The 288,358-nt window shown below is 45.0% G+C and overlaps 5 protein-coding genes and 3 long non-coding RNA genes across 12 annotated transcripts in view; 5 read left to right on the top strand and 3 right to left on the bottom strand.

Moving 5' to 3' along the window:
* Nucleotides 1–9,939, top strand: part of LOC135912497 (1-acyl-sn-glycerol-3-phosphate acyltransferase alpha-like) — a 30,606-nt gene extending 20,667 nt beyond the window's left edge. The window contains exons 5-7 of one of the 2 annotated variants that reach the window (XM_070521597.1): nt 4,796–4,868; nt 5,825–5,859; nt 9,437–9,584. In XM_070521597.1, the coding sequence (XP_070377698.1) occupies nt 4,796–4,868; nt 5,825–5,859; nt 9,437–9,451 (123 nt within the window). In that variant the 3' untranslated portion in view covers nt 9,452–9,584. Of the gene's footprint in view, nt 1–4,795; nt 4,869–5,824; nt 5,860–9,436 lie in introns of both variants that reach the window. The other variant, XM_065444957.2, reaches the window with a different exon arrangement.
* Nucleotides 9,940–31,297: 21,358 nt separating this feature from the next.
* On the bottom strand, nt 31,298–45,025 carry LOC139047682 (uncharacterized). Of its 2 annotated transcripts, none has more exons than XR_011507324.1 (3): nt 44,904–45,025; nt 43,851–43,986; nt 31,298–32,890 (listed from the first exon to the last, which is right to left on the bottom strand). It is a non-coding gene; the product is annotated as an uncharacterized lncRNA (long non-coding RNA). The 2 variants fall into 2 exon arrangements; XR_011507325.1 differs by lacking the exon at nt 31,298–32,890 and adding an exon at nt 33,613–35,335.
* A 213-nt stretch (nt 45,026–45,238) lies between these two features.
* On the top strand, nt 45,239–49,403 carry Vps39 (vacuolar protein sorting 39). The gene has a single exon (XM_070521594.1). It carries the CDS (start codon nt 45,547–45,549, stop codon nt 48,232–48,234), a length of 2,688 nt encoding a protein of 895 aa, XP_070377695.1. The 5' UTR covers nt 45,239–45,546; the 3' UTR covers nt 48,235–49,403.
* Nucleotides 49,404–63,731: 14,328 nt separating this feature from the next.
* On the bottom strand, nt 63,732–100,935 carry LOC139047675 (eEF1A lysine and N-terminal methyltransferase-like). Its single transcript, XM_070521587.1, has 13 exons — nt 100,476–100,935; nt 100,141–100,369; nt 99,765–99,967; nt 99,513–99,648; nt 97,005–97,123; nt 86,194–86,337; nt 84,939–85,125; nt 82,822–83,002; nt 73,926–74,039; nt 73,753–73,829; nt 70,225–70,361; nt 65,446–65,570; nt 63,732–64,005 (listed from the first exon to the last, which is right to left on the bottom strand). Exons 1-13 carry the CDS (start codon nt 100,565–100,567, stop codon nt 63,749–63,751), a joined length of 2,001 nt encoding a protein of 666 aa, XP_070377688.1. The 5' UTR covers nt 100,568–100,935; the 3' UTR covers nt 63,732–63,748.
* A 145-nt stretch (nt 100,936–101,080) lies between these two features.
* Rop (Syntaxin-binding protein Rop) lies at nt 101,081–191,225 on the top strand. 2 transcript variants are annotated; one of them, XM_070521591.1, is made up of 16 exons: nt 101,081–101,227; nt 102,035–102,166; nt 102,370–102,446; nt 109,326–109,404; nt 109,524–109,627; nt 112,991–113,139; nt 118,237–118,321; nt 132,508–132,746; nt 140,999–141,209; nt 141,851–141,989; nt 145,036–145,145; nt 147,384–147,470; nt 152,992–153,093; nt 165,190–165,284; nt 176,076–176,230; nt 190,103–191,225. In XM_070521591.1, the coding sequence occupies exons 1-16, from the start codon at nt 101,200–101,202 to the stop codon at nt 190,162–190,164; spliced, it is 1,854 nt and encodes a 617-aa protein (XP_070377692.1). In that variant the 5' UTR covers nt 101,081–101,199; the 3' UTR covers nt 190,165–191,225. The 2 variants fall into 2 exon arrangements, with proteins under 2 accessions (XP_070377692.1, XP_070377693.1); XM_070521592.1 differs by lacking the exon at nt 147,384–147,470.
* Nucleotides 191,209–200,829, bottom strand: RpL28 (ribosomal protein L28). The gene is made up of 5 exons (XM_070521593.1): nt 200,764–200,829; nt 200,480–200,571; nt 200,260–200,383; nt 200,047–200,168; nt 191,209–191,336 (listed from the first exon to the last, which is right to left on the bottom strand). The coding sequence occupies exons 2-5, from the start codon at nt 200,564–200,566 to the stop codon at nt 191,244–191,246; spliced, it is 426 nt and encodes a 141-aa protein (XP_070377694.1). The 5' UTR covers nt 200,567–200,571; nt 200,764–200,829; the 3' UTR covers nt 191,209–191,243.
* A 3,857-nt stretch (nt 200,830–204,686) lies between these two features.
* Nucleotides 204,687–206,163, top strand: LOC139055126 (uncharacterized). Its single transcript, XR_011511647.1, has 2 exons — nt 204,687–204,793; nt 204,858–206,163. It is a non-coding gene; the product is annotated as an uncharacterized lncRNA (long non-coding RNA).
* Nucleotides 206,164–268,512: 62,349 nt separating this feature from the next.
* LOC139047674 (uncharacterized) lies at nt 268,513–287,409 on the top strand. 2 transcript variants are annotated; one of them, XR_011507315.1, is made up of 4 exons: nt 268,513–268,654; nt 269,618–269,752; nt 271,302–271,418; nt 286,395–287,408. It is a non-coding gene; the product is annotated as an uncharacterized lncRNA (long non-coding RNA). The 2 variants fall into 2 exon arrangements; XR_011507314.1 differs by lacking the exon at nt 268,513–268,654 and having other exon boundaries at nt 268,689–269,752; nt 286,395–287,409.
* The last annotated feature ends 949 nt before the right edge of the window (nt 287,410–288,358 follow it).

The following is a 288,358-nucleotide window of genomic DNA, read 5'->3' as shown; positions in this document are numbered from 1 at the left end:
GCATGACAAACTTCTCCCGATAAGATTCAGTACACGGCAAACTAACTATGTCGCTACAGCCGAGCTGCTTTTCGCGAACTGCGTCACAACGCCATGAAAGCGCGGCGAGCGTGCCTCAAAATTATCCGAAAAGTAACTAAAGTAATTACAACCATGCTAGGGGTCGCAGAAGGCGTCGCGAACTTGTCCCAGTGAGGTTCTGTACACGCGAAACTAACTGCGTCACAACATCAGGCGCAACGACCACGCCCAAAAACTACCGAACTTAGTTACAATAAAGTGGTACTCACAGAAAGCGTTGCAAACATCTCCCAGTATGAGTCATATATATATATAACTCAAATTAACTGCGCCAGGACGGCCGAGCTGTTTTTCGCTAACTGCGTCACAAGGATATGTTCCGGGCCGTTAACTAATTGCTTGACGTGCGTCGCAGACTCTCAAACAAAATTTCGCACCTTGCCGTAGTCCAATAGTGCAGTGGTGCCGTGTCGAAGTGCAGAAGGAACGCAAGAATACGCCGGGAGCCCAACAAACCATAGGTAAATACAAAAAATGACAACCATTCCACTCTGTGAAGATGGAATGGCAGCGAAAGCTGACGACAGTCAAAGCTCTCAAACGGAATTTCGCTGTCATTCCATCTTCACAGAGTGGAATGGTTGTCATTTTTTGCGTTGCGAGTCTGGTGTCGTCGCTAGGTCGGAGGTGCCCGCGCTCGCGATTGTCGTTTTCGTTCAGCATCGCGGGAACGTTCTTCGTCGGTGGTCGTTTCGCGCCGGCGCCGTTTACATTCTCGTTGCTGTTCCCTCCGGCGCTCCTCGTGCGCATGTTGTTCTTGGGGTGTATGAACAATACGTGTCCGCCCCATCGACAACGCAACTGTTCTTAGCATCGATACCTCTCCTGCTTATATACTTCAATAACCTTGACGACATGCTATTGTTCACGGCGAGCGTTCGAATCTGTTCGGCATTTTGACTCCTGCGCCGCCGCACTGCACCTGTATGGGCTCGTTAGAAATCGCTAAGTCCGTTTCTGTTGCCGGACGCCGAAAAAACTACGGAAGGTTAGTCATACAGCTTTCGCTGTAAAAAAGAGAAACAGGCAGATGGGTCGCCGAACAGGCCAACGCTCACATGCGCAGCCGGCTTCGCTCGCAATGGCGGCATGTCTGACTCATGACGCATGCATCTGGCGCGTCATTGGCCTGTCGCTAGGTGACGCAAGAAAAGTAAGTCAGAAAGTATAACTTAATTTAAACGCAGATACGTTTTTAGTTTTGCCTGGAAAGAATAAAAAAAACAATCTCTGTTAACTTTATTTCCCACTCTTCTTTTTTCGATGCTCGCGGCAGCAAACGGTGGACATTAATACTAGCGTGACGGATTTCCTGTTGCCAGTTTTCGCCGAGTGTCCCTTCTTGTTGAATCCTTTCTCTATGATACGACTCTCATGAGATTGGTCAAGATATTAACGCAACAGAGTTAAGGGCCCCGTGCTGCAAAAAAAACCCGATGTCGGACGTCGCTTGACGAAAAATAATCCCGAACCACAACCACGCAGGCGCTCCGCCTGGCGCAGATGTGTTACTGAACTAATTGATTTCCTCAAAGAAACATGCGTCACAAAAATCGTACAGTACGACCTAAACACAACCGACAGACATGATAGCGTCGGAGTTTAATTTGAATGTACCAGAAAACAGAACTTTGTTACGCAGAAACTCGGACACAAACCCCTTTTCCGAGCGGCGCGGCGCGGTACATTACCTTACATTACCAAAAACCAAGCTTACTTTCTAATGTGCATCTAATCATATTTGTTTCCTCAGTAGTCACTGCTTTAGCACCCAAGTAGTAGTAACTTCCAACATGCAGCTTGCTTACATACCACCCAGTAGAGTGCAATTTTACCCCCAAATGCTTTTAAATTAATAATATTTGGGGTTTTACGTGCCAAAACCACTTTATGATTATGAGGCACGCCGTAGTGGAGGACTCCGGAAATTTCGACCACCTGGGGTTCTTTAACGTGCACCTAAATCTAAGTACACGGGTGTTTTCGCATTTCGCCCCCATCGAAATGCGGCCGCCGTGGCCGGGATTCGATCCCGCGACCTCGTGCTCAGCAGCCCAACACCATAGCCACTGAGCAACCACGGCGGGTAATGCTTTTAAATTGTATCATCCACTGTGCAAAACATAAATATGCTTTACTAATTTTTGAATCCCCTCTGTCCCTTCCTATTCCCCCCATGTTTTTTAGAAAAGATGAAAAAGAAAGGCATCCACTACATAATTTGATTTTACAAGGCAATTATTGTCAAGCACTTATGTTTCAATAACCCCACAACACCCAACATCATTTTTCATTTGCTCAATTTGAAACCTCTAAATGCTGATTTCAGCATGATAAAGTTAATGCAAAACCCACCAGTGTTATTGACACACTTAAAGGGACACTAAAGGTTACCATAAAGTCAAGTTTAAGTGATAAAGCAATGCTCTGGAACGTCTAAGGCATCAATATAATCGTGAACAGAGCTTTAGTAACCGACAAATTGAGGTAAATGCATGACATGATTTGAGACCCCCCAGTGACATTCCGGTACTAGCCCGATGACGAAGGCACTCCTCATCATAATTTATGTCACTAGTACTCAAGTACTCGTATTAAAAAAGTCATTTCATTAGATTATAAAACGGAAGAAACTGCTACTTGTCTTCTATTCGATTCTAAGAAAACAATTTTGACGTTACCTTTTAGTGGTATGGGTGATCGAAAGGTTTCGTTTTCGCGCGACTCTGCACGCTCGACTTCGCGCCGCGCGCGCTTTGGAGTTTCAGTTGTTTCGTCATAGCGTCGTGCTGTGGTGGTCCTGCTGGCTCGCGAAACTTGCATTTGGAACAAGCAGCGAGGATGCCACGTCCATGTGATGTCGTGGGATGCGCAAATGGTCAGCGGAACTTGGCCAAGGGTAGCTGCAGCGGCGAATCCAACGTTGTGTGCCAACGAGTGAACCTCTCCGTTCGAAATGGTTAAGTGCCGTACCTATGCCACAGCGCGCTGGCAAAGAGCCAATAATCACGTAGTGTGCTCGCTGCACTTTCTTCGTCCAGAGGATTACGAGTTCAACGCCGACTTACTGAAGTCGTGTGGAGTGCGTTTCAAAGCACGCTGCAGGCCGCCGTCGTAGTAGTACGCAACGACGCCGGCAGTGCGAGCCTTCAGCAGCAGGTCACGTTCATCAGTGCTTAAATCTCTGAAGTCGAGCCCAGCATGGCGAGCCAATGTGTCGTTGTCAGGGTCGTCCATTGCAACGAGTGTCGAAGTTGGAGTCATAAATTAAAGAACCAGCTTATCATCGCGTGCTTTCCCTTCTGCTAGCCACCATAGTACCGCTTTCGCGCTGCTGTCGGTTCTGTGTCGGCTCTGTCTTGGCTCTGTTTCTGGCCGCGCGTTTGCGTTTTGCGCAGAAAAGCCGTAGCGCCGTCTGCGGGCGCCGTTTTCCTCACCGACGGCGCAATGTCACTATGAGACCATGACGTCACCACTCCTCGATCGGAGAGCGGGCTATTTGAACTGCGCTAGAGGTACGCGGACGCTTCATAAGTTATTTTCTCTTAAAATAAGTCTCTTCTTCGCACGAAACAAGCGTTCCGAGGTTTCTGGGATGGTATTTCAACAGTGCACGTTGACTTAGTAGTAACCTTTAGTGTTCCTTTAACTGCTGTAGGTATTGCTTAGAATAGCGGAGCTAGATCACCAGACAGCCAACTATGGGCAGCTCGGCAGTTGGCGCCAGTTCAAGTTGCGTGCTTGCCAAGGACATTATTCCACTGTATTTATAAGCTCTAAATAGAGTTGCAGCACCAAAACAACTGGCTGCTATTCGAAGTCCTTCCCAGAAAGTTAAAGAAAAAACAGAAAGTTTCAGCTTGTCAAATTTTCTTGCTTTGGAAGAATGCTTTGCGACTGTACAACCGATTTAGTGTTCCTCTCAAGTGTCCCACGAACGCTTTCATGAACAGAAGTGCATTTCGAGAGCAAAACTTATAGTGTTGTTGAGAGAATGGTGAACATCTGGTAGGGAAATCATGTTCACACAAGAAAACAAACATTTTCCCCCTTTGCAGTCAGTGAGGTGGCCACTTGAAGTGATCTAAGGGCCTATACTAGAGTTTAGCAGTAACTTTATCAGTTTAGCAGTTACACTACGCTAGCAAACCCGAGTAAGGACTTATATTTCTTTAAACACACACACACACCAAGTCCAGCGTGTATCGCGCGCCATGGAGGCCATCGCGGTCGAAAAAAAAAGAAGTTGCCACACGTGACAACGGATTCGCCGCCGCTTTTGTGTGAAGGAAGTGTACGTAAAATGTGCTCACGCGGCTCAGGAGCAATAAAGTCCAGAAAAGATAGTCACCTGGGGTGACAAACTATGCCAGAAAGTGTCAAAGAACCACAGTCAGGGTTACCTGGTAGCACAATAAAAAGGAATATGAGCGAAATTCACCTTGGAGAAGGAGAAGGAAAATCAGCAGTGCTTAATTTCGACAAAATTAAAAAATGTAAGAGAAAATCCGTCTCCTGTTAATCGCATTCAGTAATGAGAAAAAAAAACATACGCTTTAATATCCTTTTTTTTTTTTCCTTCTTCACGGTTCGGATGCCCTTTGTGAGAATACATGGCTCGTGAGAATAAATCAGCTTGTTTTATCATGCACATATTGCTATCGCATGCTCTGCATAAGATCACAGCGAAGGAATGCTTTTCAATCTGTTACAGGCCCCCGTACTCCCTTTGGTGCTCAGCAACTACAAATCATTCTTCTGTGACAAAGAGAGGAAGTTCAATGACGGTGAGTCCTTAGCTCGCTGCGGTTTGATGATCATGTATGTGCTTTAATGAGGCAAGAGCCAGGTCTGGCGAAAGAGCGCCAAGTAGGTGATCATGAATTTTTAATGTAGCAATGACTTGCGAAGGGTAGGTGTAACATATGGCTGTATAGTGGCCTAGAAACATTAGCAGTAAGGGGCGTAAAATACATATTGACAAGGGAGATGTGTTGTGAGCATGAAAAGATATGCTTCAAAAGGATGGTATGCAAAAAGATGTCAGTGTCAGTATAGCAGTACGCTGCCTCACCCGAACCCTTGAACGCAAGGGCCTGAAGGCAATTGCTGTAGAAAGCGGTACTGTCGCAACAGCAACCTCCGGTGAGAAGATGTGCTACGAATCTTGTAGGCTAATAACTTGCCATGTACCAACATAATGAAAAAAGCACGCTGACGGGTTTTGTATAGAATTGAGCTTGAAATCATTGTGATGCGCAGATTGCCATGAAGAGCATCATTAAAGCGCATCATCATAAGACTATGCAGGATGATGATTTTCAAGTTTTACGGAATTTTTAGGAATTGCCTGTGGCAGATATAACGCCTGTGGTTGAGCTCGATTATTCGAAGAGGCGGACATTGCTAACACGAGAAATCAAACCACATATTCAACAAATTAACGAAAGTTCACTCATTAGCTTCCTAATTAATTACTTTACGACCCATATTGCAATTTACGAATTGTAGCCGTTGAGCTTGCAGGACGTAGACACCTGAAATGAATTTCCAGGATGACACCAGCTCTGAGATATTATTTCCCAAAGTGTGGGACGAAATACATAGGCGTTCCAGTTACTTTTATGCTTAATTGTATGAAAGAGCGTTTTGTGAAAAAAGTTAGTGGAGTAACAATGCATTTTTACGGCGAGTTTGATGGCGTATACATCCAAACTGGCGTCATTCTGGAAATTCATTCCAGGTGGATACGCCTTGCAAGCTCATCGGCTACAATTCGTAAGTGGCAATACCTGCCGTAAAGTAATTAATTCAGAAGTTCATTAGTGAATTTTGTCAATTAGTTTATTAGGTGTTTCCAATTCTCGTGTAAGTAATGTCCGCCTATCTGAATAATCCAGCACATAGACTAGAATTATGCTATCTGCAACATGCTATTTTTTTTTTCAATTCCGTAAAACATAAAATTGATCACCCTGTATATGTCCCTGCAAGCTTCCGCAAGCGGTCTCCGATTGCCCCTGTCTTGCGTCAGCTGACCCCAACTTATCCCTGCGCATTTCCTAATTTCATCACACCGCACCTACTTCTCTGCCGTCTTCGACTGCGCTTTCCTTCTCGTGGCACCCATTATGTAACTCGAACAGACCACCATCTTCCCTACGCATCACATGGTCTAGCAAACTACATTTCTTGAGCTTACCCTGTTTGCTCTCTAATCCACACCGCTGTCTTCCTGTACCTTAAGGTTATTTAACACTTCTAGTTTCATCGCTCGTTGTGCGATCCTTAACGTCAGCTCAAGCTGCTTTGTTAACTTTTCATTTGTTAGTATCGGCAGAACTCTTGATTGTCCAGTTATCTTTTCAAGGATAGCGATAAGTTGCCGGTCATGATTTGGTAATGCCTGTTGTTTGAACTTCAACCCATTTTTATTCTTCTGTAATTTCTCCTTCCGCCATGTATCATAGGACAGATCATGATCTTAGAGCCGCGGGAAAAACGCGGGAGAGGGAATAAGGGTATTGCGAAACTTTTCGCCGACATGGACGAGCGCATTTGCTAACAGCAATGTTTCATTGAAGCGTCCATAATTTAACTGGTTTCAGACCTGCGTGCGAATCCTTCTGCCCTCTCATTAAATGGTGATATCCTTGGAAACTCTTGTCTTCACCCGGCCGCAATCCGTACTTGTCCCACGCAACAGTTTCCGCACTCGTCATGGTGTCAACTTCGACCAGAACGTTTTCCACCAGCCTCAACGTTTCAAACGGACCACGGTACTGGGCATAGCAGTGTGCAGGGATGTTCACTAGGGAGGCAAACTTTATTGCAGCGCTTTCTTGCAACACCAACATGCCCAAACTTATGTTCTTTCCTTAGCGTACACCCAATGCGAGGTGCAATAGCTTTGTTGCATTCCGCCTCCATCGGAATGCTGCCGGCGCGGCTGGTTTAGAACATGCGACCTGGAGCTCAGCAGTGGAATGCTTTAGCCACTGCGCTACCACGGTGTATAAATCAAAGGCCTGCATTTTTTTACCAATGCTGAACTATCGATGCATAGCTGGTAGCCAGCACACTACCCTAATTAACAAAAAACAAAAGCAGCCCTAGAAGGCGCGCATGGGACATGGAGCTTAGGGTGCCTCGATGCCCTTCTTGCCGCGGGCGAGGAGGACATCGAGACACTATAATGAAACAGCGACATTGCACTCAGTTTGCGCCCCGCCCCCCTCGAACACGCCTATGGTACTTGGGGTAAAACATCGGCATATCTGCATAAACGAGACGTGAAAGGAGGCGAGGCGCTCGCTGATGAGGCTGATATTGGATAACCCATCTGTGATAGGCGTATATAAACGTACATCCGTTGCTGAGGGAGAACGAAGAAAATTTTGTCGAAGGAAATCCATCATGAAGACCTCAACGCTTGAGAAGGATGCACACCTGTTGGAAAATTGCCAGCTTGCGATTGAATGGACTGGCAGGCATCCTTTTACCGCAGTGGTGGCCTGTTGTATAGAGCGTCCGCCTCATACGCGGTACTGGAATCAAGTCTCGGTGCCACCAGAAACCAACTGGTTTTGCTAATGGGTAGAGATGCTTCCTGGCCTGGTGTTCGGCTATTTGTGAGGGTTCTCATCTCGAAAGGGGACCCCATAGATATTTCCAGTACTCTGGCGCCCCTTGTCCGACCACTGACGGCATTCTGGTAGAGCATAATCCGCGGCGATGTATGGGAGGCAGACGAGAGCTATCGCCGAGTACGTGTTGCATATTAAACGTAAAAATGGAAGACATACGAGAACACCGTCCGTATGCCCCACACCAGCACTTTGACTTGGCACGCCGCCCAGGGAAGCAATTGGGACGGCGTTACCCCAGCAACAGATACGGTGCAACCGAGCATATTGCCGTGTCACATATATAGCTGTGTAACTTAGATTGGAAATAAATCCAGGCAATTATCTGTTCAATTCATGCTTCTAGCTGCAATTAATTCGGTGCACCTGAGTACTTATACTGGCAAAATAAGTATACAAGCGTGCTTCCGGCCAGGTGCTCTACCAATATAGTATCTCAGCGGTTGAGAGTTGAACACCCACCTGTTGAAAATTGCCGGCGTGGGACCGGCAGACAGCCTTTTGAAAGTTCTGTGGGGCTTGGTTTGTTTTAGTTCTTGCACATCAAGCATAACGATCTGCTTGAACCGCAACCCGATCTCGAACGGGACCTCCAGGGGAACCCAAATTCTCATCCCGGCCGCGGCGGCCGCATTTCGATGGGGGCGAAATGCTAAAACACCCGTGTACTTAGATTTAGGTGCACGTTAAAGAACCCCAGGTGGTCGAAATTTCCGAGTCCTCCACTACGGCGTGCCTCATAATCAGAAAGTGGTTTTGGCACGTTAAACTCCATAATTAATTTTTTTTAATTCTCATCATCGAAGGCGAGAGCTAGGTGGAATTCTAGAGGATGTCCAGCAGCAATCAGCTCGGAGGCGTAAGCGATCGCTCTCTCCTTGGGAGCCATTTCTGAGGGAGCAGACAGGGAAGGTTCCCACTGGCGAGCGATTATAAGGGTCAGGGTGAGATGCGATGAACAGCCGCCGTAGAGTGTGCCTATAGAAGTCAAAAGCCGGGGCTGATGGAAGCCGAGTGGTGAGTCCTTTTAGCCAGAACATCCGCCTTCTGATTCCCCGTAATCGCTACATGGGAAGGGCGCCAGTGAAGACAGAGGTCAACGCCGCTGTCCTGCAAGGCACGCAATTGATCAGGTCAACAGCAGGCCGATAACGCTGCGGCGAGCTTTCTCTGAGTTCTAGAAGGCCTGTAGAGCAGGGCGCGAGTCGCAGAGGACTGATACTGGGAGCAGGGGGGGAGGGGGGGGGGGGGGGTCCTTTACCAGCAAGTCCTCCGCCAGGAGTCTTTCTCTGCGACGGCAGAACTGGCCCTTAGGGAGTCGACACACAATTGTGTCGCAGAGCAGGAAGGCGTCGGACTTTGGCAGTGATACCCTTCCTCGCTTACGCCCGTGCGCCATCCCTTATAATAAATATTTAATATAGATTAAAATAGATCTATATCGCGCGCGCACTCACTCACGCACGCACGCGCACCACACAAACACATTCAAGGGAGAGAGAGACAAACAAAAGGACAGGAGGCAATCTCATGCGGTGCGGATCAGGCCAGACAAGTACTTGTACGTAGTCATCACTTCTGCGCTCTCGTGTTTTAAGAATTTCCATAGTGCCCATACTAACGGCTAAAGAAACATGTCCTGCATTTTGTGAAAATTGGTGTGTGGCTTTCGCGCAACACGTGCACTTCGCTTCAACTGGTGTGTGCAGGCATTGTTAAGCTGACCGTGCTGCCCCTAGTCAGCACCGACGGCCTGACCGCGGACGACGTGGCGGACCTGACACAGCGCGTCCAAAGCATGATGCAGGATGAGCTGGACCGGCAGCAAGTCGAACTGGCGGAGCAGCGGCAGATGGAGACCGCCTCCGTCGGGGTCGAGAGCGCCATCCTGAGCGAAATGCGCTTTGCCACCTCAGCGACGAGCGATTCGGCGGTCGCCAATAAGGAACGACCCAGAAATGCCCGAAGGGCCTGCCGCATCAAACGATCGATATAATTGTGCCCAGCCACCGCGCGTGTCATGGACAACAGATGTTTTGAACGACTGAACCAGCTGGGACATGGTGGGAGAATGTGATCACAGTGAGGGCGGGGGTAAAAAACTCGTGTGATAATGCCGAAATGGTGCATTTTTCTCATCGGCTAACAAAACTTCAAAAAAATTATGCGTACCGAGGAGCAAAACAACGAAACGAAGCAACATGCCGAAGTCCTCTGCGTGTCTACGTGAAGCACTATCTGGTCTGGGATGGTATATTTGAACGATCACTTTGGGGGTACGAGCATTTTCGCGACATTTCGCCTGTCTCGGCACCGAGCGCGTCTGCGGCGGACAGCGTTCCTCGCACCGTGCCAATTGCCACTGCGCGTCGTTCACCTGCTTGTGCGGGCGGGGTAGTGTTAGTGTGCAATGAACGCTGTCGGCCATAGACGCCGATGCGTCCGGTGCCGAGACATCTGAAATCTCACGAAAGTGATCGTACCCCCGACAACGATCGTTCGAGAATACAGCTTATGGTTGCAGTCTCACATCGGGGACACGGTTAACACAGTGAACGAACGACGGGCGTTCAAACGCGTGTCTGTAGATTTTGCGATCTTGTTCGTCTCCAGAAAACACGAAACTCCTTGTTTCACAAAAGGATGTTCAGAAGTGATCAGCAAACTTGAGCTGTCGATTAACTGGCTTAGTTGTCACTTGCTGATGTATGTATGTATGTATGTATGTATGTATGTATGTATGTATGTATGTATGTATGTATGTATGTATGTATGTATGTATGTATGTATGTATGTATGTATGTATGTATGTATGTATGTAAGAACAAAAAATCTAAACCGAAAGTTTACCAAAGACATCCTTGCTCATCAGCGCGGAGTCCGCAGAAGATACCCGGCGCCTAACCCACAACTTAGCGGGGAAGAAGCCGCCGATTGGCGCAAAATACAAACTGGGGTTTCCCCCATCTAAAATTGCTAAACGCCATGTATCCCACTCGCTATAGGGCGAACTGCCCTTGGTGCGGTGGCATACCCACCCTAATACATGTAACCTGGGAATGAACTAAGCGCCCTCATAGGCCAAACAGCAATGACACAATGGAGCAGTGGGAGGCACAGCTCGCCAGTTCCGACTTGGGAGTACAAAAGTCCTTAATTAGCTAGATCATGCAGGTGGCAGAGGCCAGTGGGGCCCTGGACTGGGAGGCTGAGCCGACCACCCCTCCTTAATATCTTTTGCTGACAAATAAAGTTTATATATTGGCAGACGTGTATTCCCCTAGGTTGCGCAAGGAAGAGCGAATGCAGGGAATTTCTTGATGTTTGTTCATTTGATCTGCATCAAATAGTTTGCAAGCCAACACGTGGAAACTCAATTCTAGATCTAGTCCTCACAACCGAACCGGAAAATATGCTTGTTCATGTCCTTGAATGTGTTAGCGACCACAACGTAGTACACTGTGAATATCTTTTACAAAGTAGTAAACCAGAAAAAAGCAACGAAATCTATTTACGATTACTCCCGTGCAAATATCGACGTGATTCTTGCAGAGCTGTCAACTTTTTCTGTGTGGTTCTTGGAAACCATGGCTTATCGCAATACAAATAACTTGCTCGCTATCCGAAGAAAGCTTACTGAACTGAAACAAAAGCACGTTCCCAAAATTGAAATCACCTCATCAGCACAGAGCACATGGTTCACGTCCCAAGTGAAGAGAGCAATCAATAAAAAAGAAACGTCTTTACTCTAAAGCTAAGTTGTCCTACTCGGATGGTGATTGGCAGCGCTACGGAGAGCAATCAAATAAATGTAAAGCGGAAATTGAAGCATCTCAAGACAAGTTTTTCAACGGTGACATCGTCAGCATGTTAATTAACAATCCAAAAAAGTTTGGGGAATAATTAACTCTAAACACTCTTCTCAATCCGCTATACCAATCGTTAATAACGGCGTGCTACTTTCACCATCTGAAGATGCGACTGCATTAAACTCGTTTTTCAGCTCTGTATTCACAAACGAAAACCCAATACCACCTGATCTTACGTTTCTTTCAATTAACTCATCTATGGATTACCTTATAATTACACCGGAGGGAATAGAATCGGCCATCGATCGACTTTCGTATAACTCAGCGCCAGGTCCAGATGACATCTCCACAAAGATGCTTAAAATAATTAAGCCTATAATATCTTCCCTGTTAGCCGCCCTTTTCCAACAATCAATAGATACAGGAACTGTACCTTGAGCATATCATATGTTCCGCAGTTATGAAATATTTATCTGAACATAACTATTTTTCTAATAATCAGCATGGACTTCAGCAAGGACACTCTTGTGAAACACAACTATTTGAACTTATAACTGATCTTCATCAAGCTGTTCACGATTCCATAAATATCGATGCCATATTGATTGACTTCAACAAAGCATTCGATAAAGTTCCCCAATCTCGCTAAATGATGAAACTTACGCGGCTTAACGTACATGGTAAAATTGTTAATTGGATCTCAAGTTTTTCAACGAATCACTACTAATTTGTTTCCGTAAGTGATCAGTTTCCGCTCTAGCACAAGTTAAATCTGGCGTTCATCAGGGCTCTGTACTTGGACCAATCTTATTCTTAATTTACATTAATGACATCAGTAACAACCTGACCTCAACAATTCGGTTGTTTGCAGATGACTGCGTTCTTTACAGACAAATTATCACCTCCGAAGATACTAATATTTTACAGGCCAACCTAAACAAAATTTCACTTTGGTGCGAGCAATGGCGAATGAAAATAAATGTTTCTAAAACAAAAACAATGACATTTACCAGAGCCAGTAACGTTCACTTAAGTTCATATTTTATGAACAACATGTGCATAGAGAATTTGTCTACGTTAAAATATTTGGGCGTTCATTTAACATCAAACCTTACATGGAATGATCACATTGATGAAATAATTTCGAAAGCAAATAAAACACTTGGATTCATTAGGCGAAATTTGTATTTAGCAAATCAGTCAACTAAACTATTAGCTTACACAGCTCTAGTTCGTTCAAAGATGGAATACGCTCCCATAATATGGAATCTAAATCAGACATACCTAATAAACAAGCTTGAATCTTTACAAAATAAAGCATCATGTTTTATCACTAAAACCTACTCTAGAACATCCAGCATCACGGCTATCAAAGAGTACCTCCAATTACCCTCTGTAAAAAAACGACGACTGTTAGCGCTGCTTTCCCACTTCCACAGATTGTATCATACCCCATAATCCTTTACAGAATCCCATGTCAAACCCCCGCAAAGTTTCCCCCGCCTCGGCCATCCCTTCAAAGTGCGTCCCATGTTTGCGCGTACGAATCTCCTTCGACAATCACCGCTCTTTCGTGCTATTTATCACTGGAACAAGCTGCCAAATGAAATTGCTTCTATACATGATCATGACTCGTTTGTAAGTCATTTGAAGCTAAGTTTATATACGCATGTCGAGTAAAAACAGAATTTTGTGCCTTTGACGCGTTGTAAGTGCATTTACATGCTTTGTACCGAGTGTATTTTTTTCCCATCATGTACGCATTTCTTTCTTTTTATTTCTTCTTTTTTATTTTCTTGTTGTATTCGGTGATCTATACTACGGTCTTCTATATTGCCTTCCCACCCGAATTGTGTTTGAAATATCTTGTTGTTACCCCCCCCCCCCCCCCTATGTAATGCCCGTAAGGGCCTTTAGGGTACCTGAATTTAAAGGAGTCAAAGTTGGCCGTTCATAGATAGGGAAATGAACACATGTGCATATGTGTTCATATATTAGCCAACTACCCCGTTATTAATCAGGCCATCGTTCAGCGCATACGCGTTCATTTCCCTATCTATAAACGGCCAGCTTTGCGAACTCCTTCGCGCTTACGTGACTGGCTGCCGCGACGAGCCGTGCGATCGGGAGGGAGCGTGCTGCGTTGAACCCTGGGATGGACCGGGCAGATTCTTCCACGGTTGCTGGCGGAGAGGCGGCTGCCAAACCGCCACAAGCTGCCTGTACCGTGCCGTGCTGTGTCATTAGTCTGTCCAGCTCATCCAGAATAAGGAGGTTTAGATTTTGCGTACGCAAACTGGTTTGGGTACATATAGGGACTTTTGCGCACGCAAAACGCCACGCCCGATTTGCGTTCTTTTGTACTGCTTTGGAGTTCTTTTGTATACTTTTTCGCATTCCTTTGTAAGCCCGGCGGATTGCGTCCCCTAACTTTGCGCACGCAAAGCCTAAACCTCCGTAATGTATCCTCCTCCTGCAACCTCGAAAGTGATCTCCAGAAGGTCACCGCGCATCGTGAGAAACTCTTCGCGGAGCGTGATCGTCTCAACGTCCGCTGTCAGCACAAGTGCCTCTACGGCTTCATCGCCTCCTCGGGAGCTGCACTTGGGACTGGGACACCTTGCCAATGTCATCGTGCACGTCAACTGTCAAGGTCACACGCTTCTGAAGCTTGGCTGGGGGCAAGTCAGCATAATGAGCCTTGGGCTGCCTTCTTCTTTGTTTGCATTCGTAGGCAATCTTCTGCTTCAGACAAGGGCGGCTTTCTTGTGATAGAGAATATCCAGAACACCATGATGAGTCGGTATAATAGTCGCAGGGAGCAGCGCAGTGACCTCCGACCAGAGATCCCGTGGGTCAGCTCGTGGAGAAGCTCGTCACTCAGCTGGCCAAAGAACGTTTAGGAGCTTCATGTGGCGGACAAACATTGGCGAGATCGCAGCCATTCAAACAGCCCAAACTATCACTTGCAACTACAGAGAACTTGGTGTACGTTTGCATCATGGTACCTGTACCTTACATGTGCCGAGAAACGACACGACTAACCAATCGTCAACTTATTTGTGCGGGTGCAGCAGATGCGAGACCGTTGCGGACCTTTCCAGAGAGTCAAGGCCACACGCACAAATGCCTGCATGTAAAACGCACTGCCTGCTACGTCACCGATTATGGCTAGTGACCTCAATAAATTGCCTTATGCAAAACGCGCAATATTTAATGGGAGGCGACCGTTCCTAAAGGGTCTGGACGCCTCCTGCGAATCGGAGATGATGGGGATGCCCGCATTCGCGACTTGTCGCTCTCGATCTTTAATTGCCAAGGCGATGGTGAAACATGTACTCGGATTTCGCGATCGAGCACGTGTACAGGAAGCCGCTTGATACCGCGCTACTCCTGTCGCTACTAATTACTATAACTACTGAACGCTTCCAATTATATCTGGAAGCAACTACGTATAGTACGTTCTCATGGCCTCTTACTACTTTTCGTAGCCATTTTATTCGTTCCTCTCTCCTTTTTTATGTCTGTCTTTGGTCATATTCTTCGGGATCGGGGCGACCGAGATGTTGCGGCGAACGGGTTCTCATATGTCCACCAGCACCCTGCCCAAGTTTTGGGGGTGCGGTGAAATGGCCGCCCTTACCAGGATTTCCCTTCCCGACGTCGTCTGGCTGAGACGGTTCCTCTAAGAGATTAATGCAGCTGCCTTATTGAGCTCGGCGTACGCGTTATGCACGCCGTTCTCGAGGAGCTTGTCTGTCGGAGGGCCTACCGATAAACCTAATGCCGCCTTGTAGGCCCCTCTGAGTCTACTTGCCCTTCCTCGCGCTTGTCGAGCTTGTGGAAGGGCAAACTGTATGTCAACTTAGTTATTAGACCAGCGCCTTTCCTTCATCCCCTTTTTGTGGAAGGTGATCCTCTGAATCATCCTGGCCACCTGTTTGGTTGCCGATTTTAGGAGACCGATAGTGTAGTGGGAGGGAGGGAGGTAGGGAGGGGGAGTGGTGGTAGGTGGTTGGCGGAACCCCCCTCCCCCCCAGAAATAAATTTCTGGCTACGCCACTGCCGTCATGTTTCAAAGGGCCCCTCATCAGGCCCCATAGCAAATTTTGGTTATACGCTGGAAGTTGTTACGTGTCCTCTAGGGAGCGTTCTGCCGCAAAAATTTTTCAAAGCGGCTCATTAATAGCCGAGATAGAAAATATTTCAGTGCCGCGAACCCATGATTTCAGCAAGCGGGTTCCTCTGCCAAGCAAGACGCTCTCTCCACTCGCCCCGTCTAAAGCCCCTCCATACACGTTTCCGTCGACCAGAAAGCGGCGGTGGCGCGTGGATGGAGGGGCTTTAGCCCCGTCTAGCCTTCGCAAGCGAAATTCCTTCCCTGCGTTCTCCCATACCAGACATCGAGGATCGCGTGACACGTACATGTACGTCACAGGCGCCGTTTTCTCCTCGCTTTTTTATTCGGCGTACGCACTTCCACTGACGGCGCCACGCGCGAGCTGTTGTCTCGTTCGCGCAGCACACGATTTTGCGCGCGCTGTGTAAAAGGAAACATGACTAGTGGTGTAATTCAGTGCTACACGAGTACTGAAGCAGAACAACGCATCGCAGAGCATGATCACGGGCGCTGGAGCACGATAGAAGATGGCATAGTTTCGGTACCTATGCAAGTGACCGCACGACCGTGGGAACAAGCAGACGAAGTACATCTCTCTTGCTTCGGTGCGAAGTAAAACAAAAAACCCGCAGACATTCCGTTTGTGCGTTTTGTTATTTCTCTAAACTTCAATTCGTCAATTCAAGCAACAGATCGCACAGATAACAGATGTCTTAAATAATTCTCGAAGTCACGTGTCACCACGAGCGACGTCGCACTGCGGACTCGAGTACGTAGGCGCAGGGACGCGAGTACGTCATCCTCCGGCTTGGAGCGCGGCGGCTGCGAGAAGGAAAAACGGCGTTCGGTTTGAAATTTCATACCTTCCGCGGTGCGTAGCGATGTAATACTTTGCAGACACGATCGTTATCGCCCAATGTATGCTCTGCGCCTGTCAGCTCAACATGACCAGACCTGGCGAGGGGCCCTTTAAGTCCTGCAAGTGTCTTGCAAGAATGGGTGCCTGAACATCAACAAGTGTCGCTCATCGTAGACATGCCAATGCCATTTGCACTAAGTTCATAAACAAATAGATCACGCAAAGCAAACGAGCATGCGCGCGAAGACGCGCCCAGCAAACACTCGTCGCAAGCCAAGCCAACGAAAAAAAAAATAAAATGCTACCGCGCACGTGACATGTGACGTCGCTAACGGTGGCGGCGCAGAAGCCCTGCCCTAGACGGGAAAACAACCTCTCCCGCTCTTCCCACTCAACCGGCTCGCCATGCATTTAGGAGGCCATACGCAGGCTAGCTTCGCGGTGCTAGCTGGCGCAGAGTGTTCAGGGAAGCGCGAAAAAGGAGACCCGCTGCAGTACACACCTCATATTGTCAATATATTAATTCAATGGCGACGCATTAAGCGCGAGACAAATGGTGCGATTTTGCGTGCAATCCGTCGTACGACCATTCGCATCGGCAGCCGCACTCAACAGATTCTGCCGCATGCGGCGTCGATCCGCACGCCGCGCATGCAACCAACTTGCTGGATGTAGCGATGTAGTCGCAAGCCTGCCGCATCGGTCGGATGGCCGCAGTAGCGTGCCTCGATGCCAGCGCCGCTGGGCATCGAGGCACCCAAGGCCGCAGCCGATGACAGCGCCGGTAGCGTGTACGTCATGGCCACGTGGTAGACCCGGTGGGGAGGGGCCAGCGTGCAAGCGCCTCGCCGCTCCGATCATCCCGGTGTTTTTTGTTCCTGCCTGATCGAGACGCTGGCCTTTCGCCCTGACCGCGGCGCAGAGTCATCGTGAGATGGGGTCTGCCGAATGTTTGTGTTTTTAGTGCGAGAGCATTACTTGGCTCATTGTGCGACACCGCCGTCATCAAAAAGTCGCGGCAGAAAAACGGTACACAAATTACGTCATCTTCATCAAATAAAGAAGTCGCAGTTTCGCCTGATAGGCAAAGCATCGATTGTAATAACAAATTAGTAGACAGCTATACGAAGTAATGATAGTGGTTTTATCGGCCGTATAAACTTGTAAACAATGGCTAACTAACTAAATTAACAAGCATGGTGTCACGCGCGCACGCGCAAACATGAACACATCTTACTGAACGACCGCGCAACTGACCTTCGTGCTGCCTCTCGCTTCAACGCGAACTAAGCGGCGAAAACACAGCGCACACGAAGCTATCAGCATTCAGCGCACTGACCCAATCGCAGATCGCTTTCAACATATAGCAACCCGCGCGACCGCGCAATACGCAACAGCCGCCGCAGTAGAACGCCTCCCCCCTCCCCTCCAGTGCAATGCGCGCGACGGAAGACGACACGCTTCCCCCCGCTTTCCTCCCTTGCGCGCGTGAGATTGAGCGGATTGAGCCGCCATCGTCGGCTCATCCTCGCGCGCTTTCACTCCCATGCAGCATACGGCGCACGGCGACGATGTTATCGCCCTTGGGCTTTATAGGGAATATCACGGCGACGACGATGCAGAAAAAGTACGCCTGTAGTGTCCATATAATTGCTAGCGGAATAAAATGTGGCCACGGTGAGGACTGTGTTCTCTGTTCCACTGACACTGCCATCGCTCCGTAGCCTAGCGCGCAAACCACGGCGCCACCGCTGCTTGTTTTTTGTTTCTTTCCAGATTGTACAGCACAATCACAGAAAAGGATACATTCGATGGAACAGTCTCAAGGAACTGGCTTTGCGTGATCCCATTAGTATTCGCGCATGTTTAACAATGCTTCAACTATTGGGAGACATTCAGGCTCTGGGGTTTGAAACTGGTACACCGCTATGATTCGACTGATGCTTTCCTTGAAATATTGCCTTTTTGGCTTCGCGTCTATGTCAGCGTTCCGAACTGCCATCCTAGATCGCCAAATGCTGTGGAGGTCCAAGAGCATAATGAGGTCAAATGGAATACAATCCGCATTTTCAACTGGCAAAAATATTACGCCGAAAGCGTCCACAGGTATAGGTCTTTCTTGAGCGTACGTTGCAAGATGCCCCAGATGAAAAATGCTTCACAACAATCTAGAAATACATGCTCGATCGTTTCTGGGTTTTGACAAATGAAACAGTGAGTCCCCCAAGGTACAAAAAATCCTTTTTCTTCTAGATACGTATTTGTATGCAATTTGAAGAAAAATGTTTTAACCCCTCCTGGTACATTCATGCTTTTAACTCGTTTAAGAACATTTGCTCATAGTCCGGCACAATAGTCCGATCTATACAAAGGAACTGGTAAGCCTATATCACATAGATCTTTATATAGTTTTTTTTCCGCGACACAGTCCAAAGGTAGTCCAATGAAAGACGATTCTGTAGGAAAATACACGACAGGTAGACCTCTATTAGGTACCCACCGAGGCCTCCTGGATACTTTCCGATGCGACTACTAAATTTGGCAATGCTCTTCTCAGTCTAACTTGACAAACAGCCCGCAGAAACGGGTCTGATACATCACGAAAAAACATCAATCTGTTAACTAGCTGTCTTATGTAAAAGTGCGACAAATTCAATCCTCCTTAGCGCACACGACGAAGTAGGTTGGTTCGCCGTGTGCGCTCCCATGTATATCCCCAAATGATAACGGCGAGAACTGTATGCAACTTCTGTACATTCACACGTGAACAATGAATTACTTGCGTTATATACCACAGTTTGCCTATTAAAAACAAATTACACATTGTTGTTCTCGCAAAAATTGACCAGTGAAAGCACTTTAAGTTGTCCGCCTTTTCGAGCACTTGACAACTTTCCGCCGCTACACAGGCTCACTATCTTTTTAATTTGCAAAAGGCACTCTCAAATAGGATGCTGGAGTCTTGTCCCACCTGATATTGCAGAAAATGCTTGTGGTCGTTGGCTAGTAACCATGTCGAAATCCCAGGCACTTTCGTGATTATGATGATGATGCCTGCGGCTATATCCCTTTGGTTCGGGAGATCAACGGGCAATCCCGGATCGGGCCATAAAATAAATTGGAAAAGAAAAAGGAAAATATAAAATCTTTTAATGCACCTCTGCAGGCACATCTGCTGTGCACATCTGCTGCGGCACAACATTGAGTGCAACCCCAGTTGATTGTATTAGCACTGTCACTAACCTCACAGAAATCTTTGACAACTTTTACAGCAATAATGATACTTTCATGATCAGCACAAAATAATGCGATGTCGTCTGCATGTGCAAGCAGACGTACTTCCGCTACATGGAGACGAAATCCTCGTATGTTGGTGATATAGATTATACTCAAACAAAAATATTCAATATACAGGGAAAAAAGCAATGGTGACAGAGGGCAACACTGACGTACCAAGCGTTCCACCCGTGGTTCCACTTTTGTGCGCGCTCCAACCACCTTATTTACTTTAATGAAAACTCCGCAAATAAAACTTAGCCAAGAGATCGCCATAAGGCCGGTTTGTCGTCTTGCGTTGGTGAGACGGTCGAGACAATCTAGTAACATTGGTCGAGACGCCATAAGCAGCAAGATTACACTCGGAAACATAATCAACATAATGCAGCAGCACTAAACTCAGCAACAAACCGCAACACTAAACCATAGACTAAACTCAGCGACAGGTAATGCTCCCGCATTTCATAGTTTTTCTTGTTTTTTTTTAGCATTAGGGCATGGTTTATACCTGCTGTATTCTATAGTAAAGAAAACCTACTTGCTGAGGCATGCGGTGGCTTTCTCTTACTATATATATATATATATATATATATATATATACTGGCGACTGGCTGCTGTCAGACCTTTGTTTGCTGAACTGTCACATCCTCATCGCAAAATAATAATTTAAAAGATGCGCTGCAATATCTACTTTGCGCTCGAGCACATGGAAATCGGATGCAATTACTTTTCAAGCATTTCATCGATGGTGAGGTTGTAAGCATCGGACTTTCCAGCATGTTTCCGGAAAACTGCTTTCGGCTCTCTCCAGCATTTGAAATATGTGAGCAGTCGGGTGCCGCAGCCGGCCTCGTGTCTTGAGGTTTACAGAAGCAGCCTCCGATTGCGCGTCGTCTGCTCGAGCAGAAGACGCGTCTTTTTCGTGTCGGAAATGACGGTATTTTGACAGTAAGCAGCATGAAACCTTCCATCTACTCAGAATTATGCGTATAAATAACGAAAAAGGGTATTTCTTTAGGAATTGGTGTTTCAATGCTGACTGAGGTCGTAAATTACCCACGCTTGCGCCAGAAGAATTGGCGGAGAGCAAGGCCCCCTGAACACGTGCTGCCCTAGCGGCGGCGCTCAATTCCGGTCACACGAAGTGGCCGCTCTCTCGCCCCAGCGCGGGTGCGCCGTCGGAGCTAAAGTATTGAGACCTGAACATCGCCCCCGAGGGCTCCGCGGTCGCTACGCATGCGTGAGCTGAAAGAAGGTGAGAGAGGAGAACAACTCTTTCATGTAGGATGTGACGTCACATTGTTGCTTGTTTTTACTTTTTTGAAAAAGCTACTCTCGAACGTAGATTAGCCATTGCCGCCGTGTCGGCTGCAAGACGTTCTGCGCGCGCTTTTGTGCGTGTCGAAAGCGTATAACGTGCGCGATATTCGTGCGAGCGCAGTTTGACTTGAGCAATCGTGGGCTTGGACTCCGTGAAATTTGCTTTCGTCATATGCGAGTTAGGGGCTTGCCGACAGGTAAACCGCCGCTGTACTTCAGTGAATACCTTGTTTTTCGTGGTCCTGAAATAAATGGCGCGTCGCTGCGATGGCGACTTCAATCGAGTGCGGTAATTGCTGCGCATTACGGGCGATTTAATTGCACAATACGTTCTGCATTATCGGTGTAGGCAGAGAAAACTTATCCTGTGAGCCTTACTTCCGTCAGTCAGTCGGTTACATGTTTCGCTCTTTTCCAGTGCACATTCCTTGATATCCACTAACGAGCTGCTTCAAATATCGAAGTGTCTATTCATCGTGCAGATGTTTTTTTATTATTATTATTAACACAACTGGCGACGAGCAGCAGAGTTACAGCCGTGAGTTTTCATTTCGAGCAAACCTTTTCAAATTGAAGTTTTCGCTCATGTTCGCAAGATAGCAAATTTAAGTGTTATACTCGCCGCTGTATTTTTCGATTCCATGGGACCTAGATTTAAGCTGCCTCAGGTTGAGGTTGTATTAACGCGCACAAAGGCTTTTAGAAAAACAGTAATGCAGTGGGCCAGTTTATTTGAAATGGTGCTATTTGTGAGATTGATGTTTCCCCTAGTCATGCTCAACAACTTACTGGTCAGATGCTTGAACTTCTGAAGAAGTATTTGCAATGTTTCCCTTCCAAATCAGCATTGTAACCAACGCTTTTCAGAAGTATGAGTGTGGTATTTGCCCCTGCAGCACTGCCACGAGTTCAAATTCAAATTGTGCCCACCAGCTAGCTGTCTATCCGTGTGCCACTAGAAAGTACAAAGAATTCATTTCTGAATTGTCGCAACATTTCTTTTTCATTCCATCTTTAAGGAATTTGTTTACTTCTTTTCCTGGTCATTGTGGACTTGCACACATTGAAGGTTGGGATAGTTTGGCAAAAGCATTGCATAGTGGGCCTGTAGGTTTTTTTTTTGTATTTAGCGCATTGCCCTTCTGACTGGCCAAATTGTGACCCCTTCTGCCTGTTGGGCTTCAAATCTTGTAGAAAATGGTGTGAGCAGCCTGGAGTGCACCTGAAGAGTAATGCTAGTTTGTGCATGATCATGTTGTTGCTGCTGGGAAGATGACATCTTAGGCACATATTTTTCATACTATTAACACAAATGTTTCCATCTTAATCCCTTTGTGGCTCAATCGTAGTAGACCTGTTCGTTTTTCAGTTACTTTGTTGTTTATTTTTGTTACATATCAGTATTATGTACTATCAAGTTAGTGGGAATATAAAGCTATTTGATGTTGTATTCATGGGGAATCCTAGCTGATCCCTCGTCATGGGTATGTGCCATATGTCACAGGCAACAGTCATTCTAGTCTCTGCTTGTGGTAAAAGTATCCCAAAGCCTATTTTGCACGCTTGCAGATGAGTTGAGATTTAGACATCAATGCCAGCTCACAAAGCATCTTACACGGCAATCAGCCAGCCACCTCCGCAGATGGAGAATTCTGCATTTTCCAATCGTATTGTTTCTGTCGTCCTTGGCAGAGATGTTGATTGTACACAGAGGGAATATATTGTAGGACAATAAAAACTTGTGATTACAAGGGCCATATATGGTGGAAATTATAGTAGACTATGACCAGCATCAGTGCAAGCCCTGCGGTATCTAAAAAATTAGTAATGTGCTAGTTTTCATATGCTACAGCTGCTATGTGCATTAAGCTCACAACTCCCTTTTTGGCAACATCACTCAGGAATGCCCACTCCTAACACTCTGTCACATGCACTTTGACAGCATCTGCTTTGATCTACTTAATTGCATATCAGTAAAGATGGGTCTAGTTCACTAAAGACTGACAATGCTGCATTCGAATGGAACCAAACCGTTCTCGAAAAGTTCTTGAAACCAGCCAAGCAGGTTTTCGAGAACTTTAATCTGGCAAAATGACAAAAAGAAAGTTATTTGAAATAAGTGATGCAATGCTGATGAGGTTTGGGCAAGCATTTCAAGGTGATTGGCCTTCATTATCTCTAGTAATAGTGAACCTGCCAAATTGGCAAAGATCTTGAATGAATTCTTCACAAGGCCCAACTATTTTGTTGCTGCCCTATATTGTCTCTATAGGAAGAGTGCATACCAAAAATTTTGTGGCTTCCTGTTATAACACCCTATAACTTTCTTAGATGTAGGGCCATTTGATATTCACCAATATATACTTACACAGGATTTAGATGATGCCTTTAAAGATGTGTCCCTCATGCTTACATGTAAAGGAGCACTGACATTAAACTTTTGGACTGGACTTTTTTATATTAATCTGGTTCTACATGGCAGCTTTTATGACCATACCATGCCACTGAAAGCTGCGTGTGCTTTGAGCGATTCTTAATGTGTGCTAAGACTTGCTTCACTAAATAAATTTTCTTATGACTCTTCTCAAACATCTAAATAAAAAATTAATTTAATTCTAGTGTTCTATAAGTCACAACCACGATACGATTACGAGGCATGCCATAGTTGCGGACTCCGGCTTAACTTTAATCGCCTGAGGTTTTTAACATGCACCCACTCCACAGTGTGCACCAAGACAGAAAGGAAAGACCAATGTTGTGCTGCATAGTGGTCCTAACATGCTCAGTTTTCAATGACCTAATAATGGCATGGCTTACTTATGAACTGCAGCATGCATCATTTGTTTGTGACTTACCATGCAATGTTGTCACCAGGTTATGGGGCCACACTGCCTTTGGCACATGTTTAAATGTTTGCATTAAGGATATATTTGTTGCACATAGAAGGAATTTGAAGTTTCGTAGTGTAATTGACTGAATGACAGCTACACATGCATAAGAAAAAAAATTATGCCAGGACTAGTTAAACTCTGCAGTGTTTGAGCTTGACCAATTCTTGCGATTTTACACATTTTGGATGACTGCAGGTCATTCATTACAGTTATACCAGCTTTTGTACTTTCTAGACATGCTTTTTGCCCTGGTTTTATACAGTGATCATAGATAGCTACACCACACCATGTTGGTAGAAGAATTCAGAATTTTAGTAAAATGGGGTTGCTCCATGTTGAGGTGCACCAGCATGTCATAGTAAATGGAAGCCAGAAGCAGCAGCATTTAAAGTCAGATTATTGTGCCCCACTTCACTCGCTGGCAGAACCTGCTGGTGAAGCATTCTGAGGAAGCTTTCGAGGTATGCTGCACTTTTTCCAAAACAGCGTCCGAGGCGGCCATCTATTTTGCCTACAGGACGAAAAGTCCCTGGCCAGGAGTGCATCAAACATACGGAAATAGCTGTCAATTGCGCTGCTGAACTTCTAGATATTTTTAGTTTTGCCCTCAGTTTGCAGAACACAGCACTGCTATAGCAAGCAGCGTGGAGAAAGCTGTTTCAGGGCTCAACCACGGCATAGCCAGCATTGCATGTGCATACTATACACAAACATGAGGTTTTAGCAGCAATACTTAAGAGGAAGCTTTAGCTCAGGTGCTCCTATCTAAATACATGTAAAAGGAGAATTGATTTTTCTCGGCAACCACTGCAACGAATTTGATGAGGTTTGTTGCATTTAAAAGAAAAGCTTAAAATCTAGTGAATGTTGGTTCCGAATTTTCGATTTAGGTCATTAATTTTTTATTAAATATTGGCAGAAATTGAAAATTTCCAAGATACGAAGCTATCAAGTTTACAACTCTAACTGACAATGATGAAGGATAATGCAATTCTGTGAATTGCATGTAATAGTACATCTAAAGCGGACAAAATTGATGTACACATGAATATAAAAAATTTTAGTAATATGGAAATACAACTTTTGCAGAACCCTTGTAACCAACGTAACAAATTCACATAAGATGTAAAATAACCTATCGAATTTGTCCGCTTTGAATGATCTAATGAATGCTGTTTACCGAACCGCGATGTCTGTTCTTGATGCAGACCTATGAATTTGTAAACGTGCTTCTATTTTTTTTCAAACGGTCGAATATTTGAAAATCTTTTTAACAAAATTCAGGCCCTAAATCGAAATTCCACTTCCAACAGTCACTAGAATTTAACTTTCTTTCTCAAATGCAACAAATTTCATTAAAATCAGTCCAGGTGTAGTCTCAGAAAAACATTTTTGCGTTTTACATGTATTTGAATAGGCCGCGTCGGAGATGGGCCCGAGCTAAAGCTTCCTCTTAACAGCAAATGGTATTTGTACTTCACTCTGTCTAACATTGCCAGGCTTTAAAATAGATGAGGTCACTCTCTTTCATTTGATGTGTTTATACAAAAAAGTGTGTATGCATGGTAGGGGTTAAGGCTCCTTTGTCAAGCCAAAAAATCCTTCCTGACATGATGAAGTGAACCCTTGTGCATTTCAGTCTGCAGTCGCTCACTGCACTTTCAAAAGCGCAATCAGCACAGAGAGCACAGGAAAACACACAAGCAATAGTTCAGCAATTTATTTGAAACAAATAAAACTTTCTTTTACAGAATGACCACATTCCAAAAAAGCAACCACATACTATGCAGATAATACAGCCAACTTATGTTAAGTGGACAGCTGTTAATGTGTCCTGCCTTTATATGTGCAAATGTTTCAAGTCTCAAAATGTGCCCCTACTTTGCAACTTGTCCTTGGAAAGATGGATGATTTCAAATGCTAAATTTAGCACCATTGCCACACTGATAGAAGAAAACTACATATTAAAATGACAAGTCCTTGTAGAACAGAAAAGGGTGTACAGTAAACTTCCAATAATCCGACTCTCGTTAATTTCATTTTTCGGTTAATTCGGTCCTGGCCGGTGCCCATGCATTTCTATGGGCCTAAACATTCAGTATTTTGATCCTAAAACTGGCATTCGCCATATAATGCGAACTTGACCAGACCCCAATAACGACCCCTTTTAGTGGCAACGTCTGCCTCAGCAGAGCTTAGGGGACAGTGAATGTGTTATACAAACGCTATCTCCTGCCTGAAATGCTTATTTTTGACCCAGCTGAGAAAGATTTTTAAGCTGTAACGGTAGCTGACAATGTCTGATTGTAGTACGTATCTGATTCTAACTAACAGTTTTTGTTTTCCAAGGACATTGAGCCAAAAATTGCCTAGCTGTACAATCAAGTGCGAAACTAAAACCATGTTTGTAGCATTCATATGCTTCACGTTAGAAGAGTTAACTGCTGGGCTCGTTGGTGATCTTGCATACTGAAATGATTTTGCGCCAAAAATCAACACACACATGAAAGACGACACCAGAGGCGCCCATGGTGTCGTCGTCTTTCTTGTGTGTGTTGTTCTTTGGCGCGAAATCTTTTCAGTATATTCTTTACCGCATATCATGGCTGTAATACAGCGAAGCTGACTTTAGAAAGTTGGCTGGCATACTAAAAAATCAGGTATGCGTAGGTTTCCACTTTGGTTTGGAGTTGTCATTTCTACTTTTGGTTTATACTTTGGACAAATAGAAAGTTGATGCATGTTCGTTTCAGAGGCAAATTGCGCAAGCACATACTGCCAAATGAATCAACGGTGTTTCAGCAGGTTTTTGCATCTTAATTCGACCCGTCAGTCTCATCAGGGTAGAATTAATGGAAGTTGACTGTAGAAATCGCGTGATGAAGCACAAAGAAAGTTACCTTGCTCAGGTAGTGAAAAAGCAGAGAAAAAGTGCTTCACACAACATCCACCGATGTTCTGTTGCAGATGCAAAAGCTGCCTCCCTTATCTTGAACAGAATAAATTCCTATCGAAGACAAAATAAAGAAAACAGAAAGAGAAGTCATCAAGGCATTCCACATCTATCTTATTCAGTCTTTACAGTGTTGCTACATCACCATTTCCTGAGCCTCCTATGCCAAAAAAGGTTGTTGTCAAAAATAAAATGACCCGATTCCCATGTTTTTCACCATCCAAGCAGTGTTTACTGTCAATTATTACTGCTTTTTGTAACCTCACCTGTGATTACTGTATGTTAACACTGAGCTATATGATAAGCTTAGTAAAAGTTGAAAAAGTATACTGAATGTTTATTTCTGTTTTTTTAGACATAAGGAGGGGTGCTTAAAAGCGAGCCGCATTTGCAAAATGCTTGCGTAAACAGCAACTACCCCGGTCATGTCCTAATTGTGGCCATGTTGTCCCTGCAAACTTATTAATCTCATCTGCCCACCTAACTTGCTGCCGCCCCCTGCTACGCTTATCCTCTCTTGGAATCCAGTCCATAAACCTTAATGACCATCGATTATCTTCCCTCCTCATTACGTGCCCTGTTCATTTTTCTTGATTTCAACTAAGATATCATTAACTCGCGTTTGTTCCCTCACCCAATCTGTTCTCATCTTATCCCCTTAATGTTACACCCATCATTCTTCTTCTTTCCATAGCTTGTTGCGCTGTCTTCAATTTAAGTAGAACCCGTTTTGTAAGCCTCCAGGTTTCTGCCCTGTACATGAGTACTAGTAAGACACAGCTGTTTCACACTTTCCTCTTGAGGGATAATGGCAACCTGCTGTTCATGATCCGAGAATGCCTGCCAAACGCACCCCAGCCCATTCTTATTCTTCAAATTATTTCAGTCTCATGATCCGGATCTGCCGTCACTACCTGCCCTAAGTAGATGTATTCCCTTACTACTTCCAGTGCCTCGCTGCCTATTGTAAATTGCTGTTCTCTTCCGAGACTGTTAAACATTACTTTAGTTTTCTGCAGATTAATTTTTAAACCCACTCTTCTGCTTTGCCTCTCCAGGTCAGTGAGCATGCATTGCAATTGGTCCTCTGAGTTACTAAGCAAGGCAATATCATCAGCGAATCGCAAGTTACTAAGGTATTCTCTATTAACTCTTATCCCCAATTCTTCCCAATCCAGGTCTCTGAATACCTCCTGTAGACACGCCGTCAATAGCATAGGAGAGTTCGTATCTCCCTGCCTGACGCCCTTCTTTATTGGGATTTTGTTGCTTTCTTTATGGAGGACTATGGTGGCTGTGGAGCCGCTGTAGATATCTTGCAGTATTTTCACATAAGGCTCGTCTACACCCCGATTCCATAATGACTGCTGAGGTTTTTACTCTATCAAACGCTTTCTCGTAATCAATGAAAGCTATGTATAAGGGTTGGTTTCTTAATTAGGTCTTTCATCTCCTGCGATAACTTACCAGTATCCTGTCTAACGAAGTTACAACCGACTTCTATTGCACACTCCTTAATGATGCCCATAAGATTTTCGTTCATTGCTTCAACACTGAGGGTCTCTTCCTGAGTTAAAGCCCAATACCTCTTCCGCAGCCTGATCCGAAATTCCTCTACTTTCCCTCTTACCGCTAACTCATTGATCGGCTTCTTATGTACCAGTTTTTTCCATTCCCTCCTTTAGTCTACGCTAATTCGAGATATTACCATCCTATGGTCACTGTAGCGCACCTTGCCGAGCACGTCCACATCTTGTATGATGCAAGGGTTAGCGCAGGGTATGAGGTCTACTTCATTTCTTGTCTCGCCATTCGGGCTCCTCCAAGTCCACTTTCGGTTATCCCACTTGCGGAAGAAGGTATTCATTGTCCGCAAATTATTCCATTCTGCAAACTCTACTATACTGATGGGCGACTTCAATGCCAGGGTAGGCAAGAAGCAGGCTGGAGAAAGGTATCTTGTTTTGACTTTATCCATCGCCGATTCCACGTCTTCATAGAAGCTTTCGACTTTTGCTGGTCACTGGATGTAGGCGGCTAGACATGTACGGCCTTCAATTTGTACCTCTTCTTAAGTTTTACAACAAGACCTGCCACCCTCTCGTTAATGCTATACAATTCCTGTATGTTACCAGCTATATCCTTATTAATCAGGAATCCAACTCCTGGTTCTCGTTTCTCCGCTAAGCCCCGGTGGCACAGGATGTGCCTGCTTTTAGCGCTGTATATGCTTCATTTGTCCTCCCAACCTCACTGAGCTCTATTATATCCCGTTTAATGCCCGCTAATTCCTCTAATAGCACTGCTAGACTCGCGTCACTAGAGAACGTTCTAGCGTTAAACGTTGCCAGGTTCAGATTCCAATGGTGGCCTGTCCGGATCCAGAGATTATTAGCACCCTCTGCGGCGTCACAGGTCTGACCGCCGCTGTGGTCAGTTGCTTCCCAGCTGCTGGGGACCGAGGGCCGGGGTTTGATTGTTCTATTCATATAGGAGGTTGTGGCCAATCCTGCTCTGGTAAGGGAGTGCATTACCAGTTCTGGTCACTGGGGTCAGGCCACCAGGCCTGTTTATACAACTGTATCAACGTGGATTTTTTTTATCCGGTGGGAAATTGTGTGGCACCTGGAGAGAGAGAGAAAGAAGTTTAATGACACAAAATGCCGAGAGGTCGGCCTGAGGTATATTCCTCTAGCCAGCTACTCGGCATTGGGGGAAGGGGAAGAGGGAAAGAAAGAGGGAAGAAAGAGGTGCATGATGGGTGACGATGACGATAGAAGGAAGATGTAGAACATATGGCAAGCAATTTGGCATGCTCAAAGTCTGCAATCCAGGCCCGTAATTTTTAAAAAGTTCAGTAATGCCTTGAAACTCGACTGAGCATCTGGCCAAGGGCCTAAAATAATGTCCTCCGACAACGGTGCGCTGTCGAGACGCGTAAGGTCCTTGACCAACCTATCACGCTCTTCCACAAACTTAGGGCAGTCACAAAGCACATGACCTAAAGTCTCAGTCACATTGCACTCCTCACAGTGTGGAGACTCGGTGCGTCGCATGAGGTGCACGTATCCGCGCGTAAATGCTACCCCCAGCCTTAGTCTGTGCAGAAGACTGGCACAGCTTCGTTGAATTTTCGGTGGTAGCCTAAAATTCATGGTGGGGTCCAATCTCTGGAGTCGTCTGTGGCGATTATCCGGATTGTCCCAGTGCTTTGCTGTCAATTTTCGGATGACACTGGAGAGGAGACAGTTGGCGTCCGCTCTTGAAAAAGGAATTGAAAGCAGTGACTCTCGTTCTTCGAGTGCTTTCTTCGCTTCAGCGTCGGCCAGTTCGTTGCCCTGTATACCGCAGTGACTAGGAATCCACTGAAATGTGATCTGGTGGCCGTTTTCTTGCGCTAAAGTGTAGAGCTCGGCAGTTTGAAGAGCCAACACTCTGTAAGCGCTTTCTTTCAACACCACTCTAAGTAGTTGAAGAGCCGATTTTGCGTCACTGAAAACTGTCCATATTTGAGGAGGCTGTCGCGCAATATATTGAACGGCCTCTCTTATTGCCACTAATTCCGTAGATGTTGTAGTCGTCTTGTTATGCAGACGAAACCGTCGAATGACTTGATGCGCAGGCACGACAAAAGCCGCACCAGACGCATACGACGAGACCAAGCCGTCTGTATACACGCTCACCGAGGAGTCATATTCTTTCGACATATATTCAAGTGTTAAATGTCTGAGGCCGACGGTAGGTATTCGCGATTTTTTAGAAATTCCGGGAATAGATAGACGTACCAGTATTTTGGACATTACCCATGGGGGCATATGTGGAAGGTCAGCCGGGGCAAAGTATGCTGGCACCTGGATTTGAACCACAGTCCTCTTGCACGTGAGGCGGATGCTCTACCTCTATGCTATCGCTGTATCGGGGCGCAAGTAGTAAGTAATTATACGGGAAGCGTTTTATTTACTGTAATTGGAGGATTGGAGTGGATTAGTTTGGCCACTCAAACAGTGAGACTGGTCCAACTGTCAGAATTCTGACAAGTTATAAGGACTAGAATCGCATAAACCACAACTCTGAAGGAATGGAGTGGGAATAGAATGGAGCACCCCCACTCTGCAATTCTGCACCATGCCGTTAGATCCTGTTCTTGGGCGATGCCAGCACAGCTCTAGAATCACAAAGACGACCGCACTACCAGGGCGAAACACATAGAACGCCCGTCAGCTGCCGCATGATCACGTGCTGCCAATGAGCAATCCTGCACATCCTATATATATATATATATATATATATATATATATATATATATATATATACACACAGTGCACAGACTGGTACCCTAGGTAGGGGCTAGGACTCGCAAAAACTATAGTGTTCTCCACAACTGTGACGAGTACCAGGCCACCAAACTCCTTGCCCTGTGCATGTTGCTGTCTGTCTTCATGAGCCTAGATCCTGATGCAACCACTGGTGCCACACTGCTATTTTCAAAGGCCACCACTAGGTAAAGTGCCAGGGCCCGCCCAGGCCAGGGGTCATCGGCTTGGTCCAATACACAAAAGACAGTAAACTTCGAATTGACAGGACTACGAATTGGATTAGTAAATTTTAACTAACGCGAACCAATTTGTAACTACTAATGAATTTTCTTCTTCGTGATTGCTAGTAAGATCCGATGTGCCACGAAGCTCTGTATTGGGACCAATTTTATTCCACCAAAAACATGGCTCCACACATTGTTTGAAAACATGCGAGTGCATATGCTTGTATCGGACAGCGAGAATAAGTAAGAGTCGGTAAGCAATGTCAAATACATGCAATCTGGCTTACAAAACAAAAGAAACTGGTCACTATTTAGTAATAGTTTTCTTTTGTGTGAAACAACTTCACCCTTGAAAAGTTCCTCATTCTACAAAGGTTTATATAGTGAAATATAGAAATATTTGGATGCATTTGAGTTGTCACCTGGCCCAGGGAACTTCTAGTGGTGGTCTGTCTCGATCTCTCAATTCCTGGCACTCCCCAATATTGTCACGTGGGCAGCAAAACTGTGATTAATGAAACGAGCGTTTTATTGGGCGAACTTGCGCCCTCAAAAACAGGCTACACTCAAAGAAGGATGGTAGCGGCGAACACGATTGGCGGTCGTCGAAAATCTGATGAGCGGGTCAAGCGCGTCGGCTTTTATACATCTGTCGTCGAATGTTCCAGAGCAATCGCTGGGACCCGCGTGCCTTTCACAAAGTTTCACATTATTCACGTCGCGCACACATGCATTTAGATAACACAAGTTGCAGCGAAAGACAGTGGATGGAACCCATCGATAACTTCCAGAAACTTCTTTTACATGCAGGCGCGTCCTGCGCAGCGCGATTACATTTGTTAGGTGGCGAGAAGTGGTCGCCCGATAAAGAAGTACACGTGTCAATATACAGCATGCCTGACTGCTGCAGTGGTCAAGTGCTCTGCAGCTGTAGGAAACCAAGGGATAAGGGTTGATTTCACAATTTATGGCATTTCCAGATTTTTTACTTAGTACGATCTCTACACTACGTCGACACTATGCCACTAGACCATTGCTGTGCTGCAGTCATCATAATATTAATTACTCATTGTATACACAAGCTATACAGCTGGTTAGGCAAAATTTTAAACTCCGCAAGGAAGACAGGACATGAACTGAAACATAGGCGCACACAAAGCACAGGCTTCCAACTGGTTTTATTTCGTGAAAGCAGAGAATATATAAGGTACTTCAAATTAGCAAACCAAGGAGCAATTGCGAATAATTTGTGCATGAGGCAGTGATGAAAAATATCATGGCCATGTATGCATTAAGAGTGCAGGAGAGTATTAATGTGCCCATCTGAGTAATTCTTTCCTTGAGAATCTCCTCTTGCAGTGCAGGAGCTGCGACAGCAAAAGCTGCCTGCCTCATCTGGAACAGAATAAATTCCTTTCGAAGGCAAGCTCAAAAGCAGAAAGAGAAGTCATCAAAGCATTCCACATCGCTAAGATTTATGACAACTAAGTTAGCTCACCTTCTTGATACCTATCAAGGAAAGAAATAGAATTCTTAGATGGGCACCTTGGGACTCTACTGCACTCTTAATGCACAGGTGGCCTTGCTATTTTTCATATCTGCCTCTTGCACAATTTCTTTGCAAATGTTTTTTGTTTTGCCATTTTGAAGAACCTTATAAACTCTCTGCCTTCACCAAACAAAGCCAGTCGAAAGTCCATACTTTGCGCATGCATCTATGCTTTTGTTCATGTCCTGTCTTCCTCACACAGTTTAAAATTTTGCTGAAGCTACAAGCTGACTAGCCCAACAACATGCCTTACTTCAGTGTCCAGCTGGGCTTGTTGGTAAAGCCACACAATGCCAGCTCAAGTGACCACCGTGTGTGTCTGCTCTTCCGTGTTCGCATGTGGCTCAGCCTTGATTGCATGTGTAGTTTCAATACTAGCTACTATATTTTAACTACTAATATAACTTCTATCTTCAACTTCCAGCTAGACAGAGTACCTCATACTACATTCTGAACATTGCTGCAGTCAAGAAGGATTTCTGTCTAATGCACTGGCCTCTACCACCAAATGCCTGAAAAATTAAGAAACATTATGTAGATTCCAGACACAGTCGGGATTTATGTTGCAGGTAAATGGCTATGTAGCGTTGGTTTGGGTTCTTCCAAACATTGCAGTGTTGACCAATGTGTTTGTGTATGGCGAGTGATTGCATATATGACACAAGCTTTGTGAGGAGAGTATAAATTCAAAGGCATGGTTTCTTTGCCTCTTTCCTAACACTGTGGTGGCAGCTGTTTTGACGAGTGGAAAACTTGGCTTATGCAGTATGCGCAAATGGGCACGTGCCTATTCTAGGCCCATCTCATAGAATGGGTATGTGTCGGTGCGACACAAGTATACAAGCCTTACATGTAGTATTAAGATAAGTGTCATATGTCTCTGTGCATACACCTCTTGTCAACGTTCTTCACTAAACAAGCACATGTCACCTTCATCCTCACTGCACAGAGAACAGCTATAGGTGATAAGGTGGCTTCCCTGCATAACATGCCTGTGACATCTGCTACTGCTAGCTTGCCAACGCAAATACGCTTTCCATCATTTGGATTGCAACAATGCATTAAATATGAATGTTTCATAGATTCTCATTAACCACTTTTAACATGTATGTTGGATCTACACGATTCCTTTTTGTACTCCAGTGAAGAAACATTACAGCATAAAGGTACAGTGTCCATGTTGTGCTAGCTGCTACAGTGAGGGGGACTTGGAAATGTGAGCGAATCCCAAAGGTGGTGCATTCTAACAAAGCACCTCGAAGTCCAGCTACAAAGGAAGAATGGGAGAGACTGACATGCTCACAGTTTGATAAGCAACTTGGATATGCACACATGCTCTGACATGTATTATGCACTGTTATACACATGCCACTATCCCATACACACAGCAATGCATTGGGGAGCAAGAAGTATGTGCACGACAGTGGTCAAATGGCTAGAGTGTCAGGTTGTTATGCTGGGAAACAGGTTCGGGGTCACTGTAACATATTTTTGTTTTCAATGCAGAAGACCGAAACGAGTCGGGACGTAAAATTGCCTACTGCAAAGTGCTTGGTATGAAAAAATAATTATTTGCATTAAAAATGCCCAAATCTAGCACATGCAAGTGTGCATTCCCACATACCTGAAACGTTTTGAGGTGCAGCACATTGCAAGTGCAGTGGCTTTGCCACAAGGTTGACGTGTATAACAGTAAAGAGCATAGCAACAATGGTAGCTTTTCCACATAACCAAGGTGCATTGCGGTGCAGCACATTGCAACAGCTGTGGCTTCTACACAAAGCTAATGTGCATAATGCTGCAGCATGATGGAGCATGTTTTTAACAGACACAACATAGAGGCTCTTTACATGCACATCAATGATTTTATGAGCAGCTAAAGTGGTTGTGAATGTTGCAACGATAATGTTTTTGTTTTCACTTTTCAGACTGCAGAATGCCGATTTCTACATTATACTAGGGCAAATAAGTAGCTTTTTTATTCTCAATGCCTTTTAAGCAGTGTGGTGTTATCGCGACCACAGTATATTAGAGAAAATATGAAAATTTAGTATAATACAACTAATAAGCTTTGCTTCTAGTATCATTGAAAATCATATCAAGAAGCTTGGAGAACTGTCTCCTACTGAGTGCACATAAAAAGCATTTCGAAATGGTGGGCTCAAAACACTGAAACTTCAGTCACAGGCTGCATTCTTAGTCTTCCCCCAAATATAGGTCATGACCCTGAGACAGCATACATCAGATTCAGCTTGCAGTTGTGAAGTGGCTTGGGAAGTTCACAAATAGATCTGAAATTATTTTAAAGTTCAGGCTATAGCTTGTATGTGCAGTTGTGCCTGCTCATAGCACAACTGGTGCTGTATAGCATACTCGTGATAAAAACAGTTCCCCAACAGAAAGGCACTCCTTTTTGTGCAACTTCCGTGACTGCCTATTAGACAGTCACGAGAGCACGAAAAGGGTTTGAGACTTTTAAGACCAATTTCCTTGAGGCAAAGTTTAGCATGGAGCCAGTTTGGTCACAAGTTATTCCTACTCACACGTCTGTTTTCTTTTTTTTTTCATTTAGTTTCAGGTCCACCTAAATTATTGCCGTCATGACAGTCTTCACATAATATGGTAGCACCAATTGTTGTATTAATCATTCGAGCATCGAAATCTAAAAGTTTGCAGCAGTGTAAAAGGACAGGAGGACAACGGAAAAGAGGAGAAGTATCACATTTTAACATTAGTGGGTTGCAGTACAACAGAAATAGGCAAGCACTAATTGAGCAACGAGACCACTGGACACAGGAAATGCAGATTTAGTTGAAACACAGCAGCCTGTAAGGAAGAGATGGAACATTAATTCTTTGCAAAGCTTAGTCTGCATCACTATTTTGTATGCCATCGGTGATCATGAACATGCCAGAGGCAAAGCATACTGTTATGGGGATGTTGGAAGTATAGAAAGACTGTATTTACAATATAATGCCGCGAGAACTTGGTCACATTCACAACAGTGGAGGAGAAAATCAACAACGTCTGTTACACAACTATAGTCGGCAACACCTTTGTTATCGCGTAGCGTGTCGTGTAATCAGTAGTGACGGCAATCGACTTGTTAACTCTAGTCGTCGGAAAAGTGCCAGGCAAGTCAAGGCCTAAGCGAGAGAACTGTTTGGAAGGAACTTCAACTGGATGGAGTCATCCGACAGGTGGTCGGGGAGGTTTCTCTCGGTGCTGACACAATTCACAAGTTGCGACATAAGAGTGCAGAAAGCAGTAGAGACCCAGCCAGAAGAACCGGTGTCGTACGTGATCGTATGTACGCAAAACTCCAAGGTGTCCCGCCGTCGGTGCATCGTGACGTTCAAGAACAGATTGCAGATGACAAGGAGGGACAAGGAGAAACTCAGGGCCATCAGCGTTGATAGTGCTGTGGTAGAGGATGCCGTTGTGCGGCACGAACATGCGGCATGTGCCGTCAGTGCTGCTGGAGCGATTGTATTCCGGCGATGATGGGCTGTAAGGACTCGTCGCGTTATTGTTCGCCGTGCATGTCAGTCATGTCAGTGAACGCCATCACGCAGGTCATCGGATCATGCGTAGAAGGATTAAGTGGATCCACGGGGTGACGAGAGGCAGTCGGTGTCCTTTTAGAGGCATCCAGTCTTGTAAGTGACAATAAATGAAAATTCCTGGAGCCACAAAGCCCAGCGACCAAGCCGTCCTGTCGGGTCCCGGAAGGAAGACAGCTGGCAGAGTGCATGGTGGTCTGTAACGATCGAAAATGTGCAGCCGTACAAATATGGCCGGAACGTAACGATAGCCCAAACTAAAGCGAAGCACTCCCACTTGGTGATGGGGTAATTTCTCTCGGCTCCAAGTGTACCAGGCACTTTTTGTGGGCTACATACGCTACAGCATGCCTGTGTTATCTAACATGGGGTCATCTTGTATACGCACGCTGGAGAGCCTTCAGGCTCAAGCACTACGGATATGTCTTGGCTTGCCACGCTGCACGTCAACTAAGGGCACAATAGCGGAAGCACGGGCTTGTCCTCTCGACATATACAGGTCTTGTGAACCTGTGCGAACCTATCTTCGCCTGCTAACCAGACACTCACGCCATCCACTGTCAACGCTTCCAAGCATCAACCTTGACTGTGCTTTTTCTAAAGCTATTGCATGTCACGCAAGCATTGTACCTGCAAGATTCCAGGTAACCGACATCCCCGCGACACCTCCATGGACATTGCCAAGACCACTAGTGAGGCTTCAGATACCCGGAATTAGGAAGAAATCTCACGTTTCCTCCATTGGCTTGAAGCAGCTCACCCTGTCCCATATATTCACTTTATATAGTGGGACTCTAGAAGTATATACCGATGGTTCGGTCACGCCATCTGCCACAACGGCCGCATTTGTCATCCCACAACTTGGTATTACTCAACGATTTCGATTAGACCACAAATCGACATCTACGACAGCGGAACTTGCGGGAATACGGGAGGCTGTCCGTTTTATGAGAACGCAGACACCCCATAAATGGACAATATTGTGCGATGCCAAATCAGCGCTACAGGCGCTAAAATACTTTTTAAACAAAGGACCATACTATCTGCCCGTGCTGGAAATCGTCGAACTTTATCACAGTGCCGAGTTAAGTGGCCACGTGATCACCTTTCAATGGGTGCCTAGCCATTGTGGTGTTTTTGGTAATGAACTCGCTGACAGTGAGGCAAGATCGGCCTCCCCTTCCTGTGATGAAGTACGGATTGCCTACTTGCGACCTGACACCAACTCCATGATCAAGGCACTCATGCAGGACCTTACAAAGGCTTACAGAGCCCACTCTGATAATATTCACAGACGTCTACGTATGATTGACCCAGACAGTAAATTCTGTTTGCCCCCGAAGCTTACACGGAGCAAAACATCATTGCTACACAGGATTCGGCTCGGCGTTGCTTTCACCCGTCGCTACGCACACCTCATCGGCCAATCGAACAGCCCTGATTGTGTACACTCCCAGATGCCCGAAACACTGCAGCACGTACTGTGCGACTGCCCAGCATATATGCTGGAGCGAAGGACGTTAGACAGTTTCCTAGCCAGCGTTGGCAGACAACTACTGTCGGAGGAAGCTATTCTTGGCCCATGGCCTGACACTGCAATTTCAATGCGTGCCACAAAAGTATTGTTGAAGTTCCTGCAGGACACCAAGCTCGACGAGCAGCTCTAGAGAGGCAACTGTCTCATGTACATAAGCACTCACCACTTCTCTTATCATCATCATCCATCCCAATACTTTCACTCCCCTTCCCTCTTCCCCAGTACAGAGTAGCAGACTAGAGCGCACTAGCTCAGGTCGACCTCTCTGTCTTTCCTATCAATAAATTCTATTCAATTCACTTCTCTCGGCAGGTGACAGCAGGCAGTTGGCATAAGCTATCACGCACTCGGTACCCTTGTGTTGTTGATCGAGAACAGCGCCGATGCCATGACCGCTTGCACCAGTGTGGACTTCGGTCAGTGCAGATGGATCAAAGTGGGCAAGTATGGGAGGGGTGGTCAGAAACCCAATGAGAGCGGCAAAAGTGTGAGCCTGCTCCGGGCCCCATGAGAATGGCGTGTTCTCCTTTAGAAGATCTGTTAAAGGCTGAGCAATGTTGGCAAAGTTTTTGACGAAACGGCGAAAGTAAGAACACAGGCCGACGAAGCAGCGCACGTCAGAAGCAGAATGTGGCACAGGGAAACTGCGTATGGCACGAACTTTTTCCGAATCTGGTTGAACACCGGATGCGTCAATGAGGTGTGCCAACACTGTAATCTGACGACGCCCAGCTTGACACTTCGTGGAATTCAGTTGGAAGTCTGCTTTTAAGAAGACCGCAATAATGGCAGCGAGTCGGGTAAGTCGGCTGCCGAACATGGGAGAAAAAACAACAGCTTCGTCAAGGTAACAAAGACAGGTGGTCCATATGTAGCCTCGCAGAAGAGAGTCCATCAGACGTTCAAATGTCACTGGAGCATTGCATAGGCCAAAGGGCATGACTTTGAACTGATATAAGCCATCCAGCATGACGGCTGTCTTCTCCAACCATTTCATCAACTGAAATCTGCCAGTAGCTGGATCGAAGATCGATGGACGATAAGTATTTAGCATTGTGCAAGCAGTCCAAGGCGTCATCGATGCATGGTAGTGAGTAGACATCTTTTCGTGTGATCCCATTTAAGTGGCAATAATTGACGCAAAAATGCCAGGCACCATCTTTCTTTTTTCACACGGACGACAGGCGAAGCCCAAGGGCTGGCTGATGGCTCGATGACCCCCTTGCGGAGCGTTTTGCCCACCTCTGGTTGGATGACTCGATGTTCATGCGATGCACGATAGGGACGCCGACAAATAGGATTTGTGTCTCCAGTGTTTATACGGTAGTGAACAACAGATGTTCGGCCTAAAGGCCTGTAGCCAAATCAAAGATGCCATTGTACGATTCAAGCAGGAGACGTATGTCCCTGGCCTGTGTAGAGGTGAGGTTAAGTGCAGCCATTTTTGCAAAGTCATCCATTAATGAACCAGAGCTGGGAGCTGCAATTGGCACTAATAAACCCTTCTCAGAATGCAGACTCTCAACATCAAATTCAGAACCACTAGAAACGCTGTCCAAGAAAATGCTGGCTGGGATCACTTCAGGGCACAGGCTGAAATTCAGAAGCGGTAAAACGATGTCATTATTAATAACCGTGACTGGTTCAAAGCACATCGATGATGGGGCAAAGAACATATTCACCATCAGGAACCTGTGGCTGGGCGGTCAAAGTGACGTAAGTAACTGCATCGGGTGACAAACGCACATCGTGAAGTGAGCACAAGTGCGGGGAGGCGGTGCTCGGAGCATCGGCTAGTTGAGGCAGTTCTAACTGAAGAACGCCGGTCATTAAGTCGATGAGAGCAGAATGAGTGGATAAAAAGTCAAATCCAAGGATAACGTTATGAGGGAAGACGACCACAGCAAAGAGAACAGAACTAGGGCGGCCAGCTATACTTGCAGTACACATTCCAAGAACAACCAGCATGCCACCGTCAGTCATATGAAGCACTCGGGCAGCTGCTGGGGTGAGGAACTTCTTTAAACGTCTACGCGGGCTAGCACTCATCACAGATATGTGGGCTCCACTGTTGATGAGTGCTTGGACAGCTATGCTGTCTATTTTAACGCCAATTACACTTATTCTTGTGGGCATCGACAGAGGATTTGCTGCAGCATTAGGCAATGCAGCACCACCTCCGAGGGCTGCATTTCTTAGTTTTACGAACGGGTGTGGCCAAATGCCACAGGGGACGAAAGGCGACATGGCTGCAGCGAACAGGAAGATGGGCAACATGTTTGCGGTGAACGAGACTGGTGTCCGTGCGACGATGGTGAGCAACTGTACCACATGTTCCTAGCAGAGTTGGCGCTGTTAGATTCAGCGGTGGGCGAAACATTTTCATCAAAACGGCTCAGGTTGGTCAGCGTGCGAAGTGTTAAGGGCGACGAGCTGCGACAGTATCAGGCGACATGACCAATGCGGCGGCAGATGAAACATATCGGCTGGTCGTCTGCAGTTGTCCACTCAGTCGGGTTGCGATAACACGGAGAGAAGCGTCGGGATGCAGCAAAAATAGTAGAAGGGTATTTGTTAGCTCTGGTGTTGGCAAGAGCACAGACAGAACATAAACCAATGTTTTCAAGTTCCTGGTGAATGATAGCTTGTGAGAAGGGGACTGAAAATGTAGCATCAGGGATACGCAAACAGAAATTCAGGCGCCATCACATCCAGTTCATGTCAACGATTCACACCACGTCCTCCGATGGCGGTGCATGCTGCTGTGTGGGTTGATCTTCACACGTCTGCATTGCAGCAGTATTAGGAAGTCTGGCGAATGGTTGCAAGACGCATCGGCTTTTGGCCTGCTGGAATTCTCAGCACTCTTTAAAGATAACATCAACTGTAGGGCAGCTTTTGCACATGAGCAGATTAAAGGCGTCGTCAGCAATGCCCTTAAGCACATGCCCGACCTTCTCAGCTTCTGTTATGTTGTGATCGGGTTTGCTTGACGACAAAGTGCCAGCATGTCCTGGATGTACAAGAGACAGGACTCCATGGGGGATTGGGCACAGGAGGCCAGTTCCTGTTTTGCATCAATTTTACGGCCGGCTGGTTTGCCAAACAATTCTGTCAACCTCTCTTTGCGTTGGTCCCAGCTTGTTAGCTCATCTTCGTGGTTTTCGTACCACACTTTTGCCATGCCTCTTAGGTAGAACAACAGGTTAACTAGCATACGCGTAGGGTCCCATCTGTTGATTCCACTCATGCGTTCGTACATAGCCACCGACTCTTCAACATCGGCGTCATCGGTACCGCAGAAAGTTCCAGGATCCTTATTTATCACCGCCGCTACTGCGTTGGGGTTATAAATAAGGATCCTGGAAGTTTCTACGGTACCGATGGTGCCGATGTTGAAAAGTGGGTGGCTATGTACAAATGCATAAACTCGGACATGTGAGAAATCGTCAGCGCGTCTCTACGGGACTGCACGGTAGTCGAGGCCGAAGAAGCGGCCGTCGCTCTAGCGGCAGCGGAGGACTATCGGACTAGGTGGTTTTTAACAATACTAACCAACTCCCAAACAGCATGCCGAAACTACATGTTAGGCAGAATAGGTCACAGAGCGCTCCACATACTTCGCTCTGAAGATCACCACACACAAAACCCAGAAAAAGAACAACCAATTAGACACACAATAGTGTGGACGCCGGGTCACACGGACGTGGAAGGCAACCGTGAGGTTGACAGGGTAGCTCGAGAATACACAGCATACCGAGCACCCTCCACCAATGACCTCGAGGAAACTGAGCCAGTCCCCAGAGAATACTCGGCTATCCTAAACCACTATAAGGGCAGCAGGAAGCGGTACCCCCCACTGCATAGCTCTCTCACTAGAGAGGGCTCCATAGCTTGGAGGCTGCTACAGACGGGTGCATATACGAACTTAAACACACTCAGTAAAATACAACCCACACAGTACACTGACAAATGCCCATGGTGCCAGGAAACACCCACGCTCTACCGTATAACGTGGGCCTGCCAGAAAACAAACGCGGCACCAAACCCGAGTGCGGAGCAATGGAAAGGAATGCTCTCTAGCGACTGTCAGGACATCCAACTAGGGCTGATCCGACGGGCCCAGCTGGCAGCGGCATCCAGCAGAGCCCTGGACTAGAGGCAGAGGGTTATTGCTAAAAAGATGGAAGACACCATCTGACTCCGCGAAATTCATTAAATTTTTCTAGAGCTCAATAAACGTTTTTGCTCCTTTTCCAGGATCCTTGGGTTGCACAACCACAACCTTGGCTATGCCCAATGACAAGGGACAGCAAGATGCTACTTTATGCCCAGATGTCACCTCTTATGACATTTCAATGCAGCGAGGCTGAGACTGAACTGTATTCAGCGGCACTGACAACCATGATGTAGAGGACTGACTTTCCCCCTATGTACAACACATCAGCAGAATAAGAACAAGGAAATGCCCCACACAGGTGCGTGGCACTAAACTGGACGCACTACCTGCTGTATGCAAGAGAGAATTAGGAAGAATGAGCTTCCCATTACTCCTGAGCACCCACCTACAACTGTTTTTATGGGCACAGCATTGAAGCTGCAATTGAGGTAATGCCTAACACCACATGAAATGCAAAGCACAATACGTCAACACAGAGAAACCAAAACAACTGCACACACAACTTCTCACCAAAATAGACACAACGTCTGCTTTATGTTGCATCTGAGCTGAAACGGGAGAATCCCAAACTCTGAGTCACATAACATCTGAAAGAATCAGCTGCTATGAGAGAACCAGTGAGATTAATCTGGCGCGCTATGCATGCATCTGTAGCCTAATGGGTAAAGAATTGGGCTGCTGCACTAAGGACCCAGACTAACGACCCACCATCAGGCACATTACTATTATTGAGCCTATCTGACTGGATGTACGAAGAAGCCAGGAGACAGATCATGATAATGCTTCGCACAAGAGACAACGAAGCTGAACCCACGTTTTCTGCCTTGTGCTTGCAATGCTCTACCAAGTGAGCTTCAATGGCAGTTGTCCCGATGTCAATTTTCTTGGATAGCTGCGCATGTGTACTAAGCATAGCCCTAAGAGTGCTGGGCAGCAGCACTCACAGTCATGATGGCAGATGTTAAGTATCCTTTAAAACACCCACACTACAAAGTACATGATCTTAGAAGCTGGCAAGTGGCTAATAAACACTCGTTTTCTACCATGAGGAACCAAGGCAGCCGAAATCAAAACATTTGTAGCTTATGAGCGAGAAAAATCAGAGGAGTCACGCAGCTCAATTTTTTGTTTATAACAAGCATACAATGGCAACAGACTATGAAGCAACAATGACTATATAGAAAAATGGGTTAGAGCTGACGACAATCATTGGCAGCTCACATTATAATGCTTTCTCTACAATGTATTGTCTCAAGACATCTGGCAGCCAATCTTCTGGATTCTTCTACTATGTCTTTTGCAACTGAAATTTTATATGTGTGTAATACTTCACGGCAACTTAGAACACTTACATGGTTAAGCATCTCCATACCTTCAATTTGTGGACCAGCTTTGTCACCTTTCTAGAACAATAACTCCCTGGTGTCATACATCACTCAAACCACTACTAATTAAATCTACCTTTAGATAAGCAGTACCTGCATTAGATGCAGCAGCATACCCTTTTAGCAAATGCATATACATACCACGCTCAGACTGAGCAAACCAAACAAACCAACAGCGACCAGTACTTGTGTCCATTTGTCTTCAACGAGGCAGAGACAGGCCAGGTCTCAATAAACACAACAAATATAAGGTGCAGGCAGAGGAAATAAGCAGAAGCTGTAAAGACAGCAGTAAAGTGAAACAAATTAGACAAATTTGCACACTGTCAGCGATCTGGGCCGAGGACAATTCACAACGTTACTGCCACAATTAGAAGCAAATGCTCCTCATGCAACAAGAAAAAACACGTTTTAGCTGTAAACAGCACGAGTGCGTGGAGTTGGTTGATATTCTAAAAACAGCACAGACAACAATTAAAGCAGACACACTACTGTGTCATCTGCCTTCTTGCTGTTTTTTAAATATCGGTCACAGTTGCAAAGCTACGCACATGATCTTTGAACGAAAGCAACGGACGTGCATATAAAGCTTGGTGAGCCGATTCATATACTCATATATGTTTAATTTTGAAAGTTCCAGTAAAAGCGATAGTAGCAGCAGCAGTAAAGTGGGTTCGTTTACCAGCTCGCTCACAACGTACGCATTGTATGATTTAAGTCGACGGCTCGCAAAGGGGCTACTAAGAAGCTTTAAGTGAAGGAAATACGCTTTCGTTATCTCACTGCAACGAATGAAAGCCTCTGACGCCCATACCGCGGTCAGCAGTGAGAAAGTTAATTAAATGCAGCAATGCGCTGCATGGGTAAATAAGAAGGGCATAGCGTAGTCATCCTATAGAGATTGAGAAAAATAGACTTAAGAACGCGATAAACGACATCCACGCTAGTTGAGTGCATGCATTTCTGGCGCGTGGAAGATGTCGCTGTTTTTTTGTTAATTTTTTTACATCGGTGCAACGCGTAGGAACTGCAGTGTTGAAGGCACGAACGAATAAATTATACTGCGATCACTGCGGGACCTGCGACAACCGTTTCGTGTTCCTTCGAATTTCAAGATCACATCGACCACAGCTCGAATGCGCAACCGGTTTTTTTACGTGTCAGCAAGAGAACGGGTAATCGCACAACACTTACCGTTGCTCCAAGTACGTCGCGGTAGCACCAGCAGCTGGGCAACAAATGTCATCAAGCCCTGGCCCACCGCAGTGTCCGCAACTTGAACTTCTATAAGCATTCGCCAAAAACTAAAAGCGGACCACAGACATACGTACGCGCGCGAACGAGACGCAAGCCATGCGTCTGAGTTCGAGGGTAGTTATTTCAAAAAAGCAAAAACGAACAACAATGTGACGTCACATCCGGTAAAGTCAATTTGTCCTCCTTTCTCACCTTCTCTCAGCTAACGCATGCGCAGAGACCACGGAGCACTCGGGGGCGATGTTCAGGTAGTATTGAGGGCCTTTAGTCGGAGCACCTGTCTTCTTCCACCATGTGTGTGTGTGCGCGCGTATATGTGTATGTATATATATATTTGTTTGGTCAACAGACATGACTTCCCCACCGTTTTGACCTTTTCTTGCACAATACTGGCAACCAATTCACATTTCACATCCAGCCTAATCCAATCTGAAGCCAAATGTAGTCGATGGCGACTTCACAGATTCCACTGTATGGGTATTATCGACATCACGGGTGTGGGGGGCGTGCTGGTTAAGGGGATACTTTCGGCTGCTGTTTCTGTGTGTGCGCGTTCAAGACAGCAAGCTTAAATGCCACAATGTACGAGGCCTACACTGCGATCCCGCTAATCAAGAAGATGCCATTGAAGGTTGAGTCCGTGGCTGCACACGGAGACAAGCTGTATTTGGGCACGAAGGACGGCAACCTACTTGTTTACACCGTTGTTGAGAAAGATAGCGCCGACGGTCCGAAGTTCTTTGTCCATCTTGGGTTTTCCAACAAAGTTTTTGCGAAGAAGCCGATCACCCAACTGTGCGTCATTCCCGAGCTGAACTTGCTCATCAGCTTGTCTGATGGCTCCTTGAGTGTGCATCATCTCAGCCTCGAGCCTAACACGCCACCGATCGACTGCCCAGCTTTGGCCAAGTGTAAGGGATGCACATTGTTTGCTGTCAATGTACAGGAGAAGACTACGCTTACAGGCGAAGTGAAAATAACTCTCATGTTGTGCGCGGCTGTGAAGCGGAAGCTTGAACTATTCTACTGGAAAAACAATACTTTCTGCGAGCATCCGCAAGGCTTGTGCGTCCCTGACACTCCGCGATCTATTGTATGGTGTGGCGACGAATCTCTTCTCGTTGGGTTTAGATCCGAATACAATATCCTACAGTTGTCTGGCGAGACAAAGCAACTTTTTCCTACGGGAAAGCAGCCGGAACCGCTCTGCTTGAAGCTGAAAGAAAATAGCTTCGCTCTCAGTAGAGACGACATGACTATTTTCGTAAATCGCGATGGCCTGCCAACGCACAAATACGCAGTCACCTGGTCAGAGGCGCCGATCTCTCTCTGTTACGACTACCCGTACCTCTTAAGCGCACAGTCGTTCGGTGTAGAGGTGAGGACAGTGGAACCGCGTGCCCTAATTCAGAAGGTGAATTTTCTGAAGCCGAGACTTCTCCTGCCTTGCAAGAAGGGCCAGCTGTACGTTTTGGCACCAAGTGGTGCAGTGTGGTGCATTCTGCGGACTCCCGTGCAGGACCAAATTCCGCAAGTTCTCAAGGACAAGTGCTTTGAGCTGGCCTTGAAGCTAGCTGATCTGTCCGACCAGAGTGAGGAGGAACGCAATGCAAGCAAACGTCACATCCAGAACTTGCATGCTTTCGACCTTTTCTGCAAGAAGAAATTCGAAGAGTCCCTGAACATCTTTATGGATCTCGAGACAGATCCATCACATGTCATAGGCCTTTTCCCAGATCTTTTGCCCGAGGACTATCGTAATTCCATCTCATACCCTGATAAGGTGCCTGATCTCAGAGATGCTGATCTAGAGGCTGGGCTTTATGCACTTGTAGACTACTTGGTTCAAGTCAGGTGCAAGCTGCTTTCAGACAACCAGCATGAGCCTGCACTTACTGGCATAGTGCAAGGGAGCAAGACCGTAAAGAGCAAGAAGCAACTTCTACAAATTATTGACACCACAATGCTGAAGTGCTACCTTGAGACCAATGTGGCACTAGTAGCCTCATTGCTGCGTCTCCCAGACAACTTCTATCATTTAGATGAGTGTGAGCGTGCTCTCAAGAAGCATCAAAAACTTAGCGAGTTGATCATACTGTACCAGCAAAAAAACCAACATGAAAAGGCACTTGATTTGCTCATGAGAGAGGCACACAAGGCAGATTCGCCTCTTAAAGGCCATGAAAGAACTGTTGGCTACCTCCAGCACCTAGGTAGAAAGCACATGGAGCTCATACTGCGTTACTCATTATGGGTTCTTGAAGAGCATCCAGAAGAAGGTCTCAAAATTTTTGTTGAAGACCAACAAGAGAAAGAAGGTGAAGCCTTACCCAGAGACGTAGTGCTCGACTTCCTGTCTAAAAAGGCACCTCACCTAGTTATACCTTATTTGAAACATGTCATCCACAAATGGAATGACCAGACTGAAATGTTCCACAACACACTCATTCACAAGTACATTGAATCTGTGCGGTCTCTCCTTTCTCAGCAGCATTCCTCAGTTGGTCCTGGTGAGCCTGGTCTGGTGGGGGAACTGCGCAAAGACTTGGTTGATTTTTTGGAGACATCTGACAGGTACACAGCTGAGAACTTCCCCACACACTTGTTGAGTGATGGGTTGTTTGAAGAGGCAGCTGTGGTAATGGGCAAGCTAGGACGTCACAATGAAGCTCTTGAGGTCTACATCTATGTACTAAGTGACCCGTCCAAGGCAGAGCAGTATTGCGCATCACAGTACAACCGTAACCCAGAGCGCAATCGAGATGTATTCCTGATCCTGCTTCAAATGTATTTGCAACCTCCTGACGAAGGCTCCAGGGTGCTGGATCTGTGTAGACGTACTGCAGCCAACATTGCAGGGCTGCCATCCCCCCTGCCGATTCCCAAAGGTTGCCGTGAACAAAACTTGAAAGGTGCACTCAAAATCTTAATGGATCACGTGAAGGAAATTGACCCATTGCGTGCCCTCCAAATGTTGCCTGGGGATGTGCGAGTTGAAGATGTTCGAGGTTTTCTCCGAGAGGTCTTAGACAGATGCACGAAAGAGTTGCATGCTGCTGGTCTACAGAGATCACTGCTATTTGCAGAGCACTTGCAAGTGAAAGAGCGTTGTGTGCGTGTCAAGTCACTAAAGATAACACTAACGGAGCTTGATGTATGTTGTGTATGTCAGAAGAGAATAGGGAGCAGTGCCTTTGCCAGGTATCCAGATGGTGCAGTAGTTCATTACTCTTGCAGGGAAGGCTATGAGTCGAGGTTGGCATCTTGAGGCAATGCCTTGGCTATTAATCATAGTTGCTCCTAAACTAAATCTGCGGCATGTGGTAGTGCCCTGTGCATACAATCTGTGTAGGTGGTTGAGCACTAGAAAGTGTGGTGCTTGTGCGGACTTGTGTGTAAAAGAGTGGGAGTGAATGTTTCTGTGATATTTCATGCTTTCTCTGTAACCTTGTGCAAATGTGCCAGTGTGGGCCTTGCTACATTTTTATGCTTTATGTAAAACTGATGTATCTGGGACTAAAAGGTGCTCAATGTGAACTGCTGTAAAGGCACCAAGGCTGCTGTATGTATTTTAGTTTATAATTTAGTAAAACGAAGCAAGTTTGTAGTGGTTGGTTTTGTTTTCTGAGCATTAGCCTGACTCAAATGAAATTAAGCTGAACCACCTTGGTAATACAAAAGCAGACATCTGTGCTCATGCATTTTCTGTCATTTGTGGTTAGGACTGATTTGAAAATACTTTTTCAGCCAGCCTGAGTGGCAGTGTAACAGTGATCACACAATGAAAATAACTTTTATTGCAGAGTACCCTGCTAATGCTTGTCAAGTCTTTGCATGTTAGTACAGACCACAACAAAGTTGTGCTCTGCGAGTGTGACTGACATGGAAAAATTATGGACCCTGGCATACACATCAGCTTCATGTTTGTTTCAAAGCCTGAAAAACATCAAGCAGATGTTGCTCACAGTCCATGTGATGGCAAGTTATTCTGACATGAAACAGTGTTTAGTGACTTCATTAGCTTATATTAAAAAAATCATGAATATCTTTTGTTATATGAAACACTTGCCAGGTGTCTTATTATGTAATGATTTTCTTCCCTACGATTCTGTTCATTTATATCACTGGGGGTGTTTGAATATTAGAAAAAAGTTAAATATTTGCTCTTCCAATCGAATAGTCGCTATATGTAAATACTAATACTTTTCTAGTAGTTTTCAAATATTTCAAATTGCTAACTTACTGCAATCGGGCATAAAATTGAAACAAATCTGTGACAAATTTAATCCCGGCTGCCATAGTAGATATAGAAGACGAAAAGTCATATTGTGGAGCACACTACGTTGCTCATAGAGTCACGTCTTTTCTGGCTAAACCACCATCATGTGCACTCACCAATGAGTCGAGTATGTGAATAAACTGCTTATTTGTTCCTAATCCTCTATGCTTTTAATAAACACTTCATAATGTGCAATTTAATGATAGAAACTTGCTAACATAAACATGATATGAAAATCATTCTATCTTAATGCTGCAAATGGCTGCTCATTATTTGAAACATATTCAATTCGCTTTGCTTCCGTCAGTATTTCATTTGTGTTCAATTTGGTGTCAAAAATTACTATTCCCACACCCCTAGTTATCACAGTGAGTGGCCGACACTGGTGACAATGGAGGCTTGGTGTCATGCCGACTAATGACAAATGGCAAAAAGAATGGGATGATGAAAACAATAATTACATAATATGGCCCCTTGCTTTGTGCTGCTGGCTTGAAAAGCCTGACAGCCAGTAAAGTCCTGGTAGAGGACTCATGGTTAAAGTGTCATTTTTATTCAATTCATATTTCCTTCACAGTTTAATATTCCTATACACTAAACCACCCAACCACAAAGTTACCACCGTCACAGTTAACAATAGTACTGCCAGTGGTAGTGCCATTAAAAAAAAAATGCTTTGGTGCAATTTGGATGCTCAAAACCCTCTTCACATTATTTACCAGATAGTCTGGAGTTGCAGTCCACTGAAGAAGCTTTAACAGTGCTGCAGTGATAACCAATGTTTGAATTGTGCATACTAGCTTCTTATGTGGATGTCTTTGCTTAATTAATAATGGTAAATAGTGGAAAAGTATGTGTTTGCCAATATTTGTGTCACCTTAAGCAGCCAATGATCATAATTAATCTGGACCCCTACATCGCGGCATCCCTCATGGCCTTTTAGTACAGTGTCTGGACATAAATGTGCGACTTACTTGCTCGTATATAAGAATGCTGAGCAGAGTCCTGAAAGTAGTTTTTTCTTGAATGGTGTTTAATTGATTGTTGCCATTTGAAACTGAAGTAGAGAACATGAAATATTACAAGCAACAGTGGTTCTTAATGCAACATACTTCTATAGACTGTTTTGTCATAAGTGGGAGCTTTTCTGGTACTTCTTTACTAAAATTGTCAACTAGGCAGGGTTTTGTCGCGTCCCTAGTGCGTTGCTCTCATGGAGCTTTTACTAAATGGAAATCGTTGGCAGTCACAGTTGGACCAATTGCGGGTGCTACATGTTTTTTATGGATCTAACAGAGTTGTAAATACAAGTATTCTGTTGCATGATCAATCTTCTGCTGTGCATTAAAAGAGACACTAAAGAAAAAGTAAGTTGAGCTGCATTAATAACTTACCCTTCTGCAATACCAAAAAAGCCACTCGGATTGTGACAAGAGGCTTGGGAAAGCAGAAACAAAAGCCTAGTGGTGTTGCTGCCTTGACATTCCCACATCAATGCACCGTGATGGTGTCTACTCAGGTTTACTCAATCTTTTTATCGATAAAAATGGACTATATTGTATTCTAAAGGAGCTAGTGAACTGGGCAAGAACCTTTTCTTTGCCACAACGACCCAAATGTGAGAAAACGTATTGAAATCCGTAATGATACAGATATTGGCGCTCAAGTTTCGGCATGAAATTCAGAGAATGGAAGTTGGAGCTTTATTAATCAACCTATTACTGTAAGATTAACGAAGTTTTGAAAGAATACTTTATTAGTGTAAACTGAGTTATTGTTTCTCTTTAGTGTCCCTTTAGAGTCAAAATTTAAGCATAATTTTCCAATAAGATGTGTGGGAACTGCACATTATAAACCAAGCATGCAGCTCCCCCTTCACTATGCACCAAGCTCACTTTGCAGGGGGACAAAGAAGAGTAAAGCAGGCACATGTCAGCCTGGCTGATGGATGTATTTCATTACATAATCCTTTTAAGTGCTATGTCAATTGTATTAACTACATGTGATCTGAGAAAAAGAAAAGCCATGTAATAATGCAGCTGAAAACATTTTTGCCTTAATATACCGCATGCTCCATTTCAGGTTAGGATTAACTTCATTTCTCTCCCCTAGTTTGATTAATGATCTGGGGAAAAATTCTTGAAAATTTATTTGCCACAGCTAAAAGGATTAAATAATGGTCACCAGTGATTCATTAATGATGACATGAAACTTTAGATAGGAACTGTGCAATAAATGAAATCATGTGACTTGGTAACTGTGACTGTGACTTAGCCTTGTGAATTCTGTTACATTTGCAATCTGTCAAGTTTTCAGGACAACAGGCCATTGACCATACTAAACATCAAGCTGTGTGGTGGCACTTTGATTACTGGCACATGCCTTATCAAATAATATAAAGGCATATAGATCTGTAGGTGCCTTCATATGTATACATACAAAGTAAACCAGTGCTGGCAAGTATAGCATGTCTTTGTAAGGTATGGTCAGTAGCACTGGGAACTTTTGGGACAGATAATACATGGCCAAATACAGCAGCCACCTTATAAGGTTGGGAATCAAAGTATTTCAGTGCTTTCAGTTGCAATGTCAAACTGACCAAACTTAGCGCACCTACTGGCACGGATGTTTTCTTTGCTATTGCAGACCATCACTTTGTACATAAACGTTCCTGTTCCAAAATAAAAGTTTGGTTTACCTGCTGTGCATGATAGACATGAACATCTTGATAAAGCTAAAGAAACAAAAATCGGAGTAATGCCGCCAAGCTACTCCATGTAGCTTTTATGTCGGTTTGTGTGGCTGTGAATGCAACTAGCGGACCTTCCATTAAATATTCCATCGAGTATTGTCTAAAGTACTAAAAGACCAAAGGACTCTATGCGTCTCTGCTATTATTTCCATTGTGCACCAGAAGTTTGAAAAGCTGTGGACTATGTCTGTATGTTGTTTTTATAGACTTATACGGGTGTGCAAGCTTCTTTTGCAAATCTAACTTGAGCACTTTGGGCTGTTGAAAACCAAAGACTATTTGCACATGCGTTTAAATACATAACTAGCTCAGATTATTATTTAAAGCAAAGCATGCTGCCTCATTTTTGCAATTTCACCAAAGCCTTGCCTTGTGTTTATGTATGGAGTGCAAATTTTAAAAGACTTCATCAAATAAAGCCGAAAATGCTGTTTGTTGAAAATGCGGTGTGCATTTACAGTGAACGCTCATTATGATAAACTCGGTCATGGTGAATTCTCGCATATAACGAACATGGGAACATTTGTTTGGTTTGCCATAGACTCAATGCAAAAAAAAATCTGCTTAGGATGAACCGCCTCAGATGTGCTCTTTGGTTAAGAAACATTCGGTGTGACCGCTACACATCCTGCAGGCAGTTACGTACCCAGGATTTTTTTTCGGGGGGGGGGGGGGGGGGGGCCCAACCCAAGGTAACTATTCTATGCAAATGAGGAGAGGTACCTTTATTAGTACAAATGCGAATAACGCCCACCATTCGCCCTAAAAATGCGTAAATCCACAAAAGGGAAATTAAATAAGGTGCATTTTACAGGTACGCGTATGCGATACACCTCTCCTTTACTTGGCAAACAAAGATTTTTGTCGGTAGAAAATGAGGATGGGATGCCTTTGGACTTAGTTATGCTAATGGGACTCCACTGTTTATTGCGGGCTCGAATGGCTGGTTTCTTTTGTGAGCCTGACAGCTGGCCTGCGCGGCTGCTCTTCTGGGAAGGTATTTCCAAGTTCATTGATGTAATTAAAGATCAAGAATGTCCTCTGGATTGGCTGGCGAGGATTGAGCCCCTCGCAACAGTAAAGGAATTTTAAATGTGACATGGCCAGCCACAATGTAACTGACCGCACGATATATATATGTGCACAAGCTTGAAAGTGTGTTTGTGTACAATTATGTATCACTTACTTTATTTTTTTAAAAATGATACCCTTGGTGTTTGCTAGGTGAAAGTTCCTCCAATAAAGAAAAAAAAAAGAACCCCGTCTAATGGACTCGCGGAGGAAAGAAGCACAGGAAGAACACTGCCAAGAACAAGTAAAGAAGCGAAAGTGTAAAATAAAGACTACTTTAGTAGAATAGAACATAAAAACACAAAAACAGCAGTTGGTAACAAAGGCACACGGACCGTGCGGAGTTGTGTTACTCCGCCATCCAATCACAGAAGCAAACAAAATCGTCGTCATGGGGCATTTTCAAAATGGCATCATACTTGATATCTCCGGAGCGTCTACTGTTCTTGAAGAGTCTTTTCATTGTCGGAAGCAATGAGCTGTGCAACAGACATGGACGCAATGTAGCATTTCACTCTTCAAAAGTCTGCAGTGCAGTTCATTTCACTGCTGAACCCGTTTTTCTCATGAAACTTCACTGCCAATTGAAGTGAAACTTCACAACAAATAGTTGTAGCGAAGCAAGCATGTTACTTCAGTTAAATAAAGAATTAGGCATTTGCCATTCCACTATAATATACTTCCTTCTTAAATAAAATGATGTTGATCCACAAATATTTTCATAAACAACGGTTAAATTTGTTAAGTAATTTATTTATTTATTTATTTTCGCTTTTCCTTCCTGTTTGGCTGTTGCCTTGGCTTAGTAGATCGCTTAATTTCTCAAATCCTTGCGACTCTTGTTTCCAGTTGGAAATTTTGCACGAAAAGAGCTGCACGATTATAGACACACCAGATGAGTTAATAGATGACAGTCATATTGCTTATGAGTTTAAGGGTTATTGCAGGGATTGATGATGGACGCTATCTTGCATTATTTTATTTTCCACCTTATCTAACCCATATCACGGGTATATGGTTCTGAGGATCTATGAGAGTCGCGGCGAGCCGTCACTCGAGGAAATAATGAAACAAAACGAAAAGTTAAACGCAATTGACATTTTCTCTGGCCGCAACTCGTTCCACTTGCATACAGACCAGCTGACCATGAACTGAGTCCCTTTCATGGTCCCTGGATCAGTCTAAACGAAGAAGGTTGAACTAACGAAGCAACAACGATGCACGTGACCGTTGAATAGACGGTGACAACTGAATGCATCTCAAGTTAATCGCGAGGGCACCGAATTGATGAGGAAACTGGCCTTCACATCCCAGGAGAGGCCGATATAGTACCGCCATCCAAAAGGAGTGAAAAAGGCAGCAAAATGTTGACCGCCGAATAGCTGTCAAGTATCAACATTGATGTGGCGACGCTTTATGAATGTGTGTGAGAAGTGGTGATGTGGGCGGGGAGTATGCGTCTTAATTTCAGGAAGAGGCGGCACGCCCCCCCTCCCCTTGGGTACGTGCCTACCTGCAGGCTTGGGTGCCTCGATGCGCCGCGACCGGGGGAGCGTGCATCGAGATACCCTACTGGACGTCTGCGGTGCACATATTGCCTGTGGACAGAGGCGAAAACAAGAGGAAGAAACAAAATGAGGCAGTGACGTTTCACTTCGTGAATGAGGGTGATGTGCTAGCGTTTGTGTGCTATAGCGCACACGAAGCTATCTGCCCTCGGTGTGCCTGGACTGTCCGCATCGAATATCGTATTCAAGACGGGGCTCACGAGGCCGCGCCATACGCTGCAGTCGCCGCGGAGTAGAACGCCTCTTTCATTCGCTTACTAAATTGACAAGCATGGTGTCGGCGCGCTCAGTCAAACATGAACACATCACACTCGATGACCGCGGACGCTCGCTGGCGAGAGGAATCATGGCAGCAGCAGCGAGTGAAGTGACAGCGCTGTCTATCGCTTCAACGCAAATTGAGCGACGAGAACACAGTGCACGCAAAGCTGAGAGCCATCGACCTCCTAGACTGTGCCCCCCAAACAGATCGCTTTCAAGGTAAAGCCAGCGCGATTGAGCGTGGACGAAGTACAACACTCGCCCCCGATGCCGTGTGCGTGACGAAAATGGCGTGCTTCCAAACCCCCATTTCCTCTTATGCGCATGCGAGAGCTGCCATCGTCAGCTCGCCGTCGCGCGCTTTCATTCGCACACAGCTTACGGCGTGCGAGGATGATGTTATCACGAGATGAACTCGGGACGTCCGTATCGCAACTGCCAGAGGAGGTCAACCCAGCGCACCTCCACCTACCTTTCCCCTCCGCGACGCGTCACCTTGTTTCTCCTTCCCCACTTCGCGCAACGTCACGTAGACTTTCCTCTAGGTTGCATTGCTTTGCCGCACACTCAGCGCGCTCCTTCGTACTTACACAAGCTTGGAGCCTGCACCGATGACATGGGAGGCGGCAGATGCCTGCTTGTACTCCCTAGTGAAATTTTTCCAGCAGCACAAAGGCACAGGATTTTTAAGGTCATTAGGCGGGATTACATTGTTTGTGGTGGCTTGCTGGTTTGCACAGATGCACCAAACATCCATCACACATTACTGGATGAAACCAAGCAAGAGTACTACTTGAAGACAGTTTTCCATTAAGCTCAGCTAAATAAATGCCTTTTATATCATTTTTCCCCTGTTGTAAGTCTACTTCATTAACCATTTCAATGTAGGATATCTGGATGCACCTGGTCATGTTGCCAATCATTCTTTTGGCAAGACGAACTTCTGATAAGACGAACAAATTTTCATAGTCCCTTCGAGTTTGCTTAAAGGGAGTCTACTGTACAACCTAGCTCTCATATCTGAAATGTGAAGACTGCAAAGTCCATATAACAACATTAGCATGAATGTAGAGCACCTGCATGTAAACGTTTCAAAAGGCGAAGCATTTCTTTACCTACTTGAAGCCGAGGTCAAAGATGAGGCTGTTCAAGGTGAGTGTTGCTAATGTGCACACCCCCATGCATCCGCTTGCTGGCCACTACTGGCTTGGACCCTCCTTGCTCCATGCGCATGTGCGTGCATTCTCCCATGCACTCGCTTAATGTCGCTACAGGCTAGGTGCTTCCTCTTCCTTCTCTACTTGCCGGTACGGGTGCGTGGGATGCCACAAATGAATGCGGCTCGGTTGCGCTATGCTGCATGTAGGCCTCTACTTGCAGATGCAACAATGGGCACTTGAAAGTATCAAGCGGAAGAAGAGCACAAGAGTGCAAAGGCTCTGCAGAGATGCACTCTTTCAAAAGCACTATGTTGAAGATCAATTTGTTGCAGTGTGTAGCATATACAACTGCCTCTGGTTCCAATTATACGTTGTCAGGGTGTCGCAACCCGCGCAAGTGGCGGTCCTCAAGCGAGCGTTTCCCTGGAAGGTCGTTCATTCATTTAGGCTTTGCGCCATGTGCAGATGGAGAAATGCTTCGCATTGACTTCTAGTTTGTGGGGCAATTTGTTGTGCACAGCAGCCTTTACGCTTGCGGGATGCTGGTATAACTAATAAGTATAACAATGCAAATTTCTCATGATTGAAATGACGATGTATTGTTTTAATCTTGGCAACAAACCGGCACTACCTTAAAAGTGCTAGGTTACTGGTAACAAAATTGTGAAAATAAGCCAATATTGCCATCAAGCCTTTGTCGGGCACTTTGAGCCTGTGTTTAAAAGGACACTAAAAAGCAACATAACAAAGTTTGCTTATGAACTACTTTCTTTAGACTTCATTTTTCATTCATTTGGCAGAAAAGGGTTCGTTAATAGTAGACAAAATAAGAACATATATCTTTCCTTACTGAATACTGTGCTCAAACTGCAGTGCCAGTACACACGTTGTCACAAATTCCAAAGTAGTTTTTGCAAATTTGCGCCATTTTTGTTCAGGAAATGTTCTCAAAACTTGCAAAGTTGAGTTTTTGATTCCTTTAGAATGCACTGCAATTCTCTTTTAATTGAAAAGCTATTCACTAGTCCTGAACAGGTGCTGTCCAAATCTCGTACGACATCGTGAGAAGCTGGCGTGGATACTTCATGCCTATCTTTCATCATTGCGCCTTTCTTGGCTTACCAAGACTCCTCTCGCAGTAAAATTTGTTTCTGGTATTGCAGAAGTGTAATGTACCAATCCAGCTTTCCTCTTTAGTGTCCGTTTGAATTAAAAGGGGACAGAGAGAGGGAAGAACCCAAAAAGAAACAACGAAAGGAGTGAGCAGAGCGATGCAATATGCAGTGATACTAAGACAAGTACTCCTTACATGCAGTTGCAGCTAGAGGAAGTCCTAACTGAGCCATCCCTGGATCATAAATGTAGACACTTTTTTTGCTTGATAATGCCCAATTTATGATAGAACAGCCAACATGAAGGTGGCAAACAAGATGTGCAGGCACGATTTGCATTGCACAGACAGGCTGGCTAAATGCCACCATGAGAAAGTTTTATTAGAACAAGCTACAATTACAAAGATGACAGTAGTTGAAGGAACCGACAACTGCCCAGAATGTGTCATTAGATTTTGATGGAAATGACAGTCATTCTTCGCTGACAGAGTGACAGAGTCGAGCATGCTGCTGGTGGCTTATAGGAGGAATTGTAATTTTTAATTGGCGTAGAAAGTCGCGAAAAACTGGCCCAACACTCTGTGGTGAAATTTTGGCACTTGTGTGAGATGCCAACTACAAAACCGCAGATTACTATCCAAGTCAATTAAGTGCATCATATGCATTGTTTAAAATTGCAGCCTTTATGTTATATTTTATTTATTTATTTATTTACATTACCCTAAGGGCCCTCCCGCGAGGGTATCATATGGGGGGGGGGAAGGGGTATATGCACTTAGTCATGAAAACACAAGAACATTTTACATAATATGTTAATATGTGCATATAACATTAAGTAATAACTAATCTGCTACCACAAACTGTTTTCTTGCAACAAGGTTTGGAAAGATGGTAAGTTAGCTTCAGTAGCTATGCGTGATGGTAGGTTATTCCATTCTATTATTGTGCGAGGAATAAATGATTTTACGTAGAGCGATGAGCGGCACATTATGCGTTTTACTTTGTTAGCGTTGTCACAGCGTGGGAAAACTGCAGGGGGTGGAGAAAAGAAGTCATTGTGAAGCGTGAAATGGTGATAAAGTTTATGAAATAAGGTTAGGCAAGCAAACTGGCGTCAACGTGATAGTGATTCCAACTCGGCAAATTGTTTTAACGATGTGACGCTGGTGAAGCATGAATAACCGAATAAGATGAAGCGAACAGCACGGTTTTGCAGAGATTCAATGTTGTTGATTATGTATGCTTGATCGGGATCCCGTATGACAGAAGCATATTCAATTTTTGGGCGGATCAGCGTGATATAAGCAAGTTTTTCTAAGTGTGAAGGTGCATGCTTGAGGTTTCGCTTAAGAAGACCGAGTGTTCAGTTAGCTGATGCTAAGACGGTGTTAATATGGTAATGCCAAGTTAAGTCAGACTGAAGATGAAGGCCAAGATATTTGTAAGTTGGCGCAAGTTCTACTCTAGCATTATTGAGAAAGTAGGTGGTAGGAAGTTGAGTGGAATGGTTGGTAAATGACATTAGCTTGGTTTTAGATGTATTTATAGACATTAACCATGAGGAGCACCAAGCGGTCACCGCATCAAGATCAGCTTGTAAGGAAAGTCGGTCAGCGTCATTACTAATATTAAGATATATAACACAATTATCTGCGAATAATCGAATTCGAGATGAGACACATTTGGGTAGATCATTAATAAAAATTAAGAAAAGTAGGGGACCGAGTACGCTGCCCTGGGGGACTCCAGATGTTACAGGAATAGAAGACTTACAGCCATTAGCACAGGTGAATTGTTGTCTGTTGGAGAGGAAATCTTTAATCTATGCAAGAACGTTTGGGTGAATATTTAAGTGTGTTAATTTGATTAGAAGCCTGTGATGAGGAACGCGATCAAAAGCTTTAGAGAAGTCAAGAAACACTGTGTCAACTTGGAATCCTTCGTTAAATGCGGAAAATATATCGTTAGTAAATCCAGTGAGCCGAGTGTCGCATGAATAACCCCTGCGAAAACCGTGCTGGTACTTGAAGATGATATCATTTTCTTCTAGGTAGTTGATGACTTGTGTATGTATGACGTGCTCGAGAAGTTTACATATGTTGCTAGTTAATGAGATAGGACGATAGTTAAGTGGGACAGAGCGATCACCCGATTTAAATATTGGTATTACTTTGGCTATTCGCCAGTCATGAGGAATAATGCCAGATGATAATGATTGTGAAAACAGGGCTGATAATACTTGAAAACTAATAATAACACTTGAAATGCGCATTTGTGCTTTATTTTATGCACATTACAATCTAGAAAAAAAGTTCATGCTAATAAGCGGCACTGCCTTTGCGGCAACAAGTGGAACTGGTAAACCGTGCCGAGTTGTGTCCCTCATTGCATGGTGGCATACACGAGTGCTTTTTTATATGTGCAGGTACCTTGAGTTCTGCTGTATCCCTGTGAGACACAAAATTCCATCACATGAACATTGCTTGATAAACAAAATATTAATTTCTTACAGCTAAGGCTGCATTTGTCTGCTTCCCACCAATGCTGGCGTAGAATTGCTATTGCACTTGCTTATCACTGCTTCCAGCATGTTTACAGCATATGACTTCATAAACATGATCGTGGCTGCGGAGAGAAAAATAATGATAAAAGAGCTTTTCAAAGCTTTCTTTGCATCACCACTGCAGCATTGGACACTGACCGGTTGGCTTTGTTACATGCAAAAAAAAGGGGGTACCATAAAAATCGGTTGTCGGTTTCTTAACTAAAATGGACGATAAAAGCAACCAATATGGTTTATAAAACAGCAAATATATAAATATATGCACTGTTAAATGATCTGCTAGGGTCAAAAAGTAGTGTTAGTGACATAGAAAACAAAATGAAGAAACACACATCAGTACAACATCACACCCACCGCGGTAGCTTACTGGCTATGGTGTTGTACTGCCGAGCTCGAGGTCACAGGTTTGATACCGGCCATGGCGGTCACATATTAGAGGGGGGTGGGGGGGCGGAATGCAAAAATTCTCATGCACTTAGTTTTATGTGCATGTTGAAGAACCCCAGCTGGTCAAAATCAATCTGAAGTCCCCATCTACGGCGTGTCTCATAAGCATATAAAACCCCAGAATTTAATTTAAAATTTTTAAACAAGATAAGTGGTTATATGCAGCAATCAGCTTCTTTTCTAGTGCATGTGCAGAGTTAGAATCGCTAACTACGCCCATGCAGCAGAAAAGAATCTGTTGAATATTGTGCGATATTCTACTAAAGGTCTGCCAGAACACTAAGTGAACAAGCAGAGGCCTATGCACACACTGGTAGGTGTACAAAGACACAAGCAAGACTAAGTTAAAAATCACGACTTCCCAGAGTTGCAATGCCATCTGTTGGCAGTCACACCTCAGGATGAGACGTGGGACAAAACAAGACACACACACAATAACAGAGCTGAGCTTTTATGTATGTGTCACTCCAAGTGGCGTTTTCTAGACAGTGTTACACAACGGTTCCTCTAACTAGCTCAGAATATCACAGAATCACCTCTCAATACTGACAGGAATTTGGCACTATACCAGTCATCACAGCTAATCAGCATAAATTGACGCACAAAAAAAAATATCTGTCAGCCATAAAATGTTATTGCATACCCACAAGGGCGCCCTTTCTTCTCGTGTTCAGGCAGCTGATAAACGACCCTAGTGCAAAAAAAAAAAAGTTATGGACTTTAGCTACAGTCGCAATGCAGTTCCAACTATACTGTGGTTTAAATTTTTGAACAAAAATTATGAAAGAAGGTACATATACATTTATGCACATATAGGATTCGTAGTTTTATACTATGATGACTGCTTACACAGCACTGTTCTTACATAGTGATGGGGCAGGGGATAGATAAGGCATTTCAGCTGCCACACGTACACCTTGCATATGTGGCTAATGAGATTTATTTATCTACCTTTGTAGCAATTGCTACGATTAGGTGGATGTCTCATTTTCTCTTTATTAATTTATTTGCCAACAAAGTAACTTCCTATCTGCCATAAATTATGGGCATTCTGACTGCACCACATGAGAAGCCATTATTGTAGGTGGTATGATTCACCCTTTGTTGGACAATGAGACATACAAGTCTAGTTTTCGTCTCGACTTCAAGCCTATCACTGAGCGTTGACTTGTTCTCGCTTCTGGCTGCCTACAACTAATACTTGTGCCTATCAAGAAAATTTTGCTTTCTTGCATCAAAGGAAAGCAAAAAGCACACACAGATTATGTCATTTTTTTTTGTGTGTGTAAATACAGTGCCATATGTTAGAACCCTGTGCCTTTTTTTCAGCGTTAGAACCAGTAAGTGAAGTGCCATTGCGGGAAATGCATTTATCCGATCTCACAGTAAAATTTTTTTTTTTCATGAGGAAGAAAAATTCTTAGCACTCTATAGACCGTTTCATCGGGCGAGGAGGATAGGGCGCGCAGAGGGCCTTTCCTCCTCTCTGGCTTGGGCGATCTGGCGCGGCACTGCTTGAAAGTATAGCTGTCGCGTGCTGCGGAATGATTTCGAGATGTTTTAGATCTTACTTTGTGAAATTAACGCAATGTCCGTTCATATAAGGTCGTCAGGGAAGCCTTTCAGTGCATCGGTAACTACTGTAGGCAGAAATATGTCTTGAGGGCGCAAAAATGTGACGCGCATAATCAGCCGCGGTGTACGCGCATTATAAGTCGCGGTGCGTGCATGTGTTGCTTACTTTTTGCTTATATCGATTTTAATTCAGCAATCAAAGCCGGCGTCTCTGTATTACCAGCATTAAATAGTAAATCAGCTCACTGTCTGATCGATTGGCGTAGGGAGTAAAACATAAAACATAAAAGCGCATGCTCGTGCGGGGCCAACTTAAGGCAACCACGAAACATCTAAGCGGTAGGCTCTATCAAATATTTGTGATACACCGGCATCATTCTCGCGCTTTTCAAGTCTAGTATGCTTGAAATTACCATATGTCTACGCTAGCCTTGCTCCATGGGGCCCATGGCCCTGCTCAACACAGCGATCACTGCAATTGGTGAGCCAGCACGATACATATATAAGCTGTGTGATAGGGCATTGCCTTTTTGGCCTGTATACAGCCATATATGAGAGGGTTCGCATAAAAAGAATGCGATGGCTATTTTTGAGCGCAAAATTTTCGTAATACGTGTGAGTGCGTCGTAGAGAACTGAACGAACACAACCGAAAAAAAAATTGGTTATCATCCTGTTTCTCTAAAAAGCAAGAGAAAACGGGCTAACGCCGCACAACGTTTATAAATATATAACCGTTGATGCCGTATGCTTGGACCATGCGCTATATAGAACAAAGTTAGTTAGTTAAATGGGGTTTAATGGTGCAAAAGCGGCTAAGGCTATGTTATATCTGTAATCCAGCACCTACTACTGCTTAGGACGCTCGCGCAGTTCGTAAACAGTCACTTTGCTGGACAAGCTTAATTCAGACTGTAGGGTATGCTGCTATTACTACCCAAAACTATTTTATTCATGGGTGTAAACCTCATCCATCCAACCTAGTCACGCAATGTAACCTGCAGCGAACAGTTTGAATGCTTGTCAAACAGCACAGCTCCTATCGTAGCAGAACACTATCCACGCTGTTACGATCGTTGCGTACGTTTTATGGCTCCTAAACCGCAGCTTAGAAATAGAGGATAATACTGCAATAAGGTCACATTAGTTATTGGAACATTCAGAAACACACAATTGATCTCCGAGGCTGATTGTATATAGGCTCAAATATGCGCTCACACATCGCGCTGCGTGTTTCGTCCACCTCAACACAAGCAGAAATTCCGGCCATGACGCATTAAACCGCTTCAGCACGTCTCACAGATCCGTTTACCACGTAGAAGACGCACGTCATACTAAACAGACCGCACGACCACGAAAACAAACGCCAGAACCTACCGTCGAGCGTATACCTGCCATGCAAAAGACCGCTTTCACCCAAGCCAGTATGGCGCTGCTCATAGGCGGCGCCACTGCGTTCACAATATGGCGGCGCCTACGAAAAAACGGTCTATACAAGCACTTTAGCTATTCTTCAGTGTGCCAGAAAACAGCAATGAGTAGGCACTTGAGCTTGATGATAGTTCCAAGAAGGACTCTTGAGAATGGCAAAATGCACCAGCCTCTTGTGTATGGAAGTGATGTGGTGGCCTATATGAAGGTCAAGTGGTGTACTGCACATAGAATGCGTCACAGTTTTCGTGTTTGTTTCTAATGCATGCAAGACAGCGTCAGCAACAAACTGGTAATGTTGCAGCAAGTACAATATGAGTTGTCCCCTAGTTGTGTGCTTTTATGGCACCTTCAAGCCAAGAATCACAATATAATATATTATTAGTACATAGTAGGTAAGTACAACAGGTGGAGCTGTTTTGCAAAGCTATCACATTCTGAAAAAAAAAAAAACTGCCCTCCTGCATCATGCTACACTGCATCACAGTGCTATGACTAAACTAGCATTCTGCTGCATATGTAATGATGTGAAAGGATAGAAGAGCAGTTTTGTGCAAAACAGTACTACACAAGATTTAATCCATCCATAAGGTCAGCTATGTCAGCATTCTCAGTTGTGTCCATGGTGTTCCCAAGTTGCTGCACATTACTGATGAATGTCTTCATTGTTGCGTCATTTTTGCTATTACTTAAGTAAAGCACCTCATTAACATTGTCCGGTATCTTCTGGACAAAAACTGCACAAAAAGCATTCTTCAGCCTCTGGTACACTTCTTTCTTCAGTGCTTCACTGCGACACACAAAATTTATCACCACCGCACCTGTCAAAGATGGAGAGATAAATTAAGCACAGCTAAAGATAATGCACCACTGAGAGAACTTATGTAGTTTAATATCATTATGTGAGTGTCATAAAACAGGTTACAGGCATCCATTCTGCTGCGCATTATCAAGCAGCTTGGCTTCCATGGTGTAAAGCACCATAGACACCACAACGATGTAAACTAATTAATTCCCCCCCAACACCTTCTCTTGTATTATAGTGGGTGATTTTTTTTTTATTGGAAACAGGTTTCTTTAGAAAAGGACCTCATTGTTTAAAATATTTTTTTTTTCTTTAACATTGATCCCTTGGCTTGTCAAACATAAGATGAGTGAGTAGCTACTACAATGCTCTCAATGAGTAACTAAAATTTACTGAATTGATTTAATTCTAATTTTACCCTTCAGGCCAACTGCAACAAAACTTGACTTTAGCCTATATTGGTAATAAAAAGAAAAGCCTACAAGATTTACTCAAATTACACCGCTGCAGAATAATTACCTGCGCAGGCAGACATCATTTGCAAAAAAAAAAAAGGCCAGAGCAATCCATTCACTAATTAAACTATTGTTAATTAACTGTGCAATTACAAACATTTATGGCACATGTTTATAATGTAAAGTTGAAGTGAATTGCCATAACCGACCAGTTCCATATTATTACATTTCAAAATGCCCATGTAGGCCGTAATAATTGGAATCAAATTATTCGTTCAATTTACCTGATTACACATGTGATACTGCGAAGAGTGGCTTGCATTGAAACCCCTCTGCGACATAGTAGGGTGGTGTAAAATAAAGCTTTGCGATATCGAGTGATAAAGTGGTCTTTCTCACCCTTGCTACTGAAGTAACTAAGTGTCCAACCGAGAGTTGTGCATATTGCAATCAGAATCAGTTGGTGGGAAGAGGGAAGTGCAACAGCAGCTGGAGTGAGCTACGTATATACATGCTGCCAAAGGCTGGTTTTCCATTCAGATGAGTCTAAATGTAAGCAATTAAAATTTTAGTTATATAATTTTAAATTAATTACCCAGACATTGCAACTTATCACTCAAGTAATGCGCGCCCCTTCAGGTTATTCACCCGAAAAAGCCAAATTGCACTGCATATGCTCTATGCAATATTTAAAAACTAATTATGAACAAAAAAAAGAAAAATACAGTATATGCACTAGCGTGCAAGCACAACATGCCAGCACTCAAAAGTTACATCACATCAAAACATTAGACCATGAATGCTCATTGTAATATTGCCAGTGACAAAGCAGGCTTATTTACCTATACTCAAAAGGTGTTGTGGAGACCACTTAATGATATTCCTATGACATTTTACCAGCACCATTGTAAAAAGCAGGAAAATGCATGAACAACACAACATCACACAACCACGCACTCCTTAAGTGAATGCTAAAAAATACAGAAAGCTATAAAACTTGCCCGTGCACTTAGTGATAGCTGTTAGTTCTTTCAATGTCTGCTCTGTGAGGAACTCCGCTGGTGGACAAGTGAGCCCCTCTGACAAGTCCTTATTGTCCACATCAAGGAAGACAAGGTCAAATGTTCTGCCTGTGTACAGAACAGTAAAACAAAAGCATGATCACCACACAAAGTAGATATTAAAAGATTATGCTTCCTCAACAGCCTCGCATTACCAAACAAGAGGGAGAAATGAGAAAATGCAGAAAAGTGTAGTTGTTACATAACAATTAAAAATCTACAGCATCTTTGACTGGGTCAAAAGTTGTGCAAAAGCCTAATGTTTGGTACACATATTTTGGATAACTACCTCAACATCATCATCATCATCATCCTCATCATCAGCCTATTTTACGTCCACTGCAGGACGAAGGCCTCTCCCTGCGATCTCCAAATACCCCTGCCCTGCGTCAACCGATTCCAACTAGCGCCGGAAAATTTCCTAATTTCATCACCCCACCTAGTCTTCCGCCATCCTGGACTGTGCTTCCCTTCTCTTGGCACCCATTCTGTAACCCTAATGGTCCACCAGTTATCTAACCTACGCATTACATGACCTGCCCAGCTCCATTTTATGTCAATTAGAATAATGTCTATATCCATTTGCTCTCTGATCCAAACCGCTCTCTTTCTGTCTCTTAAAGTTATGCCTAGCATTCTTCATTTGCGAGGTCCTTAACTTGTTCTCAAACTTCTTTGTCGGTCTCCAAGTCTTTGCCCCCTATGTCAGCACAGGTAAAATGCACTGATTGTATACCTTCCTTTTCAATGATAATGGTAAGCTTCTAGTCAGGAGCTCACGATGCCTGCTGTATATGATTCAACCCATTTTTATTCTTCTGTGAATTTTCTTCTCATGGTCAGGGTTCCCTGTGATTACTTGACCTAGGTAAACATACTCCTTCACAGACTCTTGAGGTTGACTTGCGATCCTGAACTCTTGTTCCCTTGCCCAGTTGTTCATTGTTACCTTTGTCTTCTGCATATTAATCTTCAACCCCACTGCTGCACTCTCCCTGTTAAGGTCCTCAATCATTTGTTGTAATTCATCTCTGGTGTCGCTGAACAGGACAATGTCATCTGCAAACTGAAGGCTGCTGAGATATTCGCAGTTGATCTTTACTCCTAAGCTTTTCCAGTTTAATAGCTTGAATGCTTCTTCCAAGCACGCAGTGAATAGCATTGGAGCAATTCTGTCTTCTTGTTTGACCCCATTCTTTATAAGTATCTTCCTACTTTTCTTGTGTAGAAATAAGGCAGCTGTGGAACCTGTGTAGATATTTTCCAATATACTTATGTAAGTGGCCTGTACCCCTTCATTACGTAATGCCTCTATGACTGCTGGTATCTCTACTGAATCACATGCCTTTTCGTAATCTATGAAAGCCATATAGAGAGGCTGATTGTACTCTGTGGATTTCTCGATTACCTGATTAATGACATGGATGTAATCCAGTGTAGAGTATCCCTTCCTGAAGTCAGCCTGTTCCCTTGGTTGACTAAAGTCCAGTGTTGCCCTTATTCTATTGAAAGTTATCTTGGTGAATATCTTATATAACACTGGGAGTAAGCTAATAGGCCTATAATTTTTCAATTTTTTAATGTCTCCCTTTTTGTGGATTAGTATCATGTTTGGATTCTTTCATTTCTCTGGGACCCTTGAAGTCGATAGACACTTTGTATAGAGTGCCACCAGTTTTTCAAGCATTATGCCTCCTCCATCTTTGACTAAATACACTGTTATTCCATCTTTTCCTGCCACTTTTCCCCGTTCCATGTTTTGCAAGGCCCTTCTAACCTCATTGCTAGTTATAGAAGGAGTCTCTGCAACCAGTTGATTACTGTTCCTAAGTGAGGTATCCTGACTCCTCTGGGTATTGTACGGGTCAGTATAGAATTCTTCCACTGCTTTTACTATATCTTCGAGATTGCTGATATTACCCTGCTTATCTTTCAGTGCATACATCTTGGTTTGCCCTATGCCAAGTTTCCTTCTCACTGATTTCAAGCTGCGTCCATCTTTTACGGCTTCTTCAGTCTTTCTCACATTATAGTTTCGAATATCACTTATTTTCGCTTTGTTGATCAGTTTTCACAGTTCTGCCAATTCTATCTTATCTCTTGAGCTGGACACTTTCATTCTTTGACGTTTCTTTATTGGGTCCTTTGTTACTTGGGAGAGCTTGCTTGCTGGTTGCCTTGGTGCCTTACCTCCCACTTCAATTGCTGCCTCTGAAGCCAGCCTAGTTACGGTTTCATTCATTACCTCTATGTCATCTTCATCTTTCTGTTCTAAGGCTGCATATTTGTTTGCAAGTAACAGCCTGAATTGGTCTGCTTTTACCCTTACTGCATCTAGGTTGGCCTGTTTCTTCCTGACCAATTTTACTCTCTCTCTCTTCGAATTGATGTGAATCCTAGACCTCCACCAACTTATGATCATTGTACTTTACTCTACCTAACCCTTCAACGTCCTTTGCTATGCTGGGATCGGCAGTAAGTATGAAATCTATTTCATTTCTTGTTTTACTATTAGGGCTTTTCCAGGTCCACTTTCTGTTGCTACGCTTCCTGAAGAAGGTGTTCATAATTTGCAGCTTATTTTTTTCCGCGAATTCTGCCAGCATCTCTCCTCTAGCGTTCCTAGAATCAACGCCGTAGTTGCCAAATAGTTGTTCACCAGCCTGATTTTACCGCAGTTTTGCGTTGAAGTCGCCCATTACTAGAGTATACAGAGTTTGCACTTTTCTCATTGCTAATTCATCATCTTCACAAAATTGATCTACTTCATCATTATCATGACTGAATGTTGGAGCGTAGGCTTGTATTACCTTTAATCTATACCTCTTATTAAGTTTGATTACGACTACTGCTACCCTCTCATTAATGCTGTAAAATTTATCAATGTTGCCCGCTATGTGCTTGTGGATTAGGAATCCTATATTGCTTCTTATCTGGGAGACCTCTATAGCAGAGGACATGGCCATTAGTGAGCACTGTATAAGCCTCACCAGTTCTTTTAATCTCACTGAGGCCAAACAATGCCTGGTAGGTCCTCAAAGAGTCCTGCTAAGCTAGTCTCACTCGACAAAGTTTGGGTGTTAAAGGTTGCTAGGGTCAGTTTCCATTGGCAACCTGTCCGGTTCCAGAGATTCTTAGCACCCTCTGCTACGTTACAAGTCTGTACACCACCTTGGTCAGGTGCTCTGCAGCTGCTAGGGACTGAGGGCCATTGGTTGATCTAATTAGTCATCTGGGAAGGAGTGGCTGAATACTGCACCAGGGAGGTCGATTCCTGTTCTGGTGAGGGAGTATCTTTTGTTGAAGCTTAGTGGGTCTTCCTAATTTGGTTGTACCTAGATTAGTATAGCCCCAATCGCTCTCAGCATCTTTTGCCGGTGTCAGGCGCCACTTCAAGCCTGGAGATGTAGTGCAATGGAGGAGGTGAAATTTGAGCTTACCATCCTCAAATGAAAATCTTTTTTTTTTTTTTGATACGAGGATTCAAACTTTTGACTATGGAACCGAGCAACTGACATAGCTCAGTCAGATAATGCTGTAGGGGGTGAGGCTACCTTATTGCGGAGAAGTCAAGCCCAGAGGGCCTCACATGTCTAAAAGATCCCTCGATTTATCTGCCATTGGCGGGTTTTGCTGATTATGACAGCTAGCACAATACAGTGTCATTTCTCAATGGCACTAACATCGTGGTTCCGGAATCTATAACTACCTATCTGCATATTAAATTTTATGTTATAGAATGTAAGCTGTACAAAAGGGAAACGTACATGTGTGGGAGTGGCTTGGGCAGAACTCGAGCCCAGCATAACTGAGCACAATGAAGACTCGCTAAATCAAGAACAGATCATGTTCACTTCATGCACATTCAAAAAGACAGTTCAGGAAATTTGTAGTTGGCTAAAGTTCAGATGCTTACTCTTCACCAGCACTGCCAATGTTTAAACTTCCTTGGTATGGCCACAGTTCGGACATTTCAAACACTATGAACCCTTATACCAATACACTATACCCTTATACCAATACAGATGTAAGCATGGAATGCATTTTTCTTATTGAGCATCATATATTTGTATGTTATCCCATGCATTCAACACTTCTCTAATACCACTGCTTTCACCTTCATTACCATTAATTTTAGTAATCACATCCTTACCTGGTGCCAGCAGTAATTCAGTGAGCACCATTTCACATGAAAAGGTCTTTTACATCGTAATTTTTTTATGCCCTCTAAGTCTTCCACAGCACAAACTTCTGTTTCATGTCAGATGAAATTTGCCAGCCTTGTGTATGTCCTCACGTCAAGCACTATGATGGCTTTCGTTATATTGACTCCAACAAGACATGTGAAATTGGCATTATGTGATGACTGAATGAAAGTAAGTTTACTACATGCAGGCTAGTTTTTAGATTTTGTTTAGGATTCACGTTGCACAGCCAAAGCACTCCTGATCACACTTTTCAAAGCTTGTTTATTTCTTCATCAATCATGACCGCTTTTTGGCATTATTAATAACACCAAACTGAAATATTAAGAACTGATATACATGAACAATAAAGACAACCTCTCACTCCCTTTTCGCTAAAAATAAATCTGGAAAATGAATTGCTCAATTACAATGAAGGAATACTAATGACACACACTGAAATACATCGCTGGCTGCAAACTTGCACTGAACATTTTGCTGAAAGTTCTATCCAAGTAAAAAATGTGAGAGCCACATGCCTTCCTTGGAGAGTCTGTCGAAGGCCTTAAGCCCATCTTCCACACAAATTTCCATGGGGCAGACCTGTGGAAGGAACCACTTCCTGGCAAGGTCTACCACTTCAGGGTCCAACTCGACAACTATCAGTTGCAGCTGGCCATCGGAAATGCAGAATTAAAAAAAAACAAAAGCACAAAAAGGATTAGTTATAATGAAAACACATTAAGCCTTTGCGCTCATGTGTCGGGCCCCGCTCAACATATAAAAATATCAGTTGCAGTCGGATGTCGAGAAGGGCCCTACACACACGCATGCTGGTTTTTTAATTGTGTTTGTTGTGGCACCTTTCGAAAACTTTTTCAGCTAGCAACAATTGCACTTGTGTCCCGGGTCAGAAATTTATTAGCAGCACATTTGAAGAAATTCGTATGCACTTTGCATGCCACAGTCTCGAGGATGGTGATGTTTATGTCCATGAACATCTTATGGAAAGAACTCATGTTAGTTTATGAATTTAAGTTTATTGCTGAGGTAATGAAAGTGGACAAAAAAAAGTTGACTCGTCATCCCAGCCCTGTGAAAGTGGATGTCCAGCGAAGCTGTTGCAAAACCACCATTACAACTGCTGAGGGGGCTATGCAATGCTTTATTGATGGTTTGGATGCTAGTTTTGAGCCTGTTCTTTATTGAAACGTAACCTGTTTTGTGCATTGCAACGGCGATTTCAATGAACATATGCACTGTTCATTTTGCTGAGCATTAGTAGTCTCTGCCTTGTGGGGGTATGAGCCATTGCTCATGATAATAGATGCTTGTTTTGAGTTTACCGAAATGTACGCTGTTCTGTACATTGTATTCGTGATTCCAATGAATGTACGCACTGTTTGCTTCACATTGCTGCGTGCTTGTAGCCTCTGCATTACGGATGAACCATTGCATTTTTGCTTGCTCAGGGGGTATGAGCTATTGCTGATGATGATAATTTCTACCCACGGACGGACACGGAAAATGCCTACCAGTGAAAGGGTAGCAGCTTCGCTGTAAAACAACTTGCAGCCAGTGGGAGTCATACCCACAACCTTCACATTACGCGAAGGTTGCATTACGCGAAGGTTCTTCGCATAATCCGAAGGTTGTGGCTTCTGCTCCCACCGGGAACAAGTCCACTTTTATTTATCTTTATTTACCATTTCTGCACTTCAATTAAAACTACTATAAATAACTTTTCCTATGCTTTCCTTGGCTTAATTATCTGTTGACTTCATATGGCTCTATTTAGGTAAGACATCATGTTACTTAAGACGTTTTTATTCAGAATTAAGGCGGCATCCCATTCACTTACGAGGTAACTTTGGTGAGCATGCTGCATAATCATCATCATCAGCCTATTTTATGTCCACTGGAGGACGAAGGCCTCTCCCTATGATCTCCAGTTACCCCTGTCCTGCAGCAACCGATTCCAACTAGCACCCGCAAATTTCCTTATTTTGTCGCACCACCTGGTCTTCTGCCATCCTCTACTGCGCTTCACTTCTCTTGGTACCCATTCTGTCACCCTAATGGTCCAACGGTTATCTAATCTGCATATTACATGACCTGCCCAGCACCATTTCTTTCTCTTAATGCCAATTAGAATATTGTCTATACCCGTTAGCTCTCTGATCCAAACCACTCTCTTTCTGTCTCTTAAAGTTATGCTTAGCATTCTTCGTTCCATCGCTCTTTGCGCAGTCCTTAACTTGTTCTCAAGCTTCTTTGTCGGTCTCCAAGTCTTTGCCCCTATGTCAGCATAGGTAAAATGCACCGATTGTATATCTTCCTTTCCAATGATAACAGTAAGCTTCCAGTCAGGAGCTCACAATGCCTGCCATATGCGATCCAACCCATTTTTATTCTTCTGTGAATTTCCTTCTCATGGTCAGGGTTCCCTGCGATTAGTTGACCTAGGTAAACGTACTCCTTCAGAGTCTCTAGAGGTTGACTTGCAATGTTGAAATCTTGTTCCTTTGCCCGGTTGTTCATTGTTACCTTTGTCTTCTGCATATTGATCTTCAACCCCACTCTTACACTCTCCCTGTTAAGGTCCTCAATCATTTGTTGTAAGTCGTCTCCAGCGTTGCTGAACAGAATGTCATCGGCAAACCGAAGGTTGCTGAGATATTCGCCGTCGATCCTTACTCCTAAGCCTTCCCAGTTTAATAGCTTGAATACTTCTTCCAAGCACGCAGTGAATAGCACTGGAGAGATTGTGTCTCCCTGTCTGACCCCTTTCTTTATAGGTATCTTCCTACTTGTGTAGAATTAAGGTGGCTGTGGAATCTCTGTAGATATTTTCCAGGGTATTTATGTAAGTGGTCTGTACTCCTCGATTACGCAATGCCTCTATGACTGCTGGTATATCTACTGAATCAAATGCTTTTTCGTAATCTATGAAAGCCATATAGGGAGGTTTATTGTACTCTGCGGATTTCTGCTGCATGCTGCATAACTTCAGCCCAAAATTTATATCATCGAGTGAACAGCAACTATTTCTAGCATGATGCTTCTTTACTTTTTTGGACCCTTCAGATAAATTTTATTTTTTTGCAAGGTGTTTTCAGCTATGCACTAGATGGCTGCATGGTCAACATAAGTACACATTTTTATAGTTTGGTAGAAAATGCATAGAAATAATAAAAAGACGAAACTAGTTTATATCAATCTTCTTCAATATTTGTCGATTGTCATCCGTGTGCATGTGCTGTCTACCAGATTTAATAAATGTCTTTTAATTTTTGGATATATTCACGACAAATCTTTTTAAATGTCTGCAATGTTATATCACTAAATTGCAATGTGCAACTTAATAAGAAAACAACCCTATGACCATTCAGTTGTGACCATGAGATTTAATATTTACCAATGCCAAATTCAACGTGCTTATACATCTCAGAGGACTATTTTCTGCTGTTTTGCATATGGATGATGATAAAAGCAGATGTGAAAAAGAGGGAGGGCAGGGATGGATGCATCGAAGTGCCACATCGCATGCTGTATGCTCCAGCGATGCCATTGCATAAGATGGTTGCCTTAATGTGTGTGCTTAATGCTTTAATGTGTAATCATGTAAAAACATCAATTACTATTTTCCATTAGCCAGGGAGTCCATTTCTGCCTCCACTTAACCAAACTTGTGCACGCACCCTGCAGACGAGTCGATAGCACTTAGCAGCATGTTGCCATGGGGGAGGACAAAGTGTCAAACTGGTTCGCGGATTAGTTCAGTGTTGCGAAACAGTTTGCGGACTGGTCAAATTTTTATTTCTCCAAGCTGAAACTAAGTCAGGGCTCAATGAACTCAGACCCGAACCAGTATTTTTTTGGTTCAACACATTGAATTCAGCACACTTAAATAAGCAGCACATTTATCAGCATTTCTGCTGATGAGTGTTCGTCAGTTTGCCCTACTGACAGCACTTGTTTCAGCGATATTAATATTGGCAAATCACAGCAACTGTAAGCCAGTTTACAAGAACAAGAACGACAACAAAACGCCAATTCCCACCTTTGAGAACTTGGTTGCTAGAAAAAGTGGTAGTGTGCCACCCCCAAGTCCAACCATTAATGCAGTGGCTGGTTCCTCTGTATTAAAGAAAGAGAGAAAGAGGCACCTCAGCCTTCAATAAGATGAAGATATTAGAAAGAAAAACTTTTCACTGTGTAAGGCTAGTGACTCACCTGTTCCTTTTGGCATTATGAAGGCAAGTCCAGCAACCATGTACTTGTAGTACTCGCTACGGAGGTCATCCCAAACAACCTCCCAGTTCTTACACTTCTGTCCCCTCAGCCTTACTTTTCATGCAAAAAAAAAAAAGAAAGGATAAGACAGAGAAACATGTTCATGGCCACAATCGACGGATTTCAAATACATCACCCAATTTGGTAGCAAAAGGATACACACACTATGCCAGAAGTGGCAGCAACTTCGGATTGCTGCCGCCTTTCCTCTCTATCAGGAGCAATGAGATTCCATAGTGCGGTGCATTCTTACTCTGTCCATATATCTCATACTCTAAGAAAAGTTCGCACCCTTCGGGGTTTATCTTGTCCCCAAACAATAATAGTAATCTGTCTTGAGAACCTTTCCTTTCTTTAACGCTACGTGCCCAGTACTTTCAGGTCACAAATGGCATGTGTGTTAACAGTGTGACATAGCATTCTTGAGTGGAAAGTTGCGAGCAGTTTCCAAGAAAGCAAATGCAAGCAAGCCAGGTGGTGATAATTGCTTAGGGACAGGATACGGCTCAAAGGGTGTAAACTTCTCTTAGAGTGTATGCTTCTATTGGACAGGAAGGTTTAGGGACACATAAAGCGACTATCACTTAGCGTCAGTATAATCTGATTATAGTCACAGGAGAACACTGCACGATGCTTATTGCCAAATGCACCTGCAACTGCCATCTGCTGATATGTCGTCTCAAGGGGAGAGTGTCTAATACCCATGTTACACGGGCAAACTTAAGTGCACTTTGCCACTAGTGTCATTCGCAGGCTGCCACACGGTAACGCTTAGTGACGCTTACCGCTGTATTCAGAACTGTATCTTAACTTGAAGCCCATGACTGACTTGATTTAACTGACGCATGGTGTGAATGCGCCCAAATGCTAATTGCCTTTTCCTTTGGTGCGTTGACAACAAGCGGCATTTAAATCAAGTCGAGCATGACCTTCAAGTTAAGATCAATTTCTGAATGCGGGGTTTAGTGCAGTCCGCACTCGTTGGCGAGTGTGTTCGGCAAACATACTTTGCGGCGAAGTGTGTAGCCTCGTTAGCAATGAGTAAAAAAGAAGTAATATTGAAAGCAGAGTCAGGATAAATTTCTAATGAAATTGTTTTATTCGCTAATGTTACAACATAATAAAATGTGCCACACTGAAAAAAAAAAAGCAATAACTACTTTCGCTTTTGGGCTGTTTACGACCATGCGGGTTATGAGCGCACATTTGTTTGGCGGAATGCATCATTTGGACTGGTCTTGTCTTGGCTCGTGATGATTAATCGTTATTGAGGTTGCAACGAATTACTTCACTTGCACTTAAGTTTATTGTAAATGTTGTTTCTAACAATAATAAGCTGTCATTGTGCATGCATTTATAGGTTAACAAATATATGCTTTGCCTTCCGTCTCCTGATCGCCATTGCCACAAATGTGAAAGAACACTTTTCTTTCTCACGCAGCAGCACGCTGACAAAATGACACTCAGTGCACTTTAGTTTGCCCATGTGACAGGGGCTTAACCTTGGGGCTAATGCTTCATGAGAGAGGGGGGGGGGGAATGAAAATAATGTTGTTCTCATTCTTTGATATGCACTAATCTTCAGTTAACTAATGTTGAAAGTCTTTCTCCCATTTCAGGCACCACACGCACTTTTTCCCTCTAGATATTACAAGTACAGCCTATTGCAAAATAACAAAGTTCAGTCCACCATTACTGACGATAGCAAGGCCAGTCTACTTTTTTTTTTTTGCCAGAGTGTAACTCATGGCTGTGTTAATGTACGGCCTATTGTGTCAAAAAAAAAGCAACACTGCATCATTTGATACATACATATATACACCATAATATCCCAAGAGATGCATCACTCCTGAAGGAAACCAGATCCCTGTTTTCGATGTGATTTATTTTTTCCATAACACCGATTATTGCCCACTTGTAGTCCCACTGCCTTATGGGGGGGGCTTCACGTCGAAGGCCACAGACATTGTGTATGTGCCAGGTGGCTGCATGCCAAGATCTCCCAGCCTGCGGACACAAGTTGGGTGAAACCATTTAAACACAGTCTCAGTGAGACATAGGCTACGTTTATCTGCACTGGGGTAGTAAAGCTCAAGGGCTGTGTCCTTGGGCAGGACATGCCCTTGGGCAGTGTCCAAGAATGTTGTGGCCTGTGGCCCAACCATTCAAGCTCCGTGGAATACCTACTGCCTCTGATGGGACTGACAGCCAACTCCATGAGCGGCTGGTAGTGGCGGAACCCCATTCCGCTTCCCTGCCAACCACATGTGATCATGTGTGTGAAGAGGCCATCAACACTTTGTTTGACAGTGACAGTGACTGTCCTTTTAAAGGGCCCCTCACCAGGCCCCATAGAAAATTTTGGTAATACACAGGAACTTCTGATGTGTCCTCTAGGGAGCGTTCCGCCACAAAAATTTTTTAAATCGGCTCATTAACAGCTGAGATAGAAATATTTCAGTGCTGCCAACCCATGATTTCACCAGGCAAGCTCCACTGCCAAGTGAAACACTCTCCACTCGCCCAGCCTAGTCTCTGCAAGCGAAATTCCTTTCCTGCATCCGCCCATACCAGACCTCGAGGATCATGTGACGCATACATCATGGGCCCAGCCTTCATTTGTTTTTCTCCTCGCTTTTTTTTTTTTTTTGCCGCTGCTCATTTCCGCTGACGGCGTTGCACGTAAGCTGTTGTGATTGTATCGTTTTGCGCAGCGCAGAATTTTGTGTGCTGAGCACGAGGATACCTGACTAGCGGTATAATTAAATGCTACACGAATATTGAGGCAGACACAAGTGGATCGCAGAGCGTGATCACACACGCTGCAACATGATAGACAATGGCATAGTTTTGGTACCTGCGCACATGACCGTACGACCGTGGGAACAAGCAGACAATGCGGAAGTACATTTCTCTTGATTCAGTGCGAAGTCAAACAAAAAACATGCTGACATTCTGTTTGTGCGTTCTATTATTTCTCTAAACTTCAATTCGTCAATTTAAGCAACAGATCACGCAATAGCAGATGCTGCCTTGGATAATTCTCGAAGTCACGTGTCACCACGAGCGATGTCACACTGTGGACACGAGCACGTAGGCGCAGGGACACGAGCATGTCACCGTTCGGCTTAGAGTGCGGTCGCCGTGAGGGAAAGGGAAAACAACGTTCGGATTGAAATTTCAGACCTTTCCACGGAGCGTGGCGATGCAAGTCTTCGCAAACACGATCGTTAGTGTGCATTGTATGCTCTGCGCTTGTCAGCTCAAAATGGCCAGACCTGGTGAGGGGTTCTTTAAAGGTTTTGAAGAAGCCTGAACAAGTGCATATAAACAGACCTTCACAATCTCTGGCTACAATGTTTTTTTTTTAACATTTCTTGATTATACACAGAAGCTGGCCCACTCCTTCTAACCCGATTTGCTTTGGATTTTAGGGGAGCTATCTCTCGGGATATTACGGTATACATACAGTGGCCAACCGACAATTCTGACTTGACAGGGAGTGCCTAAAAATTTTAATAATCAGGAGACCGAAACACTGGATTAGCCAGAAAATGAGTGGCTTTATTCCACAGGTGACCAAAAAAAAGTGTGCTGTATTTTCAGATAATCACTTTTTGGGGATATTTTCACTTTCACATGACTACTGTCAGTCGCATCGACCTCTATGAGCGACGGCATTCTTGGCACAGAGCGAAGTATGCTGTTGTGCCAGGAACGCCATCGTCTGGTGCTAGTCTTCTGAAACGTAGCAAAAGTGAAAGTATCTTCAAAAGTGATCATTCAATCATACTGCCAAAGTTTGTCAAAGCACTGCTGCACACACATATGCTTGCCTCCCATCTGATGAGTACATCTCATTCTTTTACCACAGATATAGAAATACAGTCAACGACTGAATTTTCGGGCGCTCAAATTTTCAGATATGCCTGATATTTCGGACGTCTTTGTGGCACCGCCACGAGCCCCATAGAATAAATGTATAAGGACATCTGAAGTTTCGGATGCTCGAACCCCCTGCCGTCCAATTTTCCGGACTTTTTGATCAACGACCTCCGCTCTGCTGGGGTTTCCATACTCACGGAAATAACTTTTGAACAGCTTATTGACGCTGACAACGAGCTCGACTTCTGCGCAGAACTGACTGACGAGGAAATAGTCCGTCAGGTTGTGGGGGATTCAGAAGACTCCGATGTTGAAAATGAGGAGCCAATGCCCGCGCCACCTACAAGCGCCGAGTTGACGCGAGCACTGTTGACTCTTTCATCGGTGTACAGTGCTGACATGACCCTTGCTCAGATCGAGGCGAATATGATCGCATGCAACTGGAACGCCGTCGAAACAACAATCAACAAGTTCTTCAAGCCACTGCAGCAATAACACCGGCTGCCTGACGATGCGCATGTACATAATAAACTGGCAGTCGGCTGCATACAGAGTTTTTGAATGCCTCTTTTTATAGCCACTTCACTGATGCTTTGGCAGGGTTTCGGATGCCTGGTACTTCGCCCTTTACCTCTAGATCCGAGAAAAAAAGAGGAAAGGTGCGTTTTTTTGCATGCATTCATTTTTTCAGACTGCCTGAATTTTCGGACGTTTTTACGTTCCCTAGAGGGTCCGAAAAATCGGTTGCTGACAGTATAGTCAACGCTTGCACCGATTTTTCAACCTCTGGAAACATAAGTTAACCATGCTGCAATAGCTGAATGACCGCAGGTTTCTTGCAACAATAATTGTCCGGGACAAATCGCCACCCTCATTAGTGCATACATGGAGGGGAGTTGGCACTGCTTGAAGCAGCTTAACGAAGTTGCTGGGACCGTGTCACTATTTAGCATGTGACTGAACCAACGACGGTTGAACTTGCATGACAATGCACAATGCAGCTTCACAATGGCTTGCCAGTCTTGGCTTGGCTTGTACTGCAGTTGGGCGCAAACGGTGCTGGATAAAGTAGGCTTTGCAAGTTTTGGTTTTGAGGAGGCACTGGTAACATGGCTGATGACCATGCTGAAGCAATGCCGGCAACGCATCAAAGCTAAACTATCACTATTTCTACTTGGTGGTAAAATTAGCATGCAGTTGTGCAGGCGGAGTCCGAATTGTCAAATGGTAAGCTCGAAGGTGTCAGAAAACATTGTGAATAATTGAGCATGTCTAAATTATTGGTCAGTGACTGTGTTTATAAAGTAGAACCTCGTTTGTACATTGTACGAAAAAAAGCAAGAAAAAAGAATGTACGATTTGAAGCCACTAGAAAATTTGGCACACTAAACTGTCATTGACACCTACATAATAAGAATCATTGTGTGAATCCTTGCAGCACATCGACATTCGCCGAGCGTGCGGGACTCGAACAACCCAAGGCGGGCGTTGTTGTTCTTGCAGCTTCGGCAACCTTACGTTTGCGCTCCTTGAATTCGAGGAGCCAAGAATGCTTGCTAGGAGCCAAAATTGCCTGTGCAGTAAAATCGAATACACAACCAGAACGGCCTTTGCAGCGTTTATATGCTTTACCCCATAACATAAATCTGTCGCGGCGAAACTGACTTCAGGAAACCGGCTGCCATTGAGCAACACGTATTAGGCTGTTGCCTATATTCATAGGTAAAAAAACGGGGGCGCATTATATTTCTATTTTGCTTGCGAGTTGTAATGTCGTTTCTACATTTATTTTCTACTTTGGACACATAACAAGTGGGAACGCATATTATTCGCGGGCCTGTTAGACTCTGGAAAATACTGCCAAATGAATCCGCGGAGTGTTTTCATCAAAACAAAGGCAAGCTGAAGTGTTGTCAAAATGTTACTGTTTAATTCCCCAACAATTTCAGAAGTAGAACTTCCTTTATCAGGGCATATTGGCCTTGTGTCTTTATTATATATATATATATATATATATATATATATATTAGAGAGAGAGAGAGAGAGAGAGAGAGAGAGAGAGAGAGAGAGAGAGAGAGAGAGAGAGAGAGAGAGAGAGAGAGCAATGGTTCTCTTCATGGTAGCATAAAAACAGATGGGAAATTTTAATTTTGTTCAAGAAAAAGCATGGTTCAAAAAAGAAGTATTAGCTTTATACACTAATATACACACATGGTTGCATTTAAGAGGTAGGTCTAGAACAGCTGTGTGCCCTGCCTCCCGAAAACATGCGGCCAGGCTGGTAGTGGCACATTATTGAAACACCTGTCAACATACACAGCACCATGAATACAAAATATAGATGATGTGTTTGGCTACATTGTTTTTTTCCTGGGAAACCAAGAAGTTTGAATTAATTTAGATGACTTGCTTGCATTAAAGGGGCTTTAAAATGCATGGACTTTACACATTTTAATGAAGTGATATAATCTTGAAATATCCAACTGTGAATTATCATCAACTGCAGTATTCAAAATTCTGAGCATTCATCACCTTTATATTTGCCAGTATCAAACTGAACAAACAGCATGCTTTTTTTCCGTCTAGCATCACACCAATAAATTTAGATTTATTAGCAGGGGCTGTATGATACTTTGTGAAAGTCATGCTACAATTGCTCTCCAGAAACAGGACAGGCCATTACTATGTTTTTCAAAATAACACAAGCTTGCTATGGCTGACAACACAAGCTTGTTATGGCTGACAACCAGCAAGCAAGGCAATAAAAACTGTACACTGCGTCAGTATGACAAGATAAGTATGAAATAGCTTAGTGCTAATAGCACTAAGGATCAAGACTGCAGAGAATTTTTGTGGTTGTAATCTATGGTCATAATTTGCTTGTCTTAGACTATCACAGAAATGAATGGAACCTTATACATAGAGCTAGTGTAAGACAAGCACTAGTGACAAGATTCTAGTGGTACTAGTCTATGTAATGCACGTATACAGTCTACTTCCTTTACTTTGACCCTGACAGGATCGACAAAACTGATCTAATGATACAGCGGGTCAAATTAAACAAGATGCAGAAAAAATGTCAAAATACACTGCAGATTTATCGGGTAGTACTTCCTCAATTCTAATACACCCCAAAATCAAATGTGCACCCATTTCCTATGTGTACAAGGTAGAAATCTAATGCGCACCCAATTTTTCAACAAAAGAAATGGGCAAGAGCCTAATAAGCGTTGCAAATGGTGGTGGCCGATTTTCTAAAGCCAGCTTATCGCACGGTTTTATTATGTCAGTTTCGCCACAATACATTGTTGTATGCGCTAAAGCATACAAATGCTGTAAAGGTGGTTTTGGTTCATGTCTCATTGCACTGCGCAGCAATTTTCGAGCAAATTTGCTTGAAAAAAAAAAGAAGGTGCTGTTAAGAATGGCGAGCTGCAATGCAAGATTGCCACCCAGTTACAACCGGGGAACAAGACACGCATCCCCCACTCTCCGTCGCTTCAGCTAGGATGCGTTCGATGAAGCGGGCTTTGTGCTGACACCGCCACCATCCTCCAGCCCCATCCCCGTTGTGACGGAACGAGTTCGGCGGGCTAACTATTGTGCCCGAGCTCTCCAGCGCGGACCTGATCTGGTACGCGTGAACGAGCTGCCGCGCGAAAGCCATTTTTTGTTGCTTCCCACGCGCCTTCCAGGACGCAGGACAACGAGCTACCCACCATGGCTCCGAGCTTCCCGGAACGGCGCCCCTCTGACGTCGGCGCCGGACATCGGAATGTGTGTGCCTAAGTGTGCGTAAACTGTTCTGCGGAACGGCGCCCCTCTGACGTCGGCACCGGACATCGGAATGTGTGTGCCTATGTGTGCGTAAACTGTTCTGCGGGGCGGCGGCAAGTTGACAATGAGTAAACGAATGTTCGCGTCACCTTGTATCGCAGGAGGACCGAGTGTTTAAAAACTGCTGTGGTGCGAATGCTGGATACACTTCTCTCATGCAGTCATGTTGGACTGACACTCTTTTTCTCAAGCAGTCATGTTAGAGTGATTTAAATACTGTAAATAAACCCATATTCCTCGTTCTCGATGAGAAGCAGTTCTTCCCTTCATCAACGTCCTCAGCGTGGATAAGTTGCACGACGGCATGGGCCAGCTACCTTCGAATTCATGCCGGACACCAATCTTGACAAAGGATCACGAGCGATGGGATTGAGCCCCCAATCCTGACAGTGCGTGTTAGAATTGGGTAAATAGCGTTATCAGATATTGTGAGCTATGGTTACTGCCTGAAAATCTGCCTCAAGCAGGGCGAGAATAAGCGTTTTCGATGGGTTAAGATGTGTATTCAACGCATTCACTGTCCCCTAAGGGCCGAGACAGATGCTACTATGCTGCCGCTAAAGGGGTTGCTATTGAGGTCACATAGGGGGCAGCCATATGCGTGCTGATTGGTCAAGTTCAAATTATGTGGAGAAGGCCAATTTCAAGATAGAAATAACGAATATTTGGTCCATGAGGGCTGGCTGGGATCAAATGAACTGAAAAATCGAATTAACCGGAGTTGAATTAACGGAAGTCTACTGTATATTATAGCAGGCATCTTATGAGAGTGTAACCAGCTGTGGCCAGCCTTAAAGGGCTATGTTTTAAACACTCAGAGGAAACATTTTTAGTATTGCACTCCTGCAGTTCCCTCTTTTCAGTATGCCAAGACACACAAAAGAAATTATGAGTAAAATAATTCTGAAACTACAGAGAGCTGTTTCTAGAAAGACCTCTTTCTATGTGATATAATGACATTGCCTTGAACATTATTGGCAGATTTCTCACACCTGCTTTGTAGAATGTAATTCTGTACGTTTTGAAGATTTTCAGCCATCAAAGTTCATTTATTTTTTGTCTGTTTTATGCAAACTGCTTGAGAATATGGTAGTACTGCGGAGTGCACACTTACCTGATTTAAGCCTAGCTTCTGTCTGTATGACATGTGGCTTGTCAAGAAATATTAAGCGTCTCACGACTATGCCTTTTGGCATACTGACATCTTCAATGACATATTGACCACTCAATGGACTGCTGCCTTGGTGCCTAATCTGACGATGGCCCACATCCTCCCCTGCCGTCAAATATGGGACCTTCAATAACAAAAAAAAATAAAATAAAACATTCCAGGCCTGGTAACCAACAAGCAAGGTGTCCCACCCGAGTAGCAGTAAACTAGAGAGAAAAAAAACTGATGCAATGTGAAAATATGGCATTAAATGCTGTTAATGATCATCACGCATAAACAGGATCACTTTAATTTTCATTATCCAACTAGGATATTATATTAGGTTCACAAATAATGGAAACAGGTGGCACACAAAACCAGGACACAGATAGTAAAGGGACTCGTACATACAACATTGTCTGCACTGTGCTGGAATCTCAAGTGAAACACATAATGAAGTAAATTCCAAAAAAAAGGCCATGGCTCTAAATGCTCTTTTGTGTTTTAATGAAGCATGAGATGTGCTAGATAGGAGGACGAGGAGATACAATCTTAGATTGTAGGTGCTGGGAATGGATGCAGTAACTCCACTGCTCCATGGCTGCATCAAGCGCAGCATGTTAATTCAGTTGATCAGACTAAGAACATGTACAGATTTCCACACTTCTGAAGAGCATGCAAAAGATTAAGCACGCATAGGCTGCTTTTTGTGATCATTCATCTCTAGTGACAAAGACCATTACAAGAGTCATAACAATGAAACAGAAGCAGCTACCTCAATGACAGCTACAACAAAGGCTTTATATAAATTATAACATGGAACAAGACTTGAAAGGAAAAAGTAAATGGGGAACAAAATCAGTGAAGCAGTCTCTAGAAGGAGGAAGTAGTGCATGTGTGCTGTCAACGTTTTGTAGGTAACAGATGTGTTACACTAATCTGTACTACACACCAAGCTGCTTGCATGTGAACCGTACCCATTCATCGCAAGTAGGAAAAGCAGATGGTTCACTCATACACTTATAACAGTACCTGCACTTTTTGACCTGCTATGCTCTTAGAAAATGTCTCCCTGTAAAGTTAAACCTTTTCTTTGCAATACTACAGCACCATTAAAGGGGCACCAAAAGCAAATATTAAGCCAAGCTAAACTGATAGACAAGTGCTCGAGAATCTCTAAGCCGTCAATATTACTGTGAACAGAGCGTTACTAATTGGATAAATTGAGGTAAATGCAGGACACGATTGGAGACTCCCTCAGGACAATCAAATACTTGTCAGATGACAAAGGCACCCCTCAATTAAATTCTGTCACCACTACTCAACCACTCATTATAAAAACATTATTGCATTTCGTTATAAGATGAAAGAAAACACTACTTGTCCAGTTCTATTTCATTTTAAAAAAAATAACTCATTGACTGCCATTACCCTTGGCAATGGCACGGGCGGTCGAAAGGTTTCGGTTTCCCTTGACTCTGCATTGCTCGCACCTTCGAGTTTCAGCAGTTTCATTATTGCATAGTGCTGCACAGGTTCTCCTGGCTTGCAAAACTCACACAAACTGTAAGTAGTGGAGAATTCCACGTCTATGTGACCAAAAGCAGCTGCAGTGGCAAATCCACTGCTTTGTCTAGGCTCGATTTCTCCATGGCTGTGAATTTGCGTTTTGTGCAAAAAACTGTACCACAGTCTGTCAGGCACCGTTTTACTCACAGACAGCAGCAAGTGGTGGTGATGGCGTATGCAACGTCACCACTTCCTGCTTGGGTGGCGGGAGATTTGAATTGTGATAAAGGTACTTGGTTCCTTCAGATGCAATTTTCTTGTAAACTAAGTCTTTTCTTGGCACAAAACAAGTGCTGCAAGGTTTCTGGAATGGTATTTAAACAGTCCACGTTGACTTAGTATTTGCCTTTTGTGTCCCTTTAAAGCGTGAATAGCACCCACACTCATAACAACAAATTGGAAGGTGTCTTGCTGTGCCTGCTGGGTCAGTGATTCATTCTTGAAGCAACATGTACAAAGTGGCTGAACCAGCTCCCCTACTCAAAGGAAAAAACATGGCAAGAGGTGCGAACCTGCTTCCCTGGCACATATGAGGCAGGTGCCAACTCCATGACCTTAGAGGACAGCTCCTGCTTGACTTGATCCAGGCCCAGGTAGTTTTGTTCACGACATAGGTGGACCACAATCACACGATCGGCCCGGCAGGTCTCAGTCAGCTGCTGACGACCCTCCACAGTGCTAAACAGCCACTCTGACTCCCTGCATACCAGTCATAAGCACCACAGCTCTAGACAGTACCGCTTAGAAGCTGCTTCTGCACCAAAGCACTTTTATTATGTGGACAAATAAAAGTCAAACAGGAAATTTGTGCTTGACTAGAACTTCAACATACAATACTCAGATCCTTTTATAGGTAAATGAATTGTACCTTCACATGAAATCCTTTAACAAAACCTCTGTACTTTCTTTGAGTTGTTGTGTTCAAGCTTCACTTGTTCGTGATAGTAACACTTACCCCCATATTCAGAAATGCACCTTAACTTGAAGCCACTGCTTGACTTAGTCAAGTTTGGCTCCAAATAACGCTGACGAGAACACACCCAAAGAAACGCAATAAGCTTCTTGGGCACATTCAGATCAGGCATTATTTCTAGCTGGACTTGACCAAGTCGACCAGCGGCTTCAAGTTAAGGCACATTTCTGAACACAGGGATTAATGCACTAGGGTGCAAGCAGGGGCATTGCCACAAGCTTCATCAGGAAGTCAGTGATCAAGAGTGGATGATCAGCCATTTGCCAATCAGGGCGAGCTTCATGTGGTTTCAAGCATCCTTGACATCCCAAAGACTGCACAATCAATTCAGCTACACCCAAATTTATTGCAATACACACGCTTTTAATTTTTCAGCTTTGCCCCGTGTGGTTCACTTATGGAACACTCTCCCAGACAACATTGCTTGCCAATTGAAACATAATGCATTTCACTATCTTCTGATCGATCAATATGCTGTTTCAACCGTCTAATACATCTTTCCTCCATCTCTTTTCTTTCCTGCATTTTTCTACAGGCTAACAAAAGCTAATAAAAGAATTATTCTGCGTATGAAAACACTATGCCTGGTTCCTCAAAAATCCTCCAAACAGGGAAACCAAAGAACATGAAAAAATGTAACCACATAAAGGTTCTAGGGTATTCTACAACAGTATTCACCTGCAGTACAGCTTTTGCTACGTGCAAAGCATTTTAAGCAGCAATAGTATTTTTTTTTTAGTCATCATTGCCAGCACTTGTGATCATTTTCGCTTGTCATGCACAAAAGTAATCACCTGCCCTGGGGTACAATGAAGATAGCAAACTTTAGATGTGTTCCACTTCTTGCCTGCCGATCACAGACAAAGAGGTGGTAGCGAGGTGTGTCACTCCAAGGTGCATAGAGGTCCAGACTGACATCATCACCTTTTTCAATGCTCCTGCAGATAAGGAGTGCCGTAAAACTCATTAGAAAATGGTAAATATATGACCACAACTACAAAAGAAAGAAACGAGGAGACCTTTCATTTTCCCCAATGAAAAAATTTCATGGAGAAAGTGCTATGGCAGAACAGCGTATGCAAAGGGCAAACAAAGAAAGCAAAATATAGAGGCAGACAGTTCACTAATGTGCTTTTACTCAAGGACCACTTAACGGGGCTTTGGGGCCAGACTTTGAATTTATTAATTTAATTTTCTATAGAGTCGACTCCTGTTAATTTGACCTTGACAAGACCAACGAAATTGATCTAATTATCAGGCAGCTTGAATTAAACAAGATGCAGAAAAAATGCCAAAACATGTTGATGATTTATTTGACAGTATTTGCCTGAATCTAAGACGAATGTTCTCCGAATCTGACAAAAATTAAATTGTGGGGTTTTATGTGCCAAAACCACAACCTGATTATAAGGCACCCTGTAGTGGGGGACTTAAACCACCTGGGGTTCTTTAATGTGTATGTACCTAAATCTAAGTACACGGGTGTTTTCACATGTCGCTAACACGGCCCCAAATCAAACGTGTGCGCATTTTCTGTGATCATAGTAGAAAACTAACATCTAACTAACGTGAAAGCTCCTAAACAAAGCAAAAATGAAATGCATGCTTGATTTTTTAGCAAGAAGAATGGACTAGGGTCTCATGTTGCACAATGGTGGCTGGTTTCGTAAAGTCAGTTTCACGCACAGTTTAATAAAGTCAGTTTTTCTGCAATACACTCATGTTATGCGGCAAAGCATACAGACACCGCAATGGCAGTTTGCTTTAGCCTTCGACTGCAATGCACAGGCAATTTTCGACCCAATTTCCGTGCGAAAAAAAAAAAAAAGCCCGCTTTGGAATTGGGCAAATATCGTAATCAGACATTGGTGAGCTACGATTATTGCTTAAAATTTTCCTAGAGCATGCTGAAAATAGGAGTTTTCAAAGGGAGATAATGTGTGTTCGACGCATTCACTGTCTCCTAAGCTAAAGCCAAGCTGAGGCAGACGCTGCCACTAAAGGGATTACTATTGGCATCTCCACAGGGGTCAAGCGTGTGGGTGTGGACTGGTCAAGTTTGATTTATCACGTGACAGACAACTTTGGGATAGAAATAATGAAAGTTCGGGCCCATAAAAATGCATAGGCCCTGGCGTGACCTTTGGTCGGAATCAAATTAACCAGAGTCGACTTAATGGAAGCCTGCTGTACTATTTGTCATTGGCTCAAAACCATTACACCACTGTATTGGAAGGAAAGACCCTTCAGTTATCAGGTCACAGAAATAATGGATAAGTAACCCTTTATATGTGCCGGCTAAACGTCCAAAAGGCGTTCAGAAAATCAATTTTTTTGTTACTTGCCCATCTGGATAAAAAATTCCCTGCAGATTTGAAATACATATAACATGGGGATAGTATACTGACAGTGTTTATCTTTATCGAGTGACTACGCTTCAGCGCCTAACAAATGTTATCGCACAGTGCAGGACGCGCCTGCATGTATCGGAAGTTTCCTGAATGCTATAGAGGGTTTCATCCGCTGTCACCGAACGAGAACGTTGCCACATTTACGGATTTACGGAAGAAATGAGCCGTCTATTCCGCCATGCCGACCCAGAAATATCAGAGGAGAAGAAAGTCCACCTGCTCATGTGTGGTGTGAAGGAAGAACTTTTCGGCGGTATGATATGAAGCCCACCAAAGACCATCGAAGAGTTTCTTCGCGAGGCAACCAACATCGAGAAAACACTGGAAATGCAGAACAGACAATTCAACCACTGCACGAACTCGACCAACTACACTGGAGTGCAATCACTGGCCACTGACGACCTGCGTAAGACTATCAGAGCAGTTGTGCGGGAGGAGCTTCAGAAGCTATTCCCTCCATTACAGTCTCAAGTGGCTTCGATTGCCGATGTCGTACGTGAGGAGCTCCAACAAGAACTCGGAGTGGCCCCTGAACCGCCACAGCCACAAGTGATGACGTACGCCACTGTAGCCTGCCGTCACATTCCCCCTCCACGCCCACGGCACGGGCCAGTGACGCCACAGTTCCGTCATCAACTGCCGCTGCCGCGAGCATGCCAATCCATCACTGCACGCAGCATTCCAAGGAAGACTGACGTTTGGCGCGGCCCCGACCACCGTCCGCTTTGCTATCACTGCGGAGAAGCCAGGCACATCTACCACCGATGCCCTTATTGCGAGATGGAACTGCGAGGGTTCACCATCAATGCACCGCCGCCCACAGCAAGGTGAACGCCCACGTGACATCGCCAACTATCTCGCTGCCACACAGTGGAGCACTCGACGACCGACCCTTTCGCCATCACCAGGCCGCTACCTGTCGCCGCAGTGCCGTCCTTACACTGGCCAGCCTGGGGCCGGTCCGTCAGCCCATATCCGGAAAACTATAGGCAGTAACCGATGGAGGTGCGGTTGCTGTTTGTCGAACTGACGAAGATCCTCCGCCGCCACCGAAAATACTTTTTCGATGACATATCAACGAGACGACGCCATCCCGACGAAGCCTGAAAGTCAAGAACACGCCGGCGAAAGACGACCTGATGACGCGATGTTCCAGCTTAAGCTCAACACAACGTAGCCGTGATCCGACACCAAGACTTAACTGCAATGCAAGACAAAGAACCACCAATTTCGATGTGCTTCTCAATGGCCAAGCAGTTACCGTCTTAGTGGACACAGGAGCCGACCCATCGCCGTCCAGTTGAAGGTTAAGACTGCATGGGAAGGCCCTCAAATTCGTATCACTGGAGGACACCTAATAACGCCGACTGAATTTGCACCGCAAGAATTACCGTTCATGACCGGACTTACCCTGCCACCTTCATTATCCTCACCTTCGTTATCCTCCAACAGTGTTCACAAGATTTCATTCTTGGCATGGACTTCCTGAACCAACACGGCACTATCATTGACCTGAAGTCGAAGTTGATAACGCTGTCAGAAGGTCAAGCGATACCGCTGGGGAGCTCTCGTAGTCACCACACCTTGAGTGTGCTTGAAGGTCAAGTGAGCATCCCGCCGCGCTCCAGCATCGTTATTTCCGTCGGCACCGAAACACCCACTGACGTAGAAGGCGTCATCGAGGGCGAACAACATCTACTGCTCGAATGTGAAATTTGCGTGGCAAGAGGGACTGCTTGACTCCACCGAGAAAAAGAAGTGATGCTAACAAACTTCAGCCAGGAGTTCCAAGCACATCAACAAGGGCACGACAATCACGCACATAGAGGAAATTGTGGAAACCAGCAATTCGCTTGTCCTCTCGGATTCTGCCGCATCTACCTCGACGACCATAATTCCCGAATCAGACTTTGACATAAATCCAAGTCTCCCCATGAGCAAGCAGCAACAGCTCAGAACTCTTCTCCGACAATATGAAGACTGCTTTTTAACGTCATCGAGGATTTGACAAATACCAGTCGCAAAGCATCACATAATAACTGTGCTAACTGAGCATCACTAATAACTGAGCTCTGGCGGAGTGTGCTCGACCACTCCGCCAGAGCCCTTATCGAGTTTCGGCGCGAGAAGGTGAAGCTATTAGGCACCAAATCGACGAAATGCTGTGCAACGACATCACCCAGTCGTCGAAAAGCACGTGGAGATCTCCTGTTGTCTTGGTGATAAAAAAGGACAGAACCCTATATTTCTGCGTCGATTATCGTCGACTGAACAAGATCACAAAGAAGGATGTATACCACCTCCCGTGGATAGACAATGCATTGGATCGGCTCTGCAACGCTAAATACTTCTTGTCGATGGACCTCAAGTCTGGCTACTGGCAAATAGAAGTTGACAAGAGAGATCGCGAAAAGACAGCCTTCATCACGCCAGACAGCCTCTATGAGTTCAAGGTCATGCCGCTCGGACTGTGCTCGGCGCCTGCAACGTTCCAGTGCGTTATGGACACGGTTTTAGCAGGATCGAAGTGGCAGACCTGTCTAGTTTACTTGAATGATGTCGTCTTCACCAGAAATTTTGACGATCACCTTAAGCGGCTTGCGACAGTACTAGAGGCCATCAAGTCATCAGAGCCCACTGTGAAGCCGAAAAAGTGCCGCTTCGCTTACCATCAGCTTCTGTTCCTAGGCCACATCATCAGCAAATCTGGAGTCCACCCTGACCCGCAGAAGACAGCTGCAATCGCAAGGTTCCCGCAACCCATCTACAAGAAGGCAGTGTGTAGATTCCTTGGCATGTGTGCCTCGCTATGTCAAGGACTTTTCACGCGTCGCTGAGCCGCTGACACATCTAACAAAATGTGATGTCGAGTTCAAGTGGAAAACGCCGCATCCCTGCGCATTTGAAGAACTAAAAGACCACAACACATGCAGTCGCCGCCGGTACTTGGGCACTTCGACAAGGATGCCGATACCAAAATCCACACTGACGCCAGTAGCCTAGGCCTCGGCACTGTCAGAGTCCAGAGGAAAGACGGACTTGAACGGGTGATAGCTTACGCTAGCCGGTCACTGTCAAAAGCAGAGGTATTCAACGACTGAAAAGGAATGCCTCGCCATCATTTGGGCTACAGCAAAATTCTGCCCTTACTTATATGGCAGGCCATTCAAAGTCATTAGTGACCATCACGCATTGTGTTGGCTAGCTAGTTTAAAGGACCCATCAGGACGGCTAGCACTGTGGAGCCTCAGACTGCAAGAATATGACACCACTGTAACCTACAAGTCCGAACGAAAACACTCTGATGCAGATCGCCTATCATGCGCCCCCATTGACCCACCGCCACAAGACGAGGAGGATTATGGTGCCTTCCTTGGAATAATAAGCACAGAAGACTTCGTTGAACAGCAACGAGCAGACCTGGAGCTAAAAGGCCTCGTTGAGCTTTAGAAAGGAATACCGAAGTTGTCTCTAGGTCATTTAGGTGCGGATTGTCTTCGTTCACGATTCGAAACAACGTACTGGTGAAGAACTTCTTACCAGTCCGCACCAACTACCTCCTTTTTGTTCAGTCAGTGCTGCGTCCAGAAGTAGTGCCTGCCCTTCATGATGATCTGACCGCTGGGCACCTCAGATTCTCGCGGACGCTATCGAGGATACAGGAAAGGTATTACTGGCCGCGCCTGACTGCCGATGTCGCCCTTTACATCAAAACATGCCGAGACTGTCAGCGACGCAAGACACCACCGACAAGGCCAGCGGGATTACTACAGCCGGTCAAGCCTCTTTGCCGACCTTTTCAGCAGATCAGGATGCATTTATTGGGACCGTTTCTGATATCAACATCCAGAAACAAGTGGATCGTTGTGGCGACGGATTACCTCACCTGCTTCGCTGAAACTGAAGCTCTACCGAAAGGCAGTGCAGCCGAAGTGGCGAAATTTTTCGTCGAGAACATCCTGCTGCAACACAGTGCCCTAGAAGTCCTCATCACCGACAGAGGAACAGCCTTTACTGCAGAGCTAACCCAAGCCATTCTGCAATACAGCCAGACAAGCCACAGGAGCGCAACTGCCTACCAGCCACTGGTCTCATGGAGCACCTGAACGAGATCCTCGCCGAAATGCTAGCAATGTACGTCGACGTCGAGCAAGAGACCTGGGATGCCGTCCTACCGTACATAATGTTCGCTTACAGCACGGCGGTGCAAGAAACAACACAGATCATACCGTTTAAGCTGGTTTACGGCAGGAACCCTACGACTACTCTTGATGCCATGCTGCAGCACATCTGCGACAAAGAGAATCTTGACGTCACCACCTATCTCCAGCGCGTCGAAGAAGCCCGACAGCTCGCCACCTGTGGATCAAGAACCAGCAGAGGACCGACAGCTGACACTACAACCTTCGACGACGCTACGTCGAGTATTAACCCGGCGACTGTGTTTGGGTTTGGCCTCTGATACGTCGACGAGGATTCAGTGAGAAGTTATTGCGATGCTATTTCGGACACTACAAGATCATCCGACGTATTGGCACACTGGACTATGAGGTCGTGCCAGATGGCATTTCACATTCACAGTGGTGCCGCACATGATCTGAAGTGGTCCATGTGGTCTGTCTTAAGCCCTTTTACGAATGCTGATGAACTTCCGCATTTAGTTGTTTGTTTGCTACGGGTGCTTTTGTTTATTACTTTCCTTTGTTTGCAGCATCGGGTCGATGCTTTTTTAGAGGGGGGTATTGACACGTGTTTATTTTTATCGAGTGACTACATTTCACCGCCTAACAAATGTTATCGCACAGCGCAGGATGTGCCTGCATGTATAGGAAGTTTCTCGAATGTTATCAATGGTTCCACCCGCTGTCAGTTGTCACCGAACCTTGTGTAACTTGGTTTCACGTATGTGCGACGCGAATGGTGTAGAACATTCTGGAAGACACGTGGGCAACAGCGATTACTCTGGAACCTTCGATGACTGATGTATAAAAGCTGACCTGCTTGACCCGCTGATCAGATTTCGACGACTGCCGATAGTGTTCGCCGCTATTGCTGTCCTTTGAGTGTAACTTGCTTTTGTGGGCACAAGTTCGCCCAATAAAACGCTACTTTCGCCATTCACTGTTTTGCTTTCTTCACCGTCACTGCCACGCGACAACATTCACAACTTGTCTAAATATATGAAATAAGAAAAACCACGCTCCGTCTATCTAACTTCGTCCACAGCCACACCGTATCGAAGCCATTGTCATAGTCAGAGACATCAGAGTCACTGGACATGTCTATGGCACTGAAAACACTGCCACCACTGCCACCAGTGGTGCCAGTGTTGCTTTCATGAACAAGCAAATCATCTTCGGGGCTTCAAGACTGAAACAAGAGAGAAAGAAGTTTAATGACACGAAATGCCGAGAGGTCGGCCTGAGGTATATTCCTCTAGCCAGCTACTCGGCATTGGGGGAAGGGGAAGAGGGAAAGAAAGAGGGAAGAAAGAGGTGCATGATGGGTGACGATGACGATAGAAGGAAGATGTAGCACATATGGCAAGCAGTTTGGCATGCTCAAAGTCTGCAGTCCAGGCCCGTAATTTTTAAAAAGTTCAGTAATGCCTTGATGGCCTTGAAACTAGACTGAGCGTCTGGCCAAGAGCCTAAAATAACATCCTCCGACAACGGTGCGCTGTCGAGACGCGTAAGGTCCTTGACCAACCTATCACGCTCTTCCACAAACTTAGGGCAGTCACAAAGCACATGACCTATAGTTTCAGTCACATTGCACACCTACAAGATCAAAAACTGCACCTGAAACAAAAACTGTGCTCTCGCGATGGGTGCGGCTACATGTAACTGGCAGCAGCTATTTTTAATACCTGTGCCGGACGGAGTCTGCAGGCCCCCTAGCAGCCAAAGAGGGAACTCGCCAAAACGTCAAAATAGACTGGATGAGCCCGGCCTGTTACATATACATAGAAAACGTACCCAAACACGTCGCCGAGACTGATTCGTCCTTGGCACACTTTTTGCAAAAAAAGTTGTGACCAAGTAAGACTCGTCCATGGCACTTAGAGGGTTAAACAGACTGTTACAAGATATAGCCTCTACCTTAACTTTTGCTTTTGAACGTTCAAGCAGTGGCACCTTTTAGTGATAGAGAATCATCCCACTACACAGATAAAACTAGTCTCTGAGATAGGCTGGCATAACTGATAGGAGTTCCATGTGACTCTGAGGTACATGATGAGCCAACAGCACCATCATTTTGGATGGACACGAAAGCGCATTTTCAAACCCAGTTGGAACAAAAGGAGGGAAAGGTTGCAAGGGTGTGGCAATGGCTACCTTTGATTTCCAACAACCCCATTCATACAAGGCTTACTCAAAAATGTTGGAACCATGTGTGAAGATTCCATTTAACATCAGACACTCAATCCACACCTTTCATAATGCCACAGGGTCCTTTGAGGGGAAACAGTGAATTGCACTGGAGCATTCTTTGCATTTGCTTGTCAAAGAAAAAGGTGGCTTATTAGCATAAAATACAAAAGCCAAACTTGCCCCTTTGGTTCTTGAGCCGAACTGATGTGTAACATTACTATGTGATGTAATAGATTTTATGGCACTTTTGCTTGTTTGGGTCCTTTCTCTGCATGAAAGCTACAAAAGTCTGAAGTTTCTTAGCATTCCTCCAGTCTGTAATGCACAACATAAAATATACTATACTGCACTCTGATGCCTTGAAATGCTGGTTTAAGAATAAAACTTAATGCAAAGTCCGTAGTTGCATTTTTGCTATGCTAGAGTGATGTTTCAACTGTGGGTAGCTTGATAAACCAATTACCAATTAATTATTTACTATACTAATTAAGTCACAACTGTAATAACATTTCAATGTTTCTTTATACAAATGTATAGGGGTGTGTGAATAGTAATTTTTGAGACTGAATCCTATATGAATCGAATAGGAGAAGTGAAGTGAATCGAATCAAATATTAAATACCTTTAGAATAGTGTTCGAATAATGAACAGCCATCTTCACAATTAATACAAAGCGATGTTCATATACTAGTATTTATAACATTACTAAGTTTCTGTCACTGCACTGCACGTTATTTAGCATTGTTTACTAAAAGCATAAATGGAGCATTATGAAAAAGTAAGCAGCTGGTTCGTATACACAAGACTCTTCGAGAACTGTGAATGATTGCTGTATCGCCACTTATGTCTAGCTTTCTGAGCAACGACTATATAAGTTCTCATGTCCTATACATATACTATGTCCGCAGGAATTAAATTTATCCAACTTCTGCTCCAATGTCATGTTTAACTGCGCACAGCTGATGTCCTTAGATATTTATAAAGTTATTCAAAAAATATTCATGCTTACAGATAATGACTACAGTCAACGACTGATTTTTTAGACGCCTGATCTTTCGGACATGCCCGATAATTCGGATGCCTTCGTGGCACCGCCAGGTACCCCATAGGTTCAATGTATAAGAACGCATGAAATTTCGGATGCAAAACACCTTCGCTGTCCGATTTTCCAGACTTTCTGCCATGACCGCAAGTCTGAAACAGCATTAATCGTATCCACCACAGCCCGCCCTTTTGATTATCTCGCTGCCTTTAACCGGCGCTCTTGCACACAGATCCGCTGGCAGTCGTAGCCACCTCCGCGGCAACGCTAGGCCTGGCTATTTCGACGTTCGGTACCAAGTTTCTTTTTGTATGGTGTCGTGTTTTCAATTGTAACAGTTTGCTGCTGTTAGCAATGGTGCCGACTCCGCCTTTGTAATCATCGTCAACGTCTTGGAAGCTCGGGAAGCACGACGCGTTGCATAATGGCGGTGTTGCGCAGTGAAGCATATGCAAAGTATTGCGGTGAAGCATATCAAGAGTGGAAAGGGGGTATTTGTCATGGGACACAGTGTGTATTCCTTAATTAAACATGCGGTCACCCACTGTCTTCTATCAAAGTACGAGCACCAATACACCTAATAAGTGTACTGTCAGACTTTCAGAGTTATTTCAGACGTGCATGTGGTAATTTGAGCCTTGGGGGCAGTAAAGGCACGCATTCGTTTTTTCTGACGTTTTCACGGCCCCTAGGGAGTTCAAGAAATTGGCCGTTGACTGTATTTGATTCGTTAATTCAGAAGTTTTGAATATTCACGCACTGCTACAGATATACTCTCCATGGCCAAAAATAAAAGTGAACAAGCTGTTCCAATTTTCCTCTGTATGCAACTGTGTTTGTGCCATTACAGAACTAATCAATCATGAATAAAGCAGCCTTGGTCAAATGTGAATACGATGCCAGAGGGACCTGGCGCAGAAATTTTTAAGTGGTGGTCAGCCATCTGCTTTACTGAAGTTAAATCTACCAATAGAGCTTAAAAATAATCATAAGCACGATTGCTCATGGCAATGTTTTAGCTTTGTTTTGGCTGCTTTTCTTACTGTTTAGGAAAGCATATGTATGCAATACATCAAGTGTCTTGTCCACTCAGTAAAGGAAACTGCTGCTGGTCAGCAGAGTTGTCAAGACCAACGCAGTTGTCAATCCCCTCTGCCTTGCTTCCTGAAATCCTCCCCTGCTTCATGCAAAAGCTAACATTCTGCTTGTGTCCATCTGTCATGAGCCAACCACTTAGTGTCTGAGAAAGTGACGACTGCCATTACACTCGCATCAGATGCTTTTGGAAAAGAAAATGTGCAAGACTTTGCAGTACTGTGGCCAGACGTTAGTTCTAACTTTCTCTCTGCACCAATATGTCATTTCCCCACCCATGACATAGCACTGGAAGCAGATTGCCTATAGCTGCATGTTTATAAGTATATTTTATTAGAACAAATGCTGCACACTCACATTATATGTCATTCACCACTAACTGCACATAATGCTCACACAATAAGAAGTGTGTGATGCAAATCGTTATTGCCTCAAAAACAGGTGTGGTCATAGTAAAGAAATTTTTGGTGTGGAGGAAAGGGTATGTGACACATGGAGCTAAACCATGAAGCCACCAGTTATCTCACTGATGGAATATTGTTTTACTGCTGCAAGTTTCATGCAGCCAACCTACTGGTCATACCTTTTGTTAAGCGTTGACCAAAACAGAATATGGCAAGGAATGCAAAACAACCACATACTCAACATGTGAAAAACAAATTGTGCAACTTCAAACCCTATACCTTTTGATAATATGATGTCGAAGAAATGCATACTGCTGAATGGAAGCAATTTCGCTGTATACAGTGGAAGCAGGAACGCGTCTTGGTTTCAGCTGAGGGTCAAAGGCCAACTCGGTTACCTGTGCAATGAAATCCACGAGGAGCACCACAATAATGGACTCAACTTCCAAAAAACTAATTGAAATGATGCAACCAGCTTCTATACTTAATCCGCCCACACAATTGCACTGCACATCTGTCCTCTGTGCTCAAAAACATACTTCCCGAGAAATGACGATTTTGAAAAAAAAAAAAAAAAACCTCTCTCTCTGTCACAACATGAAAATGATCAAACATAATTAGCTGATATTTCTATACAAATTATCTGAGTTAACTAGCAGTGTATGTACAACTGTACTCTTAAGCTGTCACTGACTAGATGAATTCCTGCCTGACAAGCAACTACATTGTTTTTTTTTTTTTGCCACTGGCAAAAATTTAGATTACACTTATACTAGATAACTAGAGTGGTTCGCTCGATGAGTTGGTGCATAGTGAAGGTATGATGGTTCTAGCAAGGTGAAAAGACAGGAGCACAATGCTTACACATTTATGCTAGCAATACTTATATTGCTATATTCTAAACGGTGCAACAGTCAAGGCCACTTGCCAGCTCCTTCTTAATACAAAAAACATTCACAATAAACCAAATCCTTAATCAAAGTACTTGGACACAGAACAATGTATATGTAAATGGCCTGCAAATGGCAAGATCAGTACTTTATACAAAAAAGTTATGCACATGGCAGTCTACAGTCAGAAATCGGTAATTAAAGGAGTATGGTATCAATAATTTATAATGTATTAATGCCTAGCTACAACAATGAATGTGCATCATTACATCACGCTAATGTTACTGTTAAGCTTGAGGCTGCTACCTTAAACATTGTGAATCTCATGTGAATTTTTTAGTGCCACCAATGTCAGTGGTTGCAGTGGAGCAACACTTGCTTCCAAGCCCATGACAAATAGCAAGGAAAGCCACCTGAAGGTGCTCAAAGAAGCCACGTGCAGAAGGGTGGTCTCTTTAGAGATGCTTGTTGCTGAAATGCTTAGTGTGCAAGGCAGGCCAGTTCGATATTCGTAACAGCCTTGGAGATCATGGCTAGCACTCCCCTGTGAATCAACTTTTTTTAAAGCAAAGATTTCATTGCCTACGCCTTGAGGGTTGGTGTGGGTCATTTCTCGCTACATATGTATACATAAAGTGAGAGTCTGCCTGGATCCGGTAGTCGAACAGGCACCTGTAGGTTGAGGACCTACGTATGAAAGAATTTTATTGCCTATGTTTCGGCCTTCATCAGGGAATACCACAACATAGGCCAGAGCCCAGCCAAAACGTAGGAAATAAAACATCTTTTTCGTACGTGCATTCTCAACCTATAAGTCAATCGAGGGGCCCGATTTTTATTAATCATAGGTCAGCTCCAAGGCAACTCTAAAGCCCACTGACCACTTCATAGAATAACACATCACATTCAGTGGCTTCTTTAATTTATTTCCTATGATTTCACCCTTCAATATGTGCCCCTGGGTGTGTGCCCATTTTTGGATAATCCACCCCAATGAAAGGTTTCTGCTATTCCGGAATGGTAAGTATGTTACACAGCAAAACTACAAATGGTACCTGAATATCTTCAGTGCAATAAATATACACCTTCAAGCACCTAATTCCTTTATTAAAGTGAAACTTTCTACACCTTCTTCACGAAGTGAGGCATGCCTTCTCAATTGGCTCCTGGCCAAGTAAGTTGGGCCAGTCCAGGAGATGGTGTGATAAAAAGTGGGCCAATCTTGGAGACAATGTAATGCGCAGCTGCGTGGATGATGTGGTTGGAGTTTTTGCGCTTTGAACACGTGCCGGGCAGGCACAAAATCGCTATGCTACAAAATGTGTTGCGAAAGATGAACACTTTTATAGCATTTTATTAACTCCTTCATGAAAACTTTGCTCAACAGATATTACAGGAACATCGGATCTGCACAACTCTTTTTTTTTTTTTTTTTCGAGCAACCTCTCGGACATGCACGTCTTCCTTTCTACAATGAGTGACTGTGGTTCACTTTCTTCTCGTCCACTTTCATTACTACATTTCAATTAAACATAATTAGTTTCCCCTGTGCTTTCTCCGGTCTCACTGTCTGTTTATTCATATGGTAGTGACTAACAAATAATGAGGGCCTAAAATTTTCCAGTCTTGACAACGTGAGATAGCATATGAGCATTTATTGGCCAGTTGCCTGCTCCTGAGCTCACATACTATGTGATGCTTGTGGTTAAAAGGAAGCTCCACATCCATCACTTTTGCTGTCAGCAGTGTTGGCTAACACCCTAGGGCTGACTTTGTACACATACACAAATATCCAAAATAGAGGACAAGAGGATGGTGCCGTGGCAGTTTAGTCACATATATAATCCTCAGGGCAAAAAGATATTGCTGGCTATAACAATGCAAAAAAATACCCAACTGTTTCAAGCCCTGGCAACCGCTTGAGTTTGGTGAAGGCGACTACAAACACTGGCAGCACTAGCCTCGACGCACTTTCCTCCTGTGCTTCTGCATCCACACAGCGATGAAACTGAATGACCCAAGTCCAAGCTGGGCTGAAAAAATAAAATATTAGAGAAAATTTACAGCACAGGCGCACAGAATGTTAAAGGTGACCACGATAAAACAGTACATCCATGAAAGCTGGAATTAAAGGCAAAGAACATCTTACTCTGAGGAAAACCACTTGAGCAATGCTTGCAAGACATGAGTCTGCAACAGTGATATGCACAAGAACCGACCTCCAACTCTGAGAACCCTGGACACTTCGGTAAGCAGAGCATGCAGTTTTGTAGTATCATCACTGTCTGGAGTTAGTGCATCCACTGTTCCTTTGTCCAATACTACACTGAATTCATCATCTTTGAACTGCATCTGAAAAGCAAACACGAAAAAAATAAATAAAAATAAACAACGAGGTACCTGACTAATAGGGAAGAGGAGAGAGAAAAAGAAGGCGGGGGGAAAGACTGAGAGTCAACAGCGCAGCTCAGCCAATTCAGCCTGGTCTACTGTAATGTGGATCTAACTAAGCAAAACAGACAAACCTGGGTAGCATCCATTTGGAGAAACTGCATCTGAGGCCGCGCCTCGACATACTTTCCTTTCATTTGCCGGATGACCACGTCACTTATGTCAATGCTGGTGATGTTTCTGTAACCAGTGTCATAGAGGTCTGCGCTCAAAGCCGAGTTGCCGCAGCCGACAATCAAGATCTTGTCAGTCGATTTCAAGTATTTGCATATTGTTCCTGCAAGCTGCCAGAACTCTCCGTACCTAATAAAATGTATAACGTTATTTTATGGAAGAAAACAGAAACGTAAACATTAGCCACGTGCAATGCCAGCAGTGTACACTAGGCGCAAGCACAGACAACATTCACCATTCAAAAGCCGCTTTTCCTCGTTTCTGGAAGAACTCGTTCCAGTATTGCTCACTGGCGAATTCGGATGATGCTTTAGGCAAAAGATTCATGATTAATGTTCATTAGCAGAACATGTGTCACTTCACAAGCTGCGTTGGCCCTGCGGGTCTTCTACTCCGCGGGCTGAACACATGTTGTTGCCTTATTAAATGTTTAGTAAACCAAGCGCGGACCCCCAAAGACTGTTGCTACCAACGTTGGTTGCTACAATGTATCCCGGCAGGATTGTAGAATACTTCCTCATTCATAAATGCAGTTCACACTATTACGTAGCCAGCTTGGCATTAGCTAAGTTTCATTTCAGGCTAAATAGACAGCAGTAAAGCTTTATGTTTGGACAAACGCCGCCCAACCAAGCTTATTTTGTCCTTCACTGCTTTTAAGCACGCTACGACGATGCGTATCCTACCGACCAACGAGGAAAACGATTGGTGAGAAATACTATTAGAATTTTTGCTTTTCTTATGTCCGAGTTGCGTGATTTGTCCCGTTAAAACATATTTGGAGCATTATCTGCAATTGTTGTAAAATAATTTTATGCAATTGATTTCAAAACAGCAAGCAAGCTACTACCGGCGCACTAGCGCACCGGCAACGCCGCGTTCTGATTCGCTGGCGTCGGAAGCTTTCTTGACGCAGATGTGTGACGCATTATTGACGATACGACGAGTAGGGCAGTGTAATGGCACTGAAGAGTGTCGTCGGCTTGAGTAAGTAAGCTTTACTTTCCAGTTCAGGAAATTATGCTTGACTTGGTGGCCTATGTGTCCCATTTAAGAGTCGCTATCATGCAGTAGTTCTGCGTAATGTGGCTTTGCGTGAAGTTCGTGAGGCGCCTGCATGAGAAACCGCCTAAGCAGTTCACGCCCATCTTGGCTCTGTTACATCTTTGACGGACGCCCACACAATCAAGAGTGATTGCCGACGTACTGTTTACATTTATGGCTAGTGGTGTTTCATCTGATCAACTTTGGCAAGCATACACTGCGCTGTTTAGCTCATCGCGATTTTACTGGAGTAGTTTCGTGATCGGAAACGATAGTATAGTTGGTTTCGCCGGGCTGCTGGGGTGTGTTCGCGTGTGAGAGCGGAGCTTCGCTGTGGTTCCTCAGAATTTTCGGCTCGATCGGCGCCAGCTATCCAAAATTTGTGAATGAAAATTAGTCATTATTGTTAGATGTAACGGTCATTGCATTACATTCCACCATTCCTCCTTGTCTCGCCTGTTTATAACCACATCGGCCAATGCGTTTACCCGGTTCTCAGCGTGAAGCTGGCCTTGTAAGACGGTTTACAAACTGAAAGTTGCTTTTATGGTCGCCGTTGTCGTCTGTAAAACGTAGCGTGTCGCGTGCTTGTGAAAATAACGAGTAGCGGTCATTTGCTGTCAGCTCGTAGCGTTTAGTTTGCTGCTTATCACTAGAAAGTAGTTGACGGGATAATGAAGCGTGGTTTAAGACGAAAATCGCTTTTGTTCGCACTTCTACACTATTATTGGTGTGCTGTCCGTCTTTCAGAAATCACGAACGATGTTATCCGCACGGTCAAGAAAAAGGGAGAATGGAAGGTTCTTGTGGTTGATCAGCTGGGGATGCGGATGATCTCCGCCTGCTGCAAGATGCATGAACTCGCGTCTGAAGGAATTACGAGTGAGTTTTTCTGTTCCATCTCCAGTATTTTGAACGTTCTGCTACTTCTCATCCAGATATGCATAAAATTTAATGCTTCGCTGCATGATTGACGCTGATTGGAATTGCCTTATTATATTGCTTTGCACAAAGTGTTCTAAGTGTGAATGGTGCTTAGAGCAAACTAACCCCCCCCCCCCCCCCCCTTGTTTTTTTCCATGCAGTTGTTGAAGATTTGAATAAGAAGCGAGAACCTCTGCCAAACATTGAAGCGGTGTATCTTATCGCCCCAACAGAAAAGGTTTGCTCCTGAAAAAAAGTGTGTGTGTGTGTGTGTGTTTAGTCACAAGTCTTAACAAAAACATATATATATATATATATATATATTTTGCCCAGAGCATTGTGTGAACATAGCTGTTTTGTCAGGGTTCTTGTAACTGTTGCAAACGTAATGTGTAACAGGTGGAGATATGTCGTTGTAAGTGGAGGCAAATGTTGTATATTTGCCTACTGTTAAGCAGAGGCATCATCAGTGCAGCAGTCCAGACTCCTCAAAGTTTCTGCGTGGCATGAAGTATGATGAAACCCCTGTTCCTATGTGTTCTTCTGTGTTACATCAGTGTTATGGTTCATGCTGTGGGTTGCATGATAAGCACATGGACAAGAAGGAAAGGCACGGACGACACAGGCACAATTTGTGACGTATGTGTTCATGTCATCCATCTGTGTGTTTATAGCGCAACCCACTGCATGATTCAGTACCAACTCTCCTAACTTTCAGTTCTGCTGCATATTATGCTTCATGATTTAACTGGCCAGAGTGATGATGCTAGAGTGATGGTGTTCAAACGAGAGAGGGAGAGCTCTACTTACATGGCATCCTGCCACATTTAATGTCATTTCTGTGTGCTTATGAATTCAGGCCTACAAGTACTGAACTCAAGGGCATTGATTGCACATTAAAAGGACACCAACGGAAAATACGAAGTCGAGCTAGATTGAAAGATGGGCATCTGTAATGGCGGTCGTATTAGTCATTTCTAGTGAGAAAACAAAAATGCAAAAGCAACGGTGCCATCTGTTGTGAACTATGGTACAGTGATAAGCAGAGTTTGTGGCCATGCTCCGCAAATTGCCAGTGTGGCCATGCATTGAAGCAAAGCTGTGCATGTGCAGTGGTGCATCGAGATGTAGCTCCATTTTGCCTTCTAAGTTTTTCGGGCATGCCCAAGCTGTGCACACTGAACCAAACTTCTCTCGCAGCAGTGTTGCACAAGAATAGTTGTGGCCTATAAAGCCAGTCTTGCATTTGCACATCACATGTAGACTCTTAGTGAAATGAACTGCATTGGTGTCAACAAACAGTTTTGCCTTAAGGAGAAAGGATTTGATGGCCTTTGTGAACAGCTGGAAATGACAAGATGGGCCAGATTGTTTTTCTGTGATGGAAAAGTTTACCAAGACCTGTGCACTTCATTAAGGCTCAGGTTGGTGAACCCGCTATCCTTTTAAATTCTGTACACAAACAAAAGGCTGGCTTCACCGTGACGTCAATACACTACTGAAAGTCAGTCTCTTCAATGTGACACAGGCTTGGCGAGCCCAAAATCTATACATACGAGGCCACGCCTTCAGGCAACACTGCACCTGTGAAAAGTTTGCTTTCATATACGGGCATGCTAGCTGCACTGGTGCTTCATGAAGTGTGGCCATGCGCTCGTGTGTTCACCCTAACTCTGATCATCACTGCACCCCTCCTGTGATCTCAGCACAGGCTGATTCACAGAGAGCACCATAGAGGGAGGTCATGTGGGGATTACATAAACTCGCTCGTGCTCATTTTGGTGCAAGTGATTCAAATTGAGGAGCAGCAGTGGGACCTTTGACAGCAGTTTTCTACTCAACTGAGGGACATATTGGCACACTGAAACCAATGGTGAACTTCTACACAAATAGTTTATCCATCTGGCTTGACGAATATTTTCCTTTAGTGTCCCATTATGATATTGTTTACTCAATTTTTGCTTTAAATGAAGGTCTGAGACCTCTAAACCCTAGAAAAAATACTGGAAAACCTCAGAAATAATTTAATGTGGTAGGATTTTTTGCAGCCAGCTTTCCTTTCATTTCTACTGTGTCGTGATGTCTTCACCCAGGAAGTGGTCACATGGGAGCAGGGCATTGTGACGTTTTGACACTCACTTCAACTTGCGGGGTCGTCTGCCATGGTGCTACATTGGGCCTCAGAATGAGTAGCACCATATGAGGCAACCAAGCAAGCCGAAGCAAATGTCAAAATGTGTTGCTTTCCTGGGGCCCTAAAATGCTTTATGCTAAGAGAATGTTGCCAATTTGTCGTAGAGATCAAGGCAGAAAGCTGGGCTAGTTGGTGTGACATCATTACTCAAGACTAGCGCAAATAACAGGGACACAGACAGAGGAGGCGATTAGCACTTGTCCTGTCGCCTCCTCTGTCTGTGTCCCTGTTATTTGCGCTAGTCTTTTGAGTAATGTTGTCGTAGAGGCTGCCGTGAACCTGTGGGCCAAATAGTGCTGCACTGCATGCAGCAGCGAATTCACAATCTACTGCCAAACACAGCGAAAAATTGCTTGCTCTCACTTCCGCAAAGTCGTCGTGCAGCATCATCTAAAGCAGCTGGCCCACCAACGCTATTGATTGATTTCGTGATTGAAAGAGCATACTCATTAATACATGATTTCTCACTTTGGGTGAAATAAATGAAAAGTATATATGTCCGCAATTTTAAAAAGACAGGAAAATAATTTCATCTCTGCACTGTGCGTAGCTGCACCTGCTGCGCATGGCCTTCGAGGTGGCAGTGGCGTACTGTGTAGCATAGCTTACAGCAGCCGCCACAGGGCGCCCCAATGAGCTCTTTCACCACTGCAACGCTCAACTTTTGGCTGGGGCTTTGCCCTCTTGGCTTTCCACTGTGTAGCTTTCAGTATGCTAGCACAGACGAAAGGAGAGAGAAAACCGAGTATTGGTGCGATAACTCCATTTGTAATTGAAGGAGTAGAAAGATTTTTGTGGCATGAGATTTGTGAGATGACGTCTTTAATAATGAGGCCATTCTATGATTATTTGCAAAAGTGTCTAGTTGTGCCTTTAAGTTTTGGAGTGTTACATGCCTAAACCATAACATCATTACGAGGCACGCTGTAGTAGGGGATTCAGGATTAATTTTGACCATGTGGGGTTCTTTAACATGCACCTAAACTTAAGTAAAGGAATATTTTTGCATTTTGCCCCCATCTAAATGTGACTGCTGCTGCCAGGATTGAACCCGCTATCTCAGCTCCTGTGCTACCACAGTGGGTGTCACAATGTCCTGCTCTCGCATGACCTTCTCCTGCTTCATGGCACCCACTGTGGTGGCAAAGTGGCTTTGTTGCTACACTGCTAAGCCCGAGGTCATGAATCAAATCCTGGGTAGGGTGGCTGCATTTCGACAGAGGCGAAATGTAAAAGCACCCATGTACCGTGCATTGGGTGCATGTTAAATAACTCTAGGTCATCAAAATTAATATGGAGTCCCTCACTACTGCATGCCACATAATCATATCATGATTTTGGCATCTAAAACCTCAAAATTCAATTTGAATTTGTGTCATGATGTCGCGACACATCAACTTCCTGGGAAACAAAACCGAAACTGGCTGTAGGCAACCTGTTACATTAAATTATTTGGGCTGCTCTGAGGGTTTCTGGTATCTTTTTCTTAAATTTAGAGGTCTAGGGCCTTCATTTAACTAAAAAAATAGAGTGAAAATATCATGTCAGTACACTTTAAGTCAAGTGCATGGCTTGCCCTTAAGTATCTCTCCCACTTTAAAGGGTCCCTGAAACGGTTTGGATAAATTTTGTAGACGCATAGGGTGCAGCTACAGTAAAACATTCACACCACAATTTAAGTGAAGCGTCTCATATTAAGAGAGCTATGGATGATTAACTGTTACCCTTTTCCCTAGTCATGCTTTTTATTAACTCATTCACCGAGTGATCGGGGCTAAGCTCAGCTGTCTCTGGCTCTGTGTCATGATGCGACGTCATGTCGTCTACTCCTGGTTGTCTTGGAGCCAGCGCCTCTCCACTAGTCCCCTGGCTGTCGATCCCCCGCAAGAACTATCCAAGCAGCGTGCATTGGGAGCATTCCGTGGCAGCACCAAGTGTGTCTGGTATTCAGGTAACTGCAGGTGAACTGGGAATTTTGACGAATGGGTGGAGAGCTAAACTAAAGCCTCTCTATACTACTACATCTGTGGTGGAGGGGCTTTAGCGTAAACATGGACGGCCTGCATGGTGCAATAATCTGGTGGCACAGAGCTTAACCAGCCGAACATAGAGCTACTGTTGCTGTAACCAAGTGTCAAATATTTTAAGCATTTGATGTGTTCACGATTACGCCCCTGCCATATAAGCTGTTTTTGTCTGGTTGAGCTCCGTGCCTTCACCGTGCAGGCCATTCATGTTTGCATGTCCGCTCATCCGGTAAAACGCCCAGTCCGCTTGCACTTGTGTTTACCCTGGTTTAGCCAAAACCAGACACATTAAAACTCTATTCTGGTAGTAACCCTCCAGCGTGAAGTGATGGCTGCAATCACATAGATGCTGGTGTGAATCGGATACCTACAGCCCAATGCGCTGCAGCCACTCCGCTTGCATGTTGCCCTGCAGAGGGACATAGTGTCGCAACTTGACATGTTGCTGATCGCTAGATTTGCAGCCCACAACATAACAAGGTCGATCCATAGTGCTCGCAAAAAGAAAGCTTGAGATCAACACTGACCACGCAGCTCCTGTCAGCAAGGAGAACATTGTAACACAAGCAGATGACACTTGCTTTGTGTCGGAAGGGCTTGAGTGTTGGGATAAATTTTAACGCGATAGCGTTAAGGAGCTCGTGTCGCAGAAAAGCCGGTGTCGTCGGCGTCGGGTGTCGGCGGCGTTGACCGTGAGCGATAAATCACGGCAGGCGCTTCATAAATAAAAAGCAACTTCCAAGATTGGCCCGGCGGGAATCGAACCCAGGTCTCCGGAGTGTGAGACGGAGACGCTACCACTCAGCCACGAGTTCGATGCTTCCAAGCGGTGCAAACGCGCCTCTAGTGAATGCGGTGTTGCCTTCGAAACCAGCCGTGGAAAGTTATACTGCGGTGTATATCGGTAATTATGAACATGTAACGTACAGAAGTCACAATTACACGAGTTGCGAAGTGCGTTTCCGCTGCATTTCTTTTGCGCTTTCCGCACACGCAGAGCCATCTTGCGGCAAACACAGAAGACCCCCTCCTCTCAATGTACGGCGCTGCCCCGACAGGAGGCGCGCCGCGCGCGCATTGGGACCGCTGCCAGGCGCGTCGCGGGACTCCCTCTCCCCTGACGACGCTTCGCCGGGCTCCCGGTTTAGATTACTATCTATCTCTCTGCCCGTGCCGATCACGACGTTTGGCTGGCGTAGATCGTTTCCCCTCCGAGACACCGAGTTCTTTGGTTCGTTTCGTTCGCTCAGGCGCACGTTTCGTTGTCGCGCCGAACGCTGCGTTGCTCGACGTTCACCGCGTGATAGGTGGGCGCTAAGTCCGATGCGGGGCGCATCGTAAGTGATTGCTGTGCCGTAGCGCATTGTCTTATACCCCTTGGCAGGTCGACGGGAACGCTGTCGCGTCCCACTCTTGAAGGCGAAGCTTAAGCGTCCTCCAATTTTTTCGTTGTGTATTCACTTTCTCTTATTTTTTTTTATAGAAACAAATTAACCAACATTCCAACTGTTACAAAGAGCATTTGTTCATTATAAAGTTAGAAAAGTTATCAATGACGCGACCTGGGTAGCCAGTCAGTTATTTCGCCCAACTGACGTCAATTGGGGTCACTATGTCAGTCGGGAAGAAGCGGCTGAAAACTCAGGGGAGCGGTGCCGCTGCAATCAGTAGCGATGCACATTTTTAAGACCTTATAGTAAATTGCATGCTTTATGCAGAGCACTTAATGTGTCACTTAATGATCAGAAGAACGTACCCTAACGACTCGGTGTGTTCATACAATATCCTCAAAATCGTTTCAGGGTCTCTTTAAGACGTGGCAGTGGTGGTGGTTCATGTGTTTTACTATATTTATGGTAGTGGAAGTCTTCACTCAAGTATACGATTTAGGAAAGGAAGTAATTGGAGTTGTAGTGACATCATTTTTGGAGACTGAAAGGAAATGACCGCTAGACACCATGTTTAGTTGCCGTTTGTCAGCATTCCTTGTGTGTGGTGTGTTCAGCAGTTGAATGCAATGTACAGTGGGGGCATGGGCATATAGAGTAATCACTGGCAACAAAAGTTTGTTAAATAAAAAATAAACTGTGTACTTCATTGTACAGATGTAGGCTGACTGCTCGTGGTAGCTTACGATGATGATGCGTATAATGTGCTTCATTAGTGTTGACTCGGAAGTCGCCATTATTGTTGCACCTGGTGAGGTCAGGTGTCGAGCCTTAGGGATGGTGCTCTGTATTGCTGCTAAAGAGATGAATCAGCTGAGCTAAAGTGAATTAAGTTTTCATATGTATGATGCTTGCACTGCATATATCATTGACACTCTACCTGAGCAAGAAGAACCTGTTTGTTAATACTTAGATTGACAGAAAGCTGAGCTAGTTGGTAAGGATTCATTATGCAAAAAAGAGGTGAGGCGTGCAGACAGGACACAAGAGTAGAGAAGTGGACAACACGAACGCCGACTATCAACTGAAGGGAGCACTGAGGTGAAAAAAGAAAGAAGACACAAAACTCACCTGCGCAAGCTCAGGAATGGTATCACCACATATCAGTCGGGTACATGTGCCGGTCTACGTGAGAGATAACTGTTAAGGCACTTAATCTCTTCCTTATGTGAAGTAATCGAAGGCTGACTCACGCACGCACTTCCAGCATTATAGATATGCCATGCCTCTACCATAAGATGCGTATCTTCCTTCTTATACCTGTACAATATCGCGCATTCATCTAACTCTGGCGTGCAGTTACAATCTTGGCAATGTAGGGAAAGATACTTAGTGGTACTTTCTAGTGGTCAAAACATGTTCTGACATGATTTTGTTCCATCTTGCATTTTTGTCTGTGTCACTGTGTTGATACTGGTGCTTATGTGGCAGTTTTCTTTATATTTCAGTCAGTTCGTGCCTTGATGTCGGACTTCCAAACACCAGCCCGACACATGTACCGGTGTGCACACATTTTCTTCACAGAAAGTAAGTGTTTGAAGCCCTCTGCTGGCGCAATTCAACAATAATTTTAGATTCATTTTGTATCCTTTATATTATGTAGCATCCTTCACCTTGACCACATTGCTGTGTGCTTTTTGTTTCAGAATGCCCAGATGACCTGTTCACAGATATATGCAAATCACCTATGGCAAAAGTAATAAAGACTTTGAAAGAAGTCAACATTGCTTTTCTGCCATATGAAAGTCAGGTGGGTGCTTTGGTGGTCTTTGTCCAGTGCTGTGTATAGTTGAGCTTCATCTGTGTGACAAAGTATCCTTGAACTCAAAATTATACTGTCACTCTTAGTGCCTCTTCTGTACCTTTTCATATTCAGATAAAAACAAATGAACCTGTGGCACACAGCAGCCAGATATAAGAAATGTGAATTTTTCTACCCCAGCAGCAACCATGGCTGCAGAGGTGCACTTTTGCTAAAGTTAATCCTAGTGAGGGCTCTAATATTTGTTGCATTGTACAGGTGTTGTATAAACCTTTTTATTTCTCATGGGTAACATATTATGCCCCATATTCTCATCTGGAAAATAGTCTACAAGCTTTAAAGTGACTGTGCTATGAGGCAATGAAAAAAAATGTAGCTGAAAGTATTGGCTCGTACCTTTAAATTTGGTCTTCACTGGAACTAAACATTAAGTATGTGTCAAGCTATGACTATGGCTGACCACTGGGCGTTGCCGTGCTAGCTTTACAACACCTATACACTGTAATTCATGTCGCATAACAGTGCAAGGTTTGTCACATACGCTCTTATTCTAGTCTTGGAAGTAGTAGATGTAAATGATATCTTGTGGCATTGTCAGCATTTACACTGCATTTGGTGTGATGTGACAGATTTCAGAACTATTGAGTATTACTGTACTTTAGTCATGACTGTATGCTGGTGCTGCATCCTGCTGGCTTTTTCATGTTTATTTTGCTTAGTCGCTTGCTTTAATCATTTGTTTGGTCTCTTGTCCAAGGTAAAATGCACCATATTTTTTAACTCTTTGCACCAACACAGGCATTTCCTGGTTGCAGCTGCGGTTGCATGTGGTAAAAGTGCTGTAAAGATGCTGTACAGTAATTTGGCACTAGAGTGGGAGCTATGAGGTATACACTGGCGCTTAAGACAGCGCTTGAGATGCTGCTCGAGACCAAGCAGACAACGCTGCGATACACAGGGGCTTGCACATTCTTCACGTGATTGCTTTCCTGAGTGGCTGATGTCAGCTGCAGTGTAGGCAATCTGGCCTAGTTGAGTACATTGTAGCGGCAGTATCAGCTCACTACTCTAGTGTATTGTGTTCTTAATTATTTTACCTTTATTCCCTCTTTCTTCGCGACATGTCTTATAAACAAATACAAACACAATGGAGCTCGAATGGAGTGCCTAGGGTAACAGGCACTAACTACATTGAGGAATTCGGCTCATTATTCTGTGGTCAGTAACCATTATACAAATGAAAGAACTGGGAAGTTCAAAATATTTTTACTTCTATTAAAAATAAAATTATGCTCTAATCAACATGTGGCTTGAGAGCGTGGGTGCCATTTTAAAAAAATCTGAAAATGAGCAAAAATTAACTCTGGATCGTGTAATGTTAAGGAGGTGCACTCGCATCAAAGCCCTTTTTTTTGTATGTTAAATATTCTAAACTTACAACAAACTGAAAATGAATCGTATGTATGTTACAATGGACACCATACAGGGTGTTCTTTTTTTTAGCTGCACCAAATTTTTTAAAGATTGCCTATGGCAGATAGCACAATTCTAACTCTTTATTTATATTACTCTGTGAGGTAGCCATTACTTCTATGAGAAATCAAAATGTTCAATTGAATAATTGATGTAATCACATTGCATTTCGACGGACACTTTGAAAATTAATATCTCTGAACTGGCGCTATCCATAAAGTTCATTCCAAGTGGATGCGCTATGTGAACTCAGCAGCTATAATTCCTAGATTAAAATATGTGGCGTGAAGCAATGTTTAAAAAAGTTAGCATAATTATGTTAATTATTCATTTGAACGTTTTGCTCTCTTGTAGAAGTGACGGCCATCTCAGCGAGTAATTTAGATCAAGGGTTACAATTGTGCTATCTGCATTGGGCAATTTTTAAAAAATTTGGTGCAGCTAAAAAAAAAACACCCTTTATACAGTGTTTATGTATATAATGCATTGGGGACATGTTGCAAAGATTTCAGCAACTTGACACTTATGCATCATGTGGTAATAGAATATTAGTTGCTAGGCACCTTCCTTTATTGAATGAGTGGTGGAAGGTTCAACCACCTCGTGATCCTTGGCGTTGTCAACCTTTTTCAGAAAGCATAATTTCATTCAGGTCACAACTGCCTTGCTTGTCTTTTCTGCCTCATGTAGCTTTCTTAGCTCTTTCCCTACCATGCCCATTGGGCATTGTTGGCCTGCTATCGATGGTTTGAAACGGCACTTTGGCGACCTTCTGCGCTGCTTATAAACACGCTGTGCTATCGGACGTAAAAAATAACTATTTTTTTGTTTTCTGAGCAGTCTGCTTTTTTCCCCGCCAGGCGGGGATTTTTAAGTGCGCTGTGAAGTTTTCGTGATCGTCAAAGTAGAAAGCAGAAATGACCGCCTGATAGTTTGAAATGCTGCTTTGGACACCTTCGGTGCCGTTCATGGACACTGCACCATCGAATGGGAAGGCAGAGAACTATATTTTTGTTTTCTAAGCAATTAGGTCTTTTCCCGCCAGGCGTTAATTTTTGAACGTGCTCCGAAGTTTCGCGATTGTTAAAGTTGAATGCGAAAATTGACGCCTCTGGTAGTAGCGCACGTGCTTCGAAAGATTGCAGGTCTCGTGATTCTGCTGTGTCTGCAGCTGATTTTATCTATGGATTGAGCAGCAGCGACTGCTCAATCCATAGATTGAGCAGTCGCAATCCAGCTCTGAGGATGCTGCCTTTTCCTCGGGCTTTGAGAGGGACAACGACATGAACCAGCCTGGACCATCAGCAGCCGAAGCCCGGCATGCCCAACTGTAGTACTTGCAGTTAAATTTTTGTAGTGGAATACCTGTTCAATGAAAAATTTTGATTTTTTTTGGAGATAGTGCCTATAAGATGGCAATAGATTTTGTAGATCATACATTTTTGTTCCATTTCTTTCTTAGTAGTTGCAAGCAGGTCTTTACAAATTCTTTTCAAGTTTATTCCACAATCTTGATTGTGACAATTTATATCTCTTTTATGCCATACATCTCATTAATAAAACTGATATGCATGAAAAATGCATTCATTCTGCTTTTTGTTTATATGTTACATAAAATATTGAGTGCAGTAGTTCCTTAAGAAAAAAAAATCTGGCGTTTTCCCCATGGTAGGGAAAGAGTTACGCTCTTGACTAGGATGGTAAACTCTTGACTAGGATGAAGGGACTGCCCACAGTTATCATTCTCCTGATTGACAAGTTGGCATCTCCTGCTGGAGCAATGTACGCTTTGATCCAATTGAAACACTTATTCTCTATATTGGGAAGAAAGGGCTTCTTTTCTCATATGGTTTGTCATTGCAAATGCACTCCTTGCAGGTCTTCTCTCTGGACTCTCCAGAGACATTCCAATTCTACTACAATCCAAACCGCATCAACGAACGCACTTCCAACCTGGAACGCATTGCGGAGCAAGTGGCAACATTGTGTGCAACACTGGGCGAATACCCATCTCTGCGGTACAGGAGGTAAGATTCAGTGTACCTTTTACAGTAACTGGTGTTGGCTAAAATATGCTTGTTTAGTATTTTTTTACTTTGAGAACTTATTACAGGGATACATTCTTGAGCACACATTCAAAAGTTTTGACAAAAGAAAAAAAAATCCTGGGAGATCCACATGACCTTCAGCTGCTACACATCACAGCATTTAGGCAGCAGATACTGTGATGATATATAGATGATTGCACATTGGCATATGGTATGTGGTTATTCATAGCCCATCCTTAATGAGCCCTTCCATGGCACTGGAAAAAAACTTGGCTGAATGGCAGTGAAATTCACTATGGGGCAGAAACATGAAGCTTTGCTTGTCTTCGGCTGTGACACTTGAGGGTGGCAACATCTGGAAGTGCATTCTGTGGTCACCAGTGGTGCACCACTGCTGAGGTCGGAGAGTACTGGTGAGGAAGCCAGTGGTGCCACTTCCCCCCGCCACGAGACATTGTGCAGGACAAGGGTGAGAGCAGGGGGCAAGTAGGCTTTTCTGTTGTAGACGGTCCAAGTGATGCACAGTGCTGACACCAAATGTGACATTAACATTTCACCCCTACCATTTTTTACAATTCTATTGCAAAATGCAAAATTTTTTGCGCTTGTTTACAATTGCCATATTGACACCAATACTTTTGCAATGTTTTATTTCTGTCCAGTTTGCAAAACTGGTTTCAGTAGAATATAAGTACAGTTCACAACCAGTTTTTCAGAACCTTATTTTTTCATACCTGCTTGGTTATTCCGACCTACCCACTGCAGTGCCATCCACTTATAAAACCAATGTATACAGGTGGCCGAAATTTTGGCTGTGAATATTTCATAATTAAGCTCCATAAATAATTCTTTTTGTCTGTGGCCCAGATCATTCTCGTTGTGATTACAGAACAGAGTGCGTGTTCAGTGTCCCTGCAGACTAAAGTGAAACTTTTTTAACAAAATACACATCTTGGTCAGTCAAGCCATTTTTACTATTTTTAACCTACTAATTTCAATATTTTTTTAGCTTCGACTGTAGTATTCTTTCAGGTTTTAAGGTTGGCTGGTCTGACAGTTGCTCAGTGTGGAAAGGAACTGGGGAGACTCTCTTTATTGGGCACTGTGGTTGCCTGATGCTGCACCTTATCGTTTTGCATCACTGGTAAAAGAGAAAACTGAACTTCAAAAGTGTTTTATAGATTGTGAATCATGTCTACACTGTTTATGGATTTTGGGGAAAGGGAAGTGCATAATTTATTTGAGTTGGCTGAGGGGTTGTCTCTTGGCTCAAGCAAATGGGGATGAAGCACACTATTGAGCATGATATGCAGCATACAAGATTTACTTCATAGAGCATGTGATGTTGGTTATGACAACAATAACTACAATGTATCAGCAAAAAGTACAAATAGACATATAGCGATATAGTGAATATAAAATGAGCACAGAATGCATGCGACCATCTAAGAAAGTGTATGTTATTGAAGTGACCGTGGTGGCTCAAAGGCTTGTTGGGCTGCAGAGAACAAGCATCCAAGGCCAGCTCTATGTCATCATTGCTGCAGTTGAATGAGAGTGAACTGTAAAAATACTTTACTAAAGTTTCAAGGTTTCTCATATGTAGCCTTAGGATTTAAACATGGGTGGTACTCGAAACACTGAAGTACCCCACAAAGCCCAAACGCCATTCGATATCAAAGAAAATTAGAACAACTTGGTCACCTTTATTTCTGTCCATGTAGAGTACATTCTTATCAAAAATTGAAATGTTGAGTTAAAATGAATTAGTTATTGTTTTTGTGGAGCTATGTACAAATGAAAGTTTACTTAAAGGGACAATAAAGTTTAATATTAAGTCAATGTGGACCGTTGAAATACCATCCCAGAAACCTCGAAACGCTTGTTTCATGCAAAGAAGAGACTTATGCATTCTGAAGTGTCCATGTACCTCTAGCGCAGTTCAAATCGCCCACCCTCCAATTGAGGAGTGGTGACATCATGGTCTCATAGTGACGTTGCGCCGTCGGTGAGTAAAATGGCGCCCGCAGACAGCACTACGGATTTTCTGCGCAAAATGCAAACATGCGGCCAGAAACAGAGCCAAGACAGAGCCGACAGCAGCGCGAAAGCGGAACTATGGTGGCTAGCAGAAGGGAAAGCACGCGATGATAAGCTGGTTCTTTAATTTATGACTCCAACTTCGACACTCGTTGCAATGGACGACCCTGACGACACATTGGCTCGCAATGCTGGGCTCGACTTTAGCGATTTAAGCACGGATGAACGTGACCTGCTGCTGAGGGCTCACGCTGCCGGCGTCGTTGCGTACTACTACGATGGCAACTGTATGTCATGTCTGTACATATTTGCACATTTGTAGCTTTTCCTTTGTGAAAACCAAATGCCCTACTCACAGCCCCGTCTTCGACCTGCAGTTGTTCTTGCGCTTCGGAGAATGCAGGCAAGACCGACGGAACAGCACTAAGAGAAAGCATTGCTTTGAAAGGCATTCCACACGACTTCAGTACGTCAGCGTTGAACTCGTAATCCTCTGGAAGAAAGTGTGGCGAGCACACTATGCAATTTTCGGCTCTTCGCCAAAGCGCTGTGGCAGAGGTACGACACTTTACCACTTCGAACGGAGTGGTTCACTCGTTGGCACACAGTGATAAGTAACGTTGGATTCGCTGCTGCAACTGCCCTTGGCCAAGTTCCGCGGACCGTTCGCGCATCCCACGACATCACATGGACGTGGCATTCTCGCTGCTTGTTCCAAATGCAAGTTTCGCGAGCCAGCAGAACCAGCACAGCACGACGCGATAACGAAACGACTGAAACTTCGAAGCGCGCGTGGTGCAGAATCTAGCGAAAATGAAACCTTTTGACCACCCGCACTACTGAAGGGTAACGTCAAAATGTTATTTTTTCTTAGAATCGAATAGAAGTACACAAGCAGCATTTTTTTCCATCTTATAATCTAATGAAATGATCTTTTTAGGACGAGTAGTTGAGTACCAGTGACATAAACTATGATGAGGAGTGCCTTCGCCATAGGGCTAGTACCGGAATGTCACTGGGGGGTCTCAAATGGTGTCATGCATTTACCTCAATTTCTCGGTTACTAAAGCTCTGTTCACGATTATATTGATGCCTTAGACGTTCTAGAGTATTGCTTTATCACTTAAACTTGACTTTATAGTAACCTTTAGTGTCCCTTTAAGTGTGTCAATAACACTGGTGGGTTTTGCATTAACTTTATCATGCTGAAATCAGCATTTGGAGGTTTCAAATTGAGCAAATGAAAAATGATGTTGGGTGTTGTGGGGTTATTGAAACATAAGTGCTTGACAATAATTGCCTTGTAAAATCAAATTATGTAGTGGATGCCTTTCTTTTTCATCTTTTCTAAAAACATGGGGGGAATAGGAAGGGACAGAGGGGATTCAAAAATTAGTAAAGCATATTTATATTTTGCACAGTGGATGATACAATTTAAAAGCATTTGGGGGTAAAATTGCACTCTACTAAGTGGTATGTAAGCAAGCTGCATGTTGGAAGTTACCACTACTACTTGGGTGCTAAAGCAGTGACTACTGAGGAAACAAATATGATTAGATGCACATTAGAAAGTAAGGTTGGTTTTTGGTAATGTAAGGTTGTAAATGACCACTGATTTCTCTCAAACTGGGAACTGAATATATTGAATGAACTGAATATAGCTAATGTTAGCTAAGCTCTTAAAAATAAAATATAGAATATACGAGGACGCAACCAATGGTATTCTGTCAGCAGTGACGTACTGCACCGGGAGTACTTAAAAAAATTGAACTATCAACAAATATATGTGGTTAATAATGAACTTTTTAAATATTGAATTCAGGGCATGAATATTGATAGAAAAGTAATAATTGTGTTTTAAAACACCCGATTCAGTTGTTTTCAGTATGTTATGTGTCTCATAATTATTTTTTTCTCATCATTGTTTCAGTTAGTTTTTTTACCTCTTTGAGGCAGTGTCAATTGTAATGTCCTGCCTACCACTCGTTCCTCTCGCTTTCATTTCTTTTTATTTCTTCTTTTTGTCGTGTACCTATGGTAACCTTTTGAGATTGACGTCTGACAAAGGTGCCCGAGAGTTACAAAGGGGTGTTGATTGGATGGGCAGGACATGTTAACTGCAACGTCCTCATTTCCTAGATGACCTGGAAGGGTGTGCATGTTTGCGTAAGCTTTTGCTGGCAAGTAATGGTTAGATGCAATCTCCCACTGTCTGGCACCTATGGGCTGTCACATTGGCTGTAACCTCATTGCTGATGTAGCATAGGGCAGAAAAAGGAGGGGGGGCCTCAAAAAGCCACAGAAGAGAGCAAGCTATCTATATTGTATGAGATTGTAGGCCCCCTGCTGTTTGTGGTAGTATAATATTTGGCTCGCATGTTCACTGCACCATTGTCTTCAGATAGGGAATGTTTTCTTGCTATGGTCAAAAACGGTTTCACTGCCCCTTTAATGTCGAGTAAATTGAGAGAAGTTTGAATGTATTATAAAAACAGTTTGTGCTCAGTTAGTTCACTGTAGGTTAGCTCAAAAGAAAAGCAGTAAGTGTCATTTACAGTGGTTTAGTATATCATATCAACAAAGCTCCCTGCAGTAGCTGTAGATGCAGCAGAAAATACTTTCATGCAGGAAAGACTTCATAGAAAGAGGCAGGTGCTTCTGAATAAGATGGGGCATGCTGAGATGTAAACTTGAAGCCGCAGTTTTCTTTGTACCACGCATGCTTCGTAAGTTGTATGTCGTACAATTCAACCGTGAGTGGAATGTTCAGAAATGCTGGGAACAGCAAACTGTTCTAATTGAATGGCAAAAAGTGTTTGTGTTTCAAAGGTTGAGTATTCCTGTAATCCTAGTAGACATCAGTCATCATAATTATACTTAGTATTCCTTTGAGATATCTCTGCATTGCTTCACCTAAAACTGCCATTTTTGTGTGTTTGCATGTGCCTGTGTGACCACTACCTCAGCAGGAGGTCTGGCTTGTTGCATCTGACATATCTTCAGTGTAAATTTAGTATTGGTGGCTTCATTTTTCAGTGATTTTGATCACAACGTGGACCTGGCACAGATGTTGTATCAAAGACTGGATGCATACAAGGCAGATGAACCGACCATGGGAGAAGTAAGTGGTTTCTATTTTGTGCAGTAAATGCAAACTTGTCCTGGTATTAACATCACAGAACTAAGCTTTCGGGCTTAATTCTGATATTTTAATATTGGCTTGTCAACTGGTAAATCACAATTCCACATCTCAGGTTGTGTTTTTTTCAACACTTTCTTAGCTTTCAGAACTAAGCTTTGGATGACTTTTATATCCACTGGCAATAGTTGTAAAAGGAAACTGATAGTCTGGGTACAGTTAGCACCCAGACTAACAATAGATGGCACTTACAATAGAACTTCATTCATACGTTTTGGAAAACCTGCGAGAAAAACATGCTAACTGCGAAAACGTACGATCCGAAATAACTAAAAAATTTTGACAGACTCAACTATTGGGGACATTTATGTAAGGTGAAGCGTTGCGCAGATTCTTGCGCCAGACGCCGATCTTCACTGAGCTGGTGGTGCTCCAGCGGCCTGAGATGTGTTTTGTTGTTTTCGTATTGCGTGGTGTTTCAAGAGGGCGATGCAAAACTGAAACGAAATCTAGCTGGTGGGCGACGCCAAATACTGCCGAAACGAAACGTGATGCCCACATCATGCCGCCTGCAGCAGAGAACAGCGGCAGGTTTGGATTATTGTCTACTAAAGTGTGCAGTATGCTATCAATGGCACTATGCACCACGCGCTGTAAAACAGATAGGTGAAGATGCTTATCGCTAGAGGTTTGGTGGTTAGAGCTGTGAAAGCGGGGTGCGATGACCCAGGCGGAGATTTGCTCGTACTGAAACAAGAAACTGTGCGTGTCGTTTCAACGTGAGACGGGCGGCTATATGTTCTCCAATGCGCACGTCTCGCGCCTTTTCTTGTTCACATGTTCTCTAGCAGCTAGAAAACGTATACAATCACAGTCTGTAGTAGGAAACAACGGTGAGTTTTGGTTATTGCCCATTAAAGCATGCACTTTGCTTCTGATGGCACCACGCGCTGTGAAACAAATAGGCAAAATGCTTACTGCAATAGGAATGGCGGTGATAGCTGTGAATGCCACCTGCGACGACCCCGGAGACTATTTGCTGGTACCAAAATGAGAAACTGAGAAACGGGCAGTTGAGTATCAGGGTGAAGCTGCTGCGGCAGGCAGCTATATACTGTTTTTGATTGCGCGTGCCTCGTGCATTTCCTTGTTTACATGGAGTCTAGTGGCCGGAAAATGTATCGTACTATTGTAGTTTGGTGACGTACACAACGTTCGTGCTGAAAAATCGTGTTTTGCGGGAACGTATGAACCGGTAAAAAATGAATGTAACTCTATTGGGTCATTTTTTTTGTGTTCCCGATTGCGAACGTTGGCATAGAGAAAACATGCATTATGGAAATGTATCAACGAGGTTCTAATTTATTTGTTTGCATCTCTTGCTTTCAAGACATACCCGCTGTTTTGTCTTTCATGGCACTGCGGGGAATCGGGTCACTTTCAGATACACTGGGCACTGCCTCAAAGTGTGTTGATACACATACATATTGAGTGCTGTGCAGTCTCCTGCAAAAAAGTAAAAGGCTAGCCAGCCCTTAATGGCAATGACCGACTCCTCTTCTTTTTTTGCAGTAGAGTGCATGACTAGGCCCCAAGTTCGTAAAATATGCTGAGTAATAATGTCTTTTTGCCTTCCATCTTGCATTAAACAGCACATTTTTATTTGTGTTAGTTTTTGGTAAAGCAGTTTTTTGCACAGTTTCCTACCTAGTAATGTCTTCACACATAATGTGATCCATGCTGTGATTTCTGAAAGGCACAAGAAGCAGTGCCTTTGCTCAAACAGATTTGGGCTAGTTTACAACTTTACACATGCTGAATCCAAATTTATGCAAATAAATTCGGTTTGCAAAAAAAAAGATTTGCTTTGTCTCCAAAGCCTTCCATTGGAAATCTTCTGATGGTGAAAAGATGTCAGACAAGTTTCAAGCAACTTCGGGCAATTCTATACAGACAAATTCCTGAAGCAAGGAAAATTGGCAATAGCAAAGTCTGTTAAAAAGTTGTTGGGATCTAAAAACAATGTACTGCTTGTCGGTCTTTGCTGTTCCAAGTTAGCTGCTGTTTTTGTGCCGAGTCTAAAGGTAAATCATCCATAATAAAGTGCATATGTATCCCACAAAAACCGTGTGTTCAGGACGAGCTTTAAAGGAAAACAAAGGCATATTATTTCCCCCTCAATGTTGTGTCCACTGGTTCTTTTACAAATTTTAATGTTCACAGTCTGGCAGGTATGAAGTTGTTGACATGCACTGGTGAGACACCGTAATGAAGTAACTAGATGGTCATTCCATGTGATATCACATAAATATGTACGTCCTAACCACTGTCGTGTATGTTTTATTTTTTGTAAGTTATTTCCACTGTTAATTTTTAAAAAATGTTTCTTTTCATGTGGATATTTTGCATTATGTTTGTGGACCGTTTACTGAAAAGTGGTTCTCCTGGTGCTGCTGCATGCCCCAGCCACCCCTCCTGTAGAAACAGCAGAAGTAGCCTGGATGCATTTCAATGTTGGACAGAAAATAACTCAACGTCAGCATATTGAATTATCCTTGCAAAAACCTCACAATTCTTATATTTTCAGTAGCATAAGTTAAGAAAAGCTTACTTTTCTTTCATTGCTGCTGTATCTACATGGAACTGTAGATGTCTACTTTAGCACAATAAATTATGAGGCAAACTCAATCTGAGAATCCTACATTAAAGTGCATAGTTTTATCTACATGGTACTACTGAAAATAGAGAAAAAAAAATACCTACATGAAATTTAAGAAAAATAGCGCCCCTTAGTTACCTTTCTTCTCATTCATTGCATAGCGAGGCATCACACACTACATGATGCCAGCAGTCAGCTGGATGTGCCACATTCGTTGTCATGCCCATGAGTGGTGCTGGCTCCCTGGGTTTACATCTTCTACACATACATGAATACCCATGAATGTGGATATGGGAATAGCTCTCATTGTAGCCGAATTGGTAGAGTAATGCATGCATAATTCAGAGGGTGTGGGTGATGCTCCCACTCGCCACTTGTGGCAAGTTGTTTTTGTCCACTTTCATTTCCCTTTTACCTTATTTCTGCGCTCCAATTAAAAACAGCAAAATAGTTTCCCCTGTGCTTTCCTTAACTTCATTGTCTGTTGGCTTCATATGGTTTTGAGAAAAAGAAAAATTGGGCCCCTGAGTTATCCTTCTTCTCAGAGTTGAAACCATGGCTCTTCAGCTCCCTAATAAATTTCTGCGTTAGGTTGATTCCATGCATATTGGTAGTGCAGTTGACTCTCGTTACAACAGACCCTGATAATCCCCCCAAAAATGTCTGTTTTATCCAAAACGCCTCACTTATGAAACTTTGGTCGCGATGTGTAACAGTGTTATTGCAAGGAGGGAGTGACAAACATCCAAAGGGAACAGACAAAAAAGTTGCAGTTTCACCCGAAAGGCGAAGTGTTGATTGCGATAGAAAATTAGTAGACAGCTATGGGAAGTAAGGATAGTAGTTTTGTCGGCCATATAAAGTTGTAAACATTAGCTTACTAACTAAATTGACAAGCACCGTGTCACGCGCGCACAAGTAAACGTGAACACATTTTGCTCGATGACCCTGGAAAGTCGCTGTCAGAACATTGGAGTGAGGAAGCGCGGCAGCAACAGCGAGCGAATTGGCCTTCGTGCTGTCTCGCGCTTCAACGTGGGCTAAACATTGAAAGCACAGCACATATGAAGCTAGCGGCACCAGGCACACTTGGTTGACATAGCAGATTGCCTTCAATATAGGACGCCCGCGCGCCCACTTTGTCCGCATCATAGATCGCTTTCAAGATACGGTGCCCGTGCGGGCGCGCCATTAACAGTAGCCACCAGAGCTGAACTCCCCTCTCCCTCGCCTCCCCCCTGTGCCTCGCGCAGGATTGACGGTGCGCTTCTGCCCCACTTTCCTCCCTCTCTCACGCACATGCTATTGAGCCATGATCGTTGGCTGACACTCGCAAGTCAGTTGCTAGCCCATGTCAACACAGCAAAAGTCTATTTTATATGCCCGATTTCGACAAAAATTGCCGCTAATTTTGTCTGCTATAGCCGATAGTCCATTCTAGCATGGTCCATTAAAAGCGAGATTCGTTGCATCAGTGAAATAGGTAGAGCAAACTAAGGTTGAAATATGGTCCGTTATATCTGAAAGTTTTGTACACGGGTCCGTTGTAACAAGCGTAGCATGTAATGCTTTGTAGTGATCTGCACAAGAACCACAACACTGCCGTTCCTATATTCCTATTATCTCACTGTATTACTATATTTCAATGACAGAACTGGAATAAACAAGAGTACCTCAAATACCCCGCACATGTATCGGGAAGAATAGATGATGTCCTGAAGATATGCCAGTTTAAATGCCGTATTAATGTTTTCAAATATGCTTTCTGTCCTCATACTATAGTAGAGTGAAATTCGTATCGTCACTGCACCATCCTCCTCTTTTGTTACACTGCTGCAAGAACATGTCTTGCTATATGACAACTGGACAACTGATCACCTATGATTTGTAAAACAATAGTGTTCGTATGCCTCTCCAGATCGCACTTACGAGGGACATTCCAAACATAGGTTTCCTAATTTATTTTCACACAGAAACTTTATTGCTAAAATAAAATACACCATGGCATCACAAACTATACACCGTGCACTATTTGTCCACATAGTTGCCACCGATATTGAGACATTTGTAATAGCGTGCAATCAGTTTCTTTGAAGAAACCACTCAGATAAAACTCCTGAAACGCAAGGAATTGTCTCACAGCCTGCCCCACCTCTGCATTGGTTTAGAAGTGACGTCCCAGGAGTGCAGCTTTTAATGCAGGGAACATGTGCTGTCAAGAATGGCGAGTTGCGCAACAAGATTGCCACCTTGCCACCCGATTACGACAAGGGGTGCAAGACGCGCACCTCTCCCTCTCCGTCGCTGCAGCTGGGAGGCGTTCAAAGAAGCGGCCTTTGCGTTGGAATCCGCCGCCTTCCTCCAGCCCCTTCGACATTGTGACGGGACTAGTTCGGTGCGTGAACAATGATTCCGGAGTTCCCCAACGCGGAGCTGATTTGAAACGCTGGACAAGCTGCCGTGGGGACGACGTATTTTGAGCGTCTCACGCTTCGGCCTAGCACGGAACAACGAGCGACCCTCGATCAGTGCCGATAGTTTCCTGGAACGGCACCCCGCGCGGTTGCCTCTGTGTACAGAGCGCGGTTGCCTTTGTGTACGTAAACTGATCTTCAGAGCAGCTGCGAGTTGGTGATGTGTAAACGAACAGTCGCCGCGTCGCGTCGTAGGACCGGCGGATCGAGTGTATAAAAACTGTGGTTGTGCGAATGCTGAGGACACACTTCTCTTGAGCAGTCATGTTAGACTGAGTCACTTCTCTCATGCAGTCCTGTTGGACTATTACTCTTTTTCTCAAGCAGTCATGTTAGACTGAGTTAATTTCTGTAAATAAACCCCTTTTCCTCGTTCTCGATGAGAAGCAGTTCTTCACTTCATCAACGATCTCAGCGTAAATAAGTTGGACGACGGCATGGGCCAGCTACCTTCGAATTCATGCCGTACTCCAATCTTGGCAAAGGACCACGGACGATGGGATTGAGCCCCCAATCCTGACAACTGGCTGACAGCGGTGAGATGGACTTTGCGACATGGTGCTGTATCTGCGGTGAGTGCTTGGTTTTTGCTTTGACTCTCTAGGCTTCATTTTGTGGTTGTTCTGTTTAGAACAGTAGGGAAGCTAGATTGTTGTGTGTTAGCTAGGTTGTGTTTTCCTAGCTAGATTTAGAGAGCAGAATCAAGGCAGTAAAGCAGCAGTCATGGAGTTAAGGACACTGCTGAGAGACGAGTTGTTGATTGTTGGTGAGGAACTGGGCCTAGATGTACGCAAGGAAATGCTAAAATCGGAATTATTGGAGCTAATTTCCAATCAGGCCAGTGAGCAAGATATTGAAATGGGATTGGAACTTCTCAAAAAGAGAGAGAAACGGGAAAAAGAAAGAGAAGAACGAGACAGAGAAAAACGAGAGAGAGAGGAACGCGATAAAGATCGCGAGTTAAGAAAAATGCAACTTGAACTTGAAAACAGACGTTTGGAGTTGTCTCAAGGAAGTGAAGGCGCTCTGGGACGATCAAGTGAGGCAGAATCGTACCGCATGGACAGGCTATTAAAGCCATTTGAGGTCGGGACCGACATAGGCTTGTTCCTGTGCAATTTTGAAAGGACTTGCGAGAAGATGAACTTCGGCCCGAGTACATGGCCACAGCGGTTGCTGTCTATGTTGCCGTGTGAGGCGGCGGAAGTAATCGCCAGACTGAGTGTGCAGGATGCATATGATTATGCAAAAGTTAAGGCTAGTCTCCTGAAGAAATACCGCCTTTCAGCCGAAGCTTTTCGGCAAAGGTTTAGGAGCACAGGCAAGAAAGATAGCGAGGGCTATCCGGAGTTTGCATATAGCTTAAAGGCCAACCTAGTTGAGTGGCTTAAAAGCGCGGAAGCGTACGACAGCAGAGACATGATCATTGAATGCATGTGTCTAGAGCAGTTTTACAAAACCATCCCTCAAGCTGTGAAACTGTGGGTGCAAGACAGAGGTAATGTAAACACTGTGGAAAGGGCGGCTGAATTAGCCGAAGAGTACGCAACCCGTAGAAAATTGAACGCCGAGGAGGGAAACTGGGACGGTCGAAATGGACCGCGGAAACCATTTCCGTTCAAAAGGGGTGCGCAAACTAGACGATCCGAGCCTGTAGACATGGCGGAAAAGCCCGCAGAAAAGAGCGAGGAGAAACTTAACGGAGAAACCGCACAAAAAGAACAGAAAAGAAAATTCGAATCTGTTAGACCAATTCGCTGTTACAAATGCCACAAACTGGGACATATAGCTGTAAACTGCGAGAAGTCTAGCGTAGTTTTTTCCTACGTGGAGGAAAAGGATGAGAATATGGAACTTTTAAGTCCATATCTCCACGACCTGCAAGTTAATGGAAAACCTTGCCGAGTGCTAAGAGACAGTGCCGCCACGCTGGACATTGTCCATCCGTCTTACGTGATGGTAGATGACTTCACCGGAGAAGTAGCGTGGATAAAACAGGTTGTAGAAGAACACAGCGTGTGTCTGCCCATGGCCAAAGTCAAAATCAGTGGACCATTCGGGGAGCTAGAGACTGAGGCTGCAGTTTCCAAATTTTTGTCACTGCAGTATCCCTACATCTTTTCGAATCGTTCGAATCAGTTACTGCGTGACAGAGGGCTCAAACTGGGAGAGGGCATAGTACAGGCATTGACCCGAGGCCAAGCTCGTAAGATCGCGGCGCTTTCGGCTGAAAATGCTCACGCTCCTCCAGCGGAAGCAGAAAAGGGCATAACTTCAATACCCGAATCCGAGCTAGGCCCGAGGGACAAAAGAACAGTTGAGGAGAGCCTGCCAGCTGACCAGCTCAATGAGAGCGTAGCACTAGAGTGTCAGAGTTCTAGCCTGCAGGAAGAGCAAGTAGACGCGCTTTTGACAGTGTTTGCACGAGTTGGGTTTCCAGCCGAAATTCAGGCAGATCAAGGGTCAGTATTCACGAGCGCACTGACTTCCACATTCTTGCAAAAGTGCGGGGTAAAGTTAATACACAGTTCTGTCTATCACCCTCAGTCAAACAGTGTAGAGAGGTGGCATTCGGTGCTTAAGCGAGTTTTGCGTGCGCTCTGTTACGAGCACAAGGAGGACTGGGAGAACTGTCTGCCGGCAACTTTGTTTGCTTTGCGAACGGTTCCACATGAGGCGACAGGGTTCTCACCAGCAGAACTAGTGTATGGGAGGACACTCCGGTCTCCACTGAGAATGTTAAGAGAGATGTGGGAGGAAAGAGGGGAGAGTCCAACCGTGGTTGAATACGTGCTAAATTTACTGGAGCGGCTAAGCGCAACCCAAGAACTAGTCGGAAAGAACATGGCACTAGCTCAAAAGAACGCCAAATTCTATTACGACAAGAATGCGAGGCTTCGTACGTTTAACGCCGGAGACCAGGTAATGATCCTCAAACCTTCAAGAAAGAACAAGCTTGAAGTTCACTGGGACGGGCCCGTTAAAGTGTTGCACAAACTTTCAGATACCAACTATGCTTTGAGAATGCCCGGTCGCAGGAAGGAAGTGAGGATATATCACTGTAATTTGATGAAGCCGTATGTAGAGCGGAGCGGAGTCGTTAACTATACCGTCAAAGAGCCGGATGGCATTGGTACCAAGTTTAAGGAGTATAGGACGACCTCCAACTCTGAAATCGGCCTAGAAGAAGTAGTAGAACACTCGGTAAGCTCGCATGCTCTAAGACCCGAGCAGCTAGATGAGCTAAAAGGGGTGTTAGGGGAATATATTGACAGATTCAGCGATCGGCCGGGTAGAACCGAACTGATAACGCATGAAATTGAGCTGACCTCTGCCGAACCAGTAAGATCAAAACCTTACACGGTGTCTCCAAGACAGAGAGAGATTATGGAGGCAGAGATACAGCGCATGCTAGAGTTGGGAGTTATTGAGCCCGCTGAGAGTGACTACACGTCACCGCTAATACTCGTAGAAACCCCTAACAAGGACCCTCGTCCGTGTGTTGACTACAGGAAGTTAAATGCGATCACTAGGGATCAGCTGTACCCGATACCCAACATTGAAGAACGAATTGAAAGAGTTAGCGCTGCTAAATACATTTCAACTATAGATCTCGTGCGGGGGTACTGGCAAGTTCCCCTTTCAGAAAGTGCCAGCCGCTATGCCGCATTCATCTCGCCTGTAGGCACTTTTCGCCCTCTCGCACTCAGCTTCGGGCTGAAGAACGCGCCGTTTAGCTTCTCTAAGTTAATGGATATTGTCCTAAAGGACTTGCAGGAGTTCGCCTTACCTTATCTTGATGATGTGGCCATTTTTTCCGACAGCTGGGAACAACACGTATCGCACCTCAAACAGGTGTTCTCACGCTTGAGGGAAGCCGGCTTAACGATGAAAGCGGAAAAGTGTAGGTTTGGTTGTTCGCAGGTTACTTATCTGGGCCATGTTGTTGGTCAGGGCATGAGACGGCCGGCTGAGCTGAAAATAGCGACGATTGGAGATTTTTCTCAGCCGCGCACGAAAACGGACGTTCGTTCATTTTTGGGACTTGTGGGGTACTATCAACGGTACATTCCGAATTACTCGCAATTGGCAAGTCCATTAACAGACGCCCTCCGAAAGGGAGCACCGAGTAACGTACACTGGGATAAGGACAAGGAGAACGCTTTCCAAAGTTTGAAAACGCTATTGGTTTCTCGCCCTGTGCTTCGCGCGCCAGACTACACAAAGGAATTCATAGTTCAATGCGACGCAAGCGACAGAGGTATGGGCGTGGTACTTAGTCAGGTCGGCGACGATAACGAGGAGCATCCTATCCTCTACGCCAGCCGTAAACTAAATGTAAGAGAGGAAGCCTACAGCGCTTCAGAGAAGGAATGCGCTTGTTTGGTTTGGGCCGCCCAGAAGTTGTCGTGTTACTTGTACGGAGCGAAGTTCATCTTCGAGACCGACCACTGTCCTCTGACGTGGCTCAATCAAATGTCACACAAAAACGGCCGCTTGCTCCGATGGAGCCTCACTCTCCAAGAGTACAACTTCTCCGTTAGATATAAGAAGGGAAAGTTGCATAGCAATGCGGATGGTTTGAGCAGGCTAATTTGAATTCTGCGTTTGAGGTTCCCGCCTAAATTTTGGGGTTACTAGTGTTAGCTTTTCTTTAGGCGAAGAAAATCCCCTCTCATTTAGCAGAATTCCCTCCATGATTGCTGAATTGGTCAGCAGGAATTTGCTTCAGAAATTGGCATAGTGAAATGTAGCATTTTTTTTTTGTTTCTGCACTTATGTTGTTGTTGTTTTTTTTTTTTTTTTGAAGCCTAGCGTGTCTAAAGTGAGAGCCAATGCACGTCATCTCGGCGCAGAGCCGTGTTGTGGGGTTCATTTTGCAGTTGCCTGTCCTTGTTGGATGTTTTGGGGCGGTGACATCAATGCACAAGTGGTCGCTGCGAGCCAAGACATCAATCCCCCCCTGACCAGCAGCCGTTCTCTTCCTGCCTAGCGGTTGTCAGCGCTAGACAGTCGAGACTTTCCAGCCCATGGAGGCGCTGTCAAGAATGGCGAGTTGCGCAACAAGATTGCCACCTTGCCACCCGATTACGACAAGGGGTGCAAGACGCGCACCTCTCCCTCTCCGTCGCTGCAGCTGGGAGGCGTTCAAAGAAGCGGCCTTTGCGTTGGAATCCGCCGCCTTCCTCCAGCCCCTTCGACATTGTGACGGGACTAGTTCGGTGCGTGAACAATGATTCCGGAGTTCCCCAACGCGGAGCTGATTTGAAACGCTGGACAAGCTGCCGTGGGGACGACGTATTTTGAGCGTCTCACGCTTCGGCCTAGCACGGAACAACGAGCGACCCTCGATCAGCGCCGATAGTTTCCCGGAACGGCACCCCGCGCGGTTGCCTCTGTGTACAGAGCGCGGTTGCCTTTGTGTACGTAAACTGATCTTCAGAGCAGCTGCGAGTTGGTGATGTGTAAACGAACAGTCGCCGCGTCGTAGGACCGGCGGATCGAGTGTATAAAAACTGTGGTTGTGCGAATGCTGAGGACACACTTCTCTTGAGCAGTCATGTTAGACTGAGTCACTTCTCTCATGCAGTCCTGTTGGACTATTACTCTTTTTCTCAAGCAGTCATGTTAGACTGAGTTAATTTCTGTAAATAAACCCCTTTTCCTCGTTCTCGATGAGAAGCAGTTCTTCACTTCATCAACGATCTCAGCGTAAATAAGTTGGACGACGGCATGGGCCAGCTACCTTCGAATTCATGCCGTACTCCAATCTTGGCAAAGGACCACGGACGATGGGATTGAGCCCCCAATCCTGACAGTGCCCATTCATATCGGATAACAGCATGCACTTCCAACGATGACCACTGTTATGTATCTCCTGGCGCCCCCTACAAATAAGACAGTTTTAATAAAGGCTAGGCCAGTCGTGGCCGCCAGAGTTGTTCTCAATAATGGAGTCTGTCACTCGCGGCTTCGTGCCATTGCATCTAAAATCCCAACGTAACCAACCCAAACAACATAACATGGTGTCAAAAGTGTAAGCAGATCGTCCCCGCAACGCCTGAAATCAACAAAATGGCCAACGTTTTCATCCAGCCCCCGGCTCACTTCAAACCTGGTGACACTCCTCAGACCGCATGGGAAGAATGGCGGGAAGCATTCACCATATATGAACTGGCTTGTGAGTACAACACTAAGCCTAAATCAGCGCGGAAGGCATTGTTGCTTCATGTGCTTGGCTCGCATGCTCGTCGCATCGCACAGACGTTCCCTCCAGACCCTGCCGCCGGAAACGAAGACGCAGATCCAGTGAAATACATACTTGACAAGTTTGACGAGTTATATCGCCTGTACAAGAATGTCATACAAGCAGCGGCGGTGTTCAACTCTATGGTACAAAAGCCAGGTCAGTCAATTGACGATTTTGTGGCTGACCTTCGACAACAGGCGCAGAAATGTGACTTCAGTGACAAGTGTGACAGACTCATCGGCGACCGCGTGGTGGTTGGAATCCTCGATGGAGCTCTCTGCGAACGGCTCTTTCGGGAGCGCGACCTCACTCTGGAAAAAATCGTCTCAGCGTGCAAGGCAGCGGAAATATAAAAGAAACATGTGCAAGAGATCTTAACAAGGGATCAGCAGCCAGAAGTGAATGCCGTTCACACGTATAATTGGAAACCCACGAAGACAACTGGTCGTCCGCTAGGTATCAATAAGCCTCAGCAGCCTCATCGCTCGTCTCAAAGGTCTAATCGTAAACGTTCTTGCTGCGGAACCTCGCACCCTCCACAACAGTGCCCAGCTTTTGGTAAAAACTGTTACAACTGCGACAAACTTGGCCATTTCGCGCACCTGTGCAAGCAGCCACGTCGGCAGACAGCAGCACATCAACCGCGAGTCGGACTGCTTCGTGAGCATCCACAACAAGACTCACAGGAGGAATTATACTGAGTTGTTCTCAATAATGGAGTCTGTCACTCGCGGCTTCGTGCCGTCGCATCTAAAATCCCAATGCAACCAACCCAAACAACATAACAACCACGTCAGCACACGTCTCTCTGCCATCATGATTTGTGCTCGAATAACCTCGAGCTAGCTGGTCTGCTGGTACTCTTTATTCTCCGGTGCTCTGCGCATGCGTCATTCTTCCACCACTGATGCTTCTTCGGTCATTGAACCAGCAGCCGGCGTGGATTCTTACGGTGATTGTTTGTTTCACCTGGTGTACTAGCTTCTCTTAAAAAAAAATGACAAATATACTTCTGGAATGTCCCTCGTAGTTTCGTACCATATGTATATTGTTCCCCCTACAATAATGCCCAATTTGGGTGCTGTATGTATTTGTATAAATAAATTGAGGAATAAATAAATACTAAGTAAAAATAAACATTCAGTGTGACTCTGTTGCTGCCACCTTAACTTGTGAAATAACTGATCTTGGGAATGAGCCTTCATAGTTAAAGCCTGAAAGGGGTGCGTCGTCCTCGTCACCATTGTATGCGAAAACTTGGATCAGCTTTCATCTTGCGATGGCGCTGACTCCTTACGATAGGCCATTGCTAATGCTGTTAATGCAATGTTGGCTTTTTTTATGCGATTGTAATGTGTAGGCAATTTATGGACCACTTATAAAAGATGTGTGCATTAGAATAGAGTAAAAAGGGGTAATCATTCATTGTGAGCTGTCGTTCACGCTTCAAGCGCTGCCAAAGGTAGGCGAAGCCAAGACAGACTATTGGGGTCACAATTGGGGTCACCATTGAGGTCAATATGTAGGGGTCGGGCACGTGCGTGCAGAGCAGTCAAGTTAGAACTATTTGGCAAAGGCCAACTTCAGGGTTGAAATAACACGAAAATTTGGACCCATTGAAATACAGTAGACCTCGTTAATACGATCCCGTTTTGTATGACCTCCCAGCACCAATGTTTGCTACCTGGAATAGAAAAATGACCCAGTACAGTTACACTTCTTTTTTATCAATTAATCTGGTTCTTGAAAACACTATCTTTTGGCGCCAACGTTCAGAACATTGCCAAACTGCTATTGTACAATACGTTTTCTGGCCACTAGATTGCATGTGAACAAGAAAAGTAGTGAAGCATGTGTGATTGAGAGCCGTAGGCACCCACCACTGCAGAATTCCTGCAGTACTCACCCACTCGTGTCATGTGAAAATGTGGCCATGCACTCATTTTCCTCTTCCAGTATTAGCAAATCTCCTCATGGGTAATCATACCTCGCATTCACAGCTATCGCTGCCAATCCCATTGCGATCTTCACCTATCCGTTTCCCAGCATGTGTCACAGCTCCATTGGAAGCATACTGCACGCTTTTAATAGGTGATAATCCAAACGCGCCACAGTCCTCTACCCCCATTCTCTGCTTCAGGCAATGTGAAGCAAGCGACATGTTTCGCCCTGGGCGTCATAGGCCAGCAATGCCCTCCAGCTCGATTTGGTTTTGGATTCCTGTGGTTGCTTAAAACGCTATGCATTAAAAAAACAATGCAATGAGTCGCACAATTTGTCGCATTATATATGTCAACTATAGTTGAGTCTGCGAATAGTTTAGTAACTTCGGATGGTACATTTTACCGGTTAGTATGTCTTTTTCTCATATTTTTTCCCAAAATGTTTGAACGAGGTTCTGCTGTATATGGGTGCTGGCTGGGACCTTCAATTGGGTCCAACTAGCCGTAGTTGAATTAACGGATGTCCATTGTATCACTGTTTTGTTATATAGAAATTTGACTTACTTGCTTTATGTTGTTATTGCAGTTGAACGTCATTGATGCATTTTTAGTTGAAAGTTCCCAGTTACTACATTGCTATACCGCCATAGCATGCTCCCAGTGAAATATCCATTGGCTCATGGGTTCCTGGTGTCTGCCAGGTTTTTGTCTGCAGTCCCATAAAAAACTTAGTGTTCTTCCACATTGCCCACAGCTGGCTGTGCAACCTGTGAATGAGTACATACTGCCTTGCATCATTGATATTGAACCAAACGGTAGCAATTGTACTGTTACTGATGCAGGGACCCGAGAAGATGCGCTCGCAACTGATAATACTTGACCGAGGTTTCGACTGTGTGTCCCCGCTGCTGCACGAGTTGACCTTCCAGGCCATGGCCTACGATTTGCTGCCCATTGAAAACGATGTCTACAAGTTCGAGTCGACTAGTGGAAACGACGTGCGTGAGAAGGAGGTCCTGCTGGACGAGAAGGACGACCTATGGATTGAGCTGCGTCACCAGCACATTGCCGTTGTCTCGCAGTATGTACAACAGCACAAAGTGTCTACTCTGATGTTTTGCCTGAGTAGAAAATGAAGCATGTCAAGTTAACTCTGGTACAATTGAAGGTTTAGCTGTGGAGTAGAAGCTTAACATTCTCTAGTAGCAGACAGCTCCTTTGCTTATTCAAGGTAACTGCATTAAATGTTCTGTGACGGTGACAGTGAGCAGTACACATATGCACCAGTGGCAGCTTATAAAAGTATTGTAGTAAGTATCGCATAGACGTGTTGTCATTGTAAAAAAATCAAGCAAAGCTGTTTATGGCTTGTGAATTAAGGGGGGACGTGGCAATGAAAGCTTTTTTAAAAATTATTTATAGGAATAAATTGATGAAATTTGGCGCACAGGTGGGATTTGTTATGCTGATATCATAACTGAAATCAGTTTTGTGTTATCTATTATAGTTTTTGATTTACAGCACTTGACAGCCTCTAATGGTCATCCCCAAATTAATTAAACTTAATTTCGCCAAAATTTTCACATCAGCATGTTCACAAAAGCCCATTCTTTGCAATAAAGCTATTGGTTTATGTTTTAAATGCTGAAATGAGCATACATATTTTTTCAACTTTCCTATGCATATTGTCTTACTAACGACTTTTGCAAAACACCCATTATATATTTGTTTATGTAGTGCAGATAAAAATGGACAGCTTTATTGCACTCATCAATGTTTTAGGATCTAAGTGCTAAAGACAATGATTTTGTGTTCATTTCTTGTGAAATGGCACTGGGATGACTTAAAGCAACTGCATAAAAAGAAAGCAAATGAAGCTTGTGGGGTTCTCCTCCCATGCTCTTGGGACAAAGGAACGACAGCACAGTAGTGCAAACAATCACAAGGGCATTTATTGCACCTTTCTTAGATCAATGCCTGCTAGCCGAGTTGCTATCTACAAAACATGCCGATGGGCGCACGACAAATCTAGAAGTCCGACTCACCGCGACCGGAAGCGAGCGAATATGATCGCCCCATGCTGGATCCCAACGCCTGGTCGTTCGCGTGTATAGTCACGCGAATCGGGCGCGTTCGAGGGCGGCCACGCGAGGCGGTCTCGCAGAAGCATGGGTCGGCGCGCACGCTGGAGACGTCCCCGCCGTGTGCCGACCCGCCGGGAAAGAGGGTCGCTGCACGAGCGGCACGGCACGTCCGTCCCGCTTGCTGTCTCGAACCCAAGAGAGCAAGCGCCTTCCTTTCGGCGCCCAGGTAACCTCGCCTGTTGGCGGCGTTAGCAGCGCAACACTCACGCCATCTCTCTTCAACCACATCGACCGTGCGGGCGTCACGCAGGCCACGCGGCGAAGCGGGAGTACAGGAGACGTGCTATGCGGGAAAAACATCGGGGGAGGCGCGAGGGTCGCGCATCCCCACAAGCTACATCATTTGTTGTAAACATTTAAATCTTTACTTTGAGCACCTAAAACCCGCCTGGGATGTAGTCCTTTGCCTTTGAGTTTGTAAATTGTCTTTACGTTTTGATGTAGTTTTTCGCTTCATTGCAGCAGTTTCGTGCAGCTTAGTTGCTTTTTTGATGCGTTGTGCAGAGGTAGATGACAGCGCAGTCAAAACGTCCGCTCTTGTTTCCTTTCATTGCACAACCTCTTCGTTAGTGAGAGTTGGAACTGAAATCCGCTGATGAATATTTGATGCGAAAAGTTCTGCTCTCGCCAATGTCATGTTGCTGTCACAATCACACGCAGATGCACCATCACCACAGCCCACGATCATATTGTCACCATCGCCCACGGTCGCGTCGTCAGCACCACACACGCATACACGCGAGGCACGACCGGCACATGTGCGGGTCGTGCCTCGTCAGCAAGGTCGGCAGCATCCGCTTCTATGAGTAGTTTTCTCCTTCTGTTCCACACCTTTCGTGGTCTTCTGTATGCGTGGGCCATTCAGACCTTGCTTCCTTTGGGGCTCAGCACAGAACAGATGCATTAAGCTGCCATGATCGTTAGTCACATTGATCGGAACGTGTAGCTCGCTGCTGCGCAAATGCGTGTAAGAGAGGTTCGTCAGCAATTAAAATCTACAACAGCCAGTAGGAACGCGCCCTGTGTACCATGTGACTACTGCACCGAACCGCCATGCCACTTTTGTCTTCTTTTCGCTTGCATTTGCTGGTTTATTTTTTGGTGGAGAAACACATAGCTGTGGCTATCTTAAGCTCTGATTTCTCTTCTTTACGATGATACTAAGATAGTGGCGCTGCGTCAATTGACAGCCGAGCGATCTGCAGTGTGATGGCACGTTCCGAAGCCCGATTTTTTCGCAATTTTTGATGACAGCACTCTAGGAAAGAGCTGTTTTCTCGATTTCTACCACATACTGTATTTACTTGCATAATGATCGCGCTCGCATTATGGTCGCACCCCTGAATTTTGTCGTCAAAATTCTATTTTTTTCTTTCCTGTGTAATGATTGCACCCTGAACTTGTCGCAGCGATATGTCGCGTGCCAAGTCTAGCTAATGATGATCGCGCTTACCATCTGTCGAATGCTACGCGAACGACTCTTGAAGACATACCAAGTGGTCTGCACGCACCCAACATTCTTAAGCAGATGCCCAATTTCATTCCTTTCATCACTCTCCGCACTTCCATGAATGAAAAAAAAAAAGAAAGCTGCAACCAAACTTGCCTCTGCTTTATTATTTGTAGGCTTCATAATGGTTTTGGTCAACAACAACAGTAACATAAAGGGCGCCTTTCGATTCTTCACGTCTGCACTCGTGGACACGCACCAAATTGCGAGCGGCAACGATAGTGGCCACGTTTACGCTGATACGTTGGAAGTGTACCTGATTCGTACGCCAACACTTGTAACACAGCTAAGATATTCGCCCACCCTTAGCGGAAACATGCCATATTAGGATAGCAGTGAAGACAAATGCTGCAGTTTCCGCAGCATGCCCGCCATGGGTTTCTGTCACTGGCAGCTAAGTGCGCCGATCGCTATTTCTGTCCCCTCAAAGTGGACATGGCTACGTTATTGTCGCAAACTTGACGATATTAACAATATTATTCATTACTGATATGGAAGAAACTGTTTCAATGCGTGTAATGTACTCACAAGAAGGAAAATGTTTTCGGCGCGTTCGGCTTGTTCCTCCGGCTGGCATTTTTGTTTTGGTGTCCTACACTACCAGCTCCAGCCGCCTGCTTGTCATCCCGTAGCAAATGTGGGAGGAAAAAAGAAAATGTTTCTTTTCGTAGGAAATTTAACCCGTGTAATGATTGCATCCCTGAATTCGCGTCAATTTTTTTTACAAAAAAGTGCGATCATTATGCGAGTAAATACGGTATTTTCTTATAATGCAGTCGATCCCGGATATATCGAACCCGGATATATTGAATTATTGCCTGTATCGAACAGTTCAAAAATCCCCTTGGGAATCCCATGCAAAAGTATAGCGCTATTGTTTGCGTATATAGAACTCCCGTGCACCGGCATATCGATGTATCGAACTCCATGCTGAGCTGCGCCCCAGCAAGTGCACTTCTCCCACCATACCCCACCCTTGCAAGTGTGCTTCTCTCATCGCATCCCACCCCCGCAAGTGCGCTTCCCCTCACGAAGCTCTTGTGATGTTCCCGCAATCTCACGCACTCCGCCCCGCACTCTGAGAAAGGGGCGTGTGGGTAAAAGGCACGTGACGAGGAGCACTTGGAGTGCGATTGGGTGTGAAAGGGAAGCGGGAAAGAGAAACCACGCTGACCGCAAGCGCCCGTTTCCTGTGTTTTGGTTGGCTGGCGCAACGAGACGAACGAGGTCAGTGCAGCTTGGGCTTGTGATAGTGCGGAGACGCGGAGCGGTGCGTCTTTCGATTCGCTTTGTTCCTTTTATTCACGAGGCCAACGCGAAGGCTTGAGACTCGTGTGGTGCAGTGCATTTTTCTTTCCGTTTTTGGCACGTGTTCCGGAGCCATGGCCGCGAAAAAATGCAAGAATTTGGATTTTTCAACAAAGGAGGACATCATTCGATAGGTGGAGGCTGGTGAGCAAAGGTCGTCGGTCGCCGCGGCATTCGAAATTCCTCGGAACGCCCCGAGTACGATCCTCAAGAACAAAGCCGATGTTAAGCTGAAGGCAGTGCAGTCCAGTCGCCCTGGAGCATGTCGTGTGCACGTCCCAACCTTTGACAAGGTCAAAAAGGCATTGTACACCTGGTTTTTGGAGACATGTGCCAAGAACAGACGATGGATGTCTTGACAGTGAAGACGATGACGCTGGATGCCTGGACAGTGAATTGCGTGAGCTCTCGGCATTCCCAGGCGCCATCCCAGGCGGCATTACAGCACGCGATTTTGTCAGCGCTGACGACGACGTGCAAGCTGTAGTGGATCGCGCTGATGCGGAGATTGTGGCTAACATCATGGGTGACAAGGACGCAGACTTGAGCAGCGGCGAAGGTTCCGACGAAGAGGACCAACCACAATGCACTGCAGCAGAACTTCCATCAGCTTTCAGCATCATTCGCCACTGTTGTGGCACAATGGAAGGAGCTGGCCTTTCTCATTTGGACACTGTCAACAAGCTTGAGGACAGCTTAATGAACTTGATGGTGCAGAAGAAAAATCAAGCAAAGGTCACAGATTTTTTTCTTCCGAAATAAAGTGCTCTGGTCATCGCGCTGTTTTTTTTAAATGCGCCTTGGAGGCACAGATCGGTAAGTTCCCATTAGTCACGACATTGGGAAACTGCCTCGAGATGTGTGGAGTTGTTAGAGAAGCTTTTGACATGCATATTTTATATTTCGAATTATCGATATATCGAACTATTTTGCGATCCCCTTCGAGTTTGATATATCCGGGATCGACTGTATTTCACCCCGAGGTAAATAAAGGTCCATGGATCATTAAAAAAAGTTAAGAAACTAAAAAAAAAAAATGGACAATTTGACCGTTTCAATAACCAAGTCCCCCTTAATGTATGGTGTGGTAAAGATATGTATGCAAACAGTGCAGGTTAAATATAAGATAACTTTTGACAACAATAAGATCACTACATACCTTATGAGGGGCAAATAAAGATGCACACTTGGGAAAATGAGTTAATAAACCGAAAATCAGACATCCACCTGTTCGTAGCAATTGCTACAAAGGAGATCAACACAAGTGCTCGTTCTTGTCTCCACTACTGGAGTGCGCGTATTTTCATGTGCTAAATCCTCTCATAAGCTATGCAAGACGAACCAGCTCTATTCCTTCTTAATTGCACTACACACAGTTGTGCTTCTTAATGCATACCCAAAAAGAGAGTAAACTCAAGCATACACACACACATGTATGTGCGCACGCCTTTACAGGTACACCATAGGCAAATATTAAGTTAACATAGACTGTTAAAATACCATTCCAGAAACCTCACAGGTATTGTTTAGTGCCAAGAAAAGGCTTAGTGATAAAATAGCATTTGAAGGGTCTGCATACCTTCAGTACAATTCAAATCGCCCGCCTGGAGTGGTGGAGTGGCGACATTGCATATGCCATCACTGCCCTGTACTGCCGTTGATGAGTAGAATGGTGCCCGACAGACAGTGAAAAGGTTTTTTGTGCAAAACGCAAATGTGCGGCCATGGAGAAACCAAGCCAAGACAGAGCGTTGAATTCGCTGCTGCAGCTGCTTTTGGTCAAGTGGCGTGGGCCGTTTGGACATCCCCTGACATCACACAGATGTGGAATTCTCTACTTCTTGCAGTTTGGTGCAGTTTCGCAAGCCAGCGAAAAAAGTGCAGAACTACGCGGTAACAAAACGCAGAAGCATTGGTGGCACAAAGTCGAGTGAAAACGATACCTTTTGACCACCCACTTTGTTGTCAAGGGTAATGTCAATGAGTCTTTTCTAAACATCAAGTAGAACTGGACAACTGGCACTTTTTTTCCATCTTATAATGCAGTGCAATAATCTTTTAATTACAAGAGGTTGCGTACTAGTGACAGAAATATAATGAGTTCCTATGTTATTGGGCTAGTACTTGAATGTCCCGGGCTCCCGCCGTGGTTGCTCAATGGCTATGGTGTTGGGCTGCTGAGCATGAGGTTGCGGGATCAAATCCTGGCCACGGCGGCCACTTTTCGATGGGGGCGAAATCTGAAAACACCCGTGTACTTAGATTTAGGTACACGGTAAAGAACCCCAGGTGGTCAAAATTTCCGGAGTCCTCCACTACGGCGTGCCTCATAATCAGAAAGTGGTTTTGGCATGTAAAACCCCATAATTTATTTTTTGAATGTCCAGGGTGACTTGCAAATCGTATCCTGCATTTACCTCAATTTCTCGATTACTAAAACTTGGTTTGTGGTAGTATTGACATCTTAGATGTCCTTAAGCATTAATCTATCACTTTAGCTCGGCTTAGTATTTGCCTTTAGTGTCCCTTTAACTGCGGTCTTGTGCTATACATATTCAGTGATTCAAAAACTGTTTAAAAGTGCTTTTTTTTTTCCAGTTTGGCCTTTCTTACTTGACAGCATTTCTGTATTACATATACCTGTCACTGACTGTAACTATGGCAAAGTGGGCCTATGTTAGCTTCTGCATATAAGATTTTAGACATTTTTCAATCATTAACTTCAAGTTTTTGGAAGTTCTTTTTGAGTACAGTATGAGAAAGATGGGTCAGTAAGACCTCTTGGCTTACATATAAGCCATTTTACCCTGCTCGTTCATTTCATTCTAACGAAGGTTTTCAAAATGTTTTAGCACAGTTAAAAACAACTACACACAATCCTTTAACCAGATGTGAAAAATGACAATTTACATGGCTTCATGCGTGTAACTTGAGCAGTGAGCATGTAAAATAGCATAACCGAGTCTCCGATGTTGTCAATTGTCACTCAGAATAATCTGGTTTTCATCTAAGGCCCGACTTCGCACTAACCCTTTGTCAAGCACAAAGATTGGGAGAAATGAATTGCACCTTGTTTACGACATCGCCCTTGTGTTTTTGTAATTGGCAATTCTGAAAATTATGTTGCATTTATTTAATTTCTTTTTTGCCTTTATGAAGCGAATATGTTGCTGGTCAATGAAGGTTCAAGAATATTAAACACCCACATGTCATGTGTAGTTCTATTGACCAGTTATACCCTAATAAAGCATTGTAGTAGATGTGGTAGAGATGGAGAACAAGCCAACACATTCTGGTGGGAGTGACCACCAATTTTAGACAACCGCTTTCTTGGAGTCAAATGGAAAGCCTGTCATTTAAAGTATCTATAGTTGCAGTGTTTTCTTTTGAAAATAGGTTAAAAAGGTTGAACTGAATTTTATCAGTAGATCTCTTCATAATCTTGACTGTTGCGTGCGCGATAAGTGTATGGATGCTGGTAAAACTGATAACTAAGAGCTTTGGCAATAGCTTGCCTCAAAAGAATTAGGTCAGAATTAGTTGTGCTTTGGCAGCAAGAAAAGTAATTAAGTGGTGTGATTAAAGTGTTAAAAAAAAAGCATCTGTACCTGGTGACTGGCTTCTGCAATAGGAGGAGGAAATAACTTTATTGAGTTCCGAGGGACCCCTCCCCACCCACTCTTTTCTGCAATACCTTACAATCTTATATGTTTTGGTAACGCTGATTTACATGGAGAATGCATGGACCACATGAAATTAGAGCAGTGATATGAGCACAGTAAACCAAAGAACTAGTTTGTGGATACTGAAGATGAAAGGGCAAATGATTAAGCATTGAGCACTGTGTCTTACTTCTTCAGTGATGCATTGTCACTGCCTATGTGGTTGGCCTTTTTCATTTTGTTAACCTAATACTGTACTGGTTCTTGATCAGTTATACCTTGAGGATATTATCTTCAGTGCTTGATGATTGGCAAAACCATTAGACGTGCACATAACAAAGAAACTTGCAGGCAGGAGCAGTTTTGTCGGTATTGTTTTTATATGCTGTGGTTGCCAATGTATGGACAGTGAAAGTTATATCTCGGAATGTCCATTGCCTTGGGAAAACTCGCTTCATTTCGTACTTAAATAAGGGAGAAGTACCACTACAGGTGATGAATCAGAAATGCTACTTTTTTTTTTATCTCCATAAGAGCTTGCTCAGTGCAAGCACAACATTTATTAGATGAAGGCTTCACAACATCCATGAGTACAGGAGGTGTCTTGACCAAGGCCGTTAGAGCTGGTGGCTGAATATTGCAGTGCGGAACAGTGTAGCGATAGGGTGACTCCAAGCTTACAGCACTGTGCACATGCCATGGCATGCAGGGCTGTGACAAAGCAGCTAAAGAAGTTCATCGAGAGCAAGCGCATGACGTCTAGTGGTGACAAGTCTAGCCTGAAGGATCTGACAACGATGATCAAGAAGATGCCCCAGTATCAGAAGGAGTTGAACAAGTACTCCACTCAGCTGCACCTGGCCGAGGACTGCATGAAGTGTTACCAGGGCTACGTTGACCGGCTCTGCAAAGTTGAACAGGTGCAGTGGCCATCATTGTTTTCATATGCAATTGGCTTATTACTGTTTTATTGGCTATCACTTATTGTCTGCTGTGCTCGCATTTCATGCACCCAGGTACTACAGAGAACTGCGTTCATGTCACATATTTTTATAAATATTTATTTTGAATATGTGACCAGAGGTTCGATCAACTTAGCTGCAAAGTGACAAATAAGCCGCGCAGTTGCACAGTCATGTTCTGCTCAGTTGGCTCAACAGTAGAGTGAGTGCTGCAATCTTTATGCTGGTGACATGAATGTTGGTTATGCACACTGGTGTTTCCACTGAGGGGTTGCATGCAACTTTTTAGAGTGCACGAGTATGAGCAGAGCACACTGCTGCATGCTGCGTGCTGCGTGCTAACTGTTGCTGCGTGCTTCATTATTAAACCATGCATGAGGTCACATGCAAGTACATGGCTTATATGCAATAGAAACAGTGCTGGTGTGCTGCAGAGGCACGGACGGGACAAATTTGCCAAGTGAAATACTAGACTGGTACTGCCACTTTTGTAGTCTGACAATAACTTATTTCACTGTTTATTCTGCCTTCTCCTTTTGCAATAGGCATTGCAAAATTGAGTATGTCACTCCATTTGTGCTTCATTAAACTGTTTGCAGGACCTGGCCATGGGCACAGATGCTGAGGGTGAGAAGATCAAAGACCCAATGCGCAATATCGTGCCTATCCTGCTGGACACAAGTGTGTCCAATTTTGACAAGATTCGCATCATCTTGCTCTACATTCTGTCAAAAAATGGTGAGCCTGTCGAGTTCAGCAGAAAAAGCCAGAGTGTAGTACACCCCAGTACTGCCAAAACGGTGAGGCCGTTGCATGTTTGCACGACACCTGCAGTTCAGCTTATGTCGCTGGCCTTCTGTGTCATGTGAGCACACTGGGGCAGGCCTTTGAAAATGACTTTTGCCTCGTGTGATGCAGCCTATGTAGTATCCCTGGTGGTCATGCAACAGCATTCGTAGAAGCCACCACGCTAGTTGCACTGCAAGTGAATAGCACAGGGAACATGAGTGTATGCTTTGGGCTGTGAGGCAAGCTGCATGCACCAATGCGTGAAGCTTTGCCTTGTAAAACGTTGTAAAAGATGTAGACCTAATATGCCTGTTGCCAGGTCTCCTGCAATTGCAGGAAGCCATTAGAGATGAGCTGAGAATTCACTTAGATCAGCAAATTTTCACTTATCAGGGTAAATGAACCAGTTTCCAATATCCTTAGAATTCAGTACAGTAGAACTTTGTTCATACGTACTGGAAAAAAAAGAACATGAGAAAAAAAATGTACCAACTGAAAGGCGTAAGATCCAAACTCACCAAAAAATTTGATAGACTCACCTGTAGTTGATGTCTACTTAATGCGAAACATTGCTGGCCTGATAGCGCATTGGCATTTTTGAGACTTTGGCAAACGTGCGTTTGCCCTCTTCAAATGCTGCTTGGGTCAGCAGCTTCTTCCAGCGAGAAATTTCGGGGGAAGCTTTGACGTGCCCACACAGTGCGAATTGTTGTGGCACGAGAAGCTGATGCATGCCCAGCGTGCGAGGTTCGAGCAATTCCAGATGCACGTTGTCGTTTTTCTATTGCGCAGCGTTTTCAAAATGGTGGTCAACACCGGAATACGGTGGCTATGATGCCGCCAGCATTAAACAAGGTACTCGCTTCATGCCACATGCGGCAGGGAGCAGTGGCTCGTTTTGGTTATCGTATATTGAGTGCCTATAGTAGGCTTCAAATGGCACTATGCCCCAGGTGCTGTAAAATAGAATGTTGAAAATGTTTATCGCAGTATAGCCGACGGCGATAGCTGTCAATGCGGCTTGCGATGACCCATGAGGAGATTTACTGGTACCAGAATAGGAAACTGAATGCAAGCTGGCATTTCCACTTGGGACAGGTGTGCAAGTTTGCGAGGAAGTTGCTGGGGCAGGCAGTTACTGTTCGTGATCGCGCGCACCTTGAACCTTGTTTACAAGGGATCTAGCAGCCAGAAGATATATCATACGATTGCAGTTTGGCAATGTACTGAATGTTGGTGCTGAAATATCGGGTTTTGTGGGAACGTATTGTTATGGAAACAAATGATTAAGAACTGGAGACTATTTAAAAGTATATTTACAAACGATAATGCAGCGCTGGACAGTTTAGCCGACAGCTCGAGAGCCAGAGAGCGTTCGTCGTCTTCATCGGGACGCCCGCGTGCATCTTCCACAAGAAACACGCAATATGCATGTATCAATATGAACCGGTAAAAGAAGCGTAACTGTATTGAGTCATCTTGTGTGTTCTCAATCGCAAACGTTGGTGCTGGAAAATTGTACGTAACGTGTAACGCGGTCGTATCAACGAGGTTCTACTGTATATCTAAGCTCAAGTGTGATTGGCTAAAGCACACTCTTTCATGTGTAGCTTTACACTCAATTCTCGGATGGAAACCAGATTTATGTTCTTTGAAGTTTATTGCTGTGTTTGCTGGTGGTAAGTCAGTCTTTTTCTCTTTGGCGATATTTTGATGGTCTGCCAGTAGCTTGCTCTGTCACTGCATGGCACAGCAACAACAGTAAATCATATACATGCTCTTTGCGTTGTTGCAGCCGTGTAATCTGTCTTATCACACGGGTTCAGCTCGTTGGCTTGCTGGTTGCAGTCTGACGAAGCCAGGCTGCTGTCCAAAATATGCATGCATATCAAGAATGTGCCATTTCAAGTTGCTTTTGCTTAGTCTTCAACTGATTTTTCAGACACAGAGGGGGCCGGACAAAGACCTGAACTCTGCTACTACAGCTGTCAGTCTAGCCCATATGTATGGTTTCGAGCTAGGTTGTCAGTGACATCTGCTGGTACAAACATGTTGATGGCAAGCTTCCTGTGACAGCTTGTCACCGGCCACTCGGCTGGCCACAGTTTGTCACTGCAGTACTGCCTAGGACACTAGGCCTAATCAGTGATGCTGCGTTGGGAATTTGCAAAGTTGCAATTTGGTGCGGAGTCAACGTGGGAGCAGCTTCGTCATGTTTGCCATTATGTTTGCAACATTGCATGCTTTAGTCATGTTCGATAAATCTAGCGACACACCAAGTGGCATGCAAAATTTTGGTTGCTGTTATGTGTTGGCTGTAGTATTTATAGGTGGTGGTACCTCGGGGAAGACAAAAATAATCGCACAGGTCAGCAAAATTGGGTGTCTGAATGATACGTCAGGGACTGTATTTGATGTTCTCTTGACCAAATATATATTTTGAGCCTAGTGAAAACAAGAATTTGCTTTACTATAAGCAATACGATGTCAGATCATGCTATTTTCATTTCATTATTAGCAGGGAAATGCTCCACTGAAATGAAGCAGGGTCAACCAAATTTTAGGTCTTCATTATAGTCTATAGTTTCTTAAAACCATGTTCATTATATAGAGGTTCAACTGTATAGTAAATTGAACTGCGCTGTTCTGTACATAAAAAAAAGAATACACAGGCTACTTGCTGGCAACAAGCAAAACAATGGCACCTCTTGCACCAACAGATGCTGCAATGCAATGCTTGCATTGACAGTACTGTAAATGGCAGCACTGCACCCTTGGCTGCAAGGCAGGAGAGCCTCAGTATTTCACTGGTTTTTCTCATCTCGTGACAGACGAAAGTCAAGAACTCCACTACTAGCTACACATGTATTTTGTTGCGTTTTATTGAGCTCACATATGTGTGGAAACCGCAACAACAGGGATTTCTCAATTGCAGTGTAAGTTTAGTGCCAATATTTTATAAAAGTAATGTGCGTTTCCATGACTCTGTGTGCAGGTATCTCTGAGGAGAATCTGACTAAGCTGATTCAACATGCTCAGATACCAGCTACAGAAAAATGCATCATCACCAACATGGCTCATATTGGGGTTAACATTGTGACTGATGTAAGTCTTTTCTTCATTAGGAAATTGTTAAGGGCACTCTAATCATTTTTGGATTATTACTTTTTTGCATAAATCATATTGTGCATCTGGTGCTGTCTGAATGTTTCATGCAAGGATTGTTTTGTTGCCAGACACTTATTAGGTAGCACTGCACATGGTAAGGCAAGAATGTCTCAAAAGTCATAGTATGTTATTCCTAAGTCTGAGGAATAGATAATGCCACAATTAACTTCATGCTTGCAGTTGAGTGTGAGGTTACATAAGCTCATTGTGTTAATGTGTTTCGGTGCTTGATGTTAAATTAATGTGGAATGACTTCATTGTTTTTTTTTTATACTTGATGTTTGTTATACTTGAATGTTTTTAATGTTGTAGTGTTACTCTGAATGTGTCCTTCATAGCTTGAATGCAATACTGTAGTACAGATTTCTTGTTTTACTGTGTGATTTGGTGTAAACCAGGGGCCGCATTCATCAGCAGCTTTTACATATCTGTGTTGATTGCGTCATAATTAGGAGCTGGGCTGAGGTGATCCATGAAAATACTCACCTTGGTCAAGCGCAAACCACTGAAAAATGTCTGCAGCCATGCAGTGTCATACCTTAATGAAAATGAACCATTCTTATGAAGCGACTTATATTACACCTTTAGGCTTAGATATTGGTTCTATTAGTTACATTAATAAATAAAATAAAAGAAACTGGATCATAGTGAACATGTGTCTGAATGCCCAATAGAATCTGATGGGGTAAAAAAACCTCATTGTTTAGTAGAGCTAGTTAAGGCAGGATTCTCAAAGATAAGCTCAAAGAGATTTCTAGTGGCTGTAAGGATTGTGTTGCTGAACCTTGCCTTTGGTGTTTTGCCTGGGTATTATGGAAAATTCATGCACTGCAATCGGAACCACAAAGAACTCGAATTAAAGTGATAATTTTAATAAACCTGTTTCATTATCATGCGGGTTTACGGTAACTATTAACTAGATTTTGCATTCTCTTGGCGGCAAACAACCTTATTTTGCTTGAATTGTTTTGCACTAGTGGACATGTCTCTCAGAGCTGCTTTTGCACCTAATTAAAGGATAGCTTTTTTTTATTATGCACTCTTTCACCTGAACGTTGAGTGTATTCATGCAATGAAAGTTAAAACTACTAAGAAAACCAAAATCATTAAAGGGCACAGACAGAAAGCTTGTGTTCGATTGACATGCAAATACTTCGTAAAATATTCTTTAGCTTACTATCAAAAAGGGTATAACCCTGAACATACCTGTCTAGAGCATGCGAGTAACATTCTCCAGAGTTTGTTTGCACCGTCGTTGTAAGCTGCTAGTTAAAGGCAGGCTGCTTTGAACATGCGCTGTTAGATGGGCAGCCAAATGCTTAATCGCACCTCACTTTCTGAAGTGCTTTCCACTGCTCCCCATTTTTGTCTTCACCCCAAACCAGGCAAGTGTCAAGACTCAAGCTGCGATCTGAAGGTGTACCCTCTCACTGCAGTGGCCATCTTTGCTGCGCAGTCAAGAGTGCAAGTATAGTTCAGGCCTGGCAGTTAGGTAGCACCTATTGGAGGAAAATTGTCTCAATCTGGGACCCTCCAATGTAGGGGATGCAAAATCACTTCTGTGCACACTGCTCCCACTCTCCATACAAGGGTGTACACCACCAGTGACAGTCATATTATACTTGACTGAAGCACATAGACAGTAGGCTGCCAAATTCTGCTGGGCCAGCAGTCTGCTGGGCTCAGCATAACTTTCTGCAATGCTGAGAATAAATCACTGTTAACATGGCACTGTTTGCTTTTAGTAAACTGATAGGCCAGGCAAGAAACCACTCTTGAATGTCACCATTGCTTCCCTAAGCATGTCATCCATGTACTGTAGATCAAGTGTAAAGGGGGCTTTTGGGGTTAGGTTTTTACATAGCCCAGCATAATTTTTCAGCATTATCTTCCATTTGCCTCGGCTGCAAAGATGAAAGTGGGGAGCAGCCCGCGCATGTGCGATGCTTTCTGTCTGCGCCCACTCAACAGTGTCACCAACTTTTTTAATTTCGTTGAGGCAATAATGTTCTTTGTTCATCAGCATTTTTTATTCCATAGGAGCAAGGCTGTTCCCTTGTCTGTATTGATTTGGCATGGGTGATTAAAAAATAAGCAAAACCTGCACATTTATGTGGCTGGTAGACAAGCAAGAGCCCTGGGCGCCTGACCACATGTGTGAAGTTTTGTTTACAGCAGCGAGAGCTTGAGAAACTGCCGCCGTTCAACTCGCACACCCCACTACTGTTATCTCAGCAGTTTACCAATGAAGTTCTGGGACTAGTACGTCACCACTTTTTTTGTTCCTCTCTTTTTCGTGGCGGGGATAAATTGGGCCACATGCTTGCTCTGTCTCTCTGCGCGCTGCCTGTCACCGGGGGTGCCCTGTGTGTGATGACGTTTGCCAGCACACATCACAAGGCACAAAAACTCCATTCATCCACCCTTGCCCGCCTCTGTTCCGCTTTACTGTTATCTTTTCAATGCGTGTCTGCGTTGCGGGAAGTGTCCTGTTGTTCTCCGGCGTAGTGAGTCTTCCCCTTGTCAATCCTTGGTAGTTGGTGGTTTGGTCTTCTTTCAACCCACTATGTGCTACATAGATGTCTTCGGTGCTGCTTTGTGTGTGACTGTAGGTGGCAATGGTAGTCAGCTTTTCCTGGCCAGGGGTCTAAAATGTCTGGCCTGTGAATTATTGCAGATAGCCCAGGAAAGTCAAGCTAGGAATTTCAATACTTGGTTCTGAGGCATGTTGCATAAAAAAATTTTTTTCTTTTTGCAAAATGCCTGTGTTGCAAAAAACAAGCAGAAATTTTATGCGAAGTCTACTTGTCATAGCAGTGCATAGATAGGTTAAATGTGGTTTTGCTGCGCAAGGGACGAAGCTGTGCAATTTATTCTTTTTGTTAAAATGTTTACTGCCTGCAAGTATTTTTATGCTGTGTAAAATCTGAGGCAGCCTTCATATTAATCCAGCTCAAATCATGTTTTGGCAGCCTCACCATCACTTGTCTGCTTCACTGTCAATACAAAACTAGATTTCAGAGCATGGCTTCAGAATAGTAGTACTTAATATCTACTTGGTTAAGTCAAGTGCCATACCAGCAGCATGGCACTTTAACCCTTTCACTGTTAGGTGTTTCTGGCCGTCGCAGCCCCAGTGGTGGCTTGGTTTCGGGAATATCAGGTAACGAGCATAGCGATTTATTACATTATGATTATGATTGAAGGGTTGCGCTCGCGGACAGTCCAGAAAATGACACGTCGAAAGGAAACAGCATGGGTGAGAAATCACCTTTCTTCCACATATTTTCGGTTTGCCGTTGCACACTTCCGGGATGACGGCCCCGCTGTTTCAACATCTGACGCTGCGGAACTCTCCCCTTCCTCGGGTGAGAAGCTCATGGAATCCAAATCCGAGCTTGGCTCGTATTCGGAATCTGAAGAGCCATCGCTCCAGTCCGCAGTTCAAAGCCCCGCGCAGTCAGCCATCCGAAAGTAACCGCGCACGTGAAGTGAACACTTTCAGTGGTCCGCACAACCCAGAGAAATAGCACGTTGTGAAATCAAGATGACAGATAGAGATGGAAAGGGGAACAACCTCGTTTGCTGCTGAGAGCGGCAAGCGAGCGAAAGCAGCGATCAAGTCATGTTTCGATCTATTGGAGAGGCAATGGCGCACGCCCCTCAACTTGACGTGCTGTAGCAGACACACCAACAGAATTAATAAAAAAAAAAAACTGCAAACCTGTGGCAGATGGCAGAACAACCCTCGTACCCGTAATCGCACGTGCACTTTATGGTTGCTCAGCCAGAGAGCAGCATGCGCAGAACGACCACGCCCTCCAGCAAATATGGGTGGGCACGGTTGCTCCGTACTCTTCAATATACGTACCAGCACAGTATGGGGTGAAAATACCAGCTTCTAGAAAGATGCGGCAGATGGCGCGACAGTCCAGACACGTCAGCTTTGCGATTTGGTGTGAATTTTCAAATGCACAATGGAAAACGTACCAGTACGTCAGTGACAGCGAAAGGGTTAAGGATAGTCGGTGAAAGTTACTCATACTTTCAAAGGAAAGCCGAAGAACTTTTTGATAAGCTAAGCACAGTGTCCAAAAACTTTGTCTATGTAAAGTTAAGTATAAAAAAATGTCACTATCATAAAGCCAGCTGCAGAAAATACTGCATCCTGCATTCAGACTTTATGCACACTCCATGGTAATGCATACTTGCCAACCCTTTCGAATTTTTTGTAATATTAACAAATTTGGTCTCCTTCCACAAATTTACAAATATAGTGTCAAGTTTTACAAAAATGTACATAAAAACATCTTTAAATCTTTTGAAGGTTTGGGCGGTGCAAGATCAAGCGTTAAGATATGCATGAAAAAAAAAAAATGCTATGGCACCTGCACTGCCTTGTCCACTGGGATAGTTGCTTGAAAAGTTTATTCTGACAAATTCTTTAAGCAGGCAAAATTGGCAACAACAAGGTCACTGTAGAATGTGCTGTGTGCTTGTCAGTATCTTCTGTTCCAAGCTGGCTGTTGCTTGTCTGCTGCGTCTGAGGACAAATAATCTTTAAGCATCCCACAAAAGGTGTACTATTCCCCCCACCCCATTGTCGTGATTGGGGCATTTAAATATTTTCTTAAAGTTCGCAGGCATGGTAATGATTCTTTTAGTTCTAGTCCACTTCAAAATAACGGGCAGGTGTATTTCCCCAAAATTATGTCACGATATATGACTTGAACAATAGCAGATATCATGGCCCTTTGCACCCAAAGCTCAAATACAGTCGACTTCCATTAATTTGACCCTGACAGGACTGGTGAAATTGATCTAATAATCCGGCCAGTCAAATTAAAGGAAGTGCCAAAACACAGCTGTGATTCATTTGCCAATATTTTCCTCATTCTAACACTGCCCCGAACGAAACGGGCATGCACTTGTACATGTACAAAATAGAAAAAACTAATGCAGAAATGACATCAAAGCTCCGAAACAAAGCAGTAATATTTTCTGCTATATTTTCTACCGAGAAAAACGTTGTGCAATGGCGGTCGGTTTCCTGAAGTCAGCTTAGCCGCAGTACATCTATGTTGTGCGGCAAAGCATACAAATGCCGCGATGGCGGTTTTGGGTTTGTATCCGATTGTATCCTGCAGGCAATTTTTGGCCCAATTTTCTTTAAAAAAAAAATGGGAGCATTTGTTAGAATTGGGTAAGTACCGTAATCAGACAATTGTGAGCTATGGTTATAGCTTGAAAATCTTCCTAGGGTAGGCCGAAAATAGGCATTCTCGATTATTTTTTTCCGTGTGTTCAACGCACTCATCGTCCTCTAAGCTCCGCTGAGACAGAAGCTGGCACTAAAGGAATTGCTATCAGGGTCACCATAGGGTTCAGGTGCATGCACGCTGACTGGTCAAGTTTGAATTATCCCGAAACCGAAATAAAAAAAATTTGGGCCCATAGAAATGCATGGCCTGTAAAAATGCTGGCAGGGACCTTCAGTCATGATCAAATAAATCAAAATATCAACTGGAGTGGAATTAATGGAAGTGTACTGTATACAGTTAAATAAGAAATAAGCTAAATTCATATTCCTGTCTGGCAGCTAAATGGAAAAATGTTTGCAGATTTTAAAACCAGTTCAGCTTCCCTTCAAGTTTACTGGCCCCTTGGTCTCTATAGAGAATGCCTCTTGCAAACAGAAAAAAAAAGACTTTTAATTAATAGCGGCAGTGAACACGCTGAAAGGTGACACCAACATGTTCTATTGAATGTATCACTACTCTTTTTGCAAAAACAATGTGCATTGCAATCTTTTTGTTGGATAAAGGTGTACAGTCATTAAAAAAAGGAAAAGTGCAGAGCATAACTAGTATGTTCAGCATAACTAAAAACTCTCTAGGTAGTGCAAAAGGAAGTGAGGATACTCTTTGTGCATATTTTATTAAAGATGACGATTTCAATACGGTGTCAGTCTTCCTTCTAGCTTAACTTCATGCCACTCAAGGCCAGTGAGTATGCCTTTTGTTCATTGTGTAGAAGCTCAGTGTGCTGCCCTTGAATTTTTCTTGTGGTTGATTTGATAATGATTGATGGACAGGAAAAGTGTTTACACAGTCTCATCTGAGCCTTGGTTGTATGGGCGCACTGATCCTTGTCCCTGCAATTGCCTGCACGCCAGCACAAGTTGAGACCCCTGGCCAGCGTAGTGCTGTCTCATTTCTGGTGCCCCTTCATTTTTGTGGTGTTCTGGTGCGCACATTTTACAAAGAGCACATACTCACATTGTCTGGTGTCTCTTGATCTTTCCTTTTGTATGTTTCCAGTGGTGATGGTGATTTTTACTGGCGTGGTGCACTTTGGTGGGTCTGTGCATTGTAGTTTGCAGGTTTTTAGCTGGCACTGAAATAGTATGGTGTACACTGCCCGTTGTTCAGGAGTGGGTGGCCCGACTGCTTTGTTTGACATAGAGTGTAAGACAATCATGGCTTCCAGTTTACTCTCATCTCTTGCTGCAAACTCAGTTTGTAGATCAAGACACCAGGGACTCTATTCTGGCTTCATTGCATGTGGTGACAGTCCCTCTGCTGCATTCCCTGATTGGTTGAAACAATGAAAGCTGTAGGTCTGATTCATCTATGACAAAAAGTGTGGGCAAACCAGCAGTACTGTCTTATCATTGATATCTGGCTATATGACATTTCTGCTGAAAGCTGTTGAAGTGGCCATCTTGTATTAAGACTACCGAGTGCTTCGTAATGGAATAAAACATTTTGTTGGAACAAGTTTCAGAAGCACCTCTTGTAAGAGTTCTAGGGGTTCTTTACTTCTAGCTATAGCAATACATAGTGAATTCGAATTGTGATGCTGCATTTGGTTGCAGAAGTTCTTATAGACAATGCAGCTGTATGATGTCAGACTGCATTCCATTGCTTAATCTTAGAGGTCATAAATATGCATCACTCCATTGACAACAATAGCATAAACTCTTGTCCTCACAATTGAACTGCTTTTTTACTTGGAAATGTTTCAGTCAGAGTATGGCCTCAGGTGAAGTACTTGTATAAACTGTATTGTAGTTCAGTTTTTGACTAGAGTATGTTGCTGGAATTAGTTTGAAAGAATAATGTGTCTCTCTGTGACATTTCAGTCGGCAAAAGAAATCAATCAGTCGTCAACAAGCTGAAAATGAAATGAAGTAGAAAATATGCAGATTAGTTCATTAGGCATTATCTAAGCATTGTTGCCACATGCTTAATTTTATCACATTTAGGTTGGCCATTCCTTGTAGAGGAAGTATGGTGCTAAACATCTGTAGAGTCTTTTTTTTTACTGCTTCTGATTTTCTGTCATATTTTAGTGTATGGAAGGCTCATGCTTTTGAGCAGTATGTTTAAGAGAAGCTTAGAATGGGAAGCCCTGATTGTCTGACATTTTGTTAATGCAGTGTGATGAGTTGCTGTCTTAAAGTAAATGTTAAATTTATGCTAAGGAAAAGCTATTAGGTAACATACTTTTCTTACCCTACACTGTGCTAACCTGCTGCTAAAGTTTCTTTGGGAGCTTTCACTTATTCAGGTACGGTACTAGCACTGACATGGAAGCATTATGTCACCGCATGCATTGAGAAAGGGTTTTAGGTGGAGTTGGCAAACAGCTAGTATCACCAGCACAGGGTGTTTCTTGAATGGCATGTACTTTTTGGTGCACCACTGAAAATAGTAGTTTTGTATCTCACTGGCCACGCACTTTTTACATTAGACATAATGTATGATGTGTGCCATTGCAGGGAAGCCGCAAGAAAGTCTACCATGTGCCCAGAAAAGAGCGCATAACGGAACAGACGTACCAGATGTCTCGCTGGACTCCTGTCTTGAAGGACATCATGGAGGTTAGAGCCAACTGTTTGCTTTAAGTTGCTATTTAGTGGAGCTAAGTTGCAGAGAGTAGAAACATAAACATTAAGGTTTTAATTATTATTCCTTGGATATGTGCACACTCCACCAATATGAAAGGGAACAGTGGATGTGTGTTCAAAGCCAGTAATTTTCCTTGTGTGTGCTTGTATAAAAAAAAATTCAATGAGCTGGATTCTTAACAGGAGAACAACATAACAAATACAGTTGTCTTTCGTTAATTTGAACCTGATGGAACGGACAAAATTGGTCGAGTTATCCTGTGGGTCAAATGAAACAAAAGTCCGAAAAAAATTTCAAAACGGACCACTGATTCATTTGCCAGCGTTTTCCCTGTTCTAACATGCCCCTGAATTGAATGCACACCTGCTTTATATCTGTTCAACGTCATCTAACATAGAAGAGATTAGAGCTTCTAAGCAAAGTAGAAATGTAACGCGTACCCAATTTATTAACCAGAAACATATTGCATGCCTCCAAATTTGGCAGTAGGAAAAAGATGAAGCTATTGAACTTTATTTTCACAGAAGAAAGATTTATTTACACCTAATGTCCTTCGTCATAACTCTCGGAGAGCACATTCCTATCTATGGAGCACATGTCCTCTGCACGGTCCATTGCATGTTTGATTGCAACAATAGAACACCCAAAACACGTGTTGCAACTTGTTGCTGCTAGCTTATGTAAAATAACTTATCTATTGAATGAGCTCTGTAATTGAATAATGGAAAGCATCATGTCATCGTTTCGCTACATGAGCAAGATGAAGAAAAACCACAACTTCTGTCACAATCTTGCGATGGCAATGGTGATGACAATGGCTATGCTGGCTCTAAGGGTAGGCTACTGGGAACACCGTGAGCATAGCTTTGGTTTTGTATCTGATTACACCACACAGGTAATCTTAGGACCAACTTTATTGGAAAAAAGATGTGCATTCGATTGGGGTAAATACTGAAATCATTCATTGTGAGCTACCATTCTTGCTTAAAAATCTTCCTATGATGCACTGAAAATATGTGTTTTTGACAGATTTTTTGGTGCGTGTTCGACATACTCGCCACCCCTTAGCTCCACTAAGACAGGTGCTGCCACTAATGCGGTTTGATTGGTGTCATCATTGTGGTTGAGTGTGTGCGGGCGGACCAGTCAAGTTCAACTTATCTAGCGAAAACCACTTCTAGTATCCAAATAAGTTTGGGCCCATAGAAATGTATAGGTGCCGGCCGAGACATTTAGTTTATATCGAATTAACTGAAAAATTAAATTAACCAGAGTCGAATTAACAGAAATCTACATTAGCAGTGAGCAAGATTTTGATTTTCATATTTGCAAAGGGTCCTGTATGAACACGTTTTCATATTGGCAGAAATTGTACAAGATAGTCAAAAAATTTAACTGCACTAAAAGTATAAGAAAATTCATTTATTACAGTAGACGACTACCCTACAAATGTTCGACAGCCTTTTACTGAACAGATCTGTGAATGCTAGTTCAGTGTCATGATAAAAAACATGTGAACACAGTGCTGTTGTATGGCTGCCCTGTTGTAGGCATGCACAAAGAATGGGCATTCCTCAGTCTGGCTGGCAAGAGCAAAAGTACTGTCTATATGTATCGCAAGATGTTTCAGTACAGTAAAACCCCCTAACATCAAACTCGTATTAAATATTTTCATGGTGCAGAGCTAGCTCCCATAAGTACCTTGTATTTTTAGCCCCCTTAATTGAATGTTTTTCTAGTGAACCCCATGTATATTGAAACCTTAATGCTTAACACTCAGGAAATCTACAACAAGAAATAAAAATGTTGGGATTTGCCAAGTTTATTTACCAGTGCTTTTACTGTGACATTTTATTTTCGAGTTGGGGATCAAGCTATGTAATGCAATTAGATGGAAAGTTGGGCAAGTTGGTATAACTGCCAGACAAAGCACAAAGACAAAGACTACTAGACAAGAGCTGTATTTATTAACATATTTGACTTTGCAGGCACTTGTCTCGTGTAATTCTTCATCTCTGTGTCTTCTTTTTTTTTAGCTGTTCTTACCAAATGCAAAGCCATATGCACCCACAGGGCAAAGACATGGAAAACAAAAGAGCAGGGAGCGAGCTGGGAAGGAACATATTAAGGTTTAATAGACACAGATCCCATTGGAAGACATGCTACCTCCCATTGAAGATGCTGGGCTCACATTCACAAAAAGCTTAGGGTAGAATTGCTCATAAGAGCCAATTCCAGCCAATCCTAATGTTGGACATATTAGCAAAGGTGCCAGCCAATGGCAAAGGAGCACTTGCAAAGGAAAAGCTTTGAGAACTTGGTCCGTGATTTTTTTGGCATTACTTCATCTGAAGGTTTCATCAACGTTCACAGTCCATCTGAAATGAGCACCACCTGACCAGCAAAGATTTTGTGTGCTCACTGTGAATGGTAATACAATCGGCAGAGATCTGGAAGGGTACATGAAAAGTATTTGAAAGTGCGCTCTAGACTGTGATGTTGCCAGTGCTGAAAAGTAGTTTAAGTGTATTAACTAGGTGTGCGCGAATACCGAATAGTAGACTTCAAATCATATTGAATCAAGCAAAAAAAATGCCAAATAGTATTGAATTGAATATGAAATATTAGAAAGATTTTCACAAAATGTAATGCTTACAAATTTTAGGCAAGAAAACACGGTGCTACACATGCTCGGGAGTCTCCTCGCATTGCATAACATTAATGTAGCAAGCTATCAGTAACCTATGTACATATAAATCGAGATTTACAATATGGTCTACTCGTGTTAAAGGAAACACCAAATTAGTATGCCAGCACTGATTGCAGCTTGGTTCTAATACAGTATATGAAGGTCTGGAAAATACTTTTTTTATCAGTAGAATTTCTGTTGCATGTTATCAAGAGCTTTTCTTCCTCTGAAACCAATGAATTAGTGATGCTTAGTTGTACTGAATACCAATGAGGTTCTCAGTTTAATAGTAGACCTGTGTTTTGAAACAATCTTATTTATTGCATAGGAAGTTTTGCTTTCCAGCTTATCTCCAAAATTCAGAAGGGATATCCCAACTTTACGGCAGGCAGGTTATCGTAAGGCCAATTTGTGCGACAGACGAAAGGACCGCACATCACGTGACTTTGTCACTGTTCTGTGTGTGGCCGGCGCCAACGGTTAAAAGCAGGCACCGTCCGCGCCATTTTATTTTCAGGTAGGCATTATTTACCACGTGTCAGATTCTGAAATCTAGAGGGTCACGGCAAGTTTGCGCAACACTCGCTCTTTTCCAGTGTACCAACGCATCTAGTCGATACACTGGAATAATGTTCATCTCAAAGCTTTGGTTATCTCGAAGTTCATAAGGTTTCGCAATTCGAGTTCGAGGGGGGTTACTGTTTTTGAAAGATAGCTGAACTAGCGTACAAATAGTCCATGCTGTTTTAAAGTGGAGAGTTGGGCTTGTCTTACCCTCCTCACTCTGGACAGGCTTAGTTTTGATTATGGTACACTCAGCGGTTTAACAGCTTTTACACGGAAAGTGCCATGATACCATAATGAAATGGCCGTGGAATAAAATATTACATGAGATTTCATACATCACCTTGTTCGCAAGATGCACTGCAACTGAGAACCTACCCAGGTGGTTACGGAAAATGAGCTAGCAGCTCCTTCACCTCTGAACTCATTGAGTGCAACAGCAGCAGGCTTTCTCAGCAGACTCTGCCATCTCCTTGCACATTGTTACCCTCTTCTGCTACAGTGTTGCCTGTTGTGGCATCCAAGGTGCTAGGGAAAAAAAAACAAACAAACAAACCGGACCGACTTGATAGAACCCTTAATTGTATTGCTGTGCTGTGCCACTATGTGGGTGTAAATGGACACTTCACAAGTTGGTAGTCAGCTTACAGCACTGCGGAATGTCTTAAGGGTTTGTGGTGATGGTTATTTAAACTGTTGTCACACTACTCTTATGAATCGTGACATCTGTTCGTAATAGACAGCAAATCTCCTTGAGATTTCGATTCCTCCTTCAAAAACGGATCACAGAAACACTTGCAATGCTTCAAACGATGTTCTTGGAGGTGGCATACAGCCATGCACAAGTTTTTGAGTTGTTTAGGTAGTTCCGAGAGGAGAAATGACCTTTGAAGACCATCCTCGTTTCGGCCAACCTTCAACTAGTCACACCTAAGAGATTGTTGAAAAGGTTCTATAAAAAATGGCTGTGGCTTAGGTAAGGTTAAGCCCAGGATGCGAAGCATACTAGCCTTTATTTTAGTTGTTGAACCACTGTTTAGCCTGGTGAACTGCTGTTGCTTGGCTATATTTGGTTCGGCTAGACGAAGAAACAACTCGTGCATTACTGCTTCGCCTTCAAGAGTGGAACGCGAGAGCGTTCCCGTCGACCCGCCAAGGGGTGTAAGACAATGGGCTATAGGGCAGCGACTACGCGCCCCGCATTGGGCGCGGTGAGCGTCGAGCAAAGCAGCGTTCGGCGCGGCAACGAAATGTGCGCCTGAGCAAGAGACGCACGCCTTAGAAACAGCTCGTTTCTAAGGCAACACCGCATTCACTAGAGGCGCTTTTGTACCGCTTTGAAGCATCGTACTCGTGGCTCAGTGGTAGCGTCTCCGTCCCACACTCCGGAGACCCTGGTTCGATTCCCACCCAGCACGTCTTGCAAGAGTTGAGCCAAAGCCACTTCTCCTCTGTCGTGACGTCACGGTGTCACGTGGTTTCAAGGCGACACCGCCGCGCCTGAGGAGCTGGGTTGAGCTCTCGTAATATGCTTCGCATAAAAAAAACCAACGAGAGTCTCCGCTACACAATTCACAAGATTTCAGAAGCTGCTGGTGTTAGCTGGAGCCCTTGCGAGTGGATTTCAAGTGTTGACTTGAGTATGAGACGTTTTGCCATAAAATTTCTTCCCTGCCTGCTCACAGAGAACCAAAAAAAAATGAATGCTTGTGTAATTTCGTGCCAAGATTTGAAAAACCACATCCAAAGTGACTGAAACCTTCTTTCGAAGATCATCACAGGTGACGAAAGCTGGTGCCATGAGTATGACCCCAAAATCAAACAAATTTCGAGCCAATTGAAGGTGCGGTGCCTTCTTTATCAATACAAAAAAAAAGGCAACAAGTGCACTAGTGTGAAGACACTGGTCATTATTTCTTTTCTTTTTCTTTTTTTTTCAGCTTTTGTGGAATTGTGCAACAGGAGTTTGTTGTTCTTGGACAAACTGTCAGTCAGAAATTTTGCTTGGAGGTGATTAAGAGAAGATATGCTAGGGAAGCACACAAAACTGTGAAATGCAGGTGATCGGTTTCTCCATCACGACACTGCTACAGCTTGCACCGATTTGTCTGTGATGTAGTATATAGCCTCTCGGGAATGGGCTAGCATCTCTCACCCATCCTTTTCATCGTACTGAGCACCCTGGGAATTTCTTTATTTAAGGAAAGGAAATTCAGTAAAAAAAGGAGGTTTGCCCCTGTGCACAAGGTAAAGGCAGCGTTATAGGGAGCCGCTCAACAGCATTAAGCTTGAGGAGTTCCAGAGTTGCTTCGAACAGTAAGCAAAAAGGTTGGACATATGTATTGGCTCCAATGGAGGTTGTTTTCAAGGGAACTAAGTGTTTTCATTCCTAAATGAAAATAACATTTGCTTTCAAATAATTTTTTTTTATCCCCCCTTTAAATGCACAGATGCCACCAACCTAGTTATGAGTGCAATACCCCTCACAATTTACCATGCTGTGTGATAGAACCAAGGTTAGCGGTAACCTCCATGATTCCAGCTCCCAGTTGCACATTGCTACCGAGGCACGACTTCGAATTTCAGTGGTAGTGGGGAAACTTTTCATCACCTTGTGGCAATGGTGAAGCTGAGAATGAGGAGGTGATCTGGCGACACGACAGCAGCCGCTGTTGTTGGCATAGCATAAGACAGATGGATGAGCGAATGGACAGAAAGAAACAGCAAATCCAGTTTTCAGCTCTTAACTGCTATGTCAGTAAAAGAACATAGGCTGGACATTAACTGAACATTAAAGGGGTAGTGGTAGATAGACATGTGTAAGACATTGTTAACATCGTACCTGCCAGGTATTGCGACTTTGTCGTGAATTGCCCAATTTTTAGGGCCTATTTACGGTTGTCATGTTGAGACTATAAGATGATGCGACAGCGGCCGACAAGGTGTGCCATCATCCCTAAACTTAGTCAGGAAGGTGAAGCAGAACAGCAGTTGCTGCGTCCAGCCCAGTTAAGGAAGGAAAGCGTTTTCCATTCATTTCTTGTGACACAAGCTTGCAAGATGCACAGCGCTCATGATGACGGCACGTGATGGCAATTTGCTATGATGAAGATGATGCTACAGATGGCTCCCCCCAACAGGGATAATGTCCAGTTGAAGGTAACGGGGCGCACTTGCAGCGGTGTAGGTAGAGGTAGCAGGGTGTGGCATGTGTTCGCAATGGTGATAGTGGGCATAGACGCCAGCAGCAGAGTCGGCAGGGAACAGGGCCCGGTTGATTACTTGGAGGCTGACGCACTGATAAACGGGGACAAAAGTGTCGCAGACAGGGCAACCTTAAGTGGATCAATCGACGGACAGACGTTGGAAGCAGCAGGTGATGAGGTAGTTGGTGTAGACACAAAGGCAGCCATCATGGGAACCAGACTTGAGTCCGCATGCCACCGGTGTCACTGTCCATCATTGTTGGCAAGACAAGGGCCGCTAGTGCACCTACTTGTTCAGCTCCCAGATGGGTTTGATTTGGGTGAACCATCCTCCTTGTACAGGCCAGATGGTGGAACCTGGCACGAAGAGCCGCAGAAGGTCCATGTGGCAGCGGGTCACTCGGCGAAAGGCGTGATTCCTGGGTCCATACATTTATTGAAGGCGAAGGCTGTCGCATCCAGCTAGGCTGAGAATGAAATCGTATTCTATTCATTGCTCATGACAAGAGCTATGCAAGATGCACTGTGCTAATGATGATGGTGCATGATGGGAACTCGTGGTGATGAAGATGACACTACAAGGCCAGTTATATTACACTTTATTAATAGTGCCCAGTTGGGAAGAAATCTTATTTCAAAAGTGTTGCAAATGCATTTTTTGGACCTGCATGGTTATTCATAACTCTGCAGCATTGCCACTGACTCCAGAAAACCAACGCATAATAAGAACCAAAAAGTTGGAATGTCGTATGATGTTGCTTGATTTTAGAGCGCAGCTCTTAGGCGCCTGTTCCTGCGTTGAGCGTTGACGTGCCTCGGCGGTGTAACTGAGCAAACGAGCACAGCGAAAGATGAAGGAGCGAATGCAGAGTGTAGCGTGGGATGAAATACAGCGAGAGTGAAGAGAGCACGAGAGGGAAAACGGAGGAAGCCACCTTGAAGCACCACCAGAGGGCACACATGTCCACGCATATAGGAAAAGAGGAAAAAAAGAGCATGAAATAGAACCAGATGGAAAAGGAGCTGGTGCTGACAAATTTCAACTGGAAGAAAGCTGAAGAGAAAATTCCTAAGTGCACAGCCACAGGGCTAGACAAGGTTCCCGGTAGGCTGATTAATGAACTAGGACCAAAAAGCAAGGAAGCTCTGGTGAAAGCAGTGGAAAAAACTTTAAAAGATAGATGAATACCAAACAGTTGGCGACAAAGTAAAATGAATTTATCAAGGTAAGAGGGAGAAAGATAGAATTCACTAGCATAGGCCATTGACCATTACATCGGTAATATACAGGTTAGCAACGCAGGCAATCAAATTAAAGCTGCAAGCATAAGCAGAGAATAATGGCATTTTGGGAGAACTTCAGAATGGCTTCAGAATAGGTAGCCGTCTGGATAATAACTTATTTGTTCCTATCCAGTGCATTGAAATATCAAGAGTAGAAAGGAGGCAGTTATATGTGGCCTTTTTAGACATTACAGTAGCGTATGACAACGTAGACAGCAACATCTCGTGGGATATTCTGGAAGGGGAAAGCTTAGGTGACGATTGTCTACAGCTTTTGAGAGAGATTTACCTAGAAAATACCATTTGCGTTGAATGGGAATGGATGAGGAGCGTGGAGAAAGTGGTTATCAACAAGGGACTGAGGCAGGGATGCCCTTTATCCCCACTGCTGTTTATGATGTACACGCTGAGGATGGAAAGGGCGCTAGAAAGAAATATCGGCTTTAATCTCTCATACAAACATGCGGCTACAGTAGTAGAGCAGCAGTTTCCAGGTTTATTTTATGTGGACGACATTGTGCTGCTAGCTAACAAGCTAAGTGATTTGCAACGTCTGGCTAATATCTGTGGACAGGAAGGCGAGCATTCAGGTTTGAAATTTAGCATTCGAAAATCAGGTGTTATGGTATTCAATGAAAACAGTGAACAGACAATGGCAATACAGGGCCAAGAAATACCTCTGGTAAAAGAATATAAATACCTTGGTATATGAATAAATGAAGGCTATGGATAAACGAAGATATATGGGAACACAGGAAAAAACAACAATAGTAAAGGGGAAGAGAAGTGCAGCCATAATGGAACACAGAGCACTATGGGAATAAAATAGGTGCGAGGTGCTCCGGGGTATGTGGAAAGGTGTAATGGTTCCAGGACTTACATTTGGAAATGCGGTTGTTTGCTTGAAATCAAGGGTACAATTGGGACTCAATGGCAACCTAAGGTCAGTGGGACATCTCGCATTGGGTGCTCACGCGAAGACTACAAATTAAGCTGTGCAGGGGGATATGGGCTGGACTAGTTTTGAAGTGAGGGAAGTTCACAGTAAAATTGATTAAGAAGAATGACTGAGGAATATGGAAGAAAGTAAATGGGCTGGAAGAGTGTTGAGGTATTTGTACAGGAAAAACGTTAATTCACAGTGGAGGAAAAGAACTAGGAAGCTTACCAGCAAGTAAGCGGCATGTAGAGTGAGCAACACAGCAACAAAGAACGTCAAGTGAAAAGCCGGAGAAGCTGAAATATTCTCATGGGTAGTGGTAATGGAAAAGAAACCTGCCATGAGTAACTACTTAAGAGAAAAAAACGAAATCGGAAAAGAACCAATTTATGATAACTCAAAGGGAAGCCCATTACTTTTCGAAGCGAGATCAGGGTATCTTAGAACATGTACCTGTAAAGCAAGATACAAGAAGGAAGAAGCATGTGCTTGCTGCGGTAAAGCTAGGGAAATGATGGAGAATGTTTATTAGAAGGGGAAGATATCTGCCCATTGGTCGATTTAGGCACCACTGGCCTCCTTGAAGCCACCTGTGGTTTCAGCAAGAGCAGGGGGTAAGTAAACATGTCCTGAATAGAGATTAGTAAGAGGTGATTGGAAGATTGGTGGAAGAAAAGTTGGGAAATGACAAAAAACGGAAATGTACAAAAACAAAGTTTGCAATAGGGGGGTCAGAAAATTTGGTTCTGGGAATTCATCGTGGTTTTTTTCTTTTTCTTTTCTGTTTTCTTTTTTCTTCTGTAACCTGGGTAGGACATTAGGCAGCATAATAGCAAGAGCTTGGTGGCACAGCCCTGTTCCAAAGGGGACGCTCATAACATTAATCCATCCATGTATGGCATCACCGGCCGTGTGGGGGAAACAAAAAGAACCAGAAAGCTTGCTTTCGCACAAAGAATTTGCTGCAAATGTTTCTTGGTAAAGATTATATGATTGCATAAGCTGCAGTTGCTGGCTACTGTTTGGCTGGTCTATATATAGCGCTGCACGTCGCGGCTCCGCCAGTCGGTGCGGTGATCGGTGCGATGCCTCAATATATTGCGAAATGAAAACACATATGAGAGCTGCACTAAAATTTTGCATTAGGGAGTACTGTAATCGCCCGTGCATTTTTATTTTTCAGGCATGATTCATACACGCGACATCAGAACATGGCAGCTAAGAGCAACACACATGTGCATGCACACCACTCGGAGATGATGGCTGTCCGCACCAAACAGACATTGTCGCCACATCTGACATCACGATCTGTAGCATGCCTAGATACTCTTCTGGTGTTGTGTGTACAGTAGTACACACACACCAAGGTCAGAAATGCCTCAGAAACACAAACATTAGCAAAGATAACAGCATAAAAAGAAAGGTTACATGCGTTGTGAAACTTGCTAATTACATCTGTGCTGCAAAATTGTTTAACAGGTACAAGCTATTTTTGAAAAATGCATTACAAGATGGACATCTGGCAGTGCCAGCGTGTGGGCCTGTAGCAGTTCTTTTCCATTGGTTTTGACAGTCATAATTTGTGTAAGCAAATTTGAAATTGAGTGTTTTCCAGTTACGCTACATGTGAAATAGTGGAATTTGTACTCCTGCCTGGAATAATTTCCAAATTTCACTTGTGGAGTCTACATTCCTGGAAAAAAAATATTTGTTCTGTTCTGTTGCTATCTGTTTTATGATGTTAAAGATGCAAGAAATGTGTTAAAGCTAAATATTCAATTGAAATATATGTGGCCTATATTTGTGCTTGAAAGGGAAGTACATATTAAGTATGAATACTTAGTTCACTAGAGTGGGGTCCTCCTTTGCTTGGGTTGCTCCCAGAACACTGTAGAGAGTGCAGGCATTCTGCAAAGTACTTTCACAAAATTTTCGTATTCCGTTTGTTTTTGCTAACAAGATATCTAAGATAGCTGCTAAACCCTTAACTGTAACATCGTGCCAGAATTCCTTGAATGCTCAGAATAATCATCACTTATATCCTCTTATAATGTAACCAACTCAAAATGTGCATGCCAAATGGAGTCAGACTTCTTGTTGTAGGATTTGTTTTCAAGGGCAACTGTAAACGTTGCGAAAGTTGCGAAAGTTGAATGTTGCGTGCTGAAGTAGTCATCACATAATATCACAAATCGCTGACGCATGTGCCAATCAGCCTGGTACGTTGGTCACAAGCCACACAATGACCGTGTTGCCAAAAGCTGCATGCACGCTACATAAACCATTCTTTCCTTTTTCATTCTGTACTTATCCGTATTCAACATTGTATAATAAGCTTGGTCCCCTACTGTCGCATCTCTGAGAATGTGGAGTGTCCATCTTCTCTCCTTTATTGTCTAAAGCTTTCAGCAAAACTATCACAATGTGGTTTCGACTACTACAGCAACCCACACATCAGTGATACCACGTGACTCAACCCACCACCTTACTCCCAAATTTTCATCACATGCTGCAGAGAAGCCCTTGTAAACACACCGTATGCCAAGATATTTGGCACGCTTTCTTAATTTGTCAGATTATAATATGTTATTTATGATTTGTTGTACGTTGAGAAATTGAGACTCGTACTGAGATTAGGGAGTTGGCAAAAACTTGACAGAAAAATTAGTTAGAGAGAAATTCGTGTCAATGCTTCTTCAGTGCAGTACAACATAGTCTACCTCTGCATCACACTTCATGCATTCATTGAGTGGGGCACTAATTTTTCATATACACAAGATTCATTGTCTGCTCCTGGCTTGGTCACCACATTGCTGTGCATGTTGTGAAGAGCAGCACTCTTATGGCACAATCACATGTGTGGGTAGAGCTGATACTGGTCACCTAAAAATGCATCAATGACCAAACTCGTGGGGGCCTAACTTTTGTACCAAACCAAAGCACAATACAAATAATGGATCGTACAGGAGGGTCACAGCCTGCTGATGGAGGGTATAATGCAATGAGAGGGAGAGAATGTGTTGAAGGCAAAGTGATAAGTCTGCCACAAAGATGCAAGAGTGGCCATCCAAATAATATGTCCATTGCATTACTTAAAATAATTTCTCTTTCTTTATATTTGTCTCCAATTATGAGCTATGCTTGTCACTGTTCTGCATTTGCATCCTGCACTTGCACACACAGGAGTGTTTGGAGTGTCTATAGTGGATGCTGTTAACTCTAAAATGATTAAAGATTTAAGAATTTACATGTCTGTCCGTTTAGTACGAGTGGTACAAAAACTCACGTGATGGTAGTCCTCGGTTTCATTCTCTTTGTATGGTGGCAGCTTTTGGATACAGTTAATATTGTTATAGTAACTTAATTTTTTCATGGGTTCTCACAGGACGCCATCGAGGACAAGCTTGATGTGAAGCATTTCCCTTACTTGAGTGGAGGGCGTGTTCCCCCCACAGGGTATGGGAGGTCAGCACCAACAAGGTTAGTCTATTATAATTCATTTTTTGTCCCATGGCCATAGTGTGGCTATGGGGGATGCCATATTGGAGAACTTCAGAATAATTTTAAAAACCCAGAATTTTATAGCATGCACGTAAATATAAGTGCACAATTTGTATCACGTTTGCAACACTACCACTGTGTTTCTGATGTTGTTTTGCTTGCCGAAAAGCTAGTCTGGTTATTTATTTAAAGAATTTTGCATGTTTGAAATTTCTTGCAGTTCCAACACTATGTGGTAGATTGCTATATTTTTGCTCTCTGAAATTTGACAAGGCACTTGTCATGCACATTGACATTATTATAGGCAAGTTGAAGAGACTGTTTAAGCATGCCTGGTTTCATGAACAGGTAGGATGAGCTGGCTAAAAAGAAGTGGATTGTTGGTACTTTATTTATTGACTACAAGTGAGATGTATCCGCAGAGAGACAAAATGGGTAGTACATGAAGCTGCTGGTAAATTTCATCTATAGGTCGACTAAAGGGGGGAAAGTAATTATACACAATGCTCAATTTTGCAGTCGGAGTAATGATGCAAGGTACAAAGGGTATGTTGATCTTCAAGACTATGCAGTAGACCACATGGCTTTGATACAGGAAAATATAATGTTCTGAGCAGTGGCATAGCCAGAAATTTATTTCGGGGGTGGGTTCTCTACTGACAACTACCACTCCTCCCCTTCCTTCATCCCTTTCTCTGTGTGTGTGTGTGTGTGTGTGTGTGTGTGTGTGTGTGCGTGTGTGTGTGTGTGTGTGTGTGTGTGTGTGTGTGTGTGTGTGTGTGTGTGTGTGTGTGTGTGTGTGTGTGTTTCATTGTTAAGGCATGCAGCCACTTCACATCAAATTATGCTGTCATCCTTATGCTGTTTTTAAAAATGTTATTGAAAAACTAAGCGTTCATTTACTAATTGATGCATTTATATAATGTATGTCAACAACCTAGCTGGTACATGACTTCGAAAAACGAACAGCGCTAAAAACTGGCCTAACAAAAGCAAGACAGCACACTATCATGTGTCTTCTCGCTTGTAGGCCAGACTTGTTGCAGCCCAGGTAACAGTGGCGATAACTTCAAGACCTCCTTCTGTATATTAACATCCTGTAATTTTTGTAATCATCACAATAAAACCAATTCTAATTCTGAAATGCTTTCCACCGAGATCTTCTAGTGACTAGTACGGCCACAACTGCGTACGGAAGAGGGCGGGCACTATTTTGCAAGTCGCCTATCACTCAATCACGCTGTTGGCATTGTGGGCAGGCTATACCGTATTTACTCGAATCTAACGCGCACTTTTTTTTCCGACAAAATGGGTCCAAAAATAGCGTGCGCGTTAGAATCAAGTATGACCATAAATCTGCATTACTGTATCGCCATCGGCATTTCAAGATGGCTGCCTCGTATGTGCTTCGAACTTAGCTGCTGTAGCTTTCTCCATATGCTGTAGTATGTGTGCTTTGGCAATGTTTCCTTTGGCTTAGGTTAGTGCACCGTCCGTCTTCTCATTTTCTATATTTGCTCTACCAGCATGGAAGTGCTGACTGCAAAGTCATGCCGAGTTCATCACGATGCCGCAATTAACCCTTTGAGGGTCGATTTTTATCGCCATATGCGACCGCCCAGGGTCGATTTTTTATTGCAAATTCCAATTCTTCTTGGGGACTTATTTTGAAAAAAATTTACCGTAATTTTTCTAAGGTGACCAAAAAGTGAGAAAAAAAATATTTCGCATTGGTATATATGCACTTTTCATTCATGAATAACATCAATAAAAAAGGAAATAAAATTTGATGCATTGTTATACACATAGTTCAAGGCTTTGAAAATGCGCACACAAGAATATTTCGGAAGGCTCAAATGTTCCTGCTCTTACACTAATATGTACATCCATAGCGTAATCGAACTGCGTAGGTGCATTCACTCAAGAAAACTGTGGTTGTGTGCCCTTAAAAAAAAAGCAAAACGTGTGACAAACTTCCGCAAATCATTTTATTGCCAAACAGGCAATTAGTTTTAGTGAGTCTAAAAAAAAACAAAGAAAGAAAGAAGCAATGGAAAGCATGCACGGCGGCATCCTTCTTATGCTGTGAGCACTAAATGAGTGAGAATGAAGCGGTCGCCCCTTGAGCGATTTGTAATGAAATAGCCATCAGTTCTGCAACCACAAGAAGCCGAAAACCGCCTGCAGAACAAAACACAAACCACTGCCCGCCTGCGCACGCGCCAATGCGCAAGCGCTAGTATATAGACGCACGGGAGCAAGCCAGCTCTAAAACAAACAGTGCAACTAAAACCTTGAGAGGGAGGCGTGCAAAAAAAATTCGCTGTATTCCCACATAGTGGCAGCACATGACAGAAAAGAAAATTAGGAAAGTTAGGAAATTGGCGCACTTTTTAAATGTACAGACGGCGCCGTGTATTTACGTCATTGGCACTGAAAGGGTTAAAAGGAAAACGATCATGTGTGCGGAGACGGACGTAAATTGGGCCGCATCACGGGCGTTCGGAGTTCCCGAAACTTGCATGCGGGACTGGCGCAAACAGGAGAGACGTTCTACACTGGCGGCTGCTACATACGGTGTGGCCACGTGGCCCCTATCTTGAACGCGATCTGTGGCGAAGACACCGGCGGCTGCTATGTACGGTGCAACCGCCTGGCCCCTGTCTTGAGAGCGATCTGCGGCGGAGACAAGAGTCTGCGCCGCAAATCCAAGCGCACCGCGCTGTGCTCTCGTCGAAGCGAGAGGCAGCACAAAGGTCAATTCCCTCGCTCCTGCTATTGAACTTCCTCACTCCAGCATTTTAAAGAGTTTCCGCGGTTATTGAGTAAGACGTGTTCATGCTTGTGCGTGCGTGACACCATGCTTGTTAATTTAGTTAGTAAGCGAATGCTTAAAAGTTTATACGGCTGATAAAACTACTATCCTTACTTTTCGTGTAGCTGTCTACTAATTTGCTATCGTAATTGATGCTTCACCTTTCGCACGAAACTGCAACTTTTTTTTATTTATCGTAACTTTAGTGCATTGGGTGTAAATCTTTGTTTTTTTTTCATGAGAAAAAGTTTTATTTCTGTATGAAAGAATGAGGTGTGTGGTACTGTAAAGAACTTTTCTTTGTTTAGGTCACGGCAAACGGTTGCACGTTACAATCGAGGGTGGCTTTTTTCCTTTTTTCTTTCTTTTTTTGGTCACAAAAAAACGAATGCGCGTTACACATGAGGGCACGTTATAATCGAGTAAATATGAAGCTCTATGCTAGAACTTCGATAGTATCATATGATGCAAGTTTCGCTCACTTTCGGTGACCTGCTGTCCAACTTGGTTGAAGAGATTTTTGGAAGTACCGTATTTACTCGCATAATGATCGCACTTTTCTGTCAAGAAAATTGGTGCAAATTTAGAAGTGTGGTCATTACGAGGGTTAAATTTGCCGCGAAAAGAAAAAAACATTTTTTTTCATCCCGCATTTGCTGCGGGATGATGCCAGGTCAACAAACAGATGGCGGCTACTGTAACAGTGCGGAACACCAAAACAAAAATGGCGGCCAGTGGAGCATGCCGAATGCGCTGAATTCGATTTTTTTTTCTTCTCGTGAGTACATTACATGCATTAAAACAGTTTCTTCCGTATCAGTAATGAATAACATTGTTACGCAAACGAAGGATTAAGAACTGGAGACTATTTACAAAGTATATTTGCAAAGGATAATGCAGCGCTGGCCAGTTCAGCCGACAGCTAGAGGGCCAGAGAGCATTTGTTTTCATCGTCGGTGCGCCCCTGTGCATCGTTCACTAGAAACAGGCAATATGCATGTATCATTATCCCCAGCGGCGCAAGCACCGTCCCGGTGCATCTAAATATCGGTGATAACAGGAGAGTAATATGGTTCTAGGCGTGCGACATGCATGTCAGTGGAATTCGGGGCAGGTGAGGCACTGGTACTGACTGGGGCGATTTCGTACGTAACTGGAGTCACGGCACGCAGCACTCAATATGGGCCTGTGTACCGAGACAGGAGTTTTTCTGACAGGCTAACGTGATGAGTCGGGGACCACAGGAATACCAGAGATCCAGACGAAAAGTGGACGTTTGTGTTGACGATCGTACAAACGCCGTTGTTTCTCTTGCGAGGTCAGGAGGCGAGCGCTGGCAATTTTGTGTGCTTGGGCTGCCCTGGTGATGGCGTCACGTGCATACTCGCTGGTCTCTGCTGCGGCTGATGGAAGGATGCGTCTAGTGGCAATGTGGGTTCTTGGCCGAACAACAGAAAGAATGGCGAATAAATGGCAGTGTCGTGGCGCGAAGAATTATATGCAAAAGTGACATGGGGTAGGGCAAGGTTGCAATCAATATGGTCGGACAAGACATACTTTGCAAGCATGTCTGTTAGGGTATGATTCAGACGCTCCGTGAGACCATTAGTCCGTGGATGGTGAGACGTAGTCAGCTTGTGCTTCATCATCATCATCAGCCTGGTTACGCCCACTGCAGGGCAAAGGCCTCTCCCATACTTCTCCAACTACCCCGGTCGTATACTAATTGTGGCCATGTTGTCCCTCCAAACTTCTTAATCTAATCCGCTCACCTAACTTTCTGCCGCCCCCTGCTACGCTTCCCTTGGAATCCAGTCCGTAACCCTTAATGACCATCGGTTATCTTCCCTCCTCATTACATGTCCTGCCCATGCCCATTTCTTTTTATTGATTTCAATTAAGATGTCATTAACTCGCGTTTGTTCCCTCACCCAATCTGCTCTTTTCTTATCCCTTGACGTTACAGCTATCATTCTTCTTTCCATAGCTCGTCGCTTCGTCCTCAACTTAAGTAGAACCCTTTTCGTAAGCCTCCAGGTTTCTGTCCCATACGTGAGTACTGGTAAGACCCGGCTGTTATATACTTTTCTCTTGAGGTATAAGGAGCTTGTGCTTGGTTGAGCAGAACTGCAGCATGTCACCGATGACTTTAGAAAGAAATGTCGGGCCACGGTCAGTGAGCAATCGGTGGGGAGCGCCATGCTGCAGACTCATGTCGCGTAAAAGAAAATCGGCGACATCTAGGGCGCAGCTCATTAGAAGAGCTCTGGTTATGGCGTAGTGTGTGGCATAATCTGTCGCCACAGCGACCCACTTGTTGCCAGACGTGGACAGAGGGAAAGGGCCAAGTAAGTCCAAGCCAACGCGAAAGAATGGCTCCGAAGGAATGTCAAGCGGTTGAAGGCACCTGGCAGGGAGCGTCGATGGTGTTTTTCGCTGCTGGCATTTCTCACACTCCGCAACGTATTTCAGGACAGAGCGGGCAAGGCCTGGCCAAAAGAAGTGTCGGCGAATCCAATCGTAGGCGCGGAAGACGCCAAGGTGGCCTGCTGTTGGTAAATCGTGAAGTTCTTGGAGAACAGCTGACTGAAGGTGCTTAGGAATGACAAGGAGTAGGGCAGGACCGTCGGGGCGCACATTGTGGTGGTATGATACACCATCCCGGAGAACAAACAGGTGAAGAAATGAATCGGAAGATGAAGGTTCTAAGCCATCAATGATGGCACGCAAGGTGGCATCAAGGCGTTGCTCGTCGGCAACGTGTAGCAGCTGAGAAATGGAGAAAACGTAAGCGTCAACATTGGGGTCAGGGTTGGCAGGTGGTTCATCCACTGGATAACATGATAAACAGTCTGCGTCTTGATGTAATCGGCCCGACTTGTACACTACTGCATAGGAATATTCTTGCAGCCGCAGCTCAGCGACCAAGCCTGCCGGTAGGATCCTTGAGTGAGGAAAGCCAGCAGAGCATGTGGTGGTCCGTGATTACAGAGAAGTGCGTGCCATACGAGTACGGATGGAATTTGGAAACCGCCCAGATGAGAGCCAGGCATTCACGTTTTGTAATCGAATAGTTGCGCTCCGCTGGTGTGAGGAGGTGGCTAGCATAGGCGATAACACAATCTTGACCCTGTTTGCACTGAGCTAAGTCGACTCTAATACCGTGACCACTGGCATCGGTACATACCTCTGTAGGAGAGGACAGGCCAAAGTGGGCCAGTATAGGTGGTGTGGTGAGAATGTTGGTGAGCTGGGCAAACGCGGAAGTTTGAGTGGGGCCCCACGTAAATGGCACGACCTTCTTCAGAAGATCAGTAAGTGACACTGCGATGAATTTAGTTGCAGCCCAGCCTCGCGGAAGGCTTGAAGAACAGCTGATAAGCATTCAAGATGTGTCTCAAATGTAGGTGAAAATACGAGAGTGTCGTCAAGGTAGCAGAGGCATGTTGACCATTTGAACCCTTGAAGCAGAGTCCATCATACGTTCGAACGTTGCTGGGGCATTCCATAAACTGAGTGGCATAACTTTGAATTGATATAGACCATCAGGGGTGACGAACGTGGTCTTCTCTTGGTCCTTTTCATCCACAGAAATTTGCCAATAACCAGGCCGAAGGTCTATTGATGAAAAGTATTTGGCACCGTGGAGACAATCGAGGGCGTCGTCAATGCGAGGCAAGGGGTAGGCGTCTTTCTTTGTAATGCAGTTTAGATGACTACAATCTACATAGAAATTCCATGTGCCATCTTTCTTTTTAACAAGTACCACGGGTGACGCCCAAGGGCTCGACGAAGGTTCAACAATACCTTTTGCAAGCGTCTTGTTGACTTCATCTTGAATAACCTTACGCTCTGAAGCAGAAACTTGATATGGCCGGCAATGAATAGGACTGGCATTACCAGTATTTATGTGATGCTTAACAATTGAAGTCTGGCCCAATTGGCGATTGTTGAGGTCGAAGATGTCGTGGTAGGAAACCAAAAGGCGACACAGAGCTGCTGCTTGTTCAGGCAATAGGTCCGCAGCAATCATATGACAAAATGTTGTTTCAGGGCAATTAGCATCCTGTGGACATGGTGAAAAATCTGAGCAGACGTCTACTGAAAATGTCGTGTCATGGTCATCTCCTATAGCACGCAGCGTTGCAACCGATATGCCCTGGGGTAGCACTTCCTTTGTCAGGCCAAAATTGACAACGGGGAGGCATGTCCGTTTATCGGCGACAGTGACGACGGAGTGGGGCACAGTGATATTGTGCATTAAAAGGACATCAGGAACAGGTGCGGCGACGTAATCACCGTCGGGCCCAGGAAAAGATAATAGCAAATCGATGAAAGTCAAGGCTTTCGGTGGCAGTTCGGCACGAATATGCGCAAGTAGAGGAAATTCGAGGCAAAGGGTACCAGCAGAACAGTTGATCAAAGCTGAATGCGCCGTAAGAAAGTAGAGTCAGAGGACTAGGTCGTGGGGACAATCGGACAGCACTGTAAAAAGAACAGGAACATGGCAGTCGGCGATACTTATATGGGAAGTACACATTCCAGTGAAGTCAAGTCAATGGCCACGCGTACGGCTTGAGTAGTAGGTGTGAGAACCTTCCTCTGTCAACGACGGAGGTTACAACTCATTATGGACACCTGGGCTCCAGTATCTATTAACGCCGTTAAAGGGACACCGTCGACGTGAACATCAAGTAAGTTCTGGTTCGTTTGGAGTGTCACTGGAAGATTTCGACACGGCGAAGATAATGCAGCACTACCCCCAGGAGCTGCGTGGTCTAGTTTTCCGTCCGGGAGGGTCCATAATTGCTTGGCGACAAATAGCGACGTGGCTGGGGGGACGGTATCAGTTGCGGTATCTCGGAGGGGAATACAGATCGCTGTGAGGCGTAGCTGGTGGCACCGTTCGGGTATCAGGTCAGGAGATGGAGCAAGCAGCAGGAAAACCGAGGTTGGCAAATTCTTGCAGCACAACTGCCTGAATGAGAGAGATCGCTGGGGCTAGTTGGTCAATGGTGTGGTCAAGTGGGCATGGATGAAACGGCGCAGGACTTGTAGCCTCGAGCTCACGGCGAACAATATGTGACATGCTCATTTAAGGGTGATGAAGCGGTAAGGTCAACGCAAGACGACATCGCAGCAGTGTTCAGGAGCTGGGAGAACTGTGGAATGATGCGGCGGCTTTTGGCCAGCTCGAAGCGGCGGCGTTCCATGACGACGACGTCAATGGTCGACACATTGTTGAGTACCGAGTTGAACGTGTCGTCCGCGATCCCTTTGAGTACGTGGCCGACTTTGTCAACCTCGGCCATTTTCTCGTCGACTTTCCAGCAAAGAGCGAGCACGTCTTGTATGTACGAGACATATGATTCAGTAGAGGATGGAACTCTGGTAGCAAGCTCTTTTCTAGCAGCCAGCTGCCAACTGGTAGGATTTCCAAAGAGGTCGCTGAGCTTCTCCTTGAAAGCATCCCAGCTAGAGATCTCATCCTCGTGTGTCTGGAACCAGACACGAGGAGTTCCGCCCAAGTAGAATAGGCCATTCGCTAGCGTAATGGTAGGGTCCCAGCAGTTGTTTTGGCTAACACGCTCATACAGATTGAGCCAGTCCTCAATCTCAAGCCTCAAGCCCAGTCGACATTATCTGGGCTTGGAGAATATGCCAGAATTGCGGGGGTCGGTACCGTAATGTACATTGTTGGCGAGGTCGCAGGAGTAGAAGCAGTCGAGGTGTCATCACTGGGAGCTATGGTGGAAAGCGAAGATGGGTAACGGCACCTCCACCAAAATGTTACGCGAACGAAGGATTAGGAACTGGAGACTATTTACAAAGCATATTTACGAAGGATAATGCAGCGCTGGCCAGTTCAGCCGACAGCTTGAGAGCCAGAGAGCGTTCGTCATCTTCCATGACCTCTTTGAGGGGACAGAAACAGATAGGCGTGCTTAGCTGCCAGTGACACAGAAACCCATGGCGGGCATGCAGCTAAAACTGCGGCATTTGTCTTCACTACTATCCTAATACGGCATGTTTCTGCTAAGGGTGGGCGAATATCTTAGCTGTGTTACAAGTGTTGGCATATTAATATAGTACACTTCTAACGTATCAATGTAAACTTTGGCTACTATCGCCGCTTGCGATTTGTTGCATGCCCACGAGTGCAGACAAAAGGAATCGAAAGGCGCAATTTTTGATGTGTGTGTTCACCACAACCATTATAAAGGCTAGAAATAATAAAGCCAAGGCAAGTTTTGTTGTAGCTTTTGTTTTTTTCATGGAAGTGCGGAAAGTGATGGGAGGAATGAAATGGGGGCATCTGCTTAAGAATTTGTTTGGTGCATGCAGACCACTTGGTATGTCTTGGAAGAGTCGTTCGCGTAGCATTTGACAGATGATAAGCGCATTCATCATTAGCTAGACTTGGCACATGACATATCACTGTGGCAAGTTCGGAGTACGATCATTACATGGGAAAGAAAAATATTGAATTTTGACAACAAAATTCAGGGGTGCGATCTTTATGCAAGTAAATACGGTAACTTGCAATCATGGTATTGTAGTCGTCATGCTACGCATATTGTTAGTTTATCACAGTCGGGAATTGATGATCCAGGCAGTCTGAAGCAGGGCTGCTTCCTGTGTAGAAGCCTTTGTGAAAATTACGGCATCCGTATTTTGCAGTAAAATGCGGGTCAGTAACTACGAGAGGTTTCAAAGTGTCGTGTCTCCTGACACCTGTCTATTCTGAAAATTGCCGAGTTGTTTGGTTTTGCATGGGCTCCCTGCAGCAAGTGGCACGTGTAACGACAGCGTAGGTGAGCCTCAGCTAGACGACTGGCCACGGCCATTTGGTGTTGAGCCATCGAGCAGTGATGAGACACTTTCCCTATGTCTGTAATTATTCGCCAACTTCGTTCTTGACGCCTTTTATGCATGTACCCCCCCTCCTTCCTCTTACTATCCATCACCCCATTCCCCTTCTTAAAATTCCTTTCCATTAGTCACTGTAACTCTTCAACACTCACAAGGTTGCTGAACGGTGCGGTCTCCTAACATTCCTATATTTCTGTTTCTGCATTGACTTCGAGGCCATTCACCTACCTGCCTCCCACCTGTTTGTTGTCTGTTTCTTAGCTTCCCTGGCCCAGCACCTCTGTCCTTGATATATGTTGCTGTGCGTAAATAAACATTCTGTAGGTCTTCCTTTCTTGCCCCATTTTCATTCTTACCAGCATGTACAAACTAGCCTAACAGCAAGCTCTTCTCAAGTTTATTAACATAATGAAAATCATAAACAAGGGAAAGAAGGTAAAAGGGGGAGGGGGGCTTATTGCGTTTCCTAGACAAGCAAGTTGCAATATTTTCTAAATGCTTTTCTTCCGCGCAACGTGGTTGATGACTTGGTCAAATACCAGAAATGGCTCTTCGACGACACAAAGGCTTGGTGGGGAGCAACAATGCCTTCAAGTTTTATGCACGCGCTCGTCCCATCTTTATACGTGTGTGGAATTTTTATTGCTGATCCCCCCTCAGCATTTATGGTCAAAACGATCTGGAATGAGGTAGAGGCACACCATGAGTGGGGCCACATTGTTCTGTGCATGGGAGAGGGGTTCACCCCCATGACACCCCCCCCCACCTGTTCACCCCCCCCCCCTCCTGCGAGGGCTAGTGGACTGCCACTAGCCCTCGCCTTGCTTTCACACTCAAGCCTTCTTTTCATCCACGTCGCTCTTTTGGAGCCCACCTCCTGAAACTTTGTTATGCGGGAAAGGGGGGAAGGGGGGGTCGTCAGAACATATTGGGGGGGGGGGTGTTCAACCCCCCTCCTCAGGCTTAATCTATATCTCCCTAGATATTAGTTTATTATGCACGGTCTTGAATATACCTTTGTATGTTGTGCATAAATGCAAAGATGTAATGTGTGTACAAGCAAGCACCTTTTGTGTTTACAGTCAGCGCTATGGCCACTGGCACAAGGATAAGAACACACCTAATGTCAAGAATGTGCCTCGCCTGATTGTCTTCGTCATTGGCGGCATGACGTACTCGGAAATGCGCTGTGCATATGAAGTCACCAAGGAGGTGAAGAACTGGGAGGTTATCATTGGTAAGCTTTGTGGATTCATTGCCAGTCATGAACTTTGCATTTGTTGCAGTATTTCATTCTTTGCTGTGGTGTAAGACTATAACATGTTGGCTATTTATGCTATAATAATAGCTGTTCACTTGCTCATTCTGTCTTGCTTTTTCTGTTTTTTTCTATTGGCTATATCTAACCTAAATCAACTGCACATTAAATTTGATCATCAGAGCATTGATGATAGCAGCTGTGGTTGATTTGCTACAGCTGGACACTGCAGTTGCACAATTTCACACTGAACTGACACTGTGAACAAGGCACAGCACTTGGAACATGTTTTCTAATGGGAAGCATTGTTCTACACTGCATGAGTGCATCAACAGAATTTGCCTTGTTCATTGAGAATTCAGTGTTAGGCTTACTGGAGGTGATCCATTGTAAATGGTAAAGATTCACTTTAGTAGCACAAGTTCATAGCACTGCAGTATTGATTTCACTTCATTACCACGCCAAGTTGGCGCAACACTTTCTTACAAGAAGTGTTGCCAGTTGTTGTTGCCCACTAGAACCTGCCAAGTATTTTTGTGAATCTACTAAAGATCCATTAAAAACATTTTAAAGAGAAATAAGGTATAACGTTGAATAAGAAATTTTTAGGTAGCACAAAAGCAATTACTATGATAATAAAACAGCAAATGCTGGGTAATTGGTGCATCTAAAAGCTCTAAAATTATGGTGTGGCACATATGTACAACAATCATGAAGTGATTGTGGAGTGCTTGTTAAACATTTGTTTTGCGATTTGAGAAATGCTGGAAGAAATATCAGCAAGCTAGCATTTCAGCTTAACTTTTATTGCCTACGTTTTTACGGACAGCAGGGTAATATCATAAGCAATCTCGAAGACATAGTAAAAGAAGCAGAATAATTCTATACTGATTTGTACAATATCCAGATGAGTCGGGATACCTCCATTAGAAACAGTAATGAACAGGATACAGAAACTTCTCCTATAACTAGCGATGAGGTCAGAAGGGCCTCGCAAGACATGAAATGAGGAAGAGCGGCAGGAGAAGATGGAATAACAGTCTATTTAATCAAAGATGGAGGAGACATACTGCTTGGAAAACTGGCGACTCTTTGTATTATACAAAGTGTCTATCAACTGCAAGGGTCCCAGAAAACTGGAAGAATGCAAACATTATACTAACTCATAAAAAGGGAGATGTTAAAGAATTGAAAAATTATAGGCCCATTAGCTTACTCCCAGTATTATATAAAATATTTACCAAAATAATCTCTGATAGAATAAGTTCAACCCTGGACTTCAGTCAACCAAGAAAACAGGCTGGCTTACGGAAGGGATACCATACAATGGTTCATATCCATGTCATTAATCAGGTTATCAAGAAATCCGCAGAGTACAATAAGCCTCTCTATATGGCTTTCATAGATTCCGAAAAGGCATTTGATTCAGTAGAGATACCAGCAGTCATAGAGGCATTACGTAATCAAGGAGTACAGAACGCTCACGTAAATACCTTGGAAAATATCTACAGAGGTTCTACTGCTACTTTAATTCTACACAAGAAAAGCAGGAAGATACGTATAAAGAAAGGGGTCAGACAGGGAGACACAATCTCTTCAATGCTATTCACTGCGTGCTTGAAAGAAGTATTCAAGCTATTAAACTGGGAAGGCTTAGGAGTAAAGATCGATGGCAAATATCTCGGCAACCTTCGGTTTGCTGATGACATTGTTCTATTCAGCAACAGTACAGACGGGTTACAACAAATGATTGAGGACCTTAGCAGAGAGAGTGTAAGAGTACGGTGGAAGAGTAATATGCAGAAGACAAAGATAACCATAAATAGCCAGGCAAAATAACAAGAGTTCAGGATCGCCAGTCGGCCTCTAGAGTGGGTGAAGGAGTACGTTTACCTAGGTCAATTAATCACAGGAAACCCTGATCATGAGAAGGAAATTCATAGAAGAATAAAAATTAGTTGGAGTGCATTCGGCAGACATTGTCAGCTCCTGCCTGGAAGCTTACCATTATCATTGAAAAGGAATGTGTGCAATCAGTGCATTTTACCAGTGCTGACATATGGGGCCCAATGGGCCCATGTATGGGGCCAGTTGGAGACCAACAAAGAAGCTTGAGAACAAGTTAGGGACTGCGTAAAGAGCAATGAAACGAAGAATGCTAAGCATAACGTTAAGACAGAAAGAGAGCGGTTTGGATCAGAGAGCAGATGGGTATAGGCGATATTCTAATTGACATCAAGAGAAAAAAATGGAGCTGGGCAGGTCATGTAATGCGCCGGTTAGATAACCGTTGCACCGTTAGGGTTACAGAATGGATACCAAGAGAAGGGAAATGCAGTTGGTCGAAGACGGCAGAAGACTAGGTGGAGTGATGAAATTAGGAAATTCGCAGGCGGTAGTTGGAATCAGTTGGCGCAGGATAGGGGTAATTGGAGATTGTAGGGAGAGACCTTCATCCTGCAGTGGACATAGAGCAGGCTGATGATGATGATGATTGAACAAAAAGAAAATAAATCTTTTCTCTTTGCATGAACAAAATGCGTCTGGGTTACAGCTAAGGCCTAAAAAGAATTACCTTCCCAAAGAATGCACACTATATACAATACTTGTAGTGTTTAACTATGTCTTGGAAAGGCCCAGTATACTGACACAATTCTCCATCGAGCCTTGCCTTACTAAAATGCTAACGGATGACAGCATTTACAGAATTAGCACACCTTCATCCTGTTCTGCCACAGGAGTTGGTATCTGCACAGAGCACCGTTCATTTGACTACTCAAGAGTTGACTGCCGAGTTGGCACTGCATAGACTTTGGTTCTGTCTTTGAACGGAACATTTTACGGAAGTCTGCACTCCAAGGAACGCAGACTTTGCCCTTTTGAGTCCAGCGTAGGTACAATACTGCTGACTTGTGCATGTAGCCAGGTTTGCGGGAAAGTGAAATTAACTGCTCAGAATTATTCAAAAGAACCTGTTAGAAAATCCACTATATACAGTACAATCTCAAAAAACAGAAATCGTTTTAACGGAACTGCTTCTTAAACGGAACACCATCCTCATGGTTGGTTGGTTTTGTATTCATGCTATTGTATTCATCTTTGTCTCTCAGTGAATGGAACTCCTGATAAACGGAGCCAATTTTCCTGGTCTGTTGACATTCTGTTTAAAGAGAGTTCACTGTACTACTACTACTAGTAACTAAGTGCTAACTGCTCACTACTACTACTACTAGATGTACATGTAGTAGAAAATCTCCTAAGGTGGCAACACTGCTGTCACAAGCTGTGCCAGTCAATTCTTGTGCCCTCTTGCACACCCATTAGCCAAGAACATTCTAGAAGCAGTTCGGGGGACCACTTGGCATGTAGTGCTTCCAGTCCACTATTACCATGTATGGTCTTGTCCTCAAACGGTGTCAGGAAGTCTGACATGTAGAATAGCTCTCTGCATGATCAATACAATGCAGCATTACTACTTGTTACTGGGATGTAAAAGGCATGAAACTATGTGAAGAAAAACGATAGAAAAAGAAAGAGCACAAGGCACTACAGTCACAGTGAAACCAGGGGCTGTATTACTCAGCCACTTCAGCACAATATTAACATCGAGCACAATGGCCTTCTTGGCATCACATTTCCGTTGCCTGTCCTCTCTGTGTACTCGGCAACCACATGACATGAAAACACAGGTGGGAAGGGTATCCCCAGATGTTTCCTGTTGTTGTGCCCACTTCATCCAATTCTTGGCTATTATTTCAGGTTGAAAATGATTGAGAATACAGCCTCAGGCCTGAAAACTGAGACACAGTACTCAGAGTCGTGGTGTCAGCCATCTTCTGAGCCTGTCTTCTGTACCATGCAGACTAGTGCTGTACCGTTCAGAGTAGTGCTGGTTTATTATTCTACAGCAAGCACAATCAAAGTGCATGTATATTTCAAACTGCACTCTAGTCCACTTTTGGTTTACTTTTGCCTTGTTAGTGGTAATATGAAGACATTACAGCTTTGAGGAAATTGCCATGCACTGAAAGCACACACTTGAGTATTGCTGCTGATTTGCGCAGGTGTAGTGCCTTATGCCAGCAACCAGGAGTGTGCAAATACACTCATTTAGTGTTGTTTAGTTTGAGTGAGCAAGTATGAAAGAAAGGTTTTTTTTTATACCTCTGGAGCACCTGCAGGTGCTCTTAAAGGGGCCCTGAACCACATTTTTATGAAGCCTCAAAAATGCCTTTAAACATGTATGGTAACTCCCAGAAATATATTACCAAAATAATTTTTGAAGAAGACCTAGTGTGAGTGTAGATTCTTTGAGCACAGTATTTACCTTCCCCATTCCTATATTCCGAAGGAGCGGGGGAGCGCCAGTGGCCATGTAGTGGCAATACTCTGCACTCTGCCTACGGTGTTACGGCGAGTGGGCTCGTTGTGGCACCCTGTGGCGACCACGGTATTTACGGTACGCAGCTGATATCGCTACATGTGGTTACCCGCAAATGTAAGTGCACAGCAGGGCTGGAGTGCGCGCTCGCGTGCTCCACCCTGGCTGCACTACGGGGTGTGGACTGGATTTGTCCTGCATGTATAGTAGGCAAATCCAAATTGTGCACTATGTAACGCTCGCTACGAAGCTCAATGTGAAGCACATCTAGCCAGGAGGAACTGAAGGTGAGCGCACAGTGTGGTACAAGGCGTGGCAGGCACAATGTATGTGTGTTCTGAGCTTGTTTGCATATTTCAAGGCTAGTTGAGTGTTCCAGACTAATCTAAATTAGTGAGATCAGACTGCTACAATGCCCTGATGAGCAGTTTGGCCAAAGTTTCATTTCTGTGGCTGTGGCCAAGTGTGAGCAGACGATAGTCTGTTCACGCTTCTTTATTGAATTCAGCTATTGGCCAATAGCAGCCGTGTATGATAGTCTGCTATATGGCAAGATATAGCAGCTCCGAAAAGGGTGAGAAGAAGGCTTCTGTTGGAAAGAGACAGTTTAAGAAAAAGGTGCCTTCGCACTCCGCTGCGAGCCCCATGTGCCATGCATGAGTGCAAAATTTGGATAAGATGTTCACAGCCGCGTATGCTATCTGCGTATGTGTTTCTTTACCTAGCTCGAGAGTTGGTTCAAGGCCCCTTTACAGAGAACTACCCCTGCCTCAGAGTCATGAAAGTGCTGGACCCCGAGCTCTCATGATTTCAGCTTAGTGGTGAAGTATTATGCCCACAGCAGTTCAACATTGTGAGGCATGAATTAATTTGCACATAAACATTTCTTTGTTGAGAGTATGAAAAGATTAAAAAATTCACATTGGATACAATGGACGTCTTGCATTGTATAGGAGAGTGAGAAGCCATTGATTCTAAATGCAGGAAATCACGTTGAAGGTACTGACAAGGCATGTATGAGGGCGAGTCAAATGAAAGTGAGCCAACCCACTTTGTGCAATAATGGTAATAATGGTAATGCAATAACACAGGCATCTCTCATCTACAAAAGTCACACGCAGGTATGAGGATAAATGTTCTTTAAAGGGCCCCTCACCACGTCTGGCCATTTTGAGCTGACAAGCACAGAGCATACATTGTGCGATAATGATCGTGTCTGCAAAGTATTACATCGCTATGCGCCTCGGAAGAATCTGAAATTTCAAACTGAATGCCGTTTTTTCTTCTCCTCGTGGCCGCCGCACCGCCTGGCTGAAGCCAGACGGGTGACATAGTTGTGTCCGCAGTGCGACGTCGCTCGTGGTGACACGTGACTTCGAGAATTATTCATGACATCTGCTATCTGTGCAATCTGTTGCTTGAATTGACAAATGGAAGTTTGGAGAAATATTCACACACAAACGGAATGTCTGCATGTTTTTTGTTTTACTTCGCATTGAAGCAAGAGAGATGTACTTCAGCTTCGTCTGCTTGTTCCCACGGTCGTGCAGTCACGTGCGCAGGCACCGAAACTGTGCCATTTTCTACTGTATTCTAGCGCGTGGTCATGCTCTGCTATCCATTGGTTCTGCCTCAGTATACGTGTAGCACTGAATTATACCACTAGTCATGTTTCCTTGTGCACAGCGTGCAAAATTGTGCGCTGTGCGAACGAGACACCAGCTCGCACGCGATGCCGTCAACGGAAGTGCGTAGTGCTGAAAAAAAAAAATGGTGGGGCCTGTGACGTAGGCATCACGCGATCCTTGAGGTCCGGTATGGGAGAATGCAGGGAAGGAATTTCGCTTGCGTAGGCTAGACGGAGCGAGTGAAGAGAGCACCTTGCTTGGCAGTGAAGCCCGCCTGCTGAAATCATGAGTTTGCAGCGCTGAACTATTTCTATCTCGGCTATTAATGAGCTGATTTGAAAAATTTTTGCTGCAAAATGCTCCCTAGAGGACACCTAACAACTTCCAGTGTATAACCAAATTTGCTATGGGGCCTGGTGAGGGGCCCTTTAATGCCCTCATATACACTGGGTTTAACATGGTTGCTTGACATAATAGACGCTCCAAAAGTTGAACAGCGTGGTGTCGTGAGGCTTTTGACAGCTGAAGGTGTTTCCCCAAAAGAAATTAGTCGCCATATGGCTGCCGTGTACGGTGAGCATTGCATTTCATTGGCCACTGTGAAGCGTTGGAGCAAATGGTTTAAAGAAGGACGTGAAAGTTGCAAAGATGATCCAAGACACGGCCAAAGTTGCCGTGTAATCATTCCAATACAATTGCAAAGGTTGATGAGCTGATCAGACAAGAATGGAGGATAAGCATTGATGAACTGGCAGTGTGTGTGAACATCAGTCACGGTTCGGGTCACATCATAATTCATGACCCTCTCTGTTATCGGCTCTTGTGTGCACAATGGATGCCCAAGATTTTGAACCACTGCCAGAAGACTTAAAAGTTCGGCACTGCCATGACTCATCTGATCCAGTATCACAATGAGGGTGATGATTTCTTGTCTGCAATTGTGACCGGGAACGAATCATGGTGCCACTACTATGAGTCTGAAACATGACGACAAAGCTTACAGTGGAAACATTTGAATGCACCACCCCAAAGAAAGCAAAGGCCGTCATTTCTGCCGTAAAGGAGCTGTTGACTTTTTTTTTAGATCGTCAGGGGCCATTACTGATCGAATTTGCTAAACCTGGAGAGGCTATCAATCGTTTCCGATATTGTGAAACGCTGGATCAGCTGTTGGTTGCAATCAAGAACAAATGATCTGGAAAATTGACGAATGGGGTCATCTTGCTCCACAACAATGCCCTTCCCCACGTCGCTGATGTGGTTAACACAAAACTGGGAAAGTTGAAGTGGGAAACGCTGCAATATCATATGCCGTACAGTCCAGACCTGTCGCCTTGCAACTTCTACATTTTCAGGCAATTGAAAAAACAGCTCAAGGGAACCAGATTCATGACGGACGTTGATTTGAAAAAGTTAGTTGCAGACATTTTGAAGCATTAACCCGTGGAGTTTTCTGAGACTGGAATTACGCCACTTGTTAGTCAGTTGGACAAATGTCTAAACGCTTATGGAGGCTGCTTTTAAATGAAGTACCCCGTTTGGGCATCTTCGCATTGGGTCACTTTCATTTGACACTCCATTGTAGTTCATTTCTAGCCAACAAAAACCTGACAAGATAGGCACAAAAAGTGAGTCAATATGCTTCTGCATATTTGAACAAAAAGGAGTACATAAATTACTTTAATCATTTGACCCAATATGTTTGAGCCATGCATAAGGAGGTGGACATAGAAAAAATTTTTACTGCAATTTTGATTAATTGAAATAGTGTTTGCTATTATGGCATATTGTGGCTGGGGATACTTCACTAGTGCACACTGAAGAATGCCATAAGTAAGAGTTGTAAGATTTTCAGAGCCATCAGACTTAGACACCAAAGTTTAAGAATGAGAGCTGAAAATATTAGTGTGTGCATTGTTGAACGGCATTTTGTTCTTTTGCTGTACATGCACCATCAGGGACAAAATTTTACGGACTACAGTTATCATGACAAAAATTGTATATGGCTGCTGTGCATGTGTGCAGGATAAAATAAGGAGCTGAATCCCCTAATACAGTGCACCTCTCAACTGCAAGCTGTGCGGCTTGGTGCTATTACACCCAACTCTTGTGCCCGATAGTATATATATGTTTACGTGGGGGTACACTGAAGGAAATAGCTTAAAGGGAACACTAAAGAGAGGAAAGTAAAGCTTAGCTGCATTAATAAATTACACTTCCACCGTAGCAACATTGCTACTCTTACCATGAGGGGAGGCTTGGTAAACCAGAGGAAAAGACACAAAAATGAAAAAAATTTTGGGGGTCGTAACATCCATATGGCGATGGATTACCAGCGAAGCTGTTTAGGCTGCATGCATGGGCTGCACACATGGGCTGCATGTACACCCGTGAGCAAAAGTATACGGACCAGGGATCGCGCGATAAAACTCAACTTCTGCTCTGTCTGGGAATGCAACTTGAAATTAAAGATTGCAGTCTAAACGTGGCATTACGAATTGTCTTGTGCACTTGTCAGTTTCCGTTTATGCCTGTTAATTACGATAAAATTCTGTTTTTTCGGCGACTCTATGGTCCGTATACTTTTGCTCACGGGTGTACTATGAAATTGCATATATGATGAAATTATTGTTCTGCCCTTCGCGCTTCCAAAAATAAGTACTTTTTGCATGACTTACCGGCTCTCCTCAAATCTAATCCCAAGAAGTTTTGGCATGTTATATAAGAGTGCTAGGCATAACGTTACGAGACAAAAAGAGAGCAGTTCGGATAAGTGAGTGAACGGGTATAGATGATATTCTAATTGACATCAAAAGAAAGAAATGGAGCTGGGCAGGTCATGTAATGCGCCGGTTAGATAACTGTTGGATCATTATAGTTACAGAATGGGTACCAAGAGAAGGGAAATGCTAGGTGTAGCGATAAAATTAAGGAATTTGCTGGCGCTCGTTGGAATCGGTTGGTGCAGGACAGGGGTACTTAAGAGATTGTAGGGAGAGGCCTTCGTCCTACAGTGGACATACAACAGGCCAATGATGATGATGATCATGATGATCTCCTGACAATACTACCAACCATATTCCATTGTGTAGTGATGATCACGCAACACTTTCGGACAGTGAATGTCCCCATGTGTTTAATAGATATTTTGCATCCATATTCACAAGGGAAGATCATTTCAACATACCCATTGTTCCTGATCATGAATATCAGTACATGGCTCCTATTACCATCTCGTCTGAACGAGTCGCTCATTTTATAGCAAACATGAAGGTGTCAACAAGCGCTGGTGTTGATAACATGAGCTCTAAAATTTTGAAAAACACTGCAGTGATCTCTAGTGACATTTTATGCCTCATCTTACAGCAATTATTACCATCTGGCTTGCTCTCTACAGACTGGAAAATCGCAAAGATTAACGGAAACATAAATTCATCGGAAAATTACTGCCCCATTTTTCTACCATGCATTTGCTCAAATTATTGGCGCACATTACTGCTTCTCACATATACAGTCACCTCGAACGCAATTCTTTTTTCCTAAATAGCACAGCTTCCGGAAAGGTTTTTCTTGCGACGTGCAACTGCTAGAATTTGACTCACTTGCATTTCAACATGGACGCTAACCTACAAACTGACCATCTTTTTAGATTTCGCTAAAGCTTTCTCCCGCGTTGCACATTCCCATTTGTTCTCAAAATTATCTGCTCTTTGCCTTGATTCTCCAACCCTGTCATGGCTTCGGAATTTTCTTTCTTTCCACCAGCAGTTAACTACGGTTAACAATTTCACCGCTTCGCTCTGCGACATATCTGCCGTACCTCAAGGCAGTGTTCGTGGCCCTTTATTGCTTTTAATATACATTAACAACCTGCCCGCTGATATATCTTCCTCCTCATGACTTTTTGCTGATGACTGCATCATATACCAATCAATTAATTCTATGGCTGATCACCAAGCTCTGCAAAGTGACCTTAACCATTTTTCAGACTAGTGTACTGAATGGCAAATGACGCTTAACTCAACTAAATGCAAAGTAATCTCTTTCAGTCGCAAGCGTACAAATTCTAACTTCTCGTACCTCATTGATTGCACAATAGTATCTCGGGCATCATCATACAAGTATTTAGGTGTTCAACTCGCACATAATATTTCATGGGCCACACACATTAAGAACATTTCTGCCAAGGCTTCCAGATCACTTGGGTATCTGTGGCGGAACTTGCGAAACTCCCCCAACAATGTAAGAAAATTGGCTTACCTAACAATTGTGCCATCGCAACTAGAATTTGCATCAACTATCTGGTCCCCATATCAAAACTGCCTAATCAGAATGCTAGAATCTGTACAAAATAGAGCCGCTCATTTCATTACAAAGAACTACAGTCCCCATTCGAGCATAACGCAGATCAAACTTGATATCTCTATCGAACCATTAGATTTTCGTCGTTCCATTGCTGTTTTATGCCTACTTCATAAATATCATTACAGCCCCAGGCCGTCTCCATTACCTCTGGAAGCACCTTCATGCGTCGACTACACAATAAATTTAGCATAAAGCGCATGCGCGGAAGAATCCAAGCCTTCAATTCTTCGGCACTTTCATGTGCCATTGCTCTTTGGAATGATCTTCCAGACTCTGTCGCATCAATCTGTGACCACCAATCATTCCATGGTCAGCTGTGGAAACATTTTTCTAAGGAGTGACGTCGTGACTTGGGTCTCTACAGTTGGTTTGCGTTTCCATTCTCGTTGCTGTTGCGGTATGCCTTGTTATCTTATGCATCTTACAACAATGACATTTCTTGTATGACCACTGTTTTTTCTTACGATATCTATTGGCCACATATGACGCATTCATGTTACTCATGATATAATACGATGTTCCTTGCGCCTATTTGTATTTTTTTTTATCATTTGCTCTGTACAATTCTTCCCCTTTGCTTTTTGTTTTGCATCTTGCGTCGTTATTTGATACTTGTTCCTGTACTACTTATGCTCTTTTCTTGTCCCCCTTACTCAATGCCCTTCTGGGCCCTGTAAGGTGCAGTCAGACCTCGATATATTGAACAGCGCGGTGATCGCAAAATAGTTCGATATAGCCAGAATTCGATATATAAAATCACTTAAAAAACGCGTCAAAAACTTGTGCAAATCAATGAACCAAGGGCGCGATCAGGGATCGCTGTTCAGTGTGCGCATTTGGTTGCGCCGCGTGCGATTGGCCTAGACCGCACTGACTTCGCGTGGCTTAAGAAGTCTGCACGGCCTATGCTAATTGCGTGTGACACAATCAACCGTGCGCTCTTGGCTGACGACGTCGGCGCAACCTAGGCCAATTGCATGCAGTGCAACCGAATGTGCGCTCCGAACAACGATTCCCGATTGCGCCCCAATCGTGGCGCAGTAAATACTCACTTAAAGCTTTACACAAAGTATTAACTTATTTGGCTGAAAGTATTGTAGCAGTGTATCCTGCTTCTTATTGGCAGCTGGGTGCTTAAACACGGAGACCTCAATGTACTCTTTTATTAGGCCGCTGCTTCTGCTTCGATCTCCACGTCTGTCAATCGAAGCATTTTGAAATACTGCCAATAACAAAGTGTTAAGTCTTGGCTGAGCCCAGTGAGCGCGCGCTGTCGTGCGCCTTTGCGGATGCAAACCACTAGTTCTCGCGAGGCAGGGCAGGCGCAGAGCGTGGCACTGAGGAGTCAGTGCGACAAATGAAATGCGTCATGGACGTTGTCGAACTAGCCATGCCGCCGCGTGGGTACACTGCTACATTCAAATGGCGCCCTCGGCGTGATCTGTGTGTGTAGCTGTAGTGCGCTGCAGTCGGGAATGCCCATCGCACCACCGCTATCTTCGAGGGTGTTGTGGGTGTTGTGTCAACAGAGCGCACGTGGTCTGGGGTGGTGGAGTTCGATATATCCATTTTATGTCACACCCCGTTCAAAATAAAAAAATTTAAAATGCGTGCAATTTTCCCGGTGATATAGAAAGTGTTCGATATATGCAATAATTCGATATATCTGTATTTGATGTATCAAGGTTTGACTGTATTTTGAATAGATAAATAAAAAATCATACATTTCTTTCATACAGCACCACACTACACAAAAACATGCGCCGTGGCAGTCGCCACACCTCCCATGCATCTGCGACAACCGCTGCTGCAGCTGCACTGGCACCTACGATGTGCGTGACTTTATAACAGAAGTGCAGGCAGTGTGCCCAGGTGCCATCGCCACACTTTTTGCCCCTCCCTACCAGTCTCCATTGCTGCAGTGTTGTTAGAGTAAACTGGAGCATTGTCGCCACACTCTTTCCCCCTTTTCTTTACCCGTGTCCATTCCTGTCCACGCACCGCGATACGAATGCAACCCGGCCATGGGTACCCCTCCTGGGAACACATGTGGAGGGTGCATGCGAGGGCTAGAGGTAAACAGCTTTACTGTAAAATGGGTGGTGATGCTGCATGATGTCCACGCACTGGCTTGCCATGATGCCATGTATTTTTGGCAGCTTTGGTTCATCTAGTTGATAGTTCGCTGGTAAAGGTCTACGTTGCATTCTGATGGAACCAGAGATTCATCTCAGCTTGTTTTTGAGAACTTTTCTTGGGCCAAAACGGCCCAAATACGAGAAAATACCTTGAAATCCATGAGATCACACGTACGCACTAGTGCAGTGGTTTCGGCATGAAGTTCAATAAGAAGGTTGACCTTAATTTTCAGTGAACAACAATCTAAACTGATTTTTAGTGATTTTCTTTCCACTGGACTGCACTACTGATATTGCGAATAGGTGATTTTTCCGAGATAAGTTTCAAATTTATTTCAAGAAAGTTAATACAAATTGGTGTGCAAACACTGATAAGCTTTATATTCTTGAGAACAGTGTACTACAAGTGAAACACGGGTGCATGCTGCATTCAAGTTAGTCAAGCAGATTCATTGTGACATAAAGTCTGGAAGCCTTTGGCTGGTTAAAATCTCGTTTACCCTCTGCGGTACAATTATACCCATAATTGTAATGCTTTAAAAAGATATGACATGAAAAGCAAAAGCCAAAACTGACCCGAGAAATTTGAGTGTCAATTCCTGTTAAATAAGTTGTTGAATTTGTGTTGCAGGTCATAGATGTTCCATGAAATTCACCGAAGGTATTTTACATTGCAGCACACCAAGATTACACCTCTCTGCTGCACCTTTAGAGCCTGCTACCTAAGGCACGCAACATGTATCAGGCAGCATGAAAATAAGCTTTGAATAAGTTGTACCCATTCTTGATAGACTTAAAATTTAAGTTTGAAACACTGCGTGCTCCATGCAGCATGCAAAATTTTTGTCAGATTGCTTTTATTTATGATGAAAAACTGCTGAGTTTTTTTTCCTTCTCACTTTCCAGTTCAGATGTGCAGGATATTACTTTTAAAAAATGGTCCAAGAAAGGTATACAAAAAGTGAGTTAAATGAAGTGCTAACTGCCAGTATTTACACTTTACCTACAAGAAAACGGGCCTAAACTTCAGAAAGTACTGTTGTGAAATATACCATTTCACAGTAAAATCTCCAGTGCCATGGTTGGGCTTAAAACTTGTGGCCATTTTCTGCATTAATACCTTAAGTTGAACAAATGCCAATACCAAGTCATCTTCCAGCCCAGCTCTAATTTCATGTGCGCTTATAGTGCCTCATCAAGGTCATTCACTTTAAAATGCGGGCCTCCTTACTTTGCTGTCAAAAAATAGAAAAAATGAGCAATGTTGTTTTGGCAAGGGCTACAGAGTGGAGCATATGCCATGTTTGTTAATGCTTTGCTTTTTTCTCCTTCCCAACAGGCTCAGACCACATCCTTACACCCGAGGGCTTTCTCAGTGACCTCAGAGATCTGAGCAATTGAGCCAACTGCTCTGCACCAAAGAAAAGGGAGACATTCCTGTTGAGTGGGCCCAGGGAGCTTTATCCCTTACACAACCCCCGGCTGCCAAAGCTATTGGGAGCCATTCTTTAGCAGAAGTTGGTCTGTCTGTGTATATCATTGAAAACTAGAGCGCCATGCATTGGTGATGTCAAGCAATGTTGCAGACTTCTACCTGCATGCGTTGTTGCATTACAAAAAAAAAAATGCTACTATACCTGCAGTCTTTCCCACCCCCTCCACTTTTATGCACATGGGGTTGTGGCAGTGTTGTTCAGGCAATCGTAGACCTAGGCAAAAAGGCGTTACGTGCGTACGAGTGTCCAGCATCTAATTCTGTAGCGGCAGGTCTTTCTGCACTTGGTGGATGTGTGTGGAGGTGCACCAGTGAAAGCAGCCAAGCAAGTCGCTTAGACTTGTGTGTGTGGCGTGTGCAACATATCTGATACATGCACACATGGCAATGCTTGTGTCAGCAGCATTTTGGACATACATGTGCTGCCATACTCGTACTGATATTCAGTTGTAGTTGGCGCATGCAATATTGCACATAATGTACAGGCTCTTGCACCCGGTAGCTGTTGGCAATGATGGTCTTAGCAGAATGTGTGAAAAAGCGCAACTTTGCGACTTTACGCAAAACTAGCATTTGACCAACACAGCACCTGTGTTGCAACTAGTGGTTGCAAGAGCGTCGCACTGTATACTTATGCTATTTATTACACAGCTATGGCTGTAGCGACATCCCATGCTTGACAAGCAGAAAAGGGAATTGCCAACAGACTTCAACATTGCCACGCAAAATAGGCACCTTGTGCACACCACGCCGAAGCTCACTAAGTCATGTGCTGCGTCCTGCTCTGTTATATATATCTACACTACATTTACATGAAATTTTTGCGTTTCTTTTAATGTTACATACTGTGCTGTTGGCAGTATTGCATGTCCTCTTATCTCTCCTGGGACCCGTGTTCTTATGGATGTCCATTATGGAACAAGCAAGAAAACCACTTTCGATGCAATAAATCTGCTTCAAAGCATGTTTTATTGGTCTTGTGTCATCAGTCGGCCTTCTTTACAGGGCGAGAGCTCTTCTTTTTGGGCACGATAGCCTTCTGACTTCTGAGGATGGCACTGGCACGTCGCAGGCACAGCTGTAAAAGAATTAAGTTTTCAGCACTCAGTAGTAAAGAGGATTGATGCAACAAATACTGCACACTGCAATTTCTCATGAAATTAAGTTTTACATAAGGCCAGACTAACAATATGAAAACACTATTGGACCTCACTTGCTGCAACTTGTTTTCCACAAACCCCACTATAGCGAAGTTGCATAGACACTGAAGATACATTTGTTCCAAAATTACTTGTAAATGCTAACTGATATCAGCAAGCGCTTCACGTTCACTTAGTTAACATGCCACATTCATGCTGGCTTTCTAATACTACATTTCAGTGATGCTCGCCTCTGAAACAGCCTGCAGAGCACTAACAGAAAACATATTCAGGCCCCAGTTTTTTTTTTTTTTCATGTGGAGAAAGGAAACATGCAAAGTTTTCTTTATGTCAAAACCAGTGAGGCATTGGACCTTTACATGTTAGCAACTCAATCTGCACTTGCATCACTATGCATATCTGTTCCAATTTGCAAAATTCAGTTAATTATATAGGATTGGTCCCAAAGGCAAGAAATATTGGGCTTGCAGATAGTCCACAATATTTTTCACAATGCTGTATTCCCTTATTTTTCAATGCAGTGTGTGTGTGTATATTGCTAGCATACAGTTGACCAGCATGGCCAGAAATCACCGCCACCTTGGAAGTTAACTTTTTTTCTATGTTTGCTAGCATACCATCTCCGGTGTCTACAACAAAAGTGACCTAGGGGCAGTGTTGAGTGTTCTACCAACCAAGCTTAACCTATCCAGGTCAGCATGAGGGAGGCACGTGGATATAAGCTGCAGCAATGACAGTTGCCCTGGAAGCTTTGTGCTGGTGCGTACAGATCACCATCATCCTAAACTTTATTTTGCTCCCTGTGCAACACTGGAATAAACCAACTTAAAAGGCTTCCCGAAGTGACTTTTGTTGCAACTAAGAATCATTCATGCAAGGTGGTACTTGCAAAAAGCTTTGCACACACTGTATTAAAAGAGCTACAAAGGATTGAAAACAGCCCTCCCCTCAAACCACACAACTTGCATTACATCTATGGGACGTATACTTTGGTAATGCAAGTGTTGCCTACTTACGGTCTATTTGGACAGCTGTCCCCATGCATCTTAACTGATAATTATGCGGCTATGGTGTGCTCAATGGAATTGCAGTGGTGGAACAGCCACTTCACTTTCTGGCACTGGTCGCAGCACAAGCGAAAATCTGATGTGGCAGTGACAAGCACTTTTGGTGCAGTGTTGAACATGCAGTGTTTCAGCTAACGTTAGCCAAAGCTTCAAAATATGCCAATGCACTCTAAAAATTGTGGGGTTTTACGTGCCAAAACCACTTTCTGATTATGAGGCACGCCGTAGTGGAGGACTCCGGAAATTTCAACCACCTGGGGTTCTCGAACGTCCACCTAAATCTAAGAACACGGGTGTTTTCGCATTTCGCCCCCTTCGAAATGCGGCCACCGTGGCCGGGATTCAATCCCGTGACCTCGTGCTCGGCAGCCTAACACCATAGCCACTGAGCAACCACGGCGGGCATGCCAATGTACTCGGACGACGTGACCAACGCATGCTGCTCACTTTTGTATGTAATGTGGCACACTATTTTTCATATTTTGTTTAATTTGATAATTAGTCAAGATTGATTTAGCAACTTCTTAAGCAACAAAGGCAAAAAATTCTAATCAGAAAGTTGTAGAGCGCTTTGCAAAATGTTCGATTAGACAGTGTTCTAACCTTCTAAGTATTAGTGTTTTTCAGCTTACTGCAGATGTCCGCGACATGAAAACATACCATGTGACATAGCCACTTGCGTGCCGTGATTGCAGCGCTCCCAAACTGTTAGTGTACAAACGATATCTAGCAGGGCATGCTGGCGCTTAAAAGCCATCAGGGCAGTGACAAAGGCGCTGGCTGTGCGATTTATGCCTGTGATGCACTTCCCTCGCAGCGGTTCACAATGGGGATAAGCAGACGGCGGAACACTTGAGAGCGATGCAATTGCGACACACAAGCGGGCATGTCCGTACGTTTTTTTTTTCCGCGGGCATTTGCAGTAAGCTGAAAAACACTAATACTTAATAGATAGAAAATTAGAAACTGTCTAATCGGACGTTTTGCAAAGTGCTCTACAACTTTCTAATTAGAACTTTGCTGCTTCAGAAGCTAGTGAATTAATCTTCACTAATTATAAAATTCAGCAAAATACAAACAATAGCGTGCCACACTACATACAAAAGTGAGCAACATGCATTTGGTCGTGTTGTCTTACAGCACATCAGCATATATTTAAACTCTGGCTCAAGTTAGCTGAAACATGCTTATATATGCTAGATACAGTCTCAATTTTAATTGAAATAGTCAATAAATGTAGCGGAGTAGCCTTTATGCCTCATCAATGAGGCACTCGGACATTTTGCAGAACTAGTTTTATTATTTTTAATAGAATGGCTCACCCTGTGTGTATATCAGACTATAATGCCACTTCTATGAATTAGACTTGCAACAGGCATTACACATTCAGTATGCAGAAAACGAGCAAGAACAAGAAAGTTTCTGCCCCAGCGTGGCCTAGCCTAACGTCCTAGGGCGTTCACGACTAAACTAAATTTCTACAGGTTTCTTCCAATGTGCACAATCTTTCCAGCATGGCTGTGCAGTGAAAAATTTGAAGGCCAATTACATTACAACCACGGAATCTGCTCTTTCAATTGCGCAGGGTCGCAAAGAAGGCCTTGACATGCAAGCAAATTACACATGCCAGCAGTTGAGTATAAGTAATATACAAGACATTTTTAAAGTAGCACCGCAAGCAACATTGTTTGACTAGACACTATCCAAGGCATCTTTCTGATCCAGCATCCTCCTTGAACATGTTACAAGGAATACTGAACTGCCAAAAAGAAAAGCATGAAAACAGTGCATGAAGAACCTAAGGCATTGGCTATGCCTGTGACCATGGCAATTGACTTCCAGAATTATGACGCCGTCAACAGTGTCTTTTAGGTGTTGGTTTCAGTTTTACTATCGAGGCAGCATCAATAGAAAGAAGCCTTTTTTTCTTAGTTCATTTGGCACAAGCTTGGAGCAAGTTTCGGCTAAAATGCAGTTGTGGAGCAGGATGGCACAAAGGGCTGCTTTTGGTACTATTAGGCACAGCTGTTCTGCAAGTGAATATAGGTGCAGCACCAGCACCTTCTTCAGTGCAGGTGTAGGAGCACTCGAGGCAAATATACAAGTACAGCCTAAGCAAGCTACAGCAAGACAGGTGTGTATGTGAGGATAGGTTTTACGCACCGGACGATTGTATTCAATTATTTCCTACAAGACCTAAGCACAAATTCATGAATGTGACTTGCCCTCTGCTATTAACTGCCGTCTAGCTTTTTTTTTTTTTTGATGACAAATGCATTTTAATGGGATGGTGCCATCTAGGAACGATGCAGCGAAGTAGTAGTTCACCATTTCAAGTATGGAGTTTCAAACAATAATTACTATGGGGAATTCTAACACTAGTATCTACGGCAGCTGTAAGCAGGGCAATTCAGCCAGCATGGGAATGATGATTAGTACATGGATTTGTCTAAACTTCATCCTTTTGGCTTCAAGCCGCTTCGTGACTTTGTAAACTCATCATTTTCAACGAAGTACGGTGTTATAAGGAATTTAAAAAACATGATTAAAATTGTCTGATGGCAGGATTCGGACACAGGAACTCTAGCACACAAGCCTGATATTGAAACCGTTACGCCAGGGATGCCTGTGTCACAGCAGCATAGAACACCGTTTCCCGCGGGCAAGCGAGCACATTTCAAACTGCAGTTGCAATAGAAGAAAGCGACGCATTAGAAACGCCACGAGTGCAACACAACACTATGGACACCACTGCAAATTTAAATAATATATATAGCCCTGCTTACATGAATGCGACAGTGGCGCATCGCATTTCCAAGCGCATTTCGGAAAGGCGATGCGACGCCGTTTACATGTAGCGCCTTAACTCTCGCGAGAACTTAGCGCCACATGGTGTTGTATAAGGGAAGTGCAACCAACTTCCGATGTGACTGGTTTCCGGTAGTAGGCCGAGTGCACGTTGGTGGTTGAGTGTCGAGAAATAGCCAGTTTTAGTTTAGCGTACGCAACTTATGGCGTACGCTATACGCTATAGTGTAGCGGGCGCGAAGGCGAGCACGTTTTCTGCAGCTTTAGTTGGCCAGCGAGATCCTCGGATCTCAGAGGCCATATGCCATCGTTGCGGCTATTTTCCGACTCTAGCGATAGGTAACGCTGACATCTCGAATGTTACTTTCGTTAGGCTTCGACTCGTTTGAAACGAGAAGCAATCTCGAAAACATCACTAGGGTATCCATAATACTCTGTCGTCGAAGCGGCCTGAGACTAAGCGAAAGCCGTTTACACAATCATTTGCTGCGAACGAAGTGCATTTTATAAAAGCAACGCTGAATTCAATTCGAAGCGGGCAGCCGGAACCGCCGCCATGTTGGTGGCCAATTCCTTCCCATCATTCCTAATGCGACGATCCTGCGTTTACATGCTCCGCGAGAGTCGACTCGCGCCCGTAAATCTACCCTCGCCTGGCGCATTAATGCGATGCGCCTTCCTAGCGCATTACTGCTGTTTACATGAATGTGATGCTCTAGAAATGCGATGCAATGCGACACTGTCGCATTCATGTAAACGCGGCTTATAAGATACACTGCATGTAAATATGTATAATAACGGGCTTCCTCGATTTTCGGAGTTCTGGCTGCCAGCGGGCGGCCAGGCAGCAGCCAGCTAGTTCCGGTCCTGATAGGAATTCACGTGGGCTGGGATCCCAAGACAACCCGAAGCTGCCCGAAGTTTGCAAAATCGAACTCTGGGACCACTGGCCAATGGCAGCACCCGCCGAGGCCGGCGCGCGCTTGGAGTAGTCTGTCCATTTATGCGTTGCCAACTTGAAAATATATAGTTGCGTTCAGGGATATGATCACTTTTGTGAGATTTTGCACGACTCGCACGGCTGCACAGTGTAACAGATCAACGGCCTCCGACGCGTCAGATGCCAAGACGGCGACACTGACGAGTTAGCGTTGTGTCATCACTTGACAAGACATGAAAAAGCAGGATATTGGGTACGTCTCTTACACATAAAATTTCGTGCCAACCTGCTTGGGCTTCGATTTCATAAAGTTTGTTTCGGCTGATGGTGCTTCTCATTTTGACCCTAAGGAGCTGGGGATGCGGCTGGCGCACGAAAATGCACGCCGCCTATGAGCAGCGAAAAGTTCCACACATAAAACAATATTCCTCGCAATCATGAGAGCTAATGCACGTCGGCCTATTACTCAACCAGTGCATTCTTAGTGTCAACGGCCTGCAGTTCGAACACAACGGTTTCGAGCTGCCTCCCAAGCACACGACAGAGAGAACACGGACTAGCTGCAACACCTTCGCTAATTGCAAAAGCGGGATATCGCCGCATGCATGCGTGAGATATGTGAAAAGGAACACCACCAGAGAAAGACGAACCGAAAATGCACCGCAATGTATGTGAATTAGTGTCTACAACTTCCACGGAACATGATGCAGATAACATGCAAGCAAGAGAGCGCGGCGCTGATCACCGCCAAGAAGAAGCCTTCATGGGACACACACAAAAGCTTCAACCGGGTCACCAACGCTTGTATCGCACCGCTTCGCAATGCGAAACGGTGCATTAGCCCCTAAAAAGCTAATGCTAGAAGCAAAGAAATCCGAAGATGACCGTAGACAGTTGGCTGAGCGAAGTAAATTTAAGTCCTTAAGCGCCCGTGTCGCAATTGGTGAAGTCACCGCTATGATGGCGGCGAGTGCCCACCACCTCTTTTAGTCACCTGCTAGCCAGAGAACTTCCAGAGAGCAGCCAGACCAAAACCGTCCTGGCAGGTTCTGGCAGCCCGTGGGTAGCCAGAAGCATACAGCCCGAGCAAAACGAACGCCCGGCGGAAATGCGCGAGAAAAACCCGAGAAAAACAGACGCTCTGGCAGCCCGCAGGTAGCTAAAAGTGGAAAATCGAAGAAGCCCAATATCTAGCCTGTATAATTCACTGCAAACGAAATTTCTTCGTTTAACATGCAGCTCTTTAAACCCACAATGCCCAAGGTGCTATTTCTGACATGCTGAATTTGATGCCCGAAAACTGGTTTGGTGCTGTAAACCCAATGTACAGCCTATACTAGCGTTTTTGATATTCTGGAGGGAGTGCTCAGTTGTGAATAGTTCAGCAAATGAATTACTAATTACTATACTCATTAACTTTTACTCAATTATTATTTTGCTGTTTTTTTAGTACCAATATGTTCTCCATGGCCACAAATGTGTGTGAGCAAGTTTTTTCTTTGACGTACGGAATGGTGTCGGGGCTTTGTGGGGTTAAAGGGACACTAAAGGTTACCAGAAACTCAAGTTAAAGTGGTAGAGCAATGTTCTAGAACGTCTAAGGCGTCAATTTAATCGCGAACAGAACTTTAGTACCCGAGAAATTGAGGTAAATGCATGACACGATTTGAGACCCCCCAGCGACATTCCGGTACTAGCCCGATGACGAAAGGACTCCTCATAATTTGTGTTACTAATACTCAACTACTCGTATTAAATATATCATTTCATTCGATTATAAGACGAAAAAAAATGCTACTTGTCTACGTCTATTCGATTCTAAGAAAAAATAACATTTTTGACGTTACCCTTCAGTAATATGGGTGTTCGAAAGGTTTCGTTTTCGCTCGACTCTGCGCCGCGCACGCTTTGGAGTTTCAGTACTTTCGTTATCGCGTCGTGCTGTGAGGGTTCTGCTGGCTCGCGAAACTTTCATTTAGAACAAGCCCTCATTGCTTTCTCACTCCGGAGAGCCGGTGTCGAGGCCGCCGTCGTAGTACGCAACGACGCCGGCAGTGCGAACCTTCAGCAGCAGGTCGCGCTCGTCGGTGCTCAAATCGCTGAAGTTGAGCCCACCATCGCGAGCCAATCTGTCGGTGTCAGGGTCTATTGCGACGAGCGTCGAAGTTTGTGCCATAGAATATGACGAAGAATGAAGAATGAAGTAGAATGAAGTACCAGCTTATGGGCGTGTTGCACTGGAGTTTGAGGTATAGTAGCGGCGCCTGGTGGCGGTGCGGGAAACGACATCTGGGTCAGCTTGGGTCGTATTGAGCCCTGGCTGTGGCGAAGCACGTTTCTAGGCCGAGTTTTGCGTCGATTCGCACTATTTTATGCCCTGTTGCGAGTGCGAAAAGGCTCGTCACTTCTCACAGACCACGCCGACGACGCTGCGAGCTTGCCGCAGCCTACAGTTTAACGAAAACGGACTCTCCGTGGGACGTAATTCGTTTCTCCTTCCGCTAGCCACCATACTCCTACTTTCGCTCTGCTGTCGGCTCTGTCTTGGCTGTTTCTGGCCGCGCGTTTGCGTTTTGCGCAGAAAAGCCGTAGCGCCGTCTGCGGACGCCGTTCTACTCACCGATGGCGCAACGTCACTATGAGACCATGATGTCAGTACTCCTCGATCGGAGGGCGGGTGATTTGAACTGCGCTAGAGGTACGCGGACGCTTCAGAACGCATTTTCTCTTAAAATAAGTCTATCCTTGGCACGAAACAAGCGTTTCGAAGTTTCTGGGATGGTATTTCAACAGTTCACGTTGACTTAATAGTAACCTTTAGTGTCCCTTTAATACTCACATTTATACCTTGAAAAAAATTGCACTTCATATACACATAGCTTATGAGCCAATCACACCAAAATGCTTCCCTTTACATAGATTTCAAGTGGAGTTGAGTCTGCCTATATTTTTCTCCCCCTCCCCTTCCCCACTTTCCTCTATACATCTGGACAGGTATTCCACTGAGCCCAGCTCATCCGAATAAACTCTACTCCAACCATTTCTCCAAATGCCCACAAAAACATCATTAAAAAGGAGATATGTGCAGTGGTTGAAGTATTTTAGAGGACGTCACACAAGAACTAGGCTTTTCGCATGTCGGACAAGCATGTTTTGCACTACAAAGTAAGCTTACTCAAATGCCCAATTCATCACAGCGTACAAAATGGCCAGTATTTGTACACTAAGTGGTGAAATGGAGAGAAATATGTCTTGCTAACTAAGATAGACTGCCGGTCAAGTTCACACATGTTTATGGCTAAAAACCAAGCACAAGAACGAGAGCTGGCGGGGTGCCTAAGATAAGCACCTGTACAAGTCTGGTTTCTTGTGCTCGGTTCGTAGCTAGGAATTGCGGAAAAAGGCCAGCGTTATTCGCCACAGTTCCAAATAATTTCTTGTAGCAGGATGCTTGCTTTAAGAAACTCCAGTCCAGCTGTTACAGACTTTTAACGCTAACCAAACCATGCTTAAGAAACCGGAATGCTGTCGGAACTAGGTCCAATTGTTGCTACAATACATTAGATCCTCGTTAATATGAGCGCACCTCCATGTCCGCGGACTGCAACTGAACCAAGCTACACATTGTCTTTACAAGATGTAGCAAAGTTGCAGCTAAATATTCACAGCACTTGGGAAATTACACCTAATATGGGGCTAATCACAATTACCCGTGTCTACTTTGTATGATGCGATTCCTCGCGGTTGACAAAGACGTAGTAGCAAAATTGATTCAAGTCGCACAGCAGCTATGGGTCACTAGGATGCACTTACGGTCTGCAAATCCTTCCTGTAGTACTGATGTCCCTTTACCCACTTCTTGATGGAGGACATCGTGCGGCGGGCTCCCTTCTTGAGGGGCACGCGGTCAATCAGTTTCGCTGGCTTCTTGCGATCTAAACGGCAAAACGACGAACACAATCTGTATGCTCTACCACGTGCAACCAAAGACGGCTGTGACTATGCCACCGTTGTGCGCATACTCACTAGCTTGCTTCTTGTAGACCAGCGTAACACCTTTGCCGCTGCTGTGAGGCTCGATGGTGAGGGCCTTGTCCCTTACAGTGCCACTGTAGCGCTTGGCGTGCGTTCCTTTAGGGTTCAGGGGGTCCTGCATAAGACAGCATACAATATGACAGCGCTGACCACACTGAAGACAAACTACGTGAGACGCAGCTCAAATCTTCATCGACGCGGCTACACTTACAATGCTAAACCACGTTTTGATCATCCGCTTTTTGACCAGGAAGCTTGACCGGTCTTTGACGATCATCCACTGCAGTTCGGCCGACATGGTTACTGCAAGACAGCGATAAGTTAGGCCTCGCAGATTCTACAATACAAGGCTGAACAAGCCGCGTCGCACAAAAAAAGCCTACAATAATTTTGAAGCATGTACAACTATACTAATGACCTACGAATACACTTAGTACAGATTAACAGTCAAGATTTATAAACGTCCGAGAGACAATCGGGAACACGTGTACGCACCTTATAATTCTCGACAGAAAAGGGACTAGTCGGTTGGTGGCGCCCAAGTTGACTGAGACGTTGATAGGTATGTCCGCCTGGCTGACGCAATTTGTAAGAGCCTTGGGAAACACGCGACGGAGCACGGTGTTCTTCGGAGTTTGGAAAAGAAAGTAAAGTTAGCGACAGCAGCGTTGTTGCGACACAGAACTGTCATAAAAAATTCTATGCAGCTTAGATGAATTCGGCTATATTTAGTAGCGTTATGGGCAGTGTTCAAAAAGTATTGTCTTCGGCACTCTTTGCCTACGGCTCATATCGAATGAGTTTGCATTTTACCAGTTACGTGTTCGGTGGTCTAAATTCACTTCACTAAAGCAAAGGTGCTTTTATTGTCATTTGAGATCATGTGCAGTGTGTCGTGCTTGTCCTTAGACAACTGGAGCCATTGCACAGTACGCCAAAAGCATGTCCTTCGAGATACCAACGCACCGCGCAGCAATACCGCGCTCTCAAAGGCCATGCAATATTGTTCATGCATGTACTCGCTTGATTCACCGTGGTATTTATTATGATGTTGAAAACAATTATGGTCTCGTATTTGGTTCAGAAGCACTGGCGTACCAACTACTTCTCCAACGGGAAAGCGAACCGCAAATTACCTAACACACACACACACACACACACACACACACATATATGTGCTGCATGCGTTCTAAAAAAGATATTTTACGCTCACTGCTGCGCTGTTCTTGCTCAAATTTTGCAGAACGATCGCATTTTGGCGCCGACTTCGGTTAGTATGACACTTAATTGGCACAATGAATTACCTGGTTTTAAAGAAAGAAGTGCAAATTTGCCTGCGCTTATGGGAATGAGAGCTGCTGCCGCTACGAAGAAATCATAAACGTGTGTCGCCGCCTGCCGTCAGCTGCAGAAAGTAGCGTTTCAGGTAGGGCAGTCGTCTGTTGCAACTAAAGCCCCTCGATCCATACAAGCGGCGGTGGCGCGTGGATGGAGGGGCTTACTTGCAACATGCTGAAATATACATATACACTCTAAGAACAGTTTACACCCTTTGGCTTGCCCCTTCTGCCACACAAAAATAATCGTCATCTGCCTTGATGCGTTTCCTTTCTTTATCGCTGCAAGCCCGGAACTTTCCAGTGACGAACGGCACGCGCGTTATCAGAAGAGGCACTCCAAAGGGTGTAAACTGTTCTATGCTGATAACGCGCGTGCCGTTCGTTACTGGAAAGTTCCGGGCTCGCAGCGATAAAGAAAGGAAACGCATCAAGGCAGATGACGATTATTTTTGTGTGGCAGAAGGGGCAAGCCAAAGGGTGTAAACTGTTCTTATGGGCCGTTTAAGGGCAAGATATAAGGGCAAGATATAGTCCGGCGTAACGCGCGCGCGCGGCCACGCGCGTCGCGGTTAAGCGACGTCGGTGAAAAACGCGCACTCTACAGTCCGGCGTCACGGCGTAGCCGGCGTGCTTAGGCGCGCTTGGCGAGCACAACGCCGCCGGCGCGGACATAGAGCGTGTTCTATTTCACGCGGCTGCCGCTAGACCAGAATGCACTGCGCGCTGCAGCGGCAGCGAGCAGAAGGCAGAATGGCGGCCTGCGGTGCGCGTACTGACAGTGCGGCTGTGGTTTTTTCAACATCCGTATGTGATGACAGCGCGAGTGAGGACGCCTGCTTAAAGCGATTTGCAACCTTCCATGTGTATACGATGTGAAACGCATGGACCACCGCGACACAGAGCGCAAGAACAACGCGTGGGAAGCTATACGAAAGCAGTGTGGTCTCGCCACAGGTAAGCTGCATTTCGCAGCTCCTGTACTAGCTGGTGGTAGTCGCCGAGTTGAGGGCGCTTGTCGAATAGCTTTCGCATGTACATACATGGTCCGCTTCCGTTTTTGACGTAGCCGAAGTACTAGCAATATGAGTGCGATGTTCTGGCTGTCAGGCGCGGCGGCCGCATTTCGATGGGGGCGAAATGCGAAAAACACCCGTGTGCTTAGATTTAGGTACACGGTAAAGAAGCCCAGGTCAGAAAGAAAGTGGTTTTCGCACGTAACACCTTATGTTTTTCTTTCTGGCTGTCAGGACAAGTTAACAGCATCCCGCAAAAGTTTTCATTTTAGCGCACAAACAGCGCGCGGAACGAGAAGCGCGCGCGCTACCCGAACGACGCGCATGCGCCATGTAAACAGCTGTTCGCCGCGGCGGTGAAGTTGCGCTCCCGGACGCACAGATGGCGCCAGCCTCGAGCTGCGCGCGCACGCCGAACTCTAGAGGAAGCAAATTTCTTGCACCCCTGGCGTCGCTAGCGCAGCGTATCCGACTTCGCCTGTCGCGGCCTGGCGCGCCGAGAACGCCGGACTATATCTTGGCCTATAGTCCGGCGTAACGCGCGCGCGCGGCCACGCGCGTCGCGGTTAAGCGACGTCGGTGAAAAGCGCGCACTCTACAGTCCGACGTCACGGCGTAGCCGGCGTGCCCAGGCGCGCTTGGCGAGCACAACGCCGCCGGCGCGGACATAGAGCGTGTTCTATTTCACGCGGCTGCCGCTAGACCAGAATGCACTGCGCGCTGCAGCGGCAGCGAGCAGAAGGCAAAATGGCAGCCTGCGGTGCGCGTACTGACAGTGCGGCTGTGGTTTTTTTTCAACATCCGTGTGGGATGACAGCGCGAGTGAGGACGCCTGCTTGAAGCGATTTGACCTTCCATGTGTATACGTTGTGAAACGCATGGACTACCGCGACACAGAGCGCAAGAACAACGCGTGGGCAGCTATACGAAAGCAGTCCCAAGTAACCACGGATATCCGTGGGACGTCCACCATAAGTCCCAACGTCCATCCATCCGGATATCCAACACGGACGTCCGTGGGACGTACAGGAGAAGTCCATATCCTGTTTGGATGTCCGAAGGACATCCCACCGGGATGTCCATGGGACATCCCATTTTGAACGTCCGCTGGCTGTCCATAAATAGGCATGCCCAGGATATACACTAGTGAGTTATATATAAACTAGCATAAATATATTGCCGGAAATTTTAGTTTGTTCATATTATATTTGTTTATTTTTGTTCTCTATCGGACACAGTTCATTCTTTTTTCAAAGCAATATAAATATATTTCCAACTTGATATCAATTCTGCCCACTTTAACATCGCAGTATTAAAATACGATTTTTTTTTTCTATCGGTGGGTCATACAAACAATTTGTAGTTTGCTTTAAAAAAAATGCTTGTGGATGACTAGCAGAATATATAAGCGCCCATTTGAAGCCACTTATTCGACCTAGAGCCAAGCACTCAAGTTATCCCTCATTATGAAAAGTTCCTGATCATAGAGTTTTGGTCCTGACCTCCGAACATGTAGGTTCAGGTTTATCATTGAAACAGGAAGTAAAACACGTTGTTGGGCTAGTTGGTGCATTGTATTAAGAAAAAAAACAGCAAAAAAAAAGACGGACACAGGAAACATACACAAGACAGGACTCTTCCAGCCTCTTTCCTGTCTTCTCGTATGTTTCCTGTGTGCGCCTGTTTTTGGCTGGTTTCTTAAAACAGGAAGTTGTCTGCAGTGTTCAATTGTGCATACAATAATATCATTATAGGTAACAAAAACAAATCTCAAAGGCTACGCTTTTGGTGGCTGCGTGCGTTGAAAGCGATTACGAAAGCTATAATGCGTCAGAGCCGCCATGCATTGACAGTAATCTCAAAGGCTATGTTTTTCTGGCGCCGACAGCTTTAGCAGAAACTAAAAACTCGAAAATCAGATACCAAATATTCCCAGAATAAGTAAATATTTCACTGTGTAGTAATAGAATATTTTAAAAACCTATTTATGTTTGCGTAGACGCACGTGGAAGTGTTACAACCTTGGCAAAGCAGAACGCTGCAGTCATCCAATCCAATCCAAGCTCTAGCCATCGTCGCCACGCCATTTTTCATTCTGCGATCGTTTTAAGGGCAGCGGAGCAGCGTTTGTCACCTTCCGTGCCTGCCGAAGTCTCCTACTCGGCTACCAAGGTATGACAGCTACATCGATTTCTTTTTTAATTCGTTTGGGTATTGAAATGTGTTTTCTTCACAGGTGCCAGGATGCCTAGACTGCGGGAGAAGCCGCACGCGCGAAAAAGAGCGTCGCTGGAAACAAAGACGATATTCTAGGACTTCGGATCTCGCACCGGCAGCCAGCAGTCAACAGCTCGAGAATTCGCAACTCTAGAACTGTGCAGTGGCGCGCATACCCCGCACGCATGCATTAACATGTGCGTTCGGGCTGTCCCTGCAAACATTTGCACGCCTTGTGATGCTGGTCGCTGCACCGAGGCGACATCGGAAGTTCAGGACGGTGGTTGTGACACTACGCGCACTAAGGACAATGTGCCTTGCTTCCCTGATGGATATACTCTACGTGACGCTTCGGATGGTTCACTTCGCTGTGAGAACGGAACAGGATCCCTTAGGAGAGGTGTACGCACAAGTCAATGCGGGTTTTCTGGTAAGCAGGACCCCGGAGTCTACGTTTGCTTTAGCTACCGCGGACTCATCATCGGCGCCCTTTGATTCTCCTGGCAAACAGCTTCTCCTGGCTAATGCGCTCATGATCAGAGCTGTAGCCGTCAGTAGCGGCAAGATCGCCTGCTGATCTCTACGAAAATAAAAAGCTCCTTTTAAAAAAGTGAAGAATATATTAGTTGTTTTTATCTACGAGTTTGTTTAATATCGTGAGAATATGGTCACTACGGCCACGGCGGGGACATTGTAAACGAGAGTACGCATTCAATGGCCAAGTGAGTTTTAATAATTGTAAGAACGCACTACGCCACGAGAAAGAGCTATTGTTTAAAGAAAGTGAAGAATATATTGATTGTTCTTCAGTAATAGTTCGTTTAGCCACGTCAGAATGTGGAGACATTGGGAACGAGAGTACGCATTTGACGGCAAGTTGACTTACGAGAACGCACTACGTCGCGAATAACATTTAAGCTGCAATACCATTAAGCATGTCCGTGTGGCACCCCGCGAATGACAAGTTTAAGGCATTAGCCAGTTAATGTCATTTTTTGTGCCCGTGTCGCAGAGTGCTAGTGAAGTGATGTAGTCAAGATTAATTCCTTCATGTCATTTCTGTTGCTTTCGCTGCTTAATAATGCTAATTGATGTGTTTTTGCTCTTTCTTTTTATTCCATGCTGCAAACTCAAATGTCAAAGCAGGGTGGGCAATAAGTATTTTTGTTCTGCTGTTCTCTACCTTGTTGTTGGGCTATTGAAATTGCAAGTTTTCTTCTTTATCCGTGTATTTATTTGTTCTTTGAACAGTACGCATATATCTGCTTATTGGTCTTTTTATGTATATGTATAAGGTGACAATAAACGTTTAATTGTATTTGGAAGTTGGTGTAAGTTCATTTCTCGTTTATTTAAAACAAGAATGCATTCAAGCATTAGACCAATGTAATATATATAATGGTCCGGTGCTTGAATGTGTCCCGGCCACTATTGTCGCTTCAAGGCATGTGTATATCTGGAATATCCCCGGGAAGACACACACACACACACACACACACGCACACACACACACACACACACACATATATATGAATAAATATATATATATGAATATATATATTTATATATACATATATATATATATATCCTGAACGTCCCCTGAATGTCCATGCTGGATGTCCGCGTCGGACGTACTACGGATGCCAAAGCAATTACCTTTGGATTTCCCAGGGACGTCCCTCGGACGTACGTCGGACATTCATGGATATCCCACGGACATCCCGAATATCCAGAAAGGACGTCCGTCGGACGTCGCCCGGATATCCGTGGTTACTTGGGGTGTGGTCTCGCCACAGGTAAGCTGCATTTCGCAGCTCCTGTACTAGCTGGTGGCAGTCGCCGAGTTGAGGGTGCTTGTCGAATAGCTTTCGCATGTACATATGGTCCGCTTCCGTTTTTGATGTAGCCGAAGTACTAGCAATATGAGTGCGATGTTCTGGCTGTCAGGCACGGCGGCCGCATTTCGATGGGGGCGAAATGCGAAAAACACCCGTGTGCTTATATTTAGGTACACGTTAAAGAACCTCAGGTCAGAAAGAAAGTGGTTTTCGCACGTGAAACCTCATTTTTTTTTTCTGGCTGTCAGGACAAGTTAACGCCATCCCGCAAAAGTTTTCATTTTAGCGCACAAAGAACGCGCGGAACGAGAAGCGCGCGCGATACCCGAACGGCGAGGGTATATGCAAGACGCGCATGCGCCATGTAAACAGCTGTTCGCCGCGGCGGTGAAGTTGCGCTTCCGGACGCACAGATGGCGCCAGCCTCGAGCTGCGCGCGCACGCCGAACTCTAGAGGAAGCAAATTTCTTGCACCCCTGGCGTCGCTAGCGCAGCGTATCCGACTTCGCCTGCCGCGGCCTGGCGCGCCGAGAACGCCGGACTATTGGCGGCGAGGAGTTACGGAGTCGCCCTCTATCGGAAGCGCCTCGCTGCCGTAGTATGAGGGATCACGTGGCGCGCTCCTCATAGGTTTTGCTGTAAGCGCTCACTGAAAACACCACGCGCGAGCTCTCCCGGACATTTCTGTAAGTACTTTCGACACAAGAGAAGTTTCTTACTGTCTAAATAATAATCTTGGGCAAGCTGAAAGCACACAATCGTTTACAGCCGCTATCTCTTTACCGAATACGTACAGTGAATTCCACTGCGCGCGGTCGCCGCGATGGAGTCTCCCGAACCGGCTTCTTGCGTGAAAGGTAGGTAAACGCTGAGAGAAAACTATGTGAAATATGTTGTTATAGTGTTTGTATAACTAAATGGAGCGTAATAGAATGAAGCCTCAATGCAGCGATCGCGCAGATTCGCAGCGACCGACTGCGCGCCTGCATACTTGTCCATGCGCTGGTTCGCTTTCTCCGCGCGCGCGTTTTCGCACCGTGCCATGAGCTTTAGGCCGCAGAATATGAGCATTTGACAGTATGCAGGCAACCATTGTTGCGTGGGCGCTATCAGAGCTGTTCAAAAATAATTTCACTGTAGAGACTTCGACGCCTACGGGGACTGTGATGTGCCGTCGCGACGATACAATCTTTTTTTTTTTTCTTCTAAGTTCTTTGACCTTTCAATACTATTTCTCGAGTTGCGTCGCACTGTATGTTTATCGGCGTTCTCAGCGTGCAATTTCCCGCTGCTCCTTTTTTCTAATCCAGTGCATTAATTCATAACACAAACATGACCATATGCCACGCTTTCTTTAAATGTGCTTCTTACCGCTGCCTTTCCACTCCACTGAACTTGCCAGTATCTATAGTATCGACAAGTTCATAGATCAAACCGTCATGACATTAGTCGGGCAGCGGACTCAGGCGAGCGTCTCAGTGCGCGTTTCCAGAACATCGCAGACCGGGCGCCGTAGCAGAAATCTTCCTCGCGTCTGTGCTTGCTGCATACCCGAGTTGTAGCCGATGACTGCCGGTCTTACGTTTCGCGAGCCAAGCTTCACACAGCTTCTTGTCCTGCGGCTACGTGTGAATAAGGCCGACACCGGCCTCCGTTACGTGCGTCCGGCCCTGCGGCACCGAGCAGTAGCCTGCCATGTTGCGCGCCTTCAAAGGCAGCCACTACCTATTGTAGTGCTTTCGAGCGTTGTAAAGGAGACACTCGAAGCGGGAAAATTTCGCCATTAAATGAAAACCGCAGCGTACGAGGGAATTTAAACTCGTTTTCAGCTCGCTTCGGCGCGCCCGAAGCAGCCGACGCGGCCGCTATGTCCACGTGATCCCTCCTAGCACGTCACGCCGACGGTGGCGCCAGCTTTTCCAGTGGTGGAGCTCGAGGCCAATATCTTGGCCTTTATAGTCCGGCGTAACGCGCGCGCGCGGCCACGCGCGTCGCGGTTAAGCGACGTCGGTGAAAAGCGCGCACTCTACAGTCCGGCGTCCCGGCGTAGCCGGCGTGCTTATTAGGCGCGCTTGGCGAGCAGAACGCCGCCGGCGCGGACATAGAGCGTGTTCTATTTCACGCGGCTGCCGCTAGACCAGAATGCACTGCGCGCTGCAGCGGCAGCGAGCAGAAGGCAGAATGGCGGCCTGCGGTGCGCGTACTGACAGTGCGCCTGTGGTTTTTTCAACATCTGTGTGTGATGACAGCGCGAGTGAGGACGCCTGCTTAATGCGATTTGCAACCTTCCATGTGTATACGATGTGAAACGCATGGACCACCGCGACACAGAGCGCAAGAACAACGCGTGGGAAGCTATACGAAAGCAGTGTGGTCTCGCCACAGGTAAGCTGCATTTCGCAGCTCCTGTACTAGCTGGTGGTAGTCGCCGAGTTGAGGGCGCTTGTCGAATAGCTTTCGCATGTACATACATGGTGCGCTTCCGTTTTTGACGTAGCCGAAGTACTAGCAATATGAGTGCGATGTTCTGGCTGTCAGGCACGGCGGCCGCATTTCGATTTGGGCGAAATGCGAAAAACACCCGTGTGCTTAGATTTAGGTACACGTTAAAGAAGCCCAGGTCAGAAAGAAAGTGGTTTTCGCACGTAAAATCTTATGTTTTTTTTTCTGGCTGTCAGGACAAGTTAACGCCATCCCGCAAAAGTTTTCATTTTAGCGCACAAACAGCGCGCGGAACGAGAAGCGCGCGCGCTACCCGAACGATGCGCATGCGCCATGTAAACAGCTGTTCGCCGCGGCGAAGTTGCGCTCCTGGACGCACAGATGGCGCCAGCCTCGAGCTGGGCGCGCACGCCGAACTCTAGAGGACGCAAATTTCTTGCACCCCTGGCGTCGCTAGCGCAGCGTATCCGACTTCGCCTGCCGCGGCCTGGCGCGCCGAGAACGCCGGACTATATCTTGGCCTTTATAGTCCGACGTAACGTACGCGCGCGCGCACGCGCACGCTACGTCACGTCGGCGCAAACGACCCCTCTATAGTCGGGCGCACCGGCGCAGCCAACGCAACCGGCGGCTTCCGACGCGCCCCGACGGGCCCGGCGCCGATATGGCTCCTGAGCCATTCGCGCGTCGAAGTCGGCGGAACTCTGGCAACACAATGCATTGCGCGCGAAGAAAAAGGCGCCAACACAACTCCGCAGACGGCTTTTGCGGACGGCGCGCGACTTGGCGAACCTTCTGCGCATGCTCCGAAGGTAGCAGCCTACGGCGCGCATCTCGGCTGGCGCAGCGCAACCGACGTAGCGTGACTGACCGCGAACGACGCTCGCCCGCGCGCCGATAACGTCGGACTATAAACGGGCCTTTAGAGTGTATATGCAGGCTAATTTTTGTAGGAAACTCTATGGTCCCAGCTAACTTGGACCAAGATTTTAGAAACATAGAGTTTCCTACACTCTATGTTTAGAAATACCTACAGTGAACTAGAATACATATATTCTAGTTCACTGTAGAAATACCCAAGAGCTCTAGAGAAATCGTACCGACTGCATAGTAACCGTAGTCGTATGTACTTACGGACAGTATTTTTTCCATCACGAAGTATTACTTTATTAATTACTTTTAGTTAGTGAAAATTTTAATTATTGCTTGAATCGCAAACATATCAATTGCAAAGTTGTTGGGCACTTCAAATAACCTCTGAATACTCTCCTTTTGCGTCGATACATCGGCTCCAGCGAGACTTCCAGCTCTCGAATGCGTTGCGGTAATCTTCCTCCGGAATTACCTTTAATGCTGCGGTGCAAGCTGTTTGATCCCGTCCACTGTCCAAAAATGCTCGACTTTCAGGGGTGTTTTGAGGCGTGGAAACAAAAAAGTCGAGGGGAGCCAAGTCCGGGCTGTATGGGGGCTGAGGAATCGTTGGCACCCCTGCTTTAACCAGGTATTCGGCGGCGATGAAGGCACTGTAGGCCGGCGCCTTGGGTTGGCTTTGAGGTGATATTGGGGTGGGTAAGCCTAAGTTTGGGGGAATATGGGGGGTGGGCCACTCTAACCATGGGGGTGATATGGGGATGGGCTAACCTAAATGTGGGAGTGATTTGCGGTGGGCCATCCTAAATTTGAGGTGATAGAGGGGTGGGCTAGGCTAAGTTTGGGGCTGATATGGGGGTGGGCCAACCTAGATTTGGGGATGATATGGGGGTAGCCCAACCTAAATTTGGGGACGGGCTAACCTAATCATGGGGGTGCATGATGTGCGGCTGGGCCAAGCTGAATTGGGGGGGGGGGTGATATATGGGTGGACTAACCTTAATTGGTGAGTGATTTGCGGTGGGCCATCCTAAATTTGAGGTGATCGAGGGGTGGGCCAGCGTTAGTTTGGGGCGGATATCGGGGTGGGCCAACCTCGATTTGCAGGTGGTATTGGAGTTGGCCAACCTAGTTTTGGTGGTGTTGTGGAGGCGGGCCAATCTGCATTTGGGGGTGATATGGCGTTGGTCCTACCCAAATGTGAGGGCAATCTCGGGGTCGGCCAATCTGAATTTGGGGGCGATATGGGGGTGGGCTAACCTAAATTTTGGGGTACGTCGTCGACTCGAAATTTGGAGGACGATTTACGAAAATACGTGCGTGGACCAACTTGAAAATTAGGGGTGGCCCAATTGAAATTTGGGATTGGGCCAACTTGATGTTTAAGGCTGGGCGAAAAGAAAATTGGGCGTGGCCGACATTGAATTTGAGGGTGGGCCAGTTTACATTTGAGGGTGTGCCAAATTGAAATTTGGGGGTAGGCCTACTTAATGTTTGGGGTGGGCCAATTGAAAATTGGGGGCTTGTTTACGAATAGTTAGACAACACGTGCCAGTGATGTTCCTGCATATTGTTCATCACCGCAAAGTACGTATATTAATAATTGTTACCCAATACCCCTCAAGGTGAGCTACCACTCGAGCCTTCCCAGCCCATTGAGCTAATAATGTCACAGGAGTGCTCTCATCGTGACGACTGCGACGTTCAGTGTGGAGATCCACAAGAACAAATCGCAGACCGAGCTGGCCATTTCCACACTAATGTCATGCTAACACTACTCGCTCGTGCTAGACGCAACACAAGCTTACAATGATCATAATTCAACTTTCATCACACGCTAGTCGACACGTTCTCAGTGCACGATTTCGTCAATCATCTGGATAGGAACCTCGCTGGATGTTTTACTGTTACTGTCACGAAAGCCTTCTCCCGCAAAAAGAATACGGGCCAGACAATGAAATCTTCCTTACCTCAGTAAGGAAGCCTTCATTGCAGTGAGGCTGCCTTATGTCACTCTGAAAGCTTCCTTACTGAGGCGCCCTCGGTGAAGGCTTCCTTGGTACTTCCTCAGCCAAACAATGAAATCTTCCTTACCCGACTAAGGAAGCCTTCATTGCGGTGAGGCTACCTTATGTCACTCTGAAAGCTTCCTTACTGAGGGGCCCTCGGTGAAGGCTTCCTTGGTGCTTCCTCAGCGTAAGGTAGCTACAAAGCTACCTTCATGCGTCCTTACGCCGCTCCTGGCCCTGAACGAGCGCTTCACCTCACTGCTTAACTACGTGGCATTCGCTTGCGCATGCGCACTGTCGCCCACCTGCGGAGAAGCGCGAGCACGGTACGTCTTGCCAGGCATGTTCGTTTCAGTCACGCGTGCGGCATGAAAGCATTGCTAGGCGTTGCTAGGCGTTGCAAGACGCCGGCGTGCCAGCGTTGCTGGAGCACATCAAGTTTTGCACTGCAATGCGCAACTTCTTTTAACTTTAGCAAACAAAACTAGAAGAAAGCGTCCACGCTTCTCTATATTAGCTATTCAATTTAAAGATTGTGCGACGATACAACATTTTTAATAGAATAATGGTGTTCGCGGAAAGATTTGAAGAAATAATCTCGAACCCAGGCACGCGGCAACTCCTCCTTAGGTGAGGATCGGTGAAGGGAGCTTTCATAGTACGCTTGCTTCCTCCATCGGTCCTTCGCTGTAAGGAGGCCTCACGTAAGGTTAGGAAGCGCTCGAAGGAAAGGAACGTTTTATTGTTTGGGCCAAGCTACCTTCATGCGTCCTTACGCCGCTCCTGGCCCTGAACGAGCGCTTCGCCTCACTGCTTAACCACGTGACGTTTGCTTGCGCATGCGCGCTGTCGCCCACCTTCGGAGAAGCGCGAGCACGGTACGTTTTGCCAGGCACGTTCGTTTCAGTCACGCGTGCGGCGTGGAAGCGTTGCTAGGCGTTGCACGACGCCGGCGTACCAGCGTTGCTGGAGCACATCAAGTTTTGCACCGTAATGCGCTACTTCTTTAGATTTAGTAAACAAAACTAGAAAAAAGCGTCCACGCTTCTCTATATTAGCTCATCAACTTAAAGATTGTGCGACGATACAACCTTTTTTATTTAATAGTGGTGTTCTGGTGTTCGCCTAAAGCTTTTAAGAGATAATCTCGAACCCAGGCATGGCGGCAACCGCTCCTTACGTGAGGACGGGTGAAGGGAGCTTTCAGAGTATGCTTGCTTCCTCCATCGGTCCTTCGCTGTAAGGAGGCCTCACGTAAGGTTAGGAAGCGCTCGAAGGAAAGGAACGTTTTATTGTTTGGGCCTACATTTTTGAGATTGACGAGGCAAGCTACTATATAACTCATACGAAGCAAATGTATGAAGGGTTATAGTGATTTTTCAAAAAATATGTATAAGTAAATAAGATTTCAGATGGTATTGTTTCGACCGGGCATGACAACAATTTCTTCCCGCCTGTCACAGTGCTTTGACCGAAAACCTAATCATTTTGCTCAAGCGTGTTGCCCCAATACTACATGTGCTGAATGTACAAAAGTGCGGTACGTGGTCACAGCTTCAAAGCCAGCCTATTTTGTGTACTGTTGTTGTGTGTGTGTGTACTGTACTGTGTGTACTGCGTAACAATATTGTATTAATGTGGAGTTTTCCTCTTCATAAGAGCACAAAAAGAAAAAAGATATTACAGATAGTAGCTAAGGGCAAAGTACATTGGAAGATCTGATACCAGCATTTATTTTTCATTTGCGGGTTGGTCTCCGCTGGTAGATCGCTGCCCGATCACTTCAACGAATTTTGTTTGTGTGCAACTGCAGCAAAAACAAAGATACTACCATTTCATTGCCAGGACTTTTATGCCCTCCACACACACAAGAAGGACACCAGATAATGGCACTATCAGTTTATAAACTGATATTGTTTTGCTAATTTCAGTGTAGCGTGGTGTCTGCGAACGGAGTATTTTCTTAGTATCAGTCCAGTATTAGCAGTGAGAAGCAGTTCGGTCTACCATCCCCATGAGGGCATACTAGCCATTGTAGCACTTTACTCTAGGACAAGTGCTAAAAACTTGGTGTGCTTTGTCCTGTCCGCAGGTCGTCCATTCATTGTGTTATGGTGACCATCAACGTTGTGTCCGTCAGGCCTCCTCCTCATTTTAGCTTCACCATCGCGAGAGTGTACAGAGAAAGGAAACTTTCTTCACAATCAGCCCCAGCGGGATTCGACCACTCGTAACTGCTGCAATTTGCATTCAGTGGCTGGGCATGCTAACTACATCCTTAGTTTCACAATGGCTAGAGCGCGCAGAAAAAGTAGAGCTTTAGTCGCTATCACTACCACGAACCCATGTCAATGCAGATATAAGTACAGTCGCGATCAATTTGAAGGTGATCGCTCGAGCGGCGACCAAAACTAGCAGCAGCGCCACGTTACGTCATCACCGTCGGTCGAGAGGGAAACATCAGATAGCTCCCCTCTCTCTCTTTTGGTGTTCCCTGAAAAGCTGTCACTCCCGTCACCGTTCACGGCATAACCTGCGAATTCATTTCGATTGCGTTATGAGCTTTTGCACAGAGGCGTCATTGTTAGCCAAGATATGCATGAGGAAGCGACGCACACAGATCATTGCCATGAAAGGGAAACAAACACAAAAATGTGGCGAGTTGGTCTGGGGGGTGATGGTTGCAGCCTGGAAGAGCATAATAGGTGAAGAAGGCCGCGCAATTTTTATCTTCGCAGTTCCGAAATCGGCCGCTATGCTGCTTGGAAGGCCCGCCGGTCGATGTTCGCGCGATCACCTTCAAATATGATCGCGACTGTACGTGCAGGGGCTGGGCATGCTAACTTCTGCGCTACCACCTGATGCCGCCACCTCAGATTTTCTATGCGTACCTGCTTCTTGTTTTTATCGCAGACGCATGCAGGACAAACGCGGATAAGTAATTGGATTGGATTGGGAAAACGTTTATTGAGCTTGCAGCAAAGCGCGAAGGCGCGCTTCGGACGTGGCCTACGTCGTCATCGTGGCGGGTGCTCTGCCAGGATCCCTGCTCGCCGTTGCCGGCTCGCCAGGCTCCTGCCTAGTGTTGTAACTGGGTCGCAAGCCCCAAGGGTAGCGTTGCCCTGGCGGCCTGGGGCACAACTGGAAGCATCCGAAGGTCCTGGCAAAGCATGAGTCGACTGCTAACAGAACAACTTGTTTATTCTAGCATCACAAAAGAGCGGTCGGTCAGGTCGACCGAAGTGGAGAGACGGGAGAGCACATTACTCGACGGAAGAAATCGGAGCCTCTCTTGGCTCCGGGGCAGCTGCTTTTATACTCTCGGAGCCGAGGGCAAGAAGAAACGGCTTGCGAGAGGCGCCCGTGACGGCGGGGCACGGACACGCTGAGACACGTTGAGACGAGTAGGTGACGCATCCGCCGGGCTGGCGCCGGTCAGACCTCCTCGCTTCACAGTTGGGGGAGCTCCTCTCCCCGGCTGCCGCGCTTTGACAAGCGTGGGCCCCAACATGCACACACACGCATACACGAAGACACGTGACATTGAAACATGTTTGGACGCGCATGGCAGGAGGCGTTACGGCAGCGCTGAACGGGCCAAAATGTCCGCCGCTTTGAATGAAGCCCCAGCGTCCGTTGCATCCGCGCCGGCTATACCGCGAGTCGTAGGCGAAACGTAACAGTAGCCAGCGCCTCGATGACCTGCTGGAGGGCCTGGAGTTGTTTTTATTGGTCGTCGCTCCGCGTTGCTTCCTCAAGCTGCGCCGGTATACGTCCTGAGTTAGCTTCGCTTGGATGTTTGGAGCAATCTCATAGCATGTGTTCAAATGTGGCCGTCTCCCTGCAGCACGCTCTGCACTTGTAATGGTGGTGCGCTTCTGCAATAGCGCCGGGCTTGGAAACGTTCTTGTTTGTAGTTGCCTGAACAGTACGGCCTGCGACCTGCTCAGCCCTTTGCAGGGCGGCGGGAGAAGTCTGCGGGCCAGCCGAAAAAAGCCTTGGTCAATTCGTTATAGCTGGTCATCTGGTCTTTGGCGCTGAACCACAGCGGGCAGCCATTGCCTTGGGCGTGGTCGGTTAGCCCTCGCGCTCGGGCGCGTGCCGTTACGTTGCGATTGGCATGCTTCTCCGACACTTGCCCTGCGTACGCCGGGAACCACTTAATTCGAGTCCTCTTGTCGTGGTTTGCCTCTCGGAGCAGGACGCGTGCCGCCGTTGGGGCAATTCTTCCTTTGGCGTAGTTCCTCACCGCCTGTCTGTAGTCGCTGAGGATCATGTGGCATTCTCGGTCTACGATGACCAGGGCGATGGCTATTTCTTCTGCTTCCTCCACTTGCGTGCTCGACGTGCTGGCGGTAGCCCGCACGTTGCCTCCGGAGTCGACCAAAAATTTCAGTGCCCTCCCACTCTGTGAAGAGAGATGACCAGCGAAGCTTTGTATGTGGGCCCCTTAATGGCGAACTGTACCTCTGCCGCATGTCGGCCCCGCATTGCACTGTCTTCTGGATCGGCCCATCACGTATGGGGAGTGCTTAATGCCTGCTGCTCCTCCACCGCAGGTCGGCCTGGCATGGCGTTACATACGGGATCAGCCCACGTGTGGGGAGAGCTGAGCGCTTGCTTCACCTCCGCTGCGGGTCAGGCCGGTATTACGCTATCTTCGGGATTTTGCTCTACACGCGGACGCGATAGTGGGGAAAGTAGCCCTTAAGAGGAACCTTTAGCTCGAGATCTGGTGGTCCTATCTAAATACATGTAAAAGGAGAATTCGTTTTTCTCCACAACCACTGCATCAAATTTTACACGGTTTGCTGCACTTAAAAGAAAAACTTAAAATCTAGTGACTGTTGGTTTAGGATTTTTGATTTAGGTCATCATTTGTTTATTAAAAATTGGCAAAAATCGAACATGTTCAGAAAACGAAACCATCGAGTTTACGACTCTGTCTTTCGGCAACAAAAACTGATATCACAATTCTGTATATTGCATCTAGCAGCACATCTAAAGCGGTCAAAATTGATATTTTATGCATGAATCTAAAAAAGTTTAGTAATGTGGAAATACAGCTTTTCCACAGCCCTTGTTCACAACGTAACGACTTCAGTAAGATATAAATCGGCATATTGGATTTGTCCGCTTTGAATTGTCTAAAGGATATATGCTGTTTACAGAACCGTGATATCAGTTTTTGATGCGGAGTTATTAATTTGTAAACTTCGTGCTTCTGTATTTCTCGCACTTTCGAAATTTTGAAAATCTTTTACCAGAATTCAAGCCCTAAATAGAAATTCCGCTTCCAATAGTCACTAGAATTTACCTTTCTCTCCCGAATCCAGCAAATTTCATTAAAATCGATTCAGGGGTTATCTCAGAAAAGAGTTTCGGTGTTTTACATCTATTTGAATAGGCCGTGTCGGAGTTGTACCCGAGTTAAAGCTTACTCTTAACAACTTCGGTGTAAAAAAAAGGAATCAAAGAATAAAAGAAAAAAAAACGCCTCAGCCGACAATATCGCCGCCTCAGATTTCGTCATGATGGCACCGCCACCATTAGCACGGCTCCGTGAGCAGCTACCAAGCTGTTCACTTTCGTTATCTTCCTTCCCTCGGCGGCAGCGCATTGTCTTGATGCCAACGACACGCTAAATCTGCACCATCATTCCATCATGCATCGCTTCTGCGACCAATCAAGCTTGCGGCGGCACACGTTCACTGCCCTATTGACACTAAAACTTTAAAATGCTTGCCTTCGAGAAAGCAGCATGAATAAAAATGGAACGCGACTATGTGGCCATGGGGAACATGTTCACGGGGCCATACTATTGATGACAGCATCACAAAAGGCTACATGTGGTCAGGTTGACTTTACATGTTTGGAAGGAATGACTGACGGGCTAGCTGCTTCATTATCACATAAAGAACAGCGCTTAAAGTTAGCGCAGTGTGTGTGTGGTTCCTCCTTTGTATCCCGTCGTGAAGTGCTGTTCTTTCTGTGACTTTACAGATGTTCTTTTTCTGCGTCAGTTGCGTCTTCCAAGAGTGTTTACTTGGAAAATGTTTGTTCGCATGGCTCTTACAGAAGCATGTTTAGTCGAAATTTTTTCGCTTGGCTGCATAATCTCGAGGACGGGCTCCAAACTGCTCATGTTCTTTAGCCCCGCAAGAACCATTACTGAAAACTTAATTAACGTACCTTTGTTAATTACGCAAACAACTTCTCAACTTACTCCGCATCTAGAGGTTACCAATCTGAACACTCGAATGATAAAATGATGTTAGCATTGTTTGTATTGTTTCAATATTTTGTTTCGTGCAGTTAAAAGCAGCCGGCATATTGATGGTGCTGTAGACTTCTTATAAAGTAAGTGTGAAAGCTTGGATAGGTTAACTTGGCACAAATCAACTTCATGAGCTTAAGCACATGGCCCAACCTTGCACGTCTGCCTTTACAACCGATTCTCATACATTATACAAGAAGCACCTCAGCGCTACGGTACATCCCACAAGGTGTGCGAGAACATTGTCCTCGCTTCCGATTAGGTTTCTGAGCGTTGGTGGCATCAGGCTGGGTTTCCTGGAATCATCAGGAATAAAAACAGCTTCCTGGAGGAAAGCATTGGGTACATATTCAGTACTTTGTAACATATGGATCAGCACGGATATGTACGTTATATACGTTAGAACGAAAAGTACTGAAATATTAAGGTGAGGGTTTCGCTGGATGTATTTTAGCTGTCTAATGATAAGATCTAAACAAAAAATACTGTGATTTTGTGACAATTAATGCTGACATGAAATATGAGCTCCGACACAGTACCCATGGTGGAACTGGCCCCTGGACTACAGGGCCACATTGAACCACGATATGCTGGTTTGATAAATACTAGTAATTGGACAGTGGTTCGCTCTTGAATTTCCTGTATGTCAGCGCCGCTGTGCAGTGTTGGGGGCCCTTTTTAAACCACATGTGTTTCAGCTAATATTGAAAGCAACTGTGTTCTTTTTCTTATGGGGGGGGGGGGCTTTTTTTAGCGTCTAACCACAGTTCCAAAGTTATCAGTTAACTCAAGATGCGCCTGCATGTGTTTCTAATATCCAGTATGTTGTCACGAATTCGATAGCGAAAGAGCGTTATCAGATTGCGCGCGTGAAGCGAATACTGGCGCACATTCTCCATCACATTTGACGACCCGAGATTGCGCTGCAATGTACGAGCATTCCAATCTGACGAACCGACGCCTTGATCCGTAGATCGGAATCAGAGGAAGCATTTTGCGCGCAGCCATCGTTATGTTTGAGTGTTATTTTCTTTTCCAGCGCAAGCTCATCTTATATTTAGTAACATTCGTGACTGACTCTTTTGGAAGTGTTTTGTTCTTGACATTACTACAACGTGAGAGTATAGAGGTGCTCCATCTTAATTGAGTGAATACTGGGAAACGGACTAGGCCTTTTATTGCATCTGCGTTTACACATTTACCGCACAAATTTATTTTTCATAACTTACTTTTTAATTGAGGGGGCTGTAATGCACAGCAACCTTTTATTAACAGGATGTTTTAAAAACACAGAAAATTTAAATGCTTATTAGTCGGCTTTCACTTCATGGTAAGGAATTTCAATAAAGATATACTTATGATAATTAAAAGCCTATCCGTTTGACAACGTTTCATCTGAGTTCCCCTTTGCAAGGTGATACAGACTTGCAGGTGGTTCGTATCGGGGACCCCCGGCATATGTCCAACCGCCAAACAAAAGGTTATTCCGAATGTTTCATTTCAGGAAAGTATCTTACCCTCCTGTCTTTTATTCCCGTTTGCAAACACGGATAAGACGAAAGTGCTACGTGAAGAGCGTCGTTAGTCCAAGCCAACGAACTACCGTAACTCACCTTGCCTATATCGCTGTAATTTAGGCTTAGATAAGAAATATATATATTTTAAATCGACGCATCACGAATCGAAAAAGAGCTGCCCGCGACCAGCCCAGCTATAGGTTTCGTTCATTTCGTACTTCATCGTAGCGGCTAATAGTCGCTCACGAAGCAGAGCACTGAGTGTGGATATGTCAGAGAAGGTGTTCTATATACTGTCTTGTCACCCACCGAAAATTGCCCGCTGTGCTACTGGCCATTCCTAGAAAATTGTATATGTGACGCCCAGCCATTTGCAACACAGCAACTTTGTTTTGCGATGAGAGAGTCCAGGTGAGAGACAGGGTGGTTATGGAGACACGCTATTTTCTGCAGTAACTTAGGAATGCATGAATGAATGCCTTCATTTATTCAGAAAAAGGAGGAGCAAGCATCAGTGGAAGCACGTCTCAGCAGATTGGGAAAGAAGCGGGGGACAAAGAGGAAAAGCTGGGGCCCGGGTGGCAGGCGAAGTCACAGCTTAGGGGCCAGAGAATATAAGCAAGAATTGGCGAAACCAGTTGAATTCCAGTGTAGATGTGTGATGTGCCGAGTAAATGATTGGAGTCACCTCCCAGCATCCGTCTTTCACGGCAGTATAACCTCCCGCCGTTCTTGGTAACAAACCTATACTGAAAGCCAATCTTCGCAATTACTTATTCATCAGCCATGCCTAGTCACATATTCCTTAGTGGCAGGGTCTGTGGATTACAACTACGCTGTCCCGACAAGTTACGACCATAACGTGACGCTTGCGGTTACGGATGCCATACTCGTGACTCTTACTATACTACTACTATACTGCGCGAATACTATAAACACGGGCTTACTGCACAAGTTAGTGAACATGCAGACATTTTAGAACCGCGTTTTTCGTCTTACATACGCTCAACGCAAGCACCATTGCAGCATGTTACGGTGCGCGTCCCTTCAAGACAGAGACGCGAACGCAAACATAAGAACGCGTTAGAAGACAGGGTTTTGGGCCTCGTGCCAAACATATCAAAGCCAACAATATGTTAAAAATCATGCCGTCGTTTCTGTGCAAAGAGGTTATGTATTTCAGCCTCTGGAATGACAGTCCAATCCACCACCTACTGGAGCGCGTGAAGCCGCCGGGAGCCACATTGTTCGAGGAAAAGGAGCGCGGCCACAGTACGCGTGGCTGCGGTATACGCGCGACGCAACCTGTGCTTGCGGTTCTGCGATGAAAAAATAAAATGAAACCCCTTTAGGAATTATATCAGTCCGCCACTGTGTGTCGCTGTTGTCAAAAATAAAATGTCATGGTGGTAGGTGCCTTGTGTTCTGTGTACAATATGTTGCGAGAACTGAATCATTCAGTAACTTGACGCGTGCATCGGCACTGTGATGCCCTTTCGTCGATACGTGGTGCCGGCCCGTATTGACACGACTTGACCTCGAAATATAGTATCCTTATGCCATTTCTTTAAAAAACCACTATTTGTGTAAATGAGCGTTTTTGGTTTAAACCTAGAAAACAAGAAAAAAATATTCAACGGTAGGTCTCATTTTTGTCCGGCATTTCGGTTCTAGCTGAAGAGAGTCGGTGAAAGCAAATTTACAATAAAGCTAAGGCAACCCACAATCTGCACGCAGCCGCAAGCCTACATGCGCTCCAATGAGAATAACCTGCCAAAGTTAAGGTCATGTGTCAGCTGGCGGCTCAAGCAATCCACTTTTTTTTTCGTTTCTGCATCCGTTCTGCCTGCATATGCGGCAAAACGTGAAGCGGGAAGGCAGATAAACAGATTTTGGTGGAGGCAGGTGGTAGCGTAATGGTTAGCGTGCCCAACTCCCGAATGCAAGATGGTGCATTTGGGAGATGGGCTCGAATCCCAGTGGTTTGTTTGTGAAGACAGCTTTCTGTGCTCTCTGGTGACTGCGAAGCTCAGAATGAGGCGGCAGCCTGACTACAACGTTCGCCGTCAACGTAACAGAATAAGCAGGCGCGCAAGGTCACACCTAAAGCTGAAAGCACATTCAGAGGAAATACACTATGCTCTTGTCGACAAAGCAAAAAAAAACGAAAAAAACGTGATGAGTAACGGGCGGTGTTGTTGAGCGAGACTGTAGACGGATAATGTCACCATACTCGGTTGTTGAGGTCGCAGCAGGAGGAAGTACCGTGTCAAGGGGCAAGGTCGGTTCGCGACCGTAGAGTAGATAAAATGGAGAAAATCCGGTGGTGTCGTGCCGAGAAGAATTGTAAGCAAAGGTGACGTAAGGAAGGGCAACGTCCCAGTCGTGGTGGTCCTTCGAAACGTACTTGGACAGCATGTCGGTAAGAGTACGGTTTAAGCGCTCGGTCAGGCCATTGGTTTGAGGATGGTATGAGGTAGTCAGCTTGTGTTGAATAGAGGAGGAACGCACAATGTCGGCGATAACTTTCGAGAGGAAGTTACGACCACGGTCAGTAAGCAGCTGTCGCGGGGCGCCATGCACTAAGATAATGTCACGCAAGAGAAAGTCGGCGACGTCAGTGGCGCAACTGGTAGGTAGAGCCCGCGTGATAGCGTATCGGGTGGCGTAATCAGTTGCGACGGCTACCCATTTGTTCTCAGAGGATGACGTGGGAAAGGGACCGAGGAGGTCTAATCCAACACGAAAAAACGGTTCCACAGGGACGGTGATCGGTTGGAGATGACCGGAAGGTAGCACCTGAGGTGTTTTCCGACGCTGGCAGGGATCACAGGCAGCAACATAGCGTCGGACGGAGCGAGCAAGACCAGGCCAATAGAAGCGGCGGCGGACGCGGTCGTACGTGCGGGTTACGCCAAGATGTCCTGCAGTGGGTGCGTCATGCATCTGAAAGAGCACAGTTTGTCGTAGATGTTTTGGTACGACAAGAAGAAGATCAGGGCCATCAGGGAGGAAGCTCCTTCGGTACAGAATGCCGCCCTGGAGGACATATCGGCGAACGGATGCGTCGGTAGGTGTAGAGCGCAGACGCTCGATGAGTACTCGCAGCGATAGGTCTCGGTACTGCTCATCGGCGATGTTAGCGAAGGCAGACACAGAGAAAATGCCGTCGGTGGTACTACTGTCGGCGTCGTCAGGCTCGTCTACCGGGTAGCGAGACAGGCAGTCAGCGTCCTTGTGTAGTCGGCCAGATTTGTAGGTGACAGAGAACGAATATTCTTGGAGGCGTAAGGCCCAGCGACCAAGTCTTCCTGAAGGGTCTTTCAAGGAGCATAACCAACAAAGCGCGTGATGGTCTGTGATAACGGAAAAGGGTCGGCCATATAAGTATGGGCGGAACTTCGCAACCGCCCAAACTAGGGCCAGACACTCACGCTCAGTGATGGAATAGTTGCGCTCCGCGGGCGAGAGGAGCCTGCTGGCGTAAGCGATAACACGGTCGTGGCCACGCTGGCGTTGTGCCAGTACTGCGCCAATTCCGTGACCGCTGGCATCAGTACGGACTTCGGTAGGCGCAGAAGGATCGAAATGGGCCAGAACGGGAGGCGTTGTGAGAAGATCGATGAGAAGCGAGAATGCAGAGGCCTCGTTATCGCCCCACTGGAAAGGGGCGTCTTTTTTCAAAAGCTCGGTTAGTGGTCGTGCTATGGCCGCGAAATTTTTGACGAAACGGCGGAAGTACGAGCAAAGGCCGATGAAGCTGCGCACATCCTTGACACACTTCGGAACAGGGAAGTGCGTAACAGCATGGATCTTGCCAGGGTCCGGTTGCACTCCGTTCGCGTCAACGAGATGTCCAAGGACGGTAATCTGGCGACGGCCGAATTGGCACTTCGATGCGTTGAGTTGCAGACCGGCTCGCCGAAAAACGTCCAGGACTACTGAGAGGCGCTCGAGGTGCGTAGCGAATGTTGGGGAGAATACTATAACGTCGTCCAATTAGCACAGGCACGTGGACCATTTGAAACCGTGAAGAAGGGAGTCCATCATGCGTTCAAAAGTGGCAGGAGCGTTACATAGGCCGAACGGCATCACCTTGAATTGATAAAGACCGTCAGGTGTTATAAAGGCAGTCTTCTCGCGGTCGAGATCGTCCACGGCAATCTGCCAATAGCCGGAGCGAAGGTCAATAGAGGAGAAATAGCGAGCACCGTGGAGGCAGTCAAGGGCGTCATCAATCCGAGGTAGGGGATACACGTCCTTTTTGGTAACCCTGTTAAGGTGCCGATAATCCACGCAAAAGCGCCATGAGCCATCCTTCTTTTTTACCAGCACAACCGGTGACGCCCATGGACTACATGACGGTTCAATAATGTTCTTGGCAAGCATTTTGCGAACTTCGGTGTGAATCACTTGACGCTCAGCCGGTGATACTCGATACGGGCGGCGATGAATAGGAGGAGCATCGCCGGTATTAATGCGATGTTTAACAGCTGTTGTTTGGGCCAAAGGACGATCGTTAAAGTCAAAAATATCTTGGTAGGAAATCAGAACGCGGTAGAGCGCACGAGCGTGCTCGGAGGGCATGTCGGGTGCAATCATTTTCTGTAAGTTGGCGATGGTACAAGTTGCCGACTGCGATGGTAGAGGAGGATCGGTTGAATTGTCGTCTACTGAAATCGATGCTACAGAGTGATCCTCGAATGAGCAAAGTTGGGCCAGAGACATCCCGCGTGGCAGCACTTGTGTCGTCATGGCAAAATTGACCACTGGCAGGCAGACGCAATTCGCCGTAATAGATAAAATAGTATGAGGTAGTGTGATCCCGTGTGTAAGGAGGACGTCTTGCATAGGAGCCGCGATGTAGTGACCGTCGGGCACTGGTGGGGATGACACGAAGTCAACGTAAGTCAGTGCCGAAGGTGGCAAGCGAACGAAGTCGACGGAACTGAGGCGAGGAAGGTGTTCTTCAGCGGGATCCAGAACAGGCAGGTCGAGGCGGAGAGTACTGGCGGAGCAATCGATGAGAGCAGAATGTGCGGAGAGGAAGTCGAGGCCGAGGATGATGTCGTTAGGACAGTGAGCGATGACTGTGAATAGCACGGTAGTGGAGCGATCGGCGAAGGAGACGCGGGCGGCACACATACCAATTACGGGGGCTGTTCCGCCATCGGCGACACGGACAACAGGCGTCGTGGCGGGCGTGATTATTTTCCTCAGCCGGTTACGAAGATCCGCGCTCATTACCGACAAATGCGCCCCAGTGTCTATGAGAGCTGATACAGGAACACCGTCGACTTGCACGTCAAGAAGGTTCAGATGAGTGGGCAACGTCAGGAAAGGATTTGGCGGAGTAGGGAGCAATGCAGCGTCACCTCGAGGCGCTGCATCGTCTAGTTTTCCGGCTGGGAGCGGCGGCCGAAGGGAGTCGGCGAATAGGAACGACGGGGCTGGGGAGAGCGAGATTGGCGTCGTTGGGGCGAAGGCGAACGAGAATAGGGGCGGTTCGGCGCAGGAGAATCGGTGGCGGCATTATCTGAGCGGACAGCGTAGGGACGAGAAAGGCCACCTGGGGGGCGAGAGTAGGCAGTATATGTAGACTGGTTCAGGGAACTCCAGCGACTGCGACAGTGCCGAGAAATGTGCCCAATTCGATGGCAGTGAAAACAAATTGGCTTGTCGTCTGCAGTGCGCCATTCAGAGGGGTTGCGGAAACGTGGTGGGTAAGAAGGTGCGGGACGGGGTGGAATCGAAGATGCCGGGTGGGGATCAGGGCGATGGGCCGAGCAGATGGTGTGAATACCCATGTTGGCGAACTCCTGGCGGACAACTGCCTGGATCAGGGAAACAGTGACTGCGGGTGCATTGGCGGGGCTGGAGTCGAACGCAGCCGGATAGGCGGCCTCGATCTCACGCCGGACAATCCTGGTAACATCGCCAGTGTTGTTGGGACGAGGAGCGTCGGCACAGGAAGATGTCGCTGGGGTGTTGGGCAGACGGGCAAACTGTTGGTCGATACGTCGGCTTTTAGCGAATTCCAGGCGGCGGCACTCTTTTATAACTGCATCCACCGTCGCGACGTTGTTAAATACGAGCAAGTTGAAGGCGTCATCGGCAATGCCTTTGAGGATGTGGGAGACCTTAATTGTCGGACTCAGTCATGTGTGCGTCAACTTTGCGGCAGAGAGCCAAGACGTCCTGAATGTACGTGACGTAGGGCTCCGTTGACGTCTGCACACGACCGGAAAGCGCCTTCTGCGCGGCAAGTTGGTGACCGTAGGGGTTGCCGAACAAGTCTCGAAGCTTTTCCTTAAGCGAATCCCAACTGGTCAGCTCATCTTCGTGCGTCCGATACCAAACTCGAGGTGTGCCACCGAGGTAAAAGACGACGTTGGCGAGCATGATAGTTGGGTCCCACCGGTTATTGCGGCTGACGTGTTCGTAAAGGCTGATCCACTCCTCGACGTCTTCCCCACCTTTTGCCGAGAATACGCCAGGATCACGGGGAGCGGAGAGGGTGATGTAGGTCGTCGAAGGGGCAGCAGGTGTCGGAGCCGGCGGAGTCGGGTTGGCGTCGCCGGGAGCCATGAAGGTGGGCTCGACGTACCGTCCACTGCGAAGCTCCGTGACGAGGTACAGGGAACGTCCACCTCCACCAAATATGTTACGTAGGAAGACACCGACGAAAAGCTATTTACAAGTATATTTACAAGGCAATACGCCGCAGTTGACCAAGAGGCAACAGCCCGCGCTAGCTTCCAATCGTCGTCTTCGTCTTCTTCCTGCGCGGCTCTTTGTCATTGGGAATACTACCCCGTAGCAATATCAACAGAGGCCGACAAGAATGCGGGCATTTTGGGAAAGTTGAAACCGCTGGAAATTTCAGGACAGCATTAGCCTAAATATAAAAGATGACTTAAAAATAAGAAACCATAACGTTGACAGGGTGGCCAAATTTTGGCACAGATAAATTGGCTGTTGAAGCAGTTCAGCTGTAACGCAATGGTCCGAAATAAGGCGAGAATGTCGGCAAGTGTTGAACAAAGGTCGATTAGGTACTGTGGCCGACGCCAGCGCTCGGCAGCTGTCAAGCTGCCGAGCGCTGCACGTATTAGCGAGATGCCTGCCTGGTCGTCAGTAGTTACAGTATGATTCGGGACTGAAATATTGGACGCGGACTGCATCACATTGAATACAGTGCATTCTGCGGTGTCATTCTTCGACAGATGGTACCGATTCTCGCGCAATGAGGATAGGAACAAATTGTCTCACGTGCCGGCTATCACCTTCATCCTACTGCCAACATTCCTTCCCCTCCGCAGCTGCTTAGCTTTTATTGGGTTTGGCTGCTAATCACGAGGTCTCGGGATCGAATCCCAATCACGGCAGCCGTATTTCAATGGGTGTGAAATGCGAAAACCCGCGTACTTATAGGGTTAAGCGCTCGTTAAAAAACCCCAAGTGGGCTAAATTATTCCCGAATCCTCCACTACGGCGTGCCTCATAATGAAATCGTGGTTTTGGCAAGTAAAATCTCATAATGTGTTATGCAAGATTCGTTAAGGATGTCCTGGGCAGTCGCACAACTCTTGAACACAACTAAGTGTCAGGAGTTGAGCGCGAGGTCTTTAGTATGTGGATATAGCCTTTGTGGCGTTCGATAGCTGCTAGTCTACATTGCGGCTATATAATAAAGGTGGAACGGCAACATGGTAGAGAATGTGGCGAACATACAAATCCCGCATATAATACAGCACAATAATTTTAAATAGCGTTCTTGCTTCACGCACGTGGATAACAGGCATAGGAGACTACATTGGAAACTAACTGCAAGTACTGTATATGTCGTACCCAAGGATGTACCTGGCCTGGTGGCCAGTAAATGGTGACGTAATATTGCGAGCAGCTTTGGCGTTAGCATGCTAACGGATGACGACACAGACTGAAGTGACTAGCGCAAGAGTGGACAGGGGACACTAAAGACGCTACAAGGACAAGCGCCTAGTTTGTGCGCCAAGTTTGTGCTATCATTGTCGCCTCTTTAGTGTCCCGTGTCCACTCTTGCGCTAGTCACTTTAGCATGGAATACCAAGTAGCCCGGTCTCACACCCTGCGACGACACAGGGGCAGTTTGCTCTACTCTTGTGTCGTGACTTTTGTTTCACGGTGAAAAACCAACATATCCATGTATATGTCTTAATACTTAAGCACATCTAGATTTGCAGCTGCGGCGGTAGCCCATGAGTGCGCATTGCAGAGTCGCTAGCGAAATAATTGGGGGCACCTTAACGAAAGCGATAGGTCAAAATGAAAATCCGTCCACGACATCGTCTCTAGTAGACGCTGTGCGATGTTCGGACTTTAACAATGTGTGCCGACTGAAGAAAGGCTGCCCCGAAGTGCTTCTGACGGTTATGCTAGCTTCTTTACTCCGTACAATGAAAAAGAAAAAAAAAGGAAAAGAAAAAAAAAGAACCGCATCAAAAGGCCAGAATCAACCATTGCTCGTCGCCACTAAACGCTCTTAGGATGACTAGTAATTTCCAGGCGAAGAGCGAATACGCTCTATCAGGAACACTGATAACGCCGGCGGGACAAGCATTGTGGCGAAGTTCAATGCGCAGGGATAGCTTTTTTTTTTGGTTGACGTCATCACGCGTCATCGCGGGAAGTTTGAAAAGTTTAAGGCCAGTACGCCACGTGGTGGCACTCACGCGAACTAAAGCCCTTGTGTCCAGAAAAGCTGGATACGAATGCGGTCACCGGATACAGTTAAAAAAGTATGCATGTCAATATAATGCTTGTTGGCGCATGAAAGAAACGTGAAAAGGTAGCTTCTGAGAAAATCAGCAAAAAGGAGAATTGAAACACCAGTAGAACTCACAAAAAACATCTAGAATAGCTAAAATTGACGTAATTTGTAGCTTGTCTCCTCTCGATTCTTGATTCTGTCAAATCTTGCCCAATGCTGCACCTCATTTATTATTCTAGGTTGTTTTGAAGCATCAACACCGCATCGGGAGGCCTTTATATTTAGTGTATTGGTAGAAAAATTTTGATTGTGTAAAGGTCGTGTTCTATTGTAACTGGTTGCGACATGTCAAGTCTGTCTTTCTCGACATTAATGAAATGACATGCCGTCAGATAATACATGCTTGAGAATCGGAGGACTTTAATAGGTGTCTTTCGTTGTCCTTTGCCAAGTCGTACTATTGAAGCGCTTATTCGAATGTATGGGGGAGCTCATTTGCATATTATAGGGAATATATATTGCTACGAGGCGCTGCAGGATCGAACGATGATGAGAGGACTGACAAAGATAACGATCGCCGATAGTCGTCCGCACGGGCTCCATCTTGTATGCCTGTCTTCTGTCCGTTGTATATATCCTGTAAATATATTGTCAACCCTCTTTTCTCCGTAACATTTTGGTAGAGAGTGCGGGCTTTTCAAGTTTCAAGACGGATCTACGCAGCGGACGCTCCTTGGCGGCAGCTACAACGCCAGCGCACAGCGGGGACGAGAAGGCTTCGAGCAGGTCGCCATCCGTGCCTCAATTGCCCACTGCCGACCGCCCCGTCGTCTTGACAAAACCGCGTCACCTCGGTACCTTTTCCGGCTCTGACAACACCGACATCGAAGATTGGCTTCAGCTGTACGAACGGGTGAGCACATCATATTTTACCTTGAGGGCCCAGCACAAGTGTGGTTTCTGAACCACGAACAGGAACTTACGAGCTCGGAGGTATGTAAGCAAAGGGGCTCATCGATCTGTTCGGCAAGCCCATCGGATGCCGTCGTGCTGCGCAGAACTAACTTGTATAGCGAGCTCAGATTTGCACCGAGTCCCATGTGATATACACATAGGATGTGCTCGCGCTTTGTCGCAAAGTCGATGACACGATGCCGGAAACAGAAAAGGTTGTGCGTATCCTCAAAGGTATCGGAGATGACGCGTTTACACTCCCAATTTTTAAGAACTCATCCACAGTACGAGACGTCATCAATGAATGCCGACGCTATGAAAAAGCAAAATTCGCCGCGTTACTCCGAACTTGACACGTCTTCCGAGCACGGCTGCAACGTCTACTTGCGAGGACCTCAGTCTCCCACCCGTTGAACCCGTTCCTTCTGCATCCGACAATATTGTGCGCATCATCCGCCGCGATATTGAAGCTGCCTTCCGAGTACGTAACCCCGACGAGTACCATAAAACCATTTCCCTTATCCAAACCGTTGTGCATCAAGAACTAGCAAACGCAGGATTACAGACGCTTTGCCTAGTCAACGGACCTGACTACCACCAGCCCGCCGCACCTGAGTTATACAGACGTCCAACGGTTCGTCCTCGTTACCAGAATTCGTCGAAATAGCGCACTTCCAATGACAGGACCATCTGCTTCTGTTGTGGACGTATTGGACGCATTTCCCGCCATTGTCGCAGTGCTTGGAACTCGCAGCCTTGGATGAGCTATCGAAACATCCGACTACCAGGTGGTAGTTCCCGAGTGCCGGTACACAGTGACGACGACAGCGCTCCGCCATCAAGGCCCCCCAGCACGATCAAACCACTCCACTTCGCCATACCGACATACCGGCTCCGTTCACCTCTGCGTTGTCGCTCTCCTTCTCCCTCATACTCTCGCAGCTCATCGGAACACTGACAGGTGCAGCTCCGAGAAGTTTGCCTGCCATGTCGACCCGACCCGAAATTCCCCTGCTCACACTACCAGGACATCACAACCTCATCAACGTAGACGTGCATGGTATACCTGTCATCGTACTCATTGACACCCGCGCCTACATGTCGGTCATGAACTCAAACCTCCGTATTGGTCTGAAGAAAGTTCTTACCCCTGCTCCGATCGCTGTAGTCCGCGTAGCCGATGGTCCGACTCCGGCTGTTGCTGGGTTGTGTACCGCCCGTGTCACTGTTTTCCAGACGCCACACTTCAGTTTTGTTTTACGTCTTGGATCAGCACCCACATGCAATCATTTTAAGACTTGACTTTCTCTCGGCACATTCGGCTCTTATTGACTGCTCTGCAGGGGTTATCCCGCTTACCTTAACTTATAACAGTGAACCTTCTGATCCTGCGCCGAGTCGGCTGTATTCCACCGATTACATTCGTCTACCACATCTAGCCGTGACGTACGTACTACATCGAAGGCTCTCCTGATCACCCTGTGGGCGACAGTGATTGACAGTGATCATCCTGTGGGCGACAGTGACAGTGACAGTGATCACCCTGTGGGCGACAGTGACATCGTGTAGCCGAACGCTACCGTCCTCTGTTCGCAGAATGTCATGCTCCCGCAATCAGTCATCAATACAAAGGGCAATGCCGCATTGTGTCCCAATTGTGAATTTTGTACTAAGCCCTCAAGTGATACCCCAGGGTATCTCTCTTGCAACCCTAGCTCCAGCCTCCGACTAACATGTTTCTGTCTTAACTGAGCCTACTGAACCGCCTCCCGCTGCTATTGATTCCAACCCCACGATGCTAGATAACATAACGAAGATGATCGCCACTGACCTGCCGGCCGAACACGTACACGCGCTTCGGGGCCTGCTCATGTCCTACTGGGACATTTTTTAAAATCTCAATGACCGACCACTGGGCCAAACAACACTTGGCAAGCATCGGATTCCCACCGACGATGCCAAACCCATACACCGACGTCCCTGAGCGCCAAGTTATAAAAAAGGAAGTTGACAAGATACTTGCCCGTGATGTCATTGAACCTTCTTCAAGCACATGGGCACCTCCTGTCGTGCTCGTTAGAAATAAGGATAGCACCTGGCGCTTCTGTATAGACTACCGGAACCTTAACCAAGTAACAAAAAAGGATGTCTACTCCTTACCTCTGGTAGATGACGCCCTTGACTGCTTCAGTAGTTCTAAGTATATTTCTTCGATATATCTTCGTTCCGGTTATTGGCAGATTGCACTTGACGACATGAATCTTGAAAACGCGGCGTTTATTCCACCCGATGGGCTCTATCAGTTTAAGGTGATGCCATTCGGCCTATGCAATGCCTCCGGCTCATTCGAACGAGTGATGAACGCCCTCCTTCATTGCTTAAAGTGGTCAACTTGCTTGTATACACTACCTCTATGATGTGATTGTCCTTTCGCCGACTTTTGACACACCTAGAGCGTCTCTCGACAGTTCTTTCAGTGTTCCGCAAGGCGAGACTTCAGCTCAATTCGACTAAATGTAACTTCGGCCGCCGGAAACTTACTGTGCTCGGACACCTCGTCGACGCTTCCGGTGTTCGTCCCCATCCGGAGAAAGTTCGCGCGGTCAAAGATTCCCCTGTGCCCACCTGCGCACCAGACGTTCGCAACTTTGTAGGCCTCTGATCCTGCTTTCGCAGATTCGTGCGAAATTTCGCTGACATCGCATGCCCTCTAAAGGAACTTCTTAAGAAAGACGCGACTTTTGCCTCGGGTCCCGACCAAACTAGTGCATTCGCTGAGCTGACGACGTGACTCACGTCGCCACCGTTTCTCTGCCACTTTGACGTGTCCATCCTAATGGAGGTTCAAACCGACGCCAGGGGCCACAGTATCGGCGCTGTTTTGGAACGACAGCAAGGTTGCGACCATGTCATTGCGTACGCAGTCGTCTTTAGTCACCAAGCGAAAGCAATTGCTCGATCCCTGAACGTGAATGCCTCGCCCTTGTTTGGGCAGTAGGTAAATTTCACCACTACCTCTATGGACGGCTTTTCATGGTTATCACCGGTCACAACGCCTATGCTGGCTTTCATCTTTAAAAGATCCAGCTGGACGTCTCGATCGGTGGGCTCTACGGCTCCAAGAGTACTCTTACGCAGTGGTGTATAAGACAGGCAGACTCCATAAGGACGCTGATTGCTTGTCACGTCATTCAGTAGACCCACCAGGCCACTCTGGGACCGGCGAGTGAACTTGCGTCCTCGCGCTTGCGGCGTTTGGTGACATCGCCGATGAGCAAAGATACGACCTTTACCTGAGAGACATCATTCTCAGCCTGACGGACCTGCCAACTTCACCCTCTTCGCGTATGCTTGTGCTGCGAAATGGCATATTGTACCGTTACAACATGCACCCTAATGGCCTTGAACTGCTATTGGTCCTTCCCAAGCATATGCGTGAAACTGTGCTCACACATTTGCATGATGTCATAACCGCTGGTCATCTGGGAGTCTGAAAGGCACATGACCGTGATCGGTGTCATTTCTTCTGGCCCGGTATTTACCGTTCCGTTTGCCGTTACGTCGCCTCCTGTAAATCTTGTCAGCACCGCAAAAAACCAGCAGCCTTACCAGCTGGCCGTCTTCAGCCCTTTGATATACCCTCTTCGCCATTCTTTCGAGTTCCTCTTGATCTCGTTGGCCATTTTCCTCTATTGCTTAGCGGGAACAAGTGAATAGCAGTAGCTACGGACTACACCAACCGGTACCCTATCACGCGGCTCTCCCTACCAGTTGTGCAAGCAATGTCGCTGAGTTCCTTCTCGACGCACTGATACTTCAACACGGCGCACCCCGACAACTCCTTACTGTCCGGGGCCGCTACTTTCTATCACAGGTTGTCCAGGACACCTTGCACACTTGCGCTACAAAGCACATGTTTACAACGGCGTATCACCCTCAGACCAACGGCCTCACAAAGCGGTTCAATAGAACTATCACAGAAATGCTCGCTATGTTCCTCTCCGCCGACCACCGTGAGTGGGATGCCGCTCTGCCGTTCATCACATTCGCCTACAATACGTCCTGCCACGAGTCTGCTGGTTTCTCTGCACTTTTTCTCTTGTATGGACGAGACCCCATACTACCGTTGGACACGATCCTCTCAGCCGTTCTCCATACAACGTCAGAATATGCCCGAGATGCCATATCTTGAGTGACCGAGGCGCGTGAGATTGCACGCCTGCGTCTGGCCACTTCCCAAGAAAAGCAACGACGCATATATGACGCGCGTCACCGCGATGCCCACTTTAATCCTGGGGGCATCGTGCTTCTTTCGAAACAAGCACGGCGAGTAGGTCTTTGTGAGAAGCTGATTTCATCCTACTCAGGCCCATACCGTGTATTGCGTCAAGTGACAGACGTCACCTACGAGTTACAACCTCTCGATACCTGCACACCGCGATGCTCTTCTAATATCGTTCACGTGGCTCGACTGAAGCGATATCACTCAAACCTACCAAGCGCTGGGACAGCGCCTTAGGCCGCCGGGCATCATGCTACGGGGCGCTGCAGGAGCGAACGTTGATGAGGACTGACGAAGACGACGATCGTGGGGGGCGCAGGTTCCATCTTGAAAGTCTGTCTTCTGCCCGTTGTATATATCTTGTGAATATATTGTCAAGCGTCTTTTCTCCCCTTAACAATATATAAACAGGTTATTTCCACAATTTATACACTTCAAGTCGCCACAACAAAAAAAAAATGACAGTTTATTGTTTTCAGCCAACTATAATATTTTGGCTGAGAAAGACATTCAATTTGTTCTGTGAGGCGCTCAATAATTGCTGTAGCATATTATTTTATTGCAGGACACCGGATACAGTAGCTCACCGTTATTGAAACTCAGAAGAAATTAATAGCACCATGCATATCAGTTTAAGCTTATTTCTTTATTAAGTAGATGCACATGCTTTCACAAGTATACAGAGGGAGGTCCCAGAGCATGCGGCTTAAAGGGGACCTCCTGTCAGAAAATATATAGCAAATACACAGCATAAAACAGCAATACAGTAGCCACTAAGAAGAAAATTATACAAAATTATACAAATTATACAAAATGCAGTACAAACTGCAAAATAATATACAGCCAATAACCAGTCGTAGAATTAAAACAGTAGTTAAGGCATTCGCAACAGACCAAACCAAAAGTATTTATAATGGTTACAAATTAAAAAAAAACTAAAAAAGAAAAAAACGAGCAGGAAATGAGCAGGAGTGAAGTGAATAGGTTAGATATGTGGATTATTTTGGCTATCAAGAAGAAAAGGGAATGCTTTCTTGAAAAACCTAAAGACGAAGAGCGTTTGACATCTAGTGGGAGGCTGTTCAAAGTATATAATGCTGCGAAATATCCAGATTGTTTTCCATAATTAGTATGTATTAGTGACAATAAGAAATTGTTGTTAGCTGCATATCTTGTGCGGTTTAAGTTAACCAAAGTAGCCTCAGAATATACATTTCCTGGGGAAGGATTACGTGTTACCGTAAACACCATTACGGCTAATTTATATTTAACAAGATTATTTACTGAAAGTATTATGTGGTTGAGAAGCATATCAGAAGCATTGCAGCAGAAGAGCTGAACGACAATATAACCTCTTGCACGCGAGGCGGGTGTTCTGCCTCTACGCCACCGCTGCACCTACACCTACATAAGCAGTTATATTCTGCTTGGCTATTGTTAGCTTGATTCTATTGTAGCCAATGCCAGAAGGCTACACCGCGATGCATTCGACGCGCTTGCTGTAGTGGCCGTTTGTTCGCATATTCGACACCCATAACCTGTGCGGTAACGGAGCTACACGGAAAATTCGCTACTTACGCCATTTTCGGGTGGCCGTTTCGGGGCGCTCCAGAAAGAGTCACCTTGTTCGAGTGGTCCATAAACAGCACTCCGACTACATTGGGATTGTACTTTAAGATTGCTGAAATTCGCCTTGGAGCGAATTGCGGGATACGGGTTCGTTTTGGTCACGTGAGCGCTGTGTAGTTTCCGTCAGTGCACTACAGGTGGTGTCAAACCAACCCCCCTACCTTTTTCCCTCTGGCCCCACAAGCGACTTTGAGTGCTCTTTTTTCTAAATGCATTCATTCATTCATTCAGTTTTTCCGGCGTGTCTATTTAGGCTGCATCGTGGTTGCGCTTGAACTTCGTGCGGACGAGGTGCGTGTGCCGCGCGTCGACGCCGGCGAAGCGACAAGGTTCGCATTTCTTTGTCGCACTTTCGGCCGCGCCGCGATAACTGAGTGGCTATGGCGTTTAGCTGCTGCGCTCGAGGTCATGGGTTCCATCCCTGCCGCGGCGACTGAATTTCGAAGAGGACGAAACGCAATGCAGCAAATTATTAGAGCACATTGTCGCAGGCTTTATTCGTCAGTATTTGGTAGATCACAATGTCCTATCCCCACTACAGCATGGGTTCAGAAAGGGATTATCGACTTCAACTCAGCTTGTGTCAGTCGTTCATGAAATCTCAGAAGTACTTCACTCGTCCGGACAAGTAGACATGCTCTTTTTAGATTTTAGCAAAGCGTTCGATAAGGTACCCAACGGAAAATTAATCTACAAGCTCGAGTGCATTGGTCTTCCATTAAATATTATATCATGGATCCAAGCCTATCTCCGACACAGGTAGCAGTTCGTAGAAATTAATAAATGTTCCTCAAGTGTCTGTCAGGTAACTTCGGGCGTACCGCAAGGCAGCGTATTAGGGCCGCTTTTATTTTTGATCTATATTAATGATATAGTAGATAAAATCCCCGATGATGTGCATGCTAATTTATTTGCGGATGACTGTGTCATATGTAAAAAAATTGCTTCAGGAAGCGATCACGCATGCTTGCAGAAGTCGGTTATTGCAATAATTGGAGTAAACTTTGGGGCATGGAATTAAATGTACAGAAAACAGTCTTGCTGCGAGTAACAAGAAAAAAGAAACTTAGTATATTTTCTTATGTTCTAAACGACACAAAAATAACTGATGTTGAACAATACAAATACTTAGGTGTCACATTCACTAACAGATTCTCCTGGTCAGACCGTATTTCCCTTACATGTTCAGCAGCTTTGCGCAAATTATGGTTCTTGAAAAGGAAACTTAAAAAGGCACCGGTAAACACTAGAATTTTAGCATATAAGACATTCGTGCGATCGAAACTTGAATATGCAGCGATTGTATGGGAGCCTCATACCAAAAAGGACATCATGAATTTGGAACGTGCTCAAAGAAAGGCCGTTGGATTTATCTTTGGAAAATAGGAAAGAGAGGATTCCCCGTCCTTACTAATGCTTAGGAATAAAATCACTTCACTAGAACACAGGCGTAAGGTTGGTCGTCTCCAGTTTTTACATAACATCATAAATGGAAAAATCGGGCTTCAAATGCCTCAATATGTAACGCCTGTTAATGCATGCAAAACAAGACATAGACACAACTTTTCACTTATACGCCATTATTTGCTAAAACAAAATCTCACATGAATAGTTTTTATCCACGTAGTATAAACGAATGGAATTCTCTCCCTGTTGATGTACTTCAATCGGGGAACTTCACAAATGCGTTGGAAAACTATTTTTCACATAAAATAACACAACCATAAACACTATTTTTGACTATTTTTCTCGTTTTCTTATGTGAAATTTCCTGTATTTAGTTATGTTTAGTGCCCACTTATTGTTTGGCACAGCGTTTTTATCCACGTATAAATTCCAATGTGCGATTCTTTTTGTTGTAGTTACTGTGCTAAGGGAAGCATAGTGATTTTTGTAACGTGGCTATGGGCTGCATCATTTTCATGCACTGTTTATATATACATTTTTTATTGTCTTTGTTGCATTGTTATTACCTTGTCAACTGTATTACCCCTCCTGCACGGGCCAGTATGTTGGCCTGCAGTATGAATAAATAAATAAATAAATAAATAAATAAATAAATAAATAAATAAATAAATAAATAAATAAATAAATAAATAAATAAAAAGCTTTACATTTTAGGGGCACTTTCAAGTTCTTTGTCGAATCAAGAGCTAAGAAGTGACAGCCGCAGCTGTGCATCATAGTGCTCAAAATTCTTTGTGCTACGAAAGCGATGGCCACTGTATCGGACGCTTCGTGAACCAGCGTTTTTTGTCCGGCTCGCGCCATGATTCTATGCGATGCAGCGGCGTCGTTCAGTCGGGCAATACCCGAAATTGCTACCTGACCTCATTTCCTTGCCTCTCACTGCTCAGGAAATTTACGCGCCATTCCAGTGAGTCATGCTTTCTCTAACTCGCGTCAAGAGGGCCTAACATTGCGACTCGGAGGGTTGGACCGACCACCGAAATGTACCATTATACTGTTCTCTGGAGCCCCGGAAATCAGATCAAAACAAGCGTGCCACTGAAAATGTTTTTTTAGCCTGCTTTCGGAACACTACTGCAATCTCTCACCCATGGCACCCAAACATGGCAACTTCGCGCGGTATTCGGTATAGTTACCACACTGAAAACTACGGTGACGCGTATCCAATGGTGCAAAAGACTGTCCTTTTCCCTAGACTCTTTACGGCTGCAAGCTGTGCGCTATAAAATGGCCCCGTTTTTAAAGTCACAACTTCATATTATCAATTTGTCCATAGAGACACGCCTAGACAAGACGTTGCAAGGGATTTAGCATTAAAAAAATCAGACTCACCCGGTTCATGCGTATCTGCCCAAAGTATAAATTAGCGTATACATATATATAGGGTGGTGACTGTATTCGTGAGAAGTGTTGATGGCCTCATGGCGGTGGCGATGTAGTGATTCTATTTAAGTCAGAAGAATCTCATCTTCCGCGGCAAAATAAACAAAACCAAGAATGTGACTTTTATGCGTCAAAACCGCGATCTGATTATGATGCACGCCATAGTTGGGGGCTACGAATCCGTTTTAACCACTTACTTTAACGTGCACTCAATGCAGGGCTCGGCAGCATTTTTGCTCTCCACCTCCATCGCAATGCGGCCGCGGCTGAGGCTTAACCCATCACCTCAGCAGAGGAACACGGCCACGGGTCTAAGGCGGTGCACCCGCGGCTAAATTCGAGATGATGAACAGAAGACGCTGCAATCTGTCAGCATAGACCAGGGCCGGTATTTTGTAGCGATGCCTTTTCCGATTCTATGCTTTTTCAGGCTTTTCGCGCTTGGCCACTGGTCAGAGCGACGGTCTGCCCACATTATCAACGCGATCAGGTGGCTGTGTGTGGTGGATGATAAGAATAGCATAGAATAAGGCATAAGGCATCGCTACAAAATAGCGGCCCAGGTGAGCGTTTGTCGGCCAAGGCACTAAGGAATTGTAGGTAAAGATTGGATTTTGGATTGGACAAAGTTTAATATGGAGGCAAAGATTTTAGTGGCATTAATAATTCAATTGCGAAGCTACCATAGCCATCACATGTCCAGAAATTCTGGACATTGTCCTTCGCATTTGTGTGGAACTTCACGGCAATGCACAAGCGTAACTGAATGGACACCATATTTAGAAAACTATATTTCAAAATATCGGCCGAGTATCAGCAAGTTTCATCTGGCACCACCGAGAAGGTTCTGCCTTGTAATAACATATGCATTTACAGGACTTCGTCGTAACATTGGTGGTACGTTAAAGCAGTGTTACGGTCAGGATTGGGCGGTGAAGTTCCACGACAGGAGGAAATTCTTTGGAACTTCCCGGCACAGGACACATTGACTTGAAGATCTAGAGATCATCGAGAAACCAAAAAGCAGGGAAGCAGGGAAAAGCAGAAAATTAAATGCACAAGTAAACGATGGGTGCATAACATTCGCAAAAGAGACAAAGGCGTACCAAGAACATTCTGGAACCATTCTGGAAGCACTCGGAGCTCTAACCAAAAATTCGCATACAGCTATAAAGAATGAAGACGGTAACACCTTCGAAGGAAATGATGTGCTGCGGTACCTCAGAGACGTTATTAGGGATAACTTCGGCACAGAACAAAGTGTCGTTTACATCCAAATAGATCCATCAACAGAGAAGCCTGAGAGATGAAAATTTAGCATAGAAAACGTCTACTGAAAAAAAAAGCGGAAGAAATATCCCTAATAATACAGCTGCAGCACCCGCTGAAATCACAATGCCGCTAATGAAAAAATTCCCTGTTTCCCCCGAAAGGCGAAGCATCGATTGCGATAGCGAATTACTAGACAGCTATATTAAGTAAGAATAGTAGTTTTATTGACTCTGTCAACATGGAAAGATTCCCTTACTAACTAAATAACAAGCATCTTTGATGTCAGCACGCAAAGGCAAACATGAACACATCCCACTCGGTGACTGCGGGCACCCGCTGTCAAAACGCTGGCGTGAGGAAGCGCGGCAGCAGCAGCGAGTGTAATGGCCTTCGTGCTATCTATCGCTTCAACGCAAACTGAGCGACGAAAATACAACACACAAGAAAGGTAGGAGCCATCGGCACACCTACACTCTGCAGATCGTTTTCAAGATAGGGCGCGCGCGGCCGCGGAAGGCGCAGCTGCTGCCGGAGTACCACGCCGCCCCCCTCCCTTGCCCCGGGACCGTTCGCGTGACGGAAGAGGACGCGCTGCCTGCCCGCTTTCATCCCTTGTGAGCGCTAGATTGAGCCGCGATCGTTGGCTCCATTCGGACACGGCCGCGCAGTCTTCAGTTGCTGCAAGAGTGATTAAAACTAAGGTAATCCCGGTTGGATGGCGCGAAAGCAAGATGAACGTTTATACAAAGACAAAGCTGATAAGGCTAGCACGAGCTCCTACAAGACAGTCACAGTAACGTCGGCAATTTATAGAATGGCAGTGCAAGCCATAAAATCAGAACAGTCGAGGTGGGTGGAAAAAATGATGTACTGAGAGAACTACTGAATGAATTCAGACTGGGTAGAAGAGGGGAGGGGAGGCGTATTCTGCAAGTGGATCCACCTAGTGGATATGTCAATTTCGTCTGCTGCTGGAGTTCTGATTGGCTCTGCAGGGGTACGCGTCAGGAGGAGACCGACGCCTAAGGCAATCAGCACTTCAGTAGCAGACGGGCAGAACAGCCCCCCCCCCCCCCCCCAGCCAGACGCATAGAAGATAATATATTTGTCCTAACTCAGTGCACAGAGATTTCTGTAGCTTAGAACAGACCTTTATGGATAGCATTTCTGGATATTAAGGGAGCCTACGACAACGTAGACAGGGAATTCTTATGGGATATTCTCAAGCACGAAGGCATAGATGATTTCGTAGCGCTGCTGAGGGAGATAAATAGCGACAACCGAGTAAAAATTGTATGAGAAGCCCGAAAATGTAATGGAGGGGGTGGTTTCGTTAATAGATCAATAAAACCGGATCCGTTACAAGCATAGGTAGCGGTACAAGGTAGATAAAGTAGTCCTGAGGAAAGGAAAAAGTTTTAAAGAGATGTATACAAAAATGCTAGAATGAGAAGCACGTATTGCATGGCTGAGTAGTAACGAAAGCAGGCTAGGCGGCTATTTGTCACCGCTCCGTTTCAAAGAGCATGCCAATAAATCATTATCACCGAGGCGCCAAATTTAGGCCGTAAGGAGATTTATCACAAATGGCGTTGGAATGGTAATGGCAGAGCGAGTGTCATTCAGTCTGTCTGCACACGCAGGATTTTGAGAGGCAGCGCGGGGAGGCAGGGAGGGGGCGAAAGAGAGCGATTATGCGTGCGCATGTCTTGAACGTGCCTGTGTATGCTTGGATGCGCGTGTACCGTCAGGATTGGGGGCTTAATCCCATCGATCGTAACCCGTTGTCAAGATTAGAGTCCGGCATGAATTAGAAGGTAGCTGGCCCATGCCGTCGTATCCACGCTGAGAAAGTTGATGAAGGGAAGGAATGCTTCTCATCGGGAACGAGGAATATGGGTTTATTTACAGTATGTACATCAGTCTAGCATGACTGCGGAAGAAAGTACATCAGTCTAACATGACTGCTTGAGAAAGTACATCAATCTAACATGACTGCTTGAGAGAAAGTGTCCTGAGCAGCCGCACAACAGCGGTTTATAAACACTCGGTCCTACCCCGATACCCAGGTGACGGAAACGGCCGTCCAGGCACCGTAGGCGAGTTGACGAGGCACCGTAGGCGAGTTGACGAGGCACCGTAGGGGAATTTTATTCCCCGAGCTGACCCCCGCAGCGCGCCCGCCGGCTGCCCATAGTCTTGCGTCTTGGCCGGCGCGTGGGAAGGGGTCTCAGTAGACGTTCCCGTGGGCTCAGTAACAATAGTTGGTCCGCCGAGCCCGTTTAGTCACAATGGCGACGAGGCTAGAGCGTAACGGTGGCGTTCCGAGACAAGGTTTCCGCTGCTGTCGCAAATGGCAGGCAAAACTTGCACGTCATCGGGCCGTTCTTAACAGTACGCACGTGCGTGTGCCTCCGTTTTTGCATTCGCACGAGTGTGTGCATGTGTGCGTGAGCATTTGCGGAGTGTGTGCACGCGTGCATTCGCCAACAAACTAACGTGCGGTAAGAACACCGAACGCGTCATGCAAAGACCTGGGATCGTTCCCCACCTGCGGCCAGTTCTTTTTTCGTCTATTTTCATTTCCATTAATTTATCATTTGTGTAATTCAATCAGTAAGTACAAGTGATTTATCCTATATGTTATCCTTGGTGTCTGTTATATGGTTCTTATGATATGGTTAATAAAAATCGAGACCCTCGGTCCCCTTTCTTCTAGTTCATTACATAACGAGAGTCTCGAATCCGGCAGCATTGATGCCTTCATGTAGAATGTGGTGTTTTATTGACCAGTTGCCTTCACTCAAAAAAAAAAGATCATGGACACATGACGCCTGCATCATAAATGATGTTCCACATCCGCCACCAAGATTTGGAAGTGTTGGCGCTGACTAACACTCCCAGGGTTAGTTCTAGCAGTAAAACATAAACACCCCAGAAAGTTGATGGCAAGACGGCGCCGCGGTAGCTCAACTGGTAAAAGCACCGAATGCGTCATGCAAAGACGTGGGATCGTTCCCCACCTACGGCCAGTTCTTTTTTTTCATCCATTTTCATTTCCAGGAATTTATCGTTTCTTTAATTCAATTAGTAAGCATAAGTGATTTCTCGTATGTTGTCTTTGGCGTCTTTGTTTGTTGGCTTCTTATGATATGGGTAATAAAAATCAGACCCCTAGGCTTGGTCCCCTTTCTTCTCGCTCACGCACACACACACACACAGCCGGTCTTATATATATATAAGACCGGCTTCCCAAACTTCACACGCATGCACTTTTTACACTTTTTTTTTCACTTTTAATGCTGCGCGTTAAAACAGAAACAGATAGATAAAGAAAAATGAAGATAAGGAAAAATGAGGTACCGAGGGTGAACACACTAGGCAGAGGAATGACCGCTAACAGTCACAAGCATCCGTACACACAGTGGACTCGTCTTCCAGAAGCACAGTTGGTCCTTTGCGGCATTATGCATGCAATAGTGCTTAGGCCCGGTTCCCAGTATATTTTCCTGCGAGAGCGGTCTGTCGTCCAAGCGGTTATTAGTAACTCACGGTGCGGAGCGTAGTGTAGAAGGGGCACAAAAGGTGCTCTACTGTGTCGACACCCACCGAGAATTGCACGCCACGCTGTTGGCCATTCCTAGGAAATTGTAGTGGCGACGCTCAGTCATATGCAACACAGCAACGTTGTTTTGCGATGACAAAGACCAGGTGGGAGAGAGGATGATTATGGAGATGAAAAGAAGTTATTTTCTGCAGCAATTGAGGAATAAATGAATGAATGCACTTCATAGGAAAAGAATTGACCAAACATAGTTAGATGCACATCTCAGCACATTCAAAGAAGCGGGGGGTAGAAAAAGTGGCAGAAATAGAGTCCAGGTGGCAGGTGATGTCCCAATTAAGGGTCGGGAGAATATAAGCGGGAGTTGGTGAAACCATTTCAATTCCAGTGTAGATATGTGATGTTGCGAGCAAATGATTGAGCCCGCAGTTCTTGATAATAAATGTTTTCCGAATACCAATCATGGCAATTACTTATTCATCGGCCATACCTAGTCATCTATTCCTCAGAAGAATGCATTCTGGGTTGCCACTGCGCTGTCACGATAACTTACGACCATGTCACCGAGCGTTGTTGCGTACTCCAGGGTAGCGTATCGTACTGCTGCCGAGTTGTAGCGACGCCTGTTTATCGAAGCTCGACCAACGTTACTCAGGGTAGCATGACGTTGTCGGCGGGCTGCTGGGATCCGGTAGACCATGGCAACCAGGCAAGGACGAGACGATTTCTAGTGCGAAACTTGCACGGTTTATTATTCAAATGTTAGTGAAAGATGATAAGAAGAGAATGAAGTCTTCTAAAAGTACCTTCCGGAGCCCCTTAAATAGGCTCTCTAAAATCGTGGGTGGGATCTTGCTCCCGTCGACGTCACGAGACAGGCACAGAGTCTGGTTCGTGGATGGGCGTCCCGCTTCCGTAGATACCAGGCCTGCAGCCAGGAAAGAGCGTCCCGCCTCCGTATATACCAAGCTGCAGGTCCGGGATTGTAGACGCTTATCCTTCTCTTTTGTGCGTTGCTGGTTCGCGGAAAAAGCGTCCCGCCTCCGTAGATACCAAGCCGCAGGTCCAGGATTGTAGACGCTTATCCTTCTCTTTTACGCGCTGGTGGTTCGCGGAAGTTCTCCTGTAGAAATCGACAGTTTGACGAAAGGGTCCCTCTAAAGTCGCAAACCCACAAAAGGGGCCTGTAAACACTGCGGGGTGTCCGACAGACCGGCATGCACTCCAGACAACCATGGCGAATTAGGAAGTCACACTTCGTTTCGATGAGGCATGGTGGTCGAGAATCCATTTTGCACGGGGTGCAAGACGCCTACCGTAACAGCGTACGGTTAAATCGTTCTGTGAGGCCAGTGGCCTTCGGAGTGTAAGCAGTAGTTTTGCGATGCACAACGTGGCACTCTTTGACAATGGCTTCGACGACTTCCGAAAAGAAGACACGTCCGCAATCGCTGAGCAACTCCTGTGGTGGACCATGACGCAGAATGAATCGGCGAAGCAGGAAAAAGCCAACATCGCGCACTGTAGCACCTGGAGGGCGGCAGTTTCGGTGTCGCGTGAAGTGGACAACAGCCACGATGGCCTAGGGGTTACCTGCATGTGTCCGGGGAAATGGCCCATACAAATCGATGCCGACGTGCCCGAACGGCCAGCTAGGGCAATGTAACGGTTGCAGACCGGCTGACGATAGGCGCGGTGAAGGTTTCAGGCGCTGACAATTGGGGAACGAGCGAACGAACCTCTGAACGTAGCTGTACATCCCGCGCCTGTAGTGCCGCTGTCGAACGCGCTGGTACGTGGCCGCAGTGGCAATTGCGGGCCATAATAGATGCTATGTGTAATACCTCGCGTTAGGCCCAGGGAAGACTGCCCTACATCGAAAGAAGAACGAAATTCTTCTAGAAGGCCCAAAAGCTGAGACCACTGGACCGGTGCAAGGACATCGGCAGTAGAAGGACCTAACACATCACTGGGCGATAGGTCACACGTAGAAACAGCACTGAGTGCACTGGAACTAGCACAGTAATTGCCATGGGACACGTCCATAACTTTCACGTCTTCGATCACTTCTACATTGCCAAGACATTCCCCTTGGAGCAGCAACATAGGATATGGAAATGGGTAGCAACCGCAGATGGTGCTGTAGCCCCAGGTGATGTCCACTGTCGCAAGAGGCAATAGCAGACCTTTCCGAGTGAGAAAGCGGTCCGATGGAGACAGTAGTGCAACAGCGACTGGGATTCCACTGCATTACATATATGTAATGCAGTGGAATCCCAGTCGAATCCCAGATACTGGCACGACCGTTGTGGCGTTCGGAAGAATGTGGGTTCCGGCTTCGACAAGTAGTTTGCTCCAAAGCGAAGAATTGTCGGTGAGAGGCAAATCTATTTCGGCCCGTGCCCAATCAATAACGGCATTGTGGTGCGAAAGAAAATCCCAGCCTAGGATAACGTCATGAGAGCACAAGGAAAGGATGGTGAATTGTGTGGCATATAGAACGTCGGCAATGACAACACGAGCAGTGCAAGCCGCCAAGGGGTGAACATACTGAGCACTGGCTGTGTGGAGGGTGTTGCACTTCAGGGGCGATCCCACCGTTAACAACCAGTTTGTTGCGTTTGTAGGCGATCCCACCGTTAGCAACCAGTTTGTTGCGTACTCCAGGGTAGCGTACCGTACTGCTGCCGAGAAGTCGCGGCGCCTGCCTATCGAAGCTCGACCGACATTACTTATTGGGTAGCGTGGCGTTGTCGGCGGGCTGCAGGCATCCGGTAGACCATGGCGACCGAGCAAGGGCGAGACGATTTGCTAGTGCGAAACTTGCACTGTTTATTCAAAGGTAGTTGAAAGAAAATAAGCAAAGCATGTAGTATGAAGTCTATCAAAAGTACAGTTCGGAGCCCCTTAAATTGGTTCTCTACAAGTGTGGGCGGGATCTTGCTTCCGTCGATGACACGTGACAGGCACAGAGAGAGGGCCCCTCCTCCTGCATTACCGAGCACGGGAAGGAGAAGTCGATCCTCTTTTCGACGAATCCTGGGAGAAGGTCGGGTGAATGACCTCTTCGGCGCCGTGGGGTCCGGCCAAGTAGAAGGTAGGGGGATGGACGTACCGCCCGTGGTGTCCGACCAAGTAGAAGGTAAGGGGATGACGTATCGCCCGCGGTGTCCGACCAAGTAGAAGGTAGGGGGATGACGTATCGCCCGCGGTGTCCGACCAAGTAGAAGGTAGGGGGATGACGTACCGCCCGTGGTGTCCGACCAAGTAGAAGGTAAGGGGATGACGTATCGCCCGCGGTGTCCGACCAAGTAGAAGGTAGGGGGATGACGTACCGCCCGCGGTGTCCGACCAAGTAGAAGGTTGGGGGATGACGTATCGCCCGTGGCGTCCTGCCATACCTAACAGCATCTCCGGTGGGGGAGGAAGATCCCGACGTATAGGGGCCAGCAGCCGCTGTACGAGGGATCGGCGTTTCGGAATCAGAATTCCCCGTAGAGGTCACGAACCCTTAGTTCGTAGCAGGTAGATTCCTGGGAGTGGTCATTCGTCCTCATGGCGTTCTTGTGACTTTTCTTCCTGGTCCGGTCGGGTGAAATTGGTCTTGCAAGCAGGTCTCCGTCTCCTGCGTGGGCAAGCAACCACCCCAGAACAATAGCGAGCGTGGGCAAGCAACCACAAAGCAGCGAGCACAAGGCCACTCTCCCCCAAGACACACCCGGCTTTTAACAAAAAAGAAAACCCACTACACCTTTCCCATTTCCTACGCGCGTCCTCCCCCCCTCAACACTAAAACCAGCCATTTCTTGAAAGTGTTAAGACGTGGTTATTAAAATCAGCTAACAATCAGCTTCTCTTCAGAAAAACATATGAACGAACGAAAAAAAAAGCCACGGAAACCCGGATGAGCATGAGGCTTTCGATACTCTAGGGGCAACGACTTCAACCGTCGGCATTGCCGTTAAGCTTACCCTTCTTGAACCAGCGATATAGCAAGCTGGCTTCTGCACCGCCCAAACTACACGAACCGCATGTTTCCAACCTATCGCAGTGGCGTACTTATCGCACGTATTGGTGCCACTGAACAGTCTGGTCATCTTCACAAGTACGTAATCACAAGCGCGCTAGCCTTGTGGTCACTATTCAGAACGCGTACTTGCGTCGTAGGCAAACTTTTCATTACGCCTACTCACGTTTCTTCCTTTAGTCCCTACAGGACACGTAGCTTAAACGAGCAACTAAACTTGCGTAACTTACGCACTCCGCAGTACCCTTAAAAATTGCGTCTGGTAATAACTCGTTCTACGCACGCTCACTAAATAAGTCAGAATACGGCTGCCTTCAACACACACGAGCAACCCAGTCATAATTCTGCTTCCTTCCGTCCACACAGGACACGCGCTAATGGAACTAAGAACGCTTCTTGGTGCAAATCATGCACCCACTAAAAACTTACGCGGTTAACCTTAGACAATAAAAAACGCATAAAAAGACGAAGGTTAACTAAAAGACACACGCGTTACCATAGGCCTCTCAACGATAACCTCGACACTCAGGTTACTTACACACAAAAAATGAAAGCCTATCTACTTATTAATAAACACCTCGCGATACTACATGTTTACAAAAACCCGCGTCTTTCAAATCTCGAGCTTGTCTAACCAAACACAAACAGAGCTCATACTTTACATATTGAAAGAAACTCTAGTCTCAAATCGCGAAATTTTCCAAATGTTCAAAAATAAAACAAAACACTTCCTTTCTACGGAAGCTCCCTTGGTCTCCCGTTTCAAACGTTTTTGACTGACTCATACTTTGAGCCGTACTCGAGGGGGTCGCGGACCGAAAGCTACTCTGGCTACGGAGGAACAAAAAAAGGGCTGACTCACTATCAGCTCCCCCAAGACGTGAGAGTCCCCTGCCAATTTGCGTCCTGGCGCCCCGCTTTCATCATGACCTCGATTGACCGCGTCGCTGCTCCCCACCTGGTCTCGTCTTGCCACCTGGCGCTTCTTTGTACTGCACGCTGAGCTTCGAAAAGAACGACGGAACGACGAGGAATTTAACTGCCCCGTGCCCTTTTTTCGCGTCCGTGCAGAACATGCTTCTCGGTCCCCTCTTGACCGGTGGCTCGAACGTGTTTGATGCGTCAACATCGTCCGTGACGACCGCACCTTTCTTTTCGCTGTGCCCTGCCTTTTCGCGCCTGTTGCCGTCTTTGGCTTCGCTACTTTAGCCATCGCATTCCGATCCTTACGGCACTTCTTTCTGCGGCGCTTTCTCTTTGAATTCTCCTTCATGTCGCCTTCTGGCTTCGCTACTTTAGCCACCGCATTCCGATCCTTACGGCGCTTCTTTCTGCGGCGCTTTCTCTTTGAATTCTCCTTCATGTCGCCTTCTGGCTTCGCTACTTTAGCCACCGCATACCGATCCTTACGGCGCCTCTGCGGCGCTTTCTCTTAGAATTCTCCTTCATGTCGCCTTCTGGCGCCTCGTGCTGGCCGTTACACATCTCATCGGCCTGGATTGGTCTCTTGCCCGCACAGTCTGAGTGATTATCATTTAAATCGACTCTATCTTTGCCTCGACTGGCGGACAGCTCAACCGACTCTGGCACAATGCGGCAAGCTTTACTCGAGCTATGCAACTCGCACTCTTGCGAACTGCCCTCTACCGCATTGCCCAGCTCACGCTGTGCATCGACGCACAGCCCGTCGGTCTCGAGCGCTGTCTCACACGCACAGTCCGAATGATTCCTAATTAAATCATCCATCTCTAGGCTACCTAGACTGGCGGAGAGCCGCACCGATCCCTGAGTGCTGCTAAACCTTCACTCTATACAACCTTGACGTACTCAAACTTCCGTCAACGGTTTAAAGAAAAATAACTGCTATGTACTTTCCAAAAAATACGTAAAAGCCAAGTCATATCTCAGTGAAGAAAAGCCGGGCACTCACCATATGCAGTCATGATCCAGACACCTTCTTTCCGAACGTTGTTGCCAGGACGAAGAGGCTACGATCTCGTCGTTGTCGTCCAAGTTGGGGTCTCCAGGATTCCGTATTCCAATCACTGCCAGTCAGTTTGTTGCGTTTGTAGGCGATCCCACCGTTAGCAACAAGTTTGTTGCGTTTTTAGGCGATCCCACCGCTAGCAACCAGTTTGTTGCGTTTGTAGGCGATCCTACCGCCAGCAACCAGTTTGTTGCGTACTCCAGGGTAGCGTACCGTACTGCTGCCGAGAAGTCGCGGCGCCTGCCTATCGAAGCTCGACCGACATTACTTATTGGGTAGCGTGGCGTTGTCGGCGGGCTGCAGGCATCCGGTAGACCATGGCGACCGAGCAAGGGCGAGACGATTTGCTAGTGCGAAACTTGCACTGTTTATTCAAATGTAGTTGAAAGAAAATAAGCAAAGCATGAAGTATGAAGTATGAAGTCTATCAAAAGTACAGTTCGGAGCCCCTTAAATTGGCTCTCTACAAGTGTGGGCGGGATCTTGCTTCCGTCGATGACACGTGACAGGCACAGAGAGAGGGCCCCTCCTCCTGCATTACCGAGCACGGGAAGGAGAAGTCGATCCTCTTTTCGACGAATCCTGGGAGAAGGTCGGGTGAATGACCTCTTCGGCGCCGTGGGGTCCGGCCAAGTAGAAGGTAGGGGGATGGACGTACCGCCCGTGGTGTCCGACCAAGTAAAAGGTAAGGGGATGACGTATCGCCCGCGGTGTCCGACCAAGTAGAAGGTAGGGGGATGACGTATCGCCCGCGGTGTCCGACCAAGTAGAAGGTAGGGGGATGACGTACCGCCCGTGGTGTCCGACCAAGAAGAAGGTAAGGGGATGACGTATCGCCCGCGGTGTCCGACCAAGTAGAAGGTAGGGGGATGACGTACCGCCCGCGGTGTCCGACCAAGTAGAAGGTTGGGGGATGACGTATCGCCCGTGGCGTCCGGCCATACCTAACAAGGGACAGTCCAGAAAGGGACGTCGTCACGCAGTGCTGAAGCCGATCTGCACCACCTGCTGTGGATTTACCCTGCGTTGAAACCGACGAAGCTCCGGCTCCTCGCAGCAGTGGCACTTTCGACGCATGATCCTTGCGATTACACTGCTTGGACGAAGGGACAACATTGTCGATCCCTCTTGGACTTCATTATATCCGCAAATCTTTCTTCATTAATTTAATCATGTTTATTCGCCCGCATCCCATACCCCTGTATGCCGTTATACATTAGGAGGAAGCTTTAGCTCGGGCCCAACTCCAACGTGGGCTATTCAAATACATGTAAAATACAAAAACATTTTTCTGATACATTCCCTAGACCAATTTTAATGAAATTTGTTGCATTTGAGAAAGGAAGTTAAATTCTAGTGGCTGTTGGAAGCTGAATTTCGATTTAGTGCCTGAATTTCGTTACTATAATTTTTAAATATTGTAAAGTTCGAAAAAAATAGAAGCTTGAAGTTTACAAATAAATAGCTCTGCATCAAGAACAGATATCGCGGTTCTGTAAACGGTATCCATTATATCATTGAAAGCGGACAAATTCTATGTGTAATTGTATATCTTTTAAGAATTTGTTACGTTGTGTACGAGGGTTCTGCAAAAAGCTGTATTTGCATATTGCTATATTTTTTGGGATGACCGTGTAACATATCAATTTTGTCCGCTTTAGATGTGCCATTAGATGCAATTCATAGAATTGCGGTATCATTCTTCAATGTTGAGTTACAGGGTTGTAAACATAATAGTTTCGTTTTCTGAAAATTTGAGATTGTTGTCAAATTTTTAATAAAGAAATGATAATCTAAATTGAAAATTCTAAACCAAAAGTCACTAGGCTTTAAATTAGTCTTTTAAATGCAACAAATCTTGTCAAATTCGGTGCAGTGGTTGCCGAGAAAAACAAATTTTCCTTTTACATGTATTTAGACAGGCGCACCCGAGCTAAAGCTTCCTCTTAACCCTCGCATTAAAAAAAAACGAACTTTGCTTTTTCAAAAATCTCAGGGCTTTGTTCAGATTTTCAAACCATTGAAACTCAACGTCCTCATTATTTTTCTTCGTACATGACATTAACAATAGTCAGCCTCGTCAACAAATGCTAACGATGCACCGACTGTTGCCTTATGGGGCGTGCATACAACTTTTCAAGTAAGCACCTTGAGCTGGCAGTGCGTCTGAAATATTGTGGAGAATGGGTCGTGGCAACAATATTGCTTACCTAAAATAGCGCAGCTGCAATCCACTAATTCGACGACAAACACAGCATGCGAAGCAAGCTGATGATGATGATGAAGCCTCAGGTAATGGCACAAACCCACTGAGGGGGATAGGCCACGAATCGGGTGGTAATATGACTCAATACATAAGATAAAATAAATTGGTTAATAAATAATTAACTCGAAAAAAGCAAGGAAAACAAATAATCCAAGATGTAAAATAAACTATGAATACATGAGATGAAGTATTGATCAATACTATAATAAGCCTTGTGTTGATAGGAATGTTAAAAAAAAGGATATACTTAAACTTCAGTAAGTTAAATTATGAATAGTAATAGTAAGATTTGAAGTGTGAATTTGTGTTTTTACTTTTTCAACTTTCTAAACTGCAGTAGAAATAGATCAATTCTTCAAACTAAAAACTATTAACAAGGCATTCTTTTTGTGCCACATAGGAAATTATAAATGGCTAGGCAAACGTTCCTGTGGCTATATCCCAAAACTGTTGCTCCAAGGGAGAGTATAACAGTGCTGCTTAACGGTAATCCTAAATTTTGAAGTGGAATTTCTAGACATAGTTTTCGATGATTAGAAAACCGCCGGCATGACAATAAAAATGATCTATAGTTTCTGGTTCATTACAGAGGTAGCATAGAGGGGATACCGCCAGACCACATCTGTGCAAGTAAAAATTAAGTGTTGGAATACGGCGACGCAGCCTAGTTAATGAAACTTCAAATTTCCGGTTAGGACACCATTGCCGGTTCCAAGAATAACTTAAGTGTAAAAAATCTGAAGGTTTTGCTAATGACAGAGCTTTTTTGTCCTCACTCAAAGAAAATTTCCGATATCTGGCTGAAGTAATGTGCGCAGTTACTGGCAGCACAAATAGTACAGGACCTGCTAAAGAAGCTCTTGCTAAGGAATCGGCTTTTTCATTAATACGAATGTCTCGGTGGCCAGGGACCCATACTATATGCACTAAACTTAAGTGAGGTGGAGCTAATGAATAAAACGTGTTTCCGGTTTGCGACTTTGTCGACGCAGTAAGTGCGCTGCATACAGATAATCTGTGACGATAATAACTCTTGTAATATGAATGGGTAATTTCCGCAAGGCAAGAACTATTGCCAGAAGTTCGGCATGAAAAAACTGATGTGTAATCTGGTAGGCGAAGTGAAAAAGACCAATTGAGGGATGGTGAGTAGATACCCACACCTGCCTTCTCTTCACACGAAGAAGCATCGGTCGCAATTACGTTTATTTTGAAACGGGCCAAATAATCTTGTAAACGGTCATTCAAATATGTTGTGGGCAGTAATTTCGCATTGTGTGGAAAAATGTCTGCAAATTCAATTTTCAGTGACCCCGGAGACCTATGGAGCGGAATAATTTCTCTAAGGCGAACATTTAAAGGTGCTAATTGCGCTTTCACAAATACAACTTGCGGGGTATGGAACCGTGACCACGTGGTCTCAAAAAATGGACCTGGTTCACTGATAGATGCATATTGTCCACGTCGTAGCGAAGAATCATATGCTCTTAAGTAGGTTTGAACCGTAAGCATGCTGAATCGTGTGTGAAGAGTAGGTAGGCGCGCTTCCTGGTATAATACATTATTAGCAACGAATTTAGGAAGACCTAAACATAGTCGAAGAGCTTCTCTTTCTTACAGAACGAGGGGCCTTAATTTATATTTTGCACTTCCGGAGAAGAAACACAACCAAATTCTAGAATCGGTCGTACATACATACGATAAATCATAATTAATGTGTCACTTCGCATACCAGAGTGTCAGTTACTGATTCTACGTAGTAAACCTACGGCTCGTGTCGCCTTCGTTCCAATATTTTCTATGTGAGAACGCCAGTTCAGTTTTCCGTCATATGTGATACCCAAGTATTTAAGCGACTCTACCTGAGGAATGGTTCTCTGTTCATATACTAATGATAACTGTAACGGCCCGGAAAGCGGAAAAACAAGGACTGCGCTTTTGTTTACGTTTAGTGACAGGTGCAGGTTGTGAAGCCACGTCTGTAGATTACAGAGGTACGTTTGCAAAGACAGGTGAAGGGAATTGATGTCTCTAGCTGTCGCGAAAAATGCAATCTCATCTGCATAGACATACAGATTCACATCCTGGTGCAGTGGTACTGAACTCGTCAACAGGTTAAATAGTATAGGAGGCAGAAAAGCCCCTGGGGCACCCCTCTTGTCTGATCGAACATTCTTGAAGAAAATCCGTTTTGAAAACAATGAAATTTTCTGTTTCTTAGAAATTCAAAAATCCAGGCCGTTATATATTTAGGAAAATTGTAGGACTGTAATGTGTCCAGCAGTAGAGAGTACTCGACGCTGTCATAAGCTTTTGCTATGTCAAGTGTCACTAAAGCGCTAACTTCTTTTCTATGCTGAGCAAGTTGGATGTGGCTTTCCAAATCTACATGCGCACACCAAATGGAGAGACCGGGCCGGAAACCTATTTGACTTGGGCTCAGCAACGAATTTTCAGATATATGATCCATCATACGATCATATAAAAATCTTTCAATTAGTTTTACCATATTTGACGTAAGAGAGATAGGCCTAATGTTGTCAAGGTTGTAGCCAGCTCCTTGTTTTTTAAGCAGCGGAATTACTTTGGCTGTCCTCCATTCTGGTGGAATCCAAGCATTTTTTAGAGAATAATTAACTGCGTTGAGAATGTCATCAGAAGACATTTCAAACAACATTTTTAGCATGGCATTGGAAATGCCGTCAGGACCTGGAGCTGAGGCAGGCAGAGATCTAAGGACATCAGAGAGCTCTGACACTGTGACTTCCACGAAGTCATCAGCGATGGGAGGTCTTAGTGGCCCAATCGGCAAACGTGATGTTAAGCGTTGCGCTAAGCCCTTTCCTATGAATTCTAAAGAAGCAGATAACTCGCGTGGTGAAAGTATTATCGATTCAGTATTCGCTGGTGTTGGCATGAATTTTCTATATCGAAGGAATCTGAACAGAGCTTTTTTGTTGCTGGGCTTAGAGAGGAATTCATGATGTTTTACGTCATACTCATGTTTGGCATTCAAAACTGTTCTCTTGAACGCAGCAGCTGCGAATTTATAATCACTCCAGTTACTCGGGCACTGATTGTAAAGTAATTTATTCCACGCGGCTTTTCGTCTTCTATATTCCCGCGTGCAATCCGAATTCCACCAAGGAGAGGTAGTATTTTTGTTTATCTTAACATTAAATTGGGACTTTTTAAAGGAACTTTTGACAACTGCGCAAAGCCTCATGGCTTTGATGTCATTCGGTAGCGTTTTCTGGGAACTGAGTACCGTTTTCAAGATACTGTGAAATTTCTGGTAATTGACAAAAGTACGCGTCGGAGACTCCAGGGGAATAACAGGGCAGACAATGTCAAACCTAATGGGTAGATGGTCACTATTTGAAGCTGAGTCGACAGTAGACCAGGAAGTTACAGAAATTCCGGAACTGGCAAATGTTAGATCCAATGCTGATTTAGAAAGATCCTGAATAAAGGTAGCTGACTTCGTGTTTAAGCAACAAAAATTTGGATTAATTGCCCAGTCGGATAATCGCTTTCCACATGAGTCCGTTTTGAAACCCCAAGATACATGATGCGAATTAAAGTCTCCGGCTATCACAATTTCTTTCCTGCAAGAGTTGACAATGGTATCGAGGAACCGAGTATCATGCACGCCTGTGGGAAAATATGTATTAACTAAGGAAAATGGGGAACAACCAGGAATAGTTACATCTATTGCTAGTATCTCACACTCTGTAGACATATACTAGTAGGAAATTTTTACTTTGTGGCATATTTTAGTTGCTATCAAGAAAACAAGTCCTCCGCCTCTCGATGGACGGTCCAATTGAAATAAACGATAATTTTGTATATGAAAATCTTGCCCATTGGAAGCCAAGTTTCCTGCAAAAGTATAATGTCGGGAGAAAGTTGTGAGCAAAAATATATTAAATCAGTAGCTGCAGAAATAATGGAACGGCAGTTCCACTGTAATACCTTTAAATAACCTATGATGAATCAATGCCTGCTTTAGAAACCGCTTGCTCTAAAATGCTGTCTTTTAAAAAATCTTTCTTCGAAAGACTGTCTTTACCGTACTTTGTTGGTTTTGATTGAGGATGATAGCTGGAAGAGTTAGGAATAAAATCTGACTTGGAAAGACCATCTTTCACAAACTTTTTGGTTTTTGAGTGCGGGACAGAGATCTATGAGCTATCGTTAGGTGATCTTGTGCGTTTAAGAGTCGGGAGGTCCATTTCTACATCCTGGTTGTTTTCCGACACTGATCCATGAGAAGCATCCGTTGTCGGTCTGCTGAGTTGAAGTGGATGGCCCAGCATTGTCTGCGTCTTGTACAATAACTGATGAGGGATCCATTAGTTGTTCAGCATTCGATGTTAGGGTCTGTGTAATAATCTGCGAGCTAGCATTAGAACTCGCTAAAGGAGTGAAAAGCTGAATCATTTGTGATGTCAACACTTGAGCTAGAGCTTCCGACAGGTTTGATGTTAGTCGTTCCATAGCTTTTGACAACGCCTTTTCGACCGCTGTCGCAATAGAATCGGAAAGGGCTGAGTCTGCAACCATTTGCTGACGGGCTGTCACTCCTGCATATCCCTTAAACCTCCCCTGGACCTCAACAACAGCATCACGGCGCGAGCAACGTCTCTTTTCAATTAAATCTACAATTTGCATTTCCTGTGATCTTGCCGGACAGTTCGAGTAGTTGGCGGAATGACCACCACCACAGAGACAACATTTCTCTTCTTTAGAGGAACAATCACTAAAACTGTGGCTGTCTCCACACGTACGGCAGCGGGGTGCAGATCTGCAGCCTCTGACGCTGTGGCCAAATCGCCAACACTTGTTACATTGCAGAATGCGTGGAGCTAGAGCTTCTACCTTGTAAATTAGGGGCCAGACCTTAATTTCTGTGGGCCGCATCGTTCCAGCACATGTAACTATGACTGACTCTGTTGGTATCTTCTTATTATCAATCACTCGACTGCACCGGTAAACGGAGATGACGCCAGCTACGAGAACATTTCTAAAATCTCCTCAGGGGCTAAAGTGACGTCCACCCCTCGTACAATGCCTCTGGAGCATGCGAGATGTGGTGGTACGAAAGAGCTCACCGGATGGAAAGCGAATGTGGAACAGTTCAGCAGTTCTTTGACACAGGTGTGGTCTGGCGAGCAGCATAGTATGCCACCTCTGCCGAATTGACGGACCTCTGTGATTTGACGGAAGTGGGGTGAGGCCTTCTGCATTTCGCCCTGAATCGTTTTTGGGTTTTTCATATTGATTGTCCCTCCGTCGGTCGGCACCATGGCCACAGGAACAGTGCCGGCTCCACTGCGAAGAAAAAACTCAAGCGGCAGCTCCTGAGGAGCTACCGAGGCTGACCACGGGGAAGCCCCGTAGCCAGCTGATGCTACAGACATCAAGCAAGGCTAACACAAAAACACATCAGAAAAAAAACATATGTATATAAAGGTTATGTGAAGTTACAAGCTGACCAAAGAAAATACCACCCGATACTTGACCTAAGCCCCAAAAGCAGGAGAAGCCAGAACCGAGGAAAGCGATTCCTAAGCGCAGAGCAAGCACAGCCGCCACGTCAGCTCGCCTCTTGGTTCTCTTCGTTCTTCTTACCTTATACAGGTCTGCCAATTGTCCACTGCATGTAGCTATAACCGAGGGGTACGCTTAAATTGTGTAACAGCTTAAAGTTTGAACAAATTGCTGGATGATTTAGTCCCCATGCAATGAATCACGTTAACACCTACATAATGCAGCCACGAGCAAAAAGTTGGAGGCCGTTAGCGACCAAAAAAATAAAAATACGCAGATCCACAGCACATGATGTAAGCTATGCGGTGCGAAGCTTTAGTGAATGGGGTAATAAAATGTTAAACAAGTAACGGCGACGTCTGCAACGCGCCGTGGCTGCTAAGTGGCTATGGTGTTGGGCTGCTAAGCACTAGGTCGCGGGATCGAATCCCAGAGATGGCGGCCGCATTTCGATGGAGGCGAAAGTATCCGTTTACTTAGTTTAGGTTCGCGTCAAAGAACGCCAGGTGGTCCAAATTATTCCGGAGTCGCCTACTACGGCGTGCCTCATAATCAAATCGTGATTTTGGCATGTAAAGGCCCATAATTTAGTTTTTTCGAAGAGTGTGATTTGTTTTCTTTCATCGTATGAAGGGGGGGGGGGCAACATGTAACTTCATTCAATATTAATATTTTATGCACCCCAGTACTGAAAACTATAACATCATGCAACTTTTATATTTATGCCCTAAACTGTTCACAGGATATTGGCCCTATAACGTAAAATTATTCCAATCTGTTTTATTCCCATATCCTGACGCCAAGTTTACGTAAGCACCGACGCAATCATCAGGCGGTGACCCGCAGCGTTATTTGAATAGTCCAATCAATCGCTCTCGTCATGTATGGGAAGTCGCTTTTGTTTTCAAAGCGGCTAGCGTTGCCTACCTGGACAGGTTGTCCTTATCTAATTGGCTGACAAGAGGCGAGGAGCACGCAGAAGTGGAGAGGGTTTCGGTGGGGCCGAGCTAGCGCAGTGAAAGAAGATAACCGGATGAGAAGGGTGGTGTCGGCTTCTGCGATTGGCCCGCTTCCCCTGAACTAGCTTGCGGTGGTCGGTCGAAAATCGCAGCGGTGCGCAATGAATGCTTAAGCAGACGCCAAAACTGATCCTTAGCGAAGAGTAGGCAGAGCATTTTCATATACGTGCCAAAAGGCCTCGACATAGTTATACTGCCATGCAATTTTTTTTTTGTTGAACTGAAATAAATCAATTCTCCCGGCAGCTCCGAGTAGTCAGTGTCAGAGCGAGTCGCGTGCTATTTCGGAGCGGGGAAGTCTCCGACGATTCTGTTTTCTTCGGCATATATGCATCTTTAGTGCGTATACGTCGCCTTAACGGAGTGAGTTATCGCGGTTTTCTGACATCGCATGACCTACAGGCGAAGTGGGCGCTGCCCGAAAACCTTTGACCAATCTAGGAGGTCTACTGCCGAAGAAGGCGTAGATATGGAAACAATTAGTTTTATTTTGTTTGGTCTAATCATGCATAATCAGTGCGTCCACGTCATATCCGATGGAAAGTTTTCATGGTTTTTGTGACGTAGCGTGACAGAGAGGTGAAGTAGGCGTGGCCCAAAAAGTTTGCCCAGTTATGGAGTGCTGGATTGGAGAAATTGAATAGAAATAGTTTGGAACAGCTTTGCGTTATAGCGCCCTATGTCAACGCTCGCAATATCGTCCTAACGGCCGATATCGGAGCGGTTGAGTAAGGCAAACAGTCGTTCAATTCGATGAATAAATGTTGATGATATCCCTCTATTCTGTCTATTTCTGGCTCTTTTGCACTGATTTCGTATCTTATTCGCATCGCGTTTCACGAGCAATTACGTAGACATTGTCTTCTGTATCTTCGACTCGTGGTTGACACTTCGTTTTGGCCAAGACAGCAGGTGGGCCGACCCCGTCATGATGAAGTGGTCATGACTCCATCATAGCCACTTTGCACTCCAATTTAGGGTGCAAAGTGGTCAATTTTAGACCATGTGTGCGGTAATTGCGCCTGTACCGTTCATTACTACATTACGACTAGCTCTCACTTCTTCTCTCGTTGAGGCCTACAGTTTGATACTTATTTTGCGACTCGCTACGACGTCCTGAATACACCAAAGGGTCATTGTTTTCTTCTGGAAGCACTACAAGAAACCCCCGCCCAGATACACCTAACCAGTGTGAAGTCAGCAAAGAACACCTTGTCTTCAAACGCACAGCGATGAGGACGCTGGTATGGAGTGCCGAATCATATCGAGGAAGAAGCGATTATTACCCTCGGTTGAAACGCACAGCAGCTTTTATTGTCGGTGCCCGACATGAGCGGTTAATTACAAACGACTAAAACATCAAGCTGGCGCGTTTCAGATACACTTGGCCATATTTTAAAACGATGTCAATCTGCACTGGAAGCAGCATTGCGCTTCTAATTGTAGTAGCGACGTCATTGCATGATTACCGCGATCTGTAGCGCAGGGTCATACTGCATCGGCATCAGAGGCGGGGACAATGATTGAAGTGCGCTCGGTATTAAAGACGATGATGACTTTAACATTCACGGCACACGCACTAACAGCGGTTGGCCAAGAGTCACGCAGGTGTTACATATAAACTAAGCTAATTAATTTAGAAATGCGTAATCTTTATAAATAAATTAAAACGAGCAACATACAAGACATTCCAGTAAACAGTAATTCTAATAGTACGCAGAAAATGAAAGAAAAGATGCATATATATTTATAATAAGGCAGTGAGTGAAAAATAAAATAATAAATGCGATTAACAATGAAATCGGTTACATTCAACAATGAACTTTTCTATGGCGATGCATACATCCTTGTGCGAGTGTCCAACCCTAGCAAAAATTCTAATAGAAGTTTGTATTAGTCTAATACAGTTTTGTATTAGTTGTATAAGTTTTGTATTAGACCAATAGAAATTTCTATCAGTTGTACTGATTGACCTATAAGACCAATAGAGCCTATGTATTAGGCGTATTAGTCGTATACAAACAGTGTTGCATGTCTGCTAGTTTCGTTATTAGACTGATACGTCCTATTGACTTTATACAGATTGTTGCTGGTCTGTTATGCAACATGCATTGTTGAATTCTGTTGCCCCTTTTTGCTGCTTGTTTAATGCGAGGGTGAAAGTTTATGAAAAATTAAGTCTGTATTGGGGACCATTTGCAGAGAGGTCTCTGATTATTCGCTGAATAATAAAGAACAAAATGTGCAGCACACAGCATTCGCACGTTTGTATTAGTTTCATCGCACTAAGCTTATCTCTCAGCGATATACACGAAAGCGATCGACGCGCGCCAACATGGTCTTGCTAATTTTGTTTCACTGGCGACGTCTCATAACTAGGCCTCTGTTGAGCCTCGTCGCGATGAGTCGTGAGGAAACAGCTATGTTTACAACGCAACAAATACTTCGCCACGAAAAAAAAAAAACACAACGAACAACCAGCCGTGACCTGCGAGGCAGAGTCGCGATGCCCGGTGGGTTTACGAACGACGGTGCAATCGCAGCAACCATAGTTGTTTGCCACTGAAGTTGCGTTAGTCCCGTATCTTCTGTTGAAGTGCGCATAAAGCAGTGTTAAACTTGTAACCTAAATTGATAACTTAATACCCCATATAAAAGGCCGTAATATTTATTGACATCAATGAGCAGTATCGCAGAGAAGGGAACACGGCAGGCGGGAAGATCGCAAAAGTACGGCCGTAGTCAGCCGTAGTTGCGCACAGCACGTGTGCATTGGCGGCTACCATGTTGCAGTGTTCTGTAGCCATGTCAAGGCGAGGTGTGCGCGATTTTTAGTGAATTAACGATGTGTTTTTAAGGAACCCGAAGTGCTGGCGTCTGCGCAATCTTATTTCTGCAGTATAATACTTGGATATGGGTGTTGTGTGACTTCAAAACAACGGAAGGCAACTATTTTTACCCCTGTGCTTCGTGGATCTATCAGCGTGCATCGATGTGATGTGTCTTCGCCGGCGCCGATTCCTTTCCATTTGGAGGTAACTATTGTACTTATTTATGCTTCTATAGTATAGTATAAAGTTATTTCTTTTTATCCCAATGGTGGATGCACTTCAGTACAGTGTGATTGGGCCGATTGTTGTGCGCATAGCAGCAGTGACATGCATGTTTCCGACAATGGTGTGCAAGATTTCTGTCTAGAGTTGTTCTTTATCTGCCTACAGTTTCGATGTAACACACAGAACATTTTTGGTGCATTTTATGTGCTGTCTAATTGTTTTGTCATATCAGATGGCGTCATTTTTCTTTATGATAAACATATCGAACTAAGCATATCAAACTTTGGCCTAAAATTAGTTTGGAAATTACGGGGCCATATTATTCCAATTTAGAAGCAAATATTGCCTGCTTAAACATTTAGTGGTAGAACTAGCACCCCTGCTTTTACATGTTTCTATATGTGTGTATGTTTCAACCCAGGTTTTTCTGACCACCGCAAAAGGACGTTCTCTGGTCGAAGTGGTGGAGTAAAAGCTCTGGCAATCAAAATTACTGACCTGACGAAGATCTCGAAAGAGAAATCTGTAAAGATATTTGTGTGCTAATAAATGCTCCTAGCAATTATGCATGTTTTTCATTCTGTAACTGGTGCATTGAGACCTTTTCTTTCACACCAATACGCCGATGTACCTATTAGACTAATACGCCGATATACCTATTAGACTAATGCACCAATAGACCTCTTAGACTAATACACCAATAGACCTATCAGACTAATAGGCCAATACACCAATAGGTCTATTAGACTAATACACTAATAGACATAATAGACTGTATTAGTGTCAATAACCTCATAGGCTATTAGTTTTTGTATTAGAATTTTTGCTAGGGAAACACAGAAGCTCCGAAAGACAGCAGCACCAGAGAGTTAAATGGCGGGCTGAGATGTAGAATTGTAGTTTCCAGTGTTCTTTTTCACAGGGAGAAGAAACGCGGGTAGTTCAGTAAGTAATGTTCAACTGTTGCTAATCTGTTGCAGAAATGGAACAAAGGGGAAATTAGCAGACCAGATCGGTGAGCCTATAAATTTATGGTTGGGAGGCGACGTCGCAGTTTCACTAATGTCACTTGTGTCTTTTGTTTTGCAAGCTTTCATGCTCCAAGGAAAGTGTAATTGATGCACTTCCATGGAGCGCGTTAGATTTGGTTTTGACTTCAAAAAGAGTGTATCTTCGAAACATGACAGCCGTGATGAAACAACTTGTGGAAGAAAAGGTAAACACCGGGCCTGCAATAGAAACTTTGACCAAGCTGTCTGCCGCTTCATCTAAAAGTATACCTGTGTGTCCAGGTACTCATACTAATAGTAAACTCCGTAAATCACTTTGGGCCAGTTAGCCCAAAGTTCGTAATATATGCGACTCGCCGGGAGCATTAAGAGAGGTGTACAGCGATAAAGAGTGTGTGATTATTGTCGCCGTTGTCGTGCAAGCCTGTAGCTTACGCAATGCTAGGACAACAGCTAGGAATTCCGCCAGGAATATTGGAGTCAAGTCTGGGAGCCGAACAGGAAAAGACCAGTCCAATGACGAAAAAATTCCAACTCCGGCCTTGTCCTCACACTGCGAAGCGTCAGTTGGTATAATTACGTTTGTGTCGATTTAAAAACAAATGTTACGGCGCTAAGCACACTAGGACGAAGTGAGACACAAGCGACACATACGGGCGCCAACTTCCAACTGCTTATTTACCAGAACCCACGCAAATTTATACAAGAAAACAAAGTGAAAAGTATTCACACTAGAAATAGGCAGGGGTGATAGGAATTGACACTGCTCGTAGGCCAGTGATCTGCACTGAATTATCATGGCAGGTACATATGAGCACTCGTGCATTACAGGCGTAATCCGAGCATCCAAGCAAATGTGGCAGCTGCACGTTCTAATCTTAGCGGCGATTACAGGGTATCATTTATGAATGACATTTCTTTGTCACTCATTGCTAGTGACGGCGTGCTAACGCACTTATTTCCTGCTCTTTTTATGAAGAACGCCTCGATTATCTCCCTTTCGGTGCGGTTTCTTGCTTTCCTTAGAAAGGTCGTTTTGTCATGTGACAATGAACACATTTGCCATACTGGTATTCCTAAAAAATATCAAGAGCAACACCCCTCGCGTGAGTAAAAAGATTATGTGCGAGTAAAAGACCACGACGAAGTGTACTTCTCAGTTCGATGCTGCGCGAGAGATGCCAGGCGTTTAGCCCTAAATGAATATGCAGATGCATTCGCAGTAGCATCCCACGATGGTCCGGTAATTCCCATTTTACCGATGTTGCTTTTTGTCACTGTCAGGCGATTTAGAAAACTTGTTACTGCCAAATAACTTCCCTAAAGCAACATTGCCAGAGTCTGATTTCCAGCATCTGAATTTTCCTTGGAACGGCAAGTGGTGTTCCACTACAAAGCTTCAAGTAACCATTACGAGACTACACTGCCGAATCCCCCCAGTGAATTTTTACCGCCACAAGTCTGGTCTGGCTATATCACCTTGTGTCATTTATGAAATGAGAGCGACTCTCTGCAAGATTTCTTCCTAGCACGTGGCCGATTCATTATTCAAAGGAAAACATTTTGATAAAAAGCCTTCCGAAACCTTGTTCTTCCGGCAATGATTTCCGTACTGAGTTATAGCCACAGGAACATTTGTGAAGCCCTCTGTAATTTTGTGCACGGGACAAAAAGAGTTGCATGCTAAAATTGTGTTTCCTTCTATGCTCACAAAATTTTACTGCAACATTAAATATTTTAGCTTTCGTATACATAACAGTCGAGACTTTATTTCACAATTACAGGTTACTTATTTCATTTCACCGTATTTGCAGAAGAAAATGATAATGATAACAGCCTTTTCTCCACCCGATTCATCACCGATCCCTCAGAGTGGGTTGCGTCACTTCGCTAAGAAGAACCAGAACAAAGACGCTGCTCCTGAGCAAGCATGCAAGTCGGCTATGGCTCTTTCAGCCACTCTGCAGTCCTTCGCGTGTTCTTGGATGACTAGGAAGAGCGACCCGAGCATACCGGAATGGTGGGGGAGAGGGGGGGGGGGGGCACTTCGCAAATTCCGCGACCTGGCTTGAACACGTACGTGAGCTCGCGTTTAAAAGCGAAACGCCATATCCACTAGGAAGCCACTAATTAGGCTACCGCGCCGCCTTTCCTTTTTATTTGTTGTTATTAAGCATGGACTGGACAAAAAATTTCACACGGCTTACGGGCCAAAGATCAGCATACATGTATACAGTATAATGGCTACTACAACTGTTCTCGGCGCCCGAGGTCCGACCGCAATAAAAGAACCCGTACCAATTACTCCGCATTCTGTTATGCGATGAAGACGGAAACATGAATGGAATGTTGCCCTGCAGCTTTTTTTTTTCTGTTTCTATAAGAATACTTTCCGTAAATCTGAGTACAGGGATCTGGATGGGGCAGATATGTTTTATTTGTTTGAATCGGCAAGCAGAAAGTTTACATGTGTTTTTCCGTCGGCGTTTCGCAAGACCTACCGATGGAAAACTATATGCGTAAGGATACACACGAAAGATGCATGCCGCTTGAAGATCAAGAAAATATTTCTTTTTCAAAGGGAAACGTACAATAACATAGTAAAGCCGACACTGCAGCCGCAATGCATGCGCAATCACTGAGCGGCATTAACGATAAATAAAACGAAATAAGAAAGAGAAAAAAACGCATCTATTCCTAAGGCAAAATTGCACGCCATATCGAATTATAAACACCGTTTGAGTGGTCTAAACGCATACAGTAGTGCCATGTAGTGCGCCAATTAGTACGAATGACCCTTCCTAGAAGTATCGCCAGCAGTTTCCAAAGGCATAACCTTGATGCGTCCCAATCCATTTCGATCGCAGCGCCACAGTATTTTTCGTCGTAGCGCGCCTCACTGCATGCTCACTCCTAAGCATGTGCCGTCCCAGCCGCTCCTTCTCGTCCACTGTATTCTAGTACACTTTACTGAGGTGGTAGGGTCTTTCCCATGGAGACAGCATTACATCATAGAACCAGCCTTGGCAAGCGGACGCTCCGTGAAGCCACAGTGGGGGCCCAACACGTGACCTCGTGCGTCGAGATCACGGAGCAAGAATCGAGATTTGCTGATGCCTTTGGTTCCCAATATTTATTTCAGTTGTTTTTATTTGGTGCGCGGGGTGGGCGCTTGTTCAGCTGCCATGCCGTGGTTCTGCCTGCAGAGCGGGAACGGGAAAACCAACTGCGCACTTTGACGTGCGATCACGTGTTGGGCCACTACTGGCCCGCCAGATTTCGGTTTCAGTCGCGTTGAGGTATGATCCCTCCTCCTTTTTTTTCATTCCTCCATGGCCTTCCCTCTGTTTTTCTCCTCCGTCCATGTCTGGTGACGTTAGCATCTATGTCACGTGACATATTAACCAATCAATTCACTGCATTTCCATTCTTCACGCGGCTGGCACCGTTCGTAGCTGTCGCAGTTCGCTTGTTTTACGCAATACTTCAGCTCATTCAGTGCGTTCAGCTCATTCTCAGTGCCTTTGGGACCAAGCATCTGACAAGCTCGACACACGGGGCCGGACCTCTACGTGCGACGCGACTTTGCGGACATGGCCACCCGAAGCTGCGATGGCGAAGACAATGGCGCGGCGACGGTTGGCGTCAGCAGCGACGAACCGCGTTATTATGTTGATCGTGGGTGTCAAGAGACGGTGCCGTCGGCTGACAAAGCTACGCAGTGCAGCCTGGATACATGTGCACGCTATGACCAAATGTACAGGGAGCATGAGACGCGCATGGAGGGGCTGCGCGTGCTGCACGACAAATATCGTGAGCTGCTCAACAGACCGGCCCGTAATTTGTCAAAATAATCCTGGAGTTCTTCTGGGACGTGACAAATATCGTGAGCTGCTCAACAGACCGGCCCGCAATTTGTCAAAATAATCCTGGAGTTCTTCTGGGACGTGACAATCCCAAAGTTAATAATTTTCACGTTTCGTTTGTCACTCAAATATGGTTCTGTTGTTTTTTTTTTTTTTGAGCGCAGTACTGCTCCGAAAACTAGTTTCCCATGCCAAGTATATATGTCATGGTACCATAAGGCATATTTGACTTTTATTCTTTCATAACTGATGCCTGCTAAATCTGCTTCAATACAGGGCGGACTTGCCATGCAGTGAATGAAACAATAAATGTGGATTGCAGTGAAACACTTGGCATCAGGTCTGCTTGGCACGTAGTGCCCATGGACGAAATGTTCTGGTCCTCCGTGAAGTGGTTCTCTTCACATAGGTAAGTGTCGCGTAGCGCCAGTATAGTGCGTTGTTACGTTACATGTATACGTCGTAATTACGTATATATATATATATATATATATGTGCAGTCGGAACGATCGAAACTGGCTATAGCATAGCAGCACCCTGTTAAGCGCGTGGTTATACACGGGGAACATTTCATTGATGTTCACCCCAGGCGCATTTCTGCCTTCGGCGTCGCCGTGAGCTTCCCCACAAAGTCCAAGGGCGATAAAAAATCGTCGCCGCGCGCCTAATGCTGTATGTGCAAGCGTGAGCGCGCGAGGGTGAGCCGCCACTCGCGGCTCAGCGTGAAATGTGTTCATGCTTGCTTATGTGCGCGTGACACCATGCTTGTTAATTTAGTTATTATGCCTATGTTTACAAGTGTACACGGTCGTTAAATCAGCCATCCTTCATATAGCTGTCCACTAATTTGCTATCACAATTGGTGCTTCGAAAGCTTTCTGGCGAAACTGCGACATCAAGTTTTACGGTATCTTGAAAAATCGATTGTTGTAGATAACATACCTCTACTCCTTGAGCTTGATTATTCAATAATCGGGCATTAATTGCACCAGAAATAGAAACATGTATTCAACTAATATAAGAAAATAGCTAATTCTTAATTACTTAACTGTATGGTTTGCAATTTATGAATTGTAGCCAGTGAGTTTGCAAGGTACATGCACTTGGAATGGATTCTGAGAATGAAGCCACTTTGGAGATGTGCGCCATGAAACTCTCCGTAAAAACTGCACTATTGTTCGACTTTTTCTTTTATTTTTTTTCAAAATGCTTTTTTATGCAATGATGTGGAAAAGCAACTGGAATATGCCCATGTATTTTGCCCACGCTTTGGGAAATATCTCGAAGCTGGTGTCATCCTTGAAATTCATTTCAAGTGGATGCATCTTGCAATCTCACTGGCTACAATTAATTGATTTCAATGTATGCCGTAAAGTAATTAATTAGGAACGTAATCAGTGAATTTTTGTTTATTAGTTGAATATGTGTTTCAAGTTCTCATTCTGGTAATGTCTGCCTCTTCAAATAACCCAGCTCAAGGACAAGAATTTACTGTCTGCCACAGGTGGTTTTAAAAAATTTAAGATAACTGAGAAATTCCTGTGACTACCGCACTGATACACTTCATGCTATGCTGTTATAAACTTGTAATGAACTAATAACGTGCATCAACCCAACTGGAAAATCTGTGTCGCGGTGGACGGGAACTTTGGGGGGGTCTCTTTCTGGCAGGAACCTTACATGCCGGGTTCTCTGCCATTACTGGAACCGTAATATCAGTGGATCACTTTCGGGAATACTGTTGTGTGACGTGGCGTTCGATGCGACGCTGCCTCACTGGAGACATTGTGCACTTGCGCTGGCTTAACCAATTTGTTCTACTTACGCGTACAAAACACAGTAGCTTGAATGCAGCACAGTAAGACTATTTCACTACAAGGCACATTCACTTTTTTTTGAACGCATAGATAAGACGATAGCCTAGTTGTGCTTTTAGTTTGCCTAGCATCAAAATTATTTTTGTTTCAGAACTTTAGCCTGCTCCTTGAGGCCACCATATAAAGAGGTGGCCATCCAGCAACTGCGATTGAACCACGCACCGTCTATTGTCAAGCCAGTTGTCTTACCCACTATGCCACAGCTGCAGTAAGTAGGTCTGGGCTGCTCCCATGGCAGCAATTTACAAAATAAAACGAAATAAGAAAGAGAAAAAAAAACGCATCTATTCCTAAGGCTAAATTGCATGCCATATCAAATCATAAACACCGTTTGAGTGGTCTAAACGTCTACAGTAGTGCCATGTAGTGCGCCAATTAGTACGAATGACCCTTCCTAGAAGTATCGCCAGCAGCTTCCAAGGGCACGACCTTGATGCGGCCCAATCCACTTCGATCGCAGCGTCGCCATAGTATTTTTCGCCGTAGCGCGCCTCACTGCATGCTCACTCCTAAGCATGTGCCGTCCCAGCCGCTCCTTCTCGTCCACTGTGTTCTAGTACACTTTACTGAGGTGGTAGGGTCTTTCCCATGGAGACAGCATTACATCATGGAACCAGCCTTGGCAAGCGGACGCTCCGTGAAGCCACAGTGGTGGCCCAACACGTGACCTCGTGCGTCGAAATCACGGAGCAAGAATTGAGATTTGCTGATGCCTTTGGTTCCCAATATTTATTTCAGTTGTTTTTATTTGGTGCGCGGGGTGGGCGCTTGTTCAGCTGCCATGCCGTGGTTCTGCCTGCAGAGCGGGAACGGGAAAACCAACCGCGCACTTTGACGTGCGATCACGTGTTGGGCCACTGCTGGCCCGCCAGATTTCGGTTTCAGTCGCGTTGAGGTATGATCCCTCCTCCTTTTTTTTCATTCCTCCATGGCCTTCCCTCTGTTTTTCTCCTCCGTCCATATCTGGTGACGTTAGCATCTATGTCACGTGACATATTAACGAATCAATTCACTGCATTTCCATTCTTCACGCGGCTGGCACCGTTCGCCGCTGTCGCAGTTCGCTTGTTTTACGCAGTACTTCAGCTCATTCAGTGCGTTCAGCTCATTCTCAGTGCCTTTGGGACCAAGCATCTGACAAGCTCGACACACGGGGCCGGACCTCTACGTGCGACGTCTTGAGCGCCTTGAGTGAGAACAACGAAGACTCAATCGTGCGACGCGACTTTTCGAACATGGCCACCCGAAGCTGCGATGGCGAAGACAATGGCGCGGCGACGGTTGGCGGCAGCAGCGACGAACCGCGTTATGTTGATCGTGGGTGTCAAGAGACGGTACCGTCGGCTGACAAAGCTACGCAGTGCAGCCTGGATACATGTGCACGCTATGACCAAATGTACAGGGATCATGAGACGCGAATGGAGGGGCTGCGCGTGCTGCATGAGAAATATCGTGAGCTGCTCAACAGACCGGCCCGCAATTTGTCAAAATAATCCTGGAGTTCTTCTGGGACGTGACAAATATCGTGAGCTGCTCAACAGACCGGCCCGTAATTTGTCAAAATAATCCTGGAGTTCTTCTGGGACGTGACAAATATCGTGAGCTGCTCAACAGACCGGCCCGTAATTTGTCAAAATAATCCTGGAGTTCTTCTGGGACGTGACAGTCCCCAAGTTAATAATTTTCACGTTTCGTTTGTCACTCAAATATGGTTCTGATATATATATATTTTTTGAGCGCAGTACTGCTCCGAAAACTTGTTTCCCATGCCAAGTATATATGTCATGGTAACATAAGGCGTATTTGACTTTTATTCTTTCTCAACTGACGCGTGCCTGCTAAATCTGCTTCAATACAGGGCGGAAGCTTCCCATGCAGTGAATGAAACACTAAATGTGGATTGCAGTGAAACACTTGGCGACAGGTCTGCTTGGCACGTAGTGCCCATGGACGAAATGTTCTGATCTTCCGTGAAGTGGTTCTCTTCACATAGGTAAGTGTCGCGTAGCGCCAGTATAGAGCGTTGTTACGTTACATGTATACGTCGTAATTACGTATGTGCAGTCGGAACGATCGAAACTGGCTATAGCATAGCAGCACCCTGTTAAGCGCGTGGTTATACACGGGGAACATTTTATTGATGTTCACCCCAAGCGCATTTCTGCCGTCGGCGTCGCCGTGAGCTTCCCCACAAAGTCCAAGGGCGATAAAAAATCGTCGCCGCGCGCCGAATGCTGTATGTGCAAGCGTGAGCGCGCGAGGGTGAGCCGCCACTCGCGGCTCAGTGTGAAATGTGTTCATGCTTGCTTATGTGCGCCTGACACCATGCTTGTTAATTTAGTTATTATGCCTATGTTTACAAGTTTATACGGTCGTTAAATCAGCCATCCTTTCTTCATATAGCTGTCCACTAATTTGCTATCACAATTGGTGCTTCGAAAGCTTTCTGGCGAAACTGCGACATTAAGTTTTATATGGAATTTTGAAAAATCGATTGTTGTAGATAACATACCTCTAGTCCTTGAGCTTGATTATTCTATAATCGGGCATTAATTGCACCAGAAATAGAAACATGTATTCAACTAATATAAGAAAATCGCTAATTCTTAATTACTTAACTGTATGGTTTGCAATTTATGAATTGTAGCCAGTGAATTTGCAAGGTACATGCACTTGGAATGGATTCCCAGAATGAAGCCACTTTGGAGATGTGCGCCATCAAACTCTCCGTAAAAATTGCACTATTGTTCGACTTTTTCTTTTATTTTTTCCAAAATGCTTTTTTATGCAATGATGTGGAAAAGCAACTGGAATATGCCCATGTATTTTGTCCACACTTTGGGAAATATCTCGAAGCTGGTGTCATCCTTGAAATTCATTTCAAGTGGATGCATCTTGCAATCTCACTGGCTACAATTAATAGATTTCAATGTATGCCGTAAAGTAATAAATTAGGAACGTAATCAGTGAATTTTTGTTCATTAGTAGTTGAATATGTGTTTCAAGTTCTCATTCTGGTAATGTCTGCCTCTTCAAATAACCCAGCTCAAAGACAAGAATTTACTGTCTGCCACAGGTGGTTTTAAAAAGTTTAAGAAAACTTCGAAATTCCTGTGACTACCGCACTGATACACTTTATGCTATGCTGTTATAAACTTGTAATGAACTAATAACGTGCATCAACCCAACTGGAAAATCTGTGTCGCGGTGGACGGGAACTTTGGGGGGGGTCTCTTGCTGGCAGGAACCTTACATGCCGGGTTCTCTGCCATTACTGGAAACGTATTATCAGTGGATCACTTCCGGGAACACTGTTGTGTGACGTGGCGTCCGATGCAACGCCGCCTCACTGGAGACATTGTGCACCTGCGCTGGCTTAACCAATTTGTTCTACTTACGCGTACAAAACTCACAGTAGCTTGAATGCAGCACAGTAAGGCTGTTTCACTACACGGCACAATCACTTTTTTTGAACGCGTAGATAAGACGATAGCCTAGTTGTGCTTTTAGTTTGCCAAGCAGCAAAATTATTTTTGTTTCAGAATTTCAGCCTGCTCCTTGTGGCCACCATATAAAGAAGTGGCCATCCAGCAACTGCGATTGAACCACGCACCGTCTATTGTCAAGCCAGTTGTCTTACCCACTATGCCACAGCTGCGGTAAGTAGGTCTGGGCTGCTCCCATGGCAGCAATTTACCATGCGGCATACCAGGTGCCCTTCGGGTTGGGAAGGAAACGCAAGCGTTGAGGTCTTGTAATGGCCAGGCCATGACCGTGCGTTGCCTATTTTCCCGATAGGTACTGCGAGGCAGCTCTAGCATTTCTGCCTCCGATAGCTATGGCAGATGCCCAAAGACTATGTCTATAAATCTTGAAGAGGGTGTCATTCAGTTGCTGGGGCTGACTGGGGCTGGCAAATAGCTGTTGTCACAACAAATTCTTGGTGTTCTGCGAAATTCACATAACATAATTTAAGAATTAAAAAAATGTGTATAGTAATGCACAAAATAAAGTTTTTGACCAATCACAAATGGAATGAAAATCCACAAATAAATTGCAATTAAAAGACAAAGTTGCAACACAGGTGGCTCAAGGTAGAGCTTTAATTTGGAATATTTCAGGGATAGTTTAATTGAAACTTGAAGCGATATGAGCATTTTCATAGAAGTAAGAAAGTGTAGAAGCATGGGAGAAAGGAAGCGAGTTGGAATATATGAAGGAGACACAAGATGTAAATTTAATTTGAAGGCACTTTCTCTACTCTCTCCCTACCATGGGGAAAATGGCGTTTCTTGTAGGTTCCATCAAATTATTTTTCTGAAGGAACTACTGCACTCAATATTTTGTGTAAAACATAAACAAAAGGTAGAATGAATGTACTTTTCATGCATGATAGTTTTATTAACGAGATGTAATCATCGTCATCAGCCTGGTTACGCCCACTGCAGGGCAAAGGCCTCTCCCACACTTCTCCAACTACCCCGGTCATGTGCTAATTGTGGCCATGTTGTCCCTGCAAACTTATTAATCTCATCCGCCCACCTAACTTTTGCCGGCCCCCGCTACGCTTCCCTTCCCTTGGAATCCAGTCCGTAACCATTAATGACCATCGGTTATCTTCCCTTCTCATTACATGCCCTGCCCATGCCCATTTATTTTTCTTGATTTCAACTAAGAAGTCATTAACTAGCGTTTATTCCCTCACCCAATCTGCTCTTTTCTTATCCCTTAACGTTACACCTATCATTCTTTCCATAGCTCGTTGCATCGTCCTCAATTTAAGTAGAATCCTTTTCGTAAGCCTCCAGGTTTCTGCCCTGTATGTGAGTACTGGTAAGACGCAGCTGTTATACACATTTCTCTTGAGGGATAATGGCAACCTGCTGTTCATGATCTGAGAATGCCTGCCAAACACCCAAGCCCATTCCTATTCATGTGGTTATTGCAATTTCATGATACGGAATCGCGGTCACTACCTGTCCTAAGTAGATGTATTCCCTTACCACTTCCAGTGCCTCGTTACCTATTGTAAACATCTGTTCTCTTCCGAGACTGTTAAACATTACTTTAGTTTTTTGCAGATTAATTTTTAGACCCACCCTTCTGCTTTCCCTCTCCGGGTCAGTGAGCATGCATTGTAGTTGGTCCCCTGAGTAACAAAGCAAGGCAATATTATCGGCGAATCGCAAGTTACTAAGGTATTCTCCATTAACTCTTATCCCCAATTCTTCCCAGTCCAGGTCTCTGAATACCTCCTGTAAACATGCTGGGAATAGCATTGCAGAGATCGTATCTCCCTGCCTGATGCCTTTCTTTATTGGAATTTTGTTGCTTTCTTTATGGAGGACTACGGTGGCTATGGAGCCGCTATAGATGTCTTTCAGTATCTTTACATACGGCTCGTCTACACTCTGATTCTACAATCCCTCCATGACTGCTGAGGTTTCAACTGAATCAAACGCTTTCTCGTAATCAATGAAAGCTCTATATAAAGGGTTGGTTATATTCGGCACATTTCTCTATCACCTGATTGATAGTGTGAATATGGTGTATTGTTGAGTAGCCTTTACGGAATCCTGCTGGTCCTTTGGTTGACAGAAGTCTGAGGTGTTCCTGATTCTATCTGCAATTACTTTAGTAAATACTTTGTGTAGGCAACGGACAGTAAGCTGATCGGTCTATAATTTTCCAAGTCTTTGGCGTCCCCTTTCTTATGGATTAGGATTATGTTAGTGTTCTTCCAAGATTCCAGTACGCTCGAAGTCATGCGGCATTGCGTATACAGGGTGGCCAGTTTTTCTAGAACAATCTGCCCACCATTCTTCAACAAATCTGCTGTTAGGTGATCCTCCTCAGCTGCCTTCCCCCTTTGCATAGCTCCCAAGGATTTCTTTACTTCTTCCGGCATTACTTGTGGGATTTCAAATTCCACTAGACTATTCTGTCTTCCATTATTGTCATGGGTGCCACTGGTACTGTATAAATCTCTATAGAACTCCTCAGCCACTTGAACTATCTCATCCATATTAGTAATGATATTGCCAGCTTTTTCTCTTAACGCATACATGTGATTCTTGCCTATTCCTAGTTTCTTCTTCACTGCTTTTAGGCTTCCTCCGTTCCTGAGAGCATGTTCAATTCTATCCATATTATACTTCCTTATGCCAGCTGTCTTACGCTTGTTGATTAACTTCGAAAGTTCTGCCAATACTATTCTAGCTGTAGGGTTAGAGGCTTTCATACGTTGGCGTTTCTTGATCAGATCTTTCGTCTCTTGCAATAGCTTACTGGCATCCTGTCTAACTTACCACCGACTTCTATTGCTGATTCTTTAATGATGCCCATAAGATTGTCGTTCATATCTTTAACACTAAGGTCCTCTTCCTGAGTTAAGGCAGAATACCTGTACGTCACAAAAAAGATATAGATTGCCAAAATCAAGATTGTGGGATAAAATTGAAAAAAAGTTTTTAAAGACATGCTTGCATCTACTTAGAAAAAACTTTAACAAAAATGAGATATGCAAAATTTATTAATGTCTAAGAGGCACTATCTCTGGAAAAATAAAAATTTAATTGAACAGGTATTCCGCTACAAAAGTTTAAGTGAAAGTACTACAGTTTGGCGTGCTGGGCTGCGGCCGCCGATGTTCCGCGCTCACTTGCGTTGTCGTTGCTCTCAGAGTCAAAGTCCGACTGAAAGTTAGCATCCTCAGACTCGCTGCTGCTGGATCCATCAATAAAATCAGCTGAAAACGCTGCGGAATTGCAAGATCTGCGATCGTTCGAAGCGCGCGCGCTGCTACTGGAGGTGGCCATTTTCACTTTCTGCTTGGACGATCGCCAAAATTCGGAGTGCGTTAAAAAATTAATGTGTGGTGAGGAAAAAGCGAAGTGCTTAGAAAACAAAAATATAGTTCTCCTCCTTCAGGTCCTAAGGCACAGTGTGTCTGTGAGTGGCATGGAAGGTTTCTAAAGCGGTGTTTCAAACCTTAGATAGCGGGTGGCAGTTTTTACTTTCTACTTTGATGAGCGCGAAAACATCAGAGCGCATTGAAAAATCGCCGCCTGGGGGAAAACAGCGAAAGGCTTAGGAAACAAAGGACTAGTTCTCCTCTTTCGCATCCGATAGCGCAGTGTCTCCATGAGCAGCACGGAAAGTCTCCAAACCGGCATTTGAAACCATAGGTAGTGGGCTAACGATACCCAATAGGCGCAGTACAAAAAACGTTAAAAGGACTGTCTACTGCTCGGAACATGCATTGAGATTAGGGTGGAAATGAGAAGAGTGTGTGGTCACATTGACGGAAGCGAGCATGCTTGTTCTCCATAAACAAGGAATTTTATTTTTAATATGGCTCCGAAAGAGTTGCAAGAATGACATGTGTTGCTCGACGGTGAAACAGTACACCCAATCTGTGTCCCATCACATAACCAAAAAGCTGCACAGGGAGAGTTATTTTACTTGGGTGCAATATTGTGTTGCCTGAAAGTGTAGTTCCTGCTCTTCTGCTTACTTTTCTTTGTTTGCAAGTAATTTCATTTTTGCTTCCAGCTAGCGTGTGTTGAAATATGGTGCCATCTTGTGCAAATGACCGGAGTTGCAGTGAATAGAGTGGTACGTTGATGCATGACCTTTGAAATTGCCATCGGTCCAGTAATCAATGTTGTCGGCATCCGTTGGCGTATGTACACAGTTTCAAGAAAAGACTACACAGATTGAAAAATTCTTTCAAAAATTTCTACTCACTTTTCTGAGAAACTACTGCACATTTAGGCACTTCAATGGGTAAGCATTCTAATGCGCTGCAAAATTGAAGGTGGCTGTCAATTTTCCTTTCATGAAAAATGAAGGTACTTGAAAAATGGTAGACAGTTCCTCTGTTCTCACTGCCGGATCCTTGGCCGATGCGGTGGGTATGTGCTAGTGCTGTGGTATACAAGGTGCCACAGTGCTTGAGCATGGTGGCTAGAGCCACCATAGCCACCCCTCTAGCTACCATAGCTTGAATGTAGACATGGAGAAAGGAAAAATACTTTCGTCATGGAGGTAGAGCACAGAGTTCCTATGTATATATCTATAACTGTTTGAGGCAGAATATGTGAAGTACTTGAGGTCGTCAACATTGTCATCTATAAGATAGTACCATAGAGGAAGTACGTTCCAAGTCTCCAAGCATGGGAGAAGGCAAAAAATTTCTTCCATATGCCATTGATCAATCCAGAAGTGCTTCAAAATTTTGAAGCAGCACGCACTCGACACCAACATGTATATCACATACTTCCTTGAGGGGCCCTCCACTTAAACAATAAGTTTTTTGTTGCATCGAGTTCAAGATGAACCATCAGTAGAACTATGTGGTGAGCCTTGGACAAGGCTTTCGTCGAAAGGTTGCTGTGAAGTGTATATACCTCTAAAAAACTATTTCTTTGCCCGACACTCTGGCAGGGTCTGTGACGGAAGTAGTGAGCCTTGTTTTGGAAAGCCTTTCAGCTACATCAGGTTGTGGCTGCAGGACCACATTACTCATAAGCTTCCTCAACGATGATAATTTAGTGGCCAAGTTTGCAGGGCCAATATGTTCGATGCCACCTCACCTGTGCCGCGTGGGCTGCGCACGATACCGCCTCTGAAAACCCGCCGTGTGCCCAAGGAAATGTTGGGGGGGAGGGCGAGACAAGGCTGTTTTTGCTGTACAAAGGGAGGTGGGAGAGGATTGTCGTAACGTGGTCGAAAAAATGGGCGGGGTAGCTCGCATCGCCTCCACCGTCTCGCTCTTCAGCACTTCATTTTCGATCTCTACTGCTACTGAACTCACCAACAAAAATATTGAGGTAGAACACTCCCTGCATGGCGCTTTACGTCTAGTAACTCATATTTACTGATAGGATGTGGGACCAGAATGTGTGACAAAGCAATCCAATGTAATTCAGCAGAGAGTAGTGAATTCAGCAGCAGTCTTCTAATCCTACTGAGAAGAGAAAGGAGGCCAAGAACAAAAGCTGCACATATGACGGCTTCTGGACCAAAGTCCACGATACCACCTTGTGAAAAAAATTATTGGCAACGATACCTTGCAACTGCTTGCAAGAGACAGTGCATAAATATACACATAGACAAGTGCATAACGCTACATAAACAACATAGTTCCTCAAGAAAACACATAGGTAACATTAATGACAGGTAATGAATACTGAAAATGAAAGAAAGTGGACAAAAAGAAGTTTCCTAAGGTGTGCATGATGCAGTGCCTGCCTGTAAACTTTTCGCATTTCTTCCTAAGAACAGGCATCACATGGAACTTATCTTGAGAATACGTTGCTTAGTAGTGCCACATTCCAGATTTCGTCATGGAGGATTGCGACAAAAAAAAATTCAGTTTGACATACTCTCACCAGTTGAAGAACAGTGACATGTATAATTCTGAGGACTTCTTGGACATTGTTCGTGAGACATGTAGCATGATATGCATTTGTGAAATACAAATTCAGGGAATAATGTAAGTGCTAGTTTTAACAGTAAGATATGCAAATAGGACCATACAGAAATTGGGAGGTTTTCATAAGCAATTAGCAATTATTGGTGACTCATTACCACCTATGAACTAGGTTTCCTAGAGAAATCATATGGCCAGTCTTATTCCACTCAATAGCATATCGTGATGTAATTTTCCTTGATAGACATTCCATAAACAAAATAATTAATTCTGGTTTACATTTAGCAATGGCATTCATTCAGCGCTGCTTTAACCCTTTGACTGCCACTCCAGGGTATTGTTTTGAGTTTTGAGCAGATTCTCTGCCTCTCAAGAAGCAACTTGTGCAAAAACAAACATTGCATACATGTTGTATCATCTATATGGAGGTTGTATAAACAGATAAAACTTGTAAGGAAACTTTCTGATAACAGGTCAAGCAAACGTATCGGTGCTCTGTTATCAGCAGGTTAGCCACGGCAAACAAGCATGGCAGGTCCGTGTGCACTTCGACAGGCGAAGGGATTTGAGAACTGTTGATGAATTCTGCATCAAAAGAAAGGGACCACAAAGAAACAGTTTGTATGTAGCGCAAGATATCTACTGAACTAGCCCACAAAAAAAAAAAAGCAGCAGTCAAATGGTTAAATGTGTTTTACTGCTAAGCAAGAGTGTGCATGCAGTGTATTGTACCTGCTAGCCGTTGTTTGGGCACTTTAGTTACACGAACATTTCACGTGCTCTGCCTGCGAATATGTATGTACAGTACAACCTCGTTATAACGAAACGGACTATAACTAAATATTGTATATAGCGAAGCAAAATTCCCCTTGAAATCCTCATAGAGATTCGTGTTTATAGCACATGCAATAACGGATACAACGAATTAATGTACAGTCAACGACCGATTTTTCGGACCCTCTAGGGAATGTAAAAACGTCCGAAAATTCAGGCAGTCCGAAAAAATGAATGCATGCAAAAAACTCACTTTTTTCTTTTTTTCTCGGATCTAGAGGTAAACGGCGAAGTACCAGGTTTCCGAAACCCTGTCAAAGCATCAGTGAAGTGGCTATAAAAAAACGCATTCAAAAACTCTGTATGCAGCCGACTGCCGGTTTATTATGTACATGTGCATCGTCGGGCAGCTAGTGTTATTGCTGCAGTGGCTTGAAGAACTTGTTGATTGTTGTTTGGACGGCGTTCCGGATGCATGCGATCATATTTGCCTCGATCTGAACAAGGGTCATGTCAGCACTATACACCGATGAAAAAGTCAACAGTGCTCGTGTCAACTCAGTGCTTGTAGGCGGCGCAGGCATTGGCTCCTCATTTTCAACATCGGAGTCTTCTGAATCCCCCACAACCTGATGGACTATTCCCTCGTCAGTCAGTTCTGCGAAGAAGTTGAGCTCGCTGTCAGCGTCAACAAACTGTTCAAAAGTTATTTCCGTGGGTACGGTACTGCTTTCCGCGCTTTGACACCGTCGGCGAGGACGACGAAGACGGAGTGGGGGCCATCGAAGGCAAGCGAAATCCTCAAGTTGCGAACAGTGGAGTTCGCTGATGAGCATCAAAGCACCTAGGCCTAGTGTCGCAGAGCACACTTGACACAACAGCACAACCACACACCACGCTAGCCAAAACGTGGCCTGCGCAAACAAACGAAATAGCGCCACTCTGGAAACTCCGCTGGAAGCGGAAGTGCGGCCATTTGCGGCGATGAACATAGCCAGCATGGCCAGACCAAAGTGGTGTGTGGCGGCTAGATTCGGCTAGTTGTGGTTCAAAGCGGTGATATGCTTCGGCTGCAAGTCGATTTCCTTCACAAGGGCGCTGCGCGAGGAGCCAAAGGACCTTCCGTCGCGTCAAAAAGTCCGGAAAATTGGACGGCGGGGGGTTCGAGCATCCGAAACCTCAGATGTCCTTATGCATTGATTCTATAGGGCTCGTGGCGGTGCCGCGAAGACGTCCGAAATATTGGGCATGTCCGAAAATTTGGGCGTCCGAAAATTCAGTCGTTGACTGTATATATATATATATATATATATATATATATATATATATATATATATATATATATATATCACATGATTTTCATAACGATCAGCAACACAGCGTTTTGGGCATGCTTGTATGACATGATGAGGCTCATAGAGCACGAAAGGACAAGGACACAGAAGGACACTTGGAATGAATTCTGAAGATGACACCAGTTTTGAGATAAGCATTCCCAAAGTTTGCGACGAAATGCATTGATTGGTGTTCCAGTAATGTCTTAGCTTCAATGCTTTAGAAGGCATCTTGGTAAACAAAGTTAGTGGAACAAAATTTTTGCCATGAGTTTGACTGCACTCACAACTGGTGCCTGTTTCAGAATTCATTTCAAGTGGATGTGCCTTGTGAATTCACTGGCTTCTATATGTGCAGTGCGATACATGCCCCAGAGTAACTTGTTAAAAAGTTTATTAGGGAAATTTAGTTATTTAGTCAATTATGCATATTGATTTTCAATCTGTGTAATGTCCACCTCTTTGAGTAATGCACCTCAATGAGTAGATTTGTGCTATATGCCATGTTGATTTTTAAAATTTCTGTTAACATTGCAATAAAGCACCCGGTATAACCAGCTGAAAGCTCATTTATTGAGATTTTGATTGATTGCTATGCCTGCATGGTGTATTTATGGCTGCTGGTGCCATATTTCTTATTCCTAATTACTATTGCTTGAAGTATATCACTTGCTAATTAGTGCAAAATTATTTTCACAATTATCTGCTCGCGTGTGCCGGTGAGGCTTGACTTGCTTATCATGAGCACGGTAGTACATTCTGGAAACATCAGTTATGTCTCACACCCAGTGTTTTGTATTTTCCCTCCATGTAAATGCTGCTGTGACTTGAGTTTTAAACACGCCTTGTCGTTTTTTAATCCCATCGCTGTAAGTAGCCAACAATTCCAGATGTCATCAATTTTCTTAAAGGGGCTGAGAAACGCTTTTTGACCATAGTAAGGAATTGTTGCTGATCAGTCGTAGAGGCAGCTATGAACATGTGAGCCAAATAATACTAAACTGCATGCAGCAGGGAACTAACTACTTACTATCACACGCAGCAAAAAATTGCTTACTCTCACTTCCACAATGTCGTCATGCAGTGTCATGGAAAGCAACTGACTCACTAACACCAAGGGCTGATTTTGTGATTGCAATAGTATTCTCAGCAATGTGTAATTGCTTTACTCAAGCATTATTGCGTAATAAAAAAGACACGGACGTAAGAGAAGAACACACACCAAGCGCAAACTTTCAACTAAATTTATTGTGCCACTGAATTGGTTATATATGTGAAAAAGTATAGACTGCCCATGCGCTTACATGAAGAAAACGAACTGCGCATTCATGTAACATAATTATGAGCCATGTGATGCCGCCTCCACGAAACTTGCTGTATTTACTCGATTGTAACGCACCCTCGACTGTAACGTGCACCCGTTTTCCATGACCAAAAAAAGAGGGGGAAAAAAGCATCCTTGATTGTAACACATACCCATTTGCCATGACCTAAAGAAAAGCCCTTTACAGTACCGCGCACCTCATTCTTTCATACAGAAATACAACTTTCTGTCCTTTGGAAAAAACAAGATATACTCCCAATGCACTAAAGTTGCGATGAATAAAAAAGCCGCAGTGTTGCCCGAAAGGCGAAGCATCAAATATAATAGCAAATTAGGAGACAGCTATATGAAAAGTAAGGATAGCAGTTTTGCATCCTTACTTTGCATCCCGTTTTGGATAGCAAAACTAAGGAAGGATTACCAAAGCACAGATACTTCAGGTAGGCTCGAAGTTCGTATGAGGTGGCCATTTTTGAAATGCTAATGGCTATAAGGCAACACAGAATTAGGGTCACACTCAATTCTAATGTGCATGCAATTTTGAGACCTGTTTTATTGGAAGAAAAGTACATGTTAGATTCGAGTAATACGGTAGTTCTTAATACGGTAGTTCTAAGCTCCTTAACATCGATAGAAAACGCCTGATGGCCACGGTCAGAATGCAATTTCAAAAAATCAACCGCAGTGTCAGAGCTCTTAACAAGGAAAGGGTCGCTAACAGGCAGAAGGCCCAACATATGTTGTAAAAATACCCCAACGCTTTTGCCAAGTATCAACTTCTGACACAATCAACCGTAATGGGACACCGGTTTTTTGCGTTTTGGCACTGAAGAAAACTTGTAGATGATTTCGCTTGCTGTTTTTAAAGGCCTTGGTTAATTTTTCTAAATTAAGTCTGTTGCACATGCTCTTTGCCACCGCCTTTACCTATAGCCAGCAACAGCTCCCTATGACAGTTAAATGTGGCACTGATGGCTTCTGGAGCTTTGGAGGTAAAGTCCTCAGCAAGTAATACAGCAAAACCCTGCTTTATCGGCTGGAATCACACACAGTGAATTGTCTACGAGTGAAGAGGCCACTGATTCACCGATATCGTCGCCTTCAGTTGCTTGCACCTTTGTAGTACATCGATACCTTCCGATACGATGTGGCCTACCTCGTGGTCTGGGACAAGCCTTGAGACATCTCTAATGCAGGACAGAAGTTCTCTGGGGAGCCCTTTGGTTTGGACAGCAAACTTCGGCCCGAGAGATAGGACCTCTAGAATCTTTTCAGGTAAAGAAACAGACTCTGGAACATGGATGAGGTTCTCCTTTTGTCTACTCATGAAGATCACTCCTCCAGACTTGGTTTCCCTGTTCGGAGGCTTTCTTCCTTCAGCGCGACACTCCACCAGAGTTTGCAGGATCCTAGGGTCCAAGTGGAACCACCAGGCGCGACTTTACAGGCAGTACCTTTCAGTACAACTTCAGAGCGGTGCAGAAAATCTCACAGCTAATTGTCTGCATCGCGAGTACTTTCGGATGGAGGACCAGACAACTGAAAACCTATGGCAGCAACAACTATGTAGACTCCGAGAACAACAGCCACAGAAGTGGTCGGCTCCGCAGAACCTCAGAAACGGTTCGGTCTGGCTGTTACGTCAAGATGATGTCAATTGGAGAAAGAATGGAATGTCAAGGCGCGAGGGAGACCAATGACCATGCAGTGTTCTGTCGCAAGGTCACGTCATCATTTTTGTTTGTACTTTGGGGACAATATAATAACTGAAGGATGTTGCTAGTTTGGTAAAAAAATATTGGTTTGTATACAAAACTTGCACATTTAATTTCCACTAATAACTTAGCTTCCGACATAGACAGCTAGTGCTTTAATTTTATCTGCGTTGCTTTATTTATTTCTTGTCACTAGGTGGTGCGCCATACGTTAAGCAATCAAAGCAGTTCTCGGTGTGCAGGCCGTGGCTCTAATAGGATTTCGTTTAGCCGTGGCTGAGCTTCTTAGGGTGGACGATTGCGATGAGAGTTCCGTCCAGGCATCTCACAACTTCGAGAATCTTGCCGCGGTCAAAGAAACGTTCTTGACTGCGGCTTTCTCGTACAGCGTGGAGAGAAATCTGACACCCTTTTTCTTTTCCCTCAACCGTAATGACCCTAGCGATGGCGGTAATGATGCGACTGACCGATGGTTGCGATAACCCAATAGCTTCTACATTCCAGGCGCAGTGCTGTAAACAACCCACAGCAAAACAAAAAAAAAGGAGGAGGAGAAACGTAGCACGCAGAACACTTGTGTCGCAGTGTCAACGCTACTAAATTTTGTGGTCCGCAATATTCTAGCTCTGCAAATCCATCGCATTCTGTTTTTGGGGTGCCTAAACTGCCTTCGCAACTCGCCTTCGCTCATGTCGTACCTTATGTCGCTGTCTTAGGCCAACGCTCGCCAGCAACACAACCAAAGAAGCCACTATCGGCATCCCTCTTGTCGTGCCGGCCAGCGCGAGACTTGCGGACGGCCCTGGTTGCCCTAGCAACCATCAAGATCATGCTCGCCACCGCGCACGACCCTCAAGTGAGCCACTTCTCTGCGGTTCCTCTCGTAGCAGACGCCGAGTTCCTTTCCAGATGATTGACAACCTGTGTGACGACAACAAAATTTGTTGTCATGCCCACCAGGGATGACGACAACGAAGTGCCGACCAATGGCGTTCGTGAGAATGAACTGGTTCCAAAGCGAACCGTTACAGAATACGAGAATACGGCCCCTGATTGGTTAATGGGAAATCACTAAAGTAGTGAAGAATACCTGTGCATGCAATACTGCATGCACAGTGGCTATGAGGGGTAATCATAAAATGGTAAGTGGGCATGAGCCATAGGTAGATAGGCTATTGGTTTTTGGGCAGGGAAAAGGAAGGAATGCTATGGGTATTTGGAACCCATTTAAAAAGGTTTGGTGTCTGAATTCTTCCTCATCCAGGTTATGCACCATTGAGCATGGGATGTGGCACACATTTTTGATCTAACTGACGTTTAATGATGTTAAAATTGCACAGGAAATATTGTGAAATGTTTCAGAGCTTCCAATAGTATCTGCGACTCGTTACCAATGACACCCTTATGTGCAGGGACATGAAATAAGGTTATATGTCTCATAGGTGTTACATATAAAAGAAGTGTAGACATTCAGGAAACCCAGGTGTTCAAAACTTCCGGAGCCCCCCACTACGGCGTGCCTCATAATCAGATCGTGGTTTTGGCACGTAAAACCCCATAATTTAATTTTTTGTCCCTTAGGATCTGAGAATGTGGGCCGTATGCTCTCCTACCCATTTTTATTCTGTAAATTTCCTTCTCATAACCAGGTTCCCCTGTGAGTAATTTACCTAGGTAAACATATTCCTTTGCGTATGCTAGAGGCTGACTGGCGATCCTGAACTCTTGTTTTCTTGCCAGGCTATTGATCATTATCTTTGTTTTCTGCATATTAGTCTTTAACCACACTCTTGCACTCTCTCTGTTAAGGTCCTCAATCATTTGTTGTAACTCGTCCCCAGTGTTGCTGTAATAGTGATCCTCTAATAGTGAGTGACTCCCTTCTGTGATTACTTGGAGAAGTGTTTCAGGGCCCTTTTAATGATCTTATGCTGACATTTCTTCTCACTTATTTGCCCAAATTGCTGTCTGCTTTGTCACCCTAACAAAAAGAAATACAGCCTGCAAAAGTTGTCATTAGTTACGTGGGAGGAAATCTACTTGTACCCTATATTTCCCTTTTATTTTGAAAAAAAAAAAAAGGCTATCAACTCCCAACCTTTTCTGAAGTTTTAGGTTGTCTTGAAATTTGGACCTAGTGTTTCGAATAAATTTACTGCTTTCTTTGTTTAAATTAATTGGTATTTGGATTAAATTGCCTGGTGCTTGAAATAAATTGCGTGGCACTTGGATTAAAATTACTGGCAGTTGGATTAATTTGTGTGGTGCTTGGATTGAATTGCTCGGCAGATGGAATAAATTGATGGGTACTTGGATTAAAGGACCATAACACGGTCGTGCGACTATATTCTCAGTTTAACATTGTAACTGAAAGTAAGTGGCCCAAGATGTTATATACGTACAAAAAAAAAAAGACTTAGCTATGAGCACATACATTATCTTGAAAATTCTATTTGAAGTCCCTTCCTCTGAACACCTTCTACTGACTAGCGACCACCACTTTGGCATGGACTATGTGATGTCAGAAAATGAGGGAACGTTGTGTTGTCTGCTTTCAAACAGTGTGAGCAGACCACATTGTACCTTTTACTCTGGCACCCAACGCCGCAGCAGGAGCATCACCGTTGAGTTGTGCCCACAATACCTTCATTCGTTCTATTAAAAGTAGCAGAAAACCACCGAGATGCACCTGCAAATACAATATGACACATGGTGGCGACAACATATTTATGGCTCCTGCAATCGCTTGCGGTGTTTGCAGCACACCAAAACATGGCCTTCGAGATTGGCTTCTGTTATTCGAGGAAGCCGTTTCTGAGGGTGTCAGTTCATTTCATCGCTGCTCAGTGTTGTGAGACTGCTGTACAGTTCAACTGCAACGTAAACAAAAATTGAAATATAAATTTTCTATGGCATTGAATGTGCTTAAATTACGCCAGCTTTCTGTGGGACGCATATGGCTTAACATGCAACGCAATACTCAAGCTTGAATATTTGGTGTCAAGGCCCTTTTAAATTGAGTGGGAACAATTGTAGATGCCAATTTCAGTTTTTCATAACATGCACACGAATTTCACCCTAAGCCAGCAAATTAGGTGAAACTAATTTTGGATGTTCTAAGCTGTTGCAGGGTAATTTATTAAATTCATTAATTAAATGTACTTATAAGTTTAATTGACATCTTCTTCCTCAGGTTAAAAGTAACACTCGTACAAGAAGAGCTTAAATGCTGCAGCGTAAACAGTGAGCATGTCATTTTGCGGCACCCTTTGCACTCTGAATTATAACAATCAGTCGCTGTTACCCTGTTACGCCATAAGTTTATTGGAAATTGTACTTGTTAATTTGGTATCACAATCTTTTTTCTGTGCTGCAACACTCCACTCTGGTTAGTTACTAGCTCTACTGGCAAGTCTCATATCATTGACGGAATGCCTTGAGGCTGTGGCTTTTATTGGCAAACAGTGAGAAAAGGAAAGGCATGCTTAATTTCAAGACGCAACAATTTCTGGCTGTGGTACAATAAAGTTGTACCCTAAACAATCTGTGAGCCTATTGGCAACCACCGCAAACCTCCTGTGCCAGCAGCAATGCTGTAATGCACTGCCTTATGAGCAGAGGAACAGCATGCTGCGATTTATCACTTGCAAACTTTGCACTTATCTCGAGGTATGATTAGGTGCCCAGCTTCTAAGCTTACGGGCACTGGTGTGCTAGGACATGCACTTGTCTGCACATGGATGGCCACGGATGGGCTCTGGCTGGATGCATCTGGTTCATACAAGTGAAGAGCTGTTTTCTCATTCAAAATGTGTCATTTTCATGGGACACTTATTGATGGTGTTCTTTTTTACTAGATTATTTAATTTAGTGTCAAGCTAGAACAGCCATAATTCCTCTTGGTTTCCCATTTTACTGGTTGATACAGACATGCACCTCTGTCAACAAGAGTGAAAACGGGAGGGTACAGATTTTCCTGCCATGTAGTTTCTGAAAGCACTGTGCTGTGTACAAAAACTGTGATGGCTTTCATGTTTCTTTTTAACTTGCAGGTTGACCATCAAAAACAGAGTGGGCAGGTGTCGTTGAGGAGCCCGAAGACAGCCCTGTAAGCCGTGGTGCTTGGCTCAATGTGGCCCAGCACCAGGAATTCCACTGTTCCAGCACCCACAGTTGTGCCCCAAGAAATTGTAGGGAGTGTGAAGACAATGTCCTTGCCACTCCTAGACAATGTCCTTGCCACTCCTAGTGCTTTGACCCATGACGTGACTGGAATGTTCACCAGAGCTGTTCGCCAGTTGCTGCTGTGAATACAGCACAGTTCTGTTGTTACTGTCATGGCCACTTCCTAGCCCATGTGCCTGCGAGCTCATCAGCTACATCCATCCCAGGCTTGATGTATGTGCAGTACAATTTAGCTAGCACGTGCGGAGACTGGCAGGTAGCCAGAGTGGTAGCAGCTATTATAAGCAATAGCACTGTTAAAACTGTTCACTGTGATTCCGGTGCCTGGAAATTATTGCATTAAAAACTAGCTACACTTTAAAAAACGTCTGTTACACACCTGCAACAACACTGTATTGAACCCTTTCACTGCCGAGGTAACTCGGGGGACCCACCGTTGCACCAGCCTGGTTTCTCTCTCGTACTATACTCATTTTGTGTTTTAGTGTACTCCCTGCCTCTCCTGAAGCCATTTGTGCGAAAGGAGAACATTGCGTGCCTGTTGTGCTGTCTATGGAGAGGTCATCTAAACACACAAAACTCTCAAGTGAAATTTCTGACAGCCTGTGGAGCATATGTCTTCGTGCTGTGAGGCTCTGTCTTGGCAAGTCAGGCATGGCAAGCCAGTGCGACGGGTCTCTCCACACTTGAGATAAAAAAAATTTATGAACTGTTTATGAATTCTGTATTGGGAGAAAGTGATGGCAACGTGCCAGCTTCTGTGTAACATACTATGTCCACTAAGTAAACATGCAATAAAAGCATGGCAGGGGCTGAGGAGCCATCGGGGGAAAAAAACAGCCAGCATAAGGGGTAAAAGGACACAAAAGACAACAAGTGTAGCTACAACGATAAAACATGTAGGGGGGGGGAGGGGGGGGGGGCAGAGCAATAAGTCAAGCTCCTAAACACGTTTCAACATTTGTGCTGTTCTCAGTGATAAGATAGAGTGTTGACCAATGGTGACTGCTGCTATAGAGCCCTTTCTGATAGGAAGGAATATAGGGCATGACTCACGATCACATGATATGTAAGAGAATGCCACGATTCCCATATTTCCTCAAGCTTGAAAATAATTGTCAATAGTGTGAGGCAAGGAAATGCGATCTCAGTATTCGTTTAGCATCTTTGGGAAGTATTCATGATAATAGATGGGGAGAATGATTGCAGGTAATGGTAAATAGGAAATATCTCAAAAACAGGCATTTGCAAATTGCTTCACCATGAATTTCAATAAAAAACTTATAGGCTATTAGGTAACGCAAACTGTATTCTGTTGATGTATCAGTCTGTTAGCGTACTGATCTTAGTATATTGGTGTATTAGTTTGTCAGCCTATTGGTACATCCATCTTTCAGTGAATTGGCCTGAAAGCCAATTATTTGCAACATTGGCCCTTACGTTGGTACACTAAAAGACCTGTACATTAATATAAAGGTCTGAGAAATTAGTACTATGGAAATCCACAAGGTGGAAGAAGCTTTCATCATCAGCATTATCATCAGCCTGTTTTATGTCCACTGCTGGACGAATGCCTCTTCCAGTGATCTCCAATTACCCCTGTCCTGCGCCAACCGATTCCAACTAGCGCCCGCGAATTTCCTAATTTCATCGCTCCACGTAGTCTTCTGTCGTCCTCGATTGCGTTGCCCTTCTCTTGGTACCCATTCTGTTACCCTAATGGTCCAATGGTCATCTAACTGGCGCATTACATGACCTGCCCAGCTCCATTTATTTCTCTTGGTGTCAATTAAAATATCGTCTATACCCGTTTGCTTTATAAAAGGGAAAA

This window comes from Dermacentor albipictus, chromosome 1 (genome assembly GCF_038994185.2).
Source record: "Dermacentor albipictus isolate Rhodes 1998 colony chromosome 1, USDA_Dalb.pri_finalv2, whole genome shotgun sequence".
Lineage (NCBI taxonomy): Eukaryota > Metazoa > Arthropoda > Arachnida > Ixodida > Ixodidae > Dermacentor > Dermacentor albipictus.
The sequence above is the reverse complement of the archived record's forward strand: the minus strand, read 5'-3'. Positions and strand labels throughout refer to the sequence as shown.

Bases quoted from the DNA above. Each gene is read 5' to 3' on its own strand.
- Vps39 (XM_070521594.1), top strand. From the start codon at position 45,547: ATGTACGAGGCCTACACTGCGATCCCGCTAATCAAGAAGATGCCATTG.
- RpL28 (XM_070521593.1), bottom strand. From the start codon at position 200,566: ATGTCGGCCGAACTGCAGTGGATGATCGTCAAAGACCGGTCAAGCTTC. The intron at 200,384-200,479 runs GTAAGTGTAGCC...TGTCTTATGCAG, and splicing joins TCAAAACGTGGTTTAGCATT to GACCCCCTGAACCCTAAAGG. The intron at 191,337-200,046 runs GTAAGTGCATCC...ATTCTTTTACAG, and splicing joins ACAGGAAGGATTTGCAGACC to CTGTGCCTGCGACGTGCCAG.
- LOC139047675 (XM_070521587.1), bottom strand. From the start codon at position 100,567: ATGAATCTTTTGCCTAAAGCATCATCCGAATTCGCCAGTGAGCAATAC. The intron at 86,338-97,004 runs GTATAGGGTTTG...CCTTATCTGCAG, and splicing joins CGACATCATATTATCAAAAG to GAGCATTGAAAAAGGTGATG. The intron at 64,006-65,445 runs GCAAGTTTTATA...CATCTTTGACAG, and splicing joins AGCTATCACTAAGTGCACGG to GTGCGGTGGTGATAAATTTT.
- Rop (XM_070521591.1), top strand. From the start codon at position 101,200: ATGGCACTGAAGAGTGTCGTCGGCTTGA. The intron at 109,628-112,990 runs GTGGGTGCTTTG...CACTCCTTGCAG, and splicing joins TTCTGCCATATGAAAGTCAG to GTCTTCTCTCTGGACTCTCC. The intron at 147,471-152,991 runs GTACGTCACCAC...GTGCCATTGCAG, and splicing joins CCAATGAAGTTCTGGGACTA to GGAAGCCGCAAGAAAGTCTA.